The following is a 221284-nucleotide window of genomic DNA, read 5'->3' on the forward strand; positions in this document are numbered from 1 at the left end:
ACCTGCCAACCTGCTGGCCTAAAGCTCTGGCCTCGCAGAGGTGTTACCAATACTGAGCCTCCTGGCAGCCAAGATAAAGAAGGAAATATGATGATTTATAACCTCGTTCAAAAAAAGGAAGGTCATCAGGATCTTGAGAGACGTGAACACTTTTTCCTCCATAAGATGTTTAGAGATATAAAGCTTGGGGATTCGGTGGGTCAACTGCCCAGGCCACAGGTGAGGAGCCCGGCCCAGAGAGGTCACAGACTCTCCCCCAGATCCCAAAGTTAGCTGGCCGAGCCAGGGCGGGCACCCAGGGGTCCTCATTCCCATCCTCTTACGAGTGGGGAAACAGTTGAGTTGGCTGTAGTGGCCCCTCCGCCCCTCAGGAGACTCCACAGAGCCGTGCGCTGTCCTGCTCCTGTCTTTGCCTCTATTCCTCGTGCTGGGCTGAGCCTATGGTGCATGCCGGAAATATTTTGGTCCACGAGTGGGTGGTTCTCAAAGGCTCAGCCTCTGGTCTGGGAGATAGGGGGTGTGTGTTTGCAATGTGGCATTTCTGAGCCCAGGAACGGCCCCCTTTGGCAGTGGCCTGGCTCCCCACTGCCCTGTCACCTCATTGGACCTCACGGGAGGGGTCATTTCTCTACCGGGAACCACGTTGTGAGTGACACTTTTCAGTCCCTTTATGGGAGCTGCACAGAGCTTCCTGAGGACACAGGCACAGTCGCCATGGCACCTGGTGCCCCTGTTCTTTTGTCCTTTGGAGAGGCAGCCTTTCTGCCCCTGGCCAGGTCTGCTTCCCCTGGCTCAAGTACAAATCGCAGGACGTGGTTCGGCAGAGCCCCGGAACGTACACAGGTTAGTACATGTCCGTGGTTCCCAAAAGGTGGCCTTTGCACCTCCAGCCTGATCGCTGGAGGGGCTGAGTGCATTTCGGGAGCTGGCCACCGGCCGGATCCTCTGGCAGGTTGTGGCCTCCGGTGTGGGGAGGAGGCCGGCTTACTGAGGAGAAGCCCCTATTGGCAGAACGGCTCCGGCAGCCAGATCCTGGCCAAATCCCACCCGTCGTCCTCAGGCCGGCTCAGCCCCGGCCAGGCGCCGTGGAGGGCCGAGGCCAGTTTGCAGCGAAAGCCCCAGCTGTGGAAGGAAAATAGGGTTCAGCTCCCCAGATTAGTTACTGTCTACAAGGATTAGAGGCCCCAAATAATGGCTGGCCTCTCCCCTCCTCTGAGCCGAGGGAAGACATGTAAATCCAGCCGCACGCCAGCTTAGGCGGCCGATGTGTGTAAATCGAATTTAGCAAATCAGATCATGCTTTAAATGCACTATTTAAAGCAGTCCTGCCGCGGAGCCTTTTACAAAGGGAATAATCATTTTGTGATGCTAATCATCAGCCTCCAATTTATCTCCTTTGTAAGTTCAGATGTTGGTGCACTGGGCGTCCTGGAATCGGGGTGCTCTTGTGCGGGGCTCAGGGATGGCCATCCGTCCTCCCGCGCTGACCTCTCCTTTGTAGCGGGTGCGTGTCCTCCTTCTCGCTGGGGGCCTCGGGATGCTCGTCACTTAGGCGGACTGTTCTCGTCCACCCCACTCATATTTTTATCATCTGATGGAGGCCGCCGTTCAGCTGCTCCTGGCTCCTGCTCTGAGATCTGTGCCCTTCTGGGCGGGGGGAGGCGGAAGCCCCGCTGTTCTCAGGGTATTAGGCCCGGCTCCCCCTCTGATCCGCACCTCCTTTTGTCTCCCTGAGCTCCCAGCCCCTCCGGCACTGGTCCTGCAGAAGATCTCGGCCTGGACCAGACACACAGTCAGGCCCCGGTGGGTGGTGTCCCAGGTGCCCTGCCCCACTCACCGCAGAGTCACTGAGGCCCGGGCGTCGGGGTGACTCTTCCCGCAAGTTGCAATCGGGACTCAAGGGGGAACCTGTCTCCGAATTGCCATACAAGTGTTCTATACACCGAGCTGTGGTCCTTTCTCTGCAGAGAGCATGTAACCAGGGACCATCAGGGTGGGGCCGAAGGGATGAGGAAAGGAGACAGATCCCCGTGGAATAAAGGCAGTGGGCAGGATACGGGGGGCGGGGGGCGGCGAGGAGCCTGGCCTTGCTGAGCTCACAGGCCCTGATACAGTGTCTTTGTCACCGCGACCACTGTTGGCGCGCTCCTCGGTAATTATGGCTGTGTGTTGGCATGGCGACTCGGAGCACGAAGACGAGAAGCGCCGGGTAAATGCAAGGCTTGTTCTCGCCTCCCAAAGCAGAGAGGAGCTTTTGTGGGGAGCTCCTCCAGGGAGACGTGGCGGAGAATCCCCCAGACCCAGGGCTGGGCGTGGGTGTTCCTAACCCCCGGGAGCCAGAGTGCGGCCCTGGACAGGGTGGCCCGTGCAGGGGTCCTTGGCCGGGCTGGCCTCCCGTGCCCGTCTGGTGGCCTTTGTTCCCCAACTTGCGACGTCCGATGTCCACGGCTACTCCGCCCCAGGCTGTCAGCTGCGAACATGCTGATGCTGTGGCCCCCGAACTCGGTTTGTTGGGAAACAGGCCTCAGGCGTTGATTGGGAGGCCGGGAGGGAAGACGGACGGGCCCAACTGTTGGCGTGGATTCCGGGGCTTCCCTTTCTACCCTGGTGCCGTCTCCTTAGGTCCTTGAGGCGCAGCCTCACCCGAAAATCGGGGAGGAGGCTGGGCCCAGAGCTTCGCTGTCCGGCGTGCTGGCCACTGTCGACCCTGTGAGATGCAGTCGGCATGACAGGCCGCAACGATGATATTGAGTTAAATAATGTACATTATTAATATTAGTTTTACCTGTCTCGTACTTTTTACAGTTGATTTTGAGAGAGAGAAAGACAGGCGTTGACTCGTTGTTCCACTTACCTATGCACTCACTCGTTGGTTGACTCTTTTTATGAGCCCTGACTGGGGATCGAACCCACCACCCTGGCGTGTCGGGATGACGCTCTAACCAACTGAGCCACCCGGCCGGGGCTGTTTCTTACTTTTTAGTGTGGCTTCTAGAATTCTACATGTCCGTGTAGTTCATATTTTCTTTCTTTTTTTTTTTTTTTTTTGAAGACTTCATTTATTTTTAGAGGGCTGGGAAGGGAAGGAGAAAGAGAGGGAGAGAAACATCAATGTGTGGTTGCCTCTCATATGGCCCCCACTGGGGACCTGGCCCGCAACCCAGACATGCGCCCTGACTGGGAATCGAACCAGTGACCTTTTGTTTCCCAGGCCGGCGCTCAGTCCACTGAGCCACAGCAGCCAGGGCTGTAGTTCATATTTTCATTGGTTTAGGCCAGAGAATCCAGACCTCTTCCAGCCCGAGCTCAGTCACTGACCCTGGTGGCTCTACCCCCGGAAGGCCTCTGGCCACGGGGCCCTCTGTGCATAGAGGACCACAGAAAAGCCAGGCAGAGGCTCAGTCCTCACGGGGCTTTTAGGGGTACCCGGTAGAGCCCCTTAAACTGGAGTCATCCCTCTGTCCTTCGAGGCAGGAGGCCTGAATCTGCAGGAAGCACCCTGGGTCGCAGCCTCTGGGGCTGGGGGGAGAGAGCCAGTGGGGAAGCCCAGGGGAGTCTTTCGAGGGAGGCTTAGCAGTGCCCTGGGGAGTGTGCGCCGGCACAGATGCAGATGGCAGGAGGGCTGTCCCGGGGGTGGGACGCCTCCCCCCCCCGCCCCCGGGGCTGGTTTCCCCTCTCCCAGATGTGCGGGAAGCACAGGGCATGCGGAAGCAGCTGTGCATCCGGGCTCCTGCCAAGCCCGCGCGAGGCGGGTTCCCCTCGGCCCCGGGGCTCCCGGCCGCCCCTCTCCCGCGGCCCCTCCTCCCTCGGCCTCCACCGCGCTCTGCCAGCTGAAGCTTCTGGGATGTGCCTTGGCTCGGGGCCAGCGCCTTCTTGGAGAGGCCTCTCGCCCTGGCTCCCCGCCAAGCCCTGGGTCTTCAGAGAGGTTTTCTGGGGAGGTGCGTGGCGCACCCTGCTGTCGGAGAGCAGAGGGGCCCCCCTCACTCCAGGGGACCCCTGGCCCCGGGTCCAGCCTTGCTCCGAGACCTCCTTCGGCTCCCAGACACGCCCGTTCCCTGCCCAGGAAGCCCGGGCCGGGTCGGGGGCCAGCCACCGCCAGCGAGCCTGGAGTTTATGGAAGGCAGGCCCCTCCCACGCAGCCACGAGGCGAGGAGTGGGCAGCCAGGACCCCAGCGTGAGTCGGGACAGCTGGGACAGGCACCGTGGGTGGGGCACGTGGGCTGGGCCGGGCTCCGTGCTGGCGCTTTGCGTGCTGACCTCCTTCAGGCCCGGGTCTGGGGGCGCAGACAGAGTGGTGAGGGAACCTGGGGTCTGCTCCGCTCTGCTGAGCCCAGTGCCTCTGGGGGGACTGCCCAGGGTGCCTCTCAGGAGCTGAGCCCCGGAGTAGGGGCGTGTCCAGGCCCCCGTGGGTCCGTCCCCGTGGCTGGCCTGGGCTCTGGGAGACAGAGGGTCATGTTTGGGGTGCTGGCGCACGGGAGACTCAGCAGACTCTCTGGCTTTGGGCTGGTGGTCTGCCTGGAGGGTCTGGGGGAGGAGGGCTCGGGCTGGGCCCCCGGAGCCATGGCGAGGTGCCAGGAGGGGTGAGGACCTTCCCACCCAGTCCTGGCTCTTCCTCTTGGTGGTCATCGGCAGGGTCCGTATCCTGTGTGTGCCTCAGGCCGAAGAACCAGGGCTTGGCCCAAGTCTGCCAGGCCACCCACGGGGCCAGGCGGTTGCACCTGCCCGGACAAGGGGGAGCCTCTGCTTTCTGCCCCTCGACACCCCCGAGGTGGCACTCAGCATTCTGGAGGGGGGACTGGATCTGCATCCTCTGTCCAGTCTCGTGAGGTCCTTAAGCGGGAAGTGTTAGACCCTCCTGCGCATCCAGTTTGGGGGCTCTGGACTGGAGAGGCCGTCAGTGTCCCTGGGGGCTGTCATTTCCTGGGCAGTGTCAGAGAGGGGACAGGACAGGGACGGAGGTCCCCAGCTCTCTGCCACCCCTTCCCTTTGGGCCCACAGCTTCCTTTCCCCACTTTTAGTTGCTTCCAATCCACTCTCTTCTGCTGTTGGACTGCGAATCGGGGGTCCACCTGGCCCAGTTCCGCCCCCTCGGGCTCGCTGTTTCACCTCCCTCTCTGAGCCAGTTTTCTCATCTGTAGAATTTCAGACCATAATACTTACCTTGTGGCACCCAAGAAGTGCCCATTAATGGCCCCCACCTGCCGCTGCAGAGTGGTGGGGGGGTGGGGGGAGGGCTGCAGGCTCTGCGGTGGGTGACCGTCTCACTGGTGGGCGCACATCTGTAACCAGCGAAGGCGCAGGGAAGGCGGCAAGCAAGGGACCAGCCTCAGCTCCCTGCCTGTCCCTCCGCAGTGAGCTGTGCCGCCCACTGGTCCTGCGTGAGCTCTCGGTGCAGAGAGAGCCCAGGAGAACGTGGACCGCCCCTGACCCCTTGGAGCAGAGACCGGCCTGAGGAGGCAGCGCTCAGCGGGTGGACGGTTCGACTCGGGCCGTGAGGGTTAGGAGAGGAGAGGTCTGTGTGGGGTACACTTGCCAGAGAGTGCTCACCGCACCCGGACAGGGCTCCCCGACCAGAGCAGGTAAGGTGGCGGAGGCCCAGAGCAGCGGAGTGGCGGGCAGGCCGGGGGAACCCGCCTCGGCACGGTGTGCAAGCCAGGTGTGCAAGGACCGTGTGCAGGGCGTGGCTGGGGGGGGGGCCCCCTCCCTGGGCCTCTTCTCACTGATGGCCCTTGCCCCGGCCTTTGGCACCCCCAGGACGGTGCTGGGAGCTGTACCCCAGTGGGTGAGGGAACCGTGGAGCTAGGAGTCGGAAGCCTTTCTGCACCAGACTGCTTTGTCCACTGCGTTCATTCCCCACTCGGTGTGTGCGGGCCGCACGCTCTGCGCTGGGCTCCGGGCGAGGCCTGGGGGTGCAGAGAAGAGGGCACAGCCCCGCCCGGCACCTGGGGCCTGTGTGGGGTGGAGCTTCACCCTTCCTCTCCAGGACGGGAAGGCCAGCCTGCGCAGGGGCTGCTGAGTGGGTGGCCACGGGGTCATGACAGCTGTCACCAGCCCCAGCCTCCCTGCCGTTCTCCCTGGCCCCGGACCCGGACCCAGAAGGAGCAGGGTCAGAGGCCGCGTAGTGCCTGGCCCGTGGTGACCTTGAGCTGCCGTCTAGCTTGGGCTAAAACTTCAGCGTTCCATGTCCCATTTGCTCTGCTCAGAACTGTGACGTCTGATCGCCTGTTCTTCGTTTAAGAACCAGTGCGGTCTCGGGGACCCACACAGTGGTAGCGATCGAGACTTGCGTGTGAGACGGAGAGGGGATGCGTCAAAGGCAGTCAGGTGGCAAGTGCCACCTGGGGGGTTCAGATGTGGTGCTTTGTCCTCCGTGGAAGGAATCCGGCGCTGTGTGGGGCACCGAGGCCTGAGTCCCTCCCGGTTGGCTCACACTGGGCCGAGGGTACAGCGGCTGGCAGGGGCGCTTGTCCATGGGTTCACACAGCGGGCACCCGGCTGCCTTCTCTCAGCGCATCTGCAGTTTGGGAGTCACCTGTGGGGCACCTGGGGCGGGGGGCGGCCCTGTGGATGGCCCCGCAGCCCTGGCCGCAGGCTCTGCCGTCAGTGCGCCGGCCCCCAGCAGCAGGCAGGCCCTGTGGGGTTCCTGTCATTCATGGTTACCACTGGGGGGTGTTCTTGTCGAGCCCAGGGGGTGTGCGCGTGTTTATAAGACAGAGCTGTAGAAGTCACATGGCAGTTGCAGTTAAAACACAGTGGACCCTTGACACGGCGTGGGGATTAGGCCCCCTGTGGGGGTTGAAAATGCACCCCTAACTTCTCACCCCCCAGAAACTTAACCTCTAAGAGCTGGCTGTTGACCAAAGGCCTCACCCATGGAGCAAACAGCCACTGGCTGGGCTCGGTCTGCCGTGCGGACCACCCGCCGCGCTCCGGCAGTGCGGGCGGCCAGAGAAAAGGTGTTGTCGGAACATCCCGAGGAGGAGGAAACGCTTCCACAGTGCTGTGCACGTTTGCGGGGGAAACCTTGCCTACAGGCTGACCTGTGCAGTTCAGGCCTGGGCTGTTCCACGGTTGCCCCTGCCTGCCAGGATGTGGGAGGGGCCAGCGCCTTCCCGCTAGCTACCCACAAGGTGGTTCCTGCTCTTTGAAGGGGATCCCGGCTCCTTGGCAACAAGGAGACACCTGCCACTGGTGGGCAGAGCGAGCCTCTGTGAGGGGGCTTCCCTCTGTGGACCACCGAGGAGCAGAGGTGAGTTACAGTGCGGGACGGTCCTCCTGGGCCCCCTCCACTCCTTCCCCAGGAAACCCCAGAGCCGTGGGGAGAGTGGTCTCCCAGGGAGATGCAGGGTGCTCCCAGTTCTGTGACAGTGAGTGGTGGGACCAAGGGACAGCCCCATGCTTCCAAGGAGCAAGGCTTCCCTATGCCGGGTGGCCTGGTGCCCCTCCAGCCCCCCTCTGGCTCCCCTTGCACAGCTGTCCCCCCGCTGGTCTGGATGAATGTCACCTGCCCAGAGACCGGCCTTGGCGTTAAACTTGGAGGCCCGTCGACAGCCCAGGCCGTGGCCCGGAGCTGCGCGGCGGTGTGTCCTCCAGGACAGAGAGGGCACTCAAGCCCGTGTGGCCTCTCTCATATCCCTTCTGTCCCCTCCAGGACACGCCCCGCCGTCAGGGGTCGGGGCAGAAAGGAAGGTTCTGGCATGGCACCAGCCGCAGGTGTGTCAGTGTGAGTGTGTGTGAGTCACAGTTCGCTCCAGCTGCTGCTCCGGCCTCCCAGCACCATGTCGTCCTGTAGGTTTGGGTCTTGGATTGTTATTTTTTTTCTGCTTCAGGAAAAAAGAAACTCAGTTTGGGGAGAAAATTTTACCAAGGGAAAATACCCACCAGTGGCTCCTGGAGCCAGCTAGCTGCCGATCTGGTTGCCCCTCACGGGATTTCTTTGCTGTGGATCCCAGTGTCGCTTGCGGGAACTTGCAGAAGGTTGGACCTCATACAGTCCCACTGCTCTGGGCGGAGCGGAGCCACGCCCCCTCTCTCCCCGGAAGCACATCTGAAAGGGTCTCCAAGGTTTTAATCACCCGTATTCCTCTTCGTCCTCTGCACCCGCCTCAGAGTTACATCACCTGCGGGGGGAAGTCACCCCGGCCTGTGGGTGGCACCGCAAGGGGGACCGCCCCAGCAGGGTCCGCCGGACCTCCCTGACTTCAAGGCAGGTCTGAAACGCAGGACAATTAAGATAACTCTTAAACACCATTTCTTTCCATGCGAAAAATAAAAAAAAAAAAATTCTCCAGGGCAGTTTAAACAATCCTGGCCAAACACTGAGACCAGCTGCAAACTTTCGTGCCCCAGGAGATGCCGGCTTCCTCCTGGATGCCTGAAATAGTGTTTCCCTCCCCCTCCCCGGAGTGGGAGCCGGGAGGCGGGGGGGCGGTGGTCCGGGGAGCTGGCTCGCAGCCACCCGGGTGCCAGGCGACCCGCCACGCAGCGGGGGCTCCGACTGTGCGCCCTCCGTCCTGCATTCACCGCGCCACGGTGCGTGTGCCTGTCCGGGGCTGCCTCCGGGGGGAGTTCCGCGTTGGGTCTACGCGCGGGTGTCGGGCCGAGCGTCGGTGGGCGTCTGTGCGCACGTCTGCGTGCGTGCGTCAGCCCGTCTGGGCGCGCTCGGGGCCGCGCGCAGCCGCCCTCGGGGAGCTGGGGAGATTGGTGTATAAGCAGGGTGGGCAGGCGTGCAGCGCGGAGTTTATTCTTGTACTATTACTTATTACTTATCGTGTTGTTTTTCCACACGAACAACTGTAAGGTCCTGTGCGTGTATGTGTATGCTTATTTATGTGTATTTTATATATGGGCTTTTTACAAAAAATGCTCATTGCGGGGGTCTGGCCAGGTGTGGCGGGAGCAGTCACGGCTGCGTGCGCCCCATCTGCCGTGAGCTCACAGACTTGCCCGCCCGCCCGCCCGCCCGCCGTCCATGGGGAGCCTGTCCCTTCGCAGCTCACCGTCTCCTCTCTAATTTATGAGCTGGGAAGGAGGAGAAAATGAAACGGTGGAAGACAATGGCCGAGACAGCAGGGCCCACCCCGCCCCGCGCGCCGTGGCTGACGCCTCGCCCCTGGCCCTGTCTCCTGGGCAGTCTGTACACGGCACTGCCGCCTCCGAAGTAGGAAAAGCAGAAACCCCCGACTAGTCTATAAAAGCTGTGTCTGGCCCTGGGCATGGAGGGACAGCTAGAGGCTGTTTGCAGAGGGGTGGGGGTGCGGGTGTGGAGGACAAGAGGAGGAAGGTTTGAACCAGAGTGAATGTGGTCTCCCGGCCGGCCTCATCCAGGCCAGTGCCGGCCCCCACCTCTGCTTCCTGGGGCTTCTCCCAGCCACGGGGGAGGGGGAGGGGAAGGGGGCCGAGGCAGCTGCAGCTCTGTGTTAGTAAACACTTTCCTGGGTTCCCATTTTTGTCGCCCCCCCCCACCCTTCTCCACTCCCCATGCCCCATTACAGGCCACCCCCCCCCCCCACCCCAGCAACCCCTTTTCTGTGGCTGCACAATGAGCTCATTGTCCTGGGTGTGATTTGAATAAGGGATCGGCAGGCCCGTTCCCAGCATTGTCCGAGGGGCTGGGAAAAACCCCAGCGCAGGCAGGAGGACCAGACCAGACAGAGACAGATGCCTAAATTAGCAACAAAGCTTTGTGCGGTCCCGGACAAGGGCTGGCCTTGTCTGCGTGGACTCGAGGGTGTGGAGCTGGCCGGCTGCTCACACGTCCCCCCATGTTAATTAGTTTTGCATGCATGTCTGAGAAGGTGCCAGGGGAGACGTGTTTGCCTTTCCCTGGGAGGGGGCTGTGCCTGCGGTGGTGGAGCGCGGCGCAGGGCAGGGCCTACCTGGGGAGCCGGGCTCTGAGCCTGGGTGGGGGTCTCCGCTCCCCCATCCCGCTTTCTGTCTCTGCCCTGCGGGGGCCTCGGCTTTCCTCCCCGGGCCTCCTCTGCTGCTGCCCCGCTGCGCCTCCAAGTTGGTTAGCTCTGGCTACAGGGGACTCACTGGCTTCCGCCCAGGCCCAGGCCGCTGCCTGTCCATCTGGCAGTCTGTCTCTCCCAGCACAGGGCCCCCCGGGACCGGGCAGCAGAAGCGGCCAGTCTGGGCTCTCCCCTGTCCCCGAGCCAGATGGCCAGTCTGCTTATCGCATTACGGCCTCCCCCGGCCCCAGGTCCCCGCCACCCACGGTCGGGCCCGGATCTTGTTTGGGGTGGAGAAACCCCCTTGTGGGCCCTTCCACAGGCCTGCCCCGTTCGGGAAAAGGGTCTGGCAGACGGGACACAAAGCGTGTCCTTGCCGCTGATTGCCTGGGCTGGCCGCATCTCCCCCACCCCGAACCTCAGTTTCCCCTGATGACGTGAGTGTATTGAACTGCGGGAACCTCTCAGTTCCTTCCAGCTCAGCTGGTCCGATGGCGGGGACATGGCAGACCTGCGTCCGTTTAGGGCCCACTGACCGAGCGGTGACAGGAGTGGGAATGGGACCAGTGCGTTCCGGGGACAGGCGGTGTAGTAGGAAGGGTGTCATCTCTGTGGGCACTGGAGTGGGTTCCGTTTTTCGGAGAGGGCAGAGGACCAGGAGCTGGCAGGCACAGCCTCTCTTCCCAGGTTCTCCCGGAGGCCCCTCGTTGTCCAAGCCCCTCTCCCCGCCCCTGTCCGACGGTGACGGGGAGCCAGGCCCTGGACCAGCAGAAGGGACCTTGGCAGTTGCAGCAGAGAAGAAGCTGGGGCGAGAGAGCAGCTGCTGGCCGGTCCCCCGGACCCTCCTCGGGCCCTGGTGTCGGGGCAGGGCTGAGAGGGGGCCTCCAGACAACTTTCTGGGTCACACCTTCAGAGTCTGCAGCCCTGCACGGGCCCTCACAGCAACCCCGGGGGTGCAAGGGGCACGGAGCACGGCCCCTCTTCTTCAGGCCCAAGGGTCTCAGGATTCGGAGGCCATAATTGGTGGTCTGGCCCCCAGGCCCTTCCCTGGACGCCCCCCCACACCCCCGCCAGCTCAGCCCGCTGGCCCGGCCCAGTCTGCACAGCTTCTGGGGAATTCAGAGCCCACACCGGGGGTGCTCACTGTCCTCAAGCCCTGTGCCTAGGCTCCGGCCCCTCTCCACAGGCCTCTCTCATGGACGGTCCGCCCTGTCTGTTCCTTACGGAGGGGGTGACTCCTCGGGGCCGGGGGCACGCTGGTGCACTGCCCTCCTGTGCCAAATGACTTGGGATGCCTTTGCTCAGGAGACCCCAGGGCCTTAGGGTGGCTTTGAGTGCCCCAGGTCCTTCTCCTGCCCCTTCCTTGTCCGGCTCCCTGTCTCCGGTGCTGAGGGACCCACAGGGACCTCTGGGATCACCGTCGGGGTGCCCGGGGCACCCCCGTCCTGTCCCTGGGCCTTCCCTCAGTGCTCACCCGCCTCACCCCACAACACCCGGCACCCTCGCTCCTTCCAACGGGCTGCCCCACCCCCACCCCCTCTCCACCACCCCACTCCCTGTCGGGGGGCCCCTGTCCCTGTCCCTGTCCCCAGGCTGCGCCTCACTCCAGCCCTGTATCTGCAGGGGAGTCCGGAGTTCAGGGAGGGAAGGAGTCGGAAGTTGGAGCTCAGGGTGGGGACAGAGAGCAGGGGCCACGGCAGCGGTGAGGGGGACAGCTGCCCACTGGGCTCCCTGCCCCTCCCCATGCCTCCCTTCGGGGCTTCAGCATCTCAGCTGTGGCCCTGAGCTCCTTAATCTGTGATCCGAGAGGTGCTGGGGGGCGGCCGGCGGAGGCTTTAGGAGGTGACAGGGGATCTGGGGCGTCGCACTTCGCTGACGGAGCGGCACGCAAAGCCAGGGCATCGCATTCCGCGCGTGCTCCCGGCCCGAGGCTGGACCCTGCGCGGTCGGCAACCGTGGTGTCTGGCCCTGCCGGCAGCCGGCACCGTCGCCAGCTCTTTGTTCTTCGGGAGGAAGGTGCCCCCGAGACCATGGCTCCGCAGCCCCTTCTGCGAGGCCCGCACCTCATTGTTTGGTAGCTGCTCACACCCTCTCCCCGACCCCCGACCCTCACTCCTCGGGCCCCCTGTCCCCGGGGCACACGTCGCAGGTATGCTTCCAGAAAAACCTGGCTGGGGTGGGGGTTTCCTCCAGAACTCAGCAGGTGTGCTGGGAACGTCACCTGCCCCGCCCTGTCTGGGGCAGCCCCAGGAGCTGGGAGGCCGGGGTGCCATGCCGAGTGCAAACCCTGGAGTTCGGAGGCTCCTGGCCCAGCAGCCTGTGGGGCTCTGCCCTGGGCAGGCATCCCTGCACAGTGGGCCCCTGGCCGGCGTGGAGCCTCTGGGCCTCCTGTGTAGACGGGAGAATAACCCGTCCCCTCGGAGGAGTTGAGCTCGTGGGAAGCACTGGAGAGGGCTGCTTTTCCGGCCCCAGCCCCGTAGGCCCGGGCAGGTACGCAGGGGCCGGGCTTCCCTGGGGCGGGTCGCACAGCCGTGAGTTGGGGAGGGCGGCGGTGAGGTGCGGCCTGCTCACCCCTGGGCGCCGGCCGCACGGCGCGGCAGCTGGTGCAAACCGTCGGCCCGGGGAGGAGGGCACAGCTGCGCTGAGATGCGTTCATTTGTCTTTGTGTCTGTGCCCCGTCGCCGGTCTGCTCGTCAGCCAGCACACAGACCTCCCCCGAGGGCGGTTCCTGACGGGCCCACAGGACGCGGGACCCCCGGATTCCCTCTGCGTTCTGAGCAGGTTAGGCCTGCCTGGGGGTGGGGGTGTGGGCACCCATCTGGCAGAGGACCCAGTCGCGTGAGCAGAGCCCCTTCCCAGCTCCCGGCCCCGGCCCGGCTGCAGCCCCGGCTCCTGCCAGGGCTCTCACCCTCTGCAGGTATCACGGAGCTGCCCCTCCTTCCTGTCCCCTCTTCTCAACAGCAATGCCGTGGGTGGGGGCTGGGGAACTGTCCCCCTTCTGACCCGCTCCTCATCACCCAGGGCAGGTGTCGGTGCCCACACGTGGGCTGTGGAGTGTGGGCGTGTGGTGCTGGGGGCGCCCTGCACTGGGGTCTGTCGCCCAGAAAGGCTTGGCCCTTAGGCCGCACCTGCTCCCAGCACCGGGCTCCCGGGCCGGCCCTCCACACGCGGTGCACTTGGCCCACGGTGGCTTCTTACCTGGCCCTCCTCTCCGCCCTGCTGGGGGAAACCCCCGCCTTTGAGGGCCCAGACTGGCCCGGTAAAGTGAGAGGGGCCCAGGGAGATGCAGCCCCGCCTCGCCGGGGGTCAGAGACTTGGGCTCCAGCTCGCTTCCCGATGAGTGGCCCTGAGCAAAGCCCCCCCTCCCGGGACCTGGGATAGGATGGCTGGCATCTAGGGTCCCTTTGAGCACTGACATTTTATAATCTGGAAGTTCTTTCTGCTGTTTTCTTCCCTCTGTCGCCCACCAGTAACCGCAGCCCCTGGCTCACGGGGAATCCAGCCAGGTCTGCCCACTTCACCCACCTTCCACCAGAAGCTGCAGACATGAGAGCCCCCCTCCTTGCTGAGCTGCCAGGTGGCGTGAGGCTGGGACGTGACCTGCCCGGAGAGCACGCTCTCAGTTGAGTCGGCTCCCAGCCTGCAGTCTGCAGCGGGCTCTGGGGCTGCCACTCACCTGGCTCAGGTGTGCCCTGGCGGCTCTGTGTGCCACCGGGCGGCCCCCAGGGTGTGTTTGCAGTGTCCTCCTGGGATTTGCTCTCTCCCCCCCACTGCCCCACCCCCCATCACCACTCCACCCCGAGCCAGGGCCATTGGACGCAAGCCCCCAGCCCCGAGAAGCAATCCTCGGAGCAAATGCTGCTTCTCAGTGTCCGGCCACTCTCCCCACACCCGGCCGGTGCCCTGCCTCCAGCTGACACCTGTGCAGGCCGTGGGGTCCTTGCGTGACCGCTGTGACCTCAGACCGGCCCTTAACCTCTCTGAGCCTCTGTGTCCCTGTTTCCAAAATGAGGATGAGCACACCTGTCTCATGAACTTGCAACATAGAGGCACGGAAATAATGCAGGTGAAATAACCTGGAACTCTGTGGTCGCTGACTCTTACCTCCCAGTCCCGGCTACACCTGGAGGCCCCCAAGGCCCCAGCCCTGACCTGTTGCCCACCTCCTGCCTGCTCTGCTGCCGGGCAGGTTCCAGGTTCCAGGTTCCAGGTTCCAGGTCCCAGCCGACCCCGGCCAGCCCCACCCCCCAGCTCACTGCTCTCCTGCCCCAGGGAGCAGAACCGCCTACTTTCCGCCCTAATAATACCTGAACGAGATTTATAGGGCACCTTCCTCCCCGGGGGCAGCGCTCCCTCTCACACAGCATCTCTCTCTAGCTCGTCCGCAGAGTGTGATGGGACAGCCTCTTTTCCAAGGTCACAGGCTTGGAGTGCAGAGCCCCGCCAGCCGCCCCGGACACCCCAGCCCCTCAGGAGGGGAAAGCCAGGCGGGGAAGGAAGCTGCAGGAGGCACAGCCCTGGGGCCCTGCAGCCAGGGGCCAACACAGAGGTGGTGCATCTGGGCGGAGCCCAGAGGAAGCTCTGCTGCAGTTCCTGCCTGTCTGGGACCTTCAGGGGACCCAGGAAATGTACCCTGACCCACCCCATGGGGGCCTCTGCCTTTGGCCACCATTCTTCCCATGTCCCACCGCGCACCCATCACGGTCCGAGGCGCTCTAGCCTCACCATCATCCATTTCCTCCCCCGCAGCTGGCGGCAGCACCCCCAGGGGTCACCAAAGCCAGGGGCTCCAGCCTTGGAGTTCAGGATGCCCTTTCCCTGGCTGTCCTTCCCTCGGTGCTCCTCTTCCTCCCTCTGCTTCCTCCCTCCTCCTGCTCAGGGCGGCGGCAGGGCCTGGACCTGGGAGCCAGGCTGCCTGTTGCCAGGGGAGCGCGGGGCAGGTCTGAGCTATGCAGGGAAAGGCCCGGCCTGTCAAAGCGTCTGAGACGGACCGCCGTGGTCCCGTGCAGCTGGGCTCAGACGCATCTGGGCCCTTGTTCTGTGCCTGAGAATGCTGAAGCCCAGTGAGGTTCAAGGGCAAACACACTATTCATTAGTCAGGGGGTCTTGACGTCCCCTCTCACCCAGGGGTGGGCTCCCCCCTCCTCTTTCTCTCTCTCGGGACACACTCCTGGGTTCCTCCGGTGAGGACTGCACACCCTCTCCTCCGGCCCACCCCCTCTCCCGAGGCCCCCGAACAAACTCCCCCCAAGGAGACCAGGCAGGGCAGAGACAATGGCCGCAGGAAACCATTCAGGCGGGACGCCCTCCACTCCCAGCGCCCCTCTGACTCAGGGCGCCCTGGGCCCGCGGCCTCTGAGGGCCTGGGTGGAGGAAGCTGCTGGGTGCCGCCCTCAGCTGCCCCCGAGGCCCGTGCAGCGCCCTCCTGGCCACCCTGGTGCCTGTCTCCACCGCCCTGTGTCCCTTTGAAGACACCCAAATGCTTTGGTTGGAGAGCATAAACTGTGCAGCGTTTTCTGGAATGGGGCAATACTGAGATGTCAAATGCGCATGCGCTGGGCAGCACTCTACTCTGCGGTTCTAGATGTGTAAGTCCCCAAAGACGGACGCGCAAGGATCCGCGTGAGGGCGTTCCCCTTTGAGAAGGGGCTGAAATGCACGCGGGCCTGCGGTCCATTCAGGCCGTGGAGCACTATGCGGCCGTGCAAAAGGGCCCGCGGCTGTCCCTCTGAACTGTGGTGCAGGGTGGGCCCGTATAGGCTGTTGGGTGGATGCAATAAACTGCAGAACAGGCAGCAGAGCACCATCCTACTTGTGCGGGTTTAAACGTCCGTCCTAGGCAGACTGGTCTCTGAAGACTTTCCGGAAATACAGGTGGGAAGGCTCGGGGCGGGGGTTGCAGATGTACTGTTCTGTTTCTTCCCATGCCCCTGGAATCCATCTATTGGAAAATTTAGCCCTGGGTGGGTCAATGGATTGAGCCCCGGCCTGTAAACCGAAAGGTCACCGGCTCAATTCCCACTCAGGGCACACGCCTGGGTTGCAGGCCTGGTCCCTAGTACGGGGGTACGTGAGAGAGGCAACCGTTGATGCATCTCTGACACATTGGTGTTTCCCCCCCCCCTTGCTCCCTCCCCTCTGTCTAAAAGCACATGAATAAAATCTTTAAAACCAAAAATGTGAAGAGGCTTGACGGACGGAGGCCTGACGCGGGGTGGCAGGCACACAAGGCATCACACAGATGATGTGATGTGTCACAGAACCGTACCCCTGACACCTACATCAGCTTATTGACCAATGTCATCCCAATAAGTTCAATTAAAGCATTGTTTAAAAACTGTAAATAAAAAGTTAAAGAGGCCATTTAATATAGCAGGTGTGACACCCACGAGCCACCGTGTGGTGGGGGCTGGGGGGACGGCGGGCAGGCGGCAGGAGAGAAGGGCCCAGACACTCCGCCACCGGCCCCGCCCCGCCTGACCGGCACACCTCCGCTCCGCGGCGGCCACTGTTACCTTCCAAACACCTTCGAAGCGCCAGGCTCCGTGTGTCTGGGCCTGCGTGGGCGGGCTCAGTGCTCCAGTCTCACTGGTCCTGAGGAGTGTCTGTCGTCTGAACCCCTCCGCAGGGAGGGGCCGGGAGGGCCCCCCGCTTCACTGGGAGCAGGTGCCCAGATGAACCCCGCCTACAGGAGCCCCTGTTTTGGGGGGGGGCCCTTTCCCTCTCTGGTTGGTCCGTGGGCCAGGTGGGCAGGGAGGTGCCCCCATGTTCTGCAGCTCCGCAGAGGTGTCACTGTGCTGGGGGCCCCCGAGCGCTGGGCAGCGGGAGTGGCTGGGTGCTGTGAAAGGCCCTGTCTGCATCAGTGGGTGCATCCTGAGAGAGGGTCCTCATCAGACAGCAACGTGCCAACGAGGCTGACCGCCGGCCCTGCCTGCCTCACCCCCAAGTAGTAAAGGGCAGGAGGCCAGACCACGGCCCAGGACTCTCCCCTGGGCTCTGATGGTCTGGGAGGGGTGGGGGAAGGGTGCACTGTCCACCTGGACCCAGGAGCCACCTGGAGGGGCCTGGGGAATCCGTGGGGGGCTCCTGGTACCGGGGAGGAGCCACTGTCATTGCCCCACATCAGCTGCAGGGCTTACGGAGAGGGGAGGGAACAGCTCGAAGAACAACCACACGCAGAGGGCCACTTTGTCACTTCATGGGCACCCATTTTACAGACGAGGAAACTGAGGCCCAGACATGCTACGTTACAGGTCCCCAGTCACACAGCTGGTATGTGGCAGAACTGAGGTTCTAAACTGAGCCTCTTTAAGGTCCGCATGCTGAACCCCAAAGAGATCCTGTGTGGCTCTGGCCCCCTAAAGGCGGTCCCCTCCTCGCCAACCACACACATGGGGGCGTTAACCCCTCCATCACAAGGCTCCCCAGTCAGCCCCTTGCCTGGGTCCTCCCTCAGTGCACCCAATGCCACCTGCACCGGCAGCGTGCCCAGCTGGACTGGGCCGTGGAGGGGGATGATGGAGCCTCTTACTGCCCGGGGCCTCTGTCTGGGTAGTATCGTCTGTCCTCCAGGGTCACCCAGGGGCAGTAGGGTGGTCCAGATGGGCTTCCTAGGGGCGGTGGCCTGAAGACAAGCATGCAGCCCAGCTGGTTGAGACAAGGCTGAGTGAACCCTGGAGAGTGGGGCTGGGCCCTGGGGAAGGCTGGGGCCTCCGCCTGGTGGGAGGTGGGAGTGGGCCAGGTCTGAGGGTCCGTCAGGTGCTGCAGCCTCCCATTCCCTGGCTGCTGGTCGCCGGCATCCCCAAAGACTCTGCTTCTCCTTTGGGGCCCCTAGTCTGGAGGGGACTGGCGAGAAGATGAGGACACTCCCGTCCCAGCGCTTCCCAGAGGCTAGCCCGATGGGTGGGGGCTCAGGGTGAGCAGGGGCCTCACCTCACGGGGACTCTCCAAGGCCAGCGGGTGCCCTCCCCCTGCGGTGGTCCTGAGGGAGGGCTGGGCCAGGTTCTGGACAGAGCCTTCTTCCAACCCTGGGAACCCCCCCCCCTGCCTCTTTCTCCCCAGCCCACAACAAATAAAGTGTCTTTGCAAAGCCATCCACGTCTCGTCACTCCTCCTGGGAAGACACGGGTGAAAGAAGTGGGACTGGGCAGCTGGCAAAGGCAATTCATGGCGAGTCGGTGTGGTGGGGGCCCTGGCCTGGATCAGAAGGGCAGAGGAAGCCGCCTGCCGAGGCCTCAGGAAGTCTGTCTCTCTGGCCCGGGCTCGGCTCCTCTGGGTGAGAGGGTGCAGGTCGCCGGATGGCCCAGGGGCTGCCTCCAGCCTTGAGGGGGGCAGTCCCAGGGGCGCTGGGCCGTGAGGCAGCCCCCAACCCCCTCCTCCAGCTCCACTAAATCCTCACAGTGACCTCATAAACCCGAGCGCCATTGCACAAACTAGGAGCCGGAGGCTCAGAGAGGCTGAGACACCCACAAAGCCACACACAGCTGGGAAGCCGAGGAGCTGGCCTCCAGCTCTCACCCGTGTGACCGGAGCAGGGTGCGGGGCGTCCTAAGTCTCCTGAAGGCCCTGACACGTGTTTTCATTACGTGCAGAATCACAGCGTTGGTTCTCAGGAGGGCTTTGGACCCCAGATCCATAATCCACACTTTCTGGTGCCGGGCACTGTTCTAAGCGCTTCCTCGTGTCCTAAACCACGGTGTAGCCTTCAGGCATCCGTATGCATAACCGGGCACTAGTCCCATTTAACCAAAGGACGGAGCAGGCCCGCGGGGATGGGGGGTGTCCAGACGCCAGGCCCTTGACCGCCGCCCATCTGCCTCCCTGCTCGCCTCTCCCTGCCCGTGACCTCCGCGGAAGGTCCCTCACCCCCTGGGCAGCCCGCGGCGTTTGGCCCCGAGCGGCGCGGCGGGGTTTACACCACCGGCCGGCAGGCGGCGCTGTCCGGGACGCTCTGCTCCCCCCCGCGGGCCGCGCTCCTCCTGGCAGCGGGCTTGGGCCCCAAGGACCCCGGAGGGAGGGAGAGGACTGAGGGGCACAAAGAGCTTTTTATTTAAATTTGTTTAGAGTTTCGCGAATTTGCATGAAAAATGTGTGAGAAAAGCCAGCGCCAGTGACCTCATCGGCACCTGCCATTAATGTTCAATTAGAGGCTCAATAGCGGCCGGCGACGCGACGTGAAGAGAATCCTGCGGGCCCCGCGCAGCCCGGGCCCAGGGTGGGGTGGGGGCTGGGGACACAGACCCAAGGCGCGGTCCGCGCCCCGACTCTCCGAGGGGCCGCGGGGACCACAGCACCCCGGAGCCCAAGGCAGTCGGGGGCGCACGGGGGCGGGGGGGCCTGAGGATGCCCGGCTCCCTTCCCGCGCTGGACGGTGCGCCCTGCCGTAGCGCAAGGGCTTCCCTCGCCACTGTCGGGACAAAGTGTCAAATACAAGTTCAAGTTCAGGGCCGGGCCCGGGGGGCGGGGGGGGGGGGCGCAGGGCCTTTCCCCGCCGCCTTTGTTCTTCGAGATAATCGCTCCGGAGTCCCCTCCGGGCGGGGCCCCGCAGACGCCCCCGCCCCGCCGCGCCCCGCGGGAGCCGCCTCCTCCCGCCCGCGCGGCGCCCGTCCCCAGGTCCCGGCGCCCCTCTCGGGGCCACCGAAGGGTCTGAGGGCTCGGGCGGAGGTCGGCGCGATCCGAGCCCGTGGGAGCCTCCCCGGTCCGCAGTCCCAGCCGCCAAACGAGCTCGGTCGGACGGACGCTCGCGCTGAGGTAAGAACCGGGGGCTGGTCCGCCCGCCCCGCGGTGCTCCGCCCCCGGCCCCGCTCGGCGCGAGCCCGGGAGCCGGGCGGAGGGCGGCAGGCCGCGCCGCGGCGGGAGGCCGGGCAGGCGCGCCGGGCCTGTGGGGGGCGCGCTGCTGCTCCGGGCCCGCGGCGGGGCGCCCAGCGCCCCCGGCTCTCGTGGGGGAGCCTCCGGCCTGCACTTCTGCGTTGTCAGTGCGGGCTCTTCCTCGCCTCCTCTCGGGAGCTGGCTAGAGGGGCCCGGGGTGGGCCTCGCGCCCTCGGGCGCCGAGCAGAGGGGGCGGCGCGCGTGCGGCCGGGCGCAGCGGAGCCGGGCTGCGGGCGTCCCTCCCGCGCCGCCCTGCCCAGCGCCTCAGCGAAGGTCCTGGGGCGCACGGCGGCAGCCGCGGGGGCGCCGGGTGCTCGGTGACTCAGAGGCGGGGCTGGGGCCGTCCGGGGTCCTTGTTTCTGCGCCTGGGACCTCTTGCTGTTCCCGCGCGCCGGGTTTCTGCTTTCCGTGGGGGCGGGGGGGGGGCGGGGGTTGGCTTGTCGCTCCGCCAGCCGGCCCACCGCCTGGCCCAGGCCCGGGGGGCTTCTGAGGGGCCCCGACCTCGGCCCCCTTTCCCGCCGGTCACTCAGGTCGTCCGCGTGCTCTTGCTTTCCATACAGTCCCAACCTCCACGATATCCGGGTCCGCCATTCACAGGAAATCAGAAGTCGCCGGACAGCCTTTTTCCCCTGAAGCCACACCGCGCCCCTTCCATGTCCCTTCCCCTCTTCTTTTCGGTGGAGTCCCCGGGTTTCTCTTCCCCGGGGTTTTCACTGGGGATGACGTTTCTGCCTTCAGGAGTCCGCCCCTTCCCATCTCCGCTGGGTCAAACTTTAGCAAGTGTCACCTCTTCCAGGAAGTCTGCCCAGATTCCACCCACATCTCTCCCTCTCTTCTTAACACTTGCAGCTGTACTGGCGAATGCTCAGTAGACAATAAATGAAATAGGTTCTGGGTGAAATAATAAAAAAAATCAAACACATAAATTTTAAAAACATTGACAATTGAGGTCATCTTCTCCCCCCTGCCCCCCACTCCAAACATTGGCTCCAACTGAGCTAACATCTCCCAGGGATGTTTCAGTCTATACGCAAAGTCTCATTCACAAGCCAGAACCAGCAGGGAAAAGGCTGGTTCTATGTACTCTGTTTAAAAAAAAAAAAAAAAAGGAGAAGGAGGAAAAGCCTGCACATTGCTTTAAAATTTTAAAGACAAATGGCAGAAGGGAGTCCCCCACACTCTCCAAGGCTCCTCCATCGGACTGGGTCCTCCGAGGGCCTGCAGGGGCTGAGCTTTCAAGCCCGGCCCCAAGCCCCGGGCCCTCCCGCAAGGCCTCCTTGGGGCCGCCGGGAAGGTGACTAAAAACGGACACCGTGACCTACCTACGGCAGGTCTCCCTGCTGCAGGTGATTCATCACTGACACTCGGCGTCAGAGGAGCCGGGGAAGATGTTTGCACCTTTTTAAAACGGGAAACCGAAATGCTTCCCCCGCCCCCGCCCCCCCACAACCATCTGCAAAGGAGGCTCCCTCCCTCCCCTCGCGGGAAGATTCTCCCTGGCTCATCGTGACGCCTCGGACCACCCACTACTTTTCATCCCAACCGCCAAGGTTCCCGACTCCTTGATGAGTAGGGCGGGGATACTGAAGGCAGCAAAGGGTGGTGGCGTAAATGCAACCCCGTAACAGACTGGGAGAGAAAAAGGTATTGATACATATTAACTCATGTAGTGCTCCTAACTGAAGGAGATGGAGCTTGTCCCCAGCTCTCTCTTACAGCAGGGGAGATGGGTGTGCAGGGGTCAACTCAAGCGCCTCCAGCGTCCGCTGGAAAGAGGTTCAGGCGGGCTTTGAACTTAGGCCAGCCGGTGTAGACTCCCTGTGTGAGCATCCCAGCTCTGCCCCTAAGCCCGTCGCTGGCCCCGCTCCCACGTCACATTCCACACAAACTCTCTTGCTCCCCTTACCGCCCAGAGGCGGAGGGAGGTCGAGGGTGGGGGGTGCACAGACTTTGGAGTGTCGTGTTCCCTCACCCACGACACCAACCCCACCACATTTGCCGAATCTCCATGGCCTCGTCTGTTCGATGGGCTTGCGCACCTGGCTCATGGGCCTGTTGAGGAGATAAAAAAAAGATGTGGTGCTGGGCCCAGTGCCTGACACATTGTAGGCGGATCCCCAGGTGAAAGCCACGATTAGTGTTTTAACAGTAACCACCTTTAACGACAGTGCTACTGTCACTTTGCATTTTCAAAAAAAGCAACACCCCTCCCCCTCCGAAAAGGAAAAAAAAAAAAAAAAACAGCCACAGCGGGTCTCCACGTTCTTTAACCAGGCATCTGGGAAGGTGCCCGGGTTGTGGGAGAACAGCAGCTCCATCCTCTAGGCAGAAAGCCCAAGCCCCAGGACGAGGACCTGAACCCCCAATGTCTCGGAAGGCGGCCAGTTAAATACAGGCTCTTGAAATCGAGTCTGCCCTGGAGCCTAGCCACTCGGGGGTGTATGTGCGGAGGAGTCGGTGCAGGGGACTTGGAAGGGGGACCCTGCAGAAAACTGAGAGATTTAGAGGAGAGAAATCAGAGAGATGTGTGTGTGTGTGTGTGTGTGTGTGTGTTTCTCTTAGCTATAAAATCTGCCCACCACCTCCTGGTGAGGGAAGTCAAGACCAGAGCCTGCTGCAGAAGCCGATCTGGTGAGTGGACTTGTCTTTCTCCTCTCTCAGAGTTCACGGTCATTTGCTGAGCGCTTGGTGTTCTGGGCCTGGCACTGGGCCTCAGGCAAGGGGAAGACCGTAGGGAACAGGACAGAAAAGCCCGGCTCTGGGGGAGCTGACACTCGTGTGTGTGACATTCGCATGGGGAGAGAGAGAAAAAGAGACGTTGATAGTCCTATGCACTGGGGTCCTCCCCGCCTCTGAGCAGGGCCCCTCCTGGGGGCCGGGTCGCCCGGGTCTTCCATCCCGCAGCCGGGGATGTGTGCTCTCACACAGCTGACTCCGCCTGTGGGTGGGATCGAGGCCGGAGAGGTGGAGAGAGAGAGACATGGACTCACCTTGCTTCTGTGCTGGAAATAGGGAAAGGACTGAGGCCCAGAGATACCTCAGGCAAGGCACCCGTCCGGCAGGCAATACACACAGGTGTTCTGCCTTCCTTGCCGGGTTCCTGGGGTGCGGGGACCCAGGGAGGGCTGGGTCCCGTCCTGCCCGTGTGTGGTGCGGAGACGGAATCGGTGACCAATGACGGTGCCGGGAACCGAGAGGCCCGGGAGGGGTGAGGTGGCGCCCAGGTCTCTGGGCGGCTCCTGGGAAGAGCTGGCCTGTGCCAGGCGTGCCACTTCCAAGGGCTTTGCCTGTGGTGGAGCTCCCTCGGTCCTCCCCGGGGCCCTGCGAGGGAGGGGGCCCCGTTACTCATCCCTGTGTCAGAGACAATGACCTTGAGGCACAGGGAGATGCAGTGAGGCGGCCCAAGGCCACGCAGCTAGCACATGGCAGATCTGGGTCCCATGTGGATCCAGGCCCCGGGGTCTGTGCTCCCAGCTCCACCCCAAACGGCTCGCCGAAGGGTGTTTCTCCGAGAAGTGCGCACTTTTCTAGGGGCGAGCCCCGGTGCCCCCCAAGGGTCCTCAGAAGCCTGCGGGAGATTCCTTGTGCTGCCCTCCCTCACGCTCCTTGGAGCCCCAGGTTCGAGAGGGTAGGAGCCTTCTTTTACAATGACCCTCCCTTGGCAGGTGAGGAAAGGAAGATAGGCAGGGACGTCCCCCCAAGTTCATCGCCAGAGCGGACGTGAGAACCACAGTGTCCTGGCGGAGCTCAGCACTGGCTCGCCGCCACGCTGGGGCTGCCCGTCAAGGACCTGAGAGTGAAGACCTGTTTCCCTTGCCGGAGCCTCTTCAATCCTCCTTCCGGAGATGGCAGGGAGGGGCGGGCTTCCTCGGGGCTCCCCCACACGGTGGGCCTCGGAGGGCCGTCCCCGTGCCGTCCTCGGAGGGACCCACAGCGGGTGGTGCAGGCGGGCAGCCCACGCCAGGCCTCCCAGCCCGGCGCCCTGTGGCCCGAACTCGAATTTCAGTGGATGGTGCCCACTGTGCCGCACCCACTGGACTGCAAACGAGGGGGGGGCAGGGCAGTGAGACAGGTACTCCTCGAGTCCCCAGAAGGCTGGGACGCATCCCCAGAAGGCTGAGACGCCACCACCAAACCCCAGGAACGTGGGCACGTGGGGCATCCCAGCTGGGGGCACAGAGGCCCAGGGAGACTGCTGCCCGAACTCACTCCAGAATCCGGCGAGGCTGCGGACGGGGGGGGGGGGGGGGGGGGGGCGCTGCCCCAACCTGCTGGGTCTGAGGCGGGAATCAGGGGGCACCCGAGCGGCTCCAGCTTCAGTGGGTCGGCGGCGGGGGGCCTCACAGCCAAACTCACTGGACTGCCTGAGGGACACCACAAATTAGAAGCCGGGATGCCCACGCCCTGGCCCGAAATGCATTGGCCCAGATGGCTTCCTTAGACAAGGACAGCTTTTAGCCAGGGGAGCCCACCTGGGGACTCCGGGGCCAAAGCTCACACCTGAGCTCACCTGCTTCCTCCCCAGGAATCCCACGCCGGGTATTTCTACGATGTCGTCTGAATGTGGGGCGCCAGGAAAATCAGTGGTGGGCCTTCGAATCCACGGTCCTCCCCCCGACCTCCCCTGCATCTTTTGGGCGTGCCCTAAAGGTCTGGGGAACGGACCCACCCTTGAAAGACAGCTTCGCGATGCGTCATCTCGAGTGTCCCCCACCCCACCCGGCGGAAGTTCTTTTCACTTCCTGCCGACATGCGGGGCTGCCAGGCCTCTCGTGGGCAGGGGGGGACCCGGAGGCTGCGCTCCCCGGCGGTTCAGTTCGTCTCGGGGCGCCCCCGGCCGCCCTCCGCCTCCAGGCCCCGCGGTCGCGGTCCAGACTCGGCGCCCTCAGGGAGTGGGGCGTGGCGCGGCCTGTTCCGTGCTCTTCCGCCGTCTGAGGACAGTTGCCCGAGGCCGCCTGTCCTACCGTGAGGCTGTTTGCTCTGCTGTTTTGTGGGCGCGCGTGGGGGAGGGCGGCCTCTGGCATCTGGGGGGGGGGGCCTTGGTGGCAAGCCACGTGGTTCTGCAGTCACCCCGAGTCTTCTCGGAGCAGCGGACTCAGACTGTGCATATAACCGGAGGGCACCCTTCCCCCTAGAACCGGGCCCTAACTCAGGTCCTGGCGGAAGACGCCAGGGGGTGACCAGCTTCTCTGGTGACCTCTTTAAGCCAGTCGCGGCCACCCCACCCCCACCCCCACCCCACCCCCGTCTGGCCCCCGGCCCCGCCCGGCTGATGGCTGGCGGCGCAGCGGGGGCGTGAGCCTTGGGCTGGCCTTGCGGGTCTCCGGCTGCCCTCCCGGTTACTGCTTCGGGTTTGCGCTCACGTCCCAGAGTCGGGATTAGTTTATCCGCAATGTATTCTGGCCCCAAGGTCCCAAGAAAACCCGTGAGTGCTAACAGCCGCAGCCTCCTGGTCGGTCGGCCTGGAGCAGGAGAGCCCTCGCTCGGGTTTCCCTGGTGGAGAGGAAAAGAACCCCGCGCGACGGCAAACCCTGCCCCCTGTTCGCTGTCTATTCCCAAAGGATTTTCTCCCCAGAGGGAGTCCGACTCGGTGGAAACCCAGTTTTCTCCTCTCCCATGCTGCGGACTGGAGGTGTCTTGGCCTGTGTTTTGAAGTGATGGAAAAAGAGCCACAGACATCCTGCCCAGGGCCCCCCCCCCCCCCCCGCCACACACACACACACATGAGGCCTAGAGTGCCCGCGCTCACACACAGGTTCCGGGGCTGCGTCCCCAGGACACCCTCGGCTGCTCCACGTCCCTGGGCACAGAGAACCCTGCACCGGGTCCCCCCAGACCTGCTCCTCCCAGCGCCGCCCCCTCCTCCCCACCCCCAGCTGGCGAGCTGCGCTGCCCTCTCGGCTGCATCTCTTTCCCGGTGCCCAGCCAAGGCCCCGATCGCTCGATGGTCGTGCGCAAGAGTTGGGGGGGGGGGGTCCCTAGGGATTCTGGAGCCACTCTGAGGGCGAGATCGGGTCTGTCCCACGACCTTGGCCCCAGGAAGCGGTGGAAAGCGACAGACCTTAATTTTCTCCCCTTGGAGTTGAAACAAAACCTGAAAGCCCGAGGTTACCCGCACTGCCAGAGGTGGCGCCTGGGCGGCGGGGGCGGCCGCGAGCCCCGCGCCCCCGCGCGCGCGCTTCCCAGGCTCGGGTTGTGTTTCTGTGTCTCCCCTCGTGGAGGAGTTCGCTCCCCAGCCGCAGAGCTCAGAGCCAAGCCCACAGGCGGCTGTTACGCAAACGCGTAGCCGGGTCTCACGCGGAGTCCTGGGCACCCGCCAGCCGGAGAGTTGCCCGGCTGGACTCCGAGAGAAGGAACGAAGGGGGGATTCTCGGTAATTAGAGGGGAGGGTTTCCCGGGACGCCCCTCGGGGAAGTGGCCTTGGCTTCGCAGAAGGAACAAAGGGCCAAGGTGCCCGGGAGTCGCGCGCGCCCTCCGCCGGGCACAGCCGCGCTCACGCCCCCTCCCCACGGCTCTGCCTCCGCGGGCTTTGTGCGCTCCGGCTGCGCGCGGGGAGGGCTGCACCTGCCGGGCTTTAAGTACCTTGGCGAGGCGGCGCGGGCCGCCGTTCTAATCGCCATCTCCAAAGTACCTGCTCATGAATAAACACCAGCCCCATCTACCAGGTGCTCAGCGCCCATTGTGAAGGGGACATTGGCCCTTTTTCTGAAAAGTGACTTTCCTCAACCCATCTGCACGGTCGTGGCTGCAGAACTCCCCCCACCGTCTAGTCACGCGCGCGCTCGCCACACGAGGCTCCTGCAGGCTAAAATAGACGCGCTTTTCTTAGGTGGGTGCGTGACCGAACCGCGAGGCCAGACGGAGGGGAGGAGGCTGCTGGGTCCACGGCCCACGTCTCTCCCGTCGATAGGAAACGTCAGCAGCAGGAGGGATGCCCAGTCTCAGTGGGCCCTTGTCCCGCGTCCCGGCCACAGAGGCTTGGGGACACATTTGCACAAAGCCCCGTGGGTCCCCTCACACGTTGGACAAAATACTGGAAATGTTGGCCCCTGGTGTCCGCCAACCGAGACAGGGTGGGCCCCTCTGACCCGGCTGATCCTCCGTCTCAGCCCTGCCCTCTCCCGGGCTGCCTTCTCTTCCCCACAGCCCCCCCCCCCCACCTGGGCCTCACTAACACGGGGGCACGCAGGACACAGGATATATAAGGATGGGGCAACTCAACGTGCAACCCCTCTCGCCCCCGAAAGTGGCTCCTCTGGGTCCCGACTACGCCCAGTGGTACTCTCTCCAAGGCAGCTGAGGCTTCCCAGTGCGCGGAGGGAGATGGGGGGGGGGGGGGTAGAGACGGGAATTTGCGGATGCGCACAAAGTCCCGCCAGCGAGGTTCAAGGCCGCTGGGTCCCCAGGCCTCGCTTGTCCGCCACCCATCCATCCATCCATTCCTCCCAACAGATGTACACGGGGCGCCCCTGTCCGCGGCTCTGTTCCCCCGGAAACACTGTGGGTTTTCCAGACCCGTGAAGTGTGTGTGGGGGGGGCCCGGGGGGGCACAGGCAGTTCCGAAAATGAAAGCGTTTGCTAAGCGTGGCGATGTCGCCAGTGCCACACTCTCAGACCGCTTTGTTGTCCTACGGCTCTCCCGACTTCATCCTGTGTTTCAACAAGTGGAAGCCCAGAGCCACTGGGAAAGCCGGGCTCTGTCGCGGGGCCCTGGCCAGGGTCCGGGCGGCGGTCGCTGCGAGGTTGGGGAGGAGGAGGGTCCGGGATGTTGGGGAACTCTCCGCACGTTGGGGTTTCCTAGCCTGTTCCCTTCACACCGCAGGCAGGCAGCCTCTGAAAATCCCGCCTCGAGTCTTTTGCCAACGACTGGGTAGGGCCTTTGGGGGTTTGCGGGTAGTGCTGGCGCGGGTGCCGGGCCGCGTTGCGGGGAGGCCTGCTGCGGGGGCGGTGGGGGGCGGGGTTCTCCTGGGGAGGCCGTGCACGGGGCCTGAGACGGGGAACCGAGGCTGCCTCAGGGGCCTGCGGGGACGCTGGGCTTCGGGGTTCTGCAGAAACTCTGGGGGCGCAGAGTCCCCGGTCACCGCCACCCCCGCCGCCCTCACCGCGGCGCTGGCGCCAGGCCCCGCGGCGAGCCTGCCCCACGTCCGCAGCGCCATCACGCCGGAGCAGACCCCGCGGGAGCTCGCCCAAACACAGCTGCTCTTTGGGGGGAATGTTCTAGGGAGAGGAAAAAAAAAGCAAAACCCGAGGTCCCATTTTTGCCGACGATTCAAGGGAAGTCACTGACGGGGTGCGCCCCGCGCCTGAGGTCGGACACGGGAACAGGGAGGCCGACTTCAGGGAGATACGCTTCCGACTAGGGACGCCCCGAAATTCCCAGGTTGCCGGCCTTTCGGGATGCACATTGGACTCGGTCTCGGGCGGCCCCTGCGCTGAGAGAGCCGGGGCGTGTCTGCGCCCAGGCTCAGGGGCTGCCTCCGGCGCACATGGGTTCTGGTTGTGGCAACAGAGTGCCCCCCTCCCCCCGTGCCTTGCTCCCCGTCAGGGACCTCCGGCTGGGGCTGGGAGGGCCGCGGGGCGCCTCCAGCAGGGCGGGGTAGGGGTGTCGCTCCAGCCCCGCAGGGCACCCGACCAGCCCCTTCTCCCCTGGCACCTCCCCCCCCCCTCAGGGTCCAGAGGCTCAGCGTTGCCTCCGAGGCTTTCTTGTGTTTGGGGGAAATTCGGGGACGGGCACTTGTGGCTCTCCTCCCGGCTGGTGCCTGTGTGGCCCAGGAGAGTGCCCTTCCGCCGGCATCTACGGATTTCAGGGCACGGCAGGGATTGAGGGACGGGAGCAGAGGGTGCCCGGGTCACCGCTGCCGGAGCTCCGCGGCACCAGTAAGGGCCTCAGTCCCCTTCTGTGGGTCGCACCCCCATTTCCACTCCCCTTGGTTCAGCGCCCGCTGCCCCTCTGGGCCCCGACACTGGCTTCTCAGAAGGACCCAGGAGGAGCAGCGTGAGCAGGAAGCAGGGCCTGGCAGCTCCGGGCGGGTTTCCTTGCCCGCAGGGGTGAGCGGGGGGGCTCGCTGGGTGAGGCCCTGGGGGCGAGGCTGGGGCCAGGGAAGGGCCTGAGTGGGTGGCTTGGTCCCCAGTCTCTCCCTGCCCACCCCACTGCCCCCACCGCCACTTCACCAGGGTTCTTCCCGATGGGTGGCCCCACAGGACTTCTCCTGCCCCTATGGCCGGAGTGTGGGGAGGTTGTGGGGTTCAGCTTAGGTCACCCCGGGAAAGAGAGCTCACAGCCAGCCGAGAGTCCCTCAGGTCTGGGGCGCGGGAGGGAGCCACACAAGGGCACAGAGGGGACCGGGGGGCTCTGGAGGCACCTGGAGCCTGCTGTTCGGCCTCGAAAGTAGGCGTCAGCCGACCCCTTGTCTCCCCTCCCCCCTCGGGAATACAAGGGACCCTGATTTTCACATCTCCGGTACCTTGGGCCCCGTGGAGTGAGTGGGGAGGGTCTCCCGAATGCTGTCGTGTCTTTGCAAACCCCCTCTGTCCATGGAAACGATCCGGCCTACAGACGCGCCTGGGCCTTCAAGCCGTGGGCCTCTGGTGCCCCAGCTCCCGCCGCCGTTAGCCAGCGCCTGGGCGCCCGAGGCTGCAGGGTCGGCCGCGCTCCCTACGGCCTCTGGGGGTCGCGCCCCTTCGTCAGCGCTGGCCTCGGCGCTCCCCTCCCGGGACAGGGCTTGGTGCGGCCTCTGCTCACCCAGGGGCCCCGAGGGAAGTCTTCTGGGGACTCAGGGGTCCCTGCCTTTTCTGTGTGGGGTGGGTGAGGAAGGGGCCGGACCTTTTTGGGGCTGCTTCCTGGCGCCCCTTTGGCTGCCAGGCCCGCACGGAAAGGCTGAGGCTGACGGGCGCAGGCCCGCCACACACCCGTGCCCGCCGGCCGTCCGCAGGGTGCCGGAGGAAGGGAGGGCCGTTCCTAGAGACCACGAGGGAGAAGGAAGGGCGAGGCGGGTCTTGCTGTTTCCACACTGCCTCTGCCCCGTTTACTCTCGCAGCTTCTGTTCCAGCCTGGCCCGCGGTTCCCTGAGTCCTCCACCTCGGAGCCGAGTACAGGGACGTACTTTTTTCTGCAACCGGCTCTTGGGGCGTGGTCTGAGGGTCACGTGTCTCCCTCCCGCCTCCGGACGCACCTGGCACCTGCTCCAGATCCGCCGGCAGAGGGAGCCCTGGGCCTGGTAGGAGCGAGTTAGAGCCGCTCTCATGTTGGGGCGCCGCACTGGGGGTCCCGGTGGTTCAGATCCACACCTGACGTCCCCCCACCCCGTCCCAAACCGGCAGAGTCGCACCCACAGAGCCACTGATGCGCTTGGCTAGCGGAGGAGGCGGGGCGGGGCGGCGCGGCCACCCGCTGTAGGAGCTGAGAGCATCCAAACCGCCCCCGACGCTCGAGACGGTTGTGTGCACCGTGCAGGGCGTGTGTGTACGCCCCGACCACTCGGCTGCTCCTAATTTCTAAGACAGAAGGGGTTTTCCAGAACATGTGGTCCAAGCCCCTCGTGGGAGTAGCAAGAAACTGAGGCCCAGGTGGGGAGGCCGACCCGTCTTCTCAGCCTGCTTCAGGTACACTGAAACCGGACCTGCTCGGGGCCGTAGGGGGCCGTCTGAAGGGCTGTGCGCGTGCGTGCGTGCGTCCCCGTCTGGAATGTGTGGCCAAGGGTGGGAGGCCTGCGTGTACTCGTCCGCGGAGACTGGGTCTGCAAACTTTGTACCTACCAAAAGGTGTGTTTGTGAAGCGGAGCGTGTGCAGGGGGGAAGGAGTGTTTGTGTCTGTGCGTGGCGTGTGTGTGTGAGTGCGTGCAAAGGGGTAACTGGATAACTGCACCTTTGAAAGATGTGCGTGTGAGCGTGTGCCCGCACTGGCACGGGCACCCTGGCACCCCTCCCCCTGCACTGGAACCTCCGGGGGTCAGAGGTCAGGCCCTGGAAAAGGAGGGAGGGGTAAGAAGTTCAAGAGCCGCAGGCTCCGGGATATGGCCCTGTCCCGAGGCCCCAACAGGCTGGAAGAGGCCGAAATTAGGCGATGCTTCTCCGGGGCCGGAGGGGAGAAGGAGGAGGGGGGAAGGATTATGGCAAATCCATTCCTGTTTTGCAGCCCCCTCAGCCTGCAGCGTGTCCCCGGTGTTAGCATGAGAATGGGCCGGGGCTGGGCGCCCCCCTGCCGACCCCCTGACCCCTCCCCACCACGTGAATGGCCCGGCTCCGCCGCCTCTCCAACCAGCTTCTTGCAAAGCCACGACTCCTAATCGGGGTAATTTAATATATTTTAAGCCCCCGGTGGCTTTATTTTCCCTCCTTTTCGAGTTTGTTTTAGGCATTCAGAGCCCTCACCCCATCATTAGAGGGCCCCGCGTGACGGACGGAAGGAGCTGCTATGAGACCACAGCCCTTTGTGTCCCCCGCAGACGCCGGGCTTCCCTGTAATTAGAACGGTGTTCCCAGCCATTGAGGCCTTTCACCGGACGGAACAAAAACTCCCCTTGATGAATGCACCCCCCTCCTCAGCCCCCTGGCTGGGAAAGGGGCTGCGCGTTCAAGGGGCTGCTTGGAGAAGGCAGTCTGGAGCGAGGGCCGCCGAGGTCCCGCCAGGGCGAGGGATTTACAGGCCGTGGGCAGTGGGCACCAGACAAAGGCTCTGGAGGGTGCTCGTCCATGCCAGTCACCTGCACAGCGCTCGCCTGAGCCCCCTCCCCCAGCTCGGCCAGCGCCGGGACCTGCTTGGGCTGGGCCTGTGTGATCGGAGCGCGCACGCACACACACACACACACACACACACGTCCACAGGGCTGGGGAAGTGAGGCCAGGTTGGAGAGTGTGTAACACACACACACACACACACACACCGTGTCTTCCAGACACTGGCTCCGATATGACTTCTGCACACACACAACCACTCACACGGGCCCGGGATGAGGCTGTGAGCACACCTGCACACGTGCGTGCAGGCACGCTCAGACGCAGGCCCACAGTGTCACAGAACCAGGCTGGGAAGTGCTTGCACGTAAGCACACGCATGCACAGCCCCACGCACGGCCCCCAGCGCAGGATGACGTGCGAGCTCGGGGGAGCCCCGCTGCACTGAGATGCCGCCCGTGTTCTGCACACCCAGGCCAGTCTCTCCCAGGCACACTCGTGAGCAGACACGCAGAAGGGTTCCGTGGGCTGAGTCCCCACCCACCTACTCACTGTGTGGTGAGCTCCACCCCCAGCCAGCCTGGGCTCTCCTCCGGGCTGCGCGTGGGTCTCCCCAGGCCGTTTGGGAAGAAGAGAAGTCTCCCTTGGGGAGATTTCCCCTTTGGACTGGGCGCCAAAGACAGCAGGCCGGTGCCTGGCTCTCTGGTAGATTTTCTGGTAGCCTCTCTGGTAGCCTCTCTGGCAGCTTTTCCCCAGTCTCAGGAAAGGCTCCGAGGGCGGGTGACCGCAGGCCTGAGAGGCTGCAGAAGGAAGATCCCGACCTACCACTCCATCCCCGGGGAAGCAATCCCATGGACACTAGCACATGCCTGTTACTGGGAGGGTTCAAGCGGGGGCGGGATGGTCACCGGCCAGGGACCCTGCGGGGGAGTTTGTCTGACTCCACCGCTCTCTGTGCTCGGGGCTTGGGGTACAGTGGTGATGGACATACAGACTGTCTGCAGAGGAGCTTCTGAGGAGCCACCAGACACGCACACTACTACCCTGGCCTGGGGCGGGCTACAGGGGCCACCCTGGGGCGGAGGGCAAGTGGCTTCTAGTTCTCACCTCGGATTATCAGTTTCAGGGACCAGATAATTGCTGTCCTGTGCCTGAGGCACAGTGGCAGGGGCAGGAGGCACCTAGGAAGTCCCCTTGTCGGATGAATGGATGGATTCGCTGGTCTTCAAGGCCTCCCTCCTCTCTCACATTCTTGCTCGCCTGGTCTGGCTCCTTGGCTTTCTCACGCGGGCACACTTTCCGAGGTGGAGCAGTCAGTCCCTAACTCCCTGGGCCAGGCCATGTACCTCGGTCACAGCACGTATCACCCGCACCAAAGACAGGCACAGGCCCGCAGGGAGGCCACTGAACTGAAGGGGAGGCTGGGATACAGGGGTCAGAGAGCAGGAGGTCAAGTTCCTTCATGGCCCGGGCTTTTAGGGGAGAAGAACAAGGGCCTGAATCTTTTTTTTTTTTTTAAGATTTTATTTATTTATTTTTAGAGAGGGAAGAGAGGGAGATAGAGAGAGAGAAACATCAATGTGCGGTTGCTGGGGATCATGGCTTGCAACCCAGGCATGTACCCTGACTGGGAATCGAACCTGCGACACTTTGGTTCACAGCCCTCGCTCAATCCACTGAGCCACGCCAGCCAGGGCCCGGACCTGAATCTTATGAAGCCTCATTCAGTGGCGACTCTGGCAGGAAGTACAATTCTGAAGGGCCAGGGTGGGGATCTCAAACTGTGAGTGGTTTGCATGCTCTTATCTATTTTTTTTAAACCTCACCTCGCCTTCAACATGCAGGCAAACCGTCGTATTCTTGTGGTGCCACGAGCAAACACATAATCAGGAAAACCCCAACGTCTCCGTCTAGATAAGACATTCATCTGTTTCGCTTTCTAGGAGAAATTCCCCAGGGAAATTAGAGAGCTGGGGATGCTTCGAAGCCACTTCCAATGACTTTTTGTTTGTTCATTTGCTTGTTTAACCACAGCATTGCGTGGTATAATATGGTGGCTGGGGCACCGGGCTCTGGAAACACCCAGGTTCCAAGCCACACACCAAACAAACAAACCACAGCCACACACCAGCTACCAGGGAGTGACCTTGGCCGTGTCCCACTGTGAAGTGGAGATAATAACAGTACCACTCCCCTGGATGGGGGTTAAGTGAGCTAATGCACGTAGGAGAGCCATGCAATGCCGGGCGAGCTGTGAGTGCTCAATCAGTGTTAGCCAAAGTGATTAATATCTGAGCACTCAGTAAATATTTGTTGCGTCAATGAGTGCATTTTTTCCACCTTGTTTGCATTTAGGATAAAGTTATAGGAAAATAAGATTTTCCTGGAAGCCTCTTGCGTGTAACTTAGGCAGGAGGCAGGGAGGGGTCCGAGTGGTCAGAGGGTGCTTTGGAGCGTCCCCTATAAATTAAAAGCAGCAGCTCAGGTCATTACCCTGGACGCCAGTAGGGGGAGCCCGAGTCGTTACAGCGTGGCCGGGCCCCCTGCAAGAGCAGTGGGAGAGAATTAAAACTTGACAGAGCACCTACTGTGTGCAGTGCACATACTGGGCAATGCAGCACCAGCCCCGGCAGGAAGTTGTGGGTGGAGGTGGAGCAGTCAGGTGCCCTGGGACCAACGCAGACACAGAGGCCAGATGGGTACAGTGCAAGGGAACCGGGTTTAGGATCTGGAGGGGCCTGGGCTGGGGAAGCCCAGTGGGTGGGTACTACCCGTGGAGGGGGTCACCTGTGCTCTGCTTCTCCGCTGCCCCCTCAACACCCAGCTCCAATGAACTGCGACCTGGCCCATCCAATCAGAACCCTACAAATTATATCCTCATTTGCATCTCTACTGACCAATCAGACGGGCATGATTTGGAAACCTCATTTGCATGAAATGGACCCTAATAGGAACCACGGGTAGGGACGTTTTCTATAAAAGGCAGCCTCTCTGTGGTCTGCGGAGAGGCGTTTTTCCTTTCTAAGGTTGCCGCTTGTCTCATCAGTTTGCAAACCCTCAGGACTCCAGTGTCTCTGTTTGGCAACACTCTGGGGGGGAATTTTTTGTTGACAGAAGTTTCTGAAATGGTGGGGCAAGGGAAGAGGGGCCCTTAAAGTAACCGGCAGAGGGCCACTGTCCCCTGCGCCCAGGGTCTTGGTCTGAGGACCTGGAGCAGGACCCTGGCAGGCAGGTCGCCCCACTTTTCCTGCCTGTGAAGCCGGTGTGAACACGGCCGCCCACCAGCCCTCCGTGGAGGCGGCAAGTTCCTCCGCGGACGCAGACAGTTTAATGGCTTAGCAACACCCCCGGGGGGCTGTGCTGGAGGTGTGATCTGCCTCCGGGCCCATTTCACAGGCGGGGAAGCAGTGGCGTGAAGAGTGATTTGCCCACGGTTCCCTGGGGAGAGGAGAAGGAGAAGGAGCTGGGGCTCAGAGGCAGCCTGGGTCCGGTCACCCCTTCATGCCAGGAAGCCTGGTCCCCCACCTGCTGGTCTGCCTCTTTGTCCCCTGAGGGCGGGGCAGTCCTGGGGGAGCTTGGACTCCTGCCCCTGCTCGGGGGACAGAAGGGAAGGGAGAGAGCCGGGCAGGGTGGGCAGGGTGGCCTGGGACCGGGGTAGCAGTGGGGAACCCCGAACCCAGAGTCAGTTTAGAGAAAGGAACCCACGACTTGTCAGCTTCCCTGACCCAAGACTGCGCCTTCAGGAGGCTGGAGGGACACAGCGAGGTCCCTTCAGCCTGGGGACCCCAGCATACCCCTCCTCTCCAGGGGAGGGTGTGCTGCCCAAAGCCCCCAGTGTGAAAAACCAAGCCAGCTCCAGCGCGTCGAGAGAGACCAGGTTGGATTCGGGGGGAAGCGCGGGCCCACCAGGCGGGGCGGAGCAAGGGCTCCAGTCCCCCGCCCCCGCCCCGGGCGGACAAACGCTGCCATCCAGCTCTTGGAGAAGGTGGCTGGCTCTCCAGAGCTCTGTCCCCAGGGCCGTGGCCCTGAGACAAGGGGCCGTGCGGGAAATGCCTCGACGTTTGGTCCCAACAACTCCTTCCCCCTGCATTTTTAATTCTCCAACCTCGGGGCAATAAACTGGGGAACTGTGACGGAAACTACTCTCAGCGGCCAGCCCTGCCTTGCAATGGGTGTCCCTCCGCGCTCACAGCGGCCTCATGAGGCAGCGCGTGGCATTGCTACCGGCCTTGGAGAGGGCGGCCGGAGGAGGTCTCCAAGGGCGCCTCACCCTGCTGCGGGGCACCGCCCCCGCCAGGGCTCCTGAGAAGGTGAAAAGCGAGAATGCACGTCTACAGCGCTCAGCACCGTGTCTGCTCCCATTACTATTACTGTGGCCGTCGTGATTATCGTGGCCATGGCCGAGAAGGGGGAGGTGACAAGACGGCTGGAGCTGAGAATTCTCTGCCCCATCACCTGTGCCAGAGGGAGGCCAGAGGACACAGGAGGGACCACGTGACTGCCCGGGGCTGGCGGGCAATTTACTGCAGGAGCTCGTTGGGTGACTTTGACTCCAAGTTAATTAAAGATGGCCGCTAGGGGTCATCGCCATGGCGACAATTAGGCCTGGAAGGAGCCTCATTAAGGAGCGGTTTTAACAAGGCCTGTTGTGTTTACCCTGAGATCCGTGTGAAAAAGGGATTCTTCTGGCGGCTTCCCTTTCTGCCCTCACTGTATTTCGGAGCCACCTCGAGGGAGGCGCCGGGTAGGAGGCAGATGGGAGAATTGCTCGGTGGGATCCCTGGGAAGAATCCACTGGGCAACAGGTGTCTTCTCCCTGGGGCTGCCGCTGCGTCTGGAAGACCTGGGTGCTGAGGCCTAGGGAGGGAGGGGAGGCAGGAGGCCCGGGGTCAGAGTGGGAGGTGAGGAAGCAGGACTTTTAAAACAATATTTATTTATTTTTAGACAGGGGGAAGGGAAGGAGAAACAAGAGGGAGAGAAACATCAATGTGTGGTTGCCTCTCATGCGCCCCCTACTGGGGACCTGGCTCAGCAACCCAGGCACGTGCCCTGCCCGGGAATGGAACCTGAGACCTTCAGGTTTCTGGGACAATGCCCAGCCCACCGAGCCACACACCAGTCAGGGCAGGTAGCAGGGCTTTACTGCAAGTGGACCTTAGAAATGTCACTTCCGCTGCCCAGTCTACTCCACTGGAGTCGGGGCCATGGAGGGTCACCGAGCCGGATTTTTCCGAGTCCAAGGAGGAAGTTCAAGGCCTCTCCTAATTCTGAGCGCTTGACAAATGCATGTGGGTTTTTTTTCTTATTTCTATAGCAATATATGCCTATTGAGAAAAAATAGAAACTTCAGAAGAGCCCAGAAAAGAACGCCTCTCCTGCAGCCCCACCCCCACACATAAGGACTGTTTCCATTCTGGGGGTGAACAAGGCGGGGGGCAGAGTCCCCAGGGAGCTGCACTGAGGGGAGGGAAGTGGATTGTATCTTTCTTCATGTACAGACCCTTTTTCTTTTCTTTTTTTTTTAAAGATTTTATTTATTTTATTTTTAGAGAGGGAAGGGAGGGAGGGAGGGAGAGAGAGAGAGAGAGAGAGAAACATCAATGTGTGGTTGCTGGGGGTTATGGCCTGCAACCCAGGAATGTACCCTGGCTGGGAATCGAACCTGGGACACTTTGGTTCCCAGCCCACGCTCAATCCACTGAGCTACGCCAGCCAGGGCTACAGACCCTTTTTCAACGGCTTGAATTTGTGTCAGGGGAATGTCCCATAAAACCGAAGCATCGTATCGCAGAATGCCACACCGGGAGCTGCTGTGTGCATGCCTCCACAAGAACAGGGGTCATCTTTTACCTGCGATGCTGAAATCTGAATTTATCACTTCGCGATAACAAGATATCCTGACTGCTTTTCCAGGGTGTTACATTTTCCTCCTGACTTTTTTTTTTTTTTAAGCGCGTTATAGAATGTTCCCACAGTACGAAGCAGGGGGATGGGGGGGGGGGAGACAAGAAAGAAAGCTTCCAGCCTGGATCCCCTCCCTCGGCTCGGCGCTTTACCCACGACAGACAGTCCGTGAGCAGCGCACAGGCTTCTGGGAGGAGACAGGTGAACGAGTCCACGGAACAGCCCAGGGCGTGGCTGCCGCCGTGGGGGTGTGCCCGGGGCTGGCACGCACTGGCGGAGGAGGTCTGGAGGTCCGGGAGGATGGGGCTGGGAGGGGGCGGAGGAGGGTGGCAGGGCCCCCTGAAGCTGGGAGTCTTGGGGCTCACAGATAGATAGCGCTCGGTGAATGTTGGCGGGCGAACGGATGACGAAGTGCGGACTAGAGGGGCGGGAGCTGGGGAGGGGGCAGGGCTGTCCAGGAAAGGTGCCCCTGGGAGCCCAGGTAGGACCAGGGAGGGCTGGCTGGCCTGCTGGCCGGCATGGGGGACTGGAGCAGCGCAGTGGCTGTTCAGAGTCCCGGCCTTCCCTGGCCCTCCCTGCAGGAGCCCTGGAGAAGGCAGGCCCGGCCGGGTGACTCGGCGTGGCCGCCGAAATCGGAAGAGATGCGTGATCTTTCTCGAGAGCAGCTGCGAGGGGCCAGCGGGTTTGGGGGTTACGGCCGTCTCATTTCCCAGCGCTGGCCGTGGGGGAGGCACCGCCCCTCAGGACCTCCCTGCGTTCCCGAGGGACTGTGGCGGGCAGGGGCGCCTTGCCACTCTGCAGCGGGCATTAAACCCGAGTGAGACGTGAGCCGTGTTGCTTCAAGCCCCCGCAGCTGGGGGTGTCGCTGTGGCAGTGCCGAGCCTGACTGGTACCCAAGGGAGTCAGAGCAGGTGACTCCCAAGCCCCTTCCAGGTGCGCCTGCCTCTCAGTCTCCGAGTCGGCCAGGCTGCTTGGCGGGGGTTTGGGCTTGCCCAGGGGACACTCCACCTCAAGGTCTTCCGGAGACCTAGGCTCACGCCTTTCTGCTGGGCCCACGGGGACCCCCAGGACCAAGTCCCAGAGGCGGGAGAACCCGGGGCAGATGCCTGTGGCAGCTGCTCCCTTCTGAGCCGTTCTCGGCCCGCAGTGGCCCCCAGAGGCTCAGGAACAGCCGTGCTGGCTTCCACAGTCAGAGGAGGGCGCGCCTTTGCTCACTGTGGCTCCCTCCTTGGGAAGGGAAAACCGAGGCTGTGTGTGACCCTGAACCCCTCGTGTGATTATTATGCCCAACACCGGGGCACCGCTGCCTCCCCAGTGGGCACACATGTTGCACAGCTGGAGGTCCCTGGACACCAGCGCACCAGGCCTCGGTGCAGCCGCCAAGGACAAAGGTCCTTCGTCCCCATCCTCCACGGCGGCTCTGTCCTCAGGAGCATCCCCTTCATGAAGACAAGGTAGCTGCCGCCGGCCCCCAGGGCCACGGGGTGGCCCACCTACTCATGCCAGAGGAGGGGGGAAGCACTGGCCCCCAAGTGCACGCAGCCATGCTCACCCCCAGGGCAGGTGGCGGGCCGACGGGCCCCGGCCCCATCCCGTCAGGCCCAGCGCCCCCTCTCCGTCACAGATCTGACCCCCCCCCCGTGCAGGTCATGGGAAACAGAACCCACGTCCACAGGCATGTGTGACGGTCCCCCCACCGTGTCCTCGCTGTGAGGGCAGCACGTCAGGAAGTGCGTGGCACAACATGACGTGTGTGTGTCGAGACCCGGGCTCAGGCACTCGTGCTCTGGAGAGCCCGCCGCCGCGGCCTGGTGCAGCGGCCGTGCCCGCGCGGGGCTCTGCGTGCGAGGCGTTGTGTGACGGGAGCCCGCCGTGGTAGGTGCGCTGTCTGGGTGACTTCAGGGCCGCCATCCGTGGTGACGGTGCCAGAACGGCGACTCTTGGGAAGGTTGTGAACAACGCAAAGCATAAGCTTCCCCCCCACACACGGGGTGGCCGTACAGATCAGAGCGGATGCACGGTGTGTGTGTGTGTGTGTGTGTGTACAAAAGCTGTGCAGAAAGTGCCTTTCTGTTCATACGTAAAGTGGGGTTCGATTCCAGGCTCACGTGCTCCCTAAAAGCCACACAAAAGGCGTCTGAGACTCTCTTCCTAGTAGTGACCAGTCCCCCCGAAGTCCCGGCTAGCCCCGCCCCTGTCCACACACTGACCCCCGAGTGGACTGTCAGGGGTGGGCCGCCGGCAACCCCAGCCATGAGCTCCGTTCACCCCTTACATGAACGTGAGTCCTTAGAGAGCCAGTGGCCTGGGGGGACGCGGTGGGACTGCCCCCCTGAGCCGGCCTCTGAGCCGCATCTGTGCCCACCACTGGCTCCTCACTCAGTGCCGCCACCTTCCAAGCATGCACAGTGACCCCAGTTAGAGCCTCCGCCCAGCACAGCACCGCGTGGGCCTCAGCCCGAGCCCCTCTCCCGGCCAACAGCACGAGCCTTGTGCCGGGCTCCAGAGCCCCTTGGTGAATAGGCGGTGTGGGGGGCTGGAGGAGGGCGGGGGGCGCTGAGCCAAGCGGCTGGGAATCCTGGAGCTGCAGCATTGGGGGGAGCAGGCCTGACTCACAGAGGGGGTGACAGACACACTTCCCTTCCCAGGTCTGAGCCCCCCAAAGCCGGGTGGGGGGCATGGCAGGGGGAGCCTTCATTTCCTGAATGGAGGTCAGCTCCCCTTGCCGCTGTTGCTCTTTTGGAAGCCTCGGCTCCGGCCGGCGGGGAAGAAAGGCTGTTCTCGCTGGGTGGCGCGGGCCTGGCAGGGGGCTGCCTGGGAGACAGAGTCCCGTGTGTGGCTCCCGTGGGCATTCAGAAGCCCGGGGCCTGGCAGGCTCTGCCAGATGCCAGAAGAAGGGGGCATTATCCCATCCCTCCCGGGGCCTTCCCTCCGCTGCTCCTGGGGGCCGGCAGACTCCCTGCTCCTCCCAGGGCGGGCTGGGACCCAGAGGGGCTGGCGGCCCGGGCCCATGGGTCTTAGCGCTGTGACTGGCCAGTGGAGGGGGTGGGGAGGGGTGAGGAGAAGAGATGCATCTTAAGTCCCCTGAGCTGCACCCTGTTGGCAAACCAGCCACCCCTCAGAAGGACCCCCCCCCGCCCCGGCCCAGTAGGCCTTTCGGAAGCCCACGCTGACTGTGTAAGCAGTTCCTGTTCCTCTCGGGGGGATGAGAAAGCAGCATTTAGCTGCCCCAGCTGCCCTTGCTGGGGAGTCTTCTGGTGCTTTCCGGGGGCTCCCCCCACCCCGGGCCAGCTGGGGGGTGTCCTCTCAGCTTTCACGGACCCTCGGCACAGCTGCCCAGGCTGTGAGTGGCTGGAGCCCAGCTGGCCCCCCGCGGCGGGGCGTAGGGAGGGTGTCTGGGTGGGCGGCCGGCGAGCGCTGGCTTCCTGGGGCCTCCCCGGGCGCCGGGCAGCGTGGCCACTTCCGAAGGCCCCTTTGTCCGCCCCTTTATGCACAAGAGCGGCTGCGATTGTGTGGGGCACAAAGCCCCCGTGGCCCTGACTTCCCGCCCCGGCCTGTGGCCCGGCGGGGGGGAGGGTTTCCCAGGCTCCCCGGGCCGGCTGCCTCCTGCGCCTCCCAGGCAGCTGGACCCCCAGGCCCTCCGCTTCTGCACCCAGGGCCTGTTCATGGAGCCCACGTCAGCGCCCCCGCCCCCGCCCCCGCCCCCGGGGGACCGCCGGCTCACGGGTCCTCCACTGCCCACCCCGGCGCACATGGCAGGCGGTTCCCACGCTAGCTGCTGGGCGGCGGGCGGGGGCTTCGGGGAGACGCCGTGCTTTCAGAGGGTCTGCTGACAGGCAGGCAGTTCGGGGTGGATGGATGGAGTGTGAGCCACCCTGAGAGGTGGCCGGACAGCGGGGCAAGGCTGGGGCGTGGGCAGGAGGGCATGTCTGCAGGGCACTCGCGCCAAAGGAGGGAGAAGGGAGGAGGAAGAGGAAGGAAGGGCTCCTCTCCTCCTCCGAGCCTCCCTTTAGGCCCTGGAAGCGCGACCGTGCCCAGCCCTGGGCCCCGGTATGCCACCCCCCCTCCGTGTTGCCCACCCCATGCACAGCATGGGCAGGGAGCCGTCACTGGCTTTCTCAAGGTCTCCTGGCTCACCCGTGAAAGTCAAGGCTGTGGTGGGTCCCGGAGCCCAGGGAGCAGGTGCTTCTGACCACTCTGCAGGGACAGAATGGGGGCAGCAGGGTGCAGGGCCCTGCGGATGAGGGCAGAGGAGCGGCCGGGAGCACTGGGGTAGGGGGGCCCGAAACACCCCCCTCCCATCTGTGCGCCCACCCAGGAGCCCTCCACCTGAAATGCCCCAGGAGTCCAGCACTGACAAAAGCCCATGGCAGAGGCGGGGACAGAGGGCGGCCGCCAGCCCGACATGCCCTCCACCCCTGGCCACCCCTCGGAGCAGAAGGGGCCTGTCCCTATCAAACTGGGGAGGTCGAGGGACTACGCCCTGCTGAGGGAAGGCACAGAGCGCTGGCCTCTGGGCAGCCCGGAAGGGGCCCTGACCCTGGCTGAGCCGTCTGGGGGCGGGGGGTGGTCCAGCATCCGCAGGCCACAGGCCCTCTGGGTATGGGGACAGTAAGGGGGGCCAGGCAGCCCCTGCTGCTGGCCTGCTCAGTGCCCCAGAGTAAGTGCGTGCAAACACCAGGGCCTGCGAGGATGAGTCCATGTAACAGATGAGGAGACTGAGGCCCCGCAGGGGAAGGGGCTTCCATGAGTTCTCACAGGCCAGCACAGGCGGTCGGGGCCCTTGGCTGTCAGAGGAGCAGATCCAGGCGGGGCCACCGGGGACCCCCTCCTGTCCCACACTGGGCCACCAGCCCGAGAGGGCTCGGGCTCCACAGAACCCCAGCTGTAGGGGGGTCGGCGCCACACCTTCCCAGGACGGGACTGGGGTGGTGGGCATATTCACGGGGTCCCACAGCACCAGCCGCCTCCGTCTGAATGAGAAGGGAGGACCCCTCTCCCTGGCACTCGCCTCCCTGTCCTGGATTGCTGCCACCGCACCCAGGCTTTCTGACGCGCCCTGTGCGAGATGCCCTGTGTCTCAGGGGTCACTCCCACCGGGCCGTACAGGGGCCTGGCCTTGACAGCTCTCTCCCGACGTAGCTGTCTGTCCCCTGGTGGGCACAGGGCTTCTGGGAGCGGGGGAGGGGGGGGCCGTCTGGCCCCTCCCAGCTGCCTCCCTGGCCGAGTGTCCTCCTGGGTGCTGGACCCTGGCGAAACAGCATTCCCCTCAGCACCTCGGTGGCCTTTCCAGTGATCCTTAGGATTCTGTTGCTAAAAATTAACAACAGGCAGTAATAATTAGTAATAAGTGCTATTTTAAGCCCACCCTCCAGCTGAAGAAACTGAGGCCCAGGGAGGTCAGCCGCTTCCCGCTGGGGTGTGTCTGGGCCCCCCACTGCCTGCACTGTCTCTGGGGAGTGGTGGGGGGGCAGTGGGGGAATGAACTGGAGACTGAATCCCAGGACCTGCAGGCTGGGCCGGCGGAGTGGGGGACGCTTCTCTCCCTGGAGGGCGGCACCAGGTCCCCACCCCCACTGGGACGGAGTCCCAGCCCAAGGGGCTCCAGGACCCTCGGAAACCAGCGCTGGGTCCCAGCCTCAGCTCTGCTGGGTCGGAGAGGGCAGGACGGGGGTTTGAGGGGCTGCGGCCTGTTCCCGGACGGGAAGGAGCTTTGGAGACGTAAAGCTTCATACGGACAGAAAACAGCCGCCTGCCCTTCTGGCTCCTGCTGCCGCCCACCCGGCGACCGGGGCTCCCCAGACTGGTGGACATGGGGGTGCATGGCCTGCCTGGGGTCACCGGCTCCCCTTCTGGGCTGGACCCAGGTTTCCCCTAAGTCTTCATGGGCAGGTTGGCAGCCTACTGGAGTGTCCACCTGGGAGACGCAGGACAGGGGGTCCGAGAGGCCCCCATGTGCCCTGGAAAAGGGACCATCAGTGTCCCCACGTGTAAAATAACAACCTGCCTGTTTCAGGGCTTATCGGGGCGATAGAGGGGGTGTGGGGGGTGTGGGGGTATGAACATCCAGTCCCCAAGCTGTGCACCCTGCGAGGGCCCCATCTGCCCAGAGGGGGGCGCCCTTTCCCAAAGTCACAGGGCCGTCTGGGCCCGCAGCGAGGATGGGCGCCAGGGGCCTTGGCAGGAGAGACGCCGTCGTTGGCACCCCAGACCTCCAGGGCTCCCCGAGGCCAGAGCTCTTCCCCAGGCGTGGACATCCGGCAGGTCTGGGCGGCAGGCAGGGCAGGGTGGGCCTCCCTCGCGGCCCACCAGGAGCCTGGGTGGGCGAGCCGTGCAGCCCCTGGGCTGTGCGGTCCCATCTCCCCGTTCTCACCGCCATCCCACTGGCCATTTCCTGGTCTCTGCAGAGTGTCAGGAGCGTGACAAGCGGAAAGCTGCTGATTACTAAGGCACCCCCCCACACCCCCAGGGAGGAGAGCTGGCGTCAGAAGGGGGGTGGTCCAGCCCCTTCTGGGCACCCCAGCCTTCAGTGAGTCAGCCTTGGAGTCGGGGGGGCGGGGGGGTGCTGCATGCTCATCCTCAGGAGGCGGGGAACCTGGCAATGACAGGGACACCACCCTCTCCTCTCTGGGGGATGGAGGCGGGGTGTCAGAATGCCTTGGGCGAGGAGGGGGGGGCAGGGGCCAGGGCAGAGTCGCCCCAAATCAGCCTGGTTATTTTTGAATTCAAACCCACATTGTGAGCCTGTGGCTTGGGTCTCCGCGTCCCGCCCCACCCCCGTCCCCAAAATCCGTGGGATTACCACTGAATCGGATTTAGCAGCCTGCCCTCTGGGGGCCTGCACGTTAGCCCAGGAGAGACGGATGCACACACAGGCATTTAATCAGTCTGGCGGGAGGGACTGTTGATAGAAGTGGTTTTATTTGTTTTATTCCCAGCGCTAAGCCGGCTTGGCAGGGAGTGAACCTCTCCTCTGGGCCGGCTGGTAAACCCTGCCGCTCGCCCGCCAGCTCGCCGTAAGCCGGTGGTATCACGGGAGCCAGGGAAGCTGGGCCCCCGGCCCCAGCTCGCACTGGCCAGTCGGATTCGTCCAAGTTATTAATTTTGGTGGCGCTTGTCCGGTCAGGCGCGCTGCCGCCGTCTGGCTGGGGGTCGCCGGCGTTCCCGCGGCTGGGCCTGCACTCGGGAGCCCCAAGCTGCTGGGGCTGCTTTCTGGGGTTGGGGGGCTGCCAGCCGGGGCCCAGGAGGGAGGGGGCTTGGAGCCCACGGGGGCTGGCGAGCCGGCAGAGGTGCCCTCCTCCGTGGTGGGGTGGAGCCCAGGCTTCTCAGTGGGGGAAGACCTCCGGGTGCCTCGTCCCAGAAGCCTGCGAGGCCACGGGCCGCGATCGTGAGCCGCTGAGGACCGGGGCATTCGTCCACTAGAGAGGCCTGGCCTGGCCGTTTGCGACTCGCTCCTGCGGCTCCCCCGCCCCCACCCGGCCCCCTTTGTACACCCTGGGGCCCGAGGGACCGGACAAGACTAAAACCCACAGAGGGGTCAGAGGGGAGGGCCTGGCAATTAACCCCACATCCTGAGCAGGGTGGGGTCAGGGGTCGTTGCCAAGGGGGGAGGAGCTGACCAGCAGCTGCCACGCCCAGGACGAGGCCCCCAGGGGCACACAGGTGGGATTCCAGCCCCCTGGCCTGAGCTGGGGAAAGACAGAGTGGGCAGGAAGTTCTTGCCCGGACACCACCTCCCAAGGCACCGGGCCCCGGGCCTCTGGGAAGCACCTTCTCCACTTCGCTCCAGCACCACGGCCAGGGCCCACCCCGTGCCTGGCGCGTCCTCTTCCTGGGGTGCAACCCTACTCCCCCCCCATTCTCTGAGCAGCAGCTGACTCTCCCCCCACCCTCAACCTCCCCCCTCTCTACTTTTGGAGGAGAATAACCTGTGATAATTTTTTCTTCTTCTTTCTGGCAACTAATGGACTCCTTAAATAGCAAAAATTGCGGCCTGTAATTAAGATCTTGCTTTTTAAATGATTAATCATTGTAACCCCTTTGAGCAGCATCCCGGTTTCCCCTCTCCTCACATTGAAATGCAGATCGTTGGCGAGGGGGGGAGGGGCTCCCAAGCCACCGAGGAGCAATTAAACCTTCCCAGCTGTCACTCGCGCCCCGGCTGCCTCCTGGCCTGTCCAGGCGCCGGGGAGAGGGAGCGAGGGCCCCCGGCTCCGCCGCACGCTCGCCAGTGGCCTGGCCCTGGGCACCGGTGTGTCTGCCTCCCCGCCGGACCCCCGCCGCTGGCTCTGGGAAACTCCCAGGAAGGCAGATCGTGTTTGTCCAGCACTTTCTACGCGCCCACCACTTCAGTCATAAGATCTCTTTCAACCTGCGAGGCAGCCCCCGCCCCGGGAGACCTCCGAAGGCACCTCATGGCTAAATACAAAGTAGCAGAGGCCCTGGCTGGCGGAGCTCAGTGGATTGAGCGCGGGCTGTGAACCAAAGTGTCGCAGGTTCGATTCCCAGTGAGGGCACATGCCTGGGTTGCAGGCCATGACCCCCAGCAACTGCACATTGATGTTTCTCTCTCTCTCTCTCTCTCCCTCCCCTCCCTCTCTAAAAATAAATTTAAAAATAAATTAAAAAGTCTTAAAAAAAAGTAGCAGGGGTTCCGACAAGGTCGGGGCTGACCCCAACGCGAGGCTCTGCCAGCTCTTCTGCGTGGTTGGGGCGGGCTGGGGGTGCGGTTCCCGGGGCCCGCTGGCTGGACACAGAGGCGGGGACTCGCCCCATTCCTCACCACCTCTTCGGGGTGATCGCCTTTAAGCCACCCTTGCAAACAAGTGCCAACCTTTATGAACCCACAGAAGGGTTTCCCAAGCCTTCCCTCCCTTGGATGCACACAGGGCACCACGTGTTTGCAATGGCATGTCATTCGAGCTAGAAGAGGACTTGTACCTCCCTCCCCTCCCCTCCCCCCCCCCCCCCGTCCGAGCCCCCCTTCTCACTCAAGGGAGCACTGGGGCCGGAGGTCAAGGGACTCAGGGTGACAGCACATCACACATAGAGCGCGTCTGGGGGGGATGGGGTGGGCAGGCCCTCTTAGGTCCTTGCAGGCTCCTTCAGGGAGCAAATCCGGGTCGATCCACGTCCTCCTTCTGGGATCTGCTCTGCAGTTTTCCAAACGGATTTGTGTGTGCGCGCATGCGCGGTAGGGGAGGTCGGAGGGAGCGCCCCTTCAGTAGCCGTGCCAGAAGAAGAAGCGGGACAGCAAGGACAGTCCGGCGTGAGCAAAGTCCTGAGCGCCCTTGAGCTTTGGCTCAGTCATCCCGGGAGTTTGTCCGTCCGACAGATTCGCTCTCACGTGAGAGCGGACCTGCGCGCTTGGCAAATTTGTTACAGTTGCTTTTGGACTTCCGTGCCTGGCGAATTTGTTAGAGTTGCATTTGTGAAAGCGAAAGGTGGAAGCGATACTATGAAGCTGAGCGAAAGGAAGGGAAGGGAAGAATCCCAAGCGTGCACCGGCTGTGGACGTAGGAAGAAACCCTCCTGGAAGGACGCACAGACATGAATAGCAGGGGTTGTCTTTCTAGGGGTAGCGAGAACCGGGCAGACGGGGGACAAGGACAGGAAAGAGACTCCTGCCTGCAAACCTGATTTTTATGCGCGGTGAAAGTACTAGCTGTTCAGACAAATGAAACACGAGCCATCCTTCATGCTTCGTGGTAAGGCTCATGCTTATGTACAGGCTCGCACGATGTCCCCAGCCCATCAGCTGGTCCTGGTTCTTTCTAGGCCCCCCTCACCCCCCCACACAGCGGGCACACACTCTCCTGGGAGGCGCACCCGAGACGGCACCACTACAGCCCAGGGCAGGCCTGCAGCCCTTCCCTGCCTCAGGGACAGTCCCGCTTCCCTGGTGTCCTGCTTTGCTGCTCTTGTGCTGGGAGCCCCCCATCACCCAGGTGTCACTGAGGTGACACCACCTTGATTGGCACCCGCCGAGTGGGGGACTGGCTCGTGCCCCCCCCCACCCCCAGTGCAGCCAGACGCGTCAGAGGCGCATGCGCGCGCAGGCCGCGCCCGAGTCAAGCTGCGGGTCACGGATGCCTCCGCCGCCTTCGGGAATGGGGACTGAGCCCAGAACGGAGGGAACTGAAGGAACCGACGGGGGGACTGGGCTCGTCTGTCCTGGGCCATCACTCCCCACGGGCCCCGGCCCCCTCAGGGAACGAGGCCTCATATTTCTTAAGAAATCGAGAGGTTGTGAGCTCACGGGTCAGAGCAGCCTAGACTGAAACCCCAGCCTTGCGGCGAGCCCGGGGCTCTCCCGGAATGAGTCACCAGCGTTGGCAGGTCTGCAAATGCAAGTCCAGGGCAGTCAGCTGGGGTGGTGGGGACTCCCCCCACGGCAGGGGGCTCCTCCCCCCGCCCCCCGCAGAGTCAGGACACACCTGGCAGGCTGGCTCAGCGGCTGTGCCCCTCCCCAACCCCCCTGTCCCCAGGGTGCGGGGGGTTCTGAGGTGTTTGTGCATGAACGCTCTCGGGCGGGGCAGGGTGCCCGACAGGTGCTCAGCGAGCAGGAAGGTCGTTGTCAGGGAGTCTTGCCCTTCACCGTGTGAGCAGCATCTCGCTGGCTTCTGTTCAGATCACGGTGCACGGCGGCCAGAAGGTCAGTCGCCAGGTCCTGCTGGACAGGTCTCAGGACAGATGGCCCGGGGAGCATGGGGGATCTCCTTAGGAAACACTGTTGCTGTCCAAGAACCCCCCCCCCCCAGGGAGGGGATCTCCTGGGGTGAGGGCACCTCAGGAAGGGGGGCCACCACCAGCCGGGAACGGGCAGCCCAGTGCACCTTGTGCAGAACCAAAGCTCTGCCCAGGTCCTCATGCTGCACCGTGGCTCTGCTGCCTCCCCGCGAGGTGGCTCTGAGTGGCACAGCTGTCACTCTGACATGCAGGCTCAGGGGTAAGAGCCCCGGGCTGGCCCCCTGTGCCAGGTAGGGTTCCGCCCCCCAGCCTGACAGAGGGAACAGGCTTCTGCAAATGCAGGCTCACTGGCCTCGTCAGCAAGGGGGCTTCAGGGGCTGAAGAGCTGTGGTCCCTGGTTCGCCCCATGGCTCAGTGACATCAGGGGCTGGATTTGGCACCTCTAGTAGCCCTGGGAGGTGAACCTCAGGCTTTCTTAAGATTCCCCTCAACACGCGTCCCCCTGGCCTTCAGGAGAAAGAACCGTCAAACCCCGGTCTTAGCCAGTAGCTGCCTCTGCACCAACCAAGGCCTGGGAGGGAAGGAGGCCTGGCTGACCCGGGGCGAGCGTGATGGCCAGGTCGCGCCGCCCTCCTGTGCCCAAGGCCCGGCCAGGCCCGCAGGGGGAGGGGAGGGAAGGCGGGCGGGCTGCTCCTTTCTCTCGCCACCCAACCCCTGCGTGCATTCCAGGACAGAGCTGGGCAGGGCCGGCAAGCCCAGCCCAGCCCGTTCCCATCCCTCCGCCCCCCCCCCCCCGGAGTCACAGTCGCCCAATCAGGCTGCCAAAGGCGTCCCAGCTGGCCTGGAGACACCGCCCGGCTGACAGGGGGCCGTCCGGGCCGAGCAGACGTCTTCCTTCAGCGGTAATTGACGTTCCGCAGACGTCTGTAGCTCCGTCTGGAGGTCCACAAAGCACCCCATGCTCGGCCCCGGCAGCCGCTTTGTGCCGCCTGCCCCCTCTCATCTGGCAGTCACAAGTGTGTGAGCCGCCCGGCCTGCCGGGCCTGCCGGGCCTGCCGTCCACAGGGCCCGGGACAAAGCCCAGGCCTCCCGGTGGGCCTGCACCTCCCGGGTGTGTTATGCTAATGCAGCGCCAGCCCGCCGCTGCTCCTGTGTAAGGAGGGGCCGCAGCCGCTGGGGACGGGGCGAGACCGGCTCCCCCGGGGAAGGGGCGGCCCTCGGCAGTCGTTCGGGGTGTCGGGGTGTCGGGGTTGAGTGGTGGGTCCCCCTGAACCCAACCTAGTCGGTTGAGGCAGAAGAGGAGGGGGCCTTGGTGCTGAGGAGGGGGTCTTAGTCTGGGAGGGGGGGTCCATGGCCCCTCGGGGTGGGAGTCAGGCCCAACCCTGGAACACCCATTTCACAGGCGCACAAGCCGAGGCCTGGGGCAGCCATGCCTCGGCCTATTCATACCATCAGCTAGGGGGCGCCCTCGGGCCTCTTCTCCCACCCAGGGAACCTCTCTGCTGGGCGGAGGCCCCAGTGGAGGGGGGGGCTCCCTGTCAGGAGGTCCCCAGGTTCCAGGAGGAGGAGCCCGAAGGACAGGGGACTGTTGCCAGGAGCCAACCTAGATTTTTTTTTAAATATTTGGAATCTGCCCCCTGAAAAGGGTAGCTTCATATTTTAGGGCCGACGGGGTGGGGGTGGGAGGGGGACAAACGTGGCCCATTAGGTGGGCTGCTGCTCAGTCTGGGACCTTGGGTTCGGGACCCCCCTCCTCTGTCCCTAGGACCGCAGGCAGGGAGACTCGAATGCGGCCACCAGCCCACACCCGGGGCCCCGGCGCCCAGAAGTCACAGAGGGTCGTGGTGCAGGCCGCTGTCCCTGGAGCCCAGCTGCTGTCCTTGGTGCCGTGGGGCCCGCAGACCCCCGGCGGGCGGCTCCTGCTCTGAGGCATCGGCCAGGCTGGGGTGTCCCCTCTCCGGTGGCTTCCACTCCTCGCCTTTCCCGAGCCCCCCATTTCCTGCCCCAGAGGCAGGAGTGACAGGTTAACCGCTGCCCCCCCAAATTCTTAAAACATTGTTTTAAAGAATGTTATTAGCTTTGCCCTGGCCGGGTGGCTCCATTGTCTGGGGCATCATCTGTGCCCCGATGAAGGGTCGCAGGTTTGGTTCCCAGTCGGGGCGCGCTCTCGGGTTGGGGGTTTGGTCCCTGGTCGGGGTCGGGAGGCAACCTACTGCTATTTCTCTCTCCTCTCCCTCCCTCCCCTCTCTCTCTCACCCCCCCTTCCCCTCTCTAAAATCAGCGGAAACCCATCCTTGGATGAGGATTTAAGAAAACGTTGTTAGCTTTCAGGATAATCAATGAAAAACATGTTTAGTGTGACGGCACAGGAGGGGGTCAAAGGAGAAGCAGAAACTCTCATCCCTGCCACACATTGGCGAGGTCGGACCGAAGTGCTGTGTCTTCTGAGCAGGGGTGGGGGGGTTCCCTCCCTCCCCCTCCCTCGGTGGAGGGGATTGGGGCCAGCTCTGCCTGCCCCACCCACAGTGGCATCTCCTGGGAATGCACAGAAGGGGCAGCTTTTCACAAGGACCCTCAGGTGTAAGTGTGTAAGTGCACACTCGTGTGCACACACACAACCCGCCTCCCAGCTGCGGCCCCTGGCGTGTGCGGGGGGTCGGCTCAGTGACCTGGCGCCTCGGACAGGACAGAGTCTGGAACACGAATCGTGTGCAGCCCCTCACGGTGGCCTTGAGGACACTCGACCTGTGCGCCTGGGTTCCTGGGGACCCGAGGGGGGAGGTTTCGGGCACGAGGGAAAGGGACACCGAGCTGGGCCGACAGGGCAGAGGCCCGAGGGGGGCGGGGAGCAGGCGGGCCGGCCCCGCCCCTTTGCCTGTTCGACAATCAGTCTCTCCTCCCATCAGACGTGGCCAGCAGTGTCTGTCTCGTGTGCGTTTAATCCCGTGCATAGATGCTCAGAGTGATTTTAACAGAAATGCGTACAAATGACCCTGGCCAGGTGGCTCAGTGGGCTGGAGCGCCCTCTCATGCACCAGCAGGTTGTGGGTTCGATCCCCGGTATAAAGACATACCCAGAGTCTGGGAAGAGATCCCGGCTCCAGCCCCAGCCCCAGCCTCTGTGGGAGGGTTCTAGAAGGTTTAAGTCACCCCAGACAGCCCTGTCCTCACGTCGGTGAGTGTGTCAGGCATCCGAGTGGGTGGCGCCGGGGCATGGTGCCCTGCGGCTGCCACGCCGCTGAAGCGTGTCCAGTGCAGCACCGTTCGCCGCGCCACACTCACCCGCCTGCAGCCGGGGCGGCGCTGAGCGGGGGCCCCGGTCTCCGGTCCACGTGGCGTCCGCGGGCGGTCGGATGTGCATCACCACCAGGGCTCAGTCACGGGCCGGGTGCTGGCCGGGGGCGTGCCCTGGCGTGGCAGCTGGGCCCCCAGGGCAAGAGTCCCCGAGAGACAGGAAGGAGAAGGGTCAGTCCTCCTGCGGGCCGGGGCCTGGAACCTGGCACAGCGGCCCTTTCTGTCGTGGTCGCTTGGTCCGGCGGTCACCGAGCTTGGTTTCGGGGGGCAGGGCACCGACCCCACCTGTCGGTGGGAAGGGTGTAGCAGGGTGAAACGTGGGGCGGGGGTCTCTGCAAAAGACATGCTCGCTCCCAAAAAGAGACGCGCGCTTCACAGAGTCACGACAGAGAGGCCATCGTGAGAAATGAGACGTCCCCAAGAAGTGCGAGGTCATTGGATGGATGCTGGACCCCTCGAGGCTGTGTCCTCAGTTTCACGAAATTCAGGGAAGAGGGGGAGGCCGTTCTAACGCCTCCTGCGGCGGGTATGTGCGGGTCTGTGACTGCGCCGACCTCCATCTTGCGTAATTCCATGAACGGCACCTCACGCCCTGCGCCCTGAGGAGTTCCGATGTCTGACGGGGAAACTCGACACCACAAGGACGCCGGGGCCCCTCTGAATTGCAGCAGGTGCGCAAGGCGGCGCCACGCAGGTGGGGTTTGGACTCGGCGTCTGAAGTGCATTGGGAAGGGCGCCTGGGGACTGTTCCCCGAGACTGAACACTTCCAGAGGGAAGGGACGGTCTCTCGGGGCGCTCCCTCACAGATACAGGGGTGGGCGTGCCGCAGCACACGTCTTAATAACCGGACACTGGAAACACCTCAGGTGTCCGTCACCAGGGGAACGGGAGGACTTCGATCGGGGGCGGGTCGCAAACTGGAGCGGGCACAGGGGAGACGGACAGCTCCCAGTTCCGGACTCAGTAGGCTGGGGGAGCGAGGACTCAAGGATTTTGCATTTCTTTTTTAAAAGACTTTTATTTATTTGTTTGTTTGTTTGTTTTTAGAGAGAGCGGAAGGGTGGGAGAAAGAGAGGGAAAGAAACATCCATGTGTGGTTGCTTCTCCCACACCCACTACCGGGGACCTGGCCCGCAACCCAGGCCTGTGCCCTGACTGGGAATCGAACCGGCGACCCTTTGGTTCGCAGGCTGGCACGCAACCCACTGAGCCACAGCAGCCAGGGCAGGTTTTGCTTTTCTAACGAGGACCCCAGGGGTGGTGGTGCTGTGGGTCTGGACTGCACTCTGAGAAAACCACTGACTGAGAGACGCTACCAGCGAACACCGTCAAACTGATCGGAGGACAAGGCGGAGGGGCTGCAAAATATAATGAAATTTCCCCCCAAAACCCACAGCGTGCCAGCACTGAGGGTCCCCGTGACATGCCACCCCCCACCCAGGCCCCCTTAGCCCTCTGCATCCTCTGTGCTCCCTGTCGGCTGCGTAGAGGAAGGGACGTGCTCCCGTGGCTGTGTGTCCCTGGGCAAGTCACTCAGCTTCTCTGAGCCTCACTCTCCTCGCCGGTGAGATGGGAAGGCCAGTACCTGCCTCCCCGACGGCTGTTAAGGCCTGAGGATGATGGATGAGAACTTTCTCCTGCCTCAGCCCATCCATGCAGGTGGGGCCTGTGCCCCCTTCAGGACCCTGGCTCTCGGGCGTTCCCCGGGCTGCTCCCAAACCGTCTGGTCTCAGCCCGGCCCTCACGGGACCAGGCAGGACAGCTGTCCACCCTCACCCCACAGGAGCCTGCAGGCCGCCCCTCTGCCCTCTTCTGGGCTCCTTGCCTGCCTCCCACCCTTCAGCTCCACAGCCCCCACAGGTCGACCCAACAGAGCACAACCCCAAGCTGGATGTTTCTGGAACTCATGGGGCAGGGGGAAGCCCACACCGGGCGAGGATTCCCAAGGCCTGGGAGCCCTGAGCCCTGGCCCGCCTGCTCCCCGGAGAAGGGTCCTGGAACTTCCTATTTTCCCAGCCGGAGGCCGGCGGGTTCCCACATTACCACATGAATGGGGGCACAAGGCCCCCCGGTCCACTCGAGCAAACAATTTGGCTAGCAAATTGACATAATTATGAGAGACAGAGAGGGGAGAGAGCGGCCCCCACCCCGAGGCCCCCCGGCGGGTGGCTCCTGCCGAGCTCCTCCCGGGCTTTGTGGGCCAGGCACGCAGGGCTGATTAGAAGCCTTGTGGCCTTTTCAAGAGCCCTAAGTGATTGGCCCCCTTAATCTGATTACAATTTGCAGGGCCCTTCCAGCCGGCTCTGAAGGGCCTTTCTCAAGCACCCCGCTTGATGGTGCACCCGCGGGAGCAGACACTCGCACACACATACACACAGCACCCACTCGGGCCTGCTGCTGTGGGGCGGGGGCGGGGGGGGCGCCACCTCTCTCCCTGACAGGCCGGGGACCCCTGAGTGGTCCTCATCGCTGCCTGAGTGCCCCCCCTCCGCCCCACAACCCCCAAGGTAGGCCCTAACCTTCAGACCTGCAGGGGCTGCCGCTGCCCCTGGCACTGTGGGTCGCCTGTCCTCAGAGGGTCCCACAGAGACACCCTGCCTGGGCTGGGGCCACAGATGCACCCTCGCCCCCATGGGTGCACCTCTCCACTCCCTGGCCCTCCTCAGAGCTGCCACCCTGAGCACCCAGGACCAGCTGCTCACCCTGTGCCAGGCGGCTCTCTCCACACAGCAGCCATGGTCCCAGGCCTCCCCACCGGCTGCAGCTCCCAGGGGATTAGGCCCCCCGGCCAGCAGCCTGGACCCGGCTCAGCACAGGCTGCTCGGGCTGCCCCCCCCCGCCCCCCCCACTCACTTTGTGGCTCTTAATCCTCAGGCTCAGCCACAGCGGCCCCTTTCCCATCCTGGCTGCTCGGCTCTCCCAGGCCCTAGCCTGGCCTCCCAGCCCGAATGGGGAGTCCTGGGCCACAGCTCAGGAGGAGTGTGGGTGGGGGCGATGCAGAAGGGGACCAAGGGGGAGCTCTGCCCTGTTAGCTCACCAAGGCCACCCCAGGAGATGCAACTGGGTCCCGAGTGACCCCCCACCCCTGCCTGCTGCACCCCCATCTTTCAGGCCCCTCTGCCTGGAGGCCCTGAGAAGGGTGCTTTCCGCTGAGAATGCTCCTTTTCTCTCCCGGCCCCCAGACCTGGCTGTGCCGGCTGTGCCGGCTGCGCCGGGAGCCAGAGGGAGTGGGCAGGATGGGGCCCAGGGCCCCGTGGCGGTGGGGTCCGAGGGACGGGCGCACCCTGGCACCACTTCCAGTGACACTGTGACCTCGGACGGGTTCTCTGTCCTCTGTGGGCCTGGCAAGTGGGTGTGATAGGGGTTCTCTCTCTCCCTGGCTCTTTTTCTCTCTCTCTCCCCGCCTGTCAGGGTGGCTGGGAGGCCAAGTCCCAGGGCAGGGAAGGCACCCAGCATGGTCCCCAGCGCCTCCTTTGTGAGTCAGAGGCAGGAGGGACTTGGGAGACAGCCGTGGGACACGCGGATGGGGGGACAGTCTCGGGGTGCGCCCCTGCAACCCCAGGCTCAGCACAGCCCGGCGAGGACCTTCCCCACGGGTTCCCCCCACGACCCTCCTGGGAGCCAGTGTGTGTCGGCCTCATCCCTGATCACGTGGCCCAGAGGCCGTTTGGGCCACAGGGGCCCACTGCAGCCCCAACATCGCCCCTTGGTGACTGCCCAGCCCCTGTCCCAAAGCCGAGCACCACCAGGGGACAGCTGGCTGCCCCCGCATGCCGGCCTGCTGGGCCCTCCTCCCCCCGCCCCGCCCCTCTCCCCGGCCCGCAGGCCCCTCCCAGACCCTCTGTGGGCGTGCCTGGCGAGGCAGCACCCGCCCTGTTAGCTGAAATCAAAGCGCGGGCCCCCTCCCCAGCACGCCGCCCCCCGCCGAGCCCTGCACACCTCCTCCTTTGTCACAATGTTTTCCGATCCGGCGAAGCAAACTGTCCAATTAGAGCCGGGGCCTCCGGCTTCCATCTTTGCCGACGTTTAATTAACATGCTCCTCTTGGCAGCTGCTGACAAGTTCCAGAAACAGGTTGTAAAGGGTTTTGTCTTTACCCAGCATGGAAAATGAGGGTGTTGCGTCGCGGGAACATGAATAGGTTGCATTTCAGCTCCCTCCTCCCCTCCTCCTCCTCCCCCAGCCCCCTCCCGCTGCAAAGGGAGGGAAGGCCTGAGACCGCGTGTGTGTGTGTGTGTGAATAGTAGTGAGGAGGGCGCAGAGGGCGGGTCTGCAGGCAGGAGAGACCCTCTCCTCCCCTCCCCCTCCCCCCTTCTTCGCTGGAGTCTCTGCTCCTCAAAGGGTCCAGACTCTGCTTCTTCTTCTCCAGGTGGCGTGCTTTAACGTCACCTGTCACCTCTCTTTTAGCCAAACCCAACCTCGCCGTGTCAATTCCCATCCCTGGGTCTCGGCCTAAGCGGTCGCTTTGCCAGCCTTCTGGTGAACTCCTATTCAGCCTCCAAAACCCTCCTCAGGTGACCCCCTGTGGGAAGCCACCTGGACACTGAAGGCCTGGCAGGGTTCAGGGTGGTTCCCGAGATAGATCGTGAGGCCCCCCCCCCCCCGAGGGCGGGAACTGTGTGTGACTCCGCCCAGGGTGGTGGTGGGGCCTCGGTAAGCGATGGGAGACCTAAGCTGATGAAACCTCCCTCTGCTGTGGAGGGCGAGGGGGGCTGCCTGGCAAGGAAGGAGAAGGGAATGGTGGGGGGAAGGGGATCAGCCCCCGAAGGCCCTCCCTGCTCCGTGCCCTGGAAGCTGGGTCATGCTGGGGGCTCAGGAGGCATGTCAATTTCACAAGGGGTGAGTTTCTGGGGTGGCTGGCGTGCAGTAAGGAAGGGCTTTGGGGAAATGCCCAAGCCCCGAAGCTGAGCCTTTTGAGGGGGCTCCAGGCAGCAGCAGGCTCCAGCACCCCAAATCCCCCCTCAGCAGCCTGGGGTGTCTTCCCCTTACAATGCGGACAGTAGCTCAGGGTGGGAGGTCAGGACTGGGGCAGGAAGCTCGGTCTCCTGGGTCCGTTTCACCCTGACACTGGCCCTGTTAGCATACTCACACCCATTTTACAAAGAACACCATTTATTCACAAGGGCTGCCCTCTGCACATGGCGCAGAGAGGCCTGGGGGCCGGGCAGCATGGGGCGTGGGGGCCGGGAGGCATGGGGTGGACAAGCCCGGCAGTGGGCGGCTGTCAGCCAACTGGTCACCCAGGAGAGCTGGGGTCCGCTTCCAGGCCCAGCGCCCCCTCCTGCCTCCTCCTCTTAGGATGAGGCTGCGAAGACCCCCCGGTGGCAGGCCTCCTGCAGCCGGAAGCTGGCTGAGATGCCCACTTTGTCTACAGTTCCTCCTTCTCCATTCTCAGGCAGGCCCCCTGGGATGAAGGGGGAGGGCAGGGTGGCAGCCCCCCGGGCCAGGCCAGCAGGCCGGTACTGCTCCCCTTGCCCTTGTATGCCCAGTTTCGGCATCAATCACCAGCTCCTTCTAGAACGCCAGAGCAGTCGGTGGAGCCTGCAGGGAGAGAGCCAAGAGCAGAGGCCGCTGTCAGCTCCTGCTAGAGCCCCTCGGGCACCTTTCCCTTCATGAGTGGGGTGAGCATTGGCGCCACTGGTCACAGCCTCACCTTTCTCTTCCCTGAACCCCCACGTCCTCTCCCGCCAGGGCATTCCGCCACAGCTCTTCCCAAGCTCCCGCCTCCAGGGGGTCAAATAGCGATAATAAGGGCAATGACCGTGACCTGGAAAGACCCTAGTTCATCCACCTGCCCACTCCAGGACCTTGTAACCCTGAACCTCTCTGAGCCTTCATTCCCTCGGCTATCAACAGGAAGGAAATGCTCTCGCTGGTGTGGCTCAGTGGACTGAGCGCCGGCCTGTGAACCAAAGGGTCGCCGGTTCGATTCCCAGTCAGGGCACATGCCTGCGTTGTGGGCCAGGCCCTCAGTAGGGGGCGCATGAGAGGCAACCACACATGGATGTTTCCCTCTCTTTCTCTCTCCCTTCCCTCTCTAAAAATAAATAAATACAATCTTTAAAGAAAAATAAAGGGAGGGAAGGGAGGGAAGGGAGGGAGGGAATTGTTGTGCCTGTGTTTTTCAGGGATTGCTGGAGGGTTAGATGCAGAAAAGGGTGAGAGAGAGGCTTCGCATGCTCCCCAAAGGGCTAGGAAACATGGGTTGATGGAAAGGAGGGAGGAAGGCAGGGGCCTTGCTTGAGTTGATTAGTTGAATAGAGCTAGACCTGTCGTCTCCACTTTGAGTGTCTCCTCCACCAACCCCAGCCGGCCCACGCCACCCCAGGCAGGGGGAGGGGGGAAGCTCACATCCTCATTTCTCGGTGCTCTCTCTCTTTGCCCCTGTGCTGGTGGCATCTGATCCCCAGGGCTGGGCGCCTCTCCCTCTGGGAGACCCTGACAAGCCAGGCTCATGTTTACCTGTCTCTCGCCCGCTCTGGGAGCTTAAGGTTCTGATGGCTTGAGGGTAGAGTCCTCAGGATGTAAGGCTTCGTTCTTGTGTTCCTCGGGCACCTGCAGAGAGAGGCAGCTCCTCTGAGAACTCTGCCCCAGGCTGGGCGAGTGGCCCCGGTGGGACTAAGGGCAGCCTGGGCAAGTCGGGAGTCCCAAACGGTGTGTGGCGGGCGCCACCTAGTGACCATGGTGCAGATTGCGCGCGGAGGAGCCGGGCAGTCCTGCACCCTGGGCCCCGCCCCCCCGTCACGTGCGCCTCTGTCCAGGGTGCTGGGACCCTGCCAGGACCAGAGCCCTTGCCCCGCCGGAACAACAGGAAGGCATTCATTCGAGTGAAAGACACAGTGAAAGCGTCCTAAACGCGCTCTAGAGGCTGGTCACCCAGCCTGGGGGGGGGATCCCGTCTGTGCTGAACCCACTTTTGAAAGGTGTGTGGTGCGCGTTCTGTGCCAAGAAGTGGATCCCCTCGCGGACGTGTCTGTCAGGGAACCCGCCCAGAAGCCAAGGCAGGGGACAGACAGCGGACGGCCAGGGCACAGCCTGCTAGCGTGCACTTTCTCCAGCACAGAATTCTGCTACTCAGAAATGACCGCTGCGGCAGGGTGTGCTGCACAGAAAGGTGTGCGCCCAGACGAGCCGATAGAGACCGAAACAGAAGCTATCGCCCGCGTCAACCCGTGGGAACCGACGGCATTTTCTTCGCGTGTTTCACGAGCGTTAGACCCATGTGCTTTGTAATCGTGGTGTCTAAAATAGTTTAGGTTCTGACTTTAAATACAGCGTGCAAATAATTATGCTGCTAAGAAAGAAAGTTTATTAAGAATTAATAACACGGAAGACTTCTTAGGAGCGATAAAGGGAAGGAACAGCACACCAAATTGGGTGGATAATGTCTTCCCAGCTGTGTCAGAAAAACCTACACAGATTTTAAAAAAAAAAAACTGGAAGGGAATATACTAAAAAATATTAACAGTGCTTGAATTAGGGAGATGGGATTTCTGTCTATTTCTCTTTATGTCCAGACTTTCTTTCACGAGCTTCTATTCATTTTATACTTTATTTACTTATTTATTTATTTAAAGACTTGAGTAACAACTTTTTTAAAAGGGTATACACTGAAATGTTCCCTTTTTTATAAAAAGATTTTATTTATTTATTTTTAGAGAGGTAAGGGAGAGAGAGACATCAATGTGCGGTTGCTGGGGGCCATGGCCTGCAACCCAGGCATGTGCCCTGACTGGGAATCAAACCTGCAGTGCCTGGTTCGCAGCCCACACTCAATCCACTGAGCTACGCCGGCCAGGTCCTTTTATAATTTAAAGAAGTAATTTAGAGGCCCTGGCAGGGTAGCTGAGCTGGTTAGAGTGTCGTCCTGATAGGCCAATGTTGCGAGTCTGATCCCTGGTCAGTCAGGGCACTCACAAGAATCCACCAGTGAATGTATAGATAAGTGGACAACGAATCTCTCTCTCTCTCCCTCCCTCCCTCCCTACAGTCAACAAGTAAAATTAAAAAGTAATTTAAAGGGAGTGATTTAAAAAAGCCTGTTCGTTATGTACATGACACTGGTTTGGGGTGTGCATTGGTTGAAACTGCCCTGAAGACCTGGGAATGGCATTAGCACCACACAGCCACGTGCCAGGCAGTGCCGGGCAGGCCGCATCTCGGGGTGGGGGTGGGGGGGCGGCATGAAGTGCAGGAGACGGGAAGGGCCCTCTGCCCTCGTCCTCCACCCAACACAGGCAAACAGCCCCATCACAAAGCGTGGGGAGGCAGGACTGCCTGACATCACAGGAAGCCCCAGTTACGGCATGTTTTAAAAGACACCCCACTGCTTTTGGCTTCTAGAATGATGTCTTCCAGGGTGGATTTCTGTACAGGCACCCCAGCCACCCCAACATGGGGATCAAAGGAGGGAGCCTCCTCTCACAAAGGCAGCGTGGCCCCCCAGCACGGGAGCTCGGGGTCTGCGTCTGGGGACAGGCTTGGGAAGCAGACACGCCCCCACCCCGAGGTGTGGGTTCCGCGGGGACAAGTCCCCCGGGGATGCTGGTGGGGACCACGCTTTAGGAATTGCTGCTCTAGATGAAAGCCTGCAGCCCCCGGGAGACATGGCCGCCCAGATGGAGGAGCAAGGTGGGGTGGCCTCTGTCTCCAGCCCTTAGCCTCTGGCCCCCCAGGCCCTGGTGCAGTGGCCACGCCCGGGGGGGGGGTTGAGGCAGCGGGGAGGCCGCCGTCCTGGTGTGGGGGGACGAGCCCATAAAACTCACCTCCCAGTACACGGCGTCCTCAAAGCAGTTCTGGTCAGAGGGTTGTCCCCAGATTGGCAATCTCAAAATGCATCCTAAAGGAAGTTGGAGGTCACGGGAGGTCAGGACTTACTTCCTCTGCGCACCCAGCACCTCCCCGCCTCTGGGGAAGTCTGTCCAGTCCTGTGGCCTCAGGGCAGAGACAGAGGGTTCCTGGAGGCTCCTGGCTGGCCCCTGCTACAAACTCTTGGGTCCCCCAACCCCTAGCCCCGCATCGGCCCCACCTTCTCTGGCCCAGCCACGGCTACTTACCCACGAGGGTACCGCCCCCCAGGGCCATGGCCAGGGACACGAAGATGCCTGCGGCCTGGAAACCGCCCTGCGTGCTTGCGGACCAGTTAGAACCTTCAATGTCAAAGGCACGGGCCAGCCTGGGGTGGAGACAGGGGGCAGGTCAGGGCCCCACAGAGAGGCCGAGGAGCCAAATGCTGCCACCCCACCCCCACTGTGAGCGGGCACCAGTGTCCAGCACACCCCGGGCCTCAGCCTTCCCATCTGGGAAATGGGGGCACTGGGCAGACAGGTCAGCGGGTCCCAGACTCCTGTGGAAGGACGAGGGTGGGCAGAGGGGCCGTGAAAAACAGCCGTCTGGAGTGGGGAGGGACCGGGATGGAGACACGGTCTCGGACCCCAGAGGTGCAGCAGGAGGGGGGCACGGAGCTCCCCTCCCCCGCGTCTCCGCCATACTTACCCTTCCTGTCCATACACGGATGTGGTGGCACAGGCCGCGGTCACGGCGCCCACGATGCCACCTATGATGCCAGGCATCCCGTGCAGGTTGTGGATGCCGCACGTGTCCTGGATCCGCAGGTGGGACTCCAGGAATGGCTGGAGCAGGGGAGACAGGTGCCGCTCAGGCGGGGAGCCCCGGCCAGAGACCCCGGCGTCTCCGGTCCCCCCAGTCCCCCGCCCGGAGCCCTCACCGTCAGGTACACGAAGCCCAGGGTGGAGACGATGCCGCAGATGAAGCCGACGATGAGGGAGCCGTAGGGCATGAGCATCATCTCGGCGGCCGTGCCCACGGCCACGCCGCCGGCCAGCGTGGCGTTCTGGATGTGCACCTGTGGGGGGGGGGGCGGAGCACGCGGGACCTCAGTCCTCCCAGAGAGCACGGGCCGAGAGGAACTGAGACACCTGTCCCAGTGGTGTGACGTGAAGGGTGACACAGTGCCCCCACAAGCCACAAGCCCCACCCCCACCCCCGGCGGGGTGGGCGGGACATCGGACATCAAAGCGAGGCCCTTCCCAGGGCGCGGGGCGGGCGGGCGCCTGCAGGTCTAAGAGGGCTTCAGCCAGCGTCTGGCAGAGGGGAGGTGCTCCGGCCACGCTGCTGGGCAGGCCTGATGCGGAGCTCAGCCCGGAACAGCTGCCAGCACCCCGGGCCGCAGGGAGGAGGGCCGGGAGGGGGACCTAGCTCTTCTAGAGCTGCCTGCAGGACCGCATGCCCGAGGGTCCGGCCCTGGGCGCTGCTGGAACCCAGCCAATCGCTTCCGCCTGAGCCTCAGTTTCTTCTGACCCTTAAGCTGCCTGCCTCACCGAGCCGCTGGTGGGCGCGGGGATTCGTGCGCACGGACCCAGGCAGAGGTCGTACTGCGCCCCTCCTCGGGGCCCCACTGCCCCACCCCTGCCCCTGCTCACCATGTCCAGCTTGCCCTTCTTGTGCAGGGCACTGGACAGCGCCACCGAGGTCAGCACGCAGGCCGCCAGGGAGCAGTAGGTGTTGATGGCCGCGCGGTGCTGGGCGTCTCCGTGGTTGGACACGGCCGAGTTGAAGCTGGGCCAGTACATCCACAGGAAGAGGGTGCCTGGCCAGGCCACAGCGGGCCGGTGGGCCCGGGGGGAGAGGCGTTAGTTGGGTCCCTTAGCTCCAGGGAGGTCAGGTGACTCCCACGCCCAGCTGCTTCTCACCCCCGTCGCCTTACTCGTGCTGGGGTCTCTCCCTCCGAGGCCCTCCCTGCCCTGCTCACTGCCTGCCTCCCACCGAGCCTCCCACTCTGCTCCGGGGGTTTGGCCCTGACCCCACCGCTGGGCTGCAGGCCTCTCACCCCGCTCCCACCGTGCTGTGAGGGGCGGTCTTTCTCTCCCCTGGAGGGAGATTATCTGGTGGCACCGTCCCCTCTCCCGTGACACTGTGAGGAGCTCTGTGAGTGTTGGAAGAGACCAGAGCAGGAAGCAGGATGCACACCCGGCCTGAGCACTGGGCCGGGTACCGCTGGGTCTGCCCCGCAGCATCCGAGGGGAAGCGCAGGGGGGCTGGCCGAGCCTCTGGGATCCGGGCAGGGTTCAGGGCTGACCTCTCTTTGCCCCGTCCCCAAGGGGCGCTAACAGCCACCCCCCAGATCATGGGCCCACGGTGGCCTGAACTCTCACACATCCTGGGGGCCCTCAGTGGTTAGAGCCACCCTCACCGATCATGGCGAAGAGGTCCGAGTGGTACACGGGACCGTCCCTCTCCTTGCTCTGGGACAGGTTGGGTCGGTAGAGGATGAAGGTCACCGTGAGGCCGAAGTAGGCGCCGAATGTGTGGATGGTCATGGAGCCCCCGGCGTCCTTCACCTTGGGCACACGGGGCCTGTCAGGCTGGGACAGTTCCCCCTGCCCCCTGCTGTCCACAGCCGTCTCTGACCTGGCTGGCATTGCATAGAGCCTGGGGCCCCCACAGTCCCACCCACTGGGCAGGGGAGAGAGGAGGGGTCTCTGGACCCCGGTCACCCTCAGCCGGTAGAAGGGGGGAGGGGAATCCAGGCCTGGGAGGCCCTCGTGCAGTTGCACAGCTGGAGGAGGGAGGCAGAGCGAGAACCCGGGGTAACCCCCCCCATCTAGTGTGTCCCCCACTGGCCTTCACCTTCCCTTACTTTCGGGGAGCTAACTCCTGTCCTCTGGGCATCCCCTCCCCAGGTTCCCTGCCACGCAAGCACTCCTGGCCCAGCACCACCCATGCAGACCGCTGTGACCCCTATTCCTGCATCCTCTCCCACGTCCCAGCTAACTTCCCACCGTCCACCCCACCCCACCCGCCTCTCCTGGCCAGATGGTTCAAGTTTCTCATTTACGAAGGGTGGTGACTGGTGACCGTAGCGGCCTAGCAGGGCTGTCTCAGGGACACACCTGGACCACCCACCTGTGTGAAGCGCCTCACCCTCGACAGGTGCTTCACTGACTCAGTGTTCCCCCCCATCCCGCGACACCCCGTCTCTTCAGCCTCCTCCTGCTCCCCCAGCTCGGAGCAGTCTTTCGGGGGGGGGGGCACGCCCAGCCAGAGCAGAGCTGGCTGACACAGCTCGTGGGCGCTGCTAGCCGTGGGACCCTGGACCAGCCCCCTGACCCCTCTGGGGCACAGCTTTCCCGTCTGTACAATGGGGGTAATCACGGTGCCGATCCCGGAGAGAAGCCACGGGAAGTACGCCTGGCCCACTGCTGCCCCCACTTCCGAGCTGCTGACACTGAGGGGCAGCAGGTGGGGAGACCTGCCGAGGCTGATTGAATCCCTTCCTCTGTCCCCCTGCTGCCCCCCTCCCCCTCCGCCCCCGCCCCGCCCCCTGCTCACGTGCAGCAGGCTGAGGAGGATGAACTCGTTCACCGAGAAGAGGGTCACTTGGAAGAGGGTCATGACGAGCAGCTGGATGGGGCTGACCTTGCCCAGGATGGCCCCAAAGGCCACACACACGGAGCCCACGCAGAAGTCGGCGTTGATGAGGCTGTGGGGAGACAGGTCCGGGAGGGGCTCGTGGGCTGCGGTCTCTCGGGGCGATTCCCTCCCACCCGTGTCTGCAGGGAGGACCCGGTGCCGGCCCCTGGACAGCAGACACCGAGGCGTCTCTGCAGCCTGAAACTTAGGGGCAGGGAAACCCTCCCTATGGCACATGGGCACTGTGAGAACTCCCATCCTGGAGACTCGAGGAGCAGGAAGCAGTGTGTGTGTGTGTGTGTGTGTGTGTGTGTGAGAGAGAGAGAGAGAGAGAGAGACACACACACACACACACACACACACACGTAGACCCAATGGATCCTGGTTGGATGAGGAGGAGTGCGCTCAAAGGCCGAGCCCTAGCCCCCCCCCCCTGTAGGCCCCGCCCCTCACCCAGGCCCCGCCCCTCGCCCAGGCCCCGCCCCCACCACTCACTTCTCCACGCCCACGAGGATGTAGCCGTTGTGGAAAGAGTGAAACCAGCCCTGCATCAGCACTGCCCACTGGATGCCGAAGGCCGCCAGCAGGAAGTTGAAGCCCACGGAGCTGTAGCCGTAGCGCTTCAGGAAGGTCATGAGGAAGCCGAAGCCCACGAAGATCATCACGTGCACGTCCTGGAAGCCTGCAGGGAGAGGGCGGAGGCGGGGGTAGGTGACTGCCCCCCCCACCCCCGAGCTCCACCCTCACCCGGGCCTTGGAAATCGGGGCCACGCTGTGGACTCCACCCCGGATCCCATTCCGCCTGAGTTTGGACCCCAGCTCCTGCCTTTGCTGGGTAGCCAGCTCTGGAAGGTCACTTAGCACCATGGGGCACCTAAGGGTGCTCTTAGCAGCCCCTTCTGAGATGCTTCCTCACCCATGCTGCAGAGGCTAGATGCAGCTCTGTCTGGGAAGCACCTCGCAAAGTGACTGTCCCGCCACAGATGTCCGAGCCGGGCAAGTGTCCTTGTCTAGTGTGACTCGGGCACACCGTCGTGCTGAGTTCCTGCCCGACCCGACCCGCCTGCCAACTCGCAGCGCGGCCTGGAGGAGTCACTCCCCTCTCGGGAGCCTCCGTTTGCCCCAGGACAACCCCGAAGGGAGGGACGAGAGCGATCTCCAACGCCCGCCCAGAACTAACAACGTGGCGTGGTTCTCCATCCCCGGGAAAGAGCAGGGGGCAACGCGCTTTAAGAAGCAGAGACAGTGGCGCAAGGCACGGATGAGACTGCGGGTGTGTCGCTGGTCTCTGGGGGGGGGGGGCAGCTGGAAGGGGTCCCACGGGCCAGGTCTGGGACCGGTCTGAGCACCGACATCGTGACGAACGGCCATGCATTAAAACCCCAGGGTTGCGGCAGCGAGGGCTGCTGCTGACAGCAGGGTGCCGAGGGCCCGGCATGAGATGTGGAATGAGCTGAAGCTGGGAAACCGGAATTTCCACAGCCAAGGTCCCAGCGGTGGGAGCTAAGTGCAGGGAGCGACGCTGATGAGGTCCACATTTGCACGGACTTAAGGAGTCTCTCCATACAGTGCTGAGAAGTTGCAAGCGAAGGAAGAAAAAAAAAACCCGACAACAACAACCCAATAACGAGACAGTGGAGAAGGTGGGCCGCATCTGGAGTGGGTGGTCAACATTAGCATCGCCAATGAGGGGCGGGTGCACGCTGTGCGTCTCCAGAGGAGACCCTCTGAAGAGGACATCCCACCCGAGCCGAGTTCCGGCCCAGGAAGCACAGCCCCACCCCGCTCGCGAGGCAGAGGCGGCGGGCACGGGTGGAGGAACGCGCCGTTGGAGAGGGGCGCGGCACGTGCTGCGGAACCCTCCGCGTCCCAGAGCCGGAAGCAAGACTTGGCCCGGGGTAAAAGAAGCTAAAGGGACCTGCCAGCCACCGTCGATACCCAGCGCCAGACTGGATCCCGGATTTGGCGGAGGGAAAGGTCGTGACTGGCAAAATGAGATGGAAACAGTAGATGATTGTGTCATCCAATGCAAATGTATGAGCCCGATTCGTGTGGTTTTGGAAGGGAATGCCTCTACTGGTAGGAAATATACGTGAGTTTTGCCGTGGCTGGTGTGGCTGAGTGGACTGAGTTCCTGCCCCTGCGAACCAAAGAGTCGCTGGTTCGATTCCCAGTCAGGGCACATGCCTGGGTTGCTGGCAGGGTCCCCAGTAGGGGGCGTGCAATAGGCGACCACACACTGATGTTTCTTTTCCTCTCCTTCTCCCTCCCTTCTCCTCTCTAAAAACTAAATAAATAAAATCTTTAAATATATGGGAGTAATTAAGGCTCCTGAGCTCTGATGTATATCGGACACTCAAATGGTCCAAAAGAAAAAGAGTGTGTGTTTGCACTGATGTGTAGAAAGAAGGAGAGGAAACGGCTCTTTCGGAGTTAAAGAGTACGTACCGTTCTTGGGACTCTTTCTTGTTTTTGCATCTTTTTGTACATTTGAAATGATCTCCAAATAAGTTAAACGGGAGTGGGGCGGCGCCGTGCCCTTTGGTCCTGCCGCACCGCCCCTCCTGTGTCCCTCAGCCCCACCTGGACGACCTTCCCACAGAATGCCCCACACGGGCCCTTCCTGCAGATCTCAGCAAAGTGTCACTTCATCACAAGGGCCTCCCGATCCGAAGTCGCCCTCCCTCACAGCACCCCTCTTCCTTCCTTATCGTGTGCCTTTGGGTTGGTTCCTCCGGCCCACTAGACTCTGAACCACGGAGGAGGTGAGGCCACGCCTGCCCCGGTCACACCTAAGAGGGTACCAGGTGGGGTCTCTGTACTGAGCCACGAAGGAAGGAGAGACCGTGACGCTTCTCCTGGCAGCACCCGGCGGGCCGGCTGAGCAGCAGGCAGTCAGGGAGCCCGGGGTGGGAGTTCCCCAACAGGCGAGGCTGCGGCCCGTCCCTAGTCCAGCGCCTCCTGCTACAGCACCCAGAGGCCCTGGTGCGGGACAGCCACGCTTCTGCCACAGCGGCCCGGTCCGGCCCTGCATGGGGTGGGGGTGGGGGGGTGATCTGCTCAGATCCCTGCTCAGTCCGCTCTGCAAGCTTCCAGAGGCCCAGGCCGCCGCCACAGGCCCCTTGGCCAGCAGCCACCTGCAGGAGGCTGAGAGGGGGCCGGCACACCGCCATGCGGGGGCGGGGGTGGAGGGGGGGCGCAGGAGCTGACGCAGGAGAGCTGGGGCCCCGCCCCCACTCTCTGCTCCGTGCCTCCGCGGGGGCGCGCGAGCGGGTTCCTACAAACAGCGGCTCGGCTCGCCTCTCACGACCTGCGCCGCCGATGTCGTGTCTCCCTGCGTCCCACGGTTTGTCACGTTTCCAGCTGCCGTGGGAAGACGGAGCCAGTGCGTGCGAAGCCGCCCGCGTGGTGTCACGGTGGTGATTCTGGGGAAGAGCGGGTGGGTGACAGACTGGGGGAGAGGTGCGAAACTGGGTGGGGGTGCAGGCCCGCTCAGACTGCAGTTCCGGGAGACAGCCGGGGGTGGGGGGAGCCAGCGGGAAGGCAGGGCTGCTGGCCCGGAGGGCAGGAGAAGGCCGCGGGGCGGGGATGGGCGCTGGGGGGGGCGGCCATTGGAGTGGGCGGGAGACCCAAGAGGGCAGGCCTGCGGGGACAGGGGTGAGTGGACGTGAAAGCCACAGAAGCAGAGCGCTGGCCGGCCTGGAAGCCCGCAGAGTGGACAGGGGGGGCGCTGGCAGGGAGGATGGAGGACACCTGGGGAAAGGCCGCGTCCCAGAGCCCTCTCTGGGAGAGGGGTGCCGGCTGTCCGGTGGCCCAGAGGGCCCATGTGCGCAGGGGCGAGAGGCTGAAGGGGCTGGGGGCACCTCTCTGGAGAGGTGTTTGGGGGCTCAGGCCTCCCCCCTTCTCCCTGTGGCCTGAGAGCAGGGTGGGGCCCTTCCTTCCCAGTGCTTCCCCCTGCCTCCCCCCCCCCCCCCCCCCCCCCGCCCCCTTCTCCCTGCCTCTGGGGGTGCCCTGACCTGGCTCTGACCCTCCCTGCGGCCGTCTCTTCTCCCCTACCCCCCTGCCTGCCTGGGGCACCCCCCCAGTTTATCCTCTTCCTTCCTTCCCCTTTGCCTCCCCAACGGGTCCTAATTCACACCCGCGTATCAGTTGGTTTCATAAGGTCTGCTGCTACCTGAAATGCTTTTCACAGTGACGCTTGGAAGGTCGGTGCACCCGGCCAGGACGTGACCCCTCTGACCCGCTGTGCCTTCCCGGTCCAGCGGGGAGTCGTGACCAACTGGCGGCCCCTGGTGCACGTTCAGTGAGGGGGCTCCATCCTATTGGCTACCGTTTCTCCTTCTCTCTTTCAGGACTGACCAGCTTTGCATGCGTGGACCCGACGGCTTGCTGAAGGCCCGTGGAAGCTGGTGAGACACCCCCTCCCGCCCTCTCTTTCCCCAGGAAGACGGGTGACTCAAGCAGCCCAGCCCAGAACCTGCTCCCTCCATGAGGGGTCCCAGATGGAGCCGCCACTCTTAAGAGCTGCCACAAGGGGGCACCAGTACACAGCTGTGTTCACTGTCCCGGCCCGCTCCTGCTTGGAAGCTCACTCTTCCCGGCCTAGACGGTCTGAAAAACCTCCAAAATCTGAAACAAAGTTTCCCACGCAGCTGCCGATGGGCCGTGGCAGCTCCCTCCCCTCTGCTGCGCACACACAGGAATGGTGCCCGCAGCTGCTGGGGCCCTGCCTCTTCCATCCTCTGCAAGGCAGCCCCTCCATTCTCCCAAGGCTCTGTGCCCGCCTCTCCCACACCTCGGAGCCGTCCCCAGGCCCATGCCGTCCCTGCACAATCTCCTGGGGATGCGATCAGGGGCTGGCAATGTCACAGGAAGCCCAGGGATGCAGGTGGGCTGTGGGGGGAGGGCCTGGCTCCATGCCTGCAGGTGCCGCGGACCAGCTGACCACTTTAGGCAAATCCCTAGCTTCCCTTTCCTGCACCACAGCACGGGACCAGACACACACCATGCCCGACAGCACTCTGCATGCAAAAAGCACTTGTAAGTGGGGACAACCTGAAGGCATTGAAATGCTATACTAGTTGAACCTAATATTCAAGGAGATATGCCTTAGTTACATCTCTAAAGAGATGCTGAGCCTCCACTTAAATACCTCCAGCGACGGGGCACTCACTCCCTTACAAGGAATCTCGAGACCAGCATTTAGTGGCCTCTCGCCGTCCTACCAGGCACCAGCCACCTGCCGTCGTCCGGGAGACCCTGTGCATGAAATGACACCCCCACTTTGCAGATGAGCATAGGAGGCTCACAGTGGTCCGTTCAGGCATGGCCTGGGAGCTGTGTAATTCCACAGCCCGGCTCACACTGCCCTCTGCTGGTGGGAAAGTGGGAAAGTTCGTTCACTGAATCTGAGCGAGGTGCTGGCTGGCTGCTTGTCCTTCAGGCTGTGTCCCCACAGACTCGGCCTGTGGCCCCACGGGCCCCGGAGTGCCAGCCCGTGGGGAAGCCCGGCGGTCAGCACTGGTGCCCACAGGGCAGGCCTCGTGGGGGGGGGGGGGCTGTGTGACCCGGGGTCGGGGCAGTTCTTCCCACCCCCTGAGTCCTAAGGCATCTGGTTCGGTGCTTTTCTAGTCATTGTCCCTCGGGAAGCGAGGGTTCCAGGACCAGCCCTGTCCCCCACCAGCCTCGACGCACCCCTGTAAGGCAGGTTGGACCCTGTCGTTTTCATTCCACAGATAAGGACAGAGTTTCAGCCTGGCTGACAATGGAGCCACCCCCCAGGTGAGCGGCGGAGCCACCCCCAGGTGAACGGCATGGGCCACCCCCCAGGTGAGCGGCGGAGCCACGAGAGAAGTCAGGTCTGGCGATTCCGAGGCACGCTCTTACCCACAGCCCTTGGATCCCCGAGAATTGGGGGGTGCCCCTCCTCCCTCTCCTAGCCAAAGAGGGCCCCGCACACCTCCCCCGGCAGCAGGGCGGGCAGGTGCACACGTGTCCCTGAGGCCCTGGACGAGGACAGTCCGGATCAGCTGGACGGACAAGGGAGCCCCAGCCCGCCACTGGCTGGTGGCTGAGATGGGCCTCTTCGAGGACATCGCTGAGGGCTCTCGGACGGGAAGGCGGTGGCCCGCGGACCAGCTCCCCGGGTGGGCGAGGTTTCCCTACCCCTCGTGCACGACGGGGAGCGGGGAAGGACTTTGCACATCTGGCCGTTTCTCCGGCGTGGTTCCCGGGGACCGCGAGCGCCGGCGTGAGGCCGGGCGGAGGCCGAGCGAGCCGTCTCCTCCTCCCCTCGCCCTCGTTCTCAGCCGCCGGGCGCCGGGTCAGAGGAGAGCCCGCGGGGATGTGCCGCGCGGGTGGGCCTGCCGGGTGGCGGGACTTACTGGGGTAGCGGTAGTAAAATTCGTTGTCCATGTCGTCCCCGGAGACGTTCCCGCTTCCCTTGTTCTCGATCCAGTGGGCGTCGGAGTCCTGGTCGTAGCGCACGAACACGCCGAAGAGGACCACCATGGCCACCTGCAGGAGCAGGCAGGTGAGCGGCAGCCGCCAGCGGACGTTGGTGTTCCAGGCCATGCTGCCGGGGGCTCCTGGCCGGGCGGGCTGCGGCGCGAATCAGGGGCTCGGAGGAGGACAGGCTTTTAATAAGACCCGGGCGGGGACGGGGCGGGGCCGCCACGGCAGGTCGCCGAGCGCCCGCTCCAGGTGCCGCCCGTGCGCGCCCCCGCGCGCGCGCAAGCCCGACCCGCAGCGACGGGACCCACAGCCCGGGCTCACCTGGGAGCGGGGACAAAGGTGGGAGCGGTGGGTGGGGCGAAGGCGCCGCCGCTCTGCGGACCCCCCGCCTCCCGGACGGCACTGCTGCCTCGCCCGCGTCGTTCCCCTGAACGGAGAAGAAAAGGCGGTGCGTTTGCCTCCCGCCGAGATAGACAACGGAGCAATTCCCGGACAGAAATGGCTATCACCGTCGTTATCACGAACCCTTTCTTTCTGTGGTTGCGGAATTCTTACAGGGCACCTGCGGAACCGGGGAAGGCTGAGAACCCGCCACAGCCAGCGTGGCGACACCTCAGGGCGAAGTGGTACCCGCCTGCACCGTGGAACGGGAGCAGGTCAGTGGGGAGGCTGGAGAAGCCGGAACAGAGCCTGAAGTTTAGTTAATAGCCGCGTGCCCACCCACGTTGGTTTCTTAGTTGTGACCAGTACACACTGCTTATGTAAGATGTTAACAGCATGGGGGTAGCCCTGGCCGGGTAGCTCAGTTGGTTAGAGCATGGCCCTGATACACCCAGGCTGCAGGTTCAATCCCTGGTCAGGACACATGCAAGAATCAACCAATGAATGCACGAATCCGTGGGACAACAAATGCATGTTTCTCTCTCTCTCTCATTATAAAAATAAACAGTAGGGGGTACACAGGGACTCTGTACTAGCTTTGCAACTTTTCTATAAATACCCAAAAGAATTGGGTATCAAGGAAAAATCATATAAAAGATGGTAAGATGAGTTTGTGGGTTTCTCATGAGGTCACTGAGAGCAAGGACCGGGAATGACCCATTGGTTCACGTGTGGGGTCCTGACTTGCGCTAACTCTAGCATTTGAGTTGAATCTATGCTCAGTCTGCATTTTGTCCAAAGAAATCTGGTTTTCTAATTTTTCTTTTAGAAAAGCGTACTGCAAGTGTATTGTAGAGATTTGGGGGGGGAAAAAACCAGAAAAGTACGAAGAAACCGAAACACACCTGTAACCACCTACAAATCACACTGGTGAGAGAGAGTCTGCTACACCGATGTATGGCCTGCTTTATTTATTTAACATTTCGTAAGCGTCTTCCCACATTCTTCTTCTTCTACAGCATCTTTTTCCTTTTTAAACCTCACCTGAGGACTTTTTTTTCATTGCGTTTTGAGAGAGAGAGAGAAATATCAATGTGAGAGAGAAACATCGATCAGTTGCCTCCCATACACGCTCCAACTGATCATCAAACCCACAGCCTAGGTATGTGCCCTGACCGGGGATCGAACCTGCAACCCTTCGGTGCCGGGGACAACACTCCAACCCGCTGAGCCACACCTGCCAGGGCACACCCACATCATCTGCAATGGCAGCCTATACGGTGCTTTATCTGGCCACCCCCTCGTGCTGAACAATGAGGCTGCTTTTGATTTGTTTGGTATTGTAAAGAACGCCATCTTCAGCATCCAGGCACATCAGTCTTTTCCTAGAAGCAGTGAGTTCCTGGAGGCAGTGAGTTTCTAGAGGCAGACCTGTCTGGAGACATATCTCTAGATTCCCGCGGAAACAAAGCCCGCACCTCCTGCCCGAGAAACGAGCGAGCGTGGTGCCCCTGCCCCCTGGCCAGGGCTGGATTTGAAACAATGGTTCCCAGTGTGGATCCCGGATTTGTAAAAGCCGCAAACACCACACAGAATGCCAGGAGCTGAGCAATTGATTGGCATGCTGGGGACTCAAGGGTGGCCCCACGGTGCCAGCCTGGGGCACCGGGGGGTCCCTGCTTCCCTGGCAGGAGAAGCAGCCCGCTTTGAGACACAGCCAGACACGGGTGCCTGCTGCAGCCAGACCCTTTCAGCACATCCTGGTGGCCCACGACCCTTCGGGGGGAGGTAGGGGGCACTCCCAGAGAGGAAGAAAACGAGTCCTCAGGGAGGCTAGGGAACGGGCTCACTGACACACGCCGGGCTGTCCGGTCTCACAACACTGAGGAAGGCCCGACTCCCGCTGTGCGCACTCTGTCCAGGGAAAGACATGGAGGCGCGCAGCAGGGGCGGTGAGTGGAGAGGAGGGAGGCGAGGGGCTGCGGACCTTTGGGGTGAAGTGGGTGCGGACACACGACCCCAGGAGCCATCCGTCGCCGCGGTGGTGGGGCCGCTGCTTGAGGATAGGGGTGGCGTCCGTCTGACTCATAACTCTCTGCCTGGTGCAGGTGAGGAGGAAGGAAAGGGTGAATGATGTTCCCTGAGCACCTACTATGTGCCAGGCTGTGTTCTAGGTGCTGGGCTATACCAGTGAGACAAAGAGGCAAAAGTTCTGTCTTCATGGAATTTGCTTTTTTGGGGGGAGGGGCCATGTCAAAAAGAAAACAAGTACAGTGTGTAGTCTGTTAGAGGGTGGTAAGTGCCATGGAGAAAAATTATGCCCCCCCCGCCACTGAGTTTGTACAACACAAGAGAAGGCACAAGTTGTTTGCTCCCGTGGGTACAGCAGAAGCAAGCACTTTCCTAGGTCGTTGAGGAGAGTTTGGAGGACACTGGGGTGATCGGGGTGGGCTTCCTGGAGGAGGTGAGCCGATGCAGGATTTGCTCAGCAGATAAGAAATGGACCTCCCCCCTCTGCCCTTTGCCTCTTCCTCTCTTGTCCGCCCACTACGGGAGGAATCCAGGCCAGCTCCTCGCCCAGCCCCGCGATTCTGATGACCATCAGAAAGCTGTCATCCTGGGCCTGGCCTCTGAGAGCAGGGTTCAAGAAACCAGCTGCTCAGGTTGGCGGGGCTGGGCAGGGGTTTCCCCTGAGACGCCAGTCACTTCCTCCCAAACTGCAGCTGCCTGGGTAATGGCGATGACAGGGAGGTGTTCAGGGACAGGACGGCTGTCTCCTGCGGGGAGAGAAGCAGAGGGCGTGGCAGCCGCCTCCGCAGGCGAGGGGGCAGGGCGCCGTGGGGTGAGAGCAGAGGTGAGTCCCATCGTCGTGCTGGGAGGCAGGGGCTCCCTGCTCCAGGCCGGATGGTCAAGGTGAGGGGGGTGTGCAGGGCCAGGCACTGGGGCACCCTTCCCTCTGCCCACCCCTCTCGGCAGATCGCCCTTGGCCTCCTTGGCCTCGGTCCCATGAGCGGCCTGCGATGGCGGCCGGGGCAGGACACCAGGACTCGGGCGTTCGGGGGGTGGGGGGCGGGGTCCCAGGACGGCAGCTTTGGTCAGAGCGCATCCCCTCTCGGGGCCTCGTTTCCCCCATCCTCAAATGACCGAGGACCTGGGGTCAGCCCCGCCTATTGCCCTGGTCTGCTGTGAGGCTCCAGGGAGAACCCCCAGCCTGGCGCGCAGCCCTGGACACAGATGTTCAAAGGGGCCGGGGTTCCAGTCCCAGCCCTACTGCCTCCCAGCTGGGGGCCCTTAGGCAAGCTGTTGACCTCTCTGGGCCTCCCTTGCCCATTCGCCTAATGGGGTGACAGGAGGCCCCACCCTCGGGAGGGCTGTGAGAACTAGGTAACTCTAAGGTATGTCCTGACACTAAGGTGGCTCCCGGCTCCCCTGGGGATGGGTGACTTCAGCGCCAGGAGCCAATGTTTCAAGGAAGCAGTCACTTTGGTTTGCATGTGGAAATGAGTAAGAAAGTCCTGTGGAAAGCTCCTGACTAAAACTGGGACTGGCTTCCACAATGTCGAGCAGCGACTTTCAACTGGTGTGTTGCAAGAATTTTTTTTAATTGGTTGATTTTAGAGAGAGCAAGGAAAGTGGGGTGGAGAGACAGAGAGGGAGAGGGAGAGAGACATCAATTTGTTGTTCCACTTATTGATGCGTCTACTGTTTGTTTCTTACCTGCGTCCTGACTGGGGACCCAAACCTGCAGCCTTGGTGTATTGAGATGATGCTCTGACCAGCTGGGCTGCCTGGCCAGGGCAAGAATGTTTAAAACATGCAGTACCTGACTATGCAGTCAGGGGCACTGGCCTCTCTTCCCTCAGACGCTCGCCTCTCTTCCCTCAGACGCTCAAATGAAAAAAAAAAATGACCACAGCCAACACAATAGTCATCTAGTGTGAATGAATCAAAAGTATACCTACTTTTTTGTCAAACTGGCAAAAAAAAAAAACCCCACATTCTTTGTTGTGCGGCAGAATCTTAGTAACTAGTTTTCGTGCCACGAGATGAACGAGGTTGCAGATCGCTGAGGCAGACAATGGCACGTTCTTCTCCGGGGCTCTCTGGCCTGGGTGCAGGAGGACTCAGGGGCTCCCCAGGAGTGGTGTGGCTGCTGGCCCGTGGGGTGAGGGGAGGGCACACAGGTCTCTGTGCAGAACTCTCTCCTCCATGACAACCTGTGGGATCAAAACCAAGGTCACACTGGTCGTGGGGGACGGGACACCCCGTGCTCCCGGGTGGGTGGATCTGAGCGGGACACAGCATCTCGTCCGTGTCCTTTCAGACACAAACGCATACCCCGAATTTAACCACGCGGAAACAGTAGCTACCCCACATTGAGGGACATTGTGTAAGGCAACAGGCCTGGGCTCTTTTTTAAGAGACAGGGGGAAAGGAGAGAGAAAGAGAGGGAGGGAAACATTAACATGGGGTTGCCTCTCGTGCACCCCCTACTGGGGGCCTGACCCGCAACCCAGGCATGTGCCCTGGCTGGGAATCGAACTGGGGACACTTTGGTTGGCAGGCCAGAGCTCAATCTACTGAGCCGCACCAGCCAGGGCACATGGCACACCTTTTAAATCCAGGAGAAAGTTAGAAAAGGCAGGGACTCTATCCACAGACACAGCCAACATTCCATTGGGGCTGATACCAAGTGCGTCCTCCAAGTGCGTCTTTTCTCAAGTTACAGCCTAAACATGGCAGAGGGTCCGGGGCACCCAGGAGGGGTCCTTGGCAGAGAAGTGGGCATGAGAAAGGTCCCCAAACGCATTCCTGCCCCCTCACACCTTTGCTCAGAGGGCTCCATGACCTGAATCCTGACAGAGGCCAGCCTAACCACAGCTTTCGAGAACTGTTCTCCGGTTGGACCAAGGAAACCAGTTTTCCCCCATTTTTTTAAATCTGTGGGAGAAAACAAAGAAAGGGGAATTAAAAGATCTGGGCTGCAAATGCCAAAGAATTGTCAGACCTATGGTGAGAGCCATGCGGCCCCGGCGTGACCCGGCAGGAGCCGTGGGCAAGCCGCTTCCGAAAGCCCTGAGCACAAAGGCGGACCCTGACTCAGCTGCGGCCCGGGGGTGGGCCGAGCCCAGCCCCGCGCTGCACTCGGGCTTCTTGCTGCATGGCAGGATGAGGCAGGCTGGTTGGCAGAGGAGGCAGAGGCACAAGATGGTCAGGGCGCTGCCCCAACCCAGGAAGTCCTCCGGGCAGGGCTGGCACTGTGGAGCAGGAGGGACCAGTCGGGAACCTGCAGCAGCAACCACGGATCTGCCCCTGAGGACTGAGCTCTCATTCATCTTCTTCTTCCCTGAGTAACTCCTCCTCTACTGTCAGGGTTCATCACCAGTATCACTTCCTCCAGGAAGCCCTCCCTTGGGGCGCTGAGTACACGGCAGTGAACTCCAGGATTTCCCCGCTTCTGTCTCCAGCTGCACGTCCCTTGGGAGAGGACAGTAGGTGGTTCATCACTGTGTCCCGCATGCTTGGCAGATGACTGGGGGGATGCGGAGGAAATGAGAGGAGCCAGGAATGGAGGGGAAGGGAAAGGGGGGGATGGGTGGCTCAGCTGGCTGGGTGTCATCCGGTACAGCAAAGGCTTGTGGGTTTGATCCCGGATCCCCAGTCAGGCCACATACCTACCTTGCAGGTTCCATCCCCGGTTGGGGTGCCTATGGGAGGTGACCCATTGATCTCTCTCTCTCTCATCAACAAACATATCCTTGGGTGGGGATTGAAAATAAAGGGAGGGGGGAAGAGGGAGTAGGGAAAGAGGAAGGGAGGGAGCAGAACCTGTCCCCACACAGAGGCCCAAGGCTCACCCCTGCTTCATGGATGGCAGTTTATCCACAGCGTTCCTCGCCAGGGCTTCCCTGCAGTGGGGACCCATTCTCTGCCCCCTGCAGGCCCCGGGCCAGGGCCAGGGGCTCGGCCCAGGCCGGTGGGCCCTGAGCCTGGGATTGTGGAGGCTCGCGATGAGCACAGGCTGGCCAATGAGGGTAGGTAACCCTCGGGGCTGAGGGGGAGCCCAGCCACAGGCAGGACTGTGCAAATTCCTATTGGATCCCATTCTTGTGTGTTTCAGTTTGACCCGCATCGTTTCTGAGCGGCGTTCTTAGAGCGACATGGGCTTCTGTTGAACGTTGTTCACCAACGACAATCGCATTATTGTCGTCCCTGAGTATAGAGGGAGGGAAGCTCCTTGTGGCCGATGTAAACAGAGGAAAGAACAGAAACATGACCCAGAACCCTAGAGGTAACCTCGCCGACCTTCTGTGGCATCCCATTCTAGACTTTACATGCACCTTTACCTAGCTGTATCCCTGCGTGTCAGTCTGTAAACGTTCTAGAAATAACTTCCTGCCCTGGCTGGCGTAGCTCAGTGGATTGAGCGCGGGCTGCAAACCAAAGTGTCGCAGGTTCGATTCCCAGCCAGGGCACATGCCTGGGTTGTAGGCCATGGCCCCCAGCAACCGCACATTGTTTGTTTCTCTCTCTCTATCTCCCTCCCTTCCCTCTCTAAAAGTGGATGAATAAAATCTTAAAAAAGAAACAACTTCCTTGTAAGTTAGCAGCACTATGATTTATCCAGTCCAGTCTTATAGGAGGGAGCAGCACAGGCTCCAGCAGCGTCTGTGGCCAAGATGATTGGCAGTGAGATCTGGAAAGGCGTGGGCTCCCTCTCAAAAGGGCCGACCCTGTGCGACCCCACCTGCAGGAGGCAGCGCGAAGGGGCCTAAGCCTGGAGACAGAGAGTAGAGGGTGGCGGGGGTGGGGGCGAGGCAGAAGTGGGGTGGGGCGGGGCCGGAGGGTCCAGTGGGCGAGAGGTGGTGCTGACACTACGAACGGTGCGAGCGTGCTTCACGCCCGTGAACCGGAGCCCTCAAAGTGGTTAAAGTGCTCTGTTTTATGCGATGCGTATTTTACCGCAATTTTAACATAAATTAAAAAAAAATACCCGGAAAGGAGGAAAACCTGCGGGCGCACAGGCCAGCACCGTCGGGATGGGAATCTGGAGCAGGGGGCAGGACTAGACGGAGCCGTAGGTGGGCGGGGAACAGCGGTGGGAGGGAGACGTTCGAAGTGTTCCTTTTAATGCTTTTTCGGTGACTCTGTTGCCTATTCAAAACACGCAGCACATGATACTTTTTTTTTCCCCAGCAAAAGAAAGTTCTTTCTGACGTTGAACTAACACCTGTCCTATATCTGTGATGTGCAGGTCGAGTTCCTCCTCTCAGTGATAGTTCCCGGAGTCCTAAGAGTGTTCTGCTTCCTCTGGGCGGCGTCTTCAGCTCCCTGTGCCCCCTGCTCGGTATTCTGGGGGTGCCGGTCCCTGCAGAAGGGTGTCTCTGTCTGTGGGCTCTGTGGTGGACCCGTGTGGTTTGGAGACGTCGGCATCCCCTCCCCCTGCCCCATGGCCTCTGAGGCTCCTCTGGGGAACGTCCCACTGTGTTCGGTGTCTGTCGGAGAGGGTCCCGACTGCCCACCGTGAAAGCAGAGGGTACCAATGGCCCCACCAGGAGGCAAGCTTGTGACTCAACCAGTCTCCTCGTTCTTCCTAGGCTCCGCTCTCCCGCTGCTTCCTCTGCGGGGGTTCCCGCTGCCCAGGCCTCCAGAGCTGCTTGGTCTGGCCCATTCTCTGATCCTGGCCTTCCAGCCTCCGTCACCTCTGTGGGCCCTAAAGGCTGCTGGCCCTGGAAGGGGTTTACCTGTGAGAGAGGACTCCTGGTGGGTGACTGGGCCCAAATTCGTACCCAGAGCCTAACAGCTGTTGTTTGTAGGAAGCCTCTGTCCTACTAGCGGCCGCACCACGGAAAGGGATGGGGGAGCCACAGCCAGGCTGCCTGCCCAGTGTTCCCGCTGGCTGAGCCGACGCTTACAAAGGGGTTCCTGGAGTTGTATTTCCACCAATGGGCTGAGACCTACCTTGTCCAATCGGAGCTGCGCAGCTTTGTCTTCATTTGCATCTTTAGTGACTAATCAGAGTGGCCCCATAATGACCAATCAGGGGTCAAGATTCCAACCAATCAGGACAGTGCTATCTGGACCATTCAAAGTGTGCCGAGTTGGATCCTTCATTTGCATAAAGATGGACCAGTCAGGATCCCGGGTAAACAGTTGGTCTGTATAAGTGGGCCTCCCCTTTGATTCAGGGGAGCTCCCTTTCCGCTTCCTCTAGAGGCTTCCTTTCCTCGATTTGCATACTACTCACACGAATTAAGGCTCTTCTTTTACTGCGTCCCAGGGTGGGGACTTCTGTTGGCTTCTGGTGGCAGTGACCTCTTGTTGACAAGGCCTTCCAAAAATTTTCGCTTAAACTGACCAGAGCCAGCCTCTGGAGTTCAAGAGCAAGAATCCTAACTGATAAAAGCCACAATTTACATACAATGGGGGTAGGGGCTGATGTTCTGTTTTCCCAAGACTGCCTCAGTGCCTTCCATCCCACGTGCTCGTCTACAGGCTAGCAGCTCCTTCCACGGAGAAGAGGGTTTGTGTCTTCTGCTCTTGAACCTGGGCAGGCTTCCGCAAATAGATTGTGTGACTTCTAACGCTAGGCCATAAAGAAGCCAGGCAGTTGTGGCCTGGTCCCTTGAGAGGCTTGTTCCGGTGGGGAAGTCGCCCCACTACGTAAGAAATTCAATGCCCCCGATGCTGCACAGGTGCCTGTAGATGGTCTGGCTGACTGTCCCAGGTGGGACCCCCAGCCAACAGCCAGGATCAGCGCTCCCCGCGTGAGCATGGTGCTGTGGACACCCAGCCCAGTCCGGCCTTTACATGATGGCAGCGCCCGCCCACAACTGTCTGGGCACCCCCAGCAAGGACCTCCCAGGTAAGCCTCCCCAGATTTCATACCCACAAAACCATGAACAAAAAGTGGATCATTTTTTAAAAATTTTTAAAATGTATTGGTTTTAGAGAGAGGGGGGGAGAGAGAGAAAGAGAGGGAGAGGGAGAGGGAGAGGGAGAGAGAGAAAGGAGGCACCCATATGAGAGAGAAGCATTGCTTGGCTGCCTCCCATTGGCACCCTGACTGGGAATCGAACCTGCAACCTTTTGGTGTATGGAACAATGCTCCAACTGACTGAACCACACCTGCCAGGACAAAAAAAATGGATTGTTTCTTAAGATACTAAATTTCTTTTTGGATTATTTGTTACGCAGCACTAGAAACTAGAGGTGCTTGCTTGTCTGCGACTTATCTCACCCCAAATCCTTTTCATATACCGCCTCATGCGAAACCCTCATGAGTCTGTGAGTTGGGGACAGTGATCCCCTGGTTGAAAAGAAGAGTTAGTCGGGCCTCAGAGGGGACAGGCGACTGGATAAGTGTCACTGTGCAGAGTGACACTGGTGCCTTTTCTGCTGGGGCAAAACCCAAGGCTGAAGGAGCAAGGGAAGGAAGAAAGATGCTTTTTTTAAAAATTATTTTTAGGTTTTATGTATCTACTTCTAGAGAAAGGGGAAGGGAGGGAGGAAGAGGAAGAGAAACACGGATGTGTAAGCGAATTATCAATCAGCGGCCTCTCACACGTCCCCAACCTGGGACCTGGCCTGCAGCCCCGGCCTGTGTGCCCCAACCAGGAATCAAACTGTCGACCTTTCAGTTTGTGGGACGACGCCCAGCTCTCTGAGCCGCACCAGCAAGGACAGGGAAGAAAGTTGAATTAAACAACACAACGTTGCATAAATCAAGTCTCCTGAAGCTTCGAAAGCCTTTCAAAGGGATTAAAGGGCCCACATTGCTCCACCCCACGCATGGGCCAAATATGACAAGTGAGACCTGCAGCCCATGGGGTGGGGCTGAGGACTAGGAGCTGTCACAGAACCTTGCCGTGACAGAAGGCCACAGAGCGTGACCTCCTGGTACTTGTAAGCCACCTCCTGTGATTCTTAGACCAGTCCGTTAAGACCCGGGCTGAGCCCTCCTGCAGGTGGTTGGCTTCGAGTCGGGGAGACAGCACGCACAGGCATGAAGGTGGCGACCGGCAGGCTCAGCGATAATCCCCTGCTGAGTCCCCGTTCAGAGCTCAGCACCGCCTGAACGCCATCCCTAATCCTGCCGGGTTGACAGCATTATCCTGCTGTGACAGTCGGAGGCGCCGGGGCGGGTGATGAAGTGATTTGTCCCAAACATCACTCAGGGAGGGTGTGCGGGTTAGTGAAAGGGTCCCACTAGGTGGAGAAGGCAGGGCAGCGGGCGGGGATGGTGGCCCGGGGCTGGGAGCCACAGGGACAGCTGGTCCTAGAGGAAGAACTGGCAGAATGTGGAGTCCCCAGAGGCCGGAGAGTCGAAGCTGCAAGGGAAGGAGCAATGTCCCCACCAGCCTGGGGGGACCCTGGGGGACTCGAGTCTTGTATTCATTGACTTCCCAGCGAGAAGGGGCCCGTCTGGTCAGACCCCTTCAGCTGAGATGGGGCCATGGCAGCCGGAGTGGAGTTGCCTACGGTCCCCCGAGTGACAGCAGCCGGCCAGACAAGAGGTCACGGTCCTGGCTCCTGGACCAGTTCTCTCTCAGCGTCGCCTTCCTTTGGTCCTGGGGACCACACTGGGGCTATAAGCAGGGTGACCCTTTAATATATTACCCAAAGCAGAGGGAGAGAGGGCGTTATTAATAATTACACCAGGACGGCGGGTGTAAACAGGACTGTCCTGGGCTCATGGGACATACAGTCACCCTAGCGTGACAGCTGAACGCCACCCACCTGCCCACGGGGAAGGCTTCCTTGCGGCTGAACACCCTCCACGGCTGGTGAGGGGCCGGAGGACCCAGCAGCCCCGAGGGCCCGGCCTTCCCAGAGGTGTTCAGGGCGCCCAGAGCCGGCGGCCCTGCAGCTGGCCTTGCCGCCCAGCCGGAGCTGTGTACGCATAAACACAGGCCTTGCTTGTCCTGTCCCCACCTATCAGAGGACACGTGTCCTGCCAAGCCCAGCAGGGCTCCGGTCTCAGGTGCTTCCCTCTGGTGGGGGGCGGCCATGGAACCGAACCTGTCTCGCCACACGGCTGTGAACAAGGGCCTGCTGTGGGCCCCAGGGCTGCGGGTCCCTCCTGGGCTGGTCGCGGGGCGCAGTGTCCGGGGTATGGGCTAGTAGTGTGCTGTTTGCTCCCCCTTCCTCACACCTCCGCCCTCCCCCGGGGCCGCCGCTTCTCTGACCTCACGGTGCACAGGAACACCCGGGGGCCTGCTGAACTGCAGATCGGGACTCAGCAGGCCTGGAGAGGGGCCCCAAGCGAGGGGAGGCGAGGCCAGCGCTGCTGGGCCGGGGGCCACGTCGAGTGGTGAGTCCAAACGGGCCTCCCCGGAGAGGCCCTCCCTGACTTCGACCTACACGAGGCCCCCATCACCCCCCCCCCCCCCCCCCACACAGCATCCTGGCTCCAGGGCAGCCGTCCGGCTCACCACTGGCTTCTGCGTGCGTCCCTGGCGGCGGGAGATTGGTCAGGGACAGAGGGTGTCTCCTACGCCCACCCCGAGCGCCAAGCCTCTCCCCCGAACGACGCTGGGCGGCGTCCTGACAGTTGCTTGGGCACACGGCGATGCAGGACTCTGAGATCTAGATTTGCGTCGCTTCGGCAGTGCGTGCGTGCGTGCGTGCGTGCGTGGCGAGGCGTTCAGGCGGCCCCAGGAAGCTGACGCAGGCCCCTCCCCCCAGGGGCCCTGAGTCCAAAGCTGCAGGAGGCCCAGCGGCCGCCTGTGTAGGGCAAGCTCTTCAGGGGACTCGTCGCTCCCCACCGTGGCTCTTGACCTTCCTCGTGCATCAGACGCATCTGGGGCGTTTCTGAAGTCACACCCCCAGAAATTCGGATTTAATTGGCCTGGAGTGGGGCTCAGGCACCCCACTTTCCAAAGCTCCAGGGTTCTCTGCCCTGTCGAAACCGACCCCAGGGATTCCTTCCCCACGAGCCTGAGCCTCCGCTCCCCGCTCCCCTTTGTCCCCAAGGATCGGTTTCATCTTGATCTTCTCTTCCCCCCTGGGCTGAGCAGGCAGGGGGCGGCTTCCTGGCGCGGGGCCGGGTTGGCAGTGTCTCTAACTGAAGGAAAAAACGTTGTGTGTACGCCTGCAGCAAACCCAACCCCACAGCACGGGTGTGTGTACACACACTCCCAGAAGGAAGGGATCTCTCGGAGAATCTGGTCCAGCCACATTTTTGGGGTAAAGATTTTGTTTATTTTTAGAGAGACGGGAAGGGAGGGAGAAAGAGAGGGAGAGGAACATCCATGCGCTGCCTCTTGCACGCCCACCCCCGCCCCCAGCACTGGGTTTGCAGAGGGCACCCAGCCCGCTGAGCCACAGCAGGCAGGGCCAGCCTGTCACATGGGTTTCCCGGGTGAGGAAGGTGAGGCCCAGAAAAGAGGACGTGGCTGGTGCGAGGTTCTGCAGTGAGCGAGGTGCAGAGCCTGGGGAAGAAGCCCCGTCCCCTGGCGGGGAGCTCACAGCGCTGTCCCTCCGCAGGTCACCCTGAGTCCTTCCTGGGGCTGCAAGAGCAGAGGACTGCAGGCGAGGACCTGGCTCTTTAAACCCTCCTCCCTTTCCAGGCAAGGCAGACGGGGGCCTGTGCAGTGAGCAAGCACGGGAACCCTCAGGAGGTGACCTTGGGCAGGGAGGGGGCAGGGGGGGCACATGGCCGCAGAGATCCGATGGCCCCTGAGATAAGGGAGCTGGGGGGGAGGGAAGGCAGCCAGCTGAGACTATCGCAGGGGAAGGCAGCTAACCCTGTCCCCAGTGGCCACCTACCTCACCACGGGGGAGGGGACAGGAGGGGGGGAGGCATGGGGCAAGGGCAGCAAATAAATAGCCCCCTGACCACGGCAGGGGCCCCGAGTACACAGTCAGGGATCGCAGTGAGGGGGACCTGATCGAGTCATCCCCCGCCACCACACCTGTGGGACCCTCCCCCCACTTCAGGGGCAGCCGCGTGCCCCCCCCCCCCCCAGAGGCCCGGTAGCGTTTGGAGTCCTGCAGACGCAGCTTCAGGTCCTACTTTCTGCCCTTCGCGCGGGAGCGAGGTGCTGAGCCCGTCTGAGGCAGTCTCCCTGCCTGGAAGCTGGTCACAATCCCGGGGTCTTGTAAGGATTCTGAGAAAACACACACACACACACACACACACACACGTGTGCACGGGGCTCAGAGAGTTCCCCGGGTCTGCTCACCGCTCCTGGTGTGAAATAACACAAAACGTGTCTGTTGGCCTCTGCCCAGTTCCTGGCACCGAGCTCCTGGAGCCCCGGAATTTCCTAAGGGCCAAGGGAGCCTGGAGCACCTGGGACTGTGTGGAGGAGACCCGGGGCGGGGGGGGGGGGGGGGGGGGGGGGGCGGCGGGCTTCCTGCACAGGCAGGTCACCAGGACGACTGAGCCATGGTGGGAAGCTGGGAACCTTCACCACCACCCCCATCCTCCATCGGGGGGGAGGGGCTAGAAATATGCCTACGTGAGGAAGCCTCCAGAAAATCCCAGAAGCATGGGGCTCAGTTTCCAGGTTGGCAAACACAGCCACCCCAGGAGGGGGGCACCCCCCAACTCCACGGGGACGGAGCTCCTGTGCTGAGGACCCTCCCACACCTCCCCGGATGCACCTCTTCACCTGGCCGGCTGTTCATCCGTATCTTAACGTGTCCTTTACTAACCTGGTAGAGGTATTTCCCTCAGTTCCGTGAGCCGTGGTGGCCAACAATCCCACCCAAAGGGGAGGACGTCAGGGGCACCCCGATTTGTAGCCGAGTCAGATGTGGGTGACCTGGGACCTACTTGCAGCTGGCACCTGAAGTGGGGGACGGTCAATGAGGTGGCATCTGTCTCCAGGTCGATGGGGGCACAGTTGCCGAAGAGGCTGCAGGACACAGGAGAAGTGCAGGGTGTCGGGGGTGCTGGGGGCGTGCAGTCAGGTGGGCGGGAGGGAGCAACTCGAGAGCCGGACTGGGGTTTGCCACAAAGCTCCTGTCCTCAACCGGAATTGGGCCAGGAGGGCTTGTGGCCACTGAAGGCTGAGTCAGCAGAGCCTACGACCGGGTCCCTGCTACCGAAAACCTTGCGAGTTCTAACCAACTGTGCCACCAGCCAAGGTGCACGTGCATTTTGATGGATGCCCCAGGTCAGAGGTCACAAGACAAATCTTAGGTTCCACCCCGTGATGTGGGAGAATAGTCTGCATGTATATTATGCACATGCATTTTACTGGTAGAAAGGATGTGTAGCGTACAACTTGCAAATGATACTAATACTACAAAATAAAATACTCCTTAGCCCTGGCTGGTGTGGCTCAGTGGACTGAGCCCCAGCCTGCAAACCAAAGGGTCGACAGTTCAATTCCCAGCCAGGGCATATGCCTGGGTTGTGGACCAGGTTCCCCAGTAGGGGGCGCATGAGAGGCAACCACACATTGACGTTTCTCTCCCTCTCTTTCTCCCTCCCTTCCCCTCTGTCTAAAAATAAGTAAATAAAATCTTAAAAATATATATTCTTTATTATAAATTCCACATAGGCAGTTGATCCTCACAAAATACTTGTAATTTTTGCCCCACTCATGTTTCCACAGCCGACCTATGGCTGCAACTCGCCGCAAATGTCCTGTAGTCCAAGGGATTGTAGGTTCAATCCCGGGTCAGGACACGTGTGGTAGGCACCAATTGACATCTCTGTCTCTGTCTCTGTCTCTCTCTGTCTCTCTCTCGGAGCGATGGAAGAGTGTCCTCAGGTGAGGATTAAAGACATTGGGGGGTGAGTGCCTGGCTTCAGCGTTGGGGCCGTAGCGGCAGGGCAGTTTCCGCTCAGCCCAATTTGCTGCCCTGTCCTCTCTGGTTCTCCGCCGGGGCGGGCGGTGGGGGCAGTGTCTTCTCCACTCTGACCCTGCAGTACCGTATCTGTCCTTCAGGTGGAGCTGTCTGCGCCCTGCCAGTGCTTGCTCCAGGCCGTTGCCATCTCGTGAACTCACCTTAGCTTGGTCTTCAGGGGTCACCCAGGCTCGCGGTGGGACTGGGAAAGACTTAGGCAGGGTGTGGCCTCTCCCCCCACCCTGTACTCATCACAGAGAGTGTGACCCTGGGGTGTGGGGGATGGGCCATGGGGAGGACAGGGTGCAGCGGTCATTACAAGGCGCGTGCATTCAGTCTGTCTCATTTAACCCTCGCCGCCGCCGCCCCAGCAGCTGGTGTGAGTCCCTGACGCACAGGTAAGGACACTCATCTGTAGGAGGCCCAGTGAGGCCGTGTGCACGGTCCGAGGAGAGTCCAGCGGTCCTCCCGAGGTGCCAGGCTCCTGTGGCAACTTCCGGGAGTTTGCCAGGGAGCTGAGCGCCCGGAGGGCACCTGGAAAGACCCCCAAAACCTTGGAGGATCGTGACAAAAGCCACCTCGTGTGTTCATAGAAAGCCCAGAGACACATCCTCATCCTCCGGACGTCCTCCGACTGCGGAGCCCGCCACCCCAGGAATTAGGGCACAACTTACCAGCTCACTCCGCACTCTGCGTCTCATCCTCGTGAGTGACCAGGCAGGAGGGAGCGTGGGGACAAGGTTTCAGACACGTCACTCAACCTCCCTGCACCTGGTCTGCATGCCGATTACAGTGTATGGCACTCCCCTCATGGAGCTTTTACGAAATGAGATACTCGTACATGCATCATTCTTTTTTTTTTTTTAGATTTTAATTAATTTATTTTTAGAGAGGGAAGGGAGGGAGAAAGAGAGAGAGAGAGAAACATGAATGTGCTGTTGCTGCGGGCGGTGGCCTGCAACCCAGACTGGGAATACGAACCTGCGATGCTTCGGTTCAAGGCCCGAGCTCAATCCACGGAGCTACGCCAGCCAGGGCTACATGCATCATTCTTAGCGCAGCGCTCAGCTCAGGGCGAGCACCAGCGATGGTAAATACTGACTATTCCTACCTTATCTACGTCACCCACGGCTCTGCCTGCGTTTCCTGCAGGAGGGCTGGCCGCCGGCCTGCCCTCGGATGAGCCTGGAGAGTCAGGCTCCCGGGTCCCAGTCCCAGAGGAGCGCCGGGATGGGGGCGGACCCGGCGAGGTGGGAAGGGGGCGGGGCTGGGTGATTGGGGGGCGTGGAGTCACGTGGCCCGGCCCTCTTTTCTCCTTCCGCTCGGGGTGCGGTCAGGGCCCCTGGGCCTTGGCTGGGATCCGGCATGCGCCTGGGCCTCATCCGCACAATGTTACCAACCGAGTGAGAGAGCATTGTTTGGACAGGGCTGTCACGTAGCGTGTGGCTGAGTGCTTCCGAACACTCCGTGCACTCTTGCCCAATACTCTGACTCTGTCTACGGCCATGGATCCCCCCCACCCCCGCCTCCCCGTGGGCACTGCACTTGGTCTCCGGGAATCTTGAGGATCAAAGAATCATGGGGTCCCGGGACCAGGGTGGTCCTATCCACTGAGCTCTGGGGGCCTCCGGAAGGAATATTCATCAGAGGAGATTTTAATATTCAAAGAGGCCCGAGGGAAAAACCTGCTGGGCTGGCTTAGAAGAAGTTCAGCTGTGATATGTCTGGTCTGATCGCGTGCGACCGACTCTTCCCTTTCGTGGGGTGTAGGCAAGCTCGAATGCCTCCAAGGGCCGGGAAGGCAAACTCGAGAGACGAGCAAGTATAGGGAAGGGCACACGGGGGACAGCAGGGGGACAGAAGGAGCAGCCGCTGCCGAGACAGCGCTCTTTCCAATCGGAAATACGGAGACTGTCGCCACTCGGAAGGTTCCAGAAAAGCCAGGAATCTGCGTGTCTTTACATGAAATCTCCAGATGTTAAAATGTTTGCTCACACATTCTTGTTCTAAAATTTTTTTTATTATGAAAAGTTTCAAACATACAGAAAAACAGTGCTAGTATAAGACACACCCACACCCCAAAATAGTCATCACTCAGATTCGACATTGTGCTGTTTGTCTTCTCCTTAACTGTTTTACAGTAACAGAGTCAAAGAAGCTAATAAACTATTTTCATCTTTATTTATTCATTTTTAAAGATTTTATTTTATTTTCAGAGGGGGAGGAGGGAGAAAGAAAGGGAAACATCAATGTGTGGTTGCCTCTCATGCGCCCCCTCCTGAGGACCTGGCCCACAACCCAGGCATGTGCCCTAACTAGGAATAGAACCTGCAACCCTTTGGTGGGCAGACCTGCAGTCAACCCACTGAGCTACACCAGCCAGGGCAGTTTTCATCTTTAAAAACTTCAGTAGATGTCACGGCAAAACCTGTTTTCCTAAATAGCTACAATACTGCTTGAGAAGATGAACAAATATCTTGTTTTTAATCAAATTCCTTTCACTAACCCCGAAATGACTTCTTCAGATGGACTGTTCAAACTGGAATCCAATCGAGGACCAAGAACTGGATTTGATTGTTGTGTCTTAAGTGTCTTAAACTAGAAGAGGTCCCTGCTGGTCTGTTTTGTGGCATTTCTTGTGGTTTTGCAGCCATCAAGTTGAAGAACTCAGTGTTGACTGTCCCATCCAGATATGTCCGATCACGTCCCATCCCTTCCTCGTGCTGTCTCTTGTTCCTTAACCCCTGCGCATCCTGCCGCCTGGAAGCCAGATCTACAGGCTTGATTCCACTCGGGTTGACATTTGGCAGGAGACACCCAGCCACCGCCGCCTGCAGCCCCTGTCGGAACACGAGGAAACCTGACACGCCTCCTGAGCAAGCCTCAGTTTTGGCTCCTCTGTTTCTTTCTTTTTTTTTTTTTTTTGGAGTAAAATATATGTAACATAAAATTCGCCATGTTGACAATGTCAAAGTGGACTCTTCGGTGGCATTAAGGACGTTGCCATGGTCCCACCACCGGCACTGCCATCCGTCTCCAGAGTTGTTCCCCATCCCATTGCCCGGCTTCATCTTACAAAATGGTTTTCATCCCACCTTACAGATTTTTAAAATAAATAGTTGGGGTCTTTTAAAAATTTTATTTGTTGATTTGTGTGTGTGTGTGTGTGTGTGTGTGTAAGAGAGAGAGAGAGAGAGAGAGCAACATTGATTTGTTGTTCTGATTATTGATGCACTCATTGGTTGATTCTCGTATGTGCCCTGACCGGGGATCGAACCTGCAACCCTGGTGTATGGGGGACAGCACTCCAGCCAACTGAGCTACCTGGCCAGGGCATAACCTTACACTTTTGAAGAATAAATTAAAAGCACTTTCCCAGCCCTCTACTCCCAAACCACTTGGCAGCCCGAGATTCTTGGTGAGATAGAAATGCTTGTAGCTCTGTGAGCCCGTCCAGGCCTCCCTGGCTTAGCTCAGCTCCAGGCTGTGAGACTGCGGGGTTAGTCCCCTAAAGGGGAGGGGCAGGTGAATTCTGAGTGTGTGTGGGGGGGCCTCCAGATTCACTGCAGCTCTGCTCTGGCCATGGCTCCTTCGGGGAGGCTGCAGCGCCCCTCCCAAACTGCCTGGGGTCTCCGCTACTTCCCACCCTTCCACCCACCCAGGACCCCATGGCTTCTCTCAGCCTCTGCAAGTCCCTCGGAATGTAGTGAGGGGACTTGGAGCCCCTTCCCCCAAAGCGAGGCCACCGCCTCCTGGGCAGACAGCAGAGGTGCCGGTCCTAGGGCTGCACTGCCCCAGCCCATCGGCAGAAGCAGTTTCTTTGCGGCATAACTGGCTTCAGCGGAGTTTGATTTTATCAGGAGTTTCAGCCCTGCTCGGCGGCCAGGGCCCCCATTTGCCTTAGCTCTGTCTCTCGACGGGCCACCTCAAGGGCCCTGGGCTGCCTCCTCGGGGAGGCCTTCCCTTGGTCCTGGGCCCCCACACCGGTGAATGGACCCAGTGTTCCGGTCCACGTCCACGGGGCCGAGGCGAGGGCTTCCTGGGCTCTGCGCAGTCCTGATAAGGCAGGCCCAGGCCACGCCTCACTGGCTTCAGCCCCGGCCCGGCTCTCCCAGACAGAAGAGGGAGGGCCAGCTCCTCGGGCTGTGGGGTGGTTCTGGCCCTCAGACGTGAGTCAGGGCCGCCGCTGGTGGGAATGGCGTGGCGCAGGAGCCCGGGAGTAGCGTCCTCAGCCTCAGGCTAGCAGGGGTTGCAGGGATGGTGGGGCAGGGGTGAGGCAAGCACCCCCCAGCCTCATCCCTACACTTTGGTCCCCATGTCTGAACCACAGCGGCCTGCCCCCCACCCCACCCCAGTAAGCAGAGGCACCGCTCCATCAGCTGGGCGATGTCCAGCAATTTACCTCTCAGAGCTGTAAAAATGAGGGTTACGAAACTACACCCAGAAGGGTTTGGGGAACATTAAACATGAGTCTTCCAGACACGCAGGAAGTGTGTGACAGGCTGGATTTTCTTTCTGCTGATTTCTCTGAGACAGCTTCCTGCCCGTCGCTGGGGCTGGGTCTAGGACGCTGGGGAGCTGGCCGTTCCCAGGAGGGCGGAGAGGCCACCCTCGTCCCTTTGCGCCCAGAAATGCTGCCATAGACGGACAGCTTCCCCCCAGGACCACCATGTAACGGTGCAGTGTGGAGACCACTTGGGCAGAACGGACACTTGGGCAAATGGCCGTTGTGGAGGAGGGACAGTGTCCTCGGAAGACCCGCCCCTTTCCCAGAGGCACCAAGGACACATACTCTCAGTGTCAGTAAAAATCTCCCAGCCCTGAGACCTTGAGACTGCTCGTCCAGCTGGAACTGGAGTTCTCCAGATACCTCGGCGGCCTTTTCCAAAGGGGAAGGACATCTTCACGGTGATCGTCCCCCCCCCCCAAACAGGAACCAGAGGCCCAGAGCAGGCGAGAGTTGACTGGCGTGGGAGCCCCACCGCACCCCATGCAGTTCAGTGAGAATCTCTGGGGGTGGGGCCAGCTTGGGGTTGGGGATCATTTCAAGTCTCCAGGAGGTGCCTCTAATGTGGAACTGGGGCCAAGTACTACTGGTCTAGTCCAGCCGCCTCCCGGTGGAGAGAAGAATCCACAGGGAGAAAAACAACCCCAGGAAGGTTAAAGGAAATGCTTAAAGTGACAGAGTACAATGTAAAGTAGCTGCCCCAGGAGGGAAGCTATTTGATTTCAGTATTTATCTCTCAACGATTTTCAACCCTTTTTTTAAAAAATCATCTCCTGGCACACACAAACTGATCACTACAGCTCTGTGGCACGCCAGGAAAGACTGGGTGCACACTCAGGGCCCAGAGGCTCGCTGGGTGTGGGGCTGGCCTGGCCTGGCCTGGCCCTCTGTCGCCCAAGGAGGTCCCTTTGCTCTGGCCCATCACGGGGAGGAGGCTCTGTCCCCACAGCATTTGGGAGGCGCAGCGCTTCAGTGCTCCCTCTTCCTGGCTGGGAGAGGCCCGCTGAGCCTCAATTTCCCCGTCTGTGAAAGGGAGGATGTAACGCCTGCCTTGCAGAACTACTGTGAGGAGTGCACGGAATCACGACTGTCCTACTAGGTGCTGGAAATAAATGTCTTCCCTTTGCTTTATCGGAAAGAGGGGGATTCTCCATCCTTCCTCAAAAGAATGGGACCTGTGTGCTCCAGGTGCAGCCTTGTCAGCCACCCCAAGCATTTTTTTCCCCGTGGGTGGCCCGACTATAATAAGTTCCCAGACGTCAGCTTGTCTCACCCAAATTAAGGACAAGCCGTTCTGGGGAAAGGTTTCATTGCGGAGGCGGGCAGGTAGGCTTGGGAGAGCACTTTAGTGAAGGGTGGCTGCTACTGCCCTCTGGTGGTGACCTATCTGTACCTGCACAAAGTCCTAAAATCCTTCTAGGAAGGAAATGCTTGATAACGTAAACAATTCAATTAAAAAAAAAAATGTATTGCTACTGTGCTAGGTACTAAGGAGACAAAGACTGATAAAACACAGTTCTTGCCTTCTCAGAACTTACAGTTTAGACAATGAAGCAAACTCGTAAAAGTTTACACCGCACCTTTAGGGTGCTGTGCACGAGGGTGCCCCGCCCCCGCCCCGGGCAGGGGGGCGTGATTGGGACAACACACAGAGACCACGTGATTTGATGGGCTTTCTCCAAGCTCCTGGGTCAGAGACTCGATATTGGAAGGAAAGGCAGCCAGGTTTTGCAAGAGAGTTTAAGTTCCTCTCTGCTGTTACAACCTATAGTAGGTACTGCCCCCACCCAGGGTCACAACCTTTTCTGCAATCGAGGATTCTTTTTATTCATTAAGAATAGCTGCTCCCCGCCCCCAAATCACTGTGAAAGTAATATAGAAATACAGAATTTTGGAAAATCAGAAAATGTAAAGTTAAAAAAATGTAAAAATCACCATAATCTAAAATAAGTCATAAAATAAATCATAAAATTTAAAAAAATTTAAAATCACCATAATCTCACCACCCAGAAACAATCGCAGACAAATTTCACGCACAGTATTAGCTTAACAGTTAAGAAATATACATATGGATAGAAAATTTGGAGAAAATGTGTGTGCTGTTTGCAGTCTTTTTTTATTTAATCTAACATTACATATAACAATATTATTTAAAAAGCTACAAGATGTTCCTTCCCCTTGGGTACCACACCTCAATCACTCCCGTTAGAGTTGTTTCCAACTTTTCTCAAATTAAAAAAAATCTATGATGTCCATACCTCTTTTATTTGGATTTGGTTACCTTCTTCAAAGAAACTCCTATAAGTAACTGGGGCAAAGGGAGTGAACTTTTCATTTTTAATAACTTCACTTAACATTACAGAAAATTCAAGTCTTCACATTGGATTCTACTCCATAGAAAGTGTAGGATGGCTCCAACCCAGCTGGATTCAACCCATCTCAAATTCCTTCCTGGTGCTGTTTTCGAGGACATTGTAAACATCTCCTAGAGCGGGTCCCCAAGCTTTTGGGGACCAGGGACCGGCTTTGTGGAAGACAATGTTTCCACTCAACGGGGAACGGTCTCAGGATGATGCAAACGCATTACATTCAAGCTCACATCCTGCTGTGCCTGGGGATCCTGATAAGCCTAGACCGGTACTGGTCCGCGGCCTGGAGGTTGGGGACCCCTGCCCAAGAGGTGTGCGTTCACGCTTGCGCACTGTCGCCCAAACACACCTCTCCTTCCCAGAAGGGAAACTTTCGGACACCGCCCTAGCACCGCCTCTTTAAATTTTAAAACGAAGGCTTAGGCCAATCGATGTGAAGGTTTTCCCGGAACACAGAGCCCCGCCTACGGGCACGCCCTCCGCCAATCAGCGCCGAGGCAGGCCGTCGCTCGCGTAAGATACGTACGAGGAGGAACCAATAGGAGCTGAATTTGTAAACTGGCTCCGCCAATGGTAGCGTTTCCTGGAGAGCGCGCGAGCCTTTTGACCAGGATCCCGAGCAGAAGTGAATGGCGCCGGTTCCCTGAGGCTGGGTTTCAGGGGACAGCCCCGGCCCTCCGGCGGCGGCGCGGCCGCCATGGCCTGTCGTCACAACGTCATGCTGCTGCTGGATACCGCGGGCGGCACGGCCGGCCACGGCCTGGCCCGGAGGGCCGCCCTGCGCCTCCTCATCTACCTCAGCTGCCGATTCGGCCTGGCCAGGGTCCGCTGGGCCTTCCGGTTCTTTGACTCTCTGGGGGCGCGGAGCCGGCCGTCCCGCGTGTCGGACTTCCGCGAGCTCGGGGCCCGCTCCTGGGAGGACTTCGAGGAGGAGCTGGAGGCCCGGCTCGGGGAGGGCGCCCCCGGCGCGCACCTGCCCGGCCCGGCGCCCAGGGCCACCCACACGCACGGCGCCCTGATGGAGACGCTGCTGGACTACCAGTGGGACCGGCCCGAGATCACGTCGCCCGCCAAGCCGGTGCTGCGCAGCAGCGGCAGGCGGCTGCTGGACGTGGAGAGCGAGGCCAGGGAGGCCGAGGCCGCGCTCGGGGGCTTCGGGAACGCGGTCTTCCTGCTGGCGCCCTGCCCGCACTCGCGGAGGGAGCTGCTGCAGTTCGTGTCCGGCTGCGAGGCCCGGGCGCAGGGCCCGCTGCCCACCGCCAGGCAGCTGATGGAGAAGCTGCTGCCCAAGAGGGTCCAGGAGGGCATGCTCGCCCGGAAGATCACCTTGTACTGGGTGGACACCGCCGGGAGGTCGCAGGTGAGTCGCAGGTAGCGCGCGGCGGTCTCCTGCTGAACCCGACTGGACGACGACGTACGTAGGCCCTCGCTACCTGCTAAGTCCAAGCGAACGCGGCACCTTGTTTCCGCTAAGAATTCGGTGCCAAGACTCAAACTGTTACATAAGGTAGAAGAAAGGGGCTCAGGGAACGAGCCACGGGGGCAAACGTAGGGGGGGCCCTTGCAGCTTAGGCGAGAGAAGGGTGCCGGTAAGGTGGTTAGGGGGAGACGAGGGGCAGGGAATAAAGGCGGGCGGACCCCCGGGGACCGGGAGCGGCGGAGTCCCGTGCTAAGGGATTTAGGGGAGGATCTGGGGACTGTTCTCCTCTCCAGGGTCCTGGTCGGCGCTGATTGGTCGGTCGGCGCGGGGCAGGGGGTCATCAGTGTGTGCTGCTGGTCCAGATGTCGCTGAAATATCGGGGTGCCTTAGCCACGGGCCGGGCTAGGAAAACGGGGACCTCCTGTCTCGCCTTCTTTTCTGAACAGTGTTACAGTAGGTTGACAGGATTTTTTCTCTCTCTAACCTTTTATTTTTGTAAATTATATTGTATTGGTTATGCTATTACAGGTGTCCTGATTTTTCCCACTTTAGCCCCTCCCTCCACCCAGCACCCCCAACTCCCTTAGGCTATCCCCCCCACTTGTTCATGTCCACGGGTCACGAGTATAGTAAGTTTCTTGGTCGCTCCCTTTCCTGTACTTTACGTCTCCATGGCTGTTCTGTACCCACCTGTTTGTGCTTGTGCATCCCCTCACCTGGTCACCCATTCCCCTACACCACGACCCCCCATCTGGCAACCATTAAAACGCCCTCTGTATCCATGACTCTGTCTCTGTTCTTCTCCTCTGCTGAGTTTGTTTTTTAGATTCAGTTGTTGACAAATAGGTATTTTTGCCATTTTATTGTTTGTAGTTTTGATCTTTTTCTTTATATGTATATATTATTGATTATGCAATTACAGTTGTCCCAATATCCCCCTTCCTTCCCCTCCACCCTGAACACCCCCTCCCATCCACATTTCCCCCACTTTAGTTCATGTCCATGTGTCATAAGTTCTTTAGCTTCTACATTTCCCATACTATTCTTACCCTCCCCCTGTCTATTTTCTACCTACTGTCCATGCTACTTATTCTCTGTACCTTTTCCCCTTCTCCCCTCCTCCCACTCCCCTGTTGCTAACCCTCCATGTGACCTCCATTTCTGTGGTTCTGTTCCTGTTCTAGTTGTTTGCTTAGTTTGCTTTCGTTTTTGTTTTAGGTGTAGTTGTTAATAATTATGAGTTTTCTGTCATTTTACTATACATGTTTTTTATCTTCTTTTCCTTAGATAAGTCCCTTTAACATTTCATATAATAAGGGCTTGGTGATGATGAACTCCTTGAACTTGACCTTATCTGAGAAGCACTTTATCTGTCCTTCCATTCTAAATGAAAGCTTTGCTGGATAGAGCAATCTGGGATGTAGGTCCCTGCCTTTCATGACTTCAAATACTTCTTTCCAGCCCCTTCTTGCCTGTAAGGTCTCTTTTGAGAAATCAGCTGACAGTCTGATGGGAACTCCTTTGTAGGTGACTGTCCCCTTATCTCTTGCTGCTTCTAGAATTCTCTCCTTCATTTTCACCTTGGCTAATGTAATTATGATGTGTCCTGGTGTGATCCTCCTTGGGTCCAACTTCTTTGGGACTCTCTGAGCTTCCTGGATTTCCTGGAAGTCTATTTCCTTTGCCAGATTGGGAAGTTCTCCTTTATTATTTGTTCAAATACCTTTTCCACTTGTTGCTCTTTCTCTTCCCCTTCTGGAACCCCTATAATCCGGATATTGGAACATTTAAAGATGTCCTGGAGGTTCCTAAGCCTCTCCTCATTTTTTTAAATTCTTGTTTCTTCATTCTTTTCTGTTTGGTTGTTTCTTTCTTCCTTCTGGTCCACTCCATTGATTTGAGTCCCAGTTTTCTTCCCATCACTATTGGTGGGAACATCTTCCTTCATTTCACTTAGTGTAGCCTTCATTTTTTCATCTAATTTGTGTCCAAATTCAACCAATTCTGTGAGAATCCTGGTCACTAGTGCTTTGAACTGTGCATCTGATAGGTTGGCTCTCTCTTGGTCGCTTAGTTGTATTTGCTCTGGAGCTTGGATCTGTTCTTCCATTTGGGCCATTTTTGGGGGGATCGTGTCGTGCCTGTTACATATGAGGGGCAGGGCCTTAGTTGTTCACCAGGAAGGGGCAACCCAGTCTCTGGGTTGTGATGCTGTATGGGGGGTGGGGTCCAAGAGGGAACAATGGCACTTGCTCTGCTCTCTGTTGGACTTCAGTCCCCTCTGCTGCTTCCCCCAAGCAAACTGGGCCTTTCTGGTGCTGATTCCTGGGTGGGTGGGCTTGTGCACGTTCTAGGACCCTGTGGGTCTCTCCAGTGAACTCTCCTGTGAGGCTGAGAGTTCTCTCAATCCCCACAGGTGTTTTCAGTCGATGTTTTGAGGCTTTATTTCCCCGTGATGGGGCCCTGGGTTGTGTGGTCTGTCCCGCTCCCCAGGTCCCATAAATGTGGGACCACCTGGTCACCAGCCACCACCTTGCCCCGAGTCCTCTCTGCCCCGGCTGCCTGACTCCGCCCCTCCTACCAGTCTGGGTGAATGTGTCTACTTTAACTCCTTGGTTGTTAGACTTCCATATAGTTCAGTTTTCTGTCAGTTCTACTTGTTTTTTGTTTTTAAATTGTTGTCCTTCTTTTGGTTGTGCGAGGAGGCACAGTGTGTCTACCTATGCCTCCATCTTGGCCAGAAGTCTCCCTTCTGTTTCTTGATGGGAAATAGAATTGAAGTGGTATTTTTCCTAAATGGACACTTTCTTGAAGGTGTGTTATGTAGTAATTCTATTCTTGGGCTGCACAATAGTAGGATTCTAGCTATTATCTGTGTTGGATTCAGCATACACATTGATCGTGTCCTTTTATCGTTTAGTGCAGAAATGAACTTTACTTTCTCCTGGTTTCCCTTAGCTTCATTTTGAATGTCTCGTTTAGAATAACTTGAGGTCCTTTGTGATTTTATTTCAGTTGCGGGAGTCCCCAGACCACCTTGGGTACTGGGCCGTATGTGAACTGCTCCAGCAGGTAGGAGGCGCCATCTTGCCGTCGGAAACATGGAGCCAGGACAGCAGCAGAGCTGGGGAGACTCCACTGGGTGGCGACACGCAGCTGTCGAGTGAACCTGGCCTCTTGTGGACTTCAACCCTGCCGACCGACTCCACTCTGAACTGTTCGCTCTACAACTCTCCTGAGTACGAAGCCTCATTTCCACGGACGGAAGGAACATTATTTCTCCCTGTTGAAGGTAAGCAGATAATGATTTGTCGGGGGTTTCGGTCTCTGTTACTGTGGATCCATTTCTTCAAGGCGGCCCACGCTTTCAGCTTCTTTAGGATGTCAGGCAGCCCAGCCCCTCAGCGAGGGCTTGTAGGTGTGTGTAAGCAGAATCGGAGGCCCCGCGGGAACGCGTGGAGCTCTGGCACAGCACGCCCGCCAGCCCACGGGTAGAAAGAATAAGTGAGTGGTGTCCAAGAGCCCATCAGCTGTTCGCAAAGAAAGACAGTATTGTTCAGGCGCCCAGGCAGAGAGATGGTAAGATTCCCTTGCCTCATAGAAGAGACTGACGAATTTAGACCATGGGGAGACCATGATCGATAAGAAATTAGTCCAAAAAAATCCCAAACAGCTGAATGCGGCCCTTGTGACTGGGAAGAGCCAGCGCGCCGGAATCCCCCTCCGTGTGCTTCATTCACCACGGAGTGAAGCTCATTTCTGAGTCGCCGTGCATTCACACAGAAACGGCATTACATAGAAACGTGGCATACATTGTGTGCAGGTCAAGAAAATTTTTGTTGAAACAATTCTGTCTTTAGAATGCAGTCACCTCATAAGATATGCTGTGCGCTGTATTCTGTGGATTTAAGAAGCCATGTCTTCTTTTTTGTAAGTAGCGAGTACGGCTTGAGTATTTGTTTCTAAGCCATAGTTCCTGAGACGTCCCGCCACCAGGCCTTGCCCCTGTAGTGCCGTTCACGTGCAGCCTTTCCTGCCGAGCTCCGTGAGCTTGCTGTTGGCAACAGGGTGAGGGCTGAGTGGGAACCTAGTAGCAATAATAGTCCCTCCGCTGACGATCTAACGTTTTCCTTCTTACTGTTAAATCTGTGATTAGTAACTATTGATTACATTATAATGTTGTTGATTACATTACATCTTCTTCATTGCGCACAGGCAAAGAGGTTCCAGAGGCCTGGGCAGTCGTCCTGGAGCCCTTGGCCATGCATCAGAGACACTTTCAGAAACCAGTCCGGATTTTCCTAAAAGGCACGGCCGCCCAGTGGTCCCCGCCGATGAGCGGCACCATGGGCAGCGACAGCTGGATGCTGCGGAGTCCAGGGGAGTGTCCATCAACCCAAAGGGTGTTATTTCAGCAGCTGGTGGACAGACTGACCGCCGAAGAGTTACATCTGGTAGGTTTCCTCCACGCACGTGCTCAGTCCTTCTCGCCTGAGATCACGCTGTAAAGGGAAATGTGAGTGTCTGTCATGGGATCCCAGGCACGTGGACACACGCACATGACACAGTCCCAGCGAACAGACGTGTGTGAGTGACGTCGCCCACGGCACAGTGCCACGGCGGTGCTCATCAGGGAAGCAGCAGTGTGTGGGAGTCCGTGTGCCCGGGATCCCGTGAGGTGACATTGGACTCATACGAGGAGAGAGGCTGCGGGCCGAACGCCGAGATCGTGTTAGAGTGGCGGAGTGGGGGGACAGCAGCCCCTCCTCCCCCGCCCTCGTTATCTGCATTTGCACTTTACACGGGCAAATGCAGTCTAAAATAGCAAATGGAAAACTCCGGGAATAAGTTTTAAATTGCAAGCTGTTCTGGGTCATGTGATAATGAGCTCTCGCCCCGTCCTGCCCGGTCGTGGGCCGTCCCTTTGTCCAGCGTCTCCGTGCCGCCCACACCCCTCGCCCGTTAGGTCGGTAGCCGTCTTGGCATCACGGCGCTGGCGTTCAGGCGGACCTTGCTTTACTTGTGGCCACAGAGAGGCCACAGTGAGGCCGGAAGTGCTCCCTCCCGTGGACAGGTGCAGGCAGTGCAGGAAGATGTGTTGGTCGCGACAAACCACCTTCACATGACTTCTGTTACAGTGCGCTGTTACAGCTGTGCTGCTTCGCTGGTGCTTGTTGTCAGTCTCTCACTGTGTCTAACTGACGCAGCAAACTGTATCATAGGCCTGTGCACACGGGAAGAAACGTCGTGTGTGTATAGCGTGTGGTGCTGTGCGGCTCCAGGCGCCCCTGGGGGGCTCGGAACGCATCTCCCACGGACAAGGGGGGACAGGATACGCATCTATCACTTTTATGTAAAAAACACATTTCATTTTTAAAAGCCCTCCACTGTAATATTAGGTATAATAGTGTCCAATAGTTACACAAACTTAGAAGTGGCTTCTAAAAAGGAATACCTACCCAGGCTTGATTTAAAGGCGATGGTTATTTTTATTTAATCTTTATTGTGTTTTTTCCCGTTACCGTTTAGTCCCCTTACACCCTCCGCCCCCAGCAATCACCACACTCTTGTCCATGTCCCTGGGTCTTTTTTCCTTTTGCTTAAAGGTGATGGCTGTTTTTAAACAGCCAACAAACTCCCCACCTTAGTTCATCTTCTGCCTTTGTAACCCCAGAAGGCTTCCCTCTCCCGGACCGCCGCGTGAGACATCCTAGAGACGAGCGGGTGGTCCCCGAGCAGAGGTCCTGAGGGCTCTCTGCCCTGACGGACGAAGAGCAGTGGGAGGGGCATGGGGTGGTGGGATGGGGGTCCGGTCTCGCCTCTCTGCCCGCCGTGTGAGCTGGTGAACCCCCAGCGGCCGTGCCGCCTCCTGGTTCAGCACGGGGTTGGGGTTCATACACACGTGGCTTCTGCCCCTCGCTAACTGGGCGACCTCGAACAGGTTACTCATTCCTCGGCCTCAGCCCTCCTGGATGCAATGGGGCGGGAACCATGGTTGCCTCAGAGAGGCTGGGGGAGTCCGTGAGTTATAACGAGCACAGAGCACATGCCCAGTCCACACTCCCGGTGACCCCGGACTTCCCCTGTTTGTGCGTTGAGGAGTTAGGAGTGCGTGATCTGTAAGCTCAGTTCCAGTACTAACACCCTCAGGCCCATCTCTACTCTAGTTTTTTATATGGATAATCACAGGGAGAGGCTCCTAGTTCTGTTACTGAGCCACGTTCTTCACGCATACACCAGCACCATTCTCAGCTGACTAGAGCTTCTTGTGCAGGTTGCCTCCGTGGACCCCGGGGACGGCTGGCCGCCCATCACCGGAGTTATGTCCCCGCTGTCTGCCAGCGCTACAGTCCTCACTGTGTTCCGCGTCCAGGAGGCCGCACTTCACAGACATGTGCTCCAGGCAGTGGCGGCAGAGAGCCCCCAGGATGCAGTGCCCCTCTTCCCCGATGTCGTGGATGTTGTGTTGAGCCAGACTCACGCCCTGCTGGAAGGCCTCACTGCCCCTGGTTAGTTCTGAACCCACAGCTGGCACCCCAGCGCAATGGTGTGCAGCCATTTCCAGCACCAGGGTTTTTTTCACTACACTCTTGGTAGAGACACAATACCTGTTATAAAACAGGTAAAAGCAAACGGTAGTGCTTCAGGCAACGTAAGTCATGTTTATTTACAGAAACCCCGAAGCCCTTTAGGGAAGACCAAAGGGTCTGTGAAACCAGGTTGAAGCCAAAGGCGTAGCATGAAACCTGGTTTTCAGCGTATTTCATAAAGACTGCACCTGCAACTGTTGGGATTCCACCTGCCTTCCAGTGCGTGGCAGTGTTATTTATGCTGGGTAGATAAAAATAAGATTAATGTGATATTCTGTCTACTGAACAGATTTAGGGAGTGCCCGCTACGTGTCAGGCATGGTTCTAGGTTTGGGGAATATGTCAGTGAACAGAATAGACAAAGGTCTCTGCTGCCATGGGGTTTACCAGGGAGATGAGAGAATAGACTGCGTGAGGGAGTTATGCAGTGTACTGGAAAGCGGTAAGTGCCATAGAATAAACAGGAAACTGGGAGTGGAGCATGTTGAAGGGGAATTGGAGGGGTGCAATTTTATGAAGATTTTTATTTTTAGATGGGAAGGAAGGGAGAAAGAGGGACAGAAACGTGCATGTGTGGTCTCATGCACACCCCCTACTACTGGCCCAGCCTGCAGCCCAGACATGGGCCCTGACTGGGAATTGAACCAGCTACCCCTTGGCTTGCAGGCCAGCACTCAGCCCACTGAACCACAGCAGCTGGGGCTCTGGGGGGGTGGTTTTCGGCAGGCCTTGTTAGAAAGGCAGTATTTGCGCCCAGGCCTCACGGAAGCGGCAGGGAGCGCGGGTTCCCGATAGAGGCCGTGGGCCGGGTGTGCGTCCGCCGAGTCCGAGCAGCCGCAGCAAGCCCGCGTCTGCGCGTCTCCGCAGTAGTGGTTGTCATAGACACGCGGGCCCCTTGGAGTTGGTGCCGCCGAAGGAATGTAGTTGGTGCCCTTCCGAGTGTCCTTGGGCAGGAGGCGGTGGGTCCCCGGCAGCAGCCCGTGCGGGGATGGCCACCGTGGTTCTCACGACTCCTTCCCCCCATCTCTGCCCCCTCCCTGCAGCGCCTCCCGGTCCAGAGTGGGTCCAGCAGGAGCTCGGCCGTACCGCGCCCTGGACCCCCGCGGTCACCGAGAGCTGGTTTCCCTGTTCCAACCTCAGCGGCACCAGCTCCAGCCTGATGGAGTCGTTCTGGTAAGACCTGTTCTGCTTCTCTGGGTGTTGACAACTCAGACCAGAGGTGGGTGTGTGTGTGTGTGTGTGTGTGTGTGTACTCGCGTGTGCGTATACCTTAACAGACCACAGTTCATGAGTATAGTTCAGTAACACGACAAATGAATTACGTGACTGTGTGTGGTGCCAGGCGGGACCAGACTCACGGCTCCGGAAACTGTAAATGTCTGACCACCACGGCGCACCCCTGAGACGGACATGAAATAACACTGAATGTCAACTGTGATAAAAAAAAAATCTGAAAAAGCAAATTTAAAACCAGTAGGATCATGTTAGAAACCACTTCTGTTGAAATTAAATGATTTTCAAAGTTAAGCAAGTAAATTTAAAAAAAAAAAAAACTACAAAAGGAGAGTGTTGTTTGGTGGGTGTACATCCCGGTTTCACAGGACGAGGAGAGTTCTGGAGAGGACCATCACGGGGCGGAGGCAGCGCAGCATTGTCAATGTACATGATACCAGTGCATTTACGTGCTGTGTATTTCACCACGTGACAAAACTTGGAAACAACTACAAAGATAAAATGTTCTCCCATGTTGTGGTTGTGAGAAAATATGTAGTATTACATCTCTAAAAATGGGAAATAGCAAACTTGTATAATATGGCTAAATTTATACTTGAAAGAAAATTTATAGACTGAAACTGTCTTAAAGAAGGAAAATTAAAAATGAATTAGCTAAATGTCCAGCACAGAAAATGATACAAGAGAGTAAACCCAAGAAATAAAGAAGGAAGGCAGTAGTAAAGATAAGAGTAACAAGGAATCAAACAGGAAACAAACAATGGAAACCGGCAGAAACGAAAGCCGACTCTCTGAGAAACCGAATGGAGTTATCGTAACATCACGGTGGAGCGATCAGACAGAAACAAGCAAGCAGTGTTAGCAGTGTAACCGATGTAGTAAAGGCTTCTTTTTCCGCACAGACACCCAGTTGGCACTGCTCCTCTGTTTAAAGACGTTCTCTCTCGTTCTCTCTCTCGTGGGGTTGCTGTGGTGCCTTTGTGGGGGTCAGGCAACCGCCACCATGCGGGCCTGCCTCTGGGCCCAGCCTGGCCCAGAAGTTCCCGGAACACCCTTTGTCTTGCGTCCTGGCGTCAGGCAGTCTGCGTCCTCGCAGCTTCCCCGCCCCCGAATTGGTTTGGCTGTCCTAGATTTTTTGCATTTCGATGTAAGTTTTGGATTTGACCTGTTAATTCCCACCCAGCAGCCTGCTAGGGTTTTCGGTGGAGTGCTCAGCGTCTTCAGGTCACTTTGGGAAGGAGCAACACCTGAGTAATTAATGACGAGCCCTCTGATTCGTGGACATGGCGCAGCTCAGAGGGGCTCAGAACAAAACAGGTGCGCTCTGCCCTAGAGAGGAAAGCTCACCACACGCTCTGGTGCGGACCTACGACCCAGCGGTGTGGGCGGGAGGGGCCACACACAGGCCGGCGGGGCAGGATGGGGGCCCTGGAAGTGCAGTGGTCCCGTGATTGGACACGCCCCCTAGGACATGCAGATCTGGTTAATAAAAGTCATGACCGTGTGTAACGATGGATGGTTCTGTGAACAGGGAGCTTTTGCCTCTGAGTGTGTTCAGATCCTAAGAGGAAAGGGACCTCTTCCCTCCTGAGAAAATACGTTTTTGAAGGCATCTTGTGGGGACACATTTCGATTAGTTTATCCAAAGTTACTGTCGTTTGGTCTGTAAGGCATCTAGGGAGATCAGAATCCAGCTTCACACTAGACGTCTCTGCTCACAGCTTACTGCAGGCCGCGCCCTCCAGCACGGAGGAGCCCTCCCAGACGGAGAGTGAGCTCACGCGGCGCCTGTCCGAGCTCTACCTGCGGAAGGCTCGCGAGGAGTCCGCGGCGCCTGGCCCGGAGGACCGCAGGAGGACACGTACGCACGTGTGGAGGGGGTTTCTGAGCGGTCTTTCGCGAGATTGTGTGTTTGAAAGATCGCCATTCCCTAAAATGAGGTTGGAATGGTAACTGGATAAACAGGGACAAGTTCCTCTATTTCAAACTTGAAAATAATTACGTTAGTAAAATAGCGATTTAAAAATCAGCCACAATCCTACCTTCTTAATGAATAAATCATTTTTATTTTTATTTATATTTTACTTAAAGACCTTATTTACTTTTAGAGAGAGGGGCAGGGAGGGAAAAAGAGAGGGAGCGAAACATCCATCAGCTGCCCCACAGGCACCCCCAACCAGGGACCTGGTCTGCAGCCCAGGCAGGTGCCCTGACTGGGGATCGAACCAGCGACCTTTTGCTTCGTGGGATGATGCCCAATCCATTGAGCCACACCAGTCAAGCCAAACAATATTCGTTTTTAGTTATAGCAGAACTTTAAATACAACTTTGTGTGCCTCTTACCGAAGTATTTCTTCATCTGCTACCTTGCCTTTTCAGTTACTATTCCACCTCACTGCTTAACAAAACTGACAAAATTCTGTGGTTGAACATCCAGATTGACGTTTTTGTCATTGTAAATAATACCAGCATGTACATCATGATATGATTTGTTCTTTAGCCTAAGCTTCCAAGAAAAGTTATTGCATAGTGAAGTGGGAAAAGTAGCTCTTGGTGCAAAATTGAATTAGTGTTTGGGGGGGCAGATTTTTGAATTAGTGTTTGGGGGGGTAACAAGCACCGCTTGGTTCTGCGGGGGTAGAAATCACTTTCCATTTCTTCCCACGATGCGCCGGCAGGGGGCGTCCCTTGCACCCCGGTGAGGCAGAAGATGAACGCCATGTGCCGCTCCCTCAAGATGCTGAACGTGGCGAGGCTGAATGTCAAGGCTCAGAAGCTGCACCCAGATGCCAGTCCAGAAGCCGCTGGGGAGAGGGGGGTCCAGAAGACTGCCGGCGGGAGAGCGGCCGCTAAACTGGAGAGCAGAGGGAGAACGCGGAGCTCCAGACCGAGAGGTACCGCTCACTGCTGCGGCATTTGGTGTCTGGGTCCCTGTGCTCTTTCATACCCTCCTGTGCTCGGAAGTTTCCGTCCCTTCCCCCAGCCAGGGAATGTTTGCCGAGCGTCCGTTTCGTGCCCACACGTGTGCTGTGTATGGGGAACGCAGGAATAAGACAACGCCCTCTCCTGAGATTTACGACCCAGCCACAAAGAACAGTAATGAGCAGGTGTACATTGGGAGATATGTATGTACGCATATATATGTGCACATGTATATAATATAATGAACTAATGAAGTTAATCCGTAAGAGCTAAGATCCACCACAGAAAATACTTGCTCATTTGGTTGGTAAAGACGTAACAGGCGTTGAGAAAGGGAAGGTCAGTCTTGGCTGGAACAGGCTGAGGAGGCTCCCAAGGAGCCAGTGGGGCGCAGGTTAGACCTTGAAGGAGCGCAGCAGAGGTGGCCGCGGGAAGTGGGTGGGCCCGGAGTGGGTGGGCCCGGCAGAGTCGCAGAGGAGGGCTGGGGCTGGGCTGCAGGGCGAGGGGTTAAAGCGGTTCTCTGCCTTCGTGCATAAAGGGAGGGAGACCATCGTGAACAAGCGGCAAGGTCTTGGAGGCCTTTCAGGGTGTGGTGTGTGGCGTCAGGCGGCGTGGTGCTGCCAGCTTTGTTCTTCTTTCTCAAGACTCTTTGGCTATTCGGGGTCTTTTGTGGACCCATATAAATTTTAGGACTGTTTGTTCTAGTTTTGTGGAAAATGCCGTTGGTGTTTTGCTAGGGATTGCCTTGATTCTGTTGACTGCATTGGTTAGTACGGACAGTTTAACGATGCTGTTCTTTCAGTCCCCAGACAAAGCTTATGCTTCCACTTATTTGTATCTTCTCCGGTGTCTTTCTTCACTGTCTTATAATTTGCCGAGGGCAGGTCTTTTACCTCCTTGGTTAAATTCATTCCTAGGTATTTCATTCTTTATGATGCAATTGTAAACGGAATTGTTTTCTTAATTTCTATTTCTGATAGCATTATTGGTGTATGAAAATGCAACCACTTTCTGAATATTAATTTTGTATCCTGCTACTTCACTGAATTGATCAGCTCTAATAGTTTCTTGGTGGACTCTTTAGGGTTCCCTTCACGTAGTATTAGGTCATCTGCCACTAGTGAGAGTTTTAATTCTCCCTTTCCAGTTTGGATGTGTTTTACTTCTTGCCTGAACGCTGTGGCGGGGACTTCTAGTGCTGTGTTGGACAGAAGCGGGGAAGTGGGCACCGTGTCTTGTTCCTGGTCTTAAAGAAACAGCGCTCAGCTTCTCACGGTCGAGCGTGGTGTCCGCTGTGGCTGGTGCAGGCGCTCTTCATTGTGTTGGTGTATTCCCTCTGTTCCCACTTTGTTGAGAGGTTCCCCCCCCCCCCCACAAATGGAAGCTGGATTTTGTCAAATGCTTTTTACCAACCTTGCGTCCCACGAACAAATCCCACTTGATCATGGCGTGTGACCCATTTAATGTATTGCGGAATTCAACTTGCTAGTATTTTGTTGAAGATTTTTACATCTGCTTTCATCGGGCATATTGACCTACAATTTTCTCTCTCTCTTTTTTATAGTGCCTTTGTCTAGTTTTGGAATCGGGATAATGCTGGCCTCGTAAAGTGAGATTGAGAGCCTTCCCTTGTCTTCAATTTTGGGGGATATTTTAGGAAGGACAGGTGTTAATTCTTCTATGAATTTGGTGGGACTTGCCTGGGAAGCCACCTGGTCCGTGGCTTGTTTGTTGGGAGTGTTTGGTCATTGATTCCATCTCGTTAGTCATTACGGATCTGCTCAGATTTTCCGTCACTTCCTCCTTCTCCTCTGGGCCGTTGTGTGTTTCTAGGAACTCACCCGTCTCTTCTAGCCTGTCCAGTTTGCTGGCACCTGAGTGTTTGTGTGGTACTTCCTTACAACCCTTTGTACTTCTGTGGTGTCGGTTGTCACTTCTCTTGTATTTCTGGTTTTATTTATTTGGAATGAGTCTGGCTAAAGGCTTATCATTCTTGTTTATCTATTCAAAGAATGAGCTCTTGGTTTTATTGATCTCTGGTATCTTTTTTAGGATTCTCTTTTGTTTATTTCTGCTCTGATCTTCATTATTTATTATCAGCAGAGCAAGTGAATTTGCGAGCAGGTGGTTCGTGCTCCTGCCCTCTAAGAGAACGCTTTGGTCTACCGTGACGCTTCGTCTTTATCAGTGCGTCTGCCAGTTTTCACAGCCAGATGTTGTGGGGGCTTTTCTTCCCAGCACTGGTGCCCCTGGTGTGGCTGGGACCCCTCACTCCTCAGGGGAACCCCTGCAGCCGAGAGACCCCTCAGTGTGGGACCTGCCCCGTCTATGTGTCCGCCCCTTTCACCAGAGTCAACGTGTCAGCTTCTCCCCTTAGTTCCAGGACTTCCGCTGGTCTTCAGGGGGTCCCAGTGTGTTCTGTAGTGTAACTGTAATGTTGGCGTGGTCGTGGGACGAGGCCAGCCTGGCCTTTACGAACTCTGCCATCTTCACCACAAGTCCTCGATTTAACCTCACCACCCACCCCAGATTTTAAAACCGAAGAGGAGCTGCAGTCTTACCTGCATGAGAATTACCAGAAGACTGTGGCCGCAGGAGGAGCCGAGTTGCATTCGTGTGCTCAGAACATGATCTCGACCGTGAAAGCCTTCCTGAAGTCCAGAGGCAGCCAGGACGCAGAGGTGAGAGCGCCGAGAGCACCGGGTGACGAGGCGGTTGTTGCCTTGTGCTGGGTGTGGTCCGTGTGTTCACTGCGCGGCCCTGGGTCAACGCTGGTAGGTGAGGAAGGAAGTGGGCGGGACTCCAGGCTTGGAGGCTGGACCTGGTGAACTGGTAAGGCAGAAATCGAGGAGACGGGTTGGGTCGGGTAATCACATGCTTCCCCTCTACTGAAAGTTCTGTCCTGAGCTGAGCTGCATGAGTAAGCCGGTGAGTGCACGCCACAGTCACCTGGGACGTCTGTTTAACAGCTGATGCCCGCCGTCCCCCAGGCGCACTGAAACAGGTCCCCGGGCGTTGGGACCCCGGCGTCCGTACTGTTGACACGCTTCTCACATGAGCCTCACGCACAGGGAGCGTTGCAGAGCACCATGCGGTCCACGACGCCGCTTCTGCCTGTGGCGAGCGAGGCCAGGCTCCGCCTGAGCGAGCGGAGTCGTTCACGCACTCAGGCGGCTCCGTCACTGCTTCCTGGAGTCTTCCCCGTAACGGAGGTCAGGGCTGCAGGCCCACTGTGTCCCTGCCCAAGGAGTTACTTTTTTTTCACATGTTCATTTGAAAGATTGAAAAGAAGATTCATTTCACTATTTTTCATTCAAATGAAAGAAGGAGGAAGGGAAGATACTGCCTTTCCCAGGGCCTCCGTCGGCCGTGGGGAAAGTGGAAATAACGACGAGGGATGTGACGTGCCTCTGTGTTTCCAGGCGGACTGCCTGGACCAGGTGGAAAGGACCCTCCTGAAAACCAGCAGGAGTCTTAGGCAGAACATAGGCAAGAACCTGGGGAAAGAAGACAGAGTCCGAGAGTGAGTGACTTTTTTTTTTTAACCATTACTCCAAAACAAAGCTCTACGACGTGCTTGTATCCATGTGGAATAGATGGCAAAGTGCTTGATGGGTTTTTGTTGCTGGTTCCTCACGATCTAATGTGTCCCCTGTTTACCTGATAACCTTGTCGTTGTGTAGAAAAAGCAATGGTTCCTCTTTTTGTTGTTTTTTGTTTACGTAGATGCATGATTAAGGAAGGGGCCTTCAGCAGAGTGGCATTCCAAGCAGGTGTGACCGCGTCTGTCTGTCTGTCTTTCCAGGTGCCAGCTGCAGGTGTTCCTGCGTCTGGAGCTGTGTCGGCAGTGCCCGTCAGTGCCCGACGGTGTGGGCACCGTGGAGCAGGCGGTGGACGAGGCAAGTACATCACCCAGCACTGCCGGGCACGTGCCGTAGCTGCTCCCTGCAGAGAGGCACGGGGTCATTTTGTCACATCTCCTCCAGGTGACGGATTTGCTGCGCACGGTGTGTTTAACCGAGGATTCGGCGTACCTGGCCAAGTTTCTGGAAGAAATTCTGAGCTTGTGAGTTTGATGACCCCTGCCTTCACTTTAAAGCTGGTTCCCCAAGAACTTCCTGCGGTCGTGTTTCAGAGTCAGGGGACGGTGGGGCCCATTTCCCAGGCTGGGTGAGGGAGGGGACGGCGACCGGGCCGTGGTGGCGGACCATCCCCTTTGAACCGATCTCTCCCTAAGGTACACGGACTCCATCCCCGAGACACTCGGGAAACTCTACGACAGCCTGGGCTTCGTCATCCCTCAGAAGCTGGCCGACGTCCTTCCGACAGACTTTTTCAGCGACGACTCCGTGACGCAGGACACCCAGTCGCCGCGTCTTTCTGTGCCTCTTCCTTCGAGTGCTCCGAGGTCAGCGTCAGGTGGCACCGAGTCCCACCAACTGGAGGAGCTTCGCACGCGGTCGGCGAAGAAGAGGAGGTAGGAGCTCGAGGGACTGAAGGGGCTGTTCTAGTGCGGGCCAGGGGTGCGTGGGCACTGCAGTCCAGCTGTCTTTGTTTGTGGTCTGTTGACCTCTCTGCTGCCCTTACGTCTGAATCACAGAAGCCCGTCGTTGGGGTTTCCACCGCACAGTCCCTGGAGGTTGCCAAGAGTGTCAGCAGCCTGTGACACTGTGTCACCCAGGGCACAGCCGGTGTTCGTCACATAGCCCACAGTGTCCCTCTTGACCATCACGGGCTCTCCAGGGACTGGGAGCCTTCCACGGGACAAGCTTTGGGTTTCAGCTTGCGTTTTAAGCTTTTCTTGATGCTTTTCATTGCTCACAACCAGCGGAGTTTATAGTAGTTACTTTTGGAAAGCCCAGGGTTGACTTGTTTTGCCAACGCCGTAAGTCCAGGCCAACGCCAAGATCACTGACCTTCATTTCGATCATGTTTTATTGCACACTGTAGTTCCAGTCCAGCTTGTAACCTCTACAAAGGGGATGTTGACGGTTTCTCTCTGTTTAAAAGGAAAAACGCGTGGCGAAGACATAAAAGCGTGGCAGAGGTCTCACAGAGTCGTCGTCAGATTGAGATTCCCAGAGTGTCCAAGAGAGCCGCCAAAAACGTAAGTGGTTCCCAGGAGACAGGAAGCGGCGAGAGCGGAGTCGTGCCTTCCCACGTGAGTCCCACCGAGAGGAGACCGAGCGGCAGCGTCTCCGCGCTTAGGCGGCGGGCCCTGGGGCGAGGGAGTGACGGGGTGTTTGTGCGCATGTGCGCGCAGCCGTGGTCGGGGAGTGCGGAAACAGGCGTGGCTTCGAGATGAACCCTTTACCTGAAAGTGTGGCGGTCGCAGGTAACGCAGATGTATAAGAGCACGCCAGAGTTAGGAGTGAGGAAGTGAACTCGAATCTCCGGTGTAGGTGAGAGAGAATACTCGTGAAACAATAACAGACGTGTGCAGAGGCCGTTGGAAAGCAGTGCGCGGTCGGAGCAGGGCGTGGGCCGCCTGCGGGAGAGTGCTTCTCCGTGCGCGTGGGTTTCCTCTCAGGAGCCAGTGGAGCGGGTTGTGGGGAAGGGTTGCGGGTGCTGTCGTGAAGCCAGGGGGTAACTGGCTTTTGTGACAGATGCGAGGACTTGTTTTGTTGGTAGCAGACGAAGAGAAGCCCGGGCGGAGTCCGCGGGCTGGGTGGAACTGCAGAGTCGCTAAGGCGGGGAGGACGGGAGACGACACGTGTGTTGAAACTGGGGAACCACGTGAATCACTGGGAGAGTTCGGTTCTGTGAGGCCCAGCATCCGAAGCGTCGGTCATCATGGTGCTGGTCTGCGGTCTGTTCCTGGAGATTTATAACTGCCCTTGGGAACCCGAGGTGGGGTTGCTTTTACAGTCGGTGGCCCCCACCGTCTTAGCAGGCCCGCCCGAGTGCACATGAGTGAGACGCGGGTCTGGCAGTGATGTGCGGTGGCAGTCGGTGCTGAGAGAGCTGGTGCTCCTCCGGTCCAAACTCATTTCAGACTGGCCGGGCTGGCCGAGGAAGCTTACTTGTGGTTGTTTGTTTGTTAGCTTGTTTAAGCTTACTTCTTTAAAACTGGGTTTCCTGAGATCAGGGTTCGGTTTTGGTTACTAACGAGTGTCCATTTGTTGGGTTTCTCCGCCTGCATGGTGGTTCCTTCTTCAGTTGTTCCGGTGGCATGACTTTAAACAACCAAAAAGTCTGTAAAAACAATTCCATTGCTGACATGCGCTGGATTATAGGCTCCTGAGTCCTCTGCTGGAGTAGCCAACAAATGGCAGTTTAGTTCCGAGAAGTTCCTAATTGTGTAGCCATCCTGTAGGTAGTTGTGTGGGTTTTCAGTTGTACCTAAGGTATGCATGCTAAATCATTAGCAGAGTCGAAATGATAGAGAGTTAAAGGTTAGGGTGTCCAGAAGTGACCGCTGGTGACGGAGGTGTGTGTTCCCTGCCCCCGTCCTGTGTGCCCCAGCAGCGCACACGCGTGCACATCACAAGTGGTTGACCCGCTGCACCTCGTCTGCACTTTCACTTTGCCCGTCAGGGACCTGTCCCTGGGGTAGTGTGTTCTCGGGCCTCAGTCTGCTCCTCTGAGAGACCTTCCTAACCCTCAAATACCTGTGCTGGAGGGAGGAGCCATAATTTGTTTCCCCTCTGTGGGTGACATGTCGGCTGTTGCCCACGTTGCGTTATTGCCCTGTGGCCTTCGGTGTCCTGGGAAGGAATATCTATTTTTGTGCCTTTTGCAACTTTCTGTAAAGGTCAAAGGGTTTCATGGGCAATTTTACTCTTTGGCGTTCAGTGCACGCCTGCTTTCTTACCGGGTTTTCTCGTCTCAGGAGAACTTGCGCCCCGATCTGCGGCAGCCGCCACTCCTTCCAAAGGACACAGTGCAAGGTAGGCACTCAGTTCCTCGGGGCCCCTGTGCATGGACCAGAGCAACCCCTCACTCTGACCGTGCATGTTCAAGGGGCTGCCTCGTCTCGTGTGGGTGTGGGTTAATGACGGGGGTCCGGATAGCACGTGCCAGCAGAACGGAGTGTTCCCCGGTCTCAACGTACTGCGTGCTGCAAGGTAACGCCCCTGAAGTCTTTCTTTAAAAAACGCCATTATCATGAAATGATAAAAACCAGAAAAATAGAAGACAGTGGAACTGGCTAAACGAGGGGCATTTAAGAGTGACAGCTCAATGCACTCCACGGCCCCTGCTTGGATCGTACATTTAGAAAGAAGCTACACAGGGCGTTGAGATAGCTCGAGAAAACTGGAAATGGGTCACAGGCTAGGTCACATGCCCTTGCTCCTAGGACACCTGCGCCAAAGGCAGGGGCTGGGGTGGAAGGTCTTCCAGTACCTGAATTTTACTAGCCCTGGAAATGTTCTGTGGATATTAAACGTTTCGGAAACTTGGGGGAAATGGAAAGTAACACATCCGAGTTAGCTCTCAGGCCACAGGCCTGTCCCATGGACGGCCTGAGGCAGGTGGCAGGTGGTCTGGTGTGGAGGTGGGACAACAGCTTTCGGAACTGGTGTCCTTGATGGGAGCATCCCCGCCACCGACGGGAAGCCACAAGGGCTCCTTCCCGCGTGGGGACCCTCCTTCCCTCGGTTTTTCCGTCCGTGGCCAGCTCTCAGGAGAATTTACCGCAGGTGAACTCGGGTGGCCTTCACTAGGCCATCTTGAGACGAAGGTGCCGTTTTGCTAAGTTTGTCAAGTATTTCTTGACTCATCTGCCTTTCCCCAGACTCTGAGTCTAAATGGTCACAGCTTTCGTGTTCTTAGGTCAGGAAGACAATTTAAAATGACCCAGAAAATCAGTCAGATACTCATAAGAAGAAAGGAGCCTTTGAAACCGAACAGTTTCTCGCCGCTCAGGCTGAGGTAGATACAAAGCAGCAAAGAGGTCCGCAGGGAGAAGAACCCTCACAGCCCTGGGGCATGGTACAGAGGCCGTGACCTGCGTTAGCCTTTCCTGTGGGTCGCGTCCGGCTCCCAGTGAGTGCAGCTCCTAGCGCAGGGGCCGTGGGCCTGCCGCGCGTCTGAGAGGCCGGGTCTGACGCTGAGTCTGAGCGCGCCTGACTTCAGTGCGGCACGCGGGCCTGGCCCCCGAGGACACCCGGTCGGCGGGCGTCGGTGCCGGCGTCGGTCTGTGCGGTGGTCTCTTCCAGCAGCTTCCCTCTGTTTCGGCGACTCTCTTCCCACATGGGGCATTTGTTAATAATAATATTTGGCCTTTTGGGTTTTATTTTTCATGCTTTCAGAAGTGACCAAAGTTCGAAGAAATCTCTTCAACCAGGAGTTTTCCCCGTCCAAGAGACCGGCCAAGCGCGGGCTGCCTCGCAGCCACTCCGTGTCCGCCGCGGAAGGCCTGGCGCGGGAGCTCGACAGCGCCGGGAGGACCACGGGTGCGTGTGCGCGCCTCGAGGGAGCGGGCGTCCTCACAGAAGCTCGCTGGCCCCTGCGGGCTCCCTCTCCTCTGCGGTCGGGTCACCAGCTTCCCCCCGGGCCTCTGTCCAGGCTCCGGGTGAAACGGGGTCCTGGTCCCTCTCCCGCCTCCCTTCCCAGTTACCCTGCAGGCAAGCGTCTGTTCTGTAGAACCGGGTACAGAGAAGCAGAGGGTGGTGATTACACAGTTTTCTAGTTTTTTCTCTTTTTTTAGTATTTTAGGTTTGTGGGGTTTTTTTGTTTCTTTTTGCTTCTTAAATAATTGAGATATAATTCATGGACTATGAAATCAACCCTTTTAAAGTACGTGGTTCAGTGGGTTTCAGCACGTTCACAAAGGTGGCAACTCTCAGAGCTGACTCCTTCCGGAACATTGTTGTCGCTCCCTGCTGGAGGCAGCTACCAGCCTGCTTTCCGTTTCCGAGCGTTTGCCTGTCGTGGGTGTTCCTTCCGAGTGGGGCCGTGTGACGCGCGGTCTGTGTGCGGGCAGCTGCCTTCACTCCGCACACTGTCCTCCGTGTCCATCTGCATCATACTGCGCTAGCTCTCGGCACTTCATTTCTGCTTACTGCCAGCAAACGCCGTGTGGACAGATTAGATTCCGTTCACCCACGCATCGCTTGGTGGGCATGCGTGTTGTTTCCACTGTTTGTCTGTCGTGAGAAGTGCTGCTGTAGACATTCGTGGAGAGAGTTCGCATGGACACGATTTTAATTCACAGGCACATGGCCAGAAGCAGAGTGGCTGGGACGCAGGGTAGCCCCCGCTCACCCCTGACCCCGCTGCTCTTTCCAGAGAAGTGACGTGTATGCTGCTCCCGTTTCAGGTCACCGCAGGCTGCTGACGAGGACCGTGGCCGAGACGCCGGAGCACAAGCAGGTGTCCAGGAGGCTGCTGCACAGACAGGTCAAGGGCAGGTGGGCAACATCCTTATGTGGCTTCTCCTGCCTCCTTGCCTCACCAGCTTCGTGATTCCAATCTTAACTGTGTTCCCTGGAACCCAAGAGCATTCTGGAAACTCCCTGAGGGCTGGACAGCCTGTAGGGGGCGCTCTGTCCTGGCCTGGTTCTCCTGGCATAATTGTCTTGAGGTTTATCCACGTTGCTGCGTGTATCAGTAGCTCGTCCCTTTGTGTTACTGAGTAATATACTGCTGAATGGATATTGTACCATTTTAAAGTCTACTCACAGGCCAACATGGGGAAGGAGGGAGCCCTCGTTACGGCCAGGCAAGGCTGGAGGCTCCGGCTCCACCCTCCCGTGCTGACTGGGCCGCGGTTTCCCGTAGTGGCTGCTCGGGGCGGGGCAGGTCCAATTTTAAAAGCTTCCGTCCTGCTTGACTGCCCCTTTCCTAGTTCTCCGGCGGGAGAGCTGGCTTTCCCAAGGACAGTGTTGGTCTGCCTGCGCTTCCTGGTGCGTTCCCATGGTCAGCCTCCCCGGCACCCAGTCTGGGGTCTGTGAAGCGCAAAGGAAATTCCAGGAGCCCCCCCAGCCGGGTCCTGACTCCCAGCCCGGCTGCCTCTCCTCTCCCCCTTGGGTCACTCACACAGTGACTGGGTGACTAGCTGTGCCTAAGAGGAAGACTGGGGAGAGGCGCGTCTACTGTGGCTCGTCACAGCTCCGTCTTGTCATTGTTGGTGTATGGGCTTCGCACGCGCGGGCACGCTTACCTACAGGATAAGTCAGTTACCAGGAAGAGCTGCCCTGACCCTGCGCAGTGGGCGAAGGAGCTGTGTCTCTCTCACGTGTGGTGACTGTGAGTCAGTTCTCGGTGATCGTGAGTAATGCTTGTGCTTTCTGTTCCCGAAGGTCCTCGGATCCTGGGCCCGATGTCAATGTCGTTGAGGAGTCCCCGGAAAGAGGTGCGCCCTGCACTTGTCGCGGGGTTTGGGGCTTGGTTTTATCCGAGTGCTGCTGTCCAGCGCGCACGCAGGCACAGCTGCCACACTGACCGGTGCCTGGCCTCCTCACAAAGAGTATACGATGGGGTTTCCAAAATCTGGCTTCTCTTTTTAACCCGGAAATGTATGCATATTACAGAAAAATCAAAGTGTAGAGAAGCCAGAACTTTTATGATCACATGGTAATCCCATAACTCAGAACATTTACTATTGGTAAGATTTTAGCTTTAGCTGTGTTATTACGGGTGATATTCTACACAAATATGTTGTAATATCCACATGGAAGCTACAGTTCTTAAAATTTTTTTTTGCAAAAGCTACCATACTTCACACATATTTCCCCCCACACACCATGCTGCACGGTGGCAGCTCACGGCACTGCCTGGAGGTGGCGGTCTGGTGGGTCAGTGGGGCTTTCGCACCTTGCTGGGGCCACCTGTCAGCCCCTCTTATCCTTATTACAAAAATCAAAAAGTCGAATTTATATCTTGTGTTTGGTGTAACGTAGGTTCTCCTCCTTTCGTATGTGGGAGGTGGCAGGCTTGCACCTCCCCCGGTACTAAGTGTGGCTCCGGTTTTGTAGAAATTGGTCTGAGGAGAAGCCCTCGGATCAAGCAGCTGTCACTCGGCAGGACAAGCTCCGGTCCCTTCTACCCTGTGTCTCCGCCGAAGGCTCGGAGTGTGCAAAGAGCTCCCTCGCTGCAGCGGGACAAGCCAGGTAACGCACTTGGCAGCCTGTCCTCCACAGTTCTCACTCACTCCATCGGGAGTGTGTCTGGGGAAAGAAGCTTGAAGTCTGACCTTTCGTTTCTTCACACGGGAGGGAGCCGCAGGCCACACACACACACAGTATGAGGTTCAGGGTGATGACCGGCTGAACGGTCCAGGGTCTTCATGATCAGGACCATCAGGACTGTCCCTTTGGGTTCTGGCGGCAGGTTGACCGCCCTGCCCTGGTCACACATTCATCGGAGGGGAGCTCACCTGCGGTTGCCAGCCTGTGGGCGAACCCTACACACAGTGCCCCGGGTGGGAGGTGATACCTGTCTGGCCTTCACTCGTTATCCGCAGCGTGCATCATCAGCAGTGCGTTCCTGCGTTACAGAGCAACTTGGCTCTAGTCTTCCTACACTTCCCGACACAGGAGATGGAGTCAGCCACAGTCAGTCGGTGAACGCAGGAAGGCAGCGCAGCTGCAGCGGTTGCTGCCACTGCTGGGTGGGGTGTCCCGCCAGTCCGTCTCCACGATGACGGTCTTCTGCTTCTGTACGGACCAGCTCCTGTTCATGTTCATGTTGAGAGGGCAGAAGCTGAGAAAGATTCAAATACTGCCCATGTTTTTGACTTGCAGACCAAAGACAACATTCTGCCACCCCAAGTGTTCAGTCTCCAAAGAAGCTTCTTTTCGGGGCGGTGTCCCAGAGGCTCAGCCCCTCCGAGAAGGGCACAGCTCGGACCCAGAGGCCTCCAGGAAAGAAGCCGGCTGCTGAGCTGCCCGCAGACTCTCAGGTAGGGCGTTTCCGCGGCGCTTCGGTGGCGGCTCTGGAGAAAGGGGCCGGAGATGGGGGAGAAGAGACATGAGAGGCCGGGTAGAGAGACATTCGAAAAAGAAGGGAAGGAGTCAGAGATCCCAAACAGAGGTCCGCGATCTCAGCCTGAGGTCGAGGGAGGGAGAGAGCAATCACGCAGAGACTGCAGACGTCACCTAGAGGAGTGGGAGGCCGGGCAGATGTGACAGAAGAGATGGGGGGGAGGGGTCAGAGTGGTGGGGCAGGGGGCTGGGACTGAGTGACGTCGGGGGGAGAGCTGCGGGGACACACCTCGCCTCGCTGGGACCCCTGCCGGGCAGGGCGCTTACCTACAGTGTGCTCCCAGTCCTCACGTGGCTGCACCTGAAGCTTTTTTATTACTGAATTTATTGGGGCAGCACTGAGTAATAGAATTCATGATTTCAGGTGTACAGCTGTACAGTACATCATCTGTGTATTGTATTTGCTCCTGAATCTTTACGGGTGAAGGACAAAGGAGAGAAGGGGTGGGGTACGGGGTCTCAGGTTTTAGAGGTAGAATGGCGGGTTTTCTTAACCAGCTCGAGGTCGGGCCCCAAAGGCCTCTCTGATTGGGAGAAGGTGCTTTCAGCGGTGCCGCCTGTGGTACACTGACCCTGTCTCTCCCACACTCCTCCCCCACCCCCACACACAGTCCTCGCCCGTAGAGGGCGGGAGAACAGCAGGTGACGTAGCACCCAGGGGCTGCTTCAGACAAAGATCAGAGGTGGTCGTGCTGAGGGGAAGGAAACCTGGGTGCATGGGGTGACGGAGAGGCGGGGAGCAGCACAGCTGCGTCAGCAAATTAGTTATCTGAGGGAAACAGACTCCGGTTGGACCCAGTGCTGGTGCTAGAGAGAGTGGCCAAGTAAACAAAACTGAGCCCCGCTGTGGGCGTGGAAACGTGTCCGCACTCAGCTCGCTCCTGTGGCCGACTGTGAGTCTCCCGCTTGCCTTTCTCCCCATGTTCAAGGTTGCTGAAGCCGTCTTGGTGGGGCAAGGCGGGGGGACGACACGGGTCTTGATGCTCAGGCACTGACATGAGTGCTTTTCTTCCCAGACCCCCAGGAAGAGTGCCCGGAAATCTCCGAGCTCTCCTGCAGCTGCGGCCGGAAGGCTCCCTGGGACCCCGCAGACCCCGCTGCGCAGCCCTGAGAGGCGGCTGAAGCCCCCTGTGGCCCGGACCCCTGCCCGACAGGCGCTGTTCCGGTCCTTTCAGGATTCCCCCACGCATGGCTGCCATCTACCTTCTCCACCTAAACTCCCCGCGCGGAAAGGGCGCCCCCTGCTGGAAAGAGGTGCCTCTCCACTCGGAAAGATCCCCAGAACTCCTGGAAGGCCACACGGCCAGCCCCTTGGGTTTTTGCAGGATCCTGCCTGGTCACCTGCTGTGAACTCCAGCCCGGGAAGCCCCTCTGGGCTGGCCGCCACCGAGGTGCTGTCCACTGGCCAGTGCAGGTCCAGGAGTCCGACTTTCGGCAGGGGCTCTGTCCAGTTGCCCCCTGGAGAGGCAGGGACCGGGATGCGAAGGGACACAGCCCTCGTGGGCACACCTCCGAACCAGAATCGCCAACACCCCTGCATCCTCAGAGCCGCTCAGGGGGAGGAGCCAGCACAGGAACGGAAGGTCAAAGCTGTCAGAACCCCAGAGAGACCTGGGGACACACCCACGACGCCTTCCCCACCTGCTTCTCCAAAGGAGCCTCTGCCCTCTCCCGTCTGTGGGGGTGCCCGGAGCCCACTCGGGACCCCTGCGGCTGAGTCCCCTCCCCCTGCACAGCCGGACTGGGGGGCACTCTGGGATCCGGGCAGCGGGGCCCCATCTCTCTCGCACCCCACCCCTTCGGCTGCCCCCAGAACCTCGCAGAGCGCTGACCCGGACGTCACATCCGGTCAGCCCCCCGCTCACCTCAGGACGAGGGACAGTGGGCCCTCCGATCTGGAGGGCGGCTTCCCGGAGGGCGAGCCCAGCACCTCGGCTGCCTTCACCGACACCAGGAAGCACCCGAAGGATGCGGACCCCGCCTCCCCTAGGCCACCCCAAAGGCTCCCCGACCCTGGGCCTGGCTGCAGCAGTGACTGGCGTCGCTCCTCCCCTTCACTCGTCGCAGGGGACACAGGGCGCCTCGCTCTCCTGGAAGAAGCCGAGTGCCACGGCGCCAGGGACCGGAGCAGCGGTGCCTCTCCTGCGGGCGGGGGCGTGGGGCTGAGGACGGGCGTTGCCGATGAGAGGCCCTCTCCGTCTCCCCTCGGGGATCCCCCGCCGTCCCCTCCTCGCTCTGGGCCCAGCTCCCCGCTGACGCCATCCTGCGCCCTGCGCTGTTCTGACCACAGCGGGCCACGCCCGGCAGCCACTCCCACCTGGCGCTCAGGTGTGCCCGCCAACGTGCAGACCTACGAGGTGGAACTGGAGATGCAGGCTTCCGGGGTGCCCAAGGTCCGAATCAAAAAGACAGACACCAGCCCTCGGTCTGAAGCCGAGCCCCCGAGGCGGGCCCAGAGCGTGCCCCCCGGTCTCGGCGTGCCCAGGGGCAGCAAGCCCCCCTGCAAACCCGAGACCACCTACATGTCACCCCCCTGCCTCCGCCTCTCGCACAGCAGCCCCGGCAGGAGTGGGGGGCAAACCTACATCTGCCAGTCCTGCGCCCCCAGCACCCCCAGCCCGTTCCAGACGGACGTCGGGGTCCCGTGGACACCGTCCCCCAAGCACAGCGGGAAGACGACCCCCGATGGCATCAAGGACTGGCCCCGCAGGAAGCGGGCGGCGCTCTGCAGCCTGGGCACCGCCGCGGGGAGGGGCGACGCCGGCACAGACCTTCCTGCGGGCGGGCCGCTGCTCCCGCCGGAGGACAAGGAGCCCGGCCTCCGGCTCGGCACCGGCAGGTCTCCCCTCCTGGGGGACTTTGAGCTCGAGGGGGTGTGTCAGCTGCCAGACCGATCACCTCCCGGGGACAGCGAGTCTAAGGCCGAGGAAGCCTTCTCCTGGGGACAGTTCGGGTTGGGTCCCAGGAAGAGGCTGCTTTCTGCCGAGGAGGAGGCCGAGTGGGAAGCCAGGAGGGTCCGTGACAGGCTGAGAGGAGACTCGGAAGTTGGTCAGAGCAAGGAGAGGTCCCCGGGGATGGGCGTGCAGCAGCTCCCCACCGAGGGGGTCGACGAGGCGCCAGTTTCCCGTGAGTCTGCCGCCCGAGCCGGGCTGGGGGGCCGGGAGGGGCTGCTTCTCGAGGAGGCTCAGGCTCCCTGGGCGGCCCCGAGGGCCAGTGCTGACTGCATGCCGTCCCGCAGGTTCCCCGCCACCGCCCGGCTGCGCCCCACGCAGCTGCCTGTCCGCCAGCGGGCTCCAGGCGCTGACCCAGTCCCCTCTGCTGTTCCCAGGGAAGACGGGCCCTGCACAGCGCAGAGACGCCGCAGGTAACTCGCGCGAGGTCCTGGGGCTCTCACCAAGGCCAGCCCTGCATCCCTTGGGGCACTCCCGGAGTTAGCTTAGGGCTGCCAGGCGGTTGAATTTGGGAGGGATCCTGGGGACCGTTCGATGAGGGGACGGGGCCGTCCCTGCAGCGATGTGCACTGTGCCCTCCCCGGGCAGGTGCCGCGCTAGAGCTTCTGCGCGTTTGCACAGAAACCCCACAGAGCCCCACCGAGTACTTGAGCTTCTCGGAGACGGACAGGGAAGGGCACGTGGCGGGGTCCCTGGACTCTGAGGACGGTGTCCCAGCTGGCCACTTCCTCCGAGTGTCCTGTCCGTTCCGTCCCACAAAGGACCGGCTGTTGCCGTCAGCCCTTCTGGGAGGCTGCAGGCCCCCCTTCCACCGCCCCGCCTGGAAGAGAGCTGGGCTGAGCCTATGAGCCGCGCCGGTTGGAGGGGGCCCTTCTAGACCTCAAGGGCCGTGCAGGAGGTGGGGACCTTCGGTGGGTCTCGTCCCTCGAGACCATGATGGAAGGCGGGCAAGGTGGCACAAAGGCCCGCAGACCTTCATCAGACGGACAAGTGGTCAGACTGAAGTGCGGCAGGTGCTTTGCTTCCAGCGCGGACAGCGGCCCTGCAGGGCAGAGCTCGGCCTTCGCGTGGACCGCCTGCAGCCCCAGCCCGTTGTCCGTGGCTGCGTCCTCAGTCCCCGCCTGTGCGTCTGCCTTTTTCTAGACGAGGACACAGACGTGTTTCCCCCGACGACCGAGGACTCACCCTTCAGCCAAGCCTTTTCCAGGCGACGCCCCATCAGCAGAACCTACTCGCGGAGGAAGCTGATCAGCTAGTGAGGAGGGATGGGCCGGGGACCGACAGCCACAGACACTGTGGAGCTGGTCAGGCACTCCTGCTCCCCCGCAGAAGCACGTGCCCTACTCGGGAATAGAACTGGCAACCCTTTGGTTCCCAGGCCAGCACTCAATCCACTGAGCCACACCAGCCAGGGCAAATCAGTCTTACCATGGTCAGTCAGGGATGGAATTCTGGATACTACCTTCGACCTGTTTTGGCAAACAACACCCAAGCAGCTGTACTGAGCAATTGTTTGCTGAAATAACCCTGGTTCTTGGCAAGCTAGGGGAGAACAGGCCCTGATTAAAGGGACAAAGCTTGGAAAGAATGGGACCGCAGAACAGCAATATGTGAGGGATTGAAAGGGAGACCATCATTCATGCATTCTAATAACTCAGAATCTATGAAATCCGAGTGGAATGAGACTGTCATACTGTGTGCACATGCACGCATGCACAGATGCACGGTACTGCAGTTCACCACACAGTGGAACCTTGGTTCTTGAACTTAATTTGTTCTGAAAGGCTGTTCGAGAAGCAATTTGTTAAAAAACCAAATTATTCATACTCGTGCGTCTTCTCCTTTATCACCCAGGAGACACGTGAATGATCACACAGACATTTTTCTGTGAATGACCTCATTGACAATGGAATTGTTCAAAATGAGAGACAGTTGCCCTGACTGGTGTGCCTCAGTGGATTGGGCATTGTCCTGTGGGCCAAAAGGTCAGTCATTCAATTCCCTGTCAGGGCGCGTGCTTAGGTTGCAGGCCAGGTCCCTGGTAGGGGAGACGTGAGAGGCAACCACACATTGATGTTTCTGTCCCTCCCTCCCTCCCTTCCTCCCTCTCTGAAAGTAAATAAAATCTTTTTGTAAAAAGTGTTTATACCCCTGACTGGTGTGGCTCAGTAGATCAAGCACCAGCCTTCGAACCAAAGGGTCTCCAGTTCAATTCCCAGTCAGGGCACATGCCTGGGTTGCTGGCAAAGTCAGTACTAGGGGTGTGTGAGAGGCAACCGCACATTGATGTTTCTTTCTCTCTTTCTTCCTTCTAAAATAAATAAATAAACATAAATAAAATCTCAAAAGAAAAAGGGGGAGCCCTGGTGGCTGTGGCTCAGTGGATTGAGTGCTGGCCTGCAAACAAAGGCAAAGGTTGCAGGTTTGATTCCCAGTCAGGACACATGCCTGACTTGCAGGCCAGGTCCCCAGTCAGGTGTATGAGAGAACAGAGACATTGATGTTTTTCTCACTCTCTTCCCTCCCCCTCGCTCTAAAATTAAATAAAATTTTGGGGGGCGGGAGAGAGGCTGTCTTATTAAAAAGAAAAAAAATGGGAGACATTTGAGAGTCAGGGTTTGACCGTATATTTAAAGCTGCTCCCAGACCAAGTATTACAACTGTAAGCCCAAGAAAACATTCAGTTTTAGCACAGGTTCTTCAAGATGTCGGAATAAATGAAAGCCCACCTCAAAGCAATAGTGATGGCTCACCTTTTACAAGTGAAAGGAAAACATTGAGAAGTAGGTGTTAGCCCTAGCCAGATAGCTCAGCTGGTTAGAACTTTGTCCTGATACACCAGAGTTGTGGGTTCAATCCCTAGTCAGGGCACACATAATTCAATGAGTGAATAGACAACAAATTGATAACATTTTTAAAAGGTGTCAAAAAAATTCAACCTAATGTGAAGATCTAATCGGCTTTATGAAGTGAGTCATGAATCAGGCAGCATCTTATCTAGCAACTAGAAAGGCACTGGGGTTATAAAAAAGGGGAAGGTTTTTAGAGGAAGAAAGTGGGGCAAGGGAGCTATTGAAAAAGGAAAGTGGAGTATTTGAGATCTTGCTCCCCCTGTATATGTTGCGAGCTTGGCTCAAGTTTAAAATAAAAAAAAAAGGAAGAAAGGATTATTAGATGGGGGAGCGCATCTTTGACGGGAGTGAACGGCAAGAGTTCTTTCTCATCACGCAGATTGCCTCTTCTTCCTGGGGTGGGGATGCGAGAGGGATTGTGACAGACGCTTTACTGGTGCCTGACCAGAAAATTCCAGACTAGTTAACTATGTTTCTGGGGGAGACTGAGACAGCAATTAGGTCGGGTATTAAAACTAGGTTTGGTATCAAGGGAGCCTACAATTTTCTCTAAAAATTTGTCAGCTTTTGAGACTCCTAGGTATGTTCACTTCAACCCCCCCACACACACACAAAAAAAAAACCCACAAAAAAACAAAAAACCTTCCAAGTCAAGTTGCACATAGGGATAGGGTAAGGCAGGCCTGAGAGAGGTGGTGGGCGGCAGGTGAGGAGTGGCAATGGGTGGAGGGCACTGCAGGCAGCGGCAACGGCACCAGTAACCGCGAGTGTTTCGTGCCAGTGAAATGGGGTGTTAGAGCCATTGCTGTCATTCACCTAAAGAGGTTTTGCTTCTGGAGGGGAGGAGAAGCATGAGGATCGACGGGACTTTCTTAGACTAAAAGACAACACCGGCAGCAGGAGCAGGCTGCCCTGCTTGGGTACTAGCGAAGTCCACAAGTAGGTCAGCGATGGGCGTCCCCCTGGGAGGACGCTGGGCTTTGCGGTGCAGAGACCGCCTCGGGCTCTGCAGGCTCCATGGCCCCGCCCACTGCGCTGTGATTGGCCAGGTCGCTGAGGCCACGCCCCGAGTACATAGCCGTGGGGGTGGACCGGAAGGCGAAGGCCCGAGGCTGACGCTGCCAGGCCAGACAGAGCTCCGGACTCCGGGGAGCGGGACCGGCTCTCGAGACGGAGGGGCTGCGTTTCCTGCACGTCACTGGTGAGTTGCCACGCGTAGCTCAGTTGGTTACAGCATCGTCTCTATACACCAAGGTTGCGAGTTTGATCCCCGCTCAGGGCACAGACAAGAATCAACCAACGAATGCATCAATAAGTGGAATAACAAATCACTCTCTCTCCCCCTTCTTTCTCTAAAATTAACAAATTAAGACAAAAATTCTTTCTCTCAGTATATCTGGCGAGGTTTCTGTCCCCTGGCCGGGACCCCCGTGGCACAGGTGGGTCTGGTGCAGGATCCGCGCTGTCAGTTCTGCGGGTTCTGCGGGTTCTGCTCTCTGGACATCACGGCATCGGACACGGGAACCGCGCAGAAGCGGTTTGGGCCCGAAACAGTCTCCGGGCCAGTGCCGTGCAGCTCCCTTGTCTGAGCCGAAGTCACACGGCTTCTCGCCCCTGCTTCTGAGGCTCACCCTGTCGGAACCGAAGCAGTCGGCTTTCGTGTCACTCAATATTTAGAAATGAAATGTATTTCGCAATGGCATACATGTTCCTTTCTCATTTAACCAACTGGAACACTTATTGAAAAATGTGCCGAACCCCAGGAACCGCAGAGAAGAAACCACATTATACTAGTTCAGCATCGTTTCCTCCCGCTGACCCGCTGCATCCGGCAGCAGCTGAGTACCAGGGCCAGCTGGATCTTAGGCCACTTCACGTTAGTAAAAGCATTTTATGGTTGAGACTTCCATTCCATGTGCCAGGTGGGAGGGCACACTTTCAGAATGACCTCTGAGTTCAGGTGTGGGTGGGGACTGGGCTTTTTCTTTTTCTGTTTTTAAACAAACAATTTCTTATTTATTGATTTTTAGAACGAGAGAGGATGAGAAAGAGAAAGAAACATTGGTTTGTTGCTCCACCCATCCATGCATTCATTGGTGGCTTCCTGCATGTGCCCGGACCAGGGAATTGAACTCGCAATTCTGGCACATCAGGATGATGCTCCAACCAACTGAGCTCCCCATACAGGGCGGGGCTGGGGCCTTTTGTGGGGGCGGGGCACAAGCAAGGCAAACACTGTACACAGCCTTGCCACCGACACTTCACATGAGCGCAAACAGATTAAAGTAACGTGAAGAGAATTGTAAAGAAAACATTTGAACCCCAAAATTCCCCCCCAAGGGCCTTAGCCTCCCCAGTGTGAACTCTGCAGCTGTGATCCTGGGCAGATGCGAGCGGACAAAACATTCTCAGCCAGCATCCATGATGGTACACGGTCAGTTTACACCGGCTGATATTTTTCATCTGTTGGGGAAATGGATCCATTTCCCACCTGAGAGCAGGGATCCATGGCTCGTAGACCTACCTGGGTGTCAGATTCACCTGGAGTGCTTGTTAAACCTACAAACTCCAGCCCCACCTCCCCCAGTTTCTCGTTCAGCTTCAAGACGCTAGCAGACCGTTTTTAGTTCAGGTCCTCTCATCTAAGAGTGTCACCAGATAGTTAATCAAAAATCCCAGATCATGATGTCATCTTGGAAAATGCTGGTAAAGGCGGTTATTAGAAATAGGTTATTATTAACCAGAAAATAAAACGTCTGATCATTACTCTCCTTGGGTCCAAGAAGACACCTCGATATAACAGGAATAGCTAAAAACCACAAGAGGGCGCCATTGTCACAAAGTTCTAGCACTGAGCCCTCTGTTGGATTTAATACAATAGTCTTAAGAAAATATTTTAAAAAGGATTCTTTTGCTTATATGTTTAAGGGTTTAACAAAATTGCATGAGGCCCTAAGATTATGGAAGCTCCAAAAATGAGGTGCAGGGAGGAGCAAGTATAAAACAAATGGAGAAACTGAGAATCAATTTTTCGGTTACCAATACTCTGCTCATCACTTGAGGGCTTCAACTTGTGGGAAATTGCTACTTTTTTTGGAGGGTTAGATACAATATGTGATTTTTTTTTAGATTTTATTTATTCACTTTTAGAGAGGGAAGGGGGAGAGAGAGAGAGAGAGACATCAGTGTGCAGTTGCTGGGGGTCATGCCTGAAATCCAGGCATGTACCCTGACTGGGAATCAAACCTGCAACACTTTGGTTCGCAGCCCGCGTTCAATCCACTGAGCTATGCCAGCCAGGGCTCAATATGTGATTTTTGATCACATAATAAAAAATCAGGTGGGTATTTTAAATTACTCACTGGAAAATTTTGCTCACATCTTTCCTTTCAATAAAAGGTTTCACTTTTATTTCATGTGCATCCTTGGAGAGTTTTGTTATAAAAACACTAAGAAAATTCTTACTCTCTCCACTCCTGTTCTGCACCTTGCAGTACCCTTTCTATCCAGTAGAGGGAGTGCATCCTGCTCACTGTTTCACCTCTCAGAGTATTTCTTCCTTTGATGGACGCCCGGTCATTTTTGTCTCTATTCCCCAACAAATGGACACTCGGATCTAATCTGTTACTATCACAAACAACACAGCAAAGAATAACCTTGTCCAGGTGTCATTTTGTACTGGAGGGGAAATTCTCAGCAGTGGGGTTGCTGGATCCAAAGTAAATGCACCCGCAATTTGCAATTTTGACAAAGCTGCCTTTCAAGTGGGTTGCAGGACTTTGCAGCCAGCTGAGGGGGGTGGCAAATGGCAACAGAAGCATGGGGTGGGGTGCAGGGGATGCTGGTGTTACGGCTGCCTGTTTTCCTTCTTGTGAAGTTCACGGCATAAACAACACTATAGCAACCACAACAGACTTGTTTGAGTCACTTTTTGTCTTGGTGACATTGTGACACTGTTTATGCAATTTTCCAAAATGGCTGTGTTGCTTTTAGGGCAAGTCAGGAGTTGAGGCACTAGTTGCCAGAGTCCAAGAAAATAATATGGGGGGGGGGGTAAGTAGAGATCTGGCTGCTTCATAAAATAGCTAAAGAGCATGTTGTGAATCACAGACTTCAACCACAGAGGCTCGGAGAGCATTTCCAGCTAATTTTTTAAAAAATATATTTTATTGATTATGCTATTACAGTTGTCCCATTTACCCCTTCACTCCCCTCCACCCTGCACACCCCCTCCCACCCACATTCCCCCCTTTAGTTCATGTCCATGTGTCATAAGTTCTTTAGCTTCTACACTTCCTAGATGTCCTGGACGTTCCTAAGCCTCTCCTCATTTTTTTGAATTCTTGTTTCTTCATTCTTTTGTTTGGTTGTTTCTTTCTTCCTTCTGGTCCACTCCACTGATCTGAGTCCCAGTTTTCTTCCCATCACTACTGGTTCCCTGTGCATTTTCCTTCCTTTCACTTAGCGTAGCCTTCATTTTTTCATCTAATTTGTGACCAAATTCAACCAATTCTGTGAGACTCCTGGTCACCAGTGCTTTGAACTGTGCATCTGATAGGTTAGCTATCTCTTGGTCACTTAGTTGTATTTGCTCTAGAGTTTGGATCTGTTCTGTTTGCACCCTTTTTTTCGGGGGGGGGGGAGGGGTCTGGTCGGTCGAGCCTGTTACGTGTGAGGGGCGGAGGCTTAGGTGTTCTCCAGGGCAGGGCAACCCAGTCGCTGGGTTGTGATGCTGTATATGGGGGCGGGGTCCAAGAGGGAACAATGGCACTTGCTCTGTACTGTGGGACTTCAGTCCTTCCACCACTTCCCCCAAGCAAACTGGGCCTTTCTGGTGCCGATTCCTGTGTGGGTGGGCTTGTGTGCGTTCTAGGACCCCATGGGTCTCTCCAACGAACTCTCCTGTGAGGCTGGGAGTCTCTCCCAGAACCTCAAACCCCACAGCTGTTTTCAATCGGTTCTCCAAGGCTCTGTTTTCCAGCGCTGGGATCGTGGGTTGAGCACAGTGCCTCACTTCACAATCGCCGCCTCCCTGGGTCTGTGGTTGCCACCCTGCGGCCACCGCTTGCACACCCAGGGTCCACCCACTGCGGTCTTATGTGCCGGGCATGCCTTACCGCCTGGGTCCCACAGCTCTTTGTGCTGCGACCCCTCTTCACCCGGCCACCCGACTCCGCCCCTCCTACCGGTCTGGATGAACGTGTGTATTTTAGCTCCTTGGTTGTCCGACTTCCATGCGGTTCAGATTTCTGCCAGTTCTGGTTGTTACTCTAAGTTGTTGTTGTCCCTGTCTTGGTTGTGCGAGGAGGCGGAGGCACAGCATGTCTACCTACGCCTCCATCTTGGCTGGAAGTCCTAATTTTTCTTCCTTCCTCTCCTTCTTTCCTTCCTTCCTACCCAGAACTTTTCAAAATCCCTCTCAGAAAAAATAATCCACATCAGTAAACATCAGAAAAGCCCAGCCCTGGCATTCCAGGGCCTTCTCTCTGCCAACTGGCACCTAGGGGCTCTTCACTCTGAACCACCCCGCGCACAATTCATGAAGCAGCCTCTCAGCACAGCCCGGGGGCCCCGGGGAGCCGGCTCCTTCTCAGCCGGGTGCAGCCTGGGAACAAAGGCCAGACCAGCCCGTGTGGCCCAGGCCGTCCAGGTGCTCTGGCCCCAGGGACACGTATTCTGTGGCTGGCTGTCTTTGGTCCTGGCTGAGATCTCTGAGCGATGGCCCGGGCCGGCAGGGACAGCTTGGGAGTATCCGGAGGTGGGAGGGGGGACTCCCGGCTCTGCAGCAGCTGTTCTGACGTGAGGTGCTCCCCTGGGTGCTGCTGCGTAGAGCCCTGGACCCAGCTCGCCCAGCAGATGCTGAAGGCGACAGCTGTTTATAAAACCTGGTGGCCAGAGGCCATTTCTAACCTTGGGGCTGCACCTGGCCACTTGCTGGGGCCTGACTGCAGAGGATAGTGTCACCTGTAATTATTTATCTGGAGCCTACAATTCCAGCTCCCTAGTGCCACGTTCAAGGCTCCCCTGGTGTCCTGCCTCCCCCAGAGATTCTCCCTGGACATGTCCTGCCTCTGACGTCTGCACTTTCAGTAGTGTCCCTTCGTGCCTACCTAGGATGCAGCCGGCTCCCTTCCAGAACCTTCCAGCCCAGCTCAATCCCCATCGCCCATCAGGACCTGCCCAAGCCCACCTCACCCATCCTGTGGGGTCCCTCCCCCCTCCTCATCACAACATTTACATTAGTCAGGGGGTCACCAGACACCCTAACTTTGCCGAGATAACCCTGATTCCACGAACTGCATCCTGCTGTCCCCGTGCGTCATCAGAATGTTCTAGAAATCGCACAGCTTTGTGACACCCGCTGAATCACGCCCACGATGATCAGGATGAAAATGTGCCAACGGGTATCTCTGTCACCAGGGACACAGCTGCTCCCCGTAAGGCCACCAAGGCTGGGTGCGCCTGTCCGGGGCTGAGGTAGCTGGTGGGACGCGGCGCTGGGCACTGAGACAGGGGGCCTGGGCAGCTCGGAGAACCCCCGACATCCAGGCCAAACCCCAACATCAGAGTCCCTGGGGCCCGAACCCAGACGTGGGCTCCTTGGGGGACACTTACGCACAGCTGAGGGCTTTGGGGGAGGCCACACAGGAAGAGACTCCCGCAGGGGTAGAGAGGATGAGACCCCCCCCACCGCGGCCCCGCGAACCTGTTTCCCTGGCTGTAAAATGGGGACAATCGCAGCACCTCCCACGATGGGCCTGCGAGCCACGCGCCTCTCCCCCTGCGTTGGATCTGCGGTGGCAGGGACCCACAGTCGCCACCCCGGCGGCGACCTTTCCGTTGCTGTGGAAGCGTCACTGCAGAAATAGCTGCTTTCCTGTGCAACGAGGGTCACGTGGGGAGGTCGCCCTGCGCTGCGGGTTTCGCGGGGTGCCCCTCGTCTGGCGCCAGTGCCCGCTGACTCGACTCTGGGAGCCAGCGGTTATCAGCCAGCTCGCGGCCCTCCCGCCCCTCCCGGACCCCGGGCTCACCCGCACTCCACGGGAAGCGCCGCTTCTGAAAATCCCCAGTCCCCGCTGGGGCTTCCGCAGCGGCTCCCACGCGGGCCTGGCCTCTGCCCCGCCGTGCCTGGAGATCAGCGATGCTCTGGAAGGATCTGGAATCCGGGAGCCGGGTGGGGCGGGGCTCTGAGGGACTCTTCGCGCCCCCCCCCCACCCCCCCCTCTCTCCTACTTAGGGGGCCGGAGGGAGGGGGTAGGCGTTGTCCTCCGAGCCCCTCCCACTGGGCCCTCCATTTCCCGGCCCGACCCAGCCACGAAGCTGAGTGAACCGTAGCCGAGGACGAGGTAGGTAAATGGAGTACCTATCCCCGTCTGAACAGCTAAAACTTCCCACAGCCCCCCGGGGAACGGGCACGGACACCACCTGCAGGAGCCGGAACCGCTGATTTAAAGTCACACGGCATTTCGCACCTCTCAAACGCCTGAAAGGTTCTAACGGAAAAGGACCATATTCCTTTAAAATCGTCACACTGATATGCTTTGACTAGAAACTACAAGACCAGTGAGAGAACAAGGGCTTTGTCTGCCCAATGCTGCATTCCCAACATCTGGGTTTCCTGTGACTGGCAGGCGACAAGGCCGTTTAAACCGAACAAATGCTCCAGTTAGCAGTAAGCAGTGACAGAATGGCTGTCGATGGCATTGGGAACAGGAAGGTTTCACAAACAGACCATCAGTAACAGGTTTGGAATATTGGTGTTTTCGTTAAATATCCTGCATATATGTAGGCTCCAAATAACCCATTTTTGCTGTAAATTGTTAAAACAAGACATGGTTGAAAACTGTCACTGGGTTTCTGCTGCTCGCACGACTCATTCCCTCTACCACAATCCCTTTGCTGTAACAAAGTGTCTCCAATTTTAAAGGCCTTGAATTAAGGATCAGACCTGGGTTCAATACCAGGGTTGCCACTTAGGAGCAGTCACGTGGCCGCAGGCAAATCCACGTTCCTTTGCAATGGTGTCATTTGCTAAAAGGGGCCTGTTATCTGTTCTTGCCTCCAGCATAACACTGTTGCCAAGATGTGAGAAACTGAAGAGATACTTTTTGTTTTTGAAAGGGACTGGAGCTGATGAGGGCCCCAAAGCCTTTGTCTACTTGCATTTTAAAAAATCAAACCCCACACACATCTCGATCTTTTACAACCTTAGCAACTAAAAAAAATCCATGTCCTGTTTACCTGTCAGATTCCAGCACTGAGCAGTGACCCACAGAGCTCTCTGCGGGGATTCCCCGGCCTGTCTCCCTGCCAGCGTTCGCCGACAAGGGGCCCTTTGCCCCTCCCTTCCCACACCAGGTTTCACAGGTAAGCCCTCCCAGCCCACAGAACCAGCGATCACACTGCTGCATTTCAGTTTATTTTGCACATAATGAAAACAACCAACTGACTAAGCAGTTTCAGAACTGTTAGTGTTCATTAATCAAGAAATAAACCAAGTCAGAAGGCCAACATTTCAATTCCTCCAAAACACAGTTTGCAGGTACAACAGAAATTCCTAACACATGCAACTCGGGCTGGTTTTGAAACACAGAGAGCCTAAGCAAGAAGGGTGAGCACTGAATGTCCGGACGGGTCAGACCAGGGGGAGCCAAACTCCCGGAAGCTGGGCTGTACCGGCCGGTCATTCACGCACTTGCCCAGCGGGGTTTCCCGCAGCACCTCCACAGGTCAGGCTCCAGCTCAGATTCTATACAGGAAGTTCCCGTTGTCGTCAAAGAACTCTCGCCCCTGCTGCACTACTTTGCTGCTGAAGTTCTGGCCACCCCGTTCTCCTGCCGCCAGCTCCTCCAGCTTGACCGCACTCGGCGATCCGGCACTGTCGGTTCCCCCGGTGCCCCCGCAGTCCGAGGTGGGACGCTTCCGCAGCTCTCCCCGATGACCTCCAGCTGCAGCCACGGGCGCAAAGCTCTCCTTCGCCAGGCTGTGGATCCCGCTGTTCCTTCTCTTCTGTCTGCTCGGTGGGTCTGTACTGTGAGTATTCGGTTCCACCACCTTCAAAGCTGTGCTGTGACCCTGACCTTGGGATGAGGCTTCACCTCCTGACGCAGGGTGGCACGTGGGAAGCAGTTTCCAGGTTTCCCCAGAGCCCGGAAGCTGGCGGAGCGCGTGGTCAAGCCCAGCTTTCTTAAGGACTTTCTGATCCTGCTTCAGTTTCTGCTCCAATGTGGGAACAAACTTGCTCCTTAAAACCCTTCTGATCACATCGGTGCTCACATCAAAGCCTTCCGCCAACCTGGGGACTGACCAGGACTCTGCAAATTCCTTATGTAAGTACCTACAGGAAAACGAAGCAGTTTTTCAAACGGTCAAGTCTTCTATCAGAATAGCTGACTGATAATATTAGTGGTAACTACACGAGAAGAGGAGCTGAACACGCAGGCTGTGCTCCATCCCACATTCCGACAGCAACACCCAGCCGCTGTTCGATCACTTTATTTCGCACTGACTGACCACCTCCCCCTGCACAGCCGCTCCCGTGAACCCCAGTGACCACGTGAAGACCGTCCTTCCCTTCAAAGACCGTACAATCCGGGGGCCAAGACGGATATGTTAACACAGAACAACACTGTGATGGGTCTCAGCACAGGATGCTGTGAGAGCTCCCACGACGGAGACCCAAGAACAGGCTGGCCCAACCTGGGCAGCGTGGCCCAGGAGCTGCTCCGGGAAGTCGATGTTAGAGCTGGTCTGAAAGGGTGCAAAGGAGTTAGTGAGCCGGTTGGGGGGGGGGGGGGGGACACCACACAGACCAAAAGGACTGATGGCAGAGCGAGCATGTGAAACGCACAGAACACCGTCTTCGTGGGGAATAACTCATCCCACAGCGAGGGCAGGAGCAGGATCACGCCGTGCTGAGGAGTCTGGAGTTCATCCCAGAGCAACAGCAAACCAAGGAAAGCTTTTAAGGGGCAGAATGCCATGAGCAAACTTTCATTTTGAAGCCCAATCCAGTGGTGGTCCTTCGGCAGCAAGACTAGAGGTGGAAAGCTCGGGCAAGAGGCTATCAGAATAATCCAGACAAGGTGGACTGAGGTGGTGGCAGTGAGAGAGAAGGAGGCAAAGACCAGGATTTTAGCTTGGCTGATTTGCGGGCTCATTCAGGGTTATAGCGAAATCAGGAGCGGGATTAAACTGTCGGGAACAGTGATGGATTCTATCTTGTACACGCTGAGTTGGAGGAACCTGTGTGGCATCCAAATGGAGGCGTCTGGTGCACAGCTGGGGGTCAGGAGAAAAACACGGACTGAAGATGATGGCTTTGGAAGTCATAAGCCGACAGCAAAGGTGGTTGAAGCTATGTGGGTGGGTGGCTGCTGTTAGGCAGGGAAATATGCAGAGAGAAAATGACTGTGAAAACAGGGACATTTAACCAACAGGAGGAAGCAGGGGTGTTCAGGAAGGAAAGGGAAAAGCAGCTCTAGAAATAGAGGCAAGTGGTACCGGGGTGAAGGGAGAAAAGAATTTCAAAAATGGGCATAACCATGAAAGCACCCAGAGCTCTGGTTCTTAGAGTAAGAACGTCCTGATTTACTATCTAGTGTTTAAATGTTGTGAGGTCTGCAGTTGACAATTTTAAAATTTCAGCAAAATGAACCAACTGTGTCACAAAGTTAAAAAAATTTAAATCCAGATGACGGGTTTATGGCAGTTCATTCCATTACTTTGCCGTAAGAAACCATAAATGAGCCCTGGCCCGGAGCTCAGTCAGCAAGAGCGGGCCCCAGACGCCAAGGCTGCGGTCTGGTCAGGGCACATGCCAGCGACCAGTGAATGCACAAAACGTGGGACAACAAACTGATGTTCCTTTCGTTCCTTCTCTCGCTCTTAAAAGAAAAAGAAGAACGAATGAATAAGAAAAAGAAATCTGAGCTCCGCCCAGTGCGGCTCGGTGGATCGAGTGCCCGCCCCGGAACTGAAAGATCGCGGTTCCGTTTCCAGTCGGGGCGCATTCCTGGGACGCCGGCCAGTAGGGGCCGCGCGAGAGGCAACGCAATGTTGTTGTTATCTCCCCTACACCGATGTTTCTCTTTCTCACTCCCTTCCCCCTCCTCTGAAATAAACGAAATCTTTAAGAAATCTGAAATGCTAATAAAAGAACGTAGGAAAACCACACGATCTGGCCCAGTATCCCTCCCTCCCCAGCACAGCAGATCCAGACACCGGGGGTCTTACCGGATCTGCTCCATGGCTTCCCTCGTCAGAGTCCTGGGTGGGGCACCTGGCGCCTCCATTTGCCTCCGAATTTTCTGGAACCGAATGGCCTTTTTCTGTCGTCTCAGGGCGCTGGAGAAGAGAACCAATGGCAGAAGCCATGCGTGGGAGCTAGCTGGGTGGCTGAAGAGTCTCGGGCTAAATCACGGAGCGCTAGGCCTCCTCCTCGTTCACCGCCCCAGAAACCTAACGCCTAGAACTTGGGCTAACGGACTCCCTACACGGGTGATGAAACTCGTCACTGGTGAAGGGACCCGTGGTCCCGAAGGAGCTGAATACCTTCCCCTGCGTCTCTGATCGGAATAAGAAACACGGGCCGCTGCAGAGGCAACGGCTGGACGCCCGGCGCCCAGGAGACGCGGCCTGGATCGCCGGGGCCGGAGACCCTCCTTCAGGCCGAGGGCCCGGAAAGGAGCTGGTACCTCTCCACCTCCTGCAGCTCCCGCTCCTCCGGCTCCCAGTAGGTATCGTGATCCGGCTCGCGGCCCATAGAGCCTGGGCCTGCCACCCCTCGGGTCGCGAGGCCACAGCGAGCGACGACAGCGCGGGCACGCCCGGCGAGCGCGAGGCCCAGACCACCCGCCATGTCGACAGAACCCCCTGCAGCCCGAAATGCGGACCAGCGAGGCCAGACGGCGGAACCGGAAGTGCAGGGGCTGGAAGGAAGGGGGGGCCTGGGGGGGAGGACAGGGGGCGGGGCACGTCCCTCCAGCTTCCGGCGGAAGGGGGGCCCTGGGCTTAGAGAGCTGCACCGCCCACCCGTCCCTGCTGTAAGTACGGGTAGAGCTTTGCTGGTAGGCGAGAGTCTGAATGAGGTGGAGGGCGATCCTGCAAAACGGCATAAACTTTAATAAAAAGACGGGTTCAGCTGCCGAGGGCCAACCCTTCCCCACAACGGCGGCCCAGGCTGGCCAGTCTCCCCGACGGCGGGAGGGCGTCCCCAAGGCGGTCTTCTGGCGGCGACAGCCCCGTGCCTTGGGCACTCGGCTCCTCTGGAGAAACGAACTCCTTGTCTCCCGAATCAACTCCAGCCCCGGGCCGCACCAGGGTCCAGACCCATCATCTAGCGATAAATCCAGGCTCAGGTTTGAAGGGCGGAGGTGAGTGCAAGGCCGGCCCTGGCGCCTGTCTTCGTTGTTTGGTCTTCCCTGGTCCGGAAATACTCTTGCGGTATCGAGGAATTCTTGGTGTCTTTGTGTTTGTGCCTTATGCAAACCGAGTTCCTGGCCAGGGCTTTTCAGACTCAAGCTTGGTGGCAGTCTTTTCACTGGGCAGCGCTCGAAGGCCCTTTGCCCCTTAGGAAAGCTGAAGGGTTCTCCAGCAGAGCTTGAGTGCTGGGCTTCCTTCCTGCATTTACCTGTGGTGGCTGATGTCCAGGGCCGCAGTGGCACTCTGCATCAGGGGTGCGGAGGCATGGCAGAGGGGGAGGTCCTGGGCCTTGGCTGCTTGGTGTCCACAGTGGACGATGGAGGGCAAGGTGCATTCAGTCCACGGGCTACTTACCACTCTTTCCCGTTGCAGAAAGTAGCCCTGCCTTGGGGTTAAACAGGATGGCACTGATCCTGCCATGGCTCTGTTTATGGCTTCTAGCCTCCTGCTGGCTTGGCCTTCTGCAGTGGAAACATGGGGCCCCCTGAGTTGCTTGCTACTTACGACCCTTTCCCAACTGTCGCTCAATGGCCAACACAGAGGAATGGCACCCTGTGCTTCCCTCCAGCATCTTTCCCCACACTGTATTGTCATCGGTGCGTTTGCTTGTCCATTTCCCTGTTGTGTTTGTGGAGTGCTGGGACTGTTTCTGCCATTTCCACCACCAGGCTCCAGCACAGAGGAGGCGGCAGATGGCTCCACTGCCTCCCACGTTCCCGCGCTGCTGGAGATGCCGCACTATATTTGGGAGCATCCCAGCTGGAATCCCTGCTGGTGGGACCTCAGTGACCATAGCTAGTTTTGCATACTTACGGCTATCGGGCCTGACTCTGGGAATGGGAAAACAGCGCTCGTCAGATTTCTTCGTTGACAATGAACAGGGGACAAAGGCGGCCGGATCTCTTATCCAGTTGACGTTCCTGGGCTGTAGGTAGTACCGGGCATGAGGCAGAAGTGCAGTATTCATGCGTGGCAGTGGCCCTAAGATCCTGGGGATCAACTCGTGGGATCGAACTGGCTGCAGGACAGGAGGAGGGCCCTGCTCTTTGTCCGCCCCGCTCAGGAGGACCAATGGGAACAGACTCATAGACGGCAGTTCTTGACTGCTCAGCCCGTCCGGATGAGATCTAGACTAGAGGAGAAAAGCAGCCTCTTACCACGTTTCTCGTGAGTCTGGAGGGAGTGGTGGGAGACACTGACAACAGAAAAACCTCTTGTAGGCCAGAGCCGCTGCCTAACCAGTTCTTTCTCCGGGGCTCAACAAAAACAGGACCCATCGGGTTTGCCACTACCCCAGGGAACAGTGAATGCGGCAGCTGTTTTGCAGGCCCAAGGCTTTACTTATCACTCCTTAGAGCCACGGCACGGGCAGTGCCAGGGAGAGGTTACACAGAAGCCACCGAAGGTGGTGGTCAGTCGTGGGTTTGGGGTCCTTGCCAGATAGGGCTATAGCAAACAGGTCTCTTGTGAGAAGGCAGGGAGCTGCACATGGCTGGATGTCACTAAAAGCAAGGGAGCTTGGGCGACAGCTGTAAGAGGAACCAGCAGCCCCTTTCCTGAGGCCCAGCACAGACTGCTTGCCCAGGCTCCAGTGCCAGCCACCGTCACATTAGCCTCCTGGGGCCGCAGCCAGCGTGGCGTGCCGGCACCGCCCTTGTTCCCTGCTGTGCGAGATGTTGCACGGCGACCCTCACCCGATACTCGTGAAGCTTCTTCTGGTCCCGGTTGCTGGGGTGCACCATGCTGGTGATCTGCTCTACAATGCCCATGCTCCGGATGAGGTTTTCCCGTTGCAGCAGGGCCTTCAGCCGCTCCAGCTCCTCCTCCTCCACGATTTCCTGAGGCTGCATGGTGTCCGAGTATCCTGGTAGCAGCTACAAGGTACACGGGAGATGCATGCAGGATCTCGGATGGTGGGTCCCGACCACCAACGGATGACTACAGGGCTCCTGCCCGCTCTCCACCACCCCTTCTCTGACCCTAGTGCCGGTCCCTCTTGCTCTCCATTCTCACCTCCTGTTCCAAAAGGCCAGATTCAATGGACTCACTAGGAACTCCTCTCTCTCCGTCTCAAACGAGGAGGAAAGGACAGCAGAGATTCCCTTCTCTAATACTCCTACCCCATTTTCCTGCAGAAAGTCAAGAGCCACAAAGCCCCAGACACCTCTTTCTTCCGGTTCCGGCTCCGGTAGGCCAGGTGGGTGGGGAAGCCCCGGAGCCGGGTCTTGCAGCAGCTCCTCTCCCCTGCCGACTCCCCCTGGCTCTGCTCCTTGTTCTCCCTCCGCCGCTTCGTGTCTAAGATGTCGCGCTGCTCCTGCTTGAGGCGGATCTCTTCCAGCTGCTGCCTGACGAGATACAGCAGATTCAGATACTGGAGAACTTGTGCGGGGAAGGGGTGGGGGGGCAGTGAGGGAGAACGGGGATCGGAAAAGAGCAGGGAATGATGGTCCGTCTGGGGGACTGATGGGCGGGGGCTGCGGGGGGAAATGGGACACCTCCTAAACTGAGCCATAAGACCAATAAACTGCGTAAGTCCATCCCTCTTTCCTCCAGCGTCTGGCATCCTCTGCACCCTGCTGGGGAGCAGGTCAGCTTCCGGATCCATCCCCACCCAGGTGGGGAGAGGAGCAGGCAGGGCGAAGTACCTGGCGCACTCCTCTCTGGCCTTGGAGGCCGCCGTCTCCTGGAAGAGGGAGCCGCTGTGCTTGAAGAAGGGCATGTACTTCTCTGTGTCGGGCCCGGGGTAGATCCTCCGGTAGCCCCCAAGGTGGGAATCCTCGTAGCATTCCTGGTCCAGCAGCGCCGCCTGGGACAACTCGGTCTGTTCGCGCCTGCGGAAACCGAGCTTTGGGTGAGGCAGCGGGACAGGTGGGCTGGCCGAAGCTCCGAGGACCTCCCCCGAGCTCCCCGGCCTCTCGGGCCCCTGCCCGTGTGGCCGGGCTGGGGAGCCCATCTGTGGCCGGTCCCGCCCATGTACGGTAATGAAAACAGGCTCGACTTCCGGAAATCTGGTTTTCGTCTTCAGTGCAGTGGGGTCTGCTCATAGGCTAACACCAAGTCCTCACAGTCTCACAGGCCCCTGATTATAGAAATTGGGTTTCTAATTTCAGAAAATCTAGAGGAGCAGAAAAGATGATAAAAAAAAAAAACTGCCCACAGTCTTACGATGCAGCTGGTATGTTGGTTCTGAGCACAGAGGCCGAGGCAGGACCTCCTGCGTCTGAACCCTGGCTTCGCCCTGCACCGCCCTGGCCACTGGCCTTCCCTCCCTCCCTCCCTCCCTCCTTCCTTCCGTCCGTTCTCCTTTTGGATGAAAGCGGGATCACACAGCATTTCTAAACCGCTGCCTAGCACTCTCATGTATGAGTGTGTTCATGACGTTCAGTAGTTTTCAACCGCTCGTCCCCGTTGAAAGATGGGGTTCAGCAAGTCTTGTGCACAGTGCGGTCTCGCGCGAACACCCAGGGTGTGTACAGTTACCCTTCGCCCCTGCTCACGCAGACGTCCGTGGGCCTTCCGTGGGCGAGGCCCTCAGGGAGGCCGCGCAAACCCAGCACACGCTGGCCCTGCATCTTGCCATGCGGGGGAGGGGGGGGAACGGCATTATTATGCTAATGCTGAATCTATTCAGATTCATTTTTATGCCTCGTTAACTGTAATTCCTCCGTATCAGCAATAAATCCCCACGTGGTAATAACCCATCTTACAAGGAAAACAGCCGTGGGCGAACAAACCTGATTTAAACAATCCCCTGAAAACCAAAGCAAAAAATGACGAACTGTCCCCTAATGTTGAACAACTAAACTGTTTTGTGTTTCATTGCTATAAACTTTTAAAAAATATATTTATTTATTTTAGAGAGGGGGAGGGCAGGAGAAAGAGGGGGAGAGAAACATCAATTGCTTGCTTCAAACCCGCAATCCAGGCACGTGCCCTGACCAGGAATCGAATCAAACTGGTGACTTCTTGTTTGGCAAGACGATGCCCAACTAACTGAGCCACACCAGGCAGGGCTCATGGCTATAAATTTTCTCAGGAAGTGGTTTCTAGAGGAACTTTGTTTAAAAACGAAACAGCTCATGAAGCTGCACCCAGCTCAGGTGCTAACACGAAGCAGCTCTAAAACACACGGCTACGCGGCGCACCGAGTGTGCGCGTCGTGCTGCTGGCCGGGAGGCAAAGGGGGAGAAGCAGTTGGTATAATAAATACAAGCATGTGCGTGCGCTGCGTGTTTGTAAGCACAGCCGCATGCCCCGAGGAACCCTGACTGGCCCCGGGGGAGACGGAGCAGCTGGAGGAGGGAGAAGGGAGGACGGCGGACGCGTCACCGCGTCCTCCGCACTATGAACACCAGTGTCCACGCCCTGCGGCGTATCATCTACGCACAACGCGTTGTCTCTCATAGCAGCGCGGCTCCAGGCCGCCTCCTCCACCCGGAGGAGGGTTTTTTTCCTCAGGGAAATGAGACCATAGCGGGGCGGGGCGGGATGGGACGCAAGGCCCCCGCCTGTGGGCGCCCGACTGCGCTACCTGGCTTCGCGCAACTCCTGCTGGCCCTGCAGGAGCCGGCCTTTCACGCGCCGCTTGTCTTCCTCCAGCACCTTCCGCTTGTCGCAGCCGCGCAGGTTGATGAGGACCAGCGTGTCGCAGAGCAGCGCGTCCTTCACCTCTTGGTCCAGCGGCGAGTCCGTGGTGAAGCTGGGAGAGTGGTTCACCTGCCGGGAGGAGTTGTTATCCGCCCGCCCCCAGGCCGCCTGAGCGGGCGGCAGTCTCCTGCAGGCCCCGGGAGGGTGCGGGAGAGGCGCCCCCTCCGGCGGCCTCAGCCACGGGGCTGGGTGTTCTGACCACACACAAGGCCCAACCAACAATCAGACTGGCTGGTCAGACACGCGGTCCTTGAAGACAAGGCTTACACGAGCGACTCCTGGGATCCAAAACCTGGATTCCTACAGTGGACGCCAGAGACCACCAAGATCTGACCCAACAGGTGCAAAGTATGGAGATCTTAGGCCTGCCGCAGCCCCTCCCTGCCCCTGCGCCGCCGCAACCCCATCCTCTGCTCCCCCACCTGAGTGTTCTCCCATCCCAGCTGTCCTGCTCAGGGAGGCCTCTGGACCTTGGTTTTTAGGTTTTGTTTTTGCTTTTTTAAGATTTTATTTATTTATTTTTAGAGAGGGGGAAGGGAAGGAGAGAGAGAGAGAAACATCAATGTGTGGTTGCCTCTTGCATGCCCCCTACTGGGGACCCTGCCAGCAACCCAGGCATGTGCCCTGACCGGGAACTGAACCAGTGACCCTTTGGTTCGCAGCCCACGCTCAATCCACTGAGCCACACCAGCCAGGGCTGGACCTTGGCTTTGCAAAGCCCAGGAGATAGTCCTCACCTCCAGCAGCCAGGGCTTCAGCTTGTGGTCCAGCAAGATGTCGAAACCAAGGATCTCAAAACAGGCACAAGTGCCCCCGCTCAGGTATTGGGGAAAGCAGGTCCGGTAGTTGTGGCGCAGCACCGAGTGGGCCGAGATGACGGTTTTGATGATGATGTCCTCGATGCCCCCCCATATCTCTCGGGGGTCGTAGCTGTGTTCTCGCAGCCAGGCGTTGAGCGTGGACAGCTTCCTGTGAGGCCCAGTGCTCAGAGGGAGACCTCGTCCTGGCCAGTGGGGCGGGGCTGCAGGCAGGAGGCTCCCTAGCCCTAAGGCCATGCCTGGGCTCCTTGTGCTTTCAGGGGGGGCCGCCAGCTCCCAGCAGGGTCTAGTTATTGGGGGGAGGGGCCTCCCTGGGTGGTCACGCTCAGGACAGGGGTCTGTCAAGGCCGAGTTTTCCCCAGCAGTCAGCCTCCCAAGAGCCGGTCTCGGTTTCGCAGCCACTGAGACTAGGGCCGAGGCACAGGGGAAGACGACGGGGTGGGCCGTACCTCTTGCTGCCCACGGCGTCGTCGCGGACAAAGTTCTCGTTGTGCTTGTTGATGGCGTAGTTGGTCAGGTGCATGCAGATGTCATCCTGGGGAGAGAGCGGCCCTGTGGCCTCGGGGCCGCGCTCCTCGCCAGCTCTGCACTGCCTCTTGAGCACCGGGGACCGCTCACCTCCTGTGCCTCTGCCCCCCTGCCCGCCCCGCCCCCCGGGGGAGGGCCGTGCTGTCCCTCCCTTCCCGGCCGGGTGCCGGAGCGCTCACCGGCTTCGCTCCTTGTCCTGGGCGACCGTCCAGCTGCCTCACAAGCCCCTCTCCTCGGTTTCCCCAGAACACCTCAGCACTTAGCAGTGGAAAAGGTGGGGGGGGGGGTGCTGCCCGTCCCCAGGGCTGCCCCCCCGCCCCTTACCAGGTTGTTCTGGTTGGGCTCCACGTAGGGCATGGTGGCGAAGCGGGCCAGGCCCTCCTCGTACATGAAGATCCGCAGGGGGTCACAGGACGTGAGCAGGACGTAGACGCGCATGTCGAACTTGAAGCCGTCGATGAGGAAGGGCTGGGCGCGCAGCGCCGGCCCCGGGGTGGGGGTGGGGGTGGGGGGCGGGGGCGGAGGGCAACGCTTTGAGTGTTTGCCCGCAGGGGTAACACTCTGTACTACCCAGGGTCCTGCGCGCTTTGACTGTGTAACACCTCGCTTAAATTTCACAATGACCACGTCGTTACTGTTATTATCCCCGTTAACCAGTGAGGAAACTGGGGTACAGAAAGGGTAAGGCAGGTGCCCAAGCCCCGCGTATCTAAAAAGTGCAAAGACTCAGATTCAAACCCCGATAGGCTGGCTCTGCGCCAGGGCTCCAAGCGCTCTTCCAATAGGAGAGGGGCGGCAGAAAGGGGCGGAGCCCAACCCCTGCGGCCTCCCTGGCTCTGGGAGAGCCGGGCAACCTGTGCCGGCAGGGGGACCCAGCGGCCCCGGGGCGCCCTTCACCTTGGAGATGTACTGCTGGCAGATCATGTGCTCTCCCGGCTTGATGTCCCGGGGGTTCCGGGTGAGGAAGATGCCGCGGCCCTGGGAGCCGCTGTCTGGCTTGCAGATAAACGTTCGTGTTTTCCGCTGACGACCACAGGCCTGGAAGTCCCCGTAGCTACGGGCGGACAGAGGCTGCTGGTCAGATGGTCCCTGGGCATCGCGGCCGTCCCGGGGCCCCTTGGAGTCCCTCCTGCCCTCGGGGCCATGCTCTCGCTGCAGCGCCCAGTCTCAGGGCATCCCACTCCCACCCCCTGGGATGCTCCAGGTCACGGAGCCAGAGTGTGCAGGGACCGCAGACGGCGACCCCCCTCCGCCGCGGCGTGCCGCTCACTCCGAGGGGAGGCACCAGGTGCGCGGGAAGATGTGGTACTCCAGGGGGTAGAGTCTCTGCATGCGCTTCATGTTCCGGGCCAGCAGGTCTTTGCGGCAGATCTCCGTCATGCCCGGGAAGTGGTTGATTTTCTGAAAACGGAGCCAGCTGCTTACGCCAGCCCCCAGGGTAAGCGGCTGCTCCTGGGGTCCGGGCATCGGGAAGGCAGGGGAGGACTGGGGAGGTCAAGGTAGTCAGTGGAGGTAAACCTTGCCTCCTAACCCAAGGAGAAAACAGGAGGATGCCCTAAGGCAGGTGGGAAATCCCTCCTCAGCCTCTCTCCCCAAAACACGGCGACACCGGGGTTAGCCAATGAGGCTCAGCGGGAAGGGCGACGCAAGGCTGTGGGGCCGTCTAGTGCCACCCAGACGTCCCTGAGAACACGGAGACTGGTTCTGTGAGTGGCTGGTGTGTGGCGGCACAAAGCAAATGAGAAGACATTTCCCCATGGAGGAAAGGACACTGGAGAGCAGCCCGAGGAGGGCACGGCACCATCTGACCCAGGCGGCCTGTCACCGCGCCTCGGGGCTCTCTGGCTGGCTGTCCCCCTGGCTAGCCGCGTGAGCCCCCGAGGCTCGGGGTGCTCCTCCTCGCAGAAGACAGCTGCCACTCAGGCTCGTGTTTGAGGGCTTGATGAGAGAAGACCGTAAAGGCAGTGTCTGCCTCTTCTCGCGGTGGGACAGGCTGCGGTCCCCTCAACAAGGTTATTTTGAGGTTTCCCCTCAAAGTAAGCCTGCAGGCCCCTTTTTAATTATTTTATCCCTCACCACCACAAAGACCCAATTAGAGGGTCACGAGAGTTCCATGAAGAAGTCACAATCGTCTGGTGGACCCCGGTCTGGCTTTCTCGCAGCCACAGAGGGCCCCGCGAGACCGAGTGGATGTGGGGTGCTAGGCTCAGCTGCTGGGAAGGCTGGATCCCTCCGCTGGCCCTGACTCCGAACGGGCCTGCCCTGGAGGGACCAGCTGGGCACGCACGCCCCCACGCACACAGCAGACACTGCTTCAGATAAGAGAAGTTCCAGAGATTCCGGAGGAAAGTATTTGCACTGGAGCACACGCCCCGGCCATGGCCTTGCATGCTCTGCACGGGGGCGCGGCCACCAGGTGGCAGCCTTGGGCACCTGGCAGAACGGGTGCAGGCAGTCATTCTGGGGCTGCAGCTCTGTTGGGATCTCGGGTCAGGAGGTTGTACCTGAAACCTCTTCATGTCCATGACGCGTTCCAGCGAGACAGCGCAGTCTGTCCAGTACACGGTCCACTCCTCGTCTTCCCCCACCTCCTTCAGGCCGCACGTCTGGGCCGCCCGGCGCACTGTGGAGGGAGGTCACGGGGCCAGCCTGGGCATCGGCAGAGGCCTTGGGACTGAGTCTGGGTGGCGTAAGGAGCAGCCCTGACTGGAGAGCAGGTTGAAGAGGGAGGGAGTTCTCACTGCGGCTGGGCACGTCAGGTGCCGTGGGACAACTCCAAGTGCACAAAACCGTCGGGGCCATTCCCCAACCTGACAGAGGACACTAGAGCCTGCCTGTCTGTCCCCGTCATTCCCTCTCGCAATCAGGACGCTTCCTGGCCTGCAGAGCTGACCCTCAGCAGGGGTCAGACCGGCACCTCACCCTGTGGGTGGCCCCTTGCACAGATGACAGTGGGGGTAAGAGGGGAGAAAGGCATGGCTGACCCAGCTGGTATTTTCTTAAACAATCACTGAAGCCGCCTCAAGAACTTCCTTGGGAACAATGGTTTTAACCGGGTCGTGTCTCCGATAAAAAACTGAAAAGGGTGAGGCAGTGGTGCGTCTGAGTGATTTTTTTCCTTCTTAGCCGAGGGGTTCCGAACCTGCCAGTGGCCAAGCCAGGGGGCTCAGTTCGGGCTCCGGGCCAGCCTAACAAGGTCCGGGGGCTGGAAGCCTGACTGGGACCATCCCAGAGTCACAGGGACAGCAGTGGTGAGAGGGACGAGCCCGGCACTTACCACTCTCGTACCTGCAGTTGGTCAGGTTGATGGCCAGGGCTCTGGAAGGCAGGAAGGGCAGAAATCAGGCGCACTCACGACAGAAGCGCCGATTGCAGGCTGCCAGGCGCCCGGGTGAAGAGACGCCCAGCAAATTCCCAATGCAACTCATTTCCTCCAGAGGCCTCTGGAGGGCCAGGGTGATACACACGTGCTGAAATGCTACACGAAGCCAGCCCCAATGGTTCTGAGTTGTGCTTGTTTTTGTCGCACCAAAAGGTTAACGATGCTCCAGGATTCCCTGCCGTCCTCCCCAGGCCAGAGGGAAGACACCGGGTCCCAGCCCAACTGCGAAGGGAAGCGAGGGCGTGTGACTCTGGGGCCAAGCACATGAGGGGATCCAGGGACCGGTTACCTGCATTTCTGCTTTCTCTTCCTTCTCCCAACCCCTAAATCATCTAAGCGAGCTGGGGCTATGTCTTTTTTTGGAATCTTCGTGGCTACAATGGATAAGGCAACTTCATTCCCCAGCGCCTCACAGTCCGCCTTTGAGAGTGTCTGCTGAGAAGGGTCGGGAGGGATGGCGTCTTCCTCCTTATCACACTCCTCCTCGGACTCCTCTTCCTCAACATAGTCTTCCTCTGATTCGCTGCTCTTACAGGTAGTCGGCTCCATCCTTCAGATTCTGGGGGACAGGTGGATGGGAGCGACAGATGAGACTTCCCTCCAGGCCCGGGAAGGCCTGCAGGAGTGCGCCCTGAGGACCTTCTCGGTGTTATTAGGGGGTGCTGCTGCTGCCCCTCTAGAACAAGACAACCCCACTGCAAAGCGGGGTGTTTCCAGGTAGGTCATGGGGGTCGCGGGATGCCTGTGACTATGCTGGGTTCGCCGAGAAGCCCCAGTCATCCAAGGTCACACCATACAACACACCGGGGTGCAGCAGGAGCTGAACAGGGCAGGCCAAGGCCATGGCATACAAAGGGGATGGCTGGAGCAGGGGGCTTTGCCTTTAAACCAGAGCCTAAGACCGAAGGTTCCCTAGGCCAGCCCTTTACCTGTCCCATGACTCAGTTTCTCTGTGTGCACACCCTGGGGCCGGGCACCCACTAGCTAAGACCCCTCCGGCCCTGATGGCGGAGGAGGAGCCCCCTGCGGACTCTGCCCACCCGGACCGCTGCGCCTGCCCCTAGTGGCCTAGAACTGGACTCAGCTGGTTGCTCATGCCTGCCCTTCCTGCCCCAGGTGTTGCTGCGCCTCCGGGACCGCCTCCTTGTTCTTTCCACAGGGCTCGCCGTCCCTGCCGATCGCGAGGGGGAGCCCGCTCCCCACCGGGTTCACTCTTAGCTACGCGATCCTTGAGGCGGTGGCTTCTCCTTCCACAGGCTGGCTGCCACCGCCCACCGTCACCATAGACACGAAGGCGACTCCCATTGGAGCAGCGTTCTGAAGGCGGGGCTTCCCGAAGGCCACACCCACCGGGCCACGCTCTCTTCCTGTGGCAGCTAACAGGGTGGATCATGGGACTTGTAGTCCTTCCGCTGCCACGCTTGTTCGCTCAACCCCACTCCCTCCCTCTTTTGAATTTTCGGGCAAAGCCTGGAATTTGGCCAGCCCTGTTGGGGAGACACATCTGCTTGCCTTTCTGACATTTATAAATAACCATGCCTGAGCAGCGTCTGCATTCGGGAGGGGCAGCCACGATTAGCAAGCACACCTCCCCTGGAGGCGCTCTGCCCGGTGGGCTGAGGCAGCTCCACTCAGGAACAGCCGCCTTATTAGACTGCTCCTTCGCTGTCTTCCTGACGTCCGTCCGCTCCAGCTGACTTCTAATGACCACTTCCACCCAACTCGGCTCACCTCGTCACTTTTACGATGACCCCATGTGGCTGGATCTAGAGGACACTTTATTTCTGATTCACAGACTTCTCCATCTTTCTTCAGCTTAAGATACTCTCAATAACCCACTCCTTGAAATGCTCTGAAGTCCTTTGCCTTCCAGGACACTCATTTTTCTCATTCTTTCAACAAGTGCTTAGTGTTCCAGGCACTGTTCTAGGGTCTGAACCATCGCCATTTCTTGCCCGAATTGCTAACATTCAGCAGCAACCTCTTCACTGGACTCCCTGATTCCATCCATCCATCCATGCAGCTGAAGTCTTCTTCCTAAAATGCAAATATTACCCCCCTACTGAAACTCTTCAGGGTTTCCTGTTAGATCAAATCCAAAGCCTTTTAGTTCATCAACAAGCAAGCAGAGTGGTGGAGAGGCCTGGGGGCTGGATTCAGCCCTTCCTACCGCTACCCCTAAGTCTTCCATTCTCAAGCTTACAGAAACCTCCCATTTAAAAGTTCCCCTTCTTAAGAACTTACAAAGTATAGTGCCACCATAAAGAAAGCCTTTTGGCTTTTTTCCCATTTTCATGGAAAAACTTAGCTGGGACAGAGAAGGCTTTCCTCCGAACATCAGTCCTGTGGAATAACTGGAAAGGTCCTGATGTTTGGCCTCACCACCTTGGACACAGAATCCGCTCTGCTGTAACGGCTGTACGCCCCTCTGTGCAGAGGGCTGCAGCAAGAGGTACGAAGCTACAATGACTGAGGCGTGCCAAACACGTGAGGGCGGGCAAAAAAAGCTTTGGTAGAAACGTAAATGTTCAACACACACACATTTACATTTCAGTTACAATATTTTTCCTATGAGATGGGTTATAGTACATGTTTTACCTCATTCCCATGAGACTTGATAATGCCTTTTAGGATTCAAACCTCCGAAATTCTAAATATATCGAGGCTTCATAGAGGCCTGGGGACCTGAGCCTCTGCTCAGGGGAACTGCCTGGAGACGCAGTCCCAAGTGCGTGCCCCCAGCTCAGCTTCTGGCATCTGCAGTCCCAGCTCTGCTCCTGTGATGAGCTGTGTGACCTCAGACAAGTTCCTAAACCTCCGTCTGCCCACCTCCATCTCTTCATCTGTTAAGGGGGGGGGGGGGGGGGCACTAAGAGAACCCATACCTTTAAAGCTGCAAGGACCACATGTTTTCACACGAGACAAAGTAGGTGAAGAGCTCTCAACTCACTGCTGGGGCTGGAGAATCAAAGGTGGTCAAGCAGGTGGAGAATGGGCTACAGTGAGGGCGCCTGGATGGAGCAGGGCCCGATGCAGGGCACAGATAAGGACAAAGAAGGCGGCAGTAGACAAAGGAGAAACAAGCAGAGGGGCAGGATCAGAGGATGTGGGGGTATTCTGGAGTATGTATGTGACTCTTGTGCATGCCCCCTTCTCAACGGTAAGTTTGACATCCCTGGGGGCTTTTCCAAGAAGAAAGGTGAGAAGAAGCAGGTACATCCATGAGAGCGCATTCATTTGATTTATTCCCAGGTCTCTTCTCTTTAAAGAGACCATTTTTATTGGTTTTTGATCCCTCCTCTTAGGCTGACAGAGGTGAGAAGGCAGTCATGAAAGTGCCCAAATGACCATTATAGGCCGGTCTGCTGAAAGGGACATAGACCGGTGAGAAAAACAAGTATTCCCTGGAAGGCTTATGGCTCCTTCTGGGAAGCCAAGGCCACCAGCGCTGCCTGCACCTCTTCCGCCTGCGCTGGGGGCAGCAGACAGTCTTGAATGAGGGCCAGAGAGGCTGCTTCTGTGAGGCTGCCGAAGTCCTGGGATGTTTTGACAGAGAGGTGCCCGGCCAGCTCACAGAGGGCAACATTGAAGGCCTCACTTTCCTTCCTTTTAAAGCTGGACTTCCGGGCCCAGAGGATGACCCGGACCCCCGTGAGAGCCGAGGAAGGTGAAGTCTTTCCAGGTGGGGCTCCCCGGGTCACAAACAGGTTATGTGCGATCTCGTGGTCAGTCAGATAGTCAGTGGCTCGACATACCCTGCTTATCAAGGCTTCCAAGTCCGGCTCTGGCCCACCGGTATAGAAGAGGAAGCCGGGAGCTGGGACAGCCTGGAGCAGGTGCAAATGGCCCCCAGGGTCCAGGCGTTCACTTGGTGCCCTCTCCACAGGCAGTCTGTGGGCCAGGTAATAGCCGTGCAGGTGGAGGTGGTTCACGGAGGCCAAGCCACCCAGGCTGTTGAAGCCCACGCGAAAGCCCGGGTGTGAGCTCAGCAGCACAGCTTCCAGCCCAGCCCGAAGGGCACCCGGCAGCAGGCGCTGGGGGAGTCCCAGGGCCGGCTCCGGCACCAGCAGCACATGCCCCCACTCCAGGGGGCTGACATTGATCATCACGAGGATATCCTCTTGTCGGAGCGCACCGGGGAGATCAGGCTTTCGGCGCAAACGGAAGAGGACTTCTCCCGGCCGGATTTTGGTGAAGTTAAACTGTTTAGGGTCAAACGCCTGCCTCATGCTGCCGATGCTCTGGGGGGCCCTCCTCTGCACCCCTCGCTCCACATTCAGCTGAGCCACAAAACCCACGGCACCAGGGAGGGTTTGGGTCTGCAGCTCCCCCAGGCAATAGCGAAACAGCCCCAGGTCCATCCGCTGCCTCCAGGCAGAGCAGAGAGCAGAATCAAAACGAGAGCCAGGCCCCGGCAGCGCGTCTGGGCGACTGGGTGCATACTCCGGCCACTGAACCCCTTCCCACAGGAGTTCCTGTTGCCCGTAGACAAAGTCAGGGATGCCTCGCCCTTCCCAGTCCTCCTTGTTTGGAGGCAGCAAATAGGACGTTTCATTTGAACCCTGTGAAATGGCCATGGGGCGTTTCAATGACCTGAAACAATCACGAAAGGGGAGAAAACACATGATGCAATTCCATTTCCAGAGAGTTCACTTTCATTTTCCAATAAGCTTTACTTGTTCTTCTGATTACAAAAGTAATACATTCTAAAAATTATATATGTTGGGTGAACTTTCTTTTTTTTTCTGAGAATATTTTATTTTATTTTATTTTAAATTTTTATTTGGGCGAACTTTCTTAATGCAGGAAACATTTACATTTACATAAACACAACCCTTATTCTAATGGCCAGAGAAAAATCACAATTTACATTTGGCCCCATTTTTTTTCTATAAATTTTTTTTGGAGGGAAAGCGACCCCACACTTAATATTCAATCTCGCCACCTCCTCCTCTCAGCAGCTCGGAACCCTCACCTTTTGCAATAGTGTAAGTTCATTCATTCATACATTTGTGAATGGGAACCTACCTTGCAGGGTTGTTATAAGAATGGAAGTATGCACAGCGTTTGGTATTCAGTCGGTCTTCAGTAAACAGCCTCAGTGAGCAACGAGTTTATGGTTTTTTTTTCTGCAGAGGCGACATAGGGGTTGCAACACGTCAGGTGGGGACCCGGTAGTACAACGTCTGGATGGAAAAGCCGTCCTGCGGCGCCGGGGAAGCCGATGGCCTTTGGCCACTCAGCGAGTTTCCCGGTTACCTTGGTTCCACAGACTTCCTGCTGCCCTTTACCGGAGCCCAGCCAAGGCTACCGCCACCGCTCACTTCGGGTGAGGAGGGCGCACCGCGTGACCCCCCTGTGCAGAGTTCTTACAGGTGCCAGAGGTAGTGCTGCCCTCGACGCATGCGCACCCGGAACACTGGAACGCACGCACGCACGCACGCTCGCACCCCCGCTAGGCTCGCCCCGCCCACCTTCAGGAGGCGGGGCCGTGCGGCCTGGGCCCCGCCCCGGAGCGTCCGGCCCCGCCCCGGGCCACGCCTCCAACACGCTAGGACCGCCCGGAACCCGCAGCCGGAGGCGGAACCCGCTGGGAACTACTCGGAGCCTCAAGGAGGGGGCGCGCCCGGGGGCGGTGGCTCCGCAGCGGTTGCTGAGGGGACGGGACGGTGACGCGGCGGGAGGGCGGAAGTGAGAAAGTTGCCGGCGTCCCGAGACGAGTTAGCGGAACTCTGCGCGCGGCGCGGCGATGGGGAGCTCGGGCAGCCGTCTGTCCAAGGAGCTGCTGGCCGAATACCAGGTGCGCGGGACACCGGGCCCCGGGGAGCTTGCGCGCGGGCCTGCGCCCGGGAGCGGCGTCCCGGTGCCGGCGGCAGGGCGGGCGCGGCCTCCGGCGGCCCGCTGACTCCGAGTCCTGTTCCGCCTTCCAGGACTTGACGTTCCTGACCAAGCAGGAAATCCTCCTGTAAGTGCTGCCTCGAACCTCGCCTCCGGGATCCTCTAGAAACGGCTTCGGGGGGCTCTTTCTTACCGACGGGGAAACTGAGGCCACCCAGAGGGAGCGGCAGGGCCCCGTCCGAGGTCGGCGGCTGAGCCGGAACTGGAGCCCAGCGCCCCGAGCCCGGGGCGGCGCCGTGCTGCGGGCACACCCTCTCCGCCGGCGTCGGGGACCCAGCTGTACAGCCTCCGGCCAAAGGGGCGCTTTTTGGCCCTGCGCTCCGCGGGCTTCTGCATAACCGAACCTCCGGCCCCAGTCCGGCGGGGGCCGCTGCGGCTCTGCAGAGAAGCCTTGGGGATCACGGCTCCTTCTCCCACCTTTACCTGAATAACAGAACCGTTAACGCTTATTGAGCCCTTACCCCTGCGCCAGGGGACGGCGCTGAGTTACCCTGCGTTACCTCATTTAATCCTCCCGGGGGAGGGACGGGGACAACGAAACCGGTCCGGAGAAGTCTGGTGCCTTGCCTGACACTACACTCCAGGAGAGGGATTGAACTGGGGCTGGAACTCCCTTCCTAGCCGCTTGGCAGTTGTATGTGGCCAGGGCTTCCCTCGCCAAAGAAATCCCGGTGGCGAGCAGGTGGTGCTGCGGCCCAGGTGGTTCAGAGTAGCTGCTGCAAAGAGGGAGGCCTGGAGGAACAGGGAACCCCTGGAGTTTGCTTATTTCTCCCTCTGCTTCCGAGCCAGCCTCTGGCTCCTTCCCCAACCTTTCCGCCCCTCAGGGAGCTCTGGAACCAGTGTCCAGCACACAGTAGGCCCTCAGTGAATAACCTACTGCTAGAACAGACTCCCAGCCTATACTGTCTTGTGAGTTATCTCCCTTTGGCTTATCAAGCCCTGATGACTCAGAAGTTCTCTGTACTTGGCTCAGCTCCTCCCCTGGTGTGTACTGGGCAGCACGGCAGGGCGTGGGGGTGTGATACACACGGGCAGGTGGGCCAGTGGGTTCCCCTCCTTCTTCCAGAGCCCACAGGCGGTTCTGTGAGCTGCTTCCCCAGGAGCACCGGAGCGAGGAGGGGTCACTGCAGGCCCGAGTGTCCTTGGAGCAGATCCTCAGCCTTCCAGAGCTCAAGGTGCCAGCTCCCCACCCTCCCTCTGCGGTCCTCTTGAGATCCTGCAGTCACCGGTCACGGTCCCGTTCTGGTCTTTCCTCTGTTTAGCCCTAACTCCCTGGGGGCAAGGGCTTCACCTGTATCACCCAGTGGCACTAGCTTCAACCGTGTTTTTCAGATTGGGATTCTAGGAACACATTCCTAGAGTTTCAAAAGAAGCCTTGTCTTTGAAGGAGCATTGGGTGACCTTGAAGTTTGAGAAACCCTGTTCCAGAGGCTGACTGCCTCCACAGGGCTGCCGTGAAAATGTCTATGCAAGAGGCCTGGCCTAGTGCATGTCACACAGCAAATGTTTAGTTAGATGTTCCTTTTGCTTAGGACGGCTTCCTCTTCCTTCTCTGCCCCTAGGCCTGCCTGCGGGCTGACCTCTGACTCCCACTAGCCGTCCCTGCCCCCGCCCCAGCTGGGTCGCCGGCCCTCCGGCCTTCCGAAAAGTGCTGGCCACAGTCCCCCACGAGCCTGCGCTCCCGGCACGGGCCCTGTGAACTGTTCCCTCCAGTCCCCTGGAGGGTCTGAACTTGGCCTAGGCTGCGTCCCGTGGCCCTCACAGAGGCTCTCTCCCCAGGCCAACCCCTTCAAGGAGCGCATCTGCAGGGTCTTCTCGACCTCCCCGACCAGAGACAGCCTGAGCTTTGAGGACTTCCTGGACCTCCTCAGCGTGTTCAGTGACACGGCCACACCAGACATCAAGTCCCACTATGCCTTCCGCATATTTGGTGAGGCACGCGGGGACTTCTGGGTGGTGCTGGTGGGCAGCTGGGGGTGGGGGGGGGTTGTCGCTGGACCTCATCCTGACCCCGTCCCTCTGGGCTCCCTGCGCCTGCCTCTCTAGATTTCGACGACGACGGGACCTTGAACAGAGAAGACCTGAGCCAGCTGGTGAACTGCCTCACGGGAGAGGGCGAGGACACGAGGCTCAGCACTTCGGAGATGAAGCAGCTCATCGACAACGTGAGCGGCCGGGCCCGGGGGTGGGGGAGGGGGCACCAAGCCTAGGGACGGCCGTGGCGTGACGCCCTCCCCCTCCCAGATCCTGGAAGAGTCCGACATTGACCGGGACGGGACCATCAACCTTTCCGAGTTCCAGCACGTCATCTCCCGGTCCCCGGACTTCTCCAGGTATGACAGCGGTCCCGTCTGTGGCATCTGTGACTGAGGGGGCGGTGTCCAGCGGAAGCCCTGCCCCCCTCTGAGTACCCCAAAGGGGACCGACACAGGCGAGACGCAGCCCACCCCAAAGACTCTTGGGGAAGCGGTGGGTAGGTTTGGGTTTAGTCCTCAGCCTTCTCCCACGGCAGAACACCAACCCCCTCTTCTCCCGTTCAGCTCCTTCAAAATCGTCCTGTGACAGGAGGCCCAGCCTGTTGCCCAGCACCCCGTAGCAGAACTTCTCCACGGCCGAGCCGTGGCCAAGGTCACATCTGTGTTGCCAGGGCCGGCCGAGCGGGCCCGGTCGAGCTGGCGCGGTGAAGCCTCGGCCCCGGGCAGGGAAGGACCCTCCGCGTCAGGGCCTCACCCCTTCTCACTGCCACCGTCGTCCCTCTGTTTGTTTCTACCAATCGCTAAGAATAAAGGTTTAGAAATGTTGACCTGCATGTGATCCTGGAGACGCCAGTGTAACACTGGACTCCTAGGAGACCATGGGCCCGAGCCTCCACCGCGGGGACGAGCAGGAAGTCCCCGTGGGGCGGCGAGCAGGGAGGGGTCGAGTGGGGGGCGGAGTCCGCTGCATCCTGACCACGGAGGGTCATTACGTGAATTTCTGCACATGTCAGCCTTTGCCGAACTGTTTACCAAAGGAAAAAGTCATTTACTGTGTGAGCATTTTAAAAATTAAAAAAAAAAAGGAGTTAAACAAAAAACCCTGATCTGTGCCCTGACCCCAGAGCAGAGTAAAGGCTGAGGTGGCTCTGGCCCACTAGCCCCTGGAAATCGGGGGTGCAGAGCCCCCCCAGAATTCAGGAAACTAGACCAGCCTCCAGAAGCAACAGTCTTTTAAGAGGAAGGCCCGAGATTCAACTCTAGTTCTTTAGATTTTATTTTAAAAAAACAAAAAGAAACAAGAAAACAAGCATAAAGTGCATCTCATTTAAAAAATATATATAAAAGCCACAAAAACTGGGGCCCTTGTGCTGGGCAGTGGAGGCAGGCGAACTGTGGGGGGTGGGGGGGACTGGGTCTCCAGACAAGGCTGGTGTGGGAGAGGGGACAGGGTCACAGGTTTTCAGGTCAGACGGAGGAAGGCAGGCAACTGTCTCTTCCCAGCATTCCGAGGGAAAGGGGAGCATCGTCATAAATTCTCCTGAGCTGCCACTGAGCCCGCCATCATCGCGGCCACGGCCTGATGCAGGCTGGAGGCTCCAGAGCGGGCTCGCGCCCGGGGCCCCGTGGGGGCTGCAGTGCCAGCGTGCCCTCCGGTCCCTGAGGCGACGGGGTGATGGCTGTAACAGCTGGGCCGGCCGGGCAGGCAGGACCCACGCAGCCCGAGGTGGCCCCTGGCTCTGTAGGACAGGGGCCGCCTGCAGCAGTCGAATAAGGCGGAGGCTGGAACAAGCCAGCTGGTGAGGGGTTCCCAACTCTCGTCTCACACCACCACGTTGTCGGACAGGTCCCCCAGGCTCCCACGAGGCCGTGAGCCCGTGAGGCTGGGGCCGGAACCGGGGCGGCTGTACTCGAGGCATCATCCTGCATGGTCTCATCCTCGTTTCACATTTTCAGTGGTTTTGCTAAACCAAAGGCTCAGTGTACACCAGGAGCGCTGTTCTGCCCACCCAGGCAGGCCTGACCATCTTCAGCCGAGACCTCCGGGGCCACGGCTTCTGGGTCGGAGGGGCCTCAGTGCTCGCACAGCAGGCCCGCGGGCCCCGCCGCCCCCAAGGGGCTGGGCACCAGAGTCCAGCCGGCGCCCTGTGAGCATTCACGGCCCCTGGAGCCAGGGAGGGCTCGTCCACGGGTCAGCCGTCACACCACGGAGTCCCGGATGTCAGAGCCCAGGCGGACCCGGGGCCGGGGGCACACGGGAGACACCTCCACCAGGCTGTCGTGCACGCTGAGCGGCCTCTTCTCCGACTCAGTGAAGACCCGCGGCCCCGGGGAGTTGTCCGACAGGGCCTGGTAGCCCCGGTGGTCGAGCGGGGTGCTCGGAGGACCGACGCCGTTGAGCGGCCGGGTCTCGGGGGGCGCCACCACGGGGCGGGTCTTGGGGTGCACGCTGGCGCACTCCCCCTGCTTCAGGAAGAGCTTCATGCCGTCCCGGTACCGGTAGAGCGCAAACAGCAGCAGGAGCACCACGGCAAACACGAAGAGCACGCTCATCACCAGGAACTCGGTCCAGTAGGACCTGGCCGCGCCCCAGCTGGCCTTGCCCTGGGCCGGCGCGCTCACCCGCGACGTGAGAGGCACCTTCCCACCGCGGCCCGCCACCGGGCCCTCCACCTTGGGGCAATACCTGGCCACCAGCTGCTGGAAGTTCCCCTCCAGGGACCAGCACTGGAACTCGCCCAGCTCCTGCTGGCTGCCCACCAGCAGCAGGTCCCCAGTGGGCAGCACCCGGCAGGAGGCGGAGCTGTTGACGGGGACGCCGTTATGCAGCCAGAGCCGCGTCGCCAGGTTGGAGAGCAGCGGGCAGGCCAGGGTGTTCACCGTGTTGGGCTGGAACCTGACGTGCGCACAGGGCTGCTTGTCTGTGGGCGGGAGAGGCACAGGGTGTGGGGGGGGGCCTGGCACCCGCTGAGGCCCCAGCTCACCCACCTCCCTCCGGGCTGCACCCCTCAGGCCTCAGTGGCAGCTCTGAGGGCTCGGGGATTGTGACTCACATCCCAGCACCTTGCTCGCAAGCCAGAGGGACGAGGACGGGAGGAAAAGCACTGACCCCCCCCCCCCCCCCCAGTGCCTGAATTCAAGAACCTTCTAAGCAACTTGGGCCCTGCTCCCCTCTAGCCTCTGACAGGCGCCTTACCTGCTGGCACAGCGACCCGAGCCCTGGTCCAAGACGCATTGCAGAGGTTGCGGGCATCGGCCCGCTCGATGTCCTGGACCCACGGCCTGCGGACCGAAGAGAGGCTGCAGTAGGCCAGGAACGCCCCGGGAGCCTGCGCCCCCACCCGAGGTGCGGCCCTGAGGGCCAGGGCCCAGGGCTCAGGGGCCACCAGGCCCACAGCAGGGGTACAAGGCAGGCCCCTCTGTCTCCGAAGTATTTCCAGTAAAAGTCACTGTAGCGCTTCCCTGAACTACAAAAGCAGTCTGAGCCTTTAGAAAAAGTCTGGCCCTGGCTGGCGTAGCTCAGTGGATGGAGCACGGGCTGCAAACTAAAGCATCGCAGGTTCCATTCCCAGTCAGGACACACGCCTGGGTTGCAGGCCACAGCCCCCAGCAACCGCACATTGATGTTTCTCTCTCTCCTTCCCCCTCCCTTCCCTTTCTAAAAATAAATAAAATCTTAAAAAAAAAAAAAAGAAAAGAAAAAGTCTGGAAGGGCGGCTGGCTCTGTATGCGCACAGCTGTCTCGTTTAAAGCAATGCACACGCACTGACTGGTCTAACACAGTGTGATAACGAAGAAAAGTCGTTCTTGATGCACTCAGAAAAACTCAGAAACCCTCAGCCGAGCACAAAGGCTACACATCCTGTAGGCCCTGGCCAGGGAGCTGAGTTGGTTAGAGAGAGCACTGTCCCCGTACACCAAGGTTGCGGGTTCGATCCCTGGTCAGGGCACAGACAAGAATCAGCCAGTAAATGCATAAATAAGTGAAACAATACATCAATGTTTCTCTCAAAATCAACCAGTCAATAAAAATAATTTTAAAATACTGTTTAAACCACCCACAATCCAGCAGCCAGCAACCATGACAAGCAGCATTTTCGGTGCATCCCTCCCAGGGTACATGTGTGTGTCCTCATCTGGTTTTGTGATCTATAAAACTGGCACCAGCTGGTGTGGCTCCGTGGATTGAGAACAGGCTGCGAACCAAAGGGTTGCTGGTTCAATTCCCAGTCAGGGCATGTGCCTGGGCTGCGGGCCAGAGCCCCAGTAGGGCGGGCATGAAAGAGGCAACCACACAGTGGTATTTCCTTTCTCCTTCCCTTCCCCTCTCCCTAAAAATAAATAAGTCAAATATTTAAAACAACAACAACAGCAAAAACTGGCACCAGCTGCCCCCTGCGTGCAGCCAAGACACACCACAAGTGTGGCAGGCCCCGTTTCTGCTTGAAATGCACTCAATTTTACACATACGCAGAAAACTCACTGAGGATATACACCCAGGAGGGATTAGCCGTTGCTCTATTCTGATTGGGCTTACCTCCGTTTCCTAAGTGTTCTGCCTGAACATTTATTTTATAACCCAGACAAGTTCTATTGAAGATGACTTTCAACGGGTTCGTTAATGGACCATGTCGCGTAGCCCTCACTTCTGTCATTTAGATCCACTCATACTTGAATCTCGACTTTCCCGCCAAGCTCTGCAGAGCTGCGGCACTTCCTAATTTTCCAAATCACGCCCCCGCCTTACGGGTGGGTAAGGCACACAATTTACTGTCTGGACTACACCACTTCTGAGGGTCAGAAAAGGAGCGAGTTCATAGTCACATTACAACGCCAAGACTGTGGTGGCGACCGAAGCTGCACAGTGAGTGACTCTACCGAGGGCCCCGGCCAGTGCTCCAAGGCAGAGGGCACAGGGAGGGACAGGCGGGCCGGGGCCTTCAGAAGCTCTCACCTGGAGGCCGCCTCAGAGCGGTAGAGGCTGAAGTGCAGGCATTTGGAGCCGCTCCAGGCGCAGTAGGGGTCCCGGGCCAGGACGCAGTCCCCGCAGGTCCAGTACAGGCTGCAGTTGGCAACGGGCACCTGGACCACACCCAGGTGGGAGGCCGCGTACAGCAGTCCCTGCGCAGAGACCGGCGTGAGAGGCAGCCGGGGCCACCGCCCCCAGCCGCACCGGGCTCAGGCGCCCAATCAGAGCCGCTCCCCAAGAGCTTCCTCTCACGCCCTCCCGACACCCTGCTTTCCGACACTTGTCCGTCAGAGGGGCACCCCAAGGGCGCTGACCGGCCTCTTCCGCCCGCTTACCCTGCCCGTGTCCAGGAGCAGGTTCTGCACCGGCTGGCCCGGAGGGAAGACCTGCAGTTCCTCGACGACGTGCACTCGGTTGCCCACGCTCACTGCCTTGTGCAGCCGGCCGTCCCCTGCGGCAAAGCAAGGAGGAGACTCAGGCCAGGGGCACCGCCTGCTGGCCACGCCCCCACGGCCACGCCCCCGGGCCTCCGCGCCCCGCCCCGCGGCGGGCACTCACCGGTACCCAAGAAGAGGACGTCATAGGCACCGTGCAGGCCGAGGACGCGGTGCACGGCCACGCGCTGGTAGCGGGCCTGCGGCTGCAGCAGCAGCAGGCGGCTGCGGACCTGCCCGTCCATCAGGAAGTGGTCCTTGAGGAAGTTCAGCACGCGGTCGGGCAGCTGCAGGGACGAGTGGATCCTCCTCTCCCGGGTGCTGTTGGTGATGCACTGGAGGAAGAGGCGGCGGCGTGAGGGTTGGGGTGGGCCTGTGGATCCCTCCCAGACGGCTTCTCCAGAGGCAGGCAGGGGTGTCCGCCCCTCCCTGGGAAGCCTCGGGTCTGCAGAGCCCAGGGTGTGGGCACCCAAGGGCCCCCCCCCCCCCCTCCCCGGCTGGGACTTTCCCCTGCTGTGCTGCTTCCTGCCCCACCCCCAGGCCGGGAGCAGCAGGACCGCACTTCCTGCTACATTAGCATCCTTTTTCTGCCCAGGTGCCCTGGCAGGGGCGGGTGAGGCACCGACCGAACCACACCCAGACGTGCCCCACCCCCCTGTATCCTGCCCTGGGTCTGCTCCTCGGGGGTGGAAGGAAAGGAGGAAGGGAAGGAGGAAGGGCTGCCTCTCCATGGCCCGGCCACACTCCTCACTCAAAAACCAAATAAGGAGTCGCCGGCATCGGGGCGGCACGCGTGAACAGTCACGCAGGCGGGCCGTAAGGGACAGGGACACACTGCCCACCCCGAGAAGGTTCGAAGGCCTTCCAACAGTCACGGTCACATCTGTCCCAGCCGGACAAGCAGGCCGGGACTTTTGTCCTCACGTTCAAAACAGACTTGGAGAAGCCGAGTTGCCCCAGCCCGGGGAGATGCCCTATCCCCCCACCACCGGCCCCAGCACCCCCACCCCGTGTGCCGGGAGCAGCCCTCACCGAGCCGGGCCGGGGCGTGGGCGCCGGGTAGGTCACCGTGTACCACTGCTGCGTCTCCCGGTTCACCTCCTTGTAGAGGCCGTTGAAGACCCTCTGCACGTCCCTCATGGAGAAGACGCAGACGGCAGAGCCCTCCGCGGTCCCTCCGTGCCTGAGCGCGAGAAAGGGCCGCTGAGCCCGGGAGCCCGGCCTCCCCCACGCCCCGCCCCCTAGGCCAGGTCCCCAGGGCCCTACCACTGGGACGTGAAGACCCCGTAGAACAGTGTGTCCTGCCAGTCCTGGGGGCCGGGGCTCAGCGTGAAGACGTCCTGCAGCACGTTGAAGGGGAAGCCGTCCTCGGGCCGCGAGCACAGCAGCTGGGCCTTCAGGAAGGACGTCCAGCGCTGCTGCAGGATGCGCCCGCCGCCCTCGTCGCCCTGCGGGGGAGGGGGGCGGGGGGAGGGGAGAGGTCAAGGCTTCCGGAGCGAGAACCGCGTTCACGGCGCAGCTCTCGTCTGCCAGCGGTTTTCTTATAAACACGTGTACTCATACGTGTGCAAAAGAGAAAGGATTAACAAGGAGCCTCCGACGACCTTCACAGCGGTCACTTCGCAGGGTGGGGAAGCAGGAATACAGTGTAACAGCTGACGGTGAGGCTGCTGACCGCCCCGTGCCTGAAAGGTTTACAGGGACCAGTTTAACCCCACGACGGCGGGGGGGGGGGGGGGGGGGGCAGGGTTGGTTCCCGTTCCCACTGCACAGACCAGGGAGCTGTCCCTGTCACTATCCCTGAGCAGACATGGGACTTCCCCAAGCTCACAGGACAGGCAGGGGCTGAGGGCATGCAGCCTGGCTCTGGAGTCCAGGCTCTTTTTTTTTTTTAAACTGATTTTAGAGAAAGAGTAGAAAGCAGAGAAAGAGAAACACTGATTTGCTGTTCCGTTTATAGACCCATTCATTGGTTGGTTCTTGTACGTGCCCTGACCGGGGATCGAACCCACAACCTTGGTGCACCGGGGACCATGCTCTGACCCGCTCTAGCCTAGGGCCAGAGCCCAGACTCTCAACCACGACACTACACCGCCTCTTTGTCTTGGGATATCTACATGTAGTTTTCTGTTCTGCAGCTCACACTTGTTACATAAGAGAAAACAATAAGGGGTGTTCCGTCCGACTTAAGAGGAGAGAAAGACCATTAGCTGAGTCGTTCTCCCAGGAGGACGAGAGCAGCTCACAGAAGCACAAGCCTCCTGGTGTGTCCTGACCTTGGACCCCAGGAGCCTTTGGGGGGCTCTGGGGGGCCCACACCCCTCACCTTGCAGATGCGGGCCACACGGGACACGATGGTGTTCTCGAAGAACTCGAACTCCTTGCCGGTCTCGCTGAAGAAGAAGTAGATCTTGTCGTCATCCCCTTGCAAGCTGCCCAGGCTCTCGGGGACGTAGGCTGAGGCCACGAACGCTGGGTCTGCGGGAGCCGACGGGGAGCGAAGAGTCAAGTCAGCCCAGGAACCCCCAGGGGCGAGGCTCTGTTCTCAGGCCCTGCGGCGGGGCAGCGCCCCCCCCCCCCACCCAGGGCTCCAGAGCCCTCCCTTGGTGGGCGGGCAGCAGCAGCAGCAGCAGCAGCAGCAGCAGGGGCTCACCTTGCAGCCAGTTGAGGGAGCTCTCGGTCTTGGTGGGGCGGCGGCTGCGGCTCCGGGAGATGGCCGGGTCGTTCCCCTGGAAGTTGCTGACCGTTCCGGTGTAGAGCTCACCGTCTGCCAAGAAAACATTCCCCATGGGAACGGCCCCGGGGCCCCAGGGTGGGGCCCCCTCTTCCCCCGCTCAGACCCGCAGTGACCCCCAGCCCTGCCCCTCGCCTGGGGAGCACAGAGGAGGGAGCAGGAAATGGGAGAAGCCAAGGGTGGCCCAAGGTCACACCTGCACTTCACACCCACGGAGCCTCACTGGAGCCCTCCCACCGCCGCCAACACTCACCAACCATGAGAGCCGTGGACTTGAAGTTGGGGTCAAAGGGACAACGGCCCTTGCCGTCTTCCAGAAGGACATTCCCCGCCTGGTCCCTCGCCAGTGTGAAGTTCTCCACGTTCTACAGGGGAGCAGACGTGGGGGCTCAGGGGCACGCCAGGGAATGCGTGTGCTTGGCAGGGAAGCGGGGGGGGTGCTGGGAAAAACAACTCTGAGGGGGTTCGGGGAGAGGTGAGGCGGGCCGTCCTCCCCACTCCGGCACGGGGCAAAGGAGCCCTGTCTAGCAGCACCCTCTGCGGCGGGTGCTCGCTGTCCCAGGAGGCAGAGGGGCGACGCAGCTTAGCAAGAAGCCAGCCAGGAAGGAGCAGCAGCAGGATTCAAACCCACGTTCCGCAGCTCCAGGCTGGCAACCCCACCCACAGCCTCTGCTGAGGTGAGCCCAGGGCAGACTCCCGGGGGTGTGGGAGTGTTGAGGGGCGCACAGGGTGGGCGGCAAGGGATCTGCAGGGGGTGGAGTGGCAGGCCAGCCAGCATCTCAGTGCCTGGCGGCCACTGGCATCCCTCCTTCACATGGACGGAGCTGGAGGGCGCCGGGAGCCCACCGCCACCAAGAGGCCTTGCCAGGCCCTGCCCTAGTCAGAACAGCGCCCCAGGGCAGGAGGTGAGGAGGCTAAGGGCACTCACGATGTAGGTGCACAGGGGGCTGAAGGCCCCCGTGCCGCAGGCGAACAGGTGGCTGCTGTTGAGTGGCAGGAGGATCTTGATATAGTTTTGACAGTCACGCTGCGGAGAGAGGGAGAGGGTGTCAGGCCCAAGCCAGCCACCAGGGGGCACCACCCAGACCCGAGGCCAGGGCTGGGGGTGAAGCCTGGAGTCAGGGGGCGGGGACTCCGCAGAATCTAGAAGCGGAAGCCCACCGGGAACCACAGACGTGTCCTGGGCGCTAGAGAGGACCTTGGGGCTCCGCTAGTTCTGTGGCTGGCAGCCTTCTCTCAGTCTGGGGTGAGGGCAGAGAACGCCTCCTTTGGGCTGTCTCATCAGAAAGTCCTCTTCAGAGGCAGCGCAAACGGGGGTCCCCTCCCAGCCCCCTTGGGGGAGAAGCCACCCCCGAGCAGGAGGAGACACGCAGCCGGAGCCCTGGCTCCAGACTCACACGCGGCCTTTGCCCATGGCGTCGCCAAGCGAGATTCCGCTGGTCACCACCACCCCCCCCCGCCCCCCAAACCTTCTCCCTCGAGACCTTCCCCTTTTCACTGCTGCAACTCCACCCTCCACTTTTTAATGAAGCGTGTAACCTGACTACCCGGTAAATGCACTGGTTTTTGCCTATTGTTCGTGCTTCGTATCACAGCGATGCCTCCAGGGCCGAAAAAAAAAAACGCCTGGGCCCAAAGCAAGTGCCGAACGAATACTAAGTGCGGATGTGCGGACGAGAGAGGTCTGGGGTGGCAGGGCTCGAACCCGGGACTCGATCCCGAGACTGGTGCTCGATTGCCTTCGCCTCGGCTGCCCCGCGCCCCGCCCACTGGACTCAGGGCCAGGAGGCTTCTGGGAACGACGGGGAGGCTCCGGAGGAGCCCCGGGCTGGATGGGACCGCCCCCACCGGTCCGGACCAAACCAAACCAGGATCTGTCGGACCTGCCTCGTTCAGGGCCCCGCGCAGAGGGACGCAGCTCCCGCCCCCACGCAACCGCCGCTCCTGCTGGAAGCGGGTGTTTATTCCGCACTGATTTCCTGCCAGCGGCCTCACCCCTATCAGCTCCTGGAATCGTCCCTCTTAGTCCGTCCAGGGACACAGGCACCACTGGCCCCATTTCACAGGCGGGGACACTGAGGCTCAGAGAGGCCAGTCTATTTGTCCAAGATTCAAGGCCAGGTCTGGCCACCTCAGCAGCCGAGGTCCTGCCCAGCACAGTTGGCTGTGTCTGCTGCTCCCGGTCCTGCTTCCGTCCTGGGTTCAGGTCCACCCTGCACCCCACCTGCAGCCCAGGTCGCAGCCCGGGTGCCGGCTCACCTGCGGGTCCTTGCCCTTGAAGCTGCACTGGTGTTTCCTCTGGGCGTCTGCGCTCCACAGCAGCTGGGGAGGGCGAGGGGGCAGGTAAGTGTGCAGGTGGGAACGGAGGGTCCCCCCCTCTTCACTGCTTTCCCTGCTCCGTGCGCCTCACCCGGGCCCAGGGGGTCAGTCCTTGCCCCCCGTCCGCACTGCCAGCCCCTCTGCCCAGCCTGCCCAGCCCGCCCAGCCCGGGCCTCGTCTCTCACCTCCTGGTACCTCCCGCCCGGCAGGAAGCTGGCGCTGCTGCTGAGCGCGAAGAGGGCCTCCCGGGCACCCACGTACAGCGTCTTGCCGTCGCCGCTCAGCAGCAGGGCCGTGTAGTTGGAGACATTCTCAGCTTGGAATCTGAGGAGCGGCCGCTCTTCGGAGCCTGGGGAGAGGAGGACGGACATTACTTGGGGGCCACCCCTCCCCTGCAAACCCACCCTCCTGGATGGACCAATCAGGTGAAGGTAGGTCAGCAAGTAGTGGGTGGCGAGGGGCTGGGGGGGGCGCAGCATTCCCGCCTCGCAAACACTGTGCAAGAACGAGATACATAGATGAACGGAAAAGAACATTAACCACAGCACCATCACAGTAAGGAAACATCGAGGTGACCTAAATGTCCGACCGCAGGGGACAGAAGGCGACCACTGGACAGGACACCAGCAGCTGGTGAAAGGGTGTTTTTTCGGAAGCCCCAGAAAAACGAGTAAAGTGACACTTAAAAAAAGGACACAGTCGAAATACGGAGCGGAAGTAAACCACAAGGGGATGGTGCCGGAGCCCAGCTCAGAACAGGAGCAGGCAGGGTCCCTCCCACGTGCCTTTGAGTGGCAGCAGGCCCCGGGGGGAGGGGGGAAGCACCGCCCACCCTGGGCCCCGCAGAGAACAAACTTCCACCCGGCACTGAAATGCGGACAGTGGTCTCAGCCCTCAGCACACTTCACAAGCACTCAAAAGAGTTACTGTTATTAAACAGGATGTTCACCTGGCTGGTGTGGCTCAGTGGATTGCCCACCAGCCTGCAAACCAAAGGGTCGCTGGTTCAATTCCCAGTCAAGGCACATGCCTGGGTTGTGGGCCAGGCCCTCAGTAGGGGGAGTGGGAGAGGCAACCACACATTGATGTTTCTCTCCCTGTCTTCTCCTCCCTTCCTCTCTCTCTAAAAATAAATAAAATGTTCAAAAAATAAACAGAATGTGCGTATCACGAACCTCGACCTCAGGAACTTGAACCTACAACCACACAGACACGAGGAGAGAACCAAGAAGAAAATGGGAATAAAAACACAACACCTTCCACCAGGGTCCCAGGTGGGCTCTGGTTGGCAAACGGATTTGGAGAGAAATCGTTTTGAAAATCCACGCAGCTGATATGAAAAGAAAAACAAGCATAAGGCAGCCACCCTGCCCGAGCTCAGGTGTCCCCTAACCAGCCAGCGGATGGCGACCACGCAGATGAACACGGCCTCGTGAAGCAGAGGAAGCGAAGGGTTACATGCCCACAGAGCTGTGAAGATCAGTGTGTGTGTGTGTGTGTGTGTGTGTTGTGTGTCTCCACGGTGAGTGATTTTACATACCCCCAGCCCGGTTACGAGAGTGAGGATACACAAAGGAAAGAAGGTAACAAAATAAAACACTAAAGAAGAGCAGAGAAAAAAAACACATCTATGGAGAAAAACACTGAAACCAAAAGGAAGGAAAGGGCCCCACAAGCAGGGCAGAGGGCCCCACTCCTTTAGTGCTGAGCCTCCCAGCAGCCAAAGAGAAAAGGGAAATGAAGTCACCTTATCCTTATCCTTATCACTGTCCAGAGTCGGAACTGGGCTGCACTGGGAATTCACAGGGGAAAGCCCTCCCAGACGTCCACAGCCTGAAGTCTGCAGCCGCAACCACACGGGGCAGCTGTGGCCGGAGCAGTTAGGGCACCCCTTTGGACTCCTAAGTCCGGAATCATGGCACACTCCGGGTCTTTAGCCTCAGATTCCCAACTCCTCCGCACTTCCCACGGACACACCGTGAGGCCCCAGGAACGTTCCCAGCACACACCTCCGCTTCCCCCAACCAAAACCTTCCTGACAGGCTGGCTGCCCATCAGGCTGCCTGTGCTCACAAGCTCAGCTCCGGGGAAGAACGCCACCCCGGAGGGAGCCCTCCACGGCCACCACAGGTCCCCTGGGAAGGTGCTGCACTGAACGTGTCGTAGAGACCACCTCCTTGCAGGCCCACGACAACGCCGGAGGCAGAGACAGCTGTCCTCCCCCCTTTACAAATGAAGGAGTCAAAGCTCAGAGAGGTTAAGCAACAGACACAAAGACACACAGCAAAAAGAGGCTGCAGGGGGAGTCTGGCTCAGGAGGTCTCCTTCCTGAACCCACCGCCTGCAAACGGCAGGGCGCTGCAGAAACCGCCCGGAAGACCTCAACTCCGGACCCTGGGCCTGCCGGACCAGGAGGCTGCCGACCTGGGCAGGGCCTAAGGACATGCAGGTGGATGAGCTCGCAAGGGATTCCGGAGCAGAAGGTCCAAGGACCGCACTTGGAGAAGCGCCACGTAGGTCCCGGTAAGGCAGGGCACGCCATCTCCCTGGGCTCTGGAGTTCCCATGTGCGTCACGGGGGATGGTGCATAAACATGACCCTCAGGGCAGCCCCAAGGGGGCTCTCTGAGTCCAGGACAGGTGGCTACAGCAGTCCCTCCCTCCGGTTCCCGAAAGCAAGGGCGGGTCAAATTTACCGTGCCTACCCTCCTGCAGAGGAGCACCTGTGTCCGGGCAGGAAGCTGTCCTTGGAATCTGCCCAGACACTACGGAAAGGCCAAAGGTCGGAGATGAAAGCTAAAGTCCAGGTGGCAGCTTGGCCCCACTCAGGCCTGGAAGGGAGTGGGAACCTGCCAAGGGTCAGGCGGCTGCAGGGGCAGCCAGGACGCCCATGGTGCGCCCTCTGCCCCCTGCAGTCCTACGGGAGAACAGGGGCGAAATGCTCGGAGAGCTGCGTGAAGGGACCCCTCGCACCACGCCCTCCATTCTGGGGACACCCCTCCCGCGTCCCCCTGTCCCACGCCCCTCAGACTCAAAGCCATGGTGTCCTGAAGGCCGTGACCCCCACGAGCTCTCCCCCTGCCGGGGGGACGCCACCAGGGCTGGCTTCCCCACTGAGATAGATTAGGACTGCAGGCTCTAGAGGCAGAGCCCTGGGTTCAAATCCTGTCTCCACCACCAGGGCAAGCCAGGTAACATCTTGGGGCCTCACTGTCCTTATCTGTAAAATGGGCATAATAGCACCACGCCTCCTGGGCTTGTTATGAGAAGGAGCAAGATTACGCATGTAAATAACAACACGCGGAATCAGCCGCGTCCGCCAAGTGCTTATCAACAGAACTGCGCACACGCCCCCCTCCCCGCCCCCGCCCCGCCGCGCGGCACGGCGTCTGGCACACGACCAGCACGCGCGCGGCTCAAAAACAGAACCCCGAGCCCTGCAGGAAAATCCAGCCCAGCCAGCGGGCGAGGAGCGGGGCGGGGAGGAGGAGGAGCGCGCCTGCCCGGTCCTATGCGAGCCAAGATGGTGGAGGGAGCGGCTCTGCCAGGGACGGCGGCTGATAGCAGAGGGTCTCAGGCCAAAGAAAAGGGGAGGGAAGGTGTCAGTCACGGGACGCGGTGTGGGACAGGTCCCCCGCTCGCCACGAAGGGCTCTGAGTGAGGGAGAGGTGTTCTCTGCCTGACGGCCAGCGCCTGGGGTCACCGCCTCAGAGCCACAGCACAGGCGTCTGCGCGGGCCCTGCCAGGGCCTGCCCGCCCGTCTGCGTGTGCGTGAGCCCCACCGCGGGGCCTGTCCGTGCTTGCACGCGCTCCGCTCCGGGGTTCTGTTTGTGGCAGAGGTGACAGGGAGGGGGGGCTGGCGCCGTGCGCGTCGGCACACTTGGGGTCAGAGTTGCTGGGCATCATCAGAGACGGCGCCTCATTCGGCCACATGAGTCGGGACAGAGCAAGCCGGGCCGTCTGAGGCTGTGGCCATTTCCCCAGGTCGGGTGAAACCCGGTGCCCACGGTGGCAGGCCCAAGCCGGTGGCTTCTCCGGGGCTCCGGCCTGGGGCTCTGGGGACACAGGAAGCTGAGTGTGAGGGGAGCTACCTGCAGGACCCCAGGGTGCCCACAGGAAGTGACACAGGAGCTACTCAGCCCCCAGCCTCACCTAGAGGTTCCCCCCTGCCCCGTGACTCGCTGTGAGCCGGCAACGATGGGATCTGGGGTGAGACAGGAAGAGGGCTCAGCACCGTCCCCACCCCCCGCCGGCAGGGAGGTGACTCAGGGCCTCGCCTGCACCTTTCCCTGCCTTTCCCTCTCCTGCGGCTGCCCACACAGCCCGCGGCTGACCTGTCCCGACAGCCCGCCCCGCACAGGCCCCGGCAGGACGAGGCTGAAAAAACACAGCTCCCAGCGGAGAGGAGCCAGGACGGGGTCCCAGCAGGGGACGGCGGCCCACTCACGCCCCGGGTGGGAACCCAAGTCCCAGAGGGGGCTTGGGCCCAGGACGGTTCTTGAGCCACCCGGACAGCGCTCAGGAGCAGCGTTCTGCTCTCCGGAAGTCTCCTCCCTGGACCCTTGGACCCAGGGTGCCTCCTGGATAGGGTGCTGACTCAGTGGCCGAGCAGGGCGGCCCAAGACTGGGACGCAGGTCAGCTGTGTGCACCGCCCAAGCACAGGGCGGGGCGGGGCAGCCCGAGGGGCCAGACGCGGCAGGCACACTCTGCCGTCAGCAAACCAGCACCAGGGCAGAGTCCCCGGCAGGGGAGAGGGGGTGCGTGCCCAAAGCACCCTCCCCGCCCCCGTGGCCTGGGGTGACCGAGAAACAGGCAGGGAGGGCAAGGAGCTGAGTGAGCCTCGTGGTGGCCGGTGTCCCAGGCAGGTCCCCGCCCCCCTCTGCCCCAGCTCCGCCAGCAGCAGCCCCCGGAGACCCCAACCCCTCACAGACCTCCTGGTGCCCACCCCGCCAGCAGAGCCCTAACCCGGGACCGGCCCTGAGCGGCCGTCACCTGGGGCGCCCGGCCTCAGACCCCCGCCCCCAGGACCAAGGTCAGCTCCTCTGGCCACTGCTGGGTGGGTGCGGTCCAGGCTGCTCCCTAGTGAGCCCTCCTCTTCCTGAGACCCCAGGGTCCACTGTTCTCCTCACGGGTGCCGCCCCTTCCTCTAAGGAAAGTGGGGCCACCGGGCCTAGCCACTCTCAACTTCCTGCTGCTCCCCCCACCGCGTCCGCAGAGACAGGGTCCCGGGTCCATGAGCTCCGCCGCACAGAGAGCAGTGCTCTCCTTCAGTTATCTGTCCTAGAAATATGCGTGTGCCTCCCCCTCCCGCTTCTCGGCCAAAGCCGTGCAAAGGAGGGCCGCCTAGCACCCTCTCCACCTCTGAGCTCCCACCCACCGGGAGCCAGCCCCACGCTCGCCCAGCCTGCCGAGGGCCCGGCATCCACTGGCTGCCGGACCCAGATGCCAGGAGGCACACTCGGCCTTGTGGAGGTCCTGGTCCTCCAGGCGTCGGCCACGCCAGCCTCCAGGGTCGCTGCGCGTCTCCCTCACGCCCCCCGGGGGCCCCGGGCTCCCAAGCACCAAGGACCTGCGTGGCACTCACTAAGCACTTTGAGTGGTTACTGCCTGTAACCCCGGCCAGGCTGTCGCGCCATGGTCATGGCCACGTGTGATCTTCAGGGGCGAGGGCCGAGCCGAGAGTGGGGTGACGTGCGGGCTCCCCCAGCTGGGAAGAGTGGGGGCACTGGATTTTGAACCTGGCCCCGCTGCCCCCACCCACCCCGGTTCCCCTGGCATCCCATCCCCAGCCGAGGCCGCCGGGTTGGCCCCCATTCCCAGCCACAGAGCGACCGTCAGGGGCCTCAGCTGGACCCTTGTCCCATCCGGGGAGTGACCTCAACAGACCTCTGGACCCGATGGAGAGAGATGACCTGCCGATTATTTGGGGGGCGGGGCTGGGTTTCCGTCCACACTGCAGGGGACGCAAGAGGCAGGGGCTCGCACGGACAGCTGTGGCCCGAGGCTAGGTCCCCAGCCTTCCTGGCTGTGTGACTGGACAACGTGACTCGGCCCCTCTGGGCCTCGGTCCCCTCACCCGTGCGAGACGCAATGTGACCACGCACAGCCAAGGGCAGTGCCCGGCACACGGGGGACCCTCCTGGGAGGTTCGCCCCCTCGCGCTGTCGTCAGCACTTGTCTCCGAGGACAGGCGGGGGCACAGGGACAAAAAAAGGGGCAGCGAGTGGGTTCACTCAGCCCCTCGGTGGGAATTCTGGTAAAACGAGACGTCTCTGTCTGCCATCCCCACGGAAACCCCCTCGCCCCAGGGCCCCACCCCCGTGGACCCCTCTGGAGGGGGTTCCCGGGGACTGGTAGGTGGGGGGACCAGAGAGGTGCCCGTGGAGAACAGGTCGGGCCACAGGCTCCGGAGGCTGAGCTCGCTGCCTCGGATGCAACACTCCCGCTCTCCGACCTCAGGGATCTGACCTGGGAAACGGGGTACCTGCAGTGACCCCGGGGGGGGACTGGACAACGGAAGCCCGGTGCCCCCAGCGGCGCCACCTACACCTGTCACCCGCCTTCTGCCTGCTCCCCGGCGCCGAGCGCTGGGCAGGAACTAGAGGAGACGGGCAGTGTCCCCTGACGGCCGGAGGGCTGACTCCTGCCTCTCAGCGGACATGGTCACATGGGCGCGGTGGCTAAAGAGTGACCAGGGAGACGGCACGGACGAGGAGCAGAGGACGGGCTTGCGGCCTCGGGAAAGGCAGGAGGTGCCTTCATGCCCCAGGACAGCCCCCACCCCACCCCTGTGAGCCACGGTCAGCCCCGGACACAGGGGCGCGCTGCCAGGACGGGGAGGTCAGAATGCAAGGACGGAGGCAGGGAGGGCTGGCGGGGGGCGGCCGGAGGAACCGCTGAGGACAGGCTGACCCGGACCACAGGGGTCTCGGGTTCTGTTTGCTCCTCTCACCCCGTGTCCCCCAGCGAGAGCCACCTCAGAGCCCTCTCCACCAATCCCGAGCACCCACAGGGTGAGGGGCCCCATGGGCCCTAAGAAGGGGACATAGTGCCCTGGCTGGCGTAGCTCAGTGGACTGAGCACCGGTCTGCGAACTGGAAGGTCACAGGTTCGATTCCCAGTCAGGGCACATGCCTGGGTTGCGGGCCAGGTCCCCAGCTGGGGGCGTGCGAGAGGCAACAGATTGATCTCACACATGTTTCTCTCCCTCTCTCCTTCCCTTCCCCTCTCTGTAGAATTAAATAAAACCTTAAAAAGAAGAAGAGAGTGACCGACAACCTGACCCAAATCCAGCCTTTTCTCCCGGCCCCATGCCCCCCCTCTGCCTCTCCCGTCTGGAGGATGGCCCGGCAGGTGCATCCAGGTGTGCCCCAAAGTTGTGCAAGCTCAGAGCTTTGCTGGACGGACACGCCTGCATCTCAACACCTGGCCAAACGAGGGTTACACAGAGGGCAGAGCGCAGCGGCGAGGTGCAGGGAGGGGAGGGGTCCAGCCCCGGGGGAAGGAGGAGGTTCTCTGGGCAGCAGAGGGCTCTGCACGAGCCGAACCAGGAGCACTGGAAAAGTGTGGCAGCCCTGGCCGGGTGGCTCAGCTGGTCGGAGCGTCGTCCCATACTCCAAAAGGTCATGGGTTCAATTCCCAGTCAGGGCACATGCTTAGGTTGCAGGTTTGATCCCTGGTTGGGGCACGTATGGGAGGCAACCAATCAATGTCTGTCTGTCTCTCTTTTTCTCTCTCTCTCCCCACTTTCTGCCTCTATAAAATAAACATTTTTTAAAAGATTTTATTTATTTTTAGAGAGGGAAGGGAGGGAGAAAGAGAGAGAGAGAGAAACATCATTGTGCGGTTGCTGGGGGTCATGGCCTGCAACTCAGGCATGTGCCCTGACTGGGAATCGAACCTGTGACACTTGGTTGCAGCCCACACTCAATCCACTGAGCTACGCCTGCCAGGACAAAATAAACATATATGAAGAAAGAAAAGGAAAGAGAAGACAAGAAAAGAAAGCCACATGAAACAGGACCGTGGGCCACCTCCAACTACCTTTGCCCCCTCCCCCAGGAGATGGGTCCACACCGTCTCCTTCCCGGCCTGGCGGGTCCCGGCGCCGCGCAGAGGGCTGCCTACAGCCGGAGCCCTGACAGCATCTACTGCAGGAATGCGGGCAGCCCCGCCAGGCCAGGGGGGGACAGGACGCTTCCACCCGGGGGGAGAGGAGCCACTACCTCCGCTGGGGATGCTGCTGCCCCCAACGAGGTGGTCCCTGGCACACTATTGACACCTGGCCAGCGTGAGACCGGCCTGGAGCAGGCGGGAGCTCGCCAGGGCTGTGCAGTGAGGGGGGCGGCTCATCTCCACACGGGGCCCCCAGCACCCACACAGCTCTGTGCGTGTGGCCTTGGGCCAGGCTGGGGCCAGCTCGAGGGCAGCCTTGAAGACCAACACTGGAGGGAGAGCAGAGCAGGGGCCAGCCAGGAAAAGACTTCGAAAGGGGACTGGCCCTGGTCAGGGGGCTCAGCTTGTTGGAGCGCCGTCCGGTACACCAGGAGGTCGCAGGTTCAAGTCCCAGTCAGGGCGCGTGCCCGGGTCTCATCCCTGGCTGGGTGCATGGGAGAGGCAACGGACTGATGTTTCTCTCTCTGTCTCTCACTTCCTCTCTCTCTCAATAAACATCCTCGGGTGAGATTTAAAAGAAAAAAAAAAAAGCCCCTTGTATCGGGGGCTCCACCAGGGGCTTTCTCAGAGCAGCCGTGACCCTTGGGCGCCCCCAGGGTCAGAGGTCACACGGCTGATCCATGCCTGGACCATGTGCTCTCAGCTCAATGGGGTTTTGCTGGCTGCAGAGCCCAGGCCGGCGGGTTCATTTCCAACCTGGCTTGGAAACACTGTGTCGGTCCAGAGCCTCCCAGGCAGGCGGAGGGAAATTAACAGCTCCCTTTAATTGCCCAAATAAGGGGACTCAGAAACACGTTCATGAGTGGGAGGGGCAGGTTTTTGTTTCTTCCCTGAAGGCCAGGCTGGGGGGCTCCGGGCCTCGCAGCTGACCCCTCGGCTGTCACCTCCACGCCTCCATGCACCTTCCACCCCAGGGGGTCCCCTGGTCAACGCTGGCCCCACAACGGAACCCCAATCCCGCACACAGCTCTGAATCGCCTCTTTCAGACCCAAGTGACTGCCCCTCAAGGCCTCCGCTTGCTCTGCTGACCCTACAGCCCCCCCCAGTCCCACTCCCCACCCTGGCCACAAGGAGGGCACCCCCTCCAGGTGGCCCCAGGACTCTGATGGACCGTAACGAGGGGTCCCACAGGAAGGATGCTCCACTTCCGGGGGGTTGCTTCAAACCACAGACCACAGGCCCCTGTGCCCAGGCTTCCAGACCCTTGGGGGGCTCCGGCGAGAATCCCTAGGGGAGGGCAGGTGGCGGGGAAGGGGGTGTGGGCGCTAGTTCCTGTGAGGGAGAGGCCCGGGGGCCAGTGGCCCATGGTGACCGTGGGTCTGCCCGGAAGGGCGGGCTGCCAGGAACAGCTAACGAGCCCCCAGGGACGAGGCAGGAAGCGGCCTCGGGCTGGGCTGGGAAGGTGAGCCTGCTCAGTCACCGGGACATCCCCGTCGGGGGCGCCCAGCCCGCTGGGGGAGCCCACGCAGAGGCCAAAGGGCAGGGGCTCTCCAGGCCCGGGAAGCCCAGGGCAGCACAGGGAAGCGGGGCCTTGTGCTCCGCTCCCCAGTTCAGGTTTCAGGCGCCAGGGGCTGCCAAACTGGGCCAGGGCATTGGTGGGACTAGAAAAAGACACCCCCTCTGGGCAGACCCAGCCGCAAGAAAAGAAACAGTGGAGGGTCTTTTTTTTTTCTCCAGGATCCACAGCTTGGAGAACAGAGTGTGGGCTGCGTTCCCGCCCCCCCGAGGGGTGCCCCAACCCTGTGTCATCTCAGGGGTCCTCACGGGGGAACCCAAGCGTGTCCGGCCTCTGGGGTGAGGACCGGAATGTGTGAATTTGGAATGACGCGGAACCCCAGCCTGCAGCACCCAGGGACACTTGCGGGGGGGGGGGGGGGGGGGGGGGGCGGGGGCGGTGGGCAGGTGTGTGGGCTCAGACTTGAGGAAGTGGGCCGGGTCTTGGGGCCGCGTGGGTGATAACCACAGAGTAGTAGTCTGGGTGCTCTCGGAAAGTGGGTCCTCTGGCTTCCTCCTCGTGGCTCCCTCATGGAGTCACCCCTGGGAGCAGTCCCCATCCCGTGCCCACACGCAACGTGCCCCTGGCAGGAGCCCAGCTTCCCCTGGGGGCTGGAGGGGGGTGGTGACCATCCGTGGAGACCCTAGAGCATCTGTCCCCCCCATGTCCGGCTCTCAAAGCGGAGAGGGCTTTGGGGCACCGGGGACAGCGGGGGTCACAGCAGGAAAACGGCGAGGTGGCAGGCCCGGGTCGGGACCCACCTGCTCACCCTCTCCGAACGCGCCGGAGCCCGCACACACGGAGGCTGGCAGCTCCGCTCCCCAAGTGGTTTCTCTGTACCGAGCCGCGTCTTTTCAAACATACACTGGACTGACTGTCTCACGACCTCCAGGCAGGGGGCTCACAGCGCCCCCGTCTTACAGACGAGGAAACCGAGGGCCCCGAGAGGAGGAGGACGGGCGGCTGGCTCCAGGTCACATGGGTACCAAGTGGCTGAGGCGGGACCGGAGCCAGGCCACCTCCTCAGCACTCCGGGACCGTGTTGCAGAAAGGGTCACTCCGGGCCAGGCGGTTCCCGCAAGTGCTGATTCTGCGACTCCGTCCCCTGGTAAACTAGAGCGCTTCTCGGGGTGGGGATGCTAAGAGGAGGAAGTCCGGTACAGATTCAGGCTGTCACCTCTAACTCCCAAGTCCCTGGGCACACACGACACTATGTCCACGTTAACACACCCAGGTGCACGGACTCTCCAAGACCCACCTGCAAGGGCCCATCCTGCAGACTCGCAAACTGTGGCTCAGGGAGAGGGGGCTTGCTTGCCCAGTAGTAGAGATGGGCTTAGAATCCAGGTCCCTCGGATTGCAGAGAGGAACTGGAGAAGCAACCGGGGGGAAGGAGGGGAGGAGAGGGGAGAGCAGAGGTCTGCGGCTGCAGAAGCAGATGTGGGCTCAGGAGAGGGGCCTGGCCCATGAGGATGGCCCTTCCTGGGTCGCTCGAGGACCATCCTGGCTTCCAGAGCCCGGGAATCTCTGCACGCAGACTGCCCCCAGCCCTCGTTTGCTCGCTCCCAGGCCCCCAGGGGATCCTGCCGTGTCCACCGGGGTGAAGGATGGGGCGCCGTCCTGCGGCGGCTCCCGAGCGACTCGCCGGAACACCCAACCCCAGTGTTTACGGGCGGCGAGCACGGCCCCCTCCACCCGCGCTGCCCTGGGGGGCGGCACCGCGCCTGGCTCTGGTCAGCATCAAAGACAAGCAGATGCGCAGGCGGAGGGGGGAGGGGAGGTGGGGGGGAGCCGCCACCGGCCACCACCGAGAAGGGCGCCCTACAAGGGGCGACAGAGCAGGCGAGGGCCCCCTCCCCTAGCGCTGGAAGAATGGAAGAAAGGGGCCCGCGGCCCCGCAGCTCCGCTCCCCCTCTCGCGCGCCGCGCTGCCCTTTGAAAGGAGCAGGGGTCCCAGGCAGCGCCCCCCCCCGCAATTCCAAGGGGCTCCCTGCCTCCTTTGTCACGGCAACGTCCGAACCAGGCACTCGGCCCGCCCTCCCCGGCCCGCGTCCCAGCGGGGTCGTCCCGCACTCACCCAGCGGCAGGCTGATCCGGGGGACGTGCGCCTCAGCGCTCGGTGGCGGCAGCAGAAGCGGCGGCAGCAGAAGCGGCAGCAGCAACAGCGACTGGGTCCCCGGGGCCATGGCGGCGCGCGGGGCTCGGACAGCGACGGCGTCCTGCAGGCTCTGGCTCAGGTGGTTCCCCTGCACTCGCGGACCTGGGGGTTGGGGGACGGATCACGTGGCCGCCGCGAACGCGCCCCCCTCGGCCCCCCGCAGCGCAGCGCAGCGCGGTCCCGCCGACCCAGCTCCGAGGAGGCTCTCGGGGCGCGCGGCTCAGAGGGCGGCGCCGGAGGAGGAAGTGGGCGAGTGTCGAGCCTCTCCCATGCTCCTTCTCCCTGCCCTGCCCTACCTTTCCCCCTTCCTCCTTCCTGCTCGCCAGCGGGGTGCGAGCCCCGACAGACCAAGTCGGGGGTCCTTCAGGCGCCGCGAGGGAGCGCAGCGGAGGAAAGCTGAGCCCTAGGTCCCCGGCCCCACCTCCAGACCCTCCCACCGCGGCCGCGGCCCCCTTCCGGCGGCTCTGCGACCCTCCGCTAGCTGCCGCCGGAGGTTTGGGGAAACGTGTGGGTCTCTCCACTGTGCGCCTGGTGAGGGTCTGGCCTGGGTCTTGCCCCTTTGTCCCCGCCTCCCCAGCTAATGCTCCTGGCACCCAGTTGCCCGTGACCACAGGAACTTTGCCGAGCTCCAGCGGACGCCGGGCTAGTGGCTGCGGAGTCTCCTTTCTGCACGGGTCAGCCCACCTTGGGTCCTGGCTGCGTTCCCTGCGGGCCCACCACGGAGTCCGGTACCCTGCGGGGTGTCTACGCTTAGAATTTTGTGCACGCCAAACCAAGCCTCGGGCGGGGGGGGGGGAGCGCGGCAGGATTAGCTTACGTGGAATAATAGGATTTCGTGCACAGGAGAGGAGGTACAAGCCTGCGCGTGGCCAGGCTCGAGACAGCACCGTCCTCCCCCCAGCTGGACGGAGCGCAGAGGCACCCACTCAGAGGCACGGCCCACCCACCCCCAGTCGCCCCCCACCCCCACCCCGGCCCCCTAACGCGCCCAAGGATGGAGCTCGGTCCTGCTGACAGCAGGGGTATCCAACTGCAACCTGCACCCCTCAGTGGGTCCTGAAATCCACGCTCCCTTTTTTTTGGCATTTAAGCCAGAAACAGACACGGCGGAAAGGAAGCTATGGGAAACACGTCCCAACTTTTCCCAAGAGGGCAGAGCACCACAGTGAAGGGCAACTCTTCCTGCGGCTGGAGGCTGAAGGAGTTTCAGAACCTCGCTCGTCATTTCCATGGCAAGGGGGACGCTGGCTCCAGGAATGAGCGGCGGCCCTGGGAAAGTCCGCCTGCCCCCAGCCAAAATCAGCTTCCTCTCCGCCAACACCTTGGGCTTCTGCCCCGCCCCCGCCCCTCCCCCCCAACCCCAGGCCCGCCGCATCCTGAAAACGCTGGCGTGATCCCAGGTTCCCTCTCTGGCAGCCGAGCTGCCCCAGGTTCCATCACTCCTGTGTCCCCGCACCAGTCTGACATCCGTCCGTGGGCAAGGGTGAGGCTGGCAGCGCCCGTTTTAAAGGGACAAAAACAGAGGGGCTCCCAGCACTGGGCACAGCATTGCACGTGGGATGGGGGTGGCCCCAAAGCACACACCCCCCACCCCATTCTAACCTTGCCCGGGCCTTGGGTACCACTTTTATCAGCGCTGTCCACCCATCTGCAGCCAAGGAATGCCCACACTTCTATCTGCAGCCAGGACCTCTGCCCTGAGCTCCAAAGGGCCTCAGCGCTTCAGCCGGCCATCTGCTCTGCCAGCAGTCCCCTTGCGTCCCAGACCCAGGTCCTGGCCTCTCCCACCTCTGCAAGCCTCTTCCTGTCCCACTGAGCTGCACAGCTGCCTCGAAGTTGTTGCTCGGATGAAAAACCTTCCCCCTTGCTTTCTCACAGCCAGCCCCCTAAGCAAATCCGTAAGCTGACGACCCTCAACATCATCTTCTTCCTCATGGTTATGGTGAGGTCTCCCTGCTTCCGGCTCCGCGGCTCTGAAATTGGTGCCTAACTCCACAGCCCGTGGGACTCAGAGCCAGCCGGGTGGGTCACAGCACTCGGCTCCCCAGGCTCTCTTAGCCGCTAAAGACCTCGACAGGAGGTCACAAGGCACAAATGTCATCCCCATCGGGCGGCCACTGACCTTCCCGCTCTCCCTCTCCTGCAGGATGACTCAAAAGCACTTTACTGGGACCTTTGCCCTGGCTAGGACTCCCACAGCCTGGAGCCTTCCTCTCACAGTCCTTTGCTCCCTCCAAATCTTTCCTCAGATGCAACCTTCCTGAAGAACTTGAACCTCCCCCAATACTCCCCTCACCCTGAGAATTATGTCCCCCCGAAGTACTCATCACTTTCTAACAGAATATTCGATTTGCTTATTTGTTGTGGTTTTTGCTTTCTTGTTTGAACTTCCCACCAACATGGAGGAGGGCAGGGGGCTCTGCCTGTCTGCTTGATAGTTAGTTAGCCCCGGCCTCTAGGACAGTGCCCGGTGCCCTCAAGAAGTCGTGCGGGTGGGTGGATGGATGCAGCCTGGGGATCGTGCGATGCCCTCAGTTCATGTCCACCCACAACCTGAGTTACCTTTCAATATCACTTTCGTCCAATGCTGAGCTCCCCCACTGCCCTGACTGGTGTGGCTCAGTGGGGTGGGCGTCATTCCGCAAAGTGAAAGATCACAGGTTCGAATCCCAGTTGGGGAACATGCCCAGGTTGTGGATCCGGTCCCAATCGGGGTGGGGGGGCGGTGTACGAGAGGCTGCCGATAGATATTTCTCTCTCGCATCCATGTTTCTCTCCCTCTCTTTCTCCTTCCCTTCCCCTCTCTCTAAAAAGAAATAAATAAAATCTTTAAAACAAAAAGAGTGCCCCTCAAGCCTGAAATGATGCCGTTCTCATTTTTCACCCAAAGCATGGTGCTTCCTATTGGCCTCCTTGAAATCTGTTGGTTCTGGTTCCAATCTGGTCCCGGGAAGGCTACTCTGTATGCTCACTCTATAAAGCAGTGTGGGTCCCCTCCCAGTTTCGAGTCACCTGTAAATTTGATAAGCATTCCTCATGCCTTCAGTCAAATCATTGATGAAGATACCGGACGAGCACACCTAGCACCAGTTCTAATTATTGCCGTGCAGTGAAAGGTACCAGGACTCTGGGGAAATGAAAAAGGAAGTGAAAGGTGAGCCTGGAACACGTCGTTGGGCCAGAACACAAGGACGGGGTCAAAGACTAACAGGATCCTGGCCAAACAACCAACGGCCAGCTCGATGACTAAACCTGGGACAAGTTGAGCTTCACAAAGCATAATCAGCCCTGGCTGGTGTGGCTCAGTGGATTGAGCATTGGTCTGCGAACCATAGGGTTGCCGGTTCGATTCCCAGTCAGGGCACATGCCTGGGTTGCAGGCCAGGTCCCCAGTAGGGGGCCTTCGAAAGGCAGCCACACATTGAGGTTTCTCTCTCTCTCTTTCTCCCTCCCTTCCCCTCTCTCTAAACAGACATAAATAAAATCCTTCCCCCAAAAAGCATCATGAAATCATGGATTGTAATGCACGAAATTAAAAGTGACCCGTCCACCCGCAGTGACCTCAGAGACACACAGGTGAGGAGGGACAGGAAGGAAGCGTCCTGCCCGGTGCACAGAAGTGCTGGCACATAAACGTGGAAGAAACGATAGACCGGGAAGATCTCGATTCCAGCCCGAATCATCGCTGGGTGCCGGGACCCCCGGGGGAGGAAGGTGGTTAGGAGGCTGCGTGTTAACAAGGCCTCCACGTCAGCCCCACGGGTGACTCGGGAGTCACCAAAGGGAAACCGTGTCTCTGAGCCGGCTCTGGCTGTGCCGCCAGCAGTGGAAAGGAGCATCGCTAGCGAAGGGACTTTCAGACCTCGTTTCCGCCCTGATGTGACGCAACACACAGCCAGGTGCACCCAGCATCCCGCAGACCGCTGGCCGGCTGACCGGCACGCTCTGAAAAGCCCCCTCGGAGGAAAGGCAGGAGAGCCGGGGGCCTGTTTGCGGTCAGGGAGCTGAAACGAGCTGGCAGTCAAAGGCAGCGTGCGACCCTCGCACGCCTCCCTTGGCAGCAGGGGTGCAGGGCCGGGGGGGAGTGTCCGCCCTCCCCGCGTATCAGAGGCCGTTATGTGCGTGCGTGTCTCAGGTACGGCAGTGGCGTTGTGGTGCCGCAAGAATGCCCCTGTCCTTTGAAGATGCCTGCTGAGGTTTTTCAAGGTGAAGTGTGTCAGGATGTCTGCAAACTTGCTTTCACATGATTCAGCAAAAACCTGTGCGCACGTGTGTGTGTGTGTGTGTGTGTGAGAGAGAGAGAGAGAGAGAGGGAGTGTGAGTGCACCTGTGGCAAAGTTTTAACAACTGGTAAATACAGAAAAGCCATGGGAACTTTGTAAATTTGGGGGAGGGAGGAATTGGGTGATACAGGGCCCCAGACAGTCCGATGCCACAAGAGACTTCCATCAAGCTTAACACTGACCCATATCCACCCCGGCCGAGTAGCTGAGTCGCTCAGAACAGTGCCCCACTACGCCAAGGTTGTAGGTTCGATTCCCAGTCAGGGCACATACAAGAATCAACCAATGAATGCGTCGGTAAGTAGAACAACGAATCAGTGTTTCTCATTCTCTCGTTCTCTCTCTCCCCGCCCCTGCATTTCCTCTCTCTCTCAAAGCCACAAGTCAAACAAGTTTTTTTAAATGATCAACACCCTTTGCAGGCAGAGCAGCCGGCGGGGTGTGCTCCCCGCCTGCTCTGTCCGGCCTCCGTTTCTCCACGTTTTCCACAGAATCTTATGAAAAAGCTGCAAGAGATCTGACTGCAACCAGGGAGCTGGCCGTAGCCCTTCCCCTGTCTTCTGCTTCCGGCTGTCCCCTGGAACAGGGCCGGGGGAGGGACGGCGGCTGGTGCCCGAATCTCCGCAGCGGGTCCCTCGTGAGAGGGCAGCGCGGCCGCTTTGCCTGGTGTCTTGGCAACACCTGGGCTGCGTGTCTGCTGGGCTCATCCCTGAGGAGCAGAGGCAGAGGCTGATGCAGCCTCGCTGGTGGGTACGGACATCCCGCTCACGGCTGCTCAGATGCGCCGACTATGTCCTATGCCAAGTGGGTGGCGGCCAGCCTCTCGGGGACGGTGACAGGTCTTCCGAAGCCCCGCTGCCCAGCCCGGTGCTTGAGCAGGACCCCGAGGAGCTGTCGGAATGGGGGACCCAGTTGTCGGCCTGGAGGGGAGCCCCCTCGGGCACCCCGCACGGCAGCCCTGGCCCCCGTGTGCTCTGCTGCCTCTGCTAGGGTGCCCGTTTGTTCTCGCAGGGCTGGAAAAAACAGGAGGTTGGCTGACAGGAAAGAAAAAAAAAAAAAAACAACCACCCTCATGCGAGCCGACTTCCTGTGGGCCACAGCGGAGCAGCAGCCCAGGCCGACGCTGTGTCTCCCGGCCCCCTTTGCCACTCTTGGGGGTGCGCAAGGCTTTCCCGGCCAGAACATCCGTCCGTGTCTATAAGGAGCCCACGGGGCGGCTGGGGAGGCAAGGGGTAGGCGAGGTGAAGAGAAAAGCAAGGTCCCCTCTGCGTCCTGGACGGTACGATGACGCCCTCCCCCAGCCCAGCCCTCCTTCTCCATCCACACTCCGGAGGCCTGGCCTTCCTCCCCATCCTCACCCCCCTCTTGCTCACACACACACACACACACACGCTCTTGAGCACGCGTGCACGGACAAAATGCAAGCAGGAGAGGTCAAAGGAGCACGGGAATACACACCAAGAGGCCAAAGAAGACTGACCCTTGGCAGGACGTGCCTGACCAGGGGGGCAGACCGGGGGGCGTGGGGGACGGTGCCCACCTTCTCTGCCCTCCTCTGGGTGTCGCTTTCCCCACGTGTGTACAAGTGTGAAAATATTTCGAGCTGCACGCTTCAGGTGTGTGCATGTCCCTGGGTCTACATGTATACCTTATACCCGTTATGATGGGGGAAAAAATACAAAGAAGCCAAAAGGTAAAAAAAATAAATAAATAAAAACAAAGTCACCTGTAGGATCAGGTGGAAGAAAAGAAGAAAAAACCAGGAGGGCCCCGGAAGAGAGAGAGGAGGAAGAGGCACAAGAAGGCCCACGTGAGGCCGCTGGAAACCTGTGTCTGCCTCCTCTCTGACCGGCCAGCTCAGCACGAAGGGACAGGCAGTGGCCGCGGGCACTGGCCAAGGGCTGGCAGCGGAGTGGTCAGTCCAGGCCGTGGTGAGTCTCGCCAGCAATCAATACTCACTAATCGTCTCTAGGGACAGCCCCTTCCCAGATGTGGGCTGGCCTGGGTCTGGGGCACCGACAGCCCGGCCTGCCTGCCTGCTCTCATCCCACTGGGGGAGCCCGGCTGTGCGGCTCCCGCAGTTCCACTCTGGGAGCCTTGTCTCCTGGCCGCGGGGGAGGGGCCTCCCGCCGAGCCCGGTGGCGCTGGAGCCCAAAGGTCCCGCCCGCCCCCCCCCGAAGTGGTGTTCCTCCGCCTGGTTCCCGGGTTCCGGCTGGCAGGCTGCCCGGAAGGCCTCACGGACATGCGCCGGCCTCGGCCCAGCTCCCCGGGGCCATGGCCCCCCCGCCACGGCGCCCCCCAGAGCCCCGAGCCCTCCTTTATGCCAGCCAACTCGCAGCTGCAGCTCCCCGCACTGCCCTGGCCGGGCACCCCCCTGGAGTTTCCTTCCTGGGGGCCGGGCATCGGTCCCTGCTGCTGAGGAGGCGACAGTGGCGGGGCACGCCCTGTGTGTGCTTTTAAACCAGCCAATGACTTCCAGACCCTGGTGGCAGGGAGCCTCCACGGGGCAGCGGCCTCGGCGGCCGAGGGCATTCCCAGGCCGGCACCACGCGGCCTCACGTCACAGGGGCGGCTGTCGGCCAGGTCCGGCAATACGTGCACCTGCCCTGGTCCCGGTTCCCCAGACCCTGTTCGCCTCCACTGGCCCCCGGGGCGTCCCGTGCTGGCTGTTCAGCGCAGGAGGGGAATCTCAGCACCCCTGTCGGCGCTTTGTGGGCTGCGAGCAGGCCACACCACCTGTCTGGGCCGCAGCTTCCCCGTCTGTGACTTGGGAACAGAGACAGGCTCCGTGGGAGGCAGGGGGGCCGACACCAGTGCCCATAAAGGGACTGGCCTATGGCAGGTGCTCGGGGGACAAAGCCGGGCTCATGTGGGTGACCGGTAACTCAGTAACTTGGGTTCCCAGCCCCGAGGACCCCCGAGGACCCTCAGCACTTGGTTGGCTCTCCCTCTAACCAAGTGCTGAGGCTGCAACTCTCACCGGGAGGAGGAACCAGCCCTCCCGGCCTGGGCCCCGGGATGTGCCTGCCCTGGGCCTGTCCGGGCCTGAGCTGGCTACTCCCTGGGAGGGGACTGCCTGCCCCAGAGGGCTGTGGTGCAACCAGCAGGGCTCAACCTGTCCCTGCCCCGACAGGGCAGGACACGCAGTGGCTCCTGTCGCTCCCCTGCGCCCCACACGAGCTCAGGAGCCGCTGTCTGCCCGTGCCCTCGAGCCTGCTCACCTGGGGGCCGCTGGCCCCGGGTGGCGCCGGGCACAGGGACTAGGTGGTGATGATCTTGCCCCTGAAACCACCACAGCCAGGCGCCGTGGGGAGGTGGATGTTCTCGGCCGGGTGGGGGTGGGGAGCACATGGTGGAATGGACGAGGAGGGAATCCTAGCTTCCAGGTTGGCTCAGCAGACCCGAGGCCCCTCCGGCTCTAAGACCCTGAGAAATCAGGCCTCTGCGTCCCCGTGGATCCCTCTCTGAGCCCTGGGCCCCCGGCCGTGGCCCCAAGGAGAGAAGAGGGCCTGGGCCAGGGCCCTCCTCCACCTTCCCTTCCAGAGTCCCACGGCTCTCCCCTCAGCTCCTCTGACCCCTGGCGCTTCCCGGCCACCTCAGGCCTCCTGGTGGCTGCCGCTGCCCCAGACACAGCCTCGCTCCGGGTTCTGGCTCTGTCCGCACACAGCAGGCTGAGCAGGTGAACCTGCGGGGGCGGGGAGGTTCCGTTGACTTCCTGCGGCTCCGTGGACTGCACCGGCGACCTGCTGTGCCACTCTGTGTGGGAGGGCGCCCACCTGCCACCCTAGAGCCGCGGCATCAGGAGACACCCCCAGCAGAGAGCCAGAGTGAGGGCGGCCCCAACGAGCCGGGCCTCAGCAGGGGTCTGGACCACCGGCCGGCAGGGCCCACGGCCCTAGCAGATGGGGGCCCGGACCTGGGGTCCGAGACCCACCTAGCCGTGTAGGCTTATCCCCAGCTTCTCCGCCTAGCTGTTTCCACAGGGACCCCACAAACCCCTTCTTCCGCAGCTGAGGCCTCAGTTTCCTCATCGTAGCCTGTGAGCAGTGGGCCCCTGAGCCCCAAGGATGGGCTTCAGGGAGCTGTGAACTGAACCCCAAGAATGACACATGCTGTCCCGTGAGAGGGGTCAGAGCCTCCATCTGATCGGAAACGATCAAAAAGATCATTGTCCCCCTCCCCGATGATCCCCTAAAAAAGTGAAAAAGCAATTATTTAAGGTTTTCTGCAGACACCGGGCACTTTCAAAATTAGCTTTTATCAGGTAAAAAAAAAATGTATCCCTCCTTTTGGAGTGCTTCTGTAACTTGGACCTGCGCTGTTTGGCAAACTGTTCCACCTGCGGTGCCCCTGATGTTTATAAGGCTACACCGACGGGGCGTGTCAGCGAGGCGCCACGCTGAGCTGCCCACGGCCCACCAGCGGTTTCGCCCTCGAGACAGAGTGGGGCAGGACTGGTTCGTCCCCACGCTCACCGGTGAGAGACCGGCACATGGAGGGCTTCAGGGGCTTGCTGAGCTTCCCCAGATACCCAGTCGAGTCGGGCCTGGGACCAGAACCCACGTCCTCGATACTCTGCCTACAGGTGGACTTTTAGCCAGGGCTTTGCGTCTGGTTATAGCGGTCCCCTCCCTCCCTCCCTCCCTCCCTTCCTTCCTTCCTTCCTTCTTCCCTCCTTCCCTCTGTGCATGCGGCACCGCTTTCTGGTGCATGGGCTGCCTTCGCAGAGCCTATACTCAGTTGGCATCTCTTACACCCCTCTTCCCGGAGAACACACATCCTTGCCACGTTCCTTTGGATACACTCCCTCCCTCCTGTCTCCAGCACAGGTAGGGGCCGGGGCCGGCCTGGCTCAGCCCCAGCCCTGCTCCGGGCTTCCCCGGGCCAGAGTCACGCTGGCTCACCCTGCGCTCCACTCTGCTCCGATGCACTCATTACGGGAAACGCTCACTTACACACCACATCCCTCCCTCCCCATCTCTTCTGCAGGCTCCCAGCACCGCGCGGGCGCCGGGCCAGCCTCCACCACTCCACCAGGTCTGCCCTCTCCAACCCTCTCTGCACACGGCTTGCTGAGAGCCGGGCCCCCAGTTAATATTTACTGAACTGAGTACGTGCGTTTTCTGCTCTAGCTGAGTGCCTAGACCACTTCCAAGTGATTCACTCCAGGGTCCCTTCCCCGGACCTCTTGACCCGCCTTCCCCTGATCCTTTTCTTTTCTTTCTTTCTTTCTTTCTAGAAGGAAAACATTCTCCTTTACCGTCTCTCCTTCTGTGTATTCTTTTTTTTTTTTAAGATTTTATTTATTTATTTATTTTTGGAGAGGGAAAGGAGGAAGAGAGAGAGAGAGAAACATCAATGTGCGGTTGCTGGGGGCCATGGCCTGCAACCCAGGAATGTACCCTGACTGGGAATCGAACCTGAGATGCTTTAGTTCCCAGCCCGCGCTCAATCCACTGAGCTACGCCAGCCAGGGCTTCCCCTGATCCTTTTCAAAGGGAAAAGGCACCTCACTGAGGTGGGAAGTCCTGCTTCCCTGCGTTTGGGCCGCCCAAGGGTCTCTTGTTCCTACAGCCTCGACAGATGGTTTGGCTTCAGAAGACAGGGTACGACGTGCAGAGCCTGGGGAAGTTTGGCTCTGGGGGGTTATTTACTGAAGCCCCCTAGGTGCTCCGGGAAAGCGAGCCCCAAGGCACAGGAGCTTTTTCCGAGCTTCTCCTCGAGGCTCCAGCCTCCTTCCCTCATCTTTCTGTCACCTGCTGCCAATGTGCCCGGCTTTGGGGGACCCTGTCCCCCAGTCCCTCAAAGCTTGAACCCCAGCTTACAAGGAGAAATCTCACGGATGTTCCTGAGTTTCGCCGAGAATGGTCATCCGAGGAAACAGCCCCAACCCAGAAGTCAGGGGACGGGGTTCAAATGCTGACCGCCCCAATGCCCTGGGTTGGGGAGTCATTTACGCTCTGGGTCCAGTTTCTCCTGTGAACATGAGGGATGGGCCCTGGCTGGCGTGGCTCAGTGGATTGAGCGCCGGCCTGTGAACCAAAAGGTTGCCAGTTCGATTCCCGGTCAGGGCATATGCCTGGGTTGCAGACCAGGTCCCCAGCAGAGGGTACACGAGAAGCAACCACACATTGATGTTTCTCTCTCTTTCTCCCTTCCTTCCTCTGTTTAAAAATAAATAAATAAAACCGTAAAAAAGAAAGAAAATAAGGGATGGGACCACATGGATTTTTCTACTCCTCTTCCAGTTCTAAACCATCCGTGAGGGGAAAAAAAACACTTTAAAAAAAAGTGGCCCTGGCTGGCATGGCTCAGTGGATTGAGCGCGGGCTGTGAACCAAAGCATCGCAGGTTCGATTCCCAGTCAGGGCACGTGCCTGCGTTGCAGGCCAGGTCCCCAGTGGGGGCCATGTGAGAGGCAACCACACATTGATTCTCTCTCTTTCTCCCTCCCTTCCCCTCTCTAAAAATAAATAAATAAATAAAATCTTAAAAAAAAAAAAAGCGTGCTTCCTTGTCCTTACGGCATTCCAGCCTTACAGGAACCCAGTGGTTTGTAAGTCAAAGGATATGCTCATATTACAGGTGACGAAATGTGAGTAGAGGTTAATGACCTTCCCCAGGTGACCCAGGGCCCCCGAGTCCTTTCGCCAGACCACACCTGCTCCACGGAGGCCACTAGGGCTCCCTCATCGCCAGGGTCCTGTCTTCCTTTCCCTTCTATCCCCTGAATCCGCCTGTCATTCAAGGAAAAGCAACCAAGACAAAACGGCCTAACCCGAAGGTCACACCCACGACGCTTCGGAGCAGGGGCCCGGGGCTTTCCCAAATTCCAAACCATTTCCCTCCAGGGCCAGGATGCCTGCCCCTCTCCGTGTCAGGTGTGGGAAGCAGGGGCTCAAGGACGTACTACAGGGACCGCGCGCACAGGCCGCCTCGCCGCCACGAGAACGGGGCCCGGCCTCCTGCACCTCCGAGGCCACAGGCTCCCCCAGTGGCGGGCACCGTTGCCCATCAGAACTTGCAGGTGGCGCCCTCTTGGAGACCGCCTGCCCGGCGGGAAGTGGGGGCGGTGGCATTCCCATCCGCCTCACCCCGGTCCGCCCACTCTCAGGAGAAGCTCCCGCCCACCCTGTCCCCTGCGCCTACCTGGGAGTGTCCCTGCCTGGGCGCGCGCGCACCCGCGCGCGCGACCACCGTCCCCGGCGGGGTCACCTCTGAGGCGCGCCCCCACTTCCTGCAGCGTCCCCAGCTGCTCCCAGCTGCCAGGCCAGCCCGACGCCTTCCCTAGGGACCTGGAGTGTCGCCACGAACACCCTCGGTCCCGCGCAATGTCCCCGGAAACGCGGGTCCGCTGCCAAGTCCCGCCCCGCCTCGCCCTTGTTTACTGGAACTGTCGGGAGGCGCCCAGCAGGCCCCCCCAACTGCCACCCGCCCCGGGGCGTTGAAGGCCACTCTGGACACGCTGCTATCCGCCCTTCCCCCAGCCGGAACCTGCCCCCAGCGGGGCTGTGCAGGCCTGGTAGTCCGTGGGGCTGCGCGCTCCCAGCCCCAGGGAAAACAGTGTCACTGGCTGGACTCGGACTGGCCCAGGTTGGGATCCCAGAACCACCACCACCTGTCTGGCTGTGTTACTTAGGGCGAGTTCCTTAACCTCTCTGAGCCTGCAGGTTCTTGATCTGCAAAGTGGGCATCAGGAGAGCCGGGACCGCACAGGGCGAGCCGCGCGATCAGGGAGGCACACACCTGGCATCGGGTCAGCTCTCCGTAATGATAGTCCTGTGTACGGGGGAGGGGGAGGGGGAGGGGAGGAGGGAGGGAGCGGCTCAGAGCCGCCCTGCGCGAAACCACCCTCGTCTCCGCCCGCGGTCATGGATGGGCCGCGCGCGCGCGCGCGGTAACAGTGAAACGAAGCGAGTGAGATACGGTTATAAATATCCAGCACGTAGCCAAGTGACCTTGGCTCGGCCCTCCCCAGGGCTAGTGAGCTGGCTCTGCTATCTTCCAGGAAGGCCGCAGCCGCTCTCAGGGCGGTTCCTGAAACAACCGCGTTCTGGGTGTGTGTGCCGCTGAGCTGGCCCGAGCTGGCTGGGCCAGGGGCTGGAGAAACCGGAGGCCACGGGCCAGCCTCGCCCCAGGCCGGGGCGGGCCCTCTGCGCCTCCCACCCAGATCGGCCTGAGGGCCGAGCGCAGTCCCTGGACGGACGGTGCTCCCCCATAAAAAGAAAGAAGAGGCGATTTGGTCGTCTCTCTACCGAAGTGAATACATATTTACTACAAAAAGGTTGGAAAACAAAAAAAAAACAATTAAAAAAAAGTGTCACTCATGATTTCACTCTACCTGGAGAGCCCCAGTGTTAATATTTTCTAAAACTTGGGGTTTTTTTTAGATAAAATGTACATGTAAAGTGCCCAAGTCCTCAGGTTAAGGGTGTTAATACTTTAGTGACTGTCCTCCTGTCTCTTTTCTATGTAGTTATACGTTTACAGCTTTTATAGAAAGAATGATTTGGGAGCCCTGGCCTGGTAGGTCAGCTGGTTAGAGCATCGTCCTGATACACCAAGGTTGCAGGTTCGATCCCCGGTCAGGACACCTACAAGAAGCAACCAAGGAAGGCATAAAAAAGTAGAACCACAAATGAATGTTTCTCTTTCTCTCTTTCTTCCTTCCTCTCTCTCTCAAAACCCAATCAATCCATAAAATTTTTTAAAAATTACTTTATACATAATTATAAACTTTCCCTAGAACAGCAATATATTCGACATTTTTTCCATAACATTAAAACTCCTTGCAGCCCTGGCTGGTGTGGTTCAGGGGATTGAGCGCCGGCCTGTGAACCAAAGAGTCATGGGTTCGATTCCCAGTCAAGGCACATGCCTGGGTTGTGGGCCAGGTCCCCAGTAGGGGGGCACACAAGAGGCAACCACACATTGCTATTTCTTTCCCTCTTTCTCCTTCCCTTCCCCCTCTCTCTGGAAGTGAATAGGGAAAATCATTTAAAAAAATTCTTGCAGGCCTTCGTTTTAAATGTAGTCTAGCGTGTATATGTATCACCCGCTTTCAGCCAGCTCCCTGCCCTCACTCAGGCCCTTAACTCGTGTGTAACTGTTCGTGATGATGGGAAGTCGCGTCCAGGTGCAAATCCTTATCATCAAGCCTCTCGGCACTTCCTCAACTGTTTCCTTTCGTCCCCAGCACTCTTCCTTCCTCTCCACGGCCAAACCCAGCGAGTTGCAGAACTCCGGGTTTCACAGCCGCGGTGGTGCCGCCTCTGACTTGTGCGAATGACTTTAACAGTCGTGCGCTCATTTCACTGGCTCTTTCTTGCTCGCCCACAAGGAAGGCGGGAGGCTAGGCGAAGATCAGCACCGCCAGTTCCCGCACTGAGCACGTCCTGTCCTGCAGGGCACAGGCCGCTCCTGGAATCGAGGGCCTGGGACCTCCGGGGCCTGAGGCAGCCAGGACCCGTGGGTCCCCAGACCAGCCCCCAGCCTGCAGTCTGCAGCCCCTTTCCCCTCCCATTCCCTTCCCCGCATGCTTTCTTCCTCCTTCTCTCTCCCCGCCCTGGTGCATCCCGTCTCCCTGCCCCTCCTTCTGCTTCTCCTCCTCCTCTGACCTTCTTCCAGCCTCCTATTGAATAAAGCAAAAAGCTTTACTCTGTGGAGAAAAGGTCTTATCTTCAATGTTATTGATCCCCCTCCCCACTGCCCGCTTCCTGGGCTGTGGACCTCAGGTGCAGAGAGGCTGCACTTAATCACCCTGTCAGCTCCCAGCCCTGTAACCACGGGGCTGGTCCCCTGATGAATGTGGCCGTTTATTCCCTTTTGTCCTCGCACAGGCGGCCACTCGGAGGTGCTTAATATTCGTGCTTTTGTTCCTCTGCAGTCCCTGCCAAAGGTGTCTTGTGTAAGGGTCCACGCGTGCTTTTCTTTACCTTTTTATTTTGAAATGACTATCGATCCACAGAGGTTACAAGGCAGTGTGCAGTGTCCTATGATCGCTGCCCCCGGCTTCCCCCCACGGCGACCTTACAGAACTGTAGTTGGGCAGCACGACCGAGTGATTGACAGGGGTATAATAACACTGTCAAGTAGCCTACAGACCTCACCATTCCGTTTCACTGGGTTTTACACGCCCTTATGTGTGTGTGTGTGTGTGTGTGTGTGGAGGGGGGTTGTGTCCCCTGTACTAATCAATTCTCTTGTGAGTAGATTTGGGGAACCGCCGCCACAAACGAGGTCCAGAGCGGGCGCCCCGTGGTTCTGGACCCACACGCCCCGCGCTCAGGCCTCCTCTGTGTCTGCGGTTCTGCCGTGTGGACGGACCCGCCCCGGAAGGTCCGGGTTTTGCAGCCGAAGGTCCGGCTGCCCTGCAGGGCCGCACCTCCTCCATCTTCCCCTCCATTGCACCGTGTCGTCCACCCCCTCCCGCTCCCCCGTTCACTCCTCAAAGCGCTGAAACGTGCTCGGTGCTCTCCCACTCACAAAAAAAATGTTTCTTGACATGCACAGACACACAAACACCCCACGACTTCCATCCACACCCTGCAGCAAGCCCCTTCCCGCCCCGTGATCCTTCTCCACTTCCTCCACGTCCACGCCGCACCTCGGTCAGCCCGCAGCGCCGCATCCGCACCTGCACACATGCGCACACAAGGAGCCTGTGAACACGCGTGTTTGGACGCTGTGGGCCTGGGGTGGTGACGACGGCTCTGCTTTTTTTTTTTTTTTTTTTTAATCCTGACCCAAGGATACGTTTATTGATTTCTGAGGGAGGAAGGGGGATGGGAGAGAGAGAGACAGAGAAAGAGAAACATCCATCAGTCGCCTCCCCTACATGGATCGAACCCAAACGTTTTGGTGCCCAGGACAACGCCCTGAGCCAGTCGCCTGACCCGGGCGAGGTTCTGCATTTTAATGAGCTCCCAGAGGCACATGCTGGGTGCTGCTCTGCACCAGCAAAGCTGGACGTCCCGGCTCCAACGTCTCCCCCGACCTTTCCTACATGAAGTCCGCCCACCCCAGCGCCTCTCAGCGGCTCTGCGACGCGCCTCCCAGCCCCCACTCCCGCTGTGTTCATAGCCGCCTCCCCCTGGGCGGATCGGATTCCTCCGCTCCTCCAGGAATGGGTGTCCACGAAGGCAGGGCACGTGTCTACCGGGTTTACCCGGCCGTGGTGTCCCCAGAGGCTGACACAGTGCCTGGCACTTAGTAGGTGCCCCCCGCACGGTTGTAGGATGAACGCAGGAATGCACCGCCCAGTCAGTCAGTCCAAGCTGCCCGCTTGGCTCCCCTCTCAGCTGCTCCCCGCGCCCCCTTCAGGCCCTTCATCCTGTTGAACCGAGGCCGGGATCCAGAAAACGACACCAGAGGTGTCAAGGGTCTGGGCTAGCCAAGTGGCTCAGATGGTGAGAGCGGCATCCCGATAGGCCAAGGTCGTGGGTTCAGTCCCCGGCCAGGGCACATCCAGGAATCAACCAATGAATGCATAGAGAAATGAAACAACAAACCAGTGTTTCTCTTGCTCTAAAAATCCACAAAGTAAAACAAAAAGTCTCTTCTGTGCCCCCAGGCATGACCTACCTCCCCCAGAAAACATGCAAGAACACAAAGGCCTGCAAAGCCTTTTAGTTCCCTGGAGACGGGTCTCGTTTTCCGTTTTGTTGTCCGGTGCCCGTGTGGAAAGGGTTACAGCGCTTACAGAGAGCGCGGGCCCTCCCCCGGGCCCTCCCTGACAACTCTCGAGATGCTCTGCAAAGGTCAGATGTTTCCAGAATCTCAACAGACTGCCTGTGTCTGTTCAGAGGGAGAGACGAGCCCTCGGCCCCCAGCCAGCTCCCCAGCCAGCCCTCGTGGGCAGCTCTCGGCTGGTTCCGCGGGCAGCGCGCCAGGTGCCTGGCCGAGAGCACCCGCCCTTCCCCCTCCCGATGTCCCCTGGGGGCAGACCTGAGTTCTCCAAAGCCTGGCCTGAAGTCCGGGGTGTGGGGACGGTTGGCATGTCATAAATGGGGCACAACTGTTGGGGCCTGGGATGCCCCAGGGACAGTGGGGGAGGGGCAGCTCCCTGTGACACGAAATGCATTCAGCCGAAAGGGACTGTACTCTGAACTCTCGCTGTAGACACGGGGATCATCACAGAGGGGTGGCTGAGACGTCATGTAGAAAATCCTGGGCCCTGGCCGGGTGGCTCAGTCGGTTGGAGCATCGTCCCATTCGCCAAAATGTTGTGGGTTCGATTCCCAGTTGGGGTACATACTGGAGGCAACTGGTTAATGTTTCTCTTTCACACTGATGTTTACCTCTCTCTCCCTCTGTCTCTCAAATCAATAAAAACGTACCTTTGGGTAAAGATTAGACAGAAAGAAAAAGAAAGAGAGAGAAAGGAAGGAAGGGAGGAAGGAAAGGAGGGAGGGAGGAAGGAAGGGAGGAAGGAAGGAAGGAAGGAAGGAAGGGAGGGAGGAAGGAAGGGAGAGAGGAAGGAAGGAAAAGAAAACCCGGCTTTCTCTGAGGCACATCCGAATCATCAGCATCACTACTCTCGAGCTCCGGGACCGTTATGAAGTAAAGTCAGGGTCACCTGAACACAGGCACTGTGACACCTCGACGGCCCATCTGATACCAGAGCCGGCTACAGAGTGGGTACGGGGCTGAGACGCTGGGCGGGACGACGATTCCTCTGGGGGGTCGCCCGGTGGGAGAGTTCATCTCACTGCTCAGAACGGCGTGCCATTTAACACTTGTGAACCGTTTATTTCTGGAATTGTCCATGTAATGTCTCAGACTGAGGCTGCCCATGGATAAGGGAGAGAGTAACATATATATATTTGGGGTAGATGGATAGATATATTTATAAAACTGGATTCAAACCTAGCTCTCCCTGACTGCAAAATCTGTGTTATGTTTCGGAGTTGCTGTGAAGCTACTGTGCAGATCCACGTGAGGAGAAGGGCCTGCAGCAGGTGGTTGTCTGGGGCGGGCGGCACGTTCCCAGGGCTCGCCAATGTTTCCAGCTCCCTTCCCTCCAGGCACACGACGGGCTGGGCATCCACGTGCTCTGGAAATTAGATGTAACCATGTGACTGCCTTTGGCCAGTGAAACCTAGGGGAGAGTGGCGTGTGTCCCTAGGGGGGCCCATGCTTTCTCCCCTTGCACTGGTGACCCCCGAAGCCTCAGGTTGGGGAGGTGGCGTCCTAAGAGGACAGAGGTGCCGTGATGACTCAGGTGCTGGCTGCCTAGAGCTGAGCCTTTGCCAGCCGCGGTGGGAATGGAGCCAAGAAATACGTCTTTGTTGTCTGAAGCCACTGAGATGCTCGGGAGTGTTTGTTACCACAGCACACCCTGGCCGATCCTGACCGATGGAAGTGGTGAAGGGGGAGTCCCCGTTTTCCTGCAGTTTGCATCGCTGTGTGAGGAGAAGACACCCCCCCGTGAGTCTGGGAGCATAACATGCACACTGCCATGCAACGTCCCTCTTATTCTTAAAGCCCACCAGTTCCCAGGTCATTTTACATAGATCTACTTCCCTCTTTTTTTTTAAATTTTTTATTGATTGATTTTTAGATGGGGGGAGAGAGAGAGAGCAAGAGAGAGACACATCGATTTGTTGTTCTACTTATTGATGCATTCATGATTCTTGCATGAGCCCTGACTGGGGATCGAACCTGCAACCTTGGCATATTGGGATGATGCTCTAACCAGATGAGCTACCCGGCCAGGGCCTTACCCTTATTCTTTTTAACAGGTGTATAGTATTCTAACTCCTGGACATACCGATGTGTATTACATATGCACATATATACTGACCAGTGTGGAGAGACTTGTAAGTTCTTTCTGGTTACTCACAAAACACATGCTCTAACCCAAGTCCAGTCTGTTGCAACACTCGTGGGAAAGGAAGTGCCGATATCTGCTTGTTCTTTTTTGGTTCTTATCTGGGAGTTTACAGCTCAGCGTTCCGGAGGGTGCACCGATGAATAAGCCAAGCGTGCCTGCGCCCCTCCCAGGTTTTACGCTCGAGGGGCTGGGGAGTGCCCGCGTGAGTGCGTGTGTGCAAAGCTGGGGCGCGGGGGGGGGGGCAGCCCCAGAAGAGCAGGCAGGGCAGGAAAGCAAGTGTAGACGCAAGTGGGGCTGGGCTGACCCGAGCTGATGGGTTCAGGCGGCTGGGTTAACGGCCTGGAAACTCCAGGGCTCTGAATAAGTTCTGACTCACGAACAGTCCCCCGTGAGCAAGTCATCTTTTGCTGGTTTTCTCCCAGCACGGGGGCAAGACCTTCGGGCAGGGCTCGTGGTGCCAATCGTTAGCACCCCTGGGAGAAACAGGCCTGGGGGCCTCTGTCCGTCTCTTTATGTCTATTCAGGGGCTTTCTCCGATGGCTTCCCAACGTGAAGATGGCTTTTGTGATTATTGTTGTCGCTGTCATTATTATTATAATAAAGGGAATGCTTCTCATGGTGAAAAAAAAATCAGCTAATACCAAAATGCATGCAGAAGAGAACAGAAATCACCCCGAGAAGCCACCACTGGCATTTTGAGGTGCACCCCTTGGGCACTGTCCCTGTTGTGCACCGGCAGACCCTCCCCCGCACGGTGGTGGAGACCTCTGCCTTCCCGTGGGGGCCTGCCCCCTGCTCCCCCACAGCGGGGGCAGCCCGGCACATCCTGTCTCCTCCCTCCCTGCCGTGGATCTAGAGGAGGCCATAGCAGCCACGGCTCGTGTGGCTCAGCGGGTAGAGCGCCAGCCGGCAAACCGAAAGGTCGCCTGTTCAATCCCTGCCCAGGGCCCATGCCTGGGTTGCGTGCGGGCCAGGTCCCCAGCTGGGGGTGTGGGAGAGGCAATCACACATTGAGGTTTCTCTCCCTCCCTTCCTCCCTCCCTCTCTTCTCCTCTCTCTAAAACTAAACACATAAATAAACAAAGTATTTTTTTTAAATAAAAGATCATTGCAAGACTTAATAAGCCCTTAATGAGCTTCATAAAGGCATTTAAACGTGGCGTTATGATTTCAACGATTTTCACCGGGGAGCACTCCACCTTCCGTGTCGTTGGGAGTGAATCTGCGGACAGGCGAGTGGGGTCAGGAGGACCAGCTGGGTCAGCAGTTGAGTCGTAGACCCGCCTTCGCTGCTTTCCTGCTGGGCCAGTCCCGGCCCCCGCCCTGAGCCTCGTCTGCGGTCGAATACACGGGACACCGAGTGGGGCTGACGACACCGAGTAGGGCCCAGGATTCTGCCAGGCACTGGGAACTCAGTACCAGGGGCTGAGCCCAGGCCCGGCTGGGGGTCCGCAGCCGCAGGACAGGGGAGACGTCGCTGAGACGGCTCAGCTGAGGAAGAGAGCCCGGAACACGGCATTTTCCTGGGTGAGGCCTAAAGGTGTCTCCGCATACCGCAGAATCCCAGAGAAACTCCGAGCGGGAGAGAGCCTCGGAGATGAGGGTCCTGCCCCGCCCCCACGACCCGTGCAGCGATTTTGAATGCGTGTCTGTCGCTCACACCCCCCGCCGAGGGGCAGACGGGTTGGAAGGGTGGGTTTTCGCCTGGGAGGCCTTGGGAGCCTCGGGAGGGGCTTCTGAGACTCTGCTCTTCCGACACGCAGGGCCCTGGACAGCTGCTGCTTCCAGCCTCTGGGCACCTCGGTTTTCTCATCCATAAAACGGAGCTTCTGAGCTCGCCCCACCGGTCTGACAGGTAGGTCCGCGTGAGGCGGCGGGGGAGCGCCCGAATGTGAAAGTGCCTTTGCAACCCTCAAGTGTTTTCACTCCAGGAATGCGTGCTGCCTCATCACCTCGCTGGTCCGCTGCCCAGCTCGGGGAGGCTGCACGTAGGCCAGGGACGTACCTGCCTGCCGCTTCCGGGGAGGGGGCGGGGCTTAGCGAGAGCCCCCAGGGGCCAGGCCCTGCGCTGGGGCTGGGGAGACAGGGGGAGGAAAGACAGACGAGGCCCTTTCTCCCAGAGCTTGACAGACAACGAAAAGGCAGACAAGAAACTGGGCCTGGCTGGGTGGTCCGTGGGTTAGAGCGTCGTCCTGCTACACCAAGGTTGTGGGTTCGATCCCAGGTCAGGGCACCTACAGGAAGCAACCAATAAATGCATCGATCAGTGGAACAACAACAAGAAGAAACCAATGAAAAAAATAATAATAAACTTTTTAAAGGGTGACACAACAGAAAGCAGATCACTTCAAAGACAGGCACGTGCCCTTTCTGACGCCAAGCAGGGTGAGGTGGACAGAGAGGCACCAGGCAGGGGCCAGCTCAGGGGGCCCAGACAAGACTTCTCAGGGGAGGTCACGCCTAGGCACTAAGACGCGAGCGACAGGGACAGCTCACGCCAACACCTGGGCACACGGTGTTCCAGAACAAGGAGACACGGGCAGAAGCCCCGAGGCCGGAACACACTCCAGTTCAAGGAACTGCAGGAGGCGAGCGGCAGAGGGAGAGGGCGGTGGATGGGGCGGCGGGCCAGGCCTGGTGGGCGGCAGGTGTGAGCCGAGGGCCCACATGATGTAGCTTGTGTTGTGCCGAGATAACCCTCCACGGGGTTTGCGGTGCCACCTCCCACAGGCGGCACTGGGCGCCCCAGAAACATGCGAGGGCCCACGGGAGCTTTATCTGTGAACCAGCCCAGCCGTCTGAGCTACACCCTAGGGTAACCGGGACTCCGAGAGAAAGGCAGCTGGGCCGCGGTCACTCTGTCGCTGCTGGCATTCAAGCCCAGGTCTCTGATCCTGGCCCCTAAGCCCCCGCCTTCATCCCCAGGGCTACCCCACCACGGGGGAGGCTGGGAGGGTGTTTTTCCGAGGCTCCTAGGCTGGAAGGGGACCCAGGGCCCCACGGCTTCCTGCTTGGGTCTCACTCACTGAGACCCCCCAGGCTAGGCCCCAGAAAGAAAGGGCATTGGCCATCTGGGCCCTGCCCTGCATCCCCAGCCCAGCCCTCCCCCCTCAGCTGCAGGGGCGGGGAGGAGGGGCGGGCTCTGCCAGCCAAGAGCAACCTGATCGAGCAGGAAACGAGGAAAGGAGGCTTTCAGCCAGACAAAGCGCCAGCTGAGCACCTGGAGCCTTTGTTCCCTTTCTTCCCCTTGCGCACTTTCCCAGGCACCTGCCGCGGGGCCTCCCGAGCACCTGGGCCTGGCCGGGGCTCCCACGAGATCTGGTTCTCCTGCACCGGGGAGCGGCCTGCCTCGTGACCCCGTGGGAGGTCCCGTGGTGTTAATATCAACAACCTCCACCGCGGCGTCCACCTTTGGAGCTCTTGCCACCCATGGGTGTCATTTCACTTAAACCCTCACACCAAACCCACGGGGCGGGCTCCATTGTTGTCCCCACTCTACAGATTAGGAAACAGAGGCCCACGGAGGTGAGGTGACCTGTGCCGGGTCGCACGGTGTAAGCAAGTAAAACGGTGTGGGCTTTGGACTCAACGTAGCCCGGCCCTCCCTGTGTCTTTGACCTTGGAGCAGGCATGTGCATTTCACCCAGGCTGTCGCCTGAGTCCGAGCTCAGCGGATGACTGTGCGGGGGGAATGACTTGGCGTCCTCCAAGCCTCTGGCACACGGCTGTCGACCGAGACGCATCTCGCCACCCTCCTCCCCACCTCCCACGGCTCTGTGCCCTTGGGCCCACGACCAGCGCCCAGCCTCAGTTTCCCCACCAAAGGAAGCAGCACAATCACACGACCTAACAGGGCTCCTCAGAGCTCTTCGGAGAGGAGCGTCTGATCTGTGGAAAGGGCCACGTGCCGGAGACCATCCACGGAAGACGGCGTTTTACCAAGTTGTCTGGTCTGCCTTCTACCAAAATAAACACAGAAACGCAAATAGGAACACCAGTCTTCGAGGCATTTGCCCTTCCAGGGAAAAAGCCAGGGTTGACTCACACGGCAGGGCTGGGCGGGTTTTCTCAGAAGGAACAGCGGGTGATAATTTGGCCACCAGCGGTCTCTCTGGCTCCACCCCCGAGATAAGCCTCCTGACGCCGCCCAGGATGGACAGCTGCAGGCTCATGGCAAGTGTAGGGGCGTCTACCAGGGGCTTCTGCCACGAAAACAATGACAACCACCGCCAGAATCTTTGGCTGTCCATCAGCCAATATTCACTAAGTTTTTGTTGTCCGCAGAGGCGCTACGGGCCTGTTCGGTCCCTGTCTTCAAACACGAAAAAACGTGAAAACGTAAATACTACGTCTGTTGCAGGTGATACGTCAGGGCGGGGTCCCAGCCCCTTCCCAGGGGCCGTGTCAGTCTCTCTGATCCCTGTTTTGAGCATCAGTTGCTCCCTCTCTAGTCTAACACTGCTATTCAAGTCAGGGCTGCCAATCATCCTACATCACTGCCCTGAGCCACAGTGATTGGTCTGAGGGAAGAGTACGTCATCGGAAAAAACACGCCCACCAGAGCTTTCACCAGGATTTAAACATTGACTCTGGACGGTTGGAGTGTCATCCCTATAAGTCACGATTGAGGGTTCCATTCCCGGTCAGGGCACATACAAGAGTCAACCAATGAAAGCGTCAATAAGTGGAACAACAAATGGATGTTTCTCTCTCCCTTCCCCCCCTCTAAAACCAATAAATAAAATTTAAAAAATCGGACCTGCAGAGGAAAACCCTAGCCATCTTGGATTGCTGAGCTCGAAGGAGTGAACGTGGACCCGCTGTCAGACGTTCTCTGGGCGGAGGAAACCTGCCTGCAGAAGCAGGGGGCGGGCCCACGCTCAGTGGAGGAGTGTCCCCACGTCACAACCCCACAAGCCTGTCACCCCAGGGCAGGCTCAGCCCTTCCTGCCCAGGCCCTGGTGGTGCGGTCCAGTAAGCCAGTACATTCCTTTCCGTCCCTCGCCTGCAATGCAAGAGCCCGGCGCGACCCAGCCACCCAACCACCACGCGCCAGTCCAGTGGTCGTAAACACGCCCTCGCAGCGGGAGAGTTGCCACGGGCGGCACTGGAGGACTGGCCGGCCGAGGGAAAGTTTTCAGCAATCAGGCTGTGAAGTCAGGCACAGATAAGAACACCTCGTTTATTCACGTCAACAACTCCTGACTCAGCCCCTACTTGCGTTGCACACTCACAACAGAACGGGGGCTGGGGCAGACCAGGTCCCTCTTCTCACTGGGGGGGTCATCGGAAGGGAGTGCCTGGAGCTGGAGAGGCTGGGAGAGGTCCCCGGGGGATGGGAAAGTCTGGCCGGGTGGGGCAGGGCGGGGAGGAAAGCCTAAATATATAAGGACACAGAAGCCTAAGAGTGTAGTGTTTCTAAAGGCACAATGTCTTTTTTAAAAATTATATTTTATTGATTATGCTGTTACAGGTGTCCTGATTTTTCCCCTTTGCCACCTCCTCCCTGCACCCCCCAACTCCCTCAGGCCATCCCACCACCCTTGTTCATGTCCACAGGGCGTGAGTATAGTAAGTTCCTTGGCCGCTCCCTTTCCTGTACTTTACGTCTCCATGGCTATTCTGTACCTACTTGTTTGTGCTTGTGCATCCCCTCGCCTGGTCACTCTTTCCCCCACACCCCTCCCACCTGCAACCATCAAAACGCCCTCTGTATCCATGACTCCATCTCTGTTCTTCTCCTCTGCTGAGTTTGTTTTTTAGATTCAATTGTTGATAGATTTGTACTTTTTGCCACTTTATTGTTCATAGTTTTGATCTTCTTCTTTGTCTTAAATCAGCCTCTTTAACATTTCATATAATAATGGCTTGGTGATGACGAAATCCTTGCGTTTTTTTCTTGTCTGGGAAGCTCTTTATCTGACCTTTGATTCTCAATGAGAGTTTTGCTGGGTAGAGCAATCTTGGCTGAAGGTCCCTGCTTTTCATGACTTTGAATATTTCTTGCCAATCCCTTCTAGCCTGCAAGGTTTCTTCCGAGAAATCAGCTGACAGTCTTACGGGAACTCCCCTGTAGGAAACTGTCTTTTCCCTCGTTGCTTTTAAGATTCTCTCTTTATCTTTAACCTTTGGCATTTTAGTTATGATGTGTCTTGGCGTGGGCCTCTTTGATCCATCTAGTTTGGGACTCTCTGTGCTTCCTGGACTAGCCTGTCTGTTTCCTTCACCAAATTAGGAAAGGTTTTTTTTTTCATTATTTTTTTCAAATAGATTCCAATTCCTTGCTCTTTTTCTTCTCCTTCTGGCACCCCTATGATGCGAATGTTGGGCCTCTTGAAGTTGTCCCACAGGCCGCTTACACTAACCTCTTTCTTTTGGATTCTTTCTTCTTCTTCTTATTCTGACTGGTTGTTTTTTGCTTCCTTATGTTTCAAATCATTGATTTGATTCTCGGCTTCATCCACTCTACTGTTGTTTCCCTGTAAATTGTTCTTTATTTCAATTAGAGTATCTTTTGTTTCTGACTGGATCTTTTTTATGCTGTCAAGGTCCTCACCCTGGTCCTTGAGCATCCTTATAAACAGTGTTTTAACTGTAATTGAACAACAATAAAATAATTTAAAAAGAAACAGTGTTTTGAACTCTACATCTGGTAGATTGCTTATCTCCATTTCATTTAGCTCTTTTTTCTGGAGTTTTGACCTGTTCTTTCTTTCATCTGGGCCATGTTTCTTTGTCTCCTTGTTTTGGCAGCCTCCCTGTGTCTGTTTCTATGTATGAGGTAGAGCTGCTATGACTCCCTATCTTGGTAGTGTGTCCTAATATAGTAGGTGTCCTGTAGTGTCCAGTGGCACAGCCTCCCCTATCACCCAATCTGGGTACTAGAGGTCCACCCTCTGTGTGGGCTGAGTATACTCCCCTCTTGTAGTTGAGCTTTGGTTGCTGTTAGCAGATCAATGGGAAGGATTTACCCAGGCCAGTCAGCTGTAAGGACTGGCTGTGATCACTGACCACAACCTCTGCCCTGTGCAGGGGCCGGGTGGTGGTGCTCCGACGTGGTCTGTAGCCGTCCACTGGGTGCTCCGGCCCTGGGGTTTCCCAGGTGGTGCAGGCCATGGTCAGCCCCCACCTGTGTTTTGCTTGGGGCCACCCTTGATTGATCTATAAAGCAATCTGAGATGGCTGTTGCTTGTGCTGGGCTTGGGGATTTCCAGGCAAAGCCAAGCTGTGATGCAAAGCTGGCTGCTGCTTAGTGAGGGGCCCAGGGCTCACTAAGGCCGGCTGCTGCTTGTTTGAGAGGGTTCAGGGAGTTGTGAAGGATGAGCCAAGACCCGCCAATCATATGGAAAAGTAGCTTCAGTGGACCGGCAAGTTGGGCGAGGTGGGGTCCCAGGGGATCTCCGAGGCAGGTCCAACAGTGCTAGCCAGATTGATGGAGTCTCCGATAGGGCACCAGCCTGCAGGCTCAGTCTGGATGGATGCGGTTTCTTTAATTCCGTAGTTGTCAGACTTGCATTCAACTCAGGATCTGACGGTTCTGAATGATGGTTGTTCTGTACCATCACCTAGTGTCATCTTGATGTGGTCGTGTGAAGAAGACAGCCATGTCTGCCTACGCCGCCATCTTGACCAGAAGTCTTTTTTTTTTTTTGACCTGGCTGGCATAGTTTAGTGGATTGAGTGCGGGCTGCAAACCAAAGCATCGCAGGTTTGATTCCCAGTCAGGGCACATGCCTGAGTTGCAGGCCATGGCCCCCAGCAACTGCACATTGATGTTTCTGTCTCTCATTCTCTTTCTCCCTCCCTTCCCTCTCTAAAAATAAATAAATAAAATTTTAAAAAAAGACTCAATGTCTTTAAAAAAAATAAGTCTTTCTTTTAAAATCCTCACCCAAGGATATGTTTACTGGGGAGGGAGAGAAACATTGCTGTGAAGGAAAAATATCAGTTGGTTTCTTCCCATATGCGTGCTGACCGGGGATCAAACCTGCAACCTAGGTGGGATCGAACCCACAACTTGGCCCTGGCTGGCTTAGCTCAGTGGGTTGAGTGCAGGCTGGGAACTAAAGTGTCCCAGGTTCGATTCCCAGCCAGGGTACATTCCTGGGTTGCAGGCCATAACCCCCAGCAACCGCACATTGATGTTTCTCTCTCTCTCTCTCTCTCTCTCTCTCCCCCCCCCCGCTCTCTCCCCCCTTTCCCTCCCTAAAAATGGATGAATAAAATCTTTAAAAAAAACCCCAAAACCCCATAACTTTTGGGTGCACGAGATGATGTTCTAACTGACTGAGCCCTCCTATCCCCCATCAGCCAGGGCAAGGCACAATGTCTTATGTCTTCATAGTGCCTGTCTACAGTGGGCACTAGTGTTTGGTGCATGTCAGAATAAGTGAATGAATGGATGAATGAATGAAGGAAGGAAGGACAAGTTATTTGGGAGAAAGGCAGGCCATCCAGCAGGCCTGGAGAAGAGCTACTTTTAGAGAAGGCGCTGTGGAGGAAGGGAGACTGAAGCCAGGCCACAGGGGGCCGCGCTGAAACTGTGGACTTTGCCTGAGCCACATCACAGAGCCCCGGGGCGGCAACGGGCTGGCCAGGCAGCAGAGGCTCCCCGAGTCTCTGTGGGGCCCCCAGCTCTATTGTGGTCGCCACACCCGGCCCGGCTCCACCCAGCCCCCTATCCCGCACCGCAGTCCCCGAGGTCATGCCCCAGACACCACCGCCGCCCTCCTGGCTCCCCGGCACCGCTGCCAGCGCAGCAGTTCTGTTCAGTCTGTAATTTCACCACGATCTCCTCCCCGGCCTGACCACTCCTGGCCCTCTGCACCCCAGACAGACACCGCTTTGGGAGCCGCCTGAGTCACGAAAGAGGTCTGACGTCCTGGCCAAGCCCGGCACCTGGGCTGCAGAGCCGCGGCTGAAGCGCGCTACCTGGGCGCAGCCCCAGTCCCCTTCGTTGGCTCCTTAGAGCCCAGCACTATGTAGATGGCGCCCCCTCGTGGCCAGAAGCTGCCGTGCACCTTTGTCTTCCTGGACACTGAACATTTGCACCTTTACTTTTTTATCTTTTAAAAATACCTTTCTGAGAAGCCAAGCACACCAATAAATCATTTAAATTACACAGCTTGCCATTCCGAGGAATCTCACAGTAAAGACTTTTGGGAGAAACTGTTTTAGATTTTTTCCCCAAAGCCCAGGCAAACGCTCGTGACTCTAATGTCTTTGAATACAGTGTATACGGTGCATATGCTCAGGCAGGCGGCTGTGAAACTGTTGTGTTGGTTACTCGCCATCTCCGCGAAGAGTCTCCCGGGGTCAACACGTTCTGTGAGGCTTACGCAACAGGCCTCCCAGTGTTCCGTGGCTCTCCCAGCTCCCTCTCCAGCAGACCTCGCCTGCTCGGTGAACTGTACAAATAAGGAGGTTCCCCTGAACACATTCCTCAGCTTTGGAAACCCAGCTTTTCACCTACAGAGCGCTCGCTGGTTTACGGTGGAGGCCAGTCCCCGAGTGCCGGGAATGCTCGCCGGTGGACGAGCATTTCTGTCCGTTACGTAACACCTTATCTGGTTGCCGGCGGCGGTGGCCGTGGCGGTAGGTGGAGAAGCAGATTCCAAAACAACACAAGACAGGTTCTGCTCCGAGGGGCCTCTCCCACCGTAGACACAACATCTGCACATGATACAATGTGCAGGCAGCCGCAGGTCCACGGCCGGGCCTGGGCTGAATATGGTTGGGCTGAGAGCAGTAATGAGGGCGGGTACACGGCAGACGGCGGGAGACCTGCGGGACACATTGTTGGAGAGGAGTCTGGGGAAACGCCGGACCCACAGATGGAGGCCTCGACGGCTAGACTGATGTCTAGGAGGAGGCCAGCACCCGCACGTCTTTGGAGATACGACCATTCCACCCTGCAAGACACAGCGGCCCACCTGGACCTCCCTGCATGGTGTGCCCACGCCAAAGACCCCACACAGGCCTCACACCTTCCCTCCGGCTGCCGCACGATCGAGCACAAACCACTACCGGAGTGCTGGGCCCCCTCGTGCACCTCTCACTGCCCCTAGCAGCCCTGAGACGTGGGAGGGGGGATCAGAGTCCCCCCTGCCAGCAGAACCCTGGGGAGGCTGCCCTGATTACGCCTCTGTCCTGGCCCTGCCTGCACCTCAGAAGGCAGCAAACCAACTCCTTCAGATCCTGGTTGCCAACTCCAGAAATCAGGAATCCTTACTGTTGCTGCGGACAACTTGGGCAGGGTTGGCGCGGACCTGCATGCGGGTGGGGCTGCCGTAGACCCGTGTCAGCCGTCCACTGCTCTGACCACAACCAGTCCGGAAGGTTGTCCCGGCCCCGGGGCTCAGCACACAGGGCATGGGCGAGGACTCGCAGCACCTAAACGGTGCTGCCAGGGAGCAGGAGCCAGCCGTCTAGCCGCGTCTCAGACAAGGAAGGTCATTGGCGAGGAATGTTGGGTGTGCGGACCGCGGGATTCCAGGATCCCACTGGGCCTGTCAGGTCTTCACTGTGGCTTTTTTCAAAAGACAAACAGGAGGCCGATTTACTCACTGACAGCTGGGTATGAAGCAATCCCCGCACGGTTTGTGGCTACACAGGAACCTCGTAAGGTGCTCCCTGAGCATCAAATTCCACAGAAGACAGTCAGATGCGACAACAAGCTGGAGGCACTGGGGCCTCAGACCAAGCGAGACCAAGGCGGCTTCTCCCACCGGGACTCTGAGGCCCTCAGAGGCAGCCCCTCTCGTGGCCACAAGGACCGAATATCACCCCGGGCAGTGTTTTCGGGCTGGGCTCTCTCGGCCAGTTCTCCGGGAGAGACTCTGCCCTGCGGGAAGACCTCTACCTGTTTGCATCTGGCTCATCACTAAATGACCCAGTGAGACTCTGTCATTTGGCTGCTGGGCAGAACCACTGGGCTCCTGAGCTTTGGGGGTGGGTGGGGGCGGGCCGGTATTTGGTCGTAGGTAACAGAAACCTGCTGCATCTGGCTCAGCCAGTGAGGACACCCATTGGCATTTACTAGGAAGCCCTGTGAGCTCCAGGTCACTTGATGGGGCATCGCCATGAGGACATGAAGGGACGGTGCCTGTTCCCCTTGGGGCGTGACAGTGCCTGCTTCTCCACCGTCTTCCCGACGGGACGCGTGGTCAGGCCTCTCTCCGCCTTTGCCTGTCTGCTCGGTGCCAGGCGGCACCACCGAGCTGGCTCCCTTTTGGTTGCTCTTGTTACGAGAGACGAGGGCCACTTTTTCATCTGCGTAAGGGAAGCGACTTTTTTCCCTTTTCTGTGAACTCGTGTCTCCACCAATGCCGCTCACGCGTCGTTTGGGTCGCTGGTCTTGGGTGCGGGTTCTCCCTGGGTCCCTGCCCTGGGTGGGACCAAGGTGACGGCGCTGTCCCTGACCTCCAGAGGTTACAGCACTGCTCTATTAGAGCATTGCTTTCTCTTTGTAGCCGACTCCATTCCAGTCCCCAGCCCCCTGCTCCCTGGCCGGTGTCTTCTACAGATGACAAGAGCTACAAACTCGCCACCAGGCCGAGGCCAGGAACCACGCACCTCCAGGCTTTGGCGCTGAGCTCATTAAAGGTCCCCACTCCGAACCATTGCTTGTCTCGGTGTGTGTGTGGCCGGGGGGTGGGGGGTGGGGGGTGGGGTGGCTGCTTCTTGCTGATAAAAAACATTTCTAACTGACAGTATGTGCCTTTCTCTCAGGAGGGAGAAAATGTGTCCTGAGGTCACCCCTCCATCTCCCCAGAATACTGATTGCCTTGGGGTATGCGCTCCTTTCTGAACCAAGTGCCCTCAGGGGTACTGGTCCCCCCTGAGGTGCCTCCTGGGGCATGGGGGTCAGCACTGCCTGACGCATACAGGTGCAAGCAAGAGAGGGGGTGCCTGGGTGGGGGGAGGGAGGGGTTTGAGCCTCGGGGAGCAGCTTAGGGTCTCACCTGCATGGACCAGTTGCCCACCCGCACAGCCCTAGGGCCACACCTGCGTTCCAAGTTTAGAAAAATGCCCCGCCCCTGAGGCAACCACCATTCACACCCTAACTGAGGGCTCATTATTGATACCTGGGCTGTGTCTCCCTCCATGAGGTCAGAGGAATAGCCATATTCCCATGAAGCAAAAACAGGCGGTCCTTGGTGAATGGACAGGTGACGCTGGCCTGCACATTCCACAAGGACAGAGTCTGTCTCTCCTGTCTTCCGCGCTGTCGCTGATCCCCAGCACCTCATGGACAATGCCGGCCCGGGCAGAGCATTCTGTCTTAGACCCGGCGGCCTGCCGCCACCTTGACACCCACCCACTGCTCGGGAAATGGGGGAGGGGGGCTCTGATGATTCCGTCTGCTCCCCTCCGACCGCAATGGACTGGCATCTGCTCCCTGTTTCCCCGTCTCCACGGCAACAAACCAGTGTCACGAGGGTTGTGAGGCGGGTCTGGAGCGGGGGGGGGGGGGGGGGGGGGGGGGGGGGGCTGTTGAGCCCACGCTGGTTCCCGAAAACCACCCCCCGCCTTGGCTGGGGTGGCCCACATCGCCCCTTCGCTCCCGCTCCGCCCAGGGTTGGAGGGCTCCGCTTTCTCCTCTTTCCAAAACGGGAATGGCCTTTTGACCCTGGCCAACCTTCCCTCTCTCATTTTCCACTGTAATTTTGCAAGGACCGCTGCCCGTGACTCAGCACCCTCTTCCTCAGGAGCCAGGGTATAATTAGTCCAGGCCCAGGGACCTTAATCTCAAGTAGCCCCGAGCACGTTTGCAAACGCGGCTGCCCGCCTGGGACCAGGGCAGGGCTGACTCCTGGCTGGTGGCGCGTGCGCATGCGCGCAGGCACGCGGCCCTCCCTGCAGGTCCGAAGGCGAAGCCCCTTCCAGGACAGGCTCCCGTCTTCCGTGGCCTCCGCCGGCGTCCCGCCCTCGGCCTGTTCTCTCTGTCTCTCATCTTCACGGTCAGGACTGAGCTCAGCGGTCCTTTCCATCGTCCTCCCGGGCGGGATTCCATAGCAGCTTTCTACTTCCCCTATGATAAAAAGTATGCCCTCGAGTGAGAAAATCCAGTTAGGGAGGAAGATGAGAATAAGAAAAATAACTCCCTGCCCCATTACCTCAGCTCAGCTTAGTTAACACTGCAGCACTCTACGGAAGGTGTTCTGGCAGGCCTTACCTGTCCTTTCTTTTTTGTTTTTTAAGGTTATTTATTTATGCCCTGGCTGGTGTAGCTCAGTGGATTGAGCATGGGCTTTGAACCAAAGCATCGCAGGTTCGATTCCCAGTCAGGGCACATGCCTGGGTTGCAGGCCACGGCCCCCAGCAATTGCACATTGATGTTTCTCTCTCTCTCTCTCTTTCTCCCTCCCTTCCCTCTCTAAAAATAAAAATAAATTTAAACATCTTTAAAAAACTTTAAAAAGATTATTTATTTATTTTAGAAGGGAAGGGAGGCAGACAGAGAGGGAAACATCAATGTGTGGTTGCCTGTCCAGTGCCCCCTACTGGGGACCTGGCCTGCAACCCAGGCATGTGCCCTGACTGGGAAATGAACCAGTGTCCCTTTGGTTCACAGGCCCCGCTCAATCCACTGACCTACACCAGCCAGGGCTGTCTTTTTAAAACAAATTTATTTATTGATTTTTAGAGAGAGAGGGGAACAGGAGGGAGAGAGAGAAAGAAACATCGATTTGTTGTTCCATTCATTGGTTCATTCTTGTATGTTCCCTGACTGGGGACCGAACCCTCAACTGTGGCCAGTGAGACGATGCTCTAACCAACTGACCTACTGCGCCAGGGAGCTCATTTATCTTCGAGTGCCGTCTGTTTAGAATTCCCTTCCACATGTAAGCTCTAACTGTTCACCTTTTGTAGACCCTTCCACAAAACAATCAGTACGATTTTTTTTCAGAGATTCTGACCTTTGTTTCTTGATTTCTGAAGTTTCCCAATATTCTATGGGGAACATGAGGTTGCTTCTGTCATCACAAAAGTGTCACCTGGGTGTCACGGGCTGAAGTGTGTCCCTCCAAATTCACACATGTAACGCCCAGTGCCTCAGAATGGGACGTGCATTCGCAGACAGGGTCTTCACGGAGTTAAGGAGACCTGGTTCTGGACCCACACTCAACCTGAGCATGGTGGTTCGGATCTCAGCTCAGCTGCTTGGGGTTTCACTTTGCTTGTCTCTAAAATGAGGATGACACAAGCATGGTTATGGGGGCTCAATAAATTAATGTAGTCACGGGGCTTACATGTTGGAGGAACACATCTAAACCACTCTGTCCAGGAGAGCGGCCACACCCAGAAACAGCTGAAACGTGTCTCCTCCAGAGGGAGTGGAGCCCCAGGAAGAGAGCGTGCACGTCAGACTTTGAGGACAAGATGGAGAGAGAATATAAAATATCTTTTTAAAAAAAGATTTTATTTATTTATTTTTAGAGAGGGAAGGGAGGGGGATAGAGAGATAGAGAGAGAAACATCAATGTGCCGTTGCTGGGGTCATGACCTGCAACCCAGGCATGTGCCCTGACTGGGAATCGAACCTGCGATGCTTGGGTTTGCAGCTGGAGCTCAATTCACTGAGCTACGCCAGCCAGGGTGGGAATGTAAAGTATCTTGTTAATTACTTCTGACATCGACTGCATGCCAACATGATAATATTTTGCCTTTCGTGGGCTACCTAGAATATACTTTCAATTAACGTCACCTTAAAGTTGTTTTTTTTTTTTAATGTAGAAGAGTTACACATTTTCCCCCTGGGTCTCTCCCTTGTCTACATTAGGTATTCACATTAATAAACTTGTGTTTCCTTTTTTAAACAATTTCCTCTTTTTAAAATTTTTTAAAGATTTTATTTATTTATTTTTAGGGAGGGGGAAGAGGGAAGGAAAGATCAATGTGTGGTTGCCTCTCTTGTGGCCCCTACTGGGGACCTGGCTTGCACCCTAGACATGTGCCTTGACTGGGAATCGAACTAGCAACCCTTTGATTCACAGCCTGTGCTCAATCCACTGAGCCACACCAGCCAGGGCTGTTTCCTTTTTTAAAAATTTTTTTTTTTATTTTTCAGTTACGGTGGGTGTACAATGTTACATCACACAGTGATCACCCCAGTAAACCTAGAACTCTTCTGACACCATAGTCATTAGGATATTATGGACTATATCCCCTGTGCTGTACTTTACAACCCCGTGGCTATTTTTGTTTCCTTTGTAAAAAAATAAAACAACATAAACTGTAGCTCGTAGAATATTTATCACTGCACCGCAGCTTGCATCCGTGTCATTGTGTGTCTGCAGCGAGAGTCACCGCGGCTGCTGTCGGCGTTTCGGGCCCGGCACGTGGCAAGTGCTTATCGCGCTGCGGTTTTTGTTCCCGCCGTGCCCTCCCTGCTCCCGCTTTCCGCTTCTGCGCCGGGAACGCGTCGTCTGCTTCCTGCCCAGCTTGTCACGTCCGCCCACCGCCGGAGCTTTGGGGGTTTGCTCTCATCTTTTCACCGTGCCCCCCACCCCCACGACCTCTCCAGGGGCACCTGAACACATGCGCGCGCGCGCACGCGCACACACACTCCGGGGCATCCTCGCTCTGTTTCCTCCCCAGACCCTGCTCGTCCGCGATGCTCAGACGGATGGAACACCGCCAGAAGGGGCTGCTGGCCGGCCGCCAAGAGGCTGCCCAAAGCGGCCTTGACCCTGATAGTGCACTCCTCAGGGTGGCCCCCAGGTCCGCCCTCAGCCCGGCGGCAGCTGGCGCAGCGGGACCCGGGGCGTCCGCGGTGGCCGCGGACTTCTCCGTGTCTCAGGGGAGCAGCGCGGGCACCAGATGGCGAGGGCTCAAGGCGGTTAGCAGGGTGAGAGCAGATTTGTTTGGGAAAAGAGCTCCGTCAGCCGTTTGGCCGAGGAAGGGGAGGTGCCGGGGCATCGAGGAAGGGGAGGTGCCGGGGCATCGCCGAAGGGAGGTGGTTAAACGCGGGAGGAATTCAACAACTGTGCGGGGTTTGTGACCAGGAGAGGAGCGGAAAGAGATGAAGGGGAGGCAGGGACAGCGACACCGTGCGGCACGAGGCCCACAACACAAGTGCCCATCCTAACCCCGTCTAAGGCTGTCGTTGCTCCGTGGCATCGAGGACAGTCACACTGTTGTGCCACCAGCATCACCATCTCCGTCTCCAGAACGGTTTTCACACAGCCCCCACACGCAAAACCTGTGCCCGCGAAACAGTGACTCTCCATCCCCCCAGCCCCTGGCAGCCACCATTCTGCCTCCTGTGTCTATGACCTTGACCTCGTATAGGTGGAATCGTCAAGTGTTTGTTTTCGGGTCTGATTGTTTCACTTGGCAGGACGGCCCGGCAGCCACCCTGGGCCCCGCAGCGACTGCGCTGTTTGCGTCCCCTCACCGACGAGGTGCATGAGCTCCAGTTCTCCATGTCCTCGCTGACAGTGTTTACTTCAGGTTTCTTCTTTTCTTTCTTTCTTTTTTTGAAAAGATTGTATTTATTTATTTTTAGAGTGAGGGGAAGGGAGGGAGAAAGAGCGGGAGAGAAACATCAGTGTGTGGTTCCCTCTGGAGCGCCCCCTACTGGGGACCTGGCCTGCCACCCAGGCATGTGCCCTGACTGGGAATCGAACCAGGGACCCTCTGGTTCACAGTCCAGCACTCAATCCACCAAACCACACCGACCAGGGCTGCATGTCTGTCTTTATGGCGGTGACACACTGCTTCCATTCCTATAGCTGTGCAGGAAGTTCTGAACCCAGGAAGTGTGAGGCCTCCGACTGTGGCCTTCTTTGTCTTGGCTGTGAAGAATCCCTGGAGATGCTTTAGGAATGCTAGGGTGGGTTTTTCTATTTCTGAAGAGAAGTCCCTGGGATGTCGACACCATAGGGCTTTCAAAGACCAGGATCTGTAACATTCCGTTCTAAATTCTTCATTTCCCTGCTACAGATACTCCTCTATTGCCTCAGGCTGCATCTCCTGCAAGGAGAAATCCCAGCTAAGAGACGGACGCCCAGGGCAGGAGGGGCGGGCGCACAGCAGGCAGGAGACTCCGGCCCAGGACGTGGGAGGCAGGGGCCCGGGAGCTGAGCCGTGCAGAATCCCGGCTGGGGGGGCTGGGAAACGAGCCCACCAGAACCCTGCAAACGGTTAGGGGGATGCTGAGGAGGATCCTACTGCGTGTGAGATGGTGGGGGGGGGGGATTCCATTTCGATCTCCAAGGCCAGGGCCTCCCCAGCGGACACGCAGGCCTTTGACGTGGCACTTTGTCACGGGCAGACGAAGCCGGGGACCCAGCCAAGGGAGGAAGGTCGGGCGGGCGTGGGTGGTGGCGAGGGGCCACCTGGAGCTGCACACCTGGTGACTGGCTCTGCCAGGTGAAGGGCATCTCAGCCCCAGGCCCTGCCTGGGTCGACACTGCCACCTTCTGGCTCATTGTTGACTGACAGCTCGGCCTGAGGAAGGTATTTCTCCTTTCTGTGTTTATAATCCCACCTTCCTCCCAGGAGGCCCCGGCCAAGTCCCCTGTGCTAGAGTATGGCTGACCCCCGCCATTTCCACCCTTCGGTCTCCTCCCACCGACCGGCGGCTCAGGACAACTGTCACCGTAAGGCCTCCCCAAACACAGCTTTGTCTGCCCCCCTGCAGCGGCCTGGGCCAGGGCCTCACCGCGGCCAGCACATCACTGGGACGAAGGCATCCAGCCCTGTTTCCAGTCCTTGTCCACGGTTTCTTCGTTAGATGGTCGGTTTGGCTTTTTTTTCTTGGGAGCCCCGGCCCCTCCCCAGCTGTTGTTCCCCCTCATCTGCCAGGTCCCTGTGAAGGGGGGTGAGGTGGGGTTTGTCCGGTTTATCCCACTAGTTCACTCCCCCCTCTTCTCCCTTCTCTCTCTCTCTCTCATCATCTGAGCTGTGAGCGAACACTTTTCCTCCTGGCCTCCGAGAGAATTGCTCTGCACAACCCCAGTCGTCTGCACCGGCCGGCAGGCACCACCGGGGGCTCCGGTGCTTCACCGCAGGGTCCTCCCACGCCCCCAGCCCAGCCACTCCCACTGCCGGGCCCCCTCAGGCCCCCTTCCCGGCTTGAAGACCCCCTCAGCCACTCCAGTTTCCTCTTCCCCCGGCTTCACAAGCAGACCTACCCACAGGGCACCCCAGCAATGCACTTCCTCCTTCCTTGTGCCCCCCTGCCCTGTGCAGCATGTTTCCAGTTTGGGGTCTGAGTGCCTCAGAGGTCCCCACGAGCTCCACTGTGAGCTTGCGGCCAGGATCGCTCCTCACAAGGTGTTGGGGACCGCCCTGCCTGGTCTCAGGAAGCTGTAACCCCCCATGACTTAGGCTGAGTGAGAGACCTCCGGACCAGGAGCCGTGAAGGAGACAAAACTTATTTCCCTGGCATGAACGCTGCCTGTTCATATGCCTCATTGCTTTTCATGCTTGAACAGCAGTCAGTGACGGGTAACAATTCTCTTGGATAGAGAATGAATCTAAGACAGACGCGTTCACGAAGGAATGACAGGGACAAGACTCGAGGGGCTGTGGAAATGACGGGGTGATCGACATCAATCACCAATTTTGCCAATGCCTGAGTCCGTGAGAAATCCAAGTCTCCTGGCTGCCTTTGTCTTCTCTATTAACTCAGGATAGCAGGGGCGGCCCAGACCAGAAATGGCGGACCCCCGGGGTGATCAGGCCTAAGACATAGAACATGAAAGACCCTGGGAAATCTGCTTGCTGGAGGATGCTCTTTAATTAGAACATGAAGTCACGGGCAGGAAACAGAACTAAGCTTTAAGTCTTGTAGTCTTTTTAAATGATAAAACCCTCAGATCTCTGGCTTAGGATCCCAGTACCAAATCTGCCAGCACCTTTCAAAAACTAACTACTTGTAATTTGCAAACTGTATTGGTATTCAAGAATAAAACCCTGCTTGTGCAGGGGGACAGCAGCGTGCTCCCCAGCTCCCCATGAGAGGGGTGGCCATGGCGCCCTCCAGGAGAGAGGGTGGCCAAGGCGCTCCCCACGTGAGGAGTGGCCATTCTGTCCTGATTCCCCCACAGGACCTGGTTCTCTCTGTGTGTTTTTTCTCGTGCTTCAACGAACCTTCCACAGCGTTCCGTGCTCACTGCAGGCAGGTGGGCACGCATCAACAAGGAGGCCAGAGCACAGTGGTGGCTGTGCAGCCGGACCCCGCAGGGTTCCCAGACAGCTCGCCGTCCTTGCCACCCCGTCGTGGCCATCACATATCCTCAAAACAGGTGCTCGCCCCGGACCCCTGGGGTTCCTAAGGCCCCCCCCCCCCGCCCCGAGGTGGACCCAGGACTTTCGAAGCCGCCCAGACACATGGACCCCAGCAGGACAGACACACATGCGCCCCGCTGTTCCCATGGTGCTCTGTGAGGTGACCGTGAGTAAGTGGGGGTGTGGGGGAGGCTCAGCCGAGGGAGCCTCTAAGGGAACCGGGAGGAACCACCCGCCGTCCTGGTGGCTGTCTCCCCGAAGGCTAGACCCACAAGGACCCGGTCCTAGTGACACCCTCCCAGCAGCTGCACTTGTCACCTTCTGTGTCACCTTCCCGCCAGCCCCTCTCCACACACGGCACAGCCAGCCTCCCTGGGACGCCATCCCTGTGGGACGGCTGCCCACACACCCTGCAAAAGCCGTGTCCTTGCCAGGCCAGCTGGGCCCAGGGTGGGGGGTGGGGGCGGGCCAGCCTTGCCCACCCCTCGGAGCTCAGCCCCCGGAACCCGGCCCTGGCTCCCCATGCTCCGGACGCACTGATCTGCTCCGGACGCACTGATCTGCTCCGGGGCCGGGGCTCCCCGAGCCGTGTCAGCCTCAGAATGCCCTTCACGCAGCAGCCGCCTTGGCCGGCTCCTTGCCAGTTGGTCTGCAGCCCAGCCGTCCCCCTCCCTGGCTCCTCCCACCTCCCGTCCCCCCCCCCCCCCCCCCCCCCCCCAGTCCTTTCTGCCCGACCCAGGTCCCCTGCCGTTTTACTTTCTTCTCCACACCCCTCCCTCCCTCCCTGAAGCGGCAGGGGCCCTCACTGGCCTGGGCCCCTTCCAAGGCTGCGCTCCTAATTTTGTATTCTTTTCTTAAAAAGCACCCCTCCCCCTCAACCTGCCGTGGCCCCGCCAACCCGACTCCGGGAGCTCCAGGCCCCACAGAACCCAAATCCATCTGCACACGGAGCACAGGCCCCGCTGCGCCGGGGACAGCCTGTGCCTGCCTCTGGCAGGGAGACCGGCTCCGCGTGGCTGTTCTGACGAGCCCCCGCCCCACCCCCAACCCCCCACCTCCTCAGGCCCGAGTGCCAACAGGCAGCCTTGCCCGGAAAGCTCGGCAGCTGCCCTGCTCACTGGGCCCGGAGTTCAACAGCGGGGGAAGGGGGTTGTGTGCAGACTCCCAGCTGCTGTTTGTCCTTCTGGATCCCCGCTGCCTCGACCTCCCCAAAGAGACATACACATTCCCAACCAGCAGCCATTGCACTCGAAACTACTCAGGGAGGTCCCTGGCTGGGCAGCTCAGTTGGTTGGAGCATGGTCCCGATACACCAAGGTTGTGGGTTCGATCCCCGGGCAGGGCACGTACAAGAAACAACCAATGAAGCCGTAAATAAGTGGAATAACAAACTGATGTTTCTTTCTCTCTCTCTCTCAAATCAATCAGTAAATATATATATATATTTATATTTTATTTTAATCATTGTTCAGGTACAGTTTTCTCCCTATTTTTTAAAGATTTTATTTATTTATTTTTAGAGAGGGAAGGGAGGGGAAGAGAGAGAGAGAGAGAGAGAGAAACATCAATGTGCGGTTGCTGGGGGTCATGGCCTGCAACCCAGGCATGTGCCCTGACTGGGAATCGAACCTGCGACACTTGGGTTCGCAGCCCACGCTCAATCCACTGAGCTATGCCAGCCAGGGCTATATATATAGTTTTTTTTTTTTAAAGAAGCTACTCAGTGAGGAGACTAAAAAACCAAGGTGTCTGTCGAATCTTTCATCTCCCCTTTTCAGGCTTTTCTGCAAGGCCCACCCTTCTGTCCATCAGCCTGCTCACTCCGACCAGCCTGGAGAGTGCTGGCAGCACCCAGGGGTGATCCCCACCCCGCCTTGCCCTCGGCAGCCCGGCAAACTGATCACAGAACTCTTCCTAGGTGGCTCCCGTGTCGCCGAGACCCAGAGATCAGAGAGGAGACCTCTCCCTCCTTGTGAAACCCAGGTCTACATTATGAAAGAGATACATCAAGTTCAAAGGCAAAGGGCCGACGCTGGCCGTGAGTGCCTGCAACTAGGCTGACTCCACAGGGGCCAGTTCCAAGGCCGTCTATTCTGTGAGGCCGAGTCAGGGGAGACCTTAGGAGACCACAGCGCCCGCCTCGTGGGACATCCCGCGACACAGCAGCGGGGGAGAAGTCGCCGAGCTGGCTCTGGAAGTCCAAGTTCAAGGTGCTGGCCGCCCCTGGGTCTGGTTTCCAGGCTGCAGGCAGCTGGCGTCTTGAACCCTGACCGGCTGGGAAGAAATCCAGAGACACTTTCATGCAGCTTTGAATGGGGGGTCACGGTGAGCTGTCCCTCGAACCCGGAGAGAGAGAGAGTCACCTCCTGGTGGCAGGAAGGGACAGGAGGAATGAACGCCATGGCTGCGGGCGGAACCAGCACCCATGCCGAGGTCTCAGGACAAGGCTTGTGGGGAAGTGACGCCTGGGGGGGACTGTCCCCATTTACAGGTGTTACGTTTTGCTTCAGCTGCCTGTCTTGGCAGCCTCCTTATCCTGTCCTCCCAAACTGGGTGTCGCACCCACCGCTAATCTGCTCAGGGGGCCCACAACCCACCCCCCTCCCCCTCCCTCTCCCCCTCCTCCCAAGAGGCCGCCAAGCAGCGACCTCTCTCTGCAGCTTGGACACCCCAGTGTGTGGGCTCAGTCCCCTCCTGCCATCCCCCCCCCCCCATCACTGGAACCTTCGGCCTCACCTCTGCCAGCCCCTTCCTCCACGTGTAATTTGGTTGAGGGCATTCCCAGCTTATAAAAACAACATGAGACCAAAAAAAAAAAAAAAAAGTTCAACTTAAAACCCAGATCCCAAAGCCCTCCTTCTGCCTAGTATCTCTCTCCTGCTTTCTCCTTCTTTGTTAAAACCCTCACTGCAGGATATGTTTTATTGATCTGAGACAGAGAGAGAGAGAGAGAGATCCCACAAGGTGACCGGGGATCGAACCCACAACCTTTTGGTGTACCCACAACACTCCAACCCACCGAGCCACCCGGCCAGGGCTGCTTTCTCCTTCTCGGAAGAGGTCTCCCAGCCTTCCTTCAACCTCCTGCCCTTGGGCTCTGCTCCCCCTGCCCCGGCCTCCGCGCCATCTGGCAGAGAAATGTAGAAACAGCCCCTGCCAAGGTCACGGACAGCCCCGGGGTCGCTAAATCCAGGAGGCACCTTTGGGCACCGATTCACTTGTCGGTTTTGTAGCTTCCTCACTGTGTCCTGTCCCCTGGGGCTCTCCCACTTTCCGGACCATCCCTCTGGGTCTGCTCTTCCTCAGGGGCTCTGAGGTGCTGGAGGTGCCCAGGGTCACATCAAGGCTCCCTGCTCCCCTCCCCACCTCCATCCTCACAGCTCCGCCTGTCCTCGGGGCCATCTTCTCACACCCACGGCTCCCGCCACAGCCTCCAGGACGAGAACGCCGTGCAGTGTGAGCAACAGGTTGATCGAGATGAGCCATCCCCGTGTCTGACATGCGGAGGCCACTGGAGGAAGACAGGTGAGAAAGAAAGGAGAAATCCCGGGTCCTTCCCAAGGGGCAGTGGGCGAGTCGGTGCCACGCCCGGGGGCTCCTCCTCCCCAGAGCTGGGATGTGGCAGCCCTGCAGCAGGTCCATCTAGAGCAGGTACCCAGTGGGTGACACCCTCAGCAATATGACCGTCTCTGGTGTTTGCAAGGGGACGGCCACCGTGGAGACAGCAAGGTGACACTGAGGAGCGGACCTGTGGATCCAGGCCTTGGAACACACACCGGGGAGCAGATCTCAGGGCCGAACTGCCCAGGGCTCTCCTGCCCCGAGAACGCGGCCGTCCCGAGTCTGAGTGCCCAGCAGCGTGCCACTGCCCGCCCCCCTCCCCCCAGGCTTCTGCTTCCCTCTGCTCACCTGGACGCCCTTGCGAGCACCTGACTCCTGTCCAGCCACTGGATGACCACGCCGCCGCCCGGGCCCGCCCTGCGCGCGCCCTTGGCAGGGCCCGAGCTGAAGTGGGGGCAGGTGCGGGTGGGCTGGCCTGCAGCACAGCTCGGTGCCAAGGAGGGAAGAGGTCACTCTGGGGCTGTGTCCTGGTGGGGGAGGGGACACAGTTGCCAGGCCCAGGAGCGTCTGTCCTGAAGACGCACCCTGAGCCTGTCCGGGGCACGTGTCCCACTGCCAGGCCCTGAACTGAACGCGAAGGCCGCCCATCCGAGATAGCGGGCTCTAAGAGAGGATCTGAGCTCCGGGTCAGCGCTGGCTGCAGGCGGCTGATCCCGGCGCAGGGAACCAGCTGTCACATTCTCAGGCATTTTGCAGGCTGGTTGCTAGACACAGCCGTGATTAAAAATTCAGTAATAGCCCTGGCTGGGTAGCTCAGTCCGTTAGAGTGATGTCCTGATACACCCAGGTTGTGGGCTTGATACCCCAGTTGGGGCATCTACGAGAAGCAACCAATGAATGCATCAATAAGTGGAACAATGAGCTGAGAATTTAATTTCTAACCACGTGGAAGTAGAATGTATAATTTCCAAATTGCAGAAGGGGGTGGGGGAGAGTAAAGAAATCTTTTTTTTTATAATATATTTTTGAAGATTTTATTTATTTTCAGAGAGAAGGGAAGGGAAGGAGAAAGAGAAGGAGAGAAACATCGATGTGTGGTTGCTTCTCATACGCCCTCTACTGGGGACCTGGCCCCCAACCCAGGCATGTGCCCTGACTGGGAATCGAACCTGCGACCCTTTGGTTTGCAGGCCAGTGCTCAGTCCACTGAGCCACGCCAGCCAGGGCAGATTAAAGACATCTTAACTGATCCAACAGAAAAGGAAAAAGGATGTGAAAAGAAGCAAAAAGAATCATGCTGGATGTAATCATGGTGCTGTACACATTATCTTTAGACTGTGCGCCCAGGATATCCCAATAAAACTGAGCAAAAAGGAAAAGAAATGTGGCAGGGGGTGGGTGGGAGGGGCCTGACACAGGGTGACAGAAGGTGGCTTGACGCTGGGTGGTGGGCACACAGTGCAAAATCCAGATCCAGCATCACAGAAATGTACGCCTGACACCCCGACCAGTGGGTGGGTCAGTTGGCTGGGCATCGTCCCACAACGTGAAAGGTTGTCGGTTCGATTCCTGGTCCAGGCACGTGCCTGGGTTTCAGGTTCAGTCCCCAGTCAGGACACACATGAAAGGCAGCTGATCGATGTTTCTCTCTCACATCCATGTTTCTTTCCCTCTCTCTCTACAAATAAGTAAATACAATCCTTTAAAAGAAAAGAAATAAATGTACACCTAAACCCTACATGATCCTATTCATCAATGTCATCCCAATACATTTAGTCGGAAAAAAAAGAAAAAAAAACATGGCAAATAGAAAATGGAAAATGAAGCAATACAAATAAGTAAACAGTGTTCAGTAATCCCTATCCACACCGAGAGTTTCCATGTGTCTCGAAAGACAGACTTTCAAAGGCCAAGACACGCTGTGCAGGCCAGCTGCCTGCCACAGTCTGTTACGGAGACAGCAGCCAGCTGCATGCGGACACAGGCCCCGGCGGAAAATGAAAGTGAAAGGCATGAGAAAATGTGTATCAAGCAAACACCCGCCCAGATAGAGCTGATGGTGCAGCATAATGAGCCTCAAAACAAATCTTGAAGCAAAAAGCACTAGGTGGTAGGTATAAGATGATCATTACTTCACGAGAAAGGGAGTACTTCACTAGAGAAATATAATAGGCGGGAATCTAACACAACAAGATAACGCCAAAATGTATTCGGCATGCCTGGAGGGAATTATTGGACAAAGAGCAACCACCCCGCAACCGCATGGCGGGGGGGGGGAATCTTACTTCCTTTCTCCAAAATAAGTAGCTCTCTGGAGCTTATAAAAAATGTAAGAACGTCAGTTTGAGGGACACAGTTGACAAACATGACGTGAAGGACAGGGGCCCGACTCTGCCATCTTACAATCAGGGTGCTATTTTTGTTTGTTGGTTTGTTTTCACGAACACACAGAACTTACACGTCTGACCACACGTGGGACCACAACGGAAGAGTCAACAGTTGCAAAGAAGGCGAACTCTACAGACCAAGCAAGTGCAGTGAGACGTCAGGTCGCTTTGCAGGAGGCGGTCCCCCGAGCTGGTCAGTTATGACTAGGACAGGACAGACGGACACTCGGGGGCCCCGTAATGCCACACGATGGGAATGACGCAATCTGGGGGGTCTCCCCGTTAAAAATGTTCAACTCAAATCTAATGATGGAGAAGGAAAAGCCTTCCATAGCTTTTTCAGATGTTAGGATGGTCTCTCCCCACCTCATCCAAGACCATTTCCTTGTTAAAGATCAGCAATACACACCAAACGCATAAAGGGGAGTATAAAGAAACCGTTTTAATGAGTTTGGGTTAAAGCTCTTTATAGTTTTTCTCTGGAACAGCAGGTAAGCATGAATTTAAAACGAGTAAGAGATGGGAAAAGAGCCCCTTGCAGCACACAGTGTCGCAGGAGCCAGCGGGTTTTGAGGTAACACCCCAGTTACCCACGAAGCATTCTCAGCACATAGATGCCTGCTGAGGTCGACCAGATGGACGGAGAGTGAGGTCCAGAGGGTTCTGAGCACAGGAGTTTCCATCCCATGGAAATGATGCTTATAACTAACGAGGGACACTGCTACCACTCAGGAAAATCCACGGGTGATAGGAACTCTGTGCCAGGAATGCAGCAAAGACCAAATATATTCCTACAGCTCAACCTTCTCATGAGGTAGGTGTGGCATGGACCGATAGGCTGACGTCTTAGAATAACGTTGATAGAGCGTCGAAGCAGTTACATTTCAGGAGACAACATGTTTGTTCATTTGAATGCATGTCTGAAACATGAATAAAAAAAATTGCTTGGCTGGCGTAGCTCAGCGGATTGAGCGCTGGCTGCAAACCAAAGCATCGCAGGTTCGATTCCCAGTCAGGGCACATGCCTGGGTTGCAGGCCATGACCCCCAGCAACCGCACATTGATGTCTCTCTCTCTTTCTCCCTCCCTTCCCTCTCTAAAAATAAATAAATACAATCTTTAAAAAACTTTGATTCGTATTTATTTTATGCAGAAATTACTTGCAGACCATCAGGTTTCATTTCTTTGGTTTCTTCTGTGCAGACTCCACTTCTGGGTTAGGAACAAGCCGCTCTTCTTCGGTGAGGACCCTCTCAGCGTGGCCAGGAGAGCCTGTGTGCAGGTTAATCCACCTGCGAGCTCCGTAGGTTCTGCAGTGCATCTTGGGAGCTGTGTTCACCCGGACGGGCTCCAGGACCAGACAGTCTCCATCCAGACCCTTAAGCTCGTCATTACCCTCTGCATTTTTTAGTACGTGCAGCAGAAAATTCAGCATTCCTTTTGGGCCGCCGTCCCTGCTCCCGGCCCCACGGTTTGGCCTGGGCACACCTGCCAACCCCACCACTGTGACGACAGGAGGGCACGCACTGCTTCCTGTGAGGTGACATCCTTCAGTCCTTGGTGGCTTTTCGGGTATGCATGCCCTGGACGGCCTGGCCTGTTTCACCAGTGTTGTTCAAGCGAACACAAAAGTTTTTAACCTCTTGAATTGCATGACTCTGTGAGGTTTTCTGGGTCAAGTGACTAGCGGACCATTTTCAGAGGTCACCTCAGGCTGCCCACCTTTGAATCATGTTCCTTTGCTCCAACTTTCTGGTTTTATTAGGAATTTTTTTTAATTTTCAATTTTTTAAAAGTATTTTATTTATTTTTAGGCAGAGGGGAAGTGAGGGAGAGAGGGAGAGAAACATCAATGTGTAGTTGCCTCTCGTGCACCCCCTACTGGGGACCCGGCCTGCAACCCAGGTATGTGCCCTGACTGGGAATCGAACCAGTGATGCTTTGGTTTGTAGGCCAGTGCTCAGTCCATTGAGCCACACCAGCTAGGGCTGGTTTTATTAGGAATTTTTAGGATTCACTTAAGCAACCTGTGAGGAAACTTAATGAAATTGTGTAGTATTTTTTAATCTTCCAAATTTGATTCTGGACCCTGCCTGTTTTTGGTTTTTTTTGTTTTTTTTTTCTTTCTGCCTCTTTTATTAGCAGGGTGTCTGGGGGTTGTTCACCTTGTGTGATGACTCAGGTGTACCTGAATGCTGTGCACCCCCCATTCTCCCCCCAATGCAGGCTGCAGAAGGCGGGCTTGGTCTTGCCCACCACGGAGGAGTCGGGTCTGGCCACGGGGCGTGGACAGAGTCCACTTGATGAAAGGAAGGGACAGTGCAAAGGCCCAGAGGCAGGAGTGATTCTGGGCAATGGCTGAAGTGTGGGTTCTTGGGGAGAGGAAATGTAGGTGAGAAGGATGGGGAAAGCCAAGAAATGCTATAAGCTTCTCAGCCTTTGTTGTATTAGGCAGTGGAGAGCTACTGGCAATACCTGACTGTGAGCACCTGCTCCCAGATGCAGCAGAGGGGGAGGGCAGGCAGAGGGGGAGAGGGAGGGAGGGAGCACAGAGGGCTGGCGGGGAAATCACTTCAGAGATGACCATAAATAGCTCGGCCATCTGCACCTTCCCCACAGCCCCCCCCCCCCCCCACCAGGCTGTGGTTTTCTAATAATGGCAACACCATTCTTCTTTCCCCGGGGGACACACCTCTGAGTCACCGACTTCTCCCTGGCTGCCGCTACAGCTCCGGGAGCTGCCCGTGCTATCTCTACGCCATCTCTGGAGTCTCGCCTTCTTGAGGTCCCCCTAGGGCGCTGAGTCAGCCGCAGGCCCCTGGCTCAGGCACCCTGGCCTTCCCATCTTCCCGGGGCCTGATCCCCCGACATCCCTGCCCTGCTGTTGCCAGATGCCCACAAACACCCCACCAAACAAAGGCCCTGGAGGGTCTGTCTCGATGAAATGCATGTCCCTCACCTCTCCTGGCTGCAGACCTTAAATATCCTTGAAAAGCCAGCTTGACAGGCGTCTCCCATCAGGGGGGACTCTCCCCCTGCTGGGTGCCTGATGTGTCATCTAACCTCCTCCTGGGACACGTGCCTGCTCCGTGCTGATCGAGTGGACCTGTGTCTCGTTCCTGCAGGGCAGGGATGGAGCCACAGGGACTGCTCTGTGCCTCCCCCGGGAACTAGCCCCCGACCCAGACCCAGTGACCGGCTGGGGTTTGGTCGCGAGGGTGGAGGGCAGGGACGTTCCCATTCTGCGGGCCCACCTGGAGGATCTCAGCCCCTTTTCTTTAAACACCATCTGTCCCTGAAGCGGCTTCCCGGGCCGCCCCCAGGAATTCCAGAAAGTACATTAATTACGTAAGGGCTCTGGCTTCCCTGTCCTTTCTCTGTAAAAGAGCAATGCGTGGCCCTGGCTGCTGTGGCTCAGTGGATGAGTGCCCCGCCTTCGAACCAAGGGGTTGCTGGTTCGATTCCCAGCTAGGGCACGTGCCTGGGTTGCCAGAAACAACCACGCATTGATGTTTCTCTCCCTCTCTTTCTCCTTCCCTTCCCTTCTCTCTAAAAATAAATACAGTCTTAAAAAGAGCAGTGATCGGTGAGCCAGGTGTATGGGTGTGAAGGAGAGACCTACTACTTGCCAGCTGTGTGACTTGGAGCAAGTGTCCTGACCTCTCTGAGCCAACGGAGCTGACGCCAGCCGCCTCGCCGAACAGGCACCGCATGAGGAAGGCGGACTTGGGACTGCAGCCCCGGGAGGCGGGCAGCGAGGGGCAGTTTAACCAAGACTTTGCTTCCACTGCCCTGGGC

The 221284-nt window shown here is 59.2% G+C and overlaps 7 protein-coding genes and 1 long non-coding RNA gene across 13 annotated transcripts; 3 read left to right on the top strand and 5 right to left on the bottom strand.

Moving 5' to 3' along the window:
• Nucleotides 1-19537: 19537 nt before the first annotated feature.
• On the top strand, nucleotides 19538-68235 carry LOC118497734. The gene is made up of 3 exons (XR_004900269.1): nucleotides 19538-19700; nucleotides 22380-22448; nucleotides 68163-68235. It is a non-coding gene; the product is annotated as an uncharacterized LOC118497734 (long non-coding RNA).
• RHCG (Rh family C glycoprotein) lies at nucleotides 49925-84215 on the bottom strand. Of its 3 annotated transcripts, XM_036013162.1 has the most exons (13): nucleotides 84205-84215; nucleotides 70194-70386; nucleotides 64306-64492; nucleotides 63733-63880; nucleotides 62591-62741; nucleotides 61821-61987; nucleotides 61106-61243; nucleotides 60874-61010; nucleotides 60435-60553; nucleotides 60144-60217; nucleotides 57841-57933; nucleotides 56582-56919; nucleotides 49925-49937 (listed from the first exon to the last, which is right to left on the bottom strand). In XM_036013162.1, the coding sequence occupies exons 2-11, from the start codon at nucleotides 70381-70383 to the stop codon at nucleotides 57865-57867; spliced, it is 1380 nt and encodes a 459-aa protein (XP_035869055.1). In that variant the 5' UTR covers nucleotides 70384-70386; nucleotides 84205-84215; the 3' UTR covers nucleotides 49925-49937; nucleotides 56582-56919; nucleotides 57841-57864. The 3 variants fall into 3 exon arrangements, with proteins under 3 accessions (XP_035869055.1, XP_035869054.1, XP_028358165.1); XM_036013161.1 differs by lacking the exon at nucleotides 84205-84215 and having other exon boundaries at nucleotides 70194-70442; XM_028502364.2 differs by lacking the exon at nucleotides 84205-84215 and having other exon boundaries at nucleotides 62591-62738; nucleotides 63730-63880; nucleotides 70194-70442.
• An 8621-nt stretch (nucleotides 84216-92836) lies between these two features.
• TICRR (TOPBP1 interacting checkpoint and replication regulator) lies at nucleotides 92837-120700 on the top strand. The gene is made up of 22 exons (XM_036012358.1): nucleotides 92837-93685; nucleotides 96761-97037; nucleotides 97961-98199; nucleotides 100020-100254; nucleotides 101379-101508; nucleotides 103290-103429; nucleotides 104247-104462; nucleotides 107020-107171; nucleotides 107913-108013; nucleotides 108296-108389; nucleotides 108477-108556; nucleotides 108728-108967; nucleotides 109501-109597; nucleotides 111323-111380; nucleotides 112746-112889; nucleotides 113756-113846; nucleotides 114738-114790; nucleotides 115413-115547; nucleotides 116181-116338; nucleotides 117437-119546; nucleotides 119659-119784; nucleotides 120515-120700. Exons 1-22 carry the CDS (start codon nucleotides 93023-93025, stop codon nucleotides 120625-120627), a joined length of 5652 nt encoding a protein of 1883 aa, XP_035868251.1. The 5' UTR covers nucleotides 92837-93022; the 3' UTR covers nucleotides 120628-120700.
• Nucleotides 120701-130623: 9923 nt separating this feature from the next.
• On the bottom strand, nucleotides 130624-134142 carry LOC114488605 (neugrin-like). The gene is made up of 3 exons (XM_028502351.2): nucleotides 133920-134142; nucleotides 133459-133569; nucleotides 130624-131560 (listed from the first exon to the last, which is right to left on the bottom strand). The coding sequence occupies exons 1-3, from the start codon at nucleotides 134081-134083 to the stop codon at nucleotides 130966-130968; spliced, it is 870 nt and encodes a 289-aa protein (XP_028358152.1). The 5' UTR covers nucleotides 134084-134142; the 3' UTR covers nucleotides 130624-130965.
• On the bottom strand, nucleotides 133564-147196 carry LOC114488603 (tubulin polyglutamylase TTLL13P-like). Of its 2 annotated transcripts, XM_036012332.1 has the most exons (15): nucleotides 146972-147196; nucleotides 144311-144580; nucleotides 143917-143957; nucleotides 143144-143262; nucleotides 141910-142040; nucleotides 141537-141693; nucleotides 140964-141107; nucleotides 140561-140646; nucleotides 140031-140262; nucleotides 139178-139362; nucleotides 137292-137477; nucleotides 136811-136991; nucleotides 136341-136520; nucleotides 135460-135778; nucleotides 133564-135107 (listed from the first exon to the last, which is right to left on the bottom strand). In XM_036012332.1, the coding sequence occupies exons 2-15, from the start codon at nucleotides 144568-144570 to the stop codon at nucleotides 134851-134853; spliced, it is 2478 nt and encodes an 825-aa protein (XP_035868225.1). In that variant the 5' UTR covers nucleotides 144571-144580; nucleotides 146972-147196; the 3' UTR covers nucleotides 133564-134850. The 2 variants fall into 2 exon arrangements, with proteins under 2 accessions (XP_035868225.1, XP_035868224.1); XM_036012331.1 differs by having other exon boundaries at nucleotides 134965-135778.
• A 124-nt stretch (nucleotides 147197-147320) lies between these two features.
• On the bottom strand, nucleotides 147321-149446 carry GDPGP1 (GDP-D-glucose phosphorylase 1). Its single transcript, XM_028502350.2, has 2 exons — nucleotides 149050-149446; nucleotides 147321-148614 (listed from the first exon to the last, which is right to left on the bottom strand). Exon 2 carries the CDS (start codon nucleotides 148596-148598, stop codon nucleotides 147435-147437), a length of 1164 nt encoding a protein of 387 aa, XP_028358151.1. The 5' UTR covers nucleotides 148599-148614; nucleotides 149050-149446; the 3' UTR covers nucleotides 147321-147434.
• Nucleotides 149447-149679: 233 nt separating this feature from the next.
• On the top strand, nucleotides 149680-152722 carry CIB1 (calcium and integrin binding 1). The gene is made up of 7 exons (XM_028502321.2): nucleotides 149680-149821; nucleotides 149952-149986; nucleotides 150986-151094; nucleotides 151699-151849; nucleotides 151966-152084; nucleotides 152164-152252; nucleotides 152460-152722. Exons 1-7 carry the CDS (start codon nucleotides 149771-149773, stop codon nucleotides 152479-152481), a joined length of 576 nt encoding a protein of 191 aa, XP_028358122.1. The 5' UTR covers nucleotides 149680-149770; the 3' UTR covers nucleotides 152482-152722.
• Nucleotides 152723-153182: 460 nt separating this feature from the next.
• Nucleotides 153183-185835, bottom strand: SEMA4B (semaphorin 4B). 3 transcript variants are annotated; one of them, XM_036012336.1, is made up of 15 exons: nucleotides 185612-185835; nucleotides 174099-174281; nucleotides 162537-162700; nucleotides 162292-162354; nucleotides 160961-161059; nucleotides 160286-160397; nucleotides 159952-160065; nucleotides 159625-159776; nucleotides 158565-158746; nucleotides 158331-158481; nucleotides 157423-157633; nucleotides 157200-157315; nucleotides 156850-157016; nucleotides 155092-155177; nucleotides 153183-154816 (listed from the first exon to the last, which is right to left on the bottom strand). In XM_036012336.1, exons 2-15 carry the CDS (start codon nucleotides 174205-174207, stop codon nucleotides 154095-154097), a joined length of 2448 nt encoding a protein of 815 aa, XP_035868229.1. In that variant the 5' UTR covers nucleotides 174208-174281; nucleotides 185612-185835; the 3' UTR covers nucleotides 153183-154094. The 3 variants fall into 3 exon arrangements, with proteins under 3 accessions (XP_035868229.1, XP_035868227.1, XP_035868228.1); XM_036012334.1 differs by lacking the exon at nucleotides 185612-185835 and adding an exon at nucleotides 174864-175074; XM_036012335.1 differs by lacking the exon at nucleotides 185612-185835 and adding an exon at nucleotides 174476-174498.
• Nucleotides 185836-221284: the final 35449 nt, after the last annotated feature.

This window comes from Phyllostomus discolor, chromosome 12 (genome assembly GCF_004126475.2).
Source record: "Phyllostomus discolor isolate MPI-MPIP mPhyDis1 chromosome 12, mPhyDis1.pri.v3, whole genome shotgun sequence".
In the NCBI taxonomy this organism is placed as follows: domain Eukaryota; kingdom Metazoa; phylum Chordata; class Mammalia; order Chiroptera; family Phyllostomidae; genus Phyllostomus; species Phyllostomus discolor.

Bases quoted from the DNA above. Each gene is read 5' to 3' on its own strand.
- CIB1 (XM_028502321.2), top strand. From the start codon at position 149,771: ATGGGGAGCTCGGGCAGCCGTCTGTCCAAGGAGCTGCTGGCCGAATAC. The intron at 152,085-152,163 runs GTGAGCGGCCGG...TCCCCCTCCCAG, and splicing joins TGAAGCAGCTCATCGACAAC to ATCCTGGAAGAGTCCGACAT. The intron at 152,253-152,459 runs GTATGACAGCGG...TCTCCCGTTCAG, and splicing joins CGGTCCCCGGACTTCTCCAG to CTCCTTCAAAATCGTCCTGT.
- SEMA4B (XM_036012336.1), bottom strand. From the start codon at position 174,207: ATGGCCCCGGGGACCCAGTCGCTGTTGCTGCTGCCGCTTCTGCTGCCG. The intron at 157,634-158,330 runs GTGAGGGCTGCT...CTCTTCCTCCAG, and splicing joins CCACGCCCCGGCCCGGCTCG to TGCATCACCAACAGCACCCG. The intron at 157,316-157,422 runs GTGAGTGCCCGC...GCTTTGCCGCAG, and splicing joins CGTCCTCTTCTTGGGTACCG to GGGACGGCCGGCTGCACAAG.
- LOC114488603 (XM_036012331.1), bottom strand. From the start codon at position 144,570: ATGGAGCCGACTACCTGTAAGAGCAGCGAATCAGAGGAAGACTATGTT. The intron at 143,958-144,310 runs GTAACCGGTCCC...CCTGCCTTCCAG, and splicing joins AAGAGAAAGCAGAAATGCAG to AGCCCTGGCCATCAACCTGA. The intron at 135,779-136,340 runs GTGAGGGTCGCC...TTTCTCCTCTAG, and splicing joins AGAAGCTTCACGAGTATCGG to TCTAGATCTCATCCGGACGG.
- LOC114488605 (XM_028502351.2), bottom strand. From the start codon at position 134,083: ATGGCGGGTGGTCTGGGCCTCGCGCTCGCCGGGCGTGCCCGCGCTGTC. The intron at 133,570-133,919 runs GTACCAGCTCCT...TCTCTTCTCCAG, and splicing joins GAGCTGCAGGAGGTGGAGAG to CGCCCTGAGACGACAGAAAA. The intron at 131,561-133,458 runs GTAAGACCCCCG...GTTTTCCTGTAG, and splicing joins GAAGCCATGGAGCAGATCCG to GTACTTACATAAGGAATTTG.
- RHCG (XM_036013162.1), bottom strand. From the start codon at position 70,383: ATGGCCTGGAACACCAACGTCCGCTGGCGGCTGCCGCTCACCTGCCTG. The intron at 61,988-62,590 runs GTGAGGGTGGCT...TGGCCTGGCCAG, and splicing joins GGACCTCTTCGCCATGATCG to GCACCCTCTTCCTGTGGATG. The intron at 57,934-60,143 runs GTGAGTTTTATG...CTCTCTCTGCAG, and splicing joins AGGACGCCGTGTACTGGGAG to GTGCCCGAGGAACACAAGAA.
- GDPGP1 (XM_028502350.2), bottom strand. From the start codon at position 148,598: ATGGCCATTTCACAGGGTTCAAATGAAACGTCCTATTTGCTGCCTCCA.
- TICRR (XM_036012358.1), top strand. From the start codon at position 93,023: ATGGCCTGTCGTCACAACGTCATGCTGCTGCTGGATACCGCGGGCGGC. The intron at 101,509-103,289 runs GTAAGACCTGTT...CTCTGCTCACAG, and splicing joins AGCCTGATGGAGTCGTTCTG to CTTACTGCAGGCCGCGCCCT. The intron at 108,014-108,295 runs GTGAGTGACTTT...CTGTCTTTCCAG, and splicing joins AAAGAAGACAGAGTCCGAGA to GTGCCAGCTGCAGGTGTTCC.